The following is a 256,391-nucleotide window of genomic DNA, read 5'->3' as shown; positions in this document are numbered from 1 at the left end:
AGACATACAGTATTTGTACTAAGAGGTTGGTCATTAGTCTGGAGTCATTCAAAGAGACAACTGTCCAGAATTTGTGCATTCACAAAGGTGAGTTTAATTCTGCAAAATATACACCGGCCATACTGAGTGCGTAAAAAGAAGACTGCATTAGTGGACTTTATGAGATCTGCCACTGAGACTGGCTCGTCTTAATCTCTTTTAACATTTCACAACCAATTCCTTGAAACCCCAAGGCAATCAGCAATCTGATTGGCAGATTTAAAGTATTAAAGCATCACATTCACTCCCTTCATCCTTTTAGTTTAAATGTAAAAAAATGCACATTTGCACCGGTTTTAAAGCAAGCTGTGAGACAGCCTGCAATGCCGTGTCACGCTACCCTGCATGTGAATAAAGCTTGTGCATGACTTTCACCGCCTCTGCTAATTTGACTGCGTCCACAGCTCCCTTCCCCCACTCACAAGGCAGTTCCGACTCAGTATCCATTCAACGCATCACAGGCTCATACCGACAGTGAGCACAACACCAATGAGGTGAACAAAATGTAGTAACGGCTCAAGCGTTCTCCAACATAATGGTAGAACTACTTGGACTACTGAAACAAGACTGCTCATTAATGACAATGGTTCACTCTCCAAGCTTCAACAGAGAGTCACTAGCTTTTATTTTTGATAGTCACTTCTACAAAACTTTTTTTTCTCAGTTTAATTACACAATTGGAATTTCAGATGCAAGGTTACTTATTTACCGTTGACTTGGGCTATTTTAATCTAAGGGTCCCACCCAGTTTGACTATGGCAGAGGTATTCGCTCACTGAATATTCGTGAGCAAGTTCAGTGATTTAGATTTTTTTCTATTAAGAACGACGAAAAACTATTTTAACCACTGCAGTGAGAACTGAGATACAAGGTGTCTCAGAAAAGTTGCATGATTGGTGTCACAAAAGATATATTTCAACTACACACTAAAAACTTTCCTGTTCGAAGTTATGCCCTTGGAGTCAAATGCACTTTCCCAGCCTTCTCTGCCACGCCTTTTTGCAGCTGGGTCATCACTCCCATCTAAATGTCACCCACATTTTCAAAACTGTTGATGACCTGCTTGAGCTTGGGAAAGAGGACAAAAATAAATAAATCACATGGAACCAGGCTAGGTGAGCAGGGAGGTTGCGCCAGCACAGCGATGTTCTTCTCAGCCAGGACAGAACTCTCACCACTTCTCGCGCACTGAACAAAACAAATGCTGCAGGATCTCTTTGTGGACGTGCTAATTGATTGCCTGGCCAACAATGAAGGGGAAAACTTGCAATTTGGCTTTGAAGAATATATTTTGTGACACCAGCCCTGGAACCTTTCTGACACATCAAACGAAAAACGTTACATTCTTTTTTTCTTAATTTAACACATTCCATTCAATTTCCATTGTATTTTAGTAATTGTTATTGTATTGTTTTATTATCTACACCCACATAAACTTTAGAAATGTCTACCACTTTAACAACAAATGAACAAACAAACAAGCAGCATGTTCTCTTTGTGCTTGTGTGGGTTTTTTATTCCCAAAATATGCCTGTTAGGTTGATTGAAGACCATAAGTGTGAATGGAAGAGGGAATGATTGTTTGTCTGTTTGGCTGTCTGGCGACCAGTCCAGTGAGTACCCAGCCTTTCGGCCAAAGTCAACTGAGACTCATCCGCGATCCTAATTGTGGAAAAGGGAGCGATATAGAAAATGGAAGAATGGCTGAATGGTAGTATCAAACTTCAATTTGGAGCGAAAAACATGTGGAACCAAGATTCCTGAATTTATTTTCTTTATCAAACTATTGAAGTAAAATAAAGGTCCTATTGAGGGGGAGTCCTCAACATGCAATTATGCTAGTGCCTCAAGAGTCTTGTGACACACACAGCGTGCACTGATAACAGACACAGACATCTGCCTGCAGTTTCCCCCTCCCACTCACTCATTAGGAGGTCAGTCTGAAATGCCAAGCTGCTCTGCAAGTGGTGCACGTGGGCACGTGTGTTGGTCAAGTCAATCCCAGCATGAGGCGATGAGGAATGTCACACCCCAGCACACACCGACAAGGGTTACTGGGATTATGGCCGTGGGGCGTGGCATCCTGAGGCAAGTCTGTGGATTACTGCTCCTAATCAGGTCAATCAGACCTGTCTGCAAAAGATTCAGCAGCATCATGATGGGTCATAGTTGTACTGGCTTCCAAAAGATAGATCCTGACCAAGAGCAACACGTTCAGGTGAAGTAAACCCAGATTTTATAAGGTCAACACCCAAAGTAAAAGTAGTGCACTCCTCATCTGAATTGGAGCTGATAAGTGACATTTTAATTGCTATGGTAACCTTCAGTTTGTCAATTAGTGTAACATCATCTTGTCACGTGGCATTATGTTACACACACTTCAATGATACAGTATTGGCGAAAGCTGGTGTCTTAACCTAAAGCATTTGCAGTACCATTCCAAACAAGTCATGAGTGACACACACATGCCTGTTCCACTACAATCAGCCCTTCAATGTGTGGATGATCTGTTGACCATTTTTGGCCATCCATACAAGCAAGGCTGCTCATAACCGGGAACATAACATGAGTTACATAACAACATAGAGGCCAACGCGGCGACCGCATCAGACCCCTAATGAAGGCAGGGTCCGGATGCCAATTGAAGGACAAACAAAATGGAAAAGCATAAGGCGTCAACCTTTTATAATGATAGTTCTGTTTTGTAAGAGTAGGGCTGCACTCGACAGAGGCCTTCATTCGTTTGCAGCCTGCCTGCCTGCAGAGGCCTTGGACACATTCCCTGCACAATGAATAATCAATTTTGCTAGCAGTCGATCCTTGACAACCCTCCATGCATGGGGAGCAGGCGAGTGAGGGAGAGAGATGTAGACGTCATATCCTGCTTTTGCCACCAAAGCTGACTGTTTTTCAGTGTTATTGACACAAACAGTCCCACAATACGCCCTTGAGCCAGACAATAATGAGGGAAGTGTTGCAGTCTCATCTACACAGCTGCCTAACACCTAGACAATTACCAACAAACTTGATTCAACCGGCCATATCTGTCAAGCTGTCGAGGCTTGACCATCCATCTATCCATTTCCTTTACCGCTTATCCTCACTAGGGTCACGGGCGTGCTGTAGCCTATCCCAGCTATCTTCAGGCGAGAAGTGGGGTACACCCTGAACTGGTCGCCAGCCAATCACAGGGCACACGAAACAAACAACCATTTGCACTCACAATCACACCTATGGGCAATTTAGAGTCTCTAATCAACCTACCATGCGTGTTTTTTGAATGTGGGAGGAAACCGGAGTGCCCAGAGAAAACCCGCACAGACGGGGCCGGGATTTGAACCCCGGTCCCAAGAACTGTGAGACGGATGTGCTAACCAGTCGTCCACCATGCCGGCAAGGCCTGACCAATCCATGTTATTTTCATGTTGTGCAGCTTTGGTTCTCAAGTTTTCAACGAGGCAGAACAGAATGCAAAAATCATTTTAAGCTCTGTGTCGTATAGGATTCTGAGTACGAATTGCCGTAATAATAATACATTTGTCAACTGTATGGAAGCTTGCTTTGTTGTTGAGCAAATTAATCAATGCATATAATGTTAAAGGATTGGGATAATATTTGAATTAGTTTTCTGTCTAAACAAGTACAAGATGATGCCAGTTATGGGACTTTGAGCTACATTCACGAAAACCTTTGCTCAGCATTATTTTGCTCAATTCAACACCAGGTCGCATCATAACAGGAGTCAGAACATTAATAGAGAGATTTTTGTCAGCGCCAATAAAAATAATATTTCAAAAGTAACGAATTATCAATCGCTTCAATGTTAATTTCCCCCATAGTTGATCAAGGAAATGTTGTCAAAAGCCCATCCACAGTCCCACTAAGTTATGATGTCTTGCTTAGGGATGTGCTGGTTCATAAACTGACAAGCCATTAATTGTCTTGCTTGCGGCCATGAGCTCTGATGACATTTTTAATAATCATCTTGAAAAACATGGTGAAGCTGTTCAAAGTATGTATGCAGGCCAGTTGGGTTTACCAACTACATAATCAAAGTATATTAAGTCTTGACAGCTTGTATGAAAGTGTGTGTGTGTGCGCGCGCGCGCACACACGTGTGAATTATTAGCTACGTTCCACCTTTCAGCATTCTAATAAACCAGCATTCTCGGCATACCACCGGCAATGAAATCCCTATGAAGTGAGAGTGTGGCCACCTGCCAGCGCCCCTTTCCGCTCTGCAATCTGCCCGTGTGTTAGGACGACGAGGAAAGGACTATCCAAGGTCTATCCAAGTCAACAAAATGCTGCATATTCCATTGCAGTTCAGCTAAAGACCACACACACACCCCTCCAAGGGACACTGGCATAATGAAAATCCAAGAACATGGAGTACAAGTACTTCGGATTTCACATAGAGCTTTCTCTTGACAGAGGGATAAAGCAAGTCATCCATAACTGCTTTGGGAAACTTGGGTAAATTCATGTAGGCTCAGTCTAATGAGTTTGATATGACTGACAGAACAAATTCATAGTAGGAAGAATAGTTTGGTGAGATAGACTTGAGCTCATATCTCAGATGGAACAGGAAGTATGATTTAAGTGGAAGCTGGCACCGCGCATATCTTGATGACTCACAGTCTCAAAAACCACATAACGTTCAATCACAAGACTATGAAACCCATTCTGGTCCCTTCCTATTGACTGTGCTTTTATTTTCATTTTTTTCCCAAAGCAATTGTTTATCACAGAATTCCCTCAAAGTATTATGTCATTATATCAACCAAGTGTTAAAAGATTTGGCCTGTCTTTTTAAAGAAGATACTGTGTTCCCAAATTTTTCAGGAAGAGCAATACTGTCCATGAGTCAATTTGATCCAGGTGTGTTTAATTATCCAGCAGTCAGAAACAAAAATATTCTAAGCATTGTTTATATCATGTTTAAAACCTTAACTAACAATCACGAATCAATAGTTATGGCATTAGCTCACCAATGTTATCAGAGTTAATGTTTTATTGTTTCAACTTCTTAAGCTCTTCTGACACGTGAGGCACATCTGTGATGCATTTCATCATACCCATAATTTGCCATTAAAGTCCATGTTTTAACATCTTAATAATACAGTGATTAACTTAACATTTTTATACTAGCAGTAGGAGGCAGTGTATAAGGAGAACGCTTGACTTAAAAAAAAACATACAGTTAATAAAAATTGTATGATTGTGACTGACTCGTCACCCGCCTTTTATAGGCATATGCTTGTGTGGAGTGTGTGGAAATTTTTTAGGCAGATGTGGACCAATGGTTAAGATCATCATCGCCTGCCACCGTGGGGGATCTAGGTTCAAGATCCCCGACCGGACCATCCGCCAACATCTCCCGGACTCGTGGCTGTGGTGTCCTTGAGCAAGACACTGATACCCTGAACTGTTCCCCGGGCGCTTAAATTGCCCCCTGCTCCAGTGTGTTCCACTAACAAGTGTGTGTGTTCACTGTGATGGGTAAAATGCAGAGAACAAATTTTGTGTGCATTCATGCATGTTCATGACAATAAAGGTGATTCTTCTTCTATTTCTATTCCCATTAGTTCCAACAGGAAAACGTGCTTTGAAACCTAACAAATCACACCTTGGATTGCGTTCAACCTCGTAGGTTTCAATGTACTGTGCTTGTTGAAAAAAATATCAGAATCAGAATCATCTTTATTTGCCAAGTATGTCCAAAAAACACACAAGGAATTTGTCTCCGGTAATTGGAGCCGCTCTAGTACGACAACAGACAGTCAATTGACAGAGAACACTTTTGAGACATAAAGACATTGAGAAAAACAGTCACTGAGCAATAAAGGGTTGCTAGTTATCTGGTAATGCCGGTACATTTTTTTTTTCCTTTAAGTGTAACCCATTAACACTTTGCATAACTATCTTGTTGTGACATTTACAGGCAAATACAAGTGTTCATCTGGTAAACTGGTTAAGTCCTGGACATAGGCAGATTGGCTAATCATTGAGCACTAAAATACCTATTAAAAGGTTATGACACGAGACATGAACCATAAAAAGTAGACTTTACACCAATCTGATCGGCCTGATCGGTATCGGCCGATAATTAGCATTTTATGCTGATCGGTTGATCGGCTTTAATGTCATAATTCGCCGATCCGATCAATGCACCGCAAAAGACATTTACTCTGCATCGCCATCGTGTACAGTATATTTCAATCAAAAAGGTAGTTTATTTGTAGCCTTGTCAACAACATACTACTTGATTCTGATTAGAGCTGCAAATGTTGCCACACATTTACTTCAAAACAACAAAATATTCCACGATTGTTAGCCTGCATGTACACGGAGCAGCACAGATATTCATGAAAGTGCTACAACTGAAGCCGAAAAGGAGCCATCGGCGAGGTGGATGGATTCCGCGGCGGATTAAATGTGAGAAAGTTTATTCAATACAGCGTGAAAGATCATGAGAGCAAGCTAGCTAGCCAGCAGGCTAAATAGATAGCTGACTAGCTGGTAAGGCAGCAGCTTGTTCCAAGGCATGAACGTACTGGGGAGCAAGGATTTACAGCACCAAAAGACAAAATAGACCCAGGACTCTACCTTTGCCCAGGGTACAGCGAGGGATCCTGGTTAAAGTAAACCATTTTAAACAAAAAAACTTTTCGAGAGGGAGAAGCCGCAGCTACACGTCAGCCAAAATGTGCCAGCGTGCCATCTTATCGGTTCAAGAAATAGTTCTCAAATAATCAATTTGTATTTTTCATTTGTTGGACTATTATTTCAGAATAGTACAAGGAGTAACGATTTGATTATAATTCGCTAGTCATTCCTTACTGTCAATAGAAACAGCGAATGGGGATTTAGAGTGAAGAGTCCAAGCCCTACTATACAGGAATCATGTAGACTTTACACCAATCTGATTGGTCTGATCGGTATTGGCCAATTATTAGCATTTTATGCTTATCGGCTTCAATGTCAATATTCATTGATTGACTACTCAAAAGACATTTACTTCGAAAGCTAGTTTATTTTTAGCCTTGTCGCGTGTCTTTTGACATAGTACTGTAAATATCTGGCCACCAATAGAGTCATTTAAAAAAAACATGTCGGCGGTCTCAGACAGACATCACGCAATGTCTGGATCAGACTACAAGAGACATTTGGTCTTTCATGATTGCACTATGTCAGACTAAACTTGTATTCCGATACCACCGCATCCCGTTTTTTACAATCACTGGGCTTCACCTTGTCAACTCAAACACGACCTGATACACTTGTTACCATGGCGACGACAACACTAATGGGTTGCGCCGGGTGTTTATAAGAACAAAATGGGGAAAAACGCGTGTTGGTGGTCACCGGTGCTTGGGAGAGGACGTTCGTTTAAGGTATGTTCACATACTTTTAATACGACATCGCTTGCAAGCAGGCAACAAAACGTTATGTAGCCTAGCAAGCTAGTATTTATTGTAAATATAATTTTTGGAGCAATTAAGCACACAAGTATATACGGTAAATGAACAAGTCATTTAAATAGACACATTGCTCCATCTCGTATCGGATCGATGATCGGTTACCGTTTTTATAAACTCGGTGATCGGCCCCAAAAATCCTGATTGTGAAAAGCCTAATAAAAAGTACAGAACCACTCTCATACTGCATCCATTGAAAAAAATCAACAGTGTGGTGATAAAGCATTGATGAATAGAAGGGTGTAGTCTGGCTGGGCTGTGGCCCCTGGGTGTCCTGCTACAAACCAAGTCAGCATTTGTCACACACAAAGTCCTCAGGCATGCAGGCCCCTTCAGAGGAGGAGGAGGAAAAGGAATGTCACCCAGTAAGCCTTTTTATTTATTCTCTTCAGGCCTGTCTGTCCCCAACTGTTGCACTATACACTGCTAAAAGGCCCAAATGGCAACACAGTAATGCAAGGGTGCATAAACTACGGCTCTTGGATTATGTGCAGCGGGTGAGAGCATTGGATACAGCCCGCCATGCAATTCTGAACCAACAAATACTCTTAAGATAATATATGTCATTGCATCTTCCATCCATTTTCTGTACCGCTTTATCCTCACAAGGGTCACGGGCGTGCTGGGGGCTATCCCAGCTATTTTTGGGCGAGAGGCCGAGTACACCCTGAACTGGTCGCCAGCCAATCGCAGGGCAGATAGAAACAAACAACCATTTGCACACACATTCACACCTAAGGGCAATTTAGAGTCTCTAATCAACCTACCATGCATGCTTTGGGATGCGGGAAGAAACTGGAGTGCCCGGAGAAAACCCACGCAAGCACGGGGAGAACATGCAAACTCCACACAGGCGGGGCTGGGATTCGAACCCCGGTCCTCAGAACTGTGAGGCAGATGTGCTAACCAGTTGTGCACCGTGCCACCTCATTGCATCTTATCTTTCAATAAATGGATTTTATAATGTGTGTGTGTGTGTGTATGTGTGTGTGTAAAATGTATGCTGAGCAGACGTGTGTGCTGTGCACGCTACTTACTCGTTGTGTTGCCTTGCATCTGAATGATACATTTCGAATCCTTGCTCGTCTCCCTGGAATTGAAGGGTCGAACTCGAACAGCGACTTTTACCGACGCCCCAGACATGTTTGCAGTGCTGGATGGTCTCCTAGTAAAGTGTGTTGTGTGCCCTCCCTCCTAGAGGATGAAGAAAATGTTCACGTTAAATACCTGATAACATGCTAGGACAACCACAACAGTCAACAAAAATGGCTGACCACACCAAAACACACCTATTCTCGCTATGTATTTTTGTACTCTTTTTGTTCCCTAAGATCCCACCCCAAATACCCTGACTCCTTCTAAAGGCCCCATGCTAGCAGAGGAGTACCTAGTGTTGGTCACCAGCTGATAGCCAGCCGGCTTGACAGATTAAGTCTAACAGCTCCTTGTGGGGTTAATGCCGGAGAACTTCTGGTAAACTTCTCAAGCTGATTCAGAGAAAAGTGAAAATCGCTGTTGGCAGTGGTGGAAGTTAACAGCTGATCAGCTGCCCTACATAAGACACAGTAAGTGTGGAACTATAGATAAAAAGTCACTTGCGATACAGTGAACCCCCGCTTATTCACGGTTTGCTATTCACGCATTCACTCGTGTCTTCATGCTCTTTTTATAACGCTCTAAGATTCCAGAAGATGGAGGAAAAACCCTAGCACATAATAAATTAATAATTGGTGTCAAGCAAGTATGTTGCCATCATACATACTGCATCGACTAAGAGACTAACGTCTTTGTATGTCTGGGGGGAGCTACAGTATGTTTATAGCCTGGTTAATGGAGGAAGTTATGGAGTCTTTACCGCGTGTGCATGTCCATGCACGCATCCGGTGCATTTTTTTTATTAATGTTTTGGGATCATAGCTTGTGAGCTACTTAGTTTAAATTGTTAATATAGAAGATTAGAACATTTCTGGGGAGGTCAATTACTTGCAATTTTGCAGTGGGTCTCTGTCCCTAATCCCAGCATTCCCTGGAAAGTGAAACAAACAATTTTACAATTGTGTTGCATCATATTTTACCAAAAGCCTATTCCAAATAACAAGCATAAGCCATCAGAAGACTACTTGGCAAAGTGTTGGCGTCACACATCTCTTTATTTTCCACAAACTTGAAAAGTCAGCCATACTTGTTGAAGCATACGCCCATGAAATTCTATCCAGCCCGCTTGCTTGGCGCTCCGGTGGGACAGTGGGCCAGGCCTGGCCGCTGCATCCAGCACATTTTCGAAGGGTCTTGATAAGAAAAGGGCTCGGGCCATAAAACAAGATGTGAGCAAGCAGACTCACCCGCCGCTGCTCTATGTTGTGGAACAGTGCGACAGGATGGAGCCGGGTGCTTTTTTTAGCAGCATAGCAGGGACGCATTGAACCCGATGAACCCCACACGAGCGACTAAAGTAAATGGCACTGCATGTAGACGACAGAAAATCCTTTATTTATTTTCCTGGCATTATTCTCTTCTTATTGGTACTTTTAATCAGCGCATCGTTAACGCCTGTGGCTTTAGCATATATGCCGCGACTCGCATCCGGCGACGGAAATATCTCGAAAGTCAACCACTTTCACTGTAGCAAATAAAAGGTTGTATAGAGCAGGCATTTTGGTTTTCAGGGGGGAGGGGGGGGGGGGGTGCAGGACAGTGTAACGGTCTGGAGACACCGCCATACATATACCCGCCCGTCTGGAACGAGCTAAAGCAGGCTAATGCTCACCGGCTAACTCACGAAGAAATGCCTGGTATCACTGTGTAATAACCCACCTCGTTTAGCGTTGACATTCGGGGATTTAAATGAAGAACTTCACTGCATTTACTCACCTTCGAAGTCTGTCACGCCAGCAGCGCCAACACCATGTACACACGATGAAGCTAGCGGACGTCAAACGTGTTGTGTTGTTTTTGTATCAGAATGCGCAAGCGGGGAAACTGTCGTAAAGTCTCCCCTCGTGAAAAATGCCCATTATAGTGGTGTCCTCCGCCGGGTGGAGCTCGAATCGCGATCGAGAACTCCTTGTCGAGCCTTGTTTTCTCGTAAGGATGTCAAGACGGGCGTCTATCTGCAACCAAACGGAGGGAATTGATAAACCCAGATTACGTCAACACCCTCGCGAGCACTGAGTGGCAGGTCGTTAGGCCAATGAGCGAATAGATTTGGATGACTAATGGTGAAATAAACCAATAGACGTCTTAAAACACGGAAGGGGCGTGAGAAGCTCCCCCCCACCCTCCACCCCTACAGTGACGCTACACTGCAGGATTTCTTCCTTCCACCGCTCCCCGCACGGCCGGCTCCGCAACACCCAGAGCCACCGAAAAGAGCTCCGTCTACCGAGCGTGCTCAAATTACACACGACAGTGGGCGTCACCAACCTTTTTGAAACTGAGCTACTTCTCAGGTAGTGATTAATGCGAAGCGCTACTAGTTGAAATGTGTTGCCTATCATTAATAACACTGAGGACCACAATTTTTGTTGCGTTATGTCCGACAGCTGTTTTTAAACGAGATTTTGGGTGCGGAATCCAATACTGATCTCAGTTTTTCTATATCACGTCAAGTTTTTTAACTATCGGATACCTGTTTTCTTAAAAAAATATATGAAAAATGTATGCATGTACGTAAATAAAACACTAAGATGGAATAGTTACACGCTTTGAAAACTAAAAAAACAGCATAAAACGAAATAGAATTTACAACGGTATGCCCGTGTTTACAAGGTTAAGAGAAAAGCCAGCACAAATGCTCTTAATTCCTACTATGCTAGCTTTCCGGTTGCAGATATTGATAGCACTGACCTATTGGGAGCTGCACACACCTCTCACCGCACTTTCCAATTGGGACTGCACAAACAAGTTGCCACGTAGCTGTAGATGAGTTCAATCGTAATCAACTGGCAAGTCTTACTACAGCTAATCAGTGGAATTTTGCTTATCTGGAGGGTAAACTGACTGCAATTTTGGAATTAGCATATCAATTTTAGTTTTAATCAGCATAAAAATCTAACTCCACAGAATTTCTTTTTCAAATTGTTCCCCAGTGTAATTAATGATCTATGTGAAGACACTAATCATGTTAATGACTTATCAATAACTGCCAAAAATGATTTAACAATGGAGGAAACATCCATGCATCCATTCATTAATTTTATTCCACTTATCCGGGGTCGTGTGGCGGGGGCAGCAACCTAAGCAAAGAAGCCCAGACGTCCCTCTCCCCAGCTATTTTATCCAGCTCTTTTAGGGGGCTCCCGAGGCGTTCCCAGGCCACCCGGGAGACAGTCTCTCCAGTGTCTCCATGGTAGTCCCTGTTGCCTTTTCCCAGTAGAAGTGCTCCAGATGCCCCAGCCACTTCATCTGGCTCCGCTCAATGCAGAGGCTCTATTCTGAATGATGACCGGACGTCTCACCCTTTTTCTCATGGAGAGCCCAGACACCTTGCGAAGGACACTCATTGCGGCCGTTTGTATCCGCAAGGTTGTTGTTCCGGTCACAACACACAGGTCCTGACCATAGGTGAGGGGTACTGGACCCCTAATACAGGCTGTTCTTTCCCTGTACAACTGGTGTAAGAGTTTAGTCTGCATTGCCGGCAGTAAGTCGGATTTCGTTTCCAGTGAGGGTTAGACTCTGCCAAGGCTGGCCATTGTCACTCATTTTGTTCATAACCTTTATGGACAGAATTTCTAGGCGCAGCCGAAGCGTGGAAGGGGTCCGGTTTGGTGGCCTCAGTACTGCTTCCCTGCTTTTTGCAGATGATGTGGTTGTTTTGATTCCAATGAGCAAACTTCAACTCTCGCTGGAGCTGTTCGCAGTCAAGTGTGAAGCAGTTGGGATGAGAAACAGCATTTTCAAAAGAAAGAACAAGATGCCTGATAGAAACGGCCAAAAGGAGTTTCCTCCACAGGGTGTCCGGGCTCTCCCTTAGAGATAGGGTGAGAAGCCCAGGACATGCTGGAGAGACTGTCTCCTGACTGGCCTGGGAACACCTTGGCATCCCCGAGGAGCCGGACACAGTGGCTGGGGAGAGGGAAGTATGGGCTTCCCTGTTAAAGCTGCTCCACTCGCAAACTGACCCCAGATAAGCAGAAGACAATGGATGTATGGATAATAATAATAATAATAATGTTAGTTATATTATTCAAATTTTTGTGGTCACAATGTACTTGTAAGGAAAGTAGTTCTTAATGAAGATTAAATAAATCTGACATACACTCTAGAAAACAAAACTACAAAAAACAACAAAGCTGCATTTCTTTACACAAATAACATTTATGTGACCCCAAACTTTGGAACAGTAGTGTATGTCTAAAACAGTGCTTTCATGTAAAACATTCAAAATTGTCTGGGTGACCCCAAACTTTTGAAAGGTCATATAAGTAAAGACTCAATGTCTGACACACCAACGCAGCAACCCTTCCAATTATAAGTCGCCCAACAATCCACCCTCAGACAGTGATAATTAATGGTAGCATGTTTGATTTCCTGATGTCATGTTTTTTGTTTCAGTGCAGAATTTAAAAACTGTGCAGGATTTGATCACAGCTGGGAGTTTATTCTACTCTGTTAGTGGTTTGAATTAAAAAGCTGACTGTCCAAGGGTTGTTTTTCTTTTGGGTCCTGTACACTGCCCTTTGGACGTTAACCCGGTCAATCCAATCCGAATTATTTGTAAGATTAGACATGGTTGCATGCTGTGTGTGGTAACAAATACTTTAAATTCTAATAAGTCATAATACTACAGCACTTTTGCTTGTGTTGTTGCTACATTCAAAGATGAAGAGGGTAAAACAATCACAAGGTTTGGAATAATGTGCATTATCATTTATTTTCAGTTCAAAATCCTAGCTTCCCAAAACAATTGTGTAGTGAAGGGATAATTTCCTGTACAGTTAAGGTCAGCAAGGTCACGTTAAGTACATAGCGAGAGAGACTATCTCTAGTCATGTTGTCAAGGTGTTCCAATGATGCTGGAGCTCATGCTACATTCTGTCGTGTTCAGACCAAGCTGCCCGTTTAGAAGAGTTATTTTTTCTAGAAGGGTTTAAGGGTTCTGAAATAGCAGCCATGCGCCCAAAAGAAGCCAATTGAATCTTTCAAAGTCAGCAGGGGAAATGGGACTAAAATAGAATTTAAAAACAAAACAAACAAAAAAGTCTATTTGGGTACATCAATTTTGATAACATCTGACTGCACTCAAAAGGAAACAGACATTTTAGATTGCTTAAGCTACATCCTTAATTCTGCCTAGAACAAGCACAGGTGGTGCATCTGTTAAGATGTGAGACTTCAGCACACGATACCAACTCAAATTAGTCATTGTCAGAGTCTAGCTTGCAACAACAACTTCCAAATACGCTTCTCAGTCCGTCATCCTACAAGCATCACAAATCTTTAATAACGCCCACATACACATTGTTACAAAACACACATGGACCATCAAGGAAAATATTTAATGAAGTCTCTTTATGCAGCTCTGTGTTAAACCTGTGTGTGACGGAGACTGTTTCGTGCAGCCTGAGAGACACCCTAATTGTTAAATATATGTATACATTTGGATATACATATAGTATACACAAATTCCCAAAGCAAACAAAAAAAGTAATTCATAACTTTATTATGATGTGTTTTGAGTATTATTGTAATGGCCTGTGTAGGGCAAAAAGGGCAAAAATAAAACTCATCATGTTTGTTATTGTTGGTAGCGGTGACACTAAATTCAGGCGATTTGGGCCAGATGTCTTCATTATGGAGAGCAGGGCTAGGCGCTGTTGACAAGTCTTTAGACAAGTCGTCCTCCCTGTTTCGCTCTCATCCAAGCGTGGATCCTCTCCTTCAGTTCAGGAACTGTGGATTTAATAAACACTGTGAGGAACATGTTCTGACCTGATATTTCCCAAACTACAGTCCTACCTGGATTTGTGAGTTTAATTTGTTTTGTGACCAAGTTCGTAATTCAATTTACTCATTTAAAATGGAAAATGTGCTTTCACTTGCATACCTAAATGTTGGCTTGGAACAAAGCAAAATAAATAAAAATGTAATTAAGGTTAATTGTAATTTAACGTACCACTGTATCATCAAATTCTTCCCGTTCGAAGTGTAATTAAAATAAATTTGGTTACTTGACTCCAGCATGCTCTCAGTGAGCGGCTGCCGGTTGAAGGGATCAGTGGGCGAGTTGAGCAGGTGGCGAAGGATGATGGATCGGTCCATGATGTTCCCCGAGGGCAGCATCACAGGGTCGGTCATCAGCGTATCCATCAAAGGGTCTGTAAGAACAGTAACACAAACATTTTAAGACAAAAAAAAGCAACAGAATAAAACTGGTAAAAAAGCTTTGCACACATCAAACATCAGCAAATAATAGAGGGAACAAATAATCCTTAATAGCAACCAACCTATTGTCCCACACTTGATATGTCACAAGTGGGACTTACGAGTTTCTAAAAAAGATTTTGACTGCACAGAAACCCGAGCCGGCTCTGCTTCATGTGTGATACACTCCTGTTGACTATGGCAGTCTTATCGGGAAATCAAAGGAGGTATGTAGGCCACATTCTTATTCTAGATTATAATAAGTATGTGGTTATAGGATAGCCTCTATCCAAATTGTCTATATGACCTTTATGGGGTGGCAAATCCCCTGCAAATGTCTGCTATTTAACAGTTACAGTCAAGTACAGGCAAGGCTTTTACTTCATTACAAGGCCATGGTATATCTTATAATGTATGGGGAACAAGACCTACAATTAGAATAGATTTTATACCACGAGAAAATGGTTTCCAATCCAGATTATTATTATTTTTTTTTTTGGGCAATACTTTGAGAAGGACACTTAACATTACTGCAAAGAAAATGTTCTTATTACCCACTAAAGTGTTCCATAGATGAGAGATGTTATCTTTGGGCTAAAACATGTACAGTAGCATTGTGGTACCCTTCTTGGCATATGAATTTATCCTTTAAAAAATAGCATTGGGTTTGAACCAGGAACCACAGTGGAGTACTCAACTGTTTTTTCTGTTTTCATTTACTGAAGACTTTAAGATCACAGGTGTCAAACTCAAGGCCCGGGGGCCAGATCCGGCCCGCCACTTGATTTTATGTGGCCCCGCGAAGCAAATCGTGTGTGTCAACTTCCATGATTCTTGTTCAAATCTCAAATAGTCATATATCATAAATGATAATGTTGAGTTACTGCAAGCATTTTTGTGTTACCAAACATGAACAGTAGTTGAAAAACCCAGTACCCTTGATTTCTGATTCCAAAACTAGTTAATAAATTTCATGTGTAAATATGATGAGGCGATTAAAGATTTTTATGGTTTCACGGTCATAACGGCCCTCTGAGGGAAACCGTAACTACATTATTGACCGTGACAAAAATAAGTTTGACACCACTGCTTTAAATTATCCAAAGGTGTGAATGGTTGCTTCTTTACATGTGCAAAGTAAGTGAGCAAACCTTCCCCCAATGAGAACCAGTGTCATTTAAAAATTGATGGATGGATTTTAACCATACAGTTACATTTTAATTACAATATTAAGTTTTTAAAAAATAGCCCATAAATTAGATTCCATCATTTTTTTTCCTTTACACCATGTGCATGTTATTTTGTCACATTCATCAAGTGATTTAGTCACAGCAGTGTTTCGACCCTGTGAGTAAGGATTTCTAAATTAATCCCAAAAGGTCAATGGTATGACTCTGGTAGAGACAAAGCTCTACAAACGAGATCTAAATCACAACATAAGAAATGAGAAACTGAATACGTATAGTAGTATGTACAATATAGGTTTCAATAACATTTAAAGGTCCCATATTTTGGCTATTTAGACCTCCACAGAGTGACTTTCTAACATGGACTTGGCATAACATGGTATAAAAGTGTACATTTCATTTTAAAAAAACACCTTGGTCTTGTCATACGAGTGTCCAGAAAAGGCCCCTCTGACAGCTACTTCTGTTGGACCCAGTTTGTATCCGCTTTGTCCATATTTGGCTAAGAACGCCCCCTTTCCTCTGATTGGTTGCTTCCGTGTAGAAGACCTACTTGTGAGAGCAAACGTGTTCGTTATGTTGACAGCGCTGGCTCGGAGCGGAAAGGGAAGGTGCAGATCTTTGCTAGTGACGTAGATAAGATTGAGAAATTTGGATGACCTGAGTTCAGGCGTATCGGCAGAAAAAGGTTTGGAACTCTGGAATAGTTGGACGAATTAAATTTTATATTTCACATGTTTAGGTGGGACATGGCAGACTGGTTAGCACATCTGCCTCACAGTTCTGAGGAACCGGGTTCAAATCCGGCCTCGCCTGTGTGGAGGTTGCATGTTCTCCCCGTGCCTGTGTGAGTTTTTTCCGGGCACTCCAGTTTCCTCCCACATCCCAAAAACATGCATGGCTGGTTAATTAAAGACTCTAAATTGGCCATAGGTGTGCATGTGGGTGCGATTGGCTGGCAACCAGTTCAGGGTGTACCCTGCTTCTTGCCCAAAGCCAGCTGGGATAGGTTCCACAGAACGCCCGCGAGGATAAGCGGTATGGAAAATGGGGCACCACAGAGAGAATATTTCATCCCAAATACTAGAAAACATTTGTTTGGCAAAATACGGGACCTTTAAACATGTTGCATGGGGGGATGAAACCAGAAAGCTTTAGGATCAAAAGCAAATGTGAGCAGCTCTCTCTCTCTCTCACACACACACACACACACACACACACGCACAAACACACACACACACACACACACACACACACACACACACACACACGCACCTTTGAACTCGTCAGGTGCGTCACTGTAGTCCATTTCCGACTGGGAGTTCTTGGCCACTATTTCCTCCACCTTTTCTGATAGCAGCTTGAATTTTTCGATGGCGATTGAGGACTTGATGCCAGCCTTCCTCATTTTTGAGATTACCTCCTCAAAGAGCTCTCGGCTGTACGACCGCTACACATACAAACACAACAGAACGAGTCTCTGGGATGATGCATCGTAAACGCCTTAACTCTCACAAAACTGTTTTTTTTCCTAGTCTGGTATGAAAACTATACTATTACCACAAAGTGAACCGAAATGACAAACAGACTAAAAGCAACTGTTATAGCAAAAGTTTGGGATTAAAGGCTGTACACTAGAGCTACGAACAAGTCGGTGGTGAGTCGAATCAACTCGCGAATCCAAGTAAAAAAAAATAAATAAGAAAACACACGCCCAATCAGAAATTTTCGCACTTGAATCACAATGAATCATGGAAAAACATACTACTTGATTCTGATTAGAGCTGCAAATGTTGCCACGCATTTACTTCAAAACAACAAAATATTCCACGATTGTTAGCCTGCATGTACACGGAGCAGCACAGATATTCATGAAATTGCTACAACTGAAGCCGAAAAGGAGCCATCGGCGAGGTGGATGGATACCGCGGCGGATTAAATGTGAGAACGTTTATTCAATACAGCGTGAAAGATGATGAGAGCTAGCTAGCTAGCCAGCAGGCCAAATAGGTAGCTGACTAGTTGGTAAGGCAGCAGCTTGTTCCAAGGCATGAACGTACTGGGCAGCAAGGATTTACAACACCAAAAGACAAAACAGACCCAGGACTCTACCTTTGCCCAGGGTACAGCGAGGGATCCTGGTTAAATTAAGCCATTTTAAACAAAAAAACATTTCGAGAGGGAGACAGCTACGCGTCAGCCAAAATGTGCCAGCGTGCCATCTTAACGGTTCAAGAAATGGTTTTCTAATAATCAATTTGTATTTTTCATTTGTTGGACTATTATTTTAGAATAGTACAAGGAGTAATGATTCGATTATAATTCACTTGTCATTCCTTACTGTCAATACAAACAGCGAATGGGGATTTAGAGTGAGAGTCCAAGCCCTACTATACAGGAATCATGTAGACTTTACACCGATCTGACCGGTATCGGCCAATTATTAGCATTTTATGCTTTGTCATAATTCATTGATCGGCTACTCAAAAGACATTCACTCCGTGTTGTGTACAGTATATTTGAATGCAAAAGTTAGTTTATTTTTAGCCTTGTCGCGCGTCTTTTGACATAGTACTGTAAATATCTGGCCACCAATAAAGTAATTTAAAAAAAACATGTCGGGGGTCTGAGACAGACAACACAAAATGCCTGGATCAGACTACAAGAGACTTTTGGTCTTTCATGATTGCACTATCTCAGACTACGGCAATAAAAACTTGTATTCCGATACCACCGCATCCCGTTTTTTACGATCACTGGGCTTCATTTTGTCAACTCAAACGCGACCGGATACACTCGTTACCATGGCAACGACAACAATAATTGATCGCGCTGTGTGTTTATAAGAACAAAATTGGAAAAAACATGATCACCGGTGCTCAGGAGAGGACGTTCGTTTAAGGCTTGCTTGACGTATGTTCACGTACTTTTAATAGGGTACCGCTCGCAAGCAGGTAACAAAACGTTATGTAGCCTAGCAAGCTAGTGCTAGGACTAACGGTTGTAAGCGAACATGCAAGCGTTCTGTCGAATCATGATCTAAAAATGTTGGTCTGTGTGAAGTAATTTAATTACAATAAAGGAATTTAATTATAGTAAGTTCGCACCCATTTTTTTTTAAGGTTGTAACGTTGGCTTGATCTGACTGATTAGAATACATGAACTGAGTAGAGCAGCCTTTATGGAGCCAAGGCACACATTTTACAATTGAAAAATCTCATGGCAGACCCACAAACAAAAATGTCACAAAAAGTGCATACATTAATTACTATGTACTTCCTGCTATCTAATAGAAGACCATTCATTTATTCTGTCTATCACTATGCCTCACTGGCATAAATAGATGAACAAATATACATTATTGTAAATTAAGTACACAAGTATATACAGTAAATGAACAAGTCCTTTAAATAGATACATTGCTCCATCTTGTGATTGGATCGGTGATTGGTTTTTTAAACTCGCTGATCGGTCCCAAAAATCCTGATCGTGTCAAGCCTTGTATCATACTTTACAGTCTGCTATCAGATAGTTGGTGTTGTTTGACATTGTAATTCTGATACTTTGTTCAGCATTAAAACACACTTCCTGCTTGCTGTTATTCGTGAGAACTGGGGATTCAGCAGTAGTCATGTACCCATTTGAAGAGTGGATTATATTTACTATCTGGCATAGGTCTCAAACTCAAGGCCCACCACTTAATTTTATGTGATCTGAAAATGTTTTCCCTGACTTTCATCCTGTTTACGCTAAAGCAGTTTGTTTTACATTTTGCTCCCTTACTGTACCCATCTTGAACTGAACCATGACCATAAAACCAAGGTACACACGAACGCTGCAGGATATTGGAATTATTATTTTTTTTTAACAATCTGACGGAGTTTTTTTTTTTTTTTGTGCAGCACTAGTACACACTGAAACATGATTTGTCATACCGTTACACACCTAACAATTATACATTCATGTGGCTTTATCATTACCCTCAGGGCAACCATAACCATGATGTAACCCACGTTGAAAATAAGTTTGACACCCCTGTTCATTCCCATGTCTTAAACACTACAGGAACATGATTTACCACAATTGTTGATGGCCTGACTATACCATTACAGCTCCAAAAAATGTTTAATACATTTAACCGAAAACACTTTGGGTCTCCAACCTGGTCATCTGCTATTGCTTTAGCAAATCGGGCACAGTCTAGTTGCAGGTAGATGTCAGTCAGTTGGTCTAAGAGCTTCTTGGGTTCAAAGCCATATTTCTCCGGATTCTCCACCTTCAGGTCCCGGCACTTTGGCCCACAGAGCTGCTGGAGGTTGAAGTTCAGCATAGCAGCTAAACGTGGGCCCAGCTCCTGTAACAAGATGACAACACCTCAGTTAAGAATAGCTTGTCTGATTCTGTATGTCCATTTCTAATAAAGATAAAGGTGCCTTGGTATGAAGTGAATTATGGATAATAGCTGCAACACGTTCCAAAAAATCTGGGACAGGTGGCAAAAAAGACTGAGAAAGTTGAGGAATGCTCATCAAACACCTGTTTGGAACATCCCACAGGTGAACAGGCTAATTGGGAACAGGTGGGTGCCATGATTGGGTATAAAATGAGCTTCCCTGAATTGCTCAGTCATGCACAAGCAAAAATGGGGTGAGGTTCACCTCTTTGTGAACAAATGTGAGAAAATAGTTGAATCGTTTAAGGACAATGTTCTTCAACGTACAATTGCAAGGAATTTAGGGATTTCATCATCTACGGTCCATAATATCATCAAAAGGTTCAGAGAATCTGGAGAAATCACTGTATGTAAGCGGCAAGGCCGAAAACCAACATTGAATGCCCGTGACCTTCGATCCCTCAGGCGGCACTGCATCAAAAACCGACATCAATGTGTAAAGGATATCACCACATGGGCTCAGAACCAATGTCAGTAAAACCAATGTCAGTAAAACCAGTTCGGCGCTACATCCTTAAGTGAAACTTGAAAGTCTACTATGCAAAGCAAAAGCCATTTATCAACAACACCCGGAAACGCCGCCGGCTTCTCTGGGACCGAGCTCATCTAAGATGGACGGATGCAAAGTGTTCGGTGGTCCGATGAGTCCACATTTCAAATTGTTTTTGGAAATTGTGGACGTCGTGTCCTTCGGGCCAAAGAGGAAAAGAACCATCCGGACTGTTATGGACGCAAAGTTCAAAGGCCAGCATCTGTCATGGTATGGGGCTGTGTTAGTACCAATGGCATGGGTAACTTACATCTGTGAAGGCACCATTAATGCTGAAAGGTACATACAGGTTTTGGAGAAACAGATGCTGCCATCCAAGCAACGTCTTTTTCATGGACGCCCCTGCTTATTTCAGCAAGACAATGCCAAACCACATTCTGCACGTGTTACAACAGCGTGGCTTCGTAGTAAAAGAGTGCGGGTACTAGACCGGCCTGCCTGCAGTCCAAACCTGTCTCCCATTGAAAATGTGTGGCGCATTATGAATCGTAAAATACGACAACGGAGACCCAGGACTGTTGAACAGCTGAAGCTGTTCATCAAGCAAGAATGCGAAAGAATACCACCTCCAAAACTTCAACAATTAGTGTCCTCAGTTCCCAAACGTTTATTGAATGTTGTGAAAAGAAAAGGTGATGTAACGCAGTGGTAAACATGACCCTGTCCGAGGTTTTTTGGAACGTGTTGCAGCCATACAATTCTAAGTTAATGATTATTTGCTAAAAAACAAAGTTTATCAGTTTGAACATTAAATATCTTGTCTTTGTAGTATATTCAATTAAATACAAGTCGAACATGATTTGCAAATCACTGTATTCTGTTTTTATTTACGTTTAACACAACGTCCCAACTTCATTGGAATTGGGGTTGTAGAATATATTATGGTGCTATAGATACTCACAGGCCTAAGGAAAGGTTTCTGGACCTGCTTGGTGAGGATGTGAAACATTTCAACTGTCTCTGTGGCCAGGGCCAGATAGGAGCGAGACACCCGCTCATCCTGAGTCAGCTGGGACTGACGGCTCTGCTGCTGGTCCTGCATGAGATCGGGTAAACACAAACACATTGTCAAGCTCTTTTCTTAATTGAACTGCTCATCAAGGTTAAGATTCGGCAAACGGTTATAGCAGGAATCAAGCTTGCTTGACTTTTGTTTTATATTCTTGTACTAATTTAGGATTGGTCTAAAAACAAAAAATAGACCACCTCTAAGTGGCAATAGTTGGTAGCAGGTAAAGTTTCCTTCTGGATCTGAAGGATCCAATGTAATATTATTTTACTTCCACAACAAATCAGATGAGATTCAACCAACAATGTAAGCCTGGGAATTTGAAATAATATATAACATTTAAATTTAAATCTAGATTGTGTTTCGACATTGTATCTGATAATACTTGAGATATTTTTTCAGTCTTTTAATTTAAAAGAAAAACAAATATGATTATCAACGTGTGAATTCAAGGCGAACATCCCAGGAGGAATACCCTACCATCATATAAAACAGGTAAGCTATACTGGAAAAACTGCAGTCAGGAAGTTCAAAACAAACAAATTCATGCTGCTGAAATGTAAGCTCCTTGTTGGAGGTCACTATGAAGCCAAATACAAACCCTGGGCAGCTGATCCCACTGATCCTTATTCTTCATTTCCTCTTGAATCTCATGAATACGCTTCAGAGACTCAAGGCTCTCATCTAACAGGAAGGTGGTGTCATTGATTAACATGTTGATGTAGCGAACAAACTGTTTGCCGGAGCTAAAGGGAAGTGAACATGAAAATACACAAGTTGGGTGGCTAATTTATATTGTGTCACTGTATTACCAAATTACAATCTGTGCCTTGGAATTAAACTCACTTAAACTCCTCCATGAATGTGCCGTGGTGGGCGATGTTTTGCCACAGACTTTTAAAGATAGTGCTGATATGGTACCTTATTGTGAACTTATCATAGAACTCACTGGTGGCGCCAGTATGCTCAACATCTAGCCACAGAAGACAATGATAGAGGAGTTAGCAGCAGGCATACATGCGGATAAAATACATGCATTAATACTTATATACTGTACTTAGAATACAAATTTCCATTTAAAAACAGCTTGATTGAACTGTTAAAACATCTTGGAAGACAGAGACACTTACCAGTGTAGAACTTCATAAGGGCGGGCACCAGCTGTTTGATGGACAACAGGTGGTTCTCCATCATTTCTGAAAAGCGCTGCGTGCGAGGCTGCACAGCAGGGTTGGTGACAAACAGGACTTCTACCAACTTTGCAATAAGGTATGGATTCCTGATGTAGTTCTGACTGCAGATGAACACCACTAAAAAGGTGACTATGTCTTGAACACAGGGCTCATATAAAACCTGGGGAGAATACCTGCAAGAAAGTGCAAAGAGAAATTTTTCTCATGTGCATGAAGATGAAACTGTATTTAATTCTAATCAGTGTGCCATATTTATCTACATTATACAGTGCTGTGAAAAAGTATCGTCCCCCTTCTCAAGTTCTGATATTTTTGCATAGTTTCCCAACTTTAATGTTTAAGATCATCAAACCAATGTAAATATCACAAATATAACCCAAATGAACCCAAAATGCTATTTTTAAATTTCATTCATTAAGGGGGGGGGAGAATCAGTTACCTGGCCGTGTTTGGAAAAAGTAATGGCCCCTTAAACCTAATAACTGGTTGGGCCATCCTCAGCAGCAAAACTGTAATCAACTGGCGATGAGTCTTTCACATCTCTGTGGAGATATTTTAGCCCACTCTTCCTTGCAGAATTGTTTAAATTCAGCAAAAATTGAGGGTTTTTCGAGCATGAACGGCCTTTTTAAGGCCATGCCACTGCATTTGAATCAGATTAAAGTCTGGAGTTTGACTAGACCACTCCAAAACCTTGATTTTGTTTGTTTAAGATATTCAGCTTGATGTCACAAACTGATGCTGAACATTCTCCTTCAGGATTTTCTGTTAAGAGCAGAATTCATGGTTCCATCCCGGTCCTGAAGGAGCAAGGGAGCCCAAGACCATCACACTACTACCACCATGTTTGACTGTTGGTATGATGTTCTTTTTCTGAAATGCTGTGCAACATTTACGCCAGATGTAACGAGACACACACCTTCCCAAAAGCTCAACTTTCATCTCATCAGTCCATATATGTTCCCAAAAGTCTTGGGAATCAGTCAGATGTTTTTTTGCAAAAGTAAGACGAGCAGTTATGTTCTTTTTGGTCAGCAGTGGTTTTCACCTTGGAACTCTGCCATGGATGCCATTTTTGCCCAGTCTCTTCCTTATTGTTGTGTCAAGAACATTGGCCTTAACTGAGGCAAGGGAGGGCTGCAGTTCTTTAGAAGTTGTCCTGAGTTCCTTTGTGGCCTCCTGGATGTGTCATTGCTGTTCTCTTGGGTGTAGTCTTTGTAGGCCGGCCACTCCTGGGAAGATTCACCATTGTTCCATGTTTTCTCAGTGTGAGGATAATGGCTTTCCCTATGGTTCGCTGGAATCCTAAAGCTGTAGAAATGTCTTTTGTAACCCTTTCCAGACTGACAGATGTGAATTACTTTATTTCTTGACTGTTCTGGAATTTCTTTGGATCGTGTCATTTTGTTGAAGCTTTTTTAGAGATTTTGTCAGGACAGATGCTGTTTCAGTGATTTCTTGATTGAACAGGTCTGGAGGTAATCCGGCTTGGGTGTGATCAGTGAAAATTAACCAAATATTGTGAATAGCCACATGATTTAACAAGGGAGGTAATTACCTTTAGTTTTTCATAATAAATGAAATCATTTAAAAACAGCATTTTAAGTTCACTTGGGTTATATGTGTTATATTTGTTTGATGATCTTAAACAAAGTGGGGAAACTATGCAAAAATCTAAGAACTTCAGAAAGGGGTCAATACTTTTTCAGGGCACTGTATATACATTATATTATCTGTCCAAACAAACAGTTCAATGAGTATTTTTCACCTGCTGGGAACTCTCCAAAAGTAGGGCTAAGTTTTGTTTGTGTGAAAAAGCACTACTATACATGTGAAAACACCATTATTATACCTGTAGCTGCCTGATAGATTTTTTTTTTTTTTTTTTTTTTTTTTTTTTTTAAGAGGACTGAAATGTGAACTTACTGCACAACGAAAAGTAAAAACTCAGCTACATCTTCAATATAGAACTCGGGGAGCACAGCAAAACTTTTGGGAATCTCAGGGTTCAATGGCAGGGTAATGCTGTGAAGAATGGACAGAAATTAAATTATGTACAGAAGTCAGCCAAATGACTTAAATTTCAGCTTGTGTGAGTGTGTGATGCCACGTCAGTTACAGCCATGTGACTTACTTTGGGTAAGCAGGGTCCACCATTCGGAGAATGAGCTGAATCACAGTACTGTAGAACTGCAGACATCTGCGGAGCAGGTTCTCATCCAGAAGGCCCACGTCAGCGCAAGCTTTGGCTCGAACCAGTTTCTGAGACGGCACAAGTCAAATACCATAAAGATCATTTTGTGTGAAGGTACAAGGTTATGCAATTCTGCATGTTCAAGTATTTAAGGAGTAGGACTCATCCACGAGTCAGATACGGGATGCTTAGCGTATCTAACAAGTACAGGCACAATGCAGTCAAGGATGACAGTGAGTTTATGCATGTAAAAATACAAACTTTGAGTTGGGTTTTGCAGCGCTTGAGCATTTCTCTGTGGCGACTGGCCAGGGGGGAGTCCTTCCATTGGGCTTCACTGTTTTTCAGCTCCTCAACAGTCCTAAAAAGGCACAATGAATAAATCACTGTGAAGACACCAAAATCACCAAGACAACTGTGGTTACCCCACATGCATAGGTATGTGTTTACCTGTTAAGTTCACGAATTGCCCGCAACCTGCGGATGTACCGCCTGCAGCCAGGCAGGATAGACAAATGGTGCGTATGCAAGGTCAAGAAGAAACACTCTGTGGGGAACTTGGGCTCAGAGAATTTGGCGGGATCTTCATCTGTACATAGAAATCATAGAAAGCAAACACACAAACAAAATGCTTAGTCTAGCATTGGGGGCTTACTGTAATATATCAATGACAACATGCAACAAAGAAACTAAATCCCTATGAAACAAATGCAACTCATGGATCATACTGTACGTACAGTCATGTTCAAAAACATTGGAACCCTTTGAGCTTGACTATATATTAATTTCACATTTTATTTGACGTTATTTTAATCTAATCCTTTCAAGTGACGCCAACTCACGTAGCTCAGACAGCCAGCTCTTGAGCTCCTCCATCGTGGCCTTCAGGCGCGTCTCCTCTGGGCTGACGACAAAGCGACAACGGGGGTGGAAAATGTAGAAAGGATCCACTGTCTCCAACTTGATTTTCATGCTGAGTTGCTGCAGCACTGTCAGGAAGTTGAGCATGAAACCGTCTGTCGACACCAGCTTGTCATCGGTCTGGGAGACAGGAGATTGAACAAATTCCTATTACGGTAAATTGCCTAGTCTGTCAGAGAGGTCTTCATTTAACACTATGTTTATGATTGTGATTGTAGTTTGCAATGGTCTAAAGATGCAATACATTCTGTAAGGTGTAACAAAATATGAGGTAACTTAAATATAGAAGACGTCAGTGTAATGCAGTGTTGTTACACCCCACATATTTACAACCACAATCCTGTTATTTACCGAATTTAAAAAAACTCAATGTTTCAAACCAAACAGGATAAACCAATCATGTATTATGTTTTTAAAAAGCCAGAAAATATGATACAGAATTTGTATCAGAAGTCATAGATTGTGCAACTGGACATAATGAAGTGTCTTTTGAGTGTCAAAGAAAAACAATATAATGAAACCCACCTGCATCTGAGCTTTCTTCACATTGTAGTTGACTAAAGCTGCCATGTAATTTAGGGCTAAATCCCGAGTTTCTCCATTTAGTAGGATGTTGTGAAGAACTTTAAAAAGGTCACCCTGTAAATAAATTATATGTAACAGGGAAATTATACCAAGTAATCTGAGGGATGGCAGCGATTTGAGACAGAAGCTCACCCTTGCTGACTCCAGGTAGTGCTGCAAGGATTGGCTGACGACTCTCGTGTTCTCCATGGTGATAGCTGGACCAGAGAAGTACTTGTCTCCTACTTTGGTCTAATGAAAATGAAAAGAATCAAGATGTTAAATAACTAAACATGCATTTTGCACTTGTTTCATTTTTGTCTGGTATTATAATTTACATGAATAGATGGCAGGTACTAATACAAGGTATTTATCTTTGTAGAGCAGTAAGGGTTTGAGAAAACATATAAATGGATGAGCAGAGTACTCACATCATCCTCAGAAAACACAGAAAGGCTGAAGAAAGCACCGAGGTAGGACAGCCTCTGGATCTCTCTGCCACATCCTGGGCTCAAAGGTTTGGGACACCACAAAGGAAGTGATGTTACCTGTGGGGGCAAGCTGCCATGATTTTAGGCCTCTTTTTGAAATATGAATACAAAAGAAGAAGTGCTGAAAGAGGAATCCATTGAACAACTACGCCACTACAAGTAATGGTTCGGGGAAAAAAGTAAGAACAGCAGGGAAGGAAAAAGACAAGAGCTTTATATTTGATGGGAACCCATTGACCTTACAAATACATTAATAGAACAGTCCGAGCCACTAGGACATAATGATGCATTCATTTGTCATCTATCGGTGCACTCACCAAACTGCACACAGGGTGAGTCTTTCCAAACTTGATTTCACAAAGCTCAGCTAATGCCTGCAAAATTAGGAGAAACATGATAGAAGCAAACACATTTTACTTAACCTCACTGGTTTTAATGACTGGAAAGTTCGTAAAAATGTTTTTCCATGACATGCTGCAGTAAAAACGAATTTCAGATGAAACATAAAAGAACAAGCAACCCAAGGGGAAATAAGCATATAACTGTTACCTATTGGTATAAAGATGCAGAAGTACTGTATTTTAGCTATTGACCAGACAGTTTGTGTTACAAGCGGTCAGCGCCACATTGCATGGTAGCCACGCTGATTTGGATCGTTAGCTGCAGTATAGAAAGAACCAAGGCAACAAACGTCTTACCATGAGGGGGAATTTATAGTTGTCGCTGTCAAAGGAACATTCTTTCATCGCGAGAGCCAGCCCATTGAGGATAGGAATGAAGATCTGCGAATGTTTGGAGTAAAGTTGGTGTCATAAATGTTAACTTTCAGACTTTAACGCAAAGACAGCAGTAAATCTGAAATCATGTAATATTTTGACTGAAAATATTAGGCATTGGAAGTGGGTACTCATGTAATGAGCGCTATTTAAAATTTGTGCTGCATACTGGGAAATACAAATATAGGTAAACGAAATGGCAAAGATGTCGCACCTGTCTGAATACTTCTTCTTCCTGGTGGGTAATCCGCACCAGTTCCGGGATAAAGCCATATGGGAGGTTCCGGCACAGCATATATGGTACCAGCAAAGAATGCTGGAGAGGGCTCCTGCATGTACCACACAAAGCATTGTTGCACAAATAAATTTATGTGTCTGAGGGAAGGAGAAAGAGTCGCCATGGAAAACAAACTGTCCTGTTATTTACCGACAGATGATAGGAACATTACTATTTTGTTGTTTGAGAGCCAGAGCCCAGCAGTTTAGTTTTAGTTTTTGACTTGAAGAATATTAAGTATGAAGTGTATCCCCAGGCTCGGGGTTTTAAATATTAGCCAGTAAACAAAAGAATTACAGTGTTTTGCTAGGTCAAAGCTTCCTTAAAGTTTGCTCATCAGGCCAAATTCAAAAGAAAGACTGTAGGCATTGCTGGTACATTAACACTAATCGTACATTACTACTAGTGGCAACGTGACAAGTAACTGCTATCTTAGTGGAATTTTCTAAAAAAAACAAAACTTGGAATGAGACAAATAAATTCAGAAAAAAACAATTGATTACTAAAGTACCTTACCTATTGTATTGCCCACACACCTCACAAATTTCTTTCCATTTGCGCTATTTAAGTCATGTTTTTAGGGTAAGTGGAAAAAGTGAAAAATATCCACCAATAAGTTCCTACCGGCCAAAATTCAAAGAGGTTCTACAAGTCATTGCATCAAAATTACTGTGGCATTTCAAGGTTTTTAGGTCAAGGCCGCACTTGGCCTAAAAACCCGACCTAAGTCGCACAAATGAAACATTATTTATGAGAAGTGTGGGCAGTAGAACATAAGCACTTGAGTAGTCAATTGTTTTTCGTGAATTTATTTGATATGGAGAATTTTACAGATGTTTGACGGGCTCATTGCATTTTATTTATTTATTTATTTATTTTAAATAGAAAATTCCACAAAGATGGCGGCCACTTGTCACGTTTCTGGTACTACCTGTAATGAAAATGAGGCCAAATATTGTGACATAAAACAATCCAGGAAAACTTACCGGGGCTGGGTCAGAGAGCCTTGCAAGACCAGGGCAACGTGAGAGATACACTGTGAGCGAATATTGCTCAGAAGCTGGCTGACATTTGGTTGGTTACACATCTGAAGATGAGAAAAGAGTTAAAATTAGAAGTGTATAAATGGATGCCAGCCTTCACATTCACATAGTGTCTGACTTGATAGAATACTGAGGAAAAAAAGGAAGAAACCCAGCACAGTTTTTAACAGACTGTTCATCTACTTTGACTACTCCAAATACCTTAGGAGCTTTCCTCTCCTCCATGCCAACACTGTCGAAGCGCTCGATGAGGTAGTTCAGCATCTCTGTCTCCTTGCATGCTTCAATAGTGAAGCGGTCGCCAGCCAAATCACAAGACACTGACCCTCCACATGCACCATGACTAAACAAACACAACAAGAGAAAAGAAGCACATAAAGAAAAATATACTGTACAATAAAGAATGAGCGAACATCCACACTGCTTGAGATGCGCTGTTAGCTTCGAATAAGCGCCAGCTCTCCATCACAGGTCCTGAAAGAAACACACCTGAGGCATTAGTGGCTCCATCAGAGAATGCGCCTCTTGAAAAGGAAACACCATTTCAAATAAAACAGCTGTTATTATTCAGCTGGTATGAGGATTGTCATTGCTAAAGCATAGACCATTAGTGTTATATGCGTATGTGAGCTGCTTCAAAGCACAGAATAAACCCTCAGAAGGTAGAAACATTAGCTTTTGTTATTCAGGGGACACAGACAAAGCACTGCGGTACAACAGATTAAAACATGGTGAAACACAAAACATGTTAAATCATGTAATGTTAAGCCCATTTGGCTCATGTGTACTGAATGATGAAATCCCAATTTATCCTCACAGCAGCACCAGCAAATGTTGCCTTGCCCTCCAATTTCACTAGGCAGCAGCAACCATAGAGAGCTGTGAATCAACACTTTTCACATGCACAAACATAAGACATTGCTTTATAATAGGTGCTCCATTAAGATGAAAAACTGACACAACATACAGTATCTTAAAATTCATACACATGACAAATATCTAATAATTAAGTGGGTTATTTTAGAAGTACTGAAGGAAGAGCAATTAGTTTAAACTGGGAAGATTATCCATCCATTCCTTTTCAGTACCGCTTATCCTTACTAGGGTCGCGAGCATACTGGCACCTATCCCAGCTGACTCTGGGCGAGAGGCAGGGTACGTACCCTGAATTGGTTGCCAGCCAATCGCAGGGAACATATAGACAAACAACCGTACGCACTCACATTCACACCTACGGACAATTTACAGTCTCCAATTAACCTACCATGCATGTTTTTGGAATGTGGGACGAAACCGCAGTACCCAGATAAAAGGTGGCGTGCACCACTTTTTCCACCATGCTGCTTGGCAGAATTAACCCATAAGGTAAACGTAAAAACCTACCAGAGACAACATTTTAATAATTATAAATACCACAACCTAAAAGCTCAAACCTTTTAATAACATGGAGGCACTTTTAAAGAGAGCCGAGCCGGCATTTGTTAATCGTTCACCACTCTGCTACAGTGTGTTTGTGCTCCGTTAGTGATAAGGACCACTGGTGCATGCAGCAGACCTTCGCTGAGCAAGCAGGCACACGCAAACACACGCACTGTGGAGCAGTGTACCTGGACCCAAACTGAACCCGTGAAAAATCCTCCTCCTCCTCAGACTCTTCATCACTGCTGTCCTGAGATATGTCAGAGAGGGCAAACAGGAGGGACAAGGGGCTAACATGACAAGGACAAGAACAGGATTGAGGTGGAGATTGGAAGAGAAAGGGAATAAGGAGCAAGCAAGGGATTAGGAGATGATGAAAAGTTAAGAACACATTTGGTATTGTACAGGGAAATAAGATGGGAGGGGGTCCCATTGTAGAAAACTAGTTGGTTGGTTGAGGGCTAATTGTTCTTAATTAATGCACATTTGGCTGCAGTGTTGACACACTGTCGGCACATTCAATACTCAAGCAGCTACTTCAGAACTGGAAGGAACAAGTTACTTTTTACGGCCTTGAGGAATTTATATCAATGTTAACCCTAGAAAGCATGTTCGGCAAATTATTTGCAAAGCGCTTAGTTTGGAAAAAAAAAACAAAAACTAACATACAAGCAAAGGATGTGTAAAAGCAGCATTTGTTGTAAACCCATAATACTGGCAAGCAGTTTAAAATAATCAACTGACAATATAAATTAGGGATGGATATGTGACTACATTTCTTTGATCGGCTATTGGTGAAAATTATTATTATTTTTTTTAAATATATAATTGCAAATCTCTCTATGTTCCAGTGAGATGTTACTTGCTTCAAGACATGAATAATCAATTCAACCAAACAATGAACAAAATCATTAGTGAATTAATCAATATGCTGATCCCTAGTTTAACTATTCTTAAGTAGTTGTACTACAGTGGTACCCTGAGATACAAGTTTAATTTTGTGGCCATGCTCATAACTCTAGCCACCCACCCAAAAAAGTTTTGTTTGTGCTTTTTAATAAGGAAAAATTGCACTCTATAATATTGTACTTTATGAAAAAAGTAATAACATGATTAAATAAAATGTAAGTTTGTGCATTTCGATTTAATGCTGCAATTCAATTCATTGTGCTGCTCCTTCTGGTGTGCCCGCCTTGACCACTGGGAGGCAGTATAATGCAGCCATGCAGATACAAACTAAGAAGTACTTCTACTACTACTGTGACTCAGTAAGATGCTGTAATATTTGTCATTTTTCATAGAGGATAACAAATATATGCCTGTGAGTATTGTTACATTATTATGTGTTGCTCCACCGTTTACGTTCAAATAACCATTGCTTAAAGGGTTCTAAAGCCACAACTGTCATTGCTAACCGTTAGCACGTCAATGGCATTTTCAATTATATGTTAGCATTAAGCTAGCGGGCCATTCTTACAGTAACATTGAGTTGCGTTCACTGCCACTATTTTAGTAAGGAAAAATGGCTCTCAATAATATTGTACTTTATAAACGCCAACAAATTGGCAGAATGACGTCTCGTATCTCAAAAAACTTGGGTCACTTTTATCTCAAATTGATATAGTTCAGTTCCCATAAGAAGTCTCAAATTCAATCTTTTGAAAAGTTCATCTGCATTTTGGTCCATTTCGAGTTTGCAAAGTCAGAAAGGGTTAATATTTTAGTTGCCTGCCTTGCGTGTGCACCACACACGAACATGCAAATGAAATGGTAAGATACCTAGAAGGCGGGATCCTGGACACAAAGGCGGTCTGTCGGGAATTTGTTCTGGGAAAAGGCAGAACCGTAGGGGGCGAACTCAAGAAGAGGGACCGGGTGCTAGGTGTCGGCAGAGGAACTGGGGTATTTGGAGGCACAGTGGGGCCTACTGGGCTGGGAGAAGCTGAAAAAAAGCTCAATGCTCTATGTCCTGGGCTGGATGGGGACGGAGCTCCCCAGGGAGATGAAACAGAGTAAGGCCGATAGCGAAGGGAGATGGGCATGGGGGCAGAAGGAGGGTTGAGGGACTGTCTCAGGGAAGCAGCGGTAGTAGGTGGGCTGGGTGGAACAATGAACTGTGGTGTAGACGGAGTGGAAGGTACAGAGGAAGTGGTGGAGGTGGGAATATTTGGTGAGGTCCTCTTGGCTGCATCCAGGGTAATTGGGTAAGGACTACCACACGCATACAGGCTGTGGACAATATTGATCACATGATGATTGCGACGACAAGGTTAAAAAAAAATAATAGTAATAATAAACCTAGAATAGGCTTGAGCAATTCCAAGTTGTTAACAACAATTGGGGAGAAAAACAGTTCAGATATGATTGGTGGTTGTGAACAGTGTTAGACATAATGACCGTTGCTACTTGCCTTGACAGAGAGCTGGCTCCAAAGGATCCTGCATTGGGACCCATGGGGCTGCCACCTTGGCTGCAGGGATCTATCAGTGTTAGGTGTCTGTCCGGAGATTTGGCTGCTGCAATTGGCTGCGACGTGGAGGTCAAGCTGGCAAAAGGATTATGGACAGGCGACTGGGTGGACATCATGAGGACCTCCATCAGGATCTGGCCGATCAGGTCTTTGAAATCTGAGTAAACTGCAGCAGAAAGAATTCATAGGAGAATAAGAATTTCAGAGCTCCACCTCAAATAGCCTGTTTGGAGATAAAGACATCATCATTGACATACCATCTTTAGGGTTACGCTGGAATTCAGCAGCCAGTGAAGGGAGGAAAATGACATCTCTGTGCTGCTCCTTCCATGACACACGGAGGATCTTACAAATGAGTTGCAGAGCCTGGTCCTCTGTGACATCTGAGTTTGTAGACGTTTCCTATGGGGGTAGATCCGCCACAGGTTCAATCAGACAGACATTTTAAGATGTGACGATAGACATTTTAACCTCCTCAAGGGACAGTGCTTGAGGAAAGATGTTATGTACAGTGCTCAACCTAAGTACACCCCCAACACATTTGTTATAATACCATACTTTCAAAATCACTATTTTCCATGGCATACTATGCAACAGTGTACTCCCACAAACGTGATCACCAGCCAATTGCAGGTCACATATAGACATGTGCAGATGTCTATCAAAACTCATATTCACACCTATGGACAACCTTCAATTAAGTCTAAGGGACATGTTTTTGGAATTTGGGAGGGAGCTGGAGTATCCAGAAGAACAGAGAAACCACAAAAACTCCACAAACGAAGGCCGGAGTCCAGATTCGAACCCCTAACCTCAAAACAGAACTGTGCTCACCACTCAACCCAAATTCATTAAATGTTGCGAAAAACAAATACATCCCCAAGAAAGAATTATGTATTAAAATTGTCACATTCACAAGAACTCAACCACAAGTGAGTGGAATGATCACCTACATTTTGAAAATTGTTCTTGTCAAAAAAATAAAATAAAAAATAACCTTAGATTCCATTTATGCTAAGCACAGTATTTGCCTGTATGTGTATGCTAGCACTGATGTAAAGTAAAATCCCTTGTAAGAAAAAGTTAATTACTTTTTCGGTCAAGTTCCTTTTCTCCCTGCGGTCACTGTCTTCCACCTCCATGTTCTCTATCCCCGAATCCACATCCACTTGGGACATGCTGGAACGAAACATAATGAACAACCACATTTTTCATTGAGTCTTTTGTCCCATGTAAATATCAACTTCGAAGCGGTCAATTCACCATCATCTTTGTCAAACCATTGTGAAATATCATTACCTCTTTTCACAAGAAGCAGTGTCGATGTCCATGCTCTGGGATCGGGACAAACTCTGGGACTGAGTCTCAAGGCTGTTGGAGGGGGAGCTGGAAAGGGAGCTCACACCTTCACTACTTTGACTGCCATAAGCCACACCTTGCAAAACGAAAAATACACACGATCACAATGAAGACACATTGATATATTTCAGATAGGCTCTCACACACCGTTAAAACCCAGACATCTCATACATGAATGAAGTAGAAACTGATTTTTTCTTTATTTTATTTTATTTTTTTAAGTACAGTGGGTACGGAAAGTATTCAGACCCCTTTAAAAAAAATTGTTATATTGCACCCATTTGCTAAAATTATTTAAGTTCATTTTTTTTCTCATTAATGTACACACAGCACCCCATAGTGAAATAAAAAAAGAGAATTGTTGACATTTTTTCAGATTTATTAAAATAGGAAAACTGAAATATCCCACAACCATAGGTATTCAGACCCTTTGCTCAGGATTTAGTAGAAGCACCCTTTTGAGCTAATACAGCCAGGAGTCTTTTTGGGAATGATGCAACAAGTTTTTCACACCTGGATTTGGGAATCCTCTGCCATTCCTCCTTGCAGATCCTCTCCAGTTCTGTGAGGTTGGATGGTGAACATTGGTGGACACCCATTTTCAGGTCTCTCCAGAGATGCTCAATGGGGTTTAAGTCAGGGCTCTGGTTGGGCCATTCAAGAACAGTCATGGATTATTCTGAAGCCACTCCGTTATTTTAGCTGTGTGCTTAGGGTCATTGTCTTGTTGGAAGGTGAACCTTTGGCCCAGTCTGAGGTCCTGAGCACTCTGGAGAAGTTTTTCGTCCGGGATATCCCTGTACTTGACCGCATTCATCTTTCCTTCGATTGCAATCAGTCACCCTTGTCCCTGCAGCTGAAAAACACCCCCAAAGCATGATGCTGCAACCACCATGCTTCACTGTTGGGACTGTACTGGACAGGTGATGAGCAGTGCCTGGTTTTCTCCACACATACCGCTTAGAATTAAGGCCAAAAAGTTCTATCTTGGTCTCATCAGACCAGAAAATCTTATTTCTCACCATCTTGGAGTCCTTCAGGTGTTTTTTGGCAAACTCCATGCAGGCTTTCATGTGTCTTGCACTGAGGAGAGGCTTCCGTCGGGCCACTCTGCCATAAAGCCCCGACTGGTGGAGGGCTGCAGTGATGGTTGACTTTCTAGAACTTTCTCCCATCTCCCGACTGCATCTCTGGAGCTCAGCCACAGTAATCCTTGGGTTCTTCTTTAACTCTCTCACCAAGCTCTTCTCCCCCGATTGCTCAGTTTGGCCGGACGGCCAGCTCGAGGAAGGGTTTTGATCATCTCAAACGTCTTCCATTTCAGGATTATGGAGGCCACTGTGCTCTTAGGAACCTTAAGTGCAGCACAATTTTTGTTGTAACCTTGGCTAGATCTGTGCCTTGTCATAGTTCTGTCTCTGAGCTCTTCAGGCAGTTCCTTTGACCTCATGATTCTCATTTGCTCTGACATGCACTGTGAGCTGTAAGGTCTTATGGAGACAAGCGTGTGGCTTTCCTAATCAATTCCAGTAAGCATAATCAAACACAGCTGGACTCCAACTCAGGTGTAGAACCATCTCAAGGATGATCAGAAGAAATGGACAGCACCAGAGTGAAATATATGAGTGTCACAGCAAAGGGTCTGAATACTTATGGCTGTGTGATATTTCAGTTTTTATTTTTTAATAAATCTGCAACAATTTCAACAATTCCGTTTTTTTTCTGTGCTGTGTGTACATTAATGAGGAAAAAAATGAACTTAAATAATTTTAGTAAATGGCTGAAATATAACAAAGAGTGAAAAATTAAAGGGGATCTGAATACTTTCCGTACCCACTGTATTTCTTACCAGTGGTGCCAATCGGGGAAGTGGCAGGAGTACCGCTGTGAGCATTGAGCCCCAATGATTGAGAAGCTGGTGGCAAGGGCTGAGATGTTACACCTGATGGTCCAGGAAGGGGTCCCGGTGGAGTTTCTCTCTGTGGGGATGTCAGTGGGGTGCTGAGAGGGGTGTTAGGCTGTGAGGTCTGCCCCCCTGCCAGCCGTGCCAATCGCCTTCTTCGAATCTTGGATGAACAGTTAAAAAAAAAAAAAGGTTAACGATAAAAACACAAATTGATAACAGTGCTATGTTACAACATTGTTGAAATACATTTTTATAACGCTATTTGCCAATAATGTATTTATTTATTATACTTCTGTACAATTAGTCGCATAACACGTATGGCTATGCCACTATGAAGGATCATTTTTTATCTTGAGAGTAATAGCACTCTGAAATCGACTGAAGACCATTATTGCATCACAATAAACAAATATTGCATTATTCAAGCAGATGTGTTGTTTTCAAATGACAAAATCATCTCAGTGGTTTGTATACCTAGTCGTCTTGGGTCGGGTTTTTATTCTGTTAGTAATTTTAGCTATCATGAAATCGCCCCTGAAAGCAACAAAATAATGCGATCTGCATTAGCATGCCTGTCAAACACGAGGCAGTTGCCTTGTGTTCACTGTTGCTTAAATCGTGTTAATCGGGGCCCGGGTTTTGTCTGCAATAAGCATTGGGTTAGCTGTTGAATTTACGACCGTACAGTGCGCAGGTAAACTAACACACAGCAATGACAGACGCGGTTTGTCCACAAGAAAGGTTTACTTTCGCATAAATATTGGCCACGTTGGCTGACACACACTCATATATGGTATTGCAGAGGTGAATGTGGGGTTTTGACGCGGGTGCCTGTCTCCAATTGCCCTGTGCTAGCCTCTTAGCTGAAAGTAGCACGAAGCTACCTGCTAACCCCATTTGAGGAAATTGAGCGATGTGTAATTCTACTTTCTGAAGACGAGAAGGGGATGCAAGTGGAGCCATACAAGAGGTAGTCGTTGATGCATTTCCCTTACCTCATCTGCACTCAATTCCTCCATCACAGGTGAAAGTCTAACCAGTTATCTCAATTTCAACTACTGCACTATGTGCCAGCCAGAGCCTGCTAGCTAGCCTCAATCTCAACTAGATATGCATAGTCCAACTCGTTTAATTAATATGTGTCAGGCTTGATTGTCTCGATGATAACAACGAGGAGACGACTGCGCGAGGACTGGTGACATACAGCTAGTCCAATAAGTCTCCGGTTGGCTTAGCTTTTCTGTCGGGCCAGGAGCGAAACAAAAAGAAAAGTAGCTACCTATTACACGTCAAAATACAACAGCGGCCATTTTGGTTCTATTTTCTATCACGTGACTCTTGTGTCACAGTAGGCGGAGCAAAACATGGGAAACTTTGACAAGGAAAGGAAATGGCAAAAGAAAACAAGTACAGAGCCTTTACGGTTATTGTGCCTGCTGCTGTGTAATGTCACAAATAATTGAGGGGGGGAAAAAACTTCATTTACGCGTTAAACTATTACTTATTTTAACAGACTATACTGTCAGGTGTAAAAAATAAATATTTCCATAATTCAATTAAAAAAGCTAAACTTTCATAAATTATAGATTCAAGGCCCACAATTTAAACAATTTCAAGTATTTGTTTATTTTTACATAATTCAGGCTTCCCGCTCATAAAACCCACACAATCAGGAATTCAAAAAAATTTGAATACTGTGAAGAAATCACCATTTACTTCTCAGTTTCCGAAAAAAAATAATAATAAGAAATTAGGGTCACAGTAAATCAATCTAAATATGGTACTTTCAAAACGATATGTTAATCATCAATTCCTTTGCTTTAATCACTGCCACGGCACATTGAGGCAATCAACCTGTGGCATTGCCTGGCAGTTATGGAAGCCCAGATTTCCTTGATGCTTGCTGTCAGTTCTTCTTTATTTTTGGGTCGGGTGCCCCTCATGTTCCTCTTGATAATACCCCATAGATTCTCAATGGGGTTTAGATCTGGCGAGTTGGCTGGCCAGTCAACCACTGTGATGGCATGGGCATCAAAGCAGGTTTTGGTGCTTCTGGCGGTATGGGCAGGGGCCAGGTCTTGCTTGCAAGATGAAATCTGCATCTCCATAGTGATCCTCAGCAGAAGGAATCATGAAATCCTCGAAAACATTCTGGTAGACTGTTGCGGTGACCTTGGATTTAAGAAAGAGTTTACTAACGCCTGTTCGCTACTAACGCATAGGTTCGCTATGAACCTATGTGGCTTACCCATCCTATGGAGGGTATCAATGATGGTCTCCTGGCCAGTTGTCAAGTATGCAGCCTTCTTCATATTGAACCCAACTGAGGCAATTTAATGACACCTGGAGAAACCTGTGCAGGTGCTTTGAGTTTAGTAGATGATTTGTGTGGGACACTCAGTTTAAAACATTTATGGCCTGCAAAATTTTGCCTGATTTCTTCACAGTATTCAAATTTTTCGAATTCCTGATTTTATGTGCTGAAAGCCCAAATTATGTAAAAGTAAACAAATAAATACTTGAAATTGTTTAAATTGTGGGCCATGAATCTATAATCTATCAAAGTTTAACTTTTTGAATGGAATTATGTAAATGAACTTCCATGATATTACAATTTTTTGGAAAGGGTCTATATTTAGCACAACATCACAGGTGTCAAACTTAAGTCCCAGGGCCCAGCTCTGGCCCACCACCTCATTTTATGTGGCCCACGAAAGCAAATCATCTGCAACGTCTATGTTTCTTGCTAAAATCTGTACCAAAATTTCAAACTGTCAGCCCATAATAATTTATTTAAAATTGATTTTATCTTTGTCATTTTATGAAGTCAAATGTGTATTTCAGATTTTTGTTTATTATTTATTGTAACTGTCATTGGCTAGTGAGCAGTCCAGGGTGGACTCTTAACGCTCACACACTCAGGTGGGATAGGCCCCAACTACTAAAGAAAATGGATGGATGGATATATAAATCAATTAACAAATTGAAATTGGAATTTAAATTGAATACATGTCGAGGCGGCGGCACGGTGGCCGACTGGTTAGAGCGTCAGCCTCACAGTTCTGAGGTGCGGGGTTCAATCCCCGTCCCCGCCTGTGTGGAGTTTGCATGTTCTCCCCGTGCCTGCGTGGGTTTTCTCCGGGCACTCCGGTTTCCTCCCACATCCCAAAAACATGCATTAATTGGAGACTCTAAATTGCCCATAGGCATGACTGTGAGTGCGAATGGGTGTTTGTTTCTATGTGCCCTGCGATTGGCTGGCAACCAGTTCAGGGTGTACCCCGCCTCCTGCCCGATGACAGCTGGGATAGGCTCCAGCACGCCCGCGACCCTAGTGAGGAGAAGCGGCTCAGAAAATGGATGGATGGATGGACATGTCGAGGCATTTTAAATGACTAATTTTAAGGAAAAATGCAAATGCAATAAAAACAGATTTATAATAAAATAATCCACATTTTTTAATGTATATGTAATTTTAAAATGTTTATTCAAAATTTTATGTTGATTGTACTATTTTTTTGTTTATTATTTACAAGAAATCAATTAACAAAATATCTAATGAGACACATGAATGCACACAAACATAAATGAATAAATACAAGTATGGCCAAATTAATGCAGTTAACTGTTTAATTACAATAATTGTACTCTTGATCATGTAAATGCTCGGTGGGCTGGATTAAAGAAAATATCAGAACGTTTGTGGCCCACGGGCCATACTTTGCCTATCCTTGGGTTTAAGTGTAAATTACAATTGCCAGCAGCTATCAAGAAAGATTGTTTGTTTTTTTACATTGACCGCCCTTTATTTGAATCCAGGTGACATGAATGCCCATGCATACATTATTGCAATATCTGAACTCTTTGTGGGCTGTTAAGGGCGGGCCTGGTGATTGGCGGTTGTGACGTCATCAAAGATGAAAGCGCTCCGGAATAATTGTTGTTAAATGGACATTTAATATGGAAGACCAAAGGGACATTTAAGCTTGAACGTTGGCTCAAATCAGGGAATCTGGTGTGGAGTGCTTTGTCGTCAGCATTAGCCGATAGCAGCTATCGTTGAATGGGCATTCTGTTACCACTCATCATGGGACTAAAGTGACTAAGGCATCAGTGAATATGTTGTCCTTGACCCCATCCGAGGGCATTACAATATTATGTCTAAAAGGCAGATAACAGTTATGCAATTGAAGTACAAATACACAGAAACGTATAAATAAACAACTGCTTCTCTTCCATTTGCCCCTCATGAGCTACACACTGTTGACACAGTGGTTAACTGTTAACCTATAACTACTGTACATACAGTAGTCATGTTGATGTGCTGCTCTCTAGTGGCATAGTTTATACCCTTACAGCTCACAGGAGAGCTGATTTTTCTTATGCCGATTTCTTTGATATTCGTCCCCCTATTCAGTCATTGACCTTCTTGAAAACTTGCTTGCATATTTCCCCTTCACAATACATCTCCTGAATGTATAAAAGAAGATTACATTACATTTGGTAATACATCAATCCATTTTCTGTAGTGCTTGTAAAATAAAAATCTCTTTACCTAATAATGAGATGGGAATACTCTGGAACTACTAAATCAAAACAAATTACAGTGGAACCTTGATTTAACGGACTTCGCAGACTAAAAATAGTGTCCAGTTGGAACTCAAAATCCCCCCTCCTGTACACCAAAGAGGTAAGTTTGGATGAACTAAAACTTTTCAATATTTATTTAAAATAATTTTGTACTGTACTGGGTGTATTTCGGCCACCAAATAAGGATGAAACAATAATATTGTGCAGTACAAAATTATTGTTACGTCCTTTTTTGTTGCCTCAATTTAGCGGACAATCGGATTTAACAGATGGCCCCTCCCCTCTATTAGTCCAGTAAATGTAGGTTTCACTTTAATTCAAAGACGCTGAATTATTACATCAGTTTTCTATACTGCTTCTCCTCATTTGGGTCACAGATGAGCTGAGCAGACATTGGGCAAGAGGTGGAGCACACTTGGTCACCAGCCAATTGCATGGTACATAGACAAACAACCATTCACATCTATGGAAAATTTAGAGTCCTTAATGAACCTAACATGTATGTTTTTGGAAGGCGGGAGGAAGCTGGAGTACCGGGAAAAGAACCCTCGCAGAAATGACAAGATTCCCTTAAGCAAAAGTGCTAACTACTCGTCCACTGTTCTGCCCTTTAAGATGGGAAACAAAAATATACAAATAAAGAAGACAATGAGAACTCATAGAGCAAAAATTTGCAATTTATCCATTTTCGATAGCACTTGTCCTCAGTAGGGTCACGGGTGAGCTGGAGCTTATCCAAGCTCCCAACCTCACCCTAACCCAGGAAGACGCCAAGATTTGAACCCTGAACCTCAGACGTGAGGCAGACTTGTTAACCACTTTTTCCACCATGCTGCCTCATAAATAACACAATGTACCAAACCGAATATTAATGTACTGCAAACATGTATTAAACATTTGGCTATATTTGGGGTACTATAAAACACTAGCTACTATATCTACAAAAACAGATTGGCACAAAGGAGTGGGGTTTGAACACAAGAAACATTTTGAAGCAAATCCAGGTAAAGATGTCAAAGTCACTTTTCACTGTTAATATTAGAAGATTCCTTCCAATACTTAGTGAATAATGCATACATTTTGATCTAAATAAACATTATATAGATGAGGTAAAGACAAAGAATACACATTGCAATTGTAATAGTTGTTGTTTTGCATGATGCCAATGTTGTCCCAGGTGAAGCTTGTCCTCTTCAATCCAGTGACACCACCCCCTGTTCTTCATCTCACCAGTCTGTTCGCACACCAGCTTGTTCCCTTCCCACCTTACCAGCGACTGCGCAGCACAGGAGAGAGTGGCAGCTTATCCAAATTCAATGCACGGCTCTCAATCGTTCATTCGGCCATTTGTATTCACCTTCATGTGCCTGTTGTCTCACCCTCTGAGATCTCCTCACACTGCTGACCCACTCGGAAGGATACGGTGCGCTTCCTGAAGGTGCTGTACGTTTTGATGACGCCCTGCTGTTCTATCAGTTTCCTCATCTTCAACTTCAGAGCAATCTTTCTCAAACAAGCGCTAATAAGTGGGGACAGTAGGCATGTGTGAACAGCTGACGTGGACTTAAATACTGGGACACACTTTCTAAGGCTTACGCAAACTAGGCCATTGTATGCGTGTGTGCCACATTTCAATTCTGCATTATTTCTATTGTTCAATGCGTGTTTATCCTGAGTAACTGTCAAGAGGCGCTATTACATTGATTACAATGGATAAAAAAAAGTCTACACAACCCTGTTCAAATGCCAGGTTTTTGTGATTGAAACATTACAAAACGTTTTCCTCCATAAATGTGACCTATAACATATACATGTCATGGGTATGTGTTCCGGTTGTGGTGGCCAACAGTTTGACGTTCTTATGAATATGCTTCAGAAGAAGGAACCAGCTGGCACAGCACCCACCGTTTCCAGGTGAAGTAGTCACCATGCAGCCACCTGCCACCTCCGCTGCTGTCTGCCCACAGCTCTCTCGACTGGAGAGGTTCTCTGGAGAATATTCAGCCGTTCATCACTCAGTGCGAACTCCACTTTGAGCTGCAGGCAGCTGCCTTCCCCAATGAGCGGGCAAAAATCGCTTTTGTCATTTCCCACCTGACTGGTCGTGTGGAGGTGTGGGCTACTGCTGAATGGAGTCGCAATTCCGCCGCATGTCATTCGTGGGCTTTTTTCGTAAAGATTATGGAGCAAATTTTTCAGTTTTCCACACCAGATTGTGAGTTTCGCATTCTAGCAGCTGAGAGTCAGTGGAATAATAGGGCACTGCTCGATGCATTTTTTCAAGGACTATCCCCCGCCGTCAAGGATCATTTGGTCCCGCTAGACCTGCCGACCGACTTGGACACTCTCATCGCTCTCGCCGTAAAAATTGATAAGAGGCTTTTGGATCGGGAGCTGGAACGGAGTTCGGCGGAGGGCTGCGTCACCGCGTACTTGGAGGACGAGCCTCGGTGACCAGCCAAACCAAGGCAGATCCCATGTTGCCGGTCTCAATCCACTGGCTAGCGTCACCACGGATGAACCCATGCAACTGGGCAGGTTCCGTCTCTCCCCTGAGGAACATCAACGCCGGCTGAGGGAAGGGCGGTGCTTTTACTGCGGGCAGTTGGGTCATTCCGTGAGCAACTGTCACGTCAAGGTTGCCGGTGCCGGTAGCAAGGGTACGGGAGCGGTGAGTAAATTTCATGAAGGAAGATCCTACCCAGGTTCTTCCTAAAGTGACATTATGCTCTCCTGATCAAGAAATTCATAAATCTGTATTAATTGACTTGTGGTTCTGACGCAAACTTACTCAGCTCCCTCCTTGTTAGACGGATGCACCTTAGAACCTTTCAAATACAACGCCACCGCAACACCTATGCTGCAGACGGCAGTTTTATGGGCAAGATCACTCACCGCACCCAAACACTCACATTGACATTTCCTGATTCTCACTCGGAACGCATTAGTTATCATGTTTTTGACGCCATGAATCATGACCATTATTTTAGGGAACCCATGGTTGAAATTACATAACCCCCACATTGTCTGGTCCTCTGGGCAGATTATGTCATGGGGCAGCAATTGCGCCCAGAACTGCTTCAAGCCTCCATGTGATATTCAGGGCTATGTTTCAAATGACAATCCACATAACCATCTGGCGATCCTTACTTATCTCAAGTGCCCACCTGTTCCCAGGACATTAAAGAATTTTTTTTCCAAGTCCAAGGCCAAATCCCTTCCACCCCAAAGACCTTATGACTGTGCAGTTGACTTGCTGCCTGGAACCACACCTCCACGAGGGAGATTGTTCTCTCTTTCAGGGCTGGAACACAAGGCTATGAAGGAGAATGTGGATGAATCACTGGGAGCCGGGATTATTTGCCCATCTTCATCCCCTGCAGGAGGTGGATTTTTCTTTGTGGACAAGAAAGATAATACTCTGCGACCCTGTATCGATTACCGGGTCTCAACGACATAACTGTGAAAAACAAGTACCCTCTTCCTCTCATCTCCACTGCCTTTGAGTTCCTGGAGGGAGCAAAGGTTTTCACCAAACTAGACTTAAGAAATGCATATCATCTAGTCAGGATAAGGGAGTGGGATGAATGGAAAACAGCATTCAACACACCAACGGGACATTACGAGTATTTGGTGATCCATTTTGGACTAACTAACACTCCAGCTGTGTTCCAGAACTTTGTCAATGATGCCCTGCGTTACATGTTGAATGTGTACGTTTTTGTATATTTGGACGATATTTTGATATTCTCCCCGGATGAGGAGACTCACATCATTCATGTCCGCTTTGTGTTGCAGCAGTTACTGCAGAATGTACTATGTCAAGGCTGAGAAATGTGAGTTACGCAAGGCGTCCGTTTCTTTTCTGGGGTTCGTGCTGGGCTCCAGGTGAAATCAAAATGGACCCTTGCAAAGTTGATGCCGTGACTATTTGGCCCACTCCCACGTCACGCAAAGATGTACAAAGGTTCTTAGGGTTCGCCAATTTCTACAGAAAGTTCATTAGAAATTTCAGTTCTATTGCCTCGCCTTTGCATGATCTTACTTCGCCACAAAGACCTTTCGTATGGAACCCGCTTTGTCAGGCAGCTTTTCAGAAACTTAAATTGAGCTTTACCTCCGCTCCCATTCTCATTTTGCCAGATCTCAAACAGCAGTTTGTGGTAGAAGTTGATGCGTCTGATGCCAGTATAGGAGCAGTGCTCTCCCAGGAATGTCTAAATGATGGTAAATTACATTCTTGTGCTTATCTCTCCAAAAAACTGACCCCAGCCGAGAGAAATTATGACATCGGTGACCGTGAACTGCTGGCAGTCAAGGTGGCTTTGGTGGAATGGAGGCACTGGCTAGAGGGGGCACATACTCCGTTTTTAGTATGGACAGATCACAAGAACCTGGAATATCTTAAATCTGCTAAGAGATTAAATGTGAGGCAGGCTAGATGGGCTCTGTTTTTCACTAGATTCAATTTCACGTTATCCTACCGACCTGGTTCTAAAAATGGTAAGCCAGATGCTTTATCGCGCATTTTCTGCGGAGAGAATTCTTTGTCCGACCCTAAAACCATTTTGCCCAAGTTATGTTTCGTTTCTGCTTTTGTTTGGGACATTTGAGACTGCGGTACAGGAGGCTCTGAAGAACACCCTTAGCCCTGAAAATTGCCCTGAAAACAGGCTTTATGTGGTTCCGACCTTAAGGGGAAGAGTCATCCACTGGGCTCAGACTAACCGGACTGTATGTATGTATTGAACTCTGACCATAACACTCAGATTTTCCACAAACTCATTAAGTTATATCGGGATGCACCTCACACCAGAATTGCTTGATTTCTCCTTCAGTTAAACAATATTTTTTGTGGGAAAAGTTTAGGAAAGGCTCTTTTCTTTTCCAGCATGGTCCAATTAGGTTTCCATAAAGGTATATTAGGGTGACTTTGTGTGAAGGAACCCCATCAAACACCTTTGAAAAGAACTAGAACAGAAACAGACACAGTCTAAGATCTTGAAGAAAGTCAAACCAGAATGTTTCACCTTTTGCATGTATTAGCCAGATGTCCCAGTATATTTAGCCATATACAAGTCCTGTAAAGACTATTTTAAAAAAAGAAAATAAAAAAGGGCTCCTGCTACAAACATCTTTCGCTCCAGACAAAAATGACTAGTCAATAAGAAGAAAATATTTTAAGTATCTTAACCTAATGCAATCATGTACCCTTCAAAGTTGTCGTTGATGATGTCCCATGTACCACAAAAGCTAATGGTCATTTCCGGTGAGCCTTTATATTGTGTTCGAAACTAAGGGAGCGGGTTGAAAGCTACTTATCCATCATGGCTTTTCATTTAGAATTTCATTTAGTAGATGGCAGTATTAGAGGTAGGTGTGCCCTTATATCAGTTCAGCAGAGAAGGGAAATACTCTCATTGGTGGCAAGTTAGACTGCTCCAATTATGTAGGTCAGTTAGCCATCAACGGCTCTATGGCTAATTTTTGTAAGCACTCACAGACATGTTATATCATCACGTCACATCTATAATGATGGCGTGAGAGAAAAAAACTGTCTAAAACTACATCTACTGCAGATACATGCATCCATTGCTTGCTATCAGTCACAAGACAAATGCAGCTGTTTTAGCTGGCTGTAGGCCCAAAATGCAATAACACACACTTGTTTCTTTGTCCATGACACGTGTGAAAGAGAGACACCTGTCTATCACAGCCCCAAAAAAATAGTCATTTTGACTGACACTGACATTAACTGTGGCATGCAGCTTTAGAGAGTGAATGTGAAAGTGATGATCGTCAACATTAAAGTGGGGAAACTATGCAAAAATATAAGAACTTGAAAAGGGTGCCGATACCTTTTCACGGCACTGTATGCCAGCTGACTTTTGACAAGAGGTGGGGTATACCCAATCACAGCCGGGCCATACAGAATACAAACGACCATTCATATGCACATTCACACATATTGATAATTTAGTCTTTTTATGAACCTAAAATGTGTGTTTTCAGAATGTGGAAAGAAGCCGGAGTACCCCCAGCAAACCCATTTAAGTACGTGCACATGCAAACGTCACGTGCCGGAGCCGGATTCAAATCCTTAATCTCAGAATTGTGAGCTGAGGTGCTAACCACGAGGCCACCCTGAACAAACCAATATGTCAATCAAATTAAAACAAGACTGACACTTGATGAGGTTTTTATGTATGTGTGGAATAACAATAAATGTACAGTATAAGAAATACACCTATTCCAAGTTGCAAAACAAAGTCAGCTGTTTTATTCAATTTCTAGTGTGAAAACAAGTCAATTTTCCCATGCACAGCACTGCCAACACGTTAAGAAAGTTGTCTACCTTCAGGTTGTCGGAGTGCGAGGTGGGAAAATTTTAGTACACCTAGCACAGAAGCATACACTAAAACAATCACTTCACACACTGGAATATCTATGTTGTTTTATCACATATGCAGTAATACCTTGAAGTTGGGAGTTTTGGAAAAATTCGAATCCTTAGCATTGGAAATCTCATCATACAGTAGGAGGAAAAGGTACGTATGTGAACATTTTGGAAATTCTTAAATTTCTGCATAAATTGGTCATTGAATGGAGTCAGATCATGGGGAGGAATTAACTGAACTAATTTAATAACCGCTTGACCCTCCTTTGGCAGCAATAACCACAACCAAAATTTCCTCTAGTTAAAGATCAGACATGCACAATGATCAGGATGAATTTTGAAAAAATGACATTCAAGAACAGGCAAGAAATAAAGTAACTGACATCTATCAGCCTGGAAAGGGTTACAAAGCTATTTGTAAAACTTTCGGATTTCAGCAAATCACAGAGAGAGCCATTATCCTCAAATGGAGAAAACATGGAACAGTGGTGAAGCTTCCAAGGAGTGACCGGCCTTCAAAAATTACTCCAAGAGAACAGCAATGACTCATCCAGGAAGCCACAAAGGAACTCAGGACAACATCTAAAGAACTGCAAGCCTCCCTTGCCTCAGTTAATGTCACAAAGGAACCCAGGACAACATCTAAAGAACTAAGGTCAGTGTTCATGACTCAACAGTAAAGAAGAGACTGGGCAAAAATGACATGGCAGAGTTCCAAGGTAAAAACCACTGCTGACCAAAAAGAACATCGAGGCTCGTCTTACTTTTGTAAACAAACATCTGAATGATTCCCAAGACTTTTGGGAGAATCTTCTATGGAGTTTTTGGAAAGAGTGTGTCTCATTACATCTGGCATAAATGTTAACACAGCATTTCTGAAAAAGAACATCATACCACCAGTCAAACATTGTGATGGTAGCGTGATGTTCTGAGGCTGTTTTACTCCTGCAGGACTTGGACGACTTGCTGTGATTAATGCAACCATAAATTCTGCTCTTTACCAGAAAATCCTGAAGTAGAATGTTCAGCCATCAGTTTGTGACCTCAAGCTGAAGCACGCTTGGGTTGTGCAGCAGGACAATAATCCAAAACATATCATCAGCGTGTTAACCTCTGAATGGCTTAAATTTTTATTTTATTTGTTTTAATTAAAATTTTGCAGTGACCTAGTTAAAGTCCAGACTTGAATCTCATTGAAACGCTGTGGCATGACATTAAAAAGGCCGGCCGTTCATGCTTGAAATCCCTCCACTGTTGCTGAATTAAAATTCTGCAAGGAAAAGTGGGCCGAAATATCTCCACAGAGATGTAAAAGACTCATTGCCAGTTATTGAAGACGCTTGATTTCAGTTTTTGCTGCTGAGGGTGGCACAACCAGTTATTAGGTTTAGGGGGCCTTTACTTTTTCATACAGGACCAGGTAGGTTTGAATTTGTTTTTTTCCTGAATACATTCATTCATTTCATTTACTTGGGTTGTCTTTGTCTGATATTTACATCTGTTTGATGACTTTAAACAAAGTGGGGAAATTATGCAAAAATAAGAATTTGAGAAGGAAGCCAATATTTTTTCACAGCAACCTACAATAAAACTGTGTATCCACCTGTTGGCATGCATACAACAGAATAATAGGTGTTCAACTAAACAAGGCCCAGTTTTAGTACAAACTTTGTAAATTTGTGAGTAATGTGCGTTGACATCATCATTATTTTTATATAGTTTTGTGACTTTTTGTTTGATGATGTTCCATTAATTTTTTTAAAATGTAAATGATGTGCCTTAGCTCAATAAATGTTGGAAAAACTGCATTGGTGGTTGATTTCATTCTATATTTGTGTGACAATTCATGTCAAAAATTGATGTGCGAGGTCCATTATTGACGCAGTGAATAAATGACTTGCTAACTTCTGTTTATGGCAATTAATTATTGCCTGTATAATTGCTAAAGGTTCTATGATGATGACAGTTTGGACTCTTAAACAAATTATAACAAATAAAATTGCTCTCAATGGGAAATTTTGTTTTGAAGGATATCCAAATTTAAGGATCGACACTATTACTGTTTTGTGGAGTAGGCACTGGTAAAAGCTTTAAATAGTGTCATTTCACTGTAAAAGCAGTCTACGTTTTAACCAGAGGGGTCACCTACGTATCTTTGCAGGGGTGCGAGAACCACACCGGCGTTGTTCTGCTCGCTTTCGGCACTGTAGAGATGATGCTCATGGATGTAATGAAGCACGTTGTCCGGCAGCAGGTATTTAACACTTCGATCGCGACGCAGAGCCCGGCGCACGTGCGTGGCGGAGATGTCGTTGGCCACCCACTCAGGGACCACGTGGATGTTCTTGCGGTGCTTCCACAGCATGTCTGACCGGTGGATGAACTTGTGTGGGTCGCTGCCACAGCGTGTGATACACACCAAGCCGAAGCGGCCCACTATTTCTGAGATGTCTTCCTCCTTCCACAAGTTGGAGATCCCGAAAGACTCGAGGACATCAGCACCACACAGCAGCATCAACTGAGTTGCGTCTGCAATTCCAGTAGAGTTTAGTTTAGTCAGACTGTTATTCATTTCTTAGTTATTTATTTATTAATACCTTTGCAAAAATCTATTGTCAATATAGGCTAATGTACGTGTAACTTTTAGGGTAAAAAATATAAAATAATTTAATTCATTTTGGGAAAAGGATGTGAAATTACAAAGATGCAATTAATTTTGGAACAAACGATGGAACATAAAAAAAACTGGAAAAAAAGAAGTGCTGGGAACACTTTCCGGATCCACTAAAGGTCACTTAGCCGTTAATGCTTTTGTGGCTATTTTTGGAAGGCACTTATAGACATGTCATGTCCTCACACATCACCTTTAAAATGATAAGAAACACCCAGTGTAAAAATACAGCTTGACGCATCCATCGCTTGCTATCAGTCACAAGGAATGGATGAATATTTATTGGTCAATGTTTTATTTAAAAAAAAATAATAATAATAACAACATGGAGGATGGTGCACTACATGCACTATGAATGATGATAAGTATGTTAAATTAGGAATGAACTCAATAAATTACTTTCCATCTTTAATTGTATTTCTATGAATTTAAAAAGACCTCAAACCCAACCAATTCATTGTTTTATTCTTATTTTTTTTTTGTCTTTGACTGAAAAAACATAGAAGTCAATGACAATGTAGTGATTCACCCACATAACTTCCATGTAGACAGTAGGGGTTCAATTCCAACTCAGGGATGGTGTGAATTGAGAGTCTGAATTGTTGTTTGTTTAAACGTGCCCTGCGATTGACTGGATTGACTGGATTGACCTGCAACTCTGAACAGGATAAGTGATGCAGATGGCTGGATGAAATTATTTTTTTTTATTATGTATTTTCTACACGTTAAGTAATTGTACAATGTCACACAAGACATTCCAGACATTTTATTGTATTCTTTTTATTTTACCCAGTCCTGTTCCACGCACCACACACCAAACCACGCTATTGACCGAATAACTAAATAGCAAAAAACAGCAAATAGAAAATAACATATAGGTCACTTGTTAATGTTCATGCCCATGGAAATTATCATAAATGATGAAGATGGAGGAGTTAAATGTGAATTGTATATAAATATAGCAATGTGTCAATCACAATGGTAGCCATCAGCTGAAGCATTCACTATTTTTTTTCTCAGCAAATGGGACGAATAAAAATACAAACCCATTTTCCAATGAAGTTGGGACTAGGGACATTGTGTAAAATGTAAATAAAAACAGAATACAATGATTTGCAAATCATTTTCAATCTATATTGAATCAAATACATTACAAAGAGAAGATGGTTAATGTTCAAACTGATCAAATTTGTAGTTTATTTGCAAATATTCACTCATTTTAAACACGTTCCAAAAAAGCTGGCACAAGGGCATGTTTACCACTGTGTTACATCACCTTTCCCTACAACAACACTCAATAAGCCTTCGGGAACTGAGGACACTAATTGTTGAAGCTTGGAATTCTTTCCAATTCTTGCTTCATGTGCAACTTCAATTGTTCAACAGTCTGGGGTCTCCGTTGTCGTATTTTGCACCACACATTTTCAATGGGAGCCAGGTCTGGACTGCTGACAGGCTCTTTCACAACAAAACCACACTGCTATAACACATGCAGAATGTGGCTTGGCATTGCCTAGCTGAAATAAGCAGGGACGTCCCTAAAAAAGATGTTACTTGGATGGCAGCATATGTTGCTCCAAAACCTGTACGTATCTTTCAGCATTAATGGTATTTTTTGAACAGTCCTCAACTTTCCCAGTATTCTGTTACCCATCCCAGCTTTTTTGGAACATGGAAAAAAAAAAAAAAAACAATGTTCATCAGTTAAAATTAAACATTAATTAATTAATTAAAATTAAATGTATTTGTAGCGTATTCACCTGAATATAGGTTGAAAAGGATTTGCAAATCATTGTATTCTCTTTTTATTTACGTTTCATACAATGTCCCAACTTTATTGGAATGTAGCATAGAGTCCTTCACCTACCTCTTTTGTTGTGATATGATGCATTCTCAACATAATTCTCTTCAATGCGTCTCTTTTTGGCATACTTGACAGTGTCCACCTGATCACCATTTTGCTCAGCTGCTGTTAGTTCTGAATAGTGATGCCTGTGGAGATACAGAACAGAAATTTAGGACTAATCAACTGTAAACCAAAAAAAGAAAGTGAAAGTTGTTAAAGGTGTGAATATTGTGGAAAAGTGACTTTTTAATAGCTTATATAAAAATACTGGATTGCTTCTCCACCCTTTTGGGGAATTGGATATTTGTGTTCGGCCATGTGTCCGCTGCATGGGCCTCATGCATGGACCCACACACTAACTAAGAAGTGTAATTTAATGGCTTGATGATGAAGTGCTGCCTCCATGTGGGAAAATACAATGGAAATATTGAATCCTTGTAAGCATTTCTTTTCACCCTCTAGGCTTAATCGTTCCACCCTCAGTCAGTGTCTAATGAAAGCCGTACTCAGCACTGGCTCAGTCATATAGGGGGTGGGGTGAGTAGTGACTCATTTGCATGAGACAAAACCGCCCCAAAAAATGAGGAATTTTAAACAGAAACAATTTTTTATCTTTTGTGTATTTTGATTAAATAATGTCAGAAACCAGCGAAAAATTTCAATAAATTGATACTTTAATCAGGTTCAAACACTTTTTAACAATCGATTATTGTGCCGGCGACACAGTGGAAGACTGGTTAGCACATCTGCCTCATAGTTCTGAGGAACGAGGTTCAAATCCCGGCCCCGCCTGTGTGGAGTTTGCATGTTCTCCCCGTGCCTGCGTGGGTTTTCTCTGGGCACACCGGTTTCCTCCCATATACCAAATGTGTGAATGTGAGTGCGAATGGTTGCTTGTTTATATGTGCCCTGCGATTGGCTGGCGACCAGTTCATGGGGTATCCCGCCTCTAGTCCGATAACAGCTGGGATAGGCTCCAGCACGCCCGTGATCCTAGTGAGTATAAGTGGTATGGAAAATGGATGGATTATTATGTCGATTCTATCCATCCATCCATCCATTTTCTGATTTGAACCCCGGTCCTCAGAACGGTGAGGCAGATGTGCCAACTACTCTGACACCATCTGCCAACTACTCGGACACCGTGCCGCCATACCCATTCTAAATGCTGATAAAAGGTTCTACCATATAAAGCAAATTTTTGAGCAGTGAGGGTTATCTTTAAGGCCTGGGACAAACAAAGATGAAACATTTTATCTGCTACAGACACCACACATGAAGATAAACAAATCTGACATGTAATGCCAAGATCAGACTACAGGATTTGAAAATGAAAAGTGTAGCATGTTTGATTTATTTTTTTTTTTTTTATATCTTCCGCGTAGTGTGACATGTCAACGACAACTCTCCGACAGCGCACCTTCATGTCGACCAATAGGATTGCGTAATGTGACCGGCGCATCACTTCCTGTGCTTGCCGTTGTCAAAATACACTGTCGCTGTTGTCAACATTTATTAACGCGCACAAACCAATGTTTACCGAAGCTTTAGAGCATGATTTGACAGAACACCGCCATATTTTACGTACAAGTGGACAGGAGGCGAGGTACACCCTGAACTGGTTGCCAGCCAATCACAGGGCGCACAAACAAACAAACAACCATTCGCACTCACATTCACACTGACAGGCAATTTAGAGTGCATGCTACCATGCATGTTAGCTGGGATAAGCTCCAGCACGCCCGCGACCTTAGTGAGGAGAAGCGGCTCAGAAGATGGATGGATGGATGGATGGATGGATGTTAGTGCTAGCACTAGCTTGCTAGGATACATAACGCTTTGTTGACTACTTTTGAGCCATATCGTATTAAAAGTATGTGAACATACAATCCTTGAATAATCTACTCAACACACCACAGACCAAAGAGTAATCCTATAGGATAAATTAATAAGACATAAGATTGTCTGGCGTTAGATGTGCCTGTGGCAAAATCCGGACAAAAACAGCCCGATTTTGTGTGTAGTGGGCTTAAGGCAACACAAGAGAAGGAGAGTTGTTCACTCACTAACCGAATCACTTTGGCTGTCTCCACCCACTCAGGCTGCAAGCTCTCCCATGCATCCACTGTGATCCACTCAGAGTTCTCAGTTGCCAGTCTGGCCATTTTCACACGATGGAAAGCCTCGATCAGACCTTGCTTCTTGTAGCCATCCCCAACCGCAGACACGATGCCTTTCACCACCTTGTAGCGACCTTTCAAAATGTAATTTAACCTTTGTGTGAGAATCACATGCCCCTGCAACCCCCCCCCCAAAAAAACCAAAGAAACACACACACGCAAAGCATGAATGAAAGACCAGATGATACACAACCTGTGTCTTCCAGATAGTCTCGAGCCAGTTCAAACATCCTCAGGTGCATGTTGGTGATGGGATTAAAGGACCCACATGCCAGAAGGACCACTCTTGTTCTCCTCTCAACTTCCATGCTTCATTCTGGGCAGAGTTAGCCTGTCAAGGGGAAAAAAGTGGTTAGCACTGCCACATCACAGCAAGAAGGCTGTAGGATTGAATGTTGAACAGGAGAGCGGTGGAGAAATGTATAAATGAATGAATGAGTTTATGAGGGTCTGGAAAAACATACATCTGTCAAGCCGTTCTGACTGAGAGATTATAAATCTGAAATGCATGCAATCAATCGATCAGTGATTCTCAAAGTGTGGTACTGGTACCACAAGTGATACACTGGCTCCCTCTAGTGGTATGTAATTTTCTGTACCGCTTATCCTCACTAGGGTATTTAACTTTTTAGTTCCAAAACTCTTCTTCTTCTTTTCCTTTTGGCTTGTCCCGTTAGGGGTCACCACAGCGTGTCATCCTTTTCCATGTAAACCAATCTCCTGCATCCTCCTCTCGAGCACCAACTGCTATCATGTCTTCCCTCACGACATCCATCAACCTTCTCTTTGGTCTTCCTCTGGCTCTCTTGCCTGGCAGCTCCATCCATCCTCATCATCCTTCTACCAATATACTCACTCTCTCACCCCTGGACATGTCCAAACAATCAAAGTCTGCTCTCTCTAACGCCGTCTCCAAAACATCTAACCTTGGCTGTCCCTCTGATGAGCTCATTTCTAATCCTATCCAACCTGGTGACCCCAAGAGAGAACCTCAACATCTTCATTTCCGCCACCTCCAGCTCTGCTTCCTGTTGTTTCTTCAGTGCCACAGTCTCTAATTCGTACATCATGCCTGGCCTCACTCCTGTCTAATAAACTTTGCTCATCATCCTAGCAAAGAATCTCATCACATAACACACCTGACACCTTCCTCCACCCGTTACAACCTGCTTGGACCCGTTTCTTCACTTCCTGACCACACTCACCATTGCTCTGGACTGTTCACCCCAAGTATTTTAAGACATCCACCCTCGTTATCTCTTCTCCCCGTAGCATCAATGTTCCCCCTCCGCCTCTCTCATTTATGCACATATTTTCTGTCTTATGTCGACTAATCCCCATTCCTCTCCTTTCCAGTGCATGCCTCCACCTTTTCTAACTGTTCCTCCATCTGCTCCCTGCTTTCACTGCAGATCACAATGTCATCGACGAACATCATGGTCCATGGGGACTCCAGTCCAACCTCATCTGTAAGCCTATCCATCACCACTGCAAACAGGAAGGGGCTCTGGTCTGATCCCTGATAGGCTTTCTCTAGATCTACAAAGACACAATGTAGTTCATTCTGACCTTCTCTGTACTTTTCCATCAACATACTCAGGACAAATAATGTAACTGTAGTATTCTTTCTAGGAATGAAACCATAATGTTGCTCATAAATACGTCTCTCCTGATTCTAGCTTCCACTACTCTTTCCCATAACTTCATTGTGTGGCTCATCAACTTTATTCCTCTATAGTTCCCACAGCTGCTCTGCACATCCCCCTTGTTCTTAAAAACGGCATCAGGCACCTTCTCACGTGCTAGAATTCTATTGAACAAGCTGATCAAAAACTCCACAGCCACCTCTCCTAGATGCTTCCATACCTCTACAGGAATGTCATCAGGACCAACTGCCTTTCCATTTTTCATCCTCTCTAATGCCTTTCTAACTTCCCCCTTACTAATCATTGCCACTTCCTGGTCCACCACATTTGCCTCTTCTACTCGTCCTTCTCTCTCATTTTCCTCATTCATCAACTCCTGAAAGTATTCTTTCCATCTATCCAGCACACGAATGGCACTAGTCAACACATTTCCATCTCTATCCTTAATCACCCTAACCTGCTGCACATCCATCCCATCGCTATCCCTCTGTCTGACCAACCTGTAGAGATCATTTTCTTCTTCTTTAGTGTCCAACCTGGCATACATGTCATCATATGCCTCTTGTTTGACCTTTGCCACCTCTACCTTCGCCCTACGTCGCATCTCAATGTATTCCTTTCTCCTCTCCTCGGTCCTCTCTGTGTCCCACTTCTTCTTATCTTACCTCTTGTATGGTTTCCTGTACTTTGAGGTTCAACCACCAAGTCTCCTTCTTCTCACAATTACAACTTTATTCTCGTAATATTATCCTTTCATTCTCTAAACAAAAAATAATCTGACCATCCCCATGACATTTTTTCGAAAAGGCTTTGAATTGAATAAATACATAAACGACTCTTTGTTTTTTTAATCTAGTAGCATTATAATTATGTCACAGTCATCCAACCTTTTCAAAAATCTTGTTACGATTATAAAAAATTATAATCTTTCAACCTTTGTTTTTATAACTCTCTAATAGTTGCCACTGGTAGCAGGTGTACAAATTTGTACTCACACGTCTGCCTCCCAATTTTGAGATTCAGGGTTCGAATTTTGTCACAACACGGACTTGCTGTGCTGGGTTTTGCCTGTTCGCCCTCTCCGGGTAAAGCGGCTCCCTCCCAAATGAACATACATTTTAGGTTTACTGAAGGCTCTAAATCGTCCACAAGTGTGAATGTGAGTGCTAATAGTGGTTTGGATCCTGTCCAGAATGGGCTCCGCCTCTCGCTTCATCAGCTACGTTCTGCTAGGTTAGCGACGTTACAATTGCAAATAAACACCGATAACGTTAGCACGTTCGCTTACTTCCCAAAATAACAATGAAGATAACACTTCATCTCAGAATAGAGAAACATTACGAGCAAATACCGAGAATCCTTAGACATGACTTGAAAAATAGCTGTAGGAACTATTTACCAGACAACTCGACTGCAGTCAGGCGCTCGACCGGTGTAACCAACTTCCGATATGACGTAAAAGACAACCTTGCCATTCTGAATGCTGATTGGCTGAGTCCATTCTGAATGCTGATTGGCTGAGTCGACCAGGAAGTCGTAGCGAACCGCGCCCGCATTTTTGAGCTGCGTTCACGATCGCAAACAGACCACAGCAAACACATCGGGGAGTGGTTTCAACCGCGCCGAGAAGACCATCCGGGTTTCGGTCGCCGCGAATATTTTTTGTCCCCTCATTAATTGCGCCACGGATCCAACTTGTTTCCAAACCTGGTCGTGGTGAGCCTTCGTCCCATATCTAGCATGCTATATCAAACTGTCCAGCCAAATAACCTCAAGAAGCGCACTTCAGTGAAATCCCCGAGTTCGATTTGACAGCACGATGTCACTCTCCTCGATGTGTACAATTCATCCAACTGTAGCCCCTGTTGCACGTTAACTTGACGTGTGATAAATGAATCCCTGTCTTGTGTTAGGTGGCGTTGAGGGCAAAGCGAAGAGAATGGCTTCCCGTGGAAAGTCTGAAACGGGCAAACTGAGACAAAATATGGAGGAGCAACTTGACAGACTGATGCAGCAGCTGCAGGATCTGGAGGAATGCAGGTGGCGCATGGAGTACACGAAACATACTGGGTGACATTTGATTTACTGGTGTTGCTACTCGAGCAGTTCCACGGTGGTTGCACGTCAGCCTCGCAGTTGGAAGGTTCTGGGTTCAAATGTCTGCTTCGGCCTACCTGTGCAGAAGTTGCATGTTGTGTCTGTGCTTGCGTGGTTCTTTTACTGGTACTCCGGCCTCCTCCCACATTCCCAAAAAAATGCATGTTTGGTTCACTGAAGACTAAATCACTGGTGTCAAACTCCTGGCCCAGGGGCCACCGGATCACTTTGTGTACTAAAGTAAATAAAATGTGTCTACTTCATTATTTTTATTTTGCTCGATAGGATGGTTCTTTTAATTTTGGTATAAAAGCTATACTGTAATTGCAATTTCCACTTTGAAGTACTGATATTACTAACATGTAGTTTCACCTAATCCAATTTCGAGTCGCTGATGGTGTAGTGGTACATTCGCCTGACTTTGGTGCAGCCATTGTGGGTTCAGTTCCCACTCAGTGACGGTGTGTATGTGAATGCGAATGGTTGTCCGTGATGGTGATGTGCATTTAAGGTCACATCTGATTTGTTAAACTCAGATAAACGCCACACGGGTGCAAAAGAGCATACAATACCACTTGCGTATTAATTTATTACATGTCTTTGTGATGCACATATTGCATGTGTCATTATCGCGATGACAATATTCTTTTGATATATTGTGCAGCCCAGCCCTATCACAAATATAAATAACTTTTGATGACAATTTGTTTGTTAATTGCAGGGGCAATTGTGTATAATATGACGAGGTGACCGTATATTTCTATGGTTTTCAGTCTTAACGGCCCTCTGAGGGAAACCAAAACTCTGATGTGGCCCGAGATGAAATGAAGTTTGACACCTAAATTGTCCATGGGTGTGAATGGGTGTTTGTTAGTGATCCCAGTGTGGACACGCACTATAGAACATGGATGGATGGATTCTAGAAGAAAAAAAACAAACAGTCACGCTTTCTCGATGTTCACAATATGTCATGGTTGCAGGGAAGAGCTCGATGAAGAAGAATATGAGGAGACAAAGAAAGAGACATTGGAGCAGCTGAGTGAGTTCAACGACTCGCTGAAGAAGATCATGACAGGGGACATGACGCTCGTGGATGAACTCAGCGGCATGCAGTTGGTATGCGCAGCGGACACACTCAGCAACTTGTGTCTTGTGACATCAGCGAGGTTTACCACCGATTAACCAGAATGGCTCTCAGTACAGTGGCGTACATGCATACCAATTGTTAACATCTTCACTGATTTGCGGGAGACCCCACACATGATGAGGGGGGAAAAAATGCTATTTGTTTGCTTAACGCTCTTATATTGTGTGGCGTACTTGAGATGAACACCACACACATAATGATGTCAGTCGTAGTACCAAGACTAACCCGCGAGAGTCAGCATGGTGATTAGATTTGATTTCAGATGCCAAAATACCAAGATTATTGTGTTCTACACAAACTATGACAGGTGAAGTTGAATAAACGGCAACCCTGTCGGTTGCTGCCGAGACATTTTACATCAGTCGCTTCCAGACAATTAATGGAGTGATCAATTCCACACAACAGAATTCTTAAAGTCGTCGTAAAGTGAAAATATGTCTTCTTAATTTGGCACACAACAGAAGAGTGTTGTTAACTGCCCTGCCAAATTTGAATGTCTGAAAACAATGGGCAAGTACTGTATATGAAATGCGACTTAACAATTGTGAAAAATCAAGCTATTCTCTCCGCTCTGAAACTTCGCCCCGCTCAACTGTCAAGTGCAAATCTAATACCACTACTATGACCTAAAAAAAAAAAAAAAGAAAAGAAATCAATGCTACTTCGTTTAGCATCTTTCTTATGCCTACATGTGACTATATGTTTGCGACGGCTGTGGCTCAGTTGGTAGAGCGGGTCGGCTACTGACCAAAGGACTAGTGGTTTGAATTGCTGCTCGGACTGTCCACTGTTCAAGTGTCCTTGGGCAAGACACTGAACCCTAAATTGCCTTATCTGGTTAGAAAAAGGACAAATTTGTTTGAGCTGTAAAAATACATGCCCTTAAAGTGTATCATGTAGGACTTTCCCCTCCCACCCCCATGCTCTTCCGCCTTCTCTCCCTGACATGCGGGTATTCACGGCCGACAACGATGCGCTCTAACGCAGCCACGCCAGCCCGAAGACCCGGTCTGCCACACGCTGACTGACAAGTCAGATTAGAAAAAAATAAAAAAAATCTACAATCCTCGTGATTCTGCCTTTCTCTGTGTCAAAGATGATGCCAAAGTGCATCATCGGGTGCCTTTTTAGGAAAACTAAAATGGTTAAAAACAGTTTAATGGTATTTTTCCACAATTGAATATAACATATGCAGCCTGAAAAGGCCATCACTGAATCAGAATTTTTGGATTGAGTCATATTCAGCCATCACACACACACACACACACACAACAGCCAGGCCCACTGAGAGCAAATTAGGGTTCAGTGTCTTGCCCAAGGACACTAAGACATGTGGACAGTCAGAGGCGGGATTTGAACCAGTGACCCTTCTGTTATTGGACAACCCGCTCTACCAACTGAGCCACACCGTGAGCTGGTTTGTATTTGTGCTACTTTGCCTAGTATTGTGTACTTTATTGTAATCTTCCAGCCTCTTCTGATAGGTAGATTTAATCACATGACACCGTCAGTTCATAGTACACGCAAGGAGTCCAGTAAAAGATGCGTTAGCTTCTGGATGCATACAACCATCGTGTAACTGGAGTCAAAATGATAACCCCAATATTATGGATTTTGTTAAACGTTTCCTCTCCATAGATGCTCACTATACAGCTGCCATCATATCAATACTGATTGAGAAGTCATTCATTACTGTCAACACGAATAACGAAATCAGGATTTAGAGGGCGAGTCCAAGCCCTAGTTCTCAGTTTTTGCACATTTTCAGCAATTATTTTCAAACATGTATTATGTAATTACAAACTAATCTTTTAATTCACTTTACAACGTAATTAATTATCAATTAATGGCTTATTCTGGAGGCATGGTGGACGACTGGTTAGAGCGTCTGCCTCACAGTTCTGAGGACCGGGGTTCAAATCCGGGAGTTTGCATGTTCTCCCCGTGCCTGCGTGGGTTTTCTCCGGGCACTCCGGTTTCCTCCCACATCCCCAAAACATGCAGGGTAAGTTAATTGAAGACTCTAAATTGCCCGTAGGTGTGAATGTGAGTGCGAATGGTTGTTTGCTTATGTGTGCCCTGCAATTGGCTGGCAACAACTTCAGGGTGTACCCCGCCTCCTGCCCGAAGATAGCTGGGATAGGCTCCAGCACTCCCGCGACCCTTGTGAGGATAAGCGGCTCAGAAAACGGATGGATGGAAGGCTTATTCTCATCAGCAGTATCCATCTGTGACATATACTGTATGTTTTATTCAGGCCATCCAGGCTGCCATCAGTCAAGCATTCAAAACTCCAGAGGTGATCCGACTTTTTGCTAAGAAGCAGCCGGGACAGCTCAGAACCCGACTGGCAGAGGTTTGAATTGTATTTTTTTATTTGTTTGTTTTGTATCTGCTGGCTTCCACCTTTTCCCACTGACCTTGTTTGACATTGTCATTTACAGATGGACCGTGACGTCATTGTGGGGAAGCTGTCTCAGGCCGAGTACACACAGCAGAAGATGGAGGTGCTCGCAGCACTGAGGAAGCTGGGAGAGAAGGTGAGCAAAATGGGACTCACTGGTTGAGCCACACACAGTACAAGGGCCACACCTGAAAGAAAAATACCGGTACTACTAGAAAAACAGTCATATTTTTTCAGAAAAAAGGTCTTAATACATTAAATGAATGAATAAAGTCACTAATGGTGTAGTGGTACACTCGCCTGACTTTGGTGCGCCCGAAGTCAGCTGGGATAGGCTCCAGCGCCCTGCGGCCCTAACCAGGATAAGCGGTGTTGAAAATGGATGGATGGAGGTCTTAACATAACGTTATTTTAATAAAGTAGTATTTTTACAATGGAAAGTCAAGGAAAGAGATCACAGGAGCAGTTTGTTGCCATTTGGGAAAGATTTGCCCCCGATGAGGGAAAATTCATCCATGCTTCTTCTATCGCACTTGTCCTGATTAGGGTCACGGTTTAGCTGGAGCCTATCCCAGCTGATTTTGGGCGAGAGGGGACGTAGAACTGTGAGGGAGATGTTGCAACATTATGAGATAGAAAAATATTCTTATCACGAGATTTTTGTAAAAATTGTAGTATTACAACATTTCTTAATAGTCTGTAATACTATGAGATAATTTAGATTAGATTTAAAAAAAATCATTCTACAGTATTACTTTTTTGAAATCTAAAAAATTCTAAGATGTTTATTGAAGGTAAGTGTGCTATGAAATTATTGTAATTTTTCCAGACAAAAACAGAATTAAGGTTTATGTTTATGTATTTATTTTTTAATTTTTTTATATATATACTTCTGTCTTCAAACTTTTAAAAAGTTGTATTTTTTCAGAATTTTTTTTTTAAAAAAACATACTGTTACAGTACAATTGCAGATAAAGCAAATCTCCGTGTTGACAGCTCACAACTCCAGACGAAACATTCCTGGCAGAAAACGCCACGGCTACTTTGAGCCAGTTTGAAAAAGTGACGGCGGGTGAGTAAAATGACATTTTTCATGATAAAAATGAAATGGGATTTGCACATATTCATTTTTTCCATCCTTCTTTTCCAGGGTCTGAAGATAAAATACTGGCTTTAGTGAGTTCTGGTGTGAAAACTAAAGCATAGCCTGCATCATTTTAAAATAAACTATTTTAATAAGTGTTTTGAGAAAAAGACGGTTGCTCTTGTAAATAACAAATGCACTTGTGGTTGATGTAGCTGCTTTTTAATAGTATTCTTTTATATGCCTTCGTGTATTAGATGTGTACGTTATAGCAGGTACAAGAATGTGATTTGCTTTAAAGTGGTAAAAAAAAAGTTGTATCAGAAACGTGCTGTTGTGTTTTGTGCTGTTTTTATTACATTGTTTATCTTAAACAAAAAACCTGATTGTTAAAGATGTTCATTGTCATTGTGTGCTGCATGATGTGGCCCTCTTATTGGACGAATGATGTGATATTTACATACTAGTATTACATAGGAGTATTAGGACCTTTAAACAAAAAAAAAGCAATAGTATGAGAAAAAAAATCCACTTTTTTACATGTACACTACATTCCTTAAAGTATTTGCTCACCTGCTATGACTCGGATATGAATTTAAGGGACATCCCATTCTTAGTCCAATCAGTTTTAATAGGACATCGCTCCACCCTCTGCAATTATAATATCTTAAACTCTTGTGGGAAGGTTTTCAACAAGGTTTAGGAGAGAATTTATGACCATTTTTCCAGAAGCGCATTTGTGAGGCCACGCACTGATGTTTGACGAGAAGGCTTGGCTCTCATACTCCGCTCTAATTCATCCAAAAATGTTCTATAGGGTTGCGGTCAGGATTCTGCAGGCCAGTCAAGCTCATCCAAATCAAACTCTCTCATCCGTGTCATTATGAACCTTGATTTGTGCACTGATGCTCAGACATGTTGGAACAGGAAGGGGCCATCTCCAAACTGTTCCCAGAAAGTTGGAAATGTCCAAAATATTAGTCCCTGAGCTCCAGTGAAAGGAACTTTTAATGTTTCAGGACCCCAAGAGATTTTGGATATTTGCAACTTTGTGGGAACAGTTTGGAGATGGCCCCTTCCTGTTCCTTTTTGGAGTCCTTGGAGGGGGTGCTGGAGACCGCTCCTGCTTGGGACTCCCTCATTCTGCTGGGGACGTTCAACGCTCACGTGGAAAATGACAGTGAGACCTGGAGGGGAGAAAGGGAGCTCCTAAAGGCTTTGGATGTTGTGCTGGTTGACACACCTCTGCAACATTGCATGGACATCGGGGACAGTGCCTCTGGATTGGCATATCATGGTAGTGGTCCCCCTTTTTTAAGAAGGGGTGGGGTGCTCCGGGAGTATGGGGGTAGTGGACTGCTGCCAAGGCTGCCCTTTGTCACAGATTCTCTTCATTAACTTTATGGACAGAATTTCTAGGTGCAGCCGGGGTTTTGACGGGCTCCGGTTTGGTGACATCAGTATCACATTGCTGCTTTTTGCAGATGATGTGGTTCTGATGGCTTCATCAAGGCGTGATCTCCAACTCTCGCTGGAAGGTTCGGATGCTGGATGGTTTGCAGCTGAGTGTAAAGCGGCTGGGATGAAAATCAACACCTCCAAATCTGAGGCCGTGGTCCTCAATCGGAAAAGGGTGGAGTGCCCTTTCCGGGTCAGGGAGGAGATCCTGCCACAGTTGGAGAAGTTCAAGTATCTCGGGGGTCTTGTTCACCAGTTAGAGAAGAATGGAGCGGGAGATCAACAGGCGCTTCGTTGCAGCATCTGCAGTGATGCGGACGCTGTATCAGTGTGTCGTGGTAAAGAAGGAGTTGAAACAAAAGGTAGACCTCTCAATTTATCTATGTTCCTATGGTCGCGAGCTGTGGGTCATGACCGAAAGAACAAGATCGCAGATACAAGCTGCCGAAATGAGTTTTCCTACCCAGGCTGTCCTGGCTCTCCCTTGGAAATAAGGTGAGAAGCTTGGTCATCCAGGAGAGGCTCAGAGTCGAGCTGCTGCTCCTCTGCATTGAGAAGAGCCACATAAGGTGGCTGGGACATCTGGTGAGGAGATCTCCCAGATGCTTTCCTGGTGAGGTGTTCCGGACACATCCCACCGGGAGGAGACCCCAGGGACGACCCAGGAAAACGCTGGAGAGACTACGTCTCTCGGCTGGCCTGGGAACGCCTCGGGATCCCTCCGAAAGAGCTGAAGTGCCTGGGGAGAGGGAAGTCTGGGCTTCCCTGGTTAAGATGCTGCCCCTGCAACCTGACTTTGGATAAGCGGAAAAAAATGGATGGCTCTGACCATGGTTCACTGGAGTCCCAAAGCCTTGGAAATTGCTTTGTAGCCTTTTCCAGACTGATATATTTAAGTCACTTTAGTTCTCATTTGTTCTTTAACTTATTTGTGTCATGGCACGGTGTGTTTCTTTTGGAGAGCTTGCAGCCTACTTTACCGTGTCTGACAGCTACTCTTTGGGAGATTTCTTGAAATATCAAATCTAACCATACAGTAATCAGGCCTGGATGTGGCCAGTGAAATTGAACTCAGCTATCCAAAAACTATGATTAATTACAGTTAATTGATGATTTAACAGGGTAGGTGGGCATTTCAATCCATTCAGTGGACACGCCACAATTTTGGAGCCTCATTTTATATACTTGATTTATTATTATTATTTTTTAATTCATTCAAATTGGGCAGGCTTGTTAACAGCACTCTTCTCTGTGGTGTCTCAAATTGATAAGATTTTTTTAATCTTCACTTTCCACAGATTTTAATGAATACAATTATATAGAAACATCATTTTGTATTATCTTGTGTTGTCTTTGTCATACTAAAATTGGCCGGATTGTCTTAAATATTTAAGTGTGATAAAAGCGCAAAAACAAAATCAGAACTCAGGAAGGGCACAAAGGAAGGAAAAGCGACAGACCCTATATTCCATTACATTCTCCTTTATTTTGTTCACGAGCAAGCATCAACTTGACTATAGTTTGCCTCTCTATTGGTAGTAGAAAAGTGAAAGCAGGTCCGAGAAGCACAAAGGAAACTTCCACCACCAACTCTCAAAACATTTCCACATTTTGAGCAAATATGTCAAAGAAAACCTTGGGGGGGGGGGGGGTGGATGTGTGAAGGAATAAGTGGATCACGTCTCCGCACTCCAGTCTCACACATCATGAGATGTTGACTAACTTGTGGTTCATGCGACTTTAATACTTTAAGTGTTATTGTTTCACTCTAGCAGTATTGCTGAGACATTCAATTAGGGAGAGTGATGTGTCGCTCAATGGGGCTGATCACAAATGTGATTTGTTGGTGCACACACGCACACATTTGAAATGTGATTCCCAACAAGAAAATGCCACTACACACTCACACACACAGGATACTCGCGTATGCTGCCAAAGCTTTGTCATTACGTACTGTACATCTGGTTAAAGGTGGATTAGGGACAATATCTATAGAAGATACACAATGGATCTACAGCAGCTACACATCAACATGGACAAATCGACAGTGTGTAAAATCAAAACTAGCCGCGCTTTATTGTTAAGACAGACTCATTAACGTCAGTAAGAAACCGACCAGTTTACAGTTACAAATTAACAACAACAACTTAAACGGCATTAATCGAAGCAAGGGCTTTGTTACATCTGCTCATTGCACTATGGCCAGCAAAAGGCACTCCCATCATCAGGCCTACAGAGGGGACTTTGCACAAAAATCATTCTAAGCATATTTGCATGCAAAACGACATTGTTCTCATCAGCCTCTTCAACTCATAGGAGCCATAACAGAATTTCCACCATTTACCCGTCTTTGCCATTTTACACAGAATGCAGCAAAGTGAGATGTTGCCGCAATTGTGACATCGACAATAAGATTCAAGTCTTTCAACAGCGACAACTGCTGTCCAGGCATCGGGACGGGAGAAGAGCATGTCAAGGCCCGCCTTTCGGGCACTCTATTACGGTTCCGATACAACCTCCAAAGGCAAAAAAATTGCCAAGTTGATTTGGTACCCCCCATTCCAGAGATACCGACCCTCCAGATTTCCCAAAAATGAGGATCAACTAAAATCCAGACATCTAATTCTTCTGATCCCAAAATAATGCGCCATTCACGTCAAGTTTCTTTCTGTATATTCTCATTGGTACTTTTTTCCAGACTTTTTCTTTTCTTCCTCAAAATATGTCAGCATCCTTACAAAAATGTTGACTTCGTTCGTTTAATTATAACCTTTGATTCCATCTTACTTTGTTGTAAAATGACTTTTTAATTTTAACTTCATGAATTCAAGGCCCACTCAGACTGAGCAAAAAGATAAGTAACAAACATGACAATGAGTGTGCCACAGCTCAGCTGTGGCACATTAAATTATTCAACTTGACTTAATTGTTTTGAAAATGATTTATTAAAAAAAAACATACTTGTATCTTAGTTCCTCTATTTATGCCAGCGACATACAGTGACAGGCAGAACAATAAAATGTTCTTCCACTAGATTGCAGAACATCCAAACAACCTGCATATCCACCTGTTGCCATTCATACAAAAGAATAGCTTTGTGTTAAACTAAACAGGCTCAGATTTCACATTTCAATTTTTGAGTAAACTGAGACAAGATCGTGTTTTCAGTCTCCTGCATTTCCATTTGGTGGCATTTTTCTAATGCAAAAGTTCGGAAACTATTCGATGGCCATAATTTCCGGCGTTCTGCAGACTACTGCCGCCTGGGCCTTCCAGGAAATGGGGAGGGTTGGCATCACTCATCTGTCTGCTGGCGCCATTTATAAATAAGTAAATGGCAGTTTGAAGAGGCAGTGTAAAAGGGGACCACATCTGCTCCTTATTCGTGTGCATGTAAGGTACATTTGGGAAATGATATATACAACGTTGTCCGGGAGGAGAATCAAAACGTAGTCATTTTTGATGAGTGGGAGGACTGTAGTTTACGAAATGTAAACAAGCTCTGCAGTCCTACTGTCCAATATTCAGTCCAACACCCAATTGTTTTCACATGGAGATAAATGCTTGAATATTAGTTGACATTAAAACAGCCGTGCCGTGGACAATTTACTTTACAGGTCACAAGACGCTTTACTTGGAGCTGGTGTGCTAATTTTTGAAATACGCTGAGGATGGAAGGTTGTCTTTTAAAGCTGCTCACGGCCCACCTTAACAACCGTCGTCCATTTGCACACTGTAAATCTCGTCTGTACAACGGTGAGATCAAGCAGGAATGAAAAGGGCGCGCGTGCAAGTAAAACGACGCGTGTCTCCTCTGTGCGAAATTGAGAGCAGAAACAGGTTTTCAAAAAAATAATCCCTACAACATTGGTCATGAAAGCCAACACTTTTGTACAGATTTTCAGCGACATGCTACAACATGCGTGACACAAATACTAAGCATTTGTAGATATTGGACCCTGTGGCGGAGGCCTTCACGAGCACATTGACTAATTACATGGTTTCTTAATATTTACAACATCTTTAAAAACCAATGGATCGCTCTACACATATGACTTCGTCATGCACTAAAAGGTTAAAATGCAAAGAAAACCAAGCAAATGGTGGTCTAGCTGCTAAAAGAGTTAATTCAAGTCACTGGTCTACCAGGGTGGATTTTAAGCTGCAAAAACAAATCTAAAATGATTCTGAAGCCTTGTGTGGGAGAGAAAACTAAAAAGTGCACGGTTGGCTTCCTCACACACTGGAAAAGGAATTTTGGTCAAGATTTCCTCTGACTGCAAATACAATAAATTAAATAAAACAAGTGGCGGATGACTACACAACATTGAGTACCTCCACTAAGATGACAAGAGGGAAATCTTGACCAGGATTTTTTTTTTTTTTTTTTTAACATCACGGCTCCTTGTATTCATGTAGTGAAGATGAACATCTGAATGAGTGCAATTAGTGATGTGTGTGTGTGTGTGTGTGCGCATATGCATGTGCATGTGTGTTCTAGTAGGTGAGGGTGGAGTCGTCCCATTCCAGCTGCTGCTGTCTGCTGGCCCCCTGCTGGTCCTCCTGCTCGCCGCCCTCGTCATCCTCGCTGCTCTCCGACTCGGCGCTTGTGATGTCGTCTTCCTCCTCCCCTTCCTCACTCTCCTCCTCCTCTTCCTCCTCCTCCTCACTGCTGTGCTGGTCTTCGTAAGTCTGTTCAGGAACAGGCATCAGTAAAAACTTTTGAAATTGCACCCGATCTTTAAATCCACCCTGAGACATTTGAAGGAGCTTACTGTACAACAATAAACAACATGATGAAAAAGCCATTATTGGAATACCAAAATCCAACTATAACCAGACTATCTAATCCACTTCCTGACCAGAATTTTTGTTTTTTGGGGTGGTGGTGACAAAATTAAATATGACAGACTTATAGAAAAGTCAATTACAAAGCAACTTGTTGTTTCTGGTGTGCAGACCTCCACCAAGTCCACACACTTAATTTGGATCAGCACCGAATTGTAAATGCCTACCTCTTTCTGAAATGCCAAAGGATGGCGCAAAATTGCTGTCTAATGTAAAAGTAGGGCTTTAGCACCTTCTTGTGGCATTTTGGTGCCAAGGAACTAGGTTGAAGTGACGAAAGGAGCTTCAATAAGTCAGGCCAAAGCCCTGTCAACTAGAGAAGCAGTGCTTTGACGCCATCATGTGGCATCTTCTGGCAAAAACCTTTTTGAGGGGTGTGGCTGAGTCAATTACTTGTGGCTTTTCACTACTAACGATAGGGCTCAGTCCCTGTCCCCCAGAATAGATTACTGTACTCCATTGGCAAAACCAGGTACTACAGGATACTACCATGTTAGCCGAGATTCCAAGCATGGCGAGATCCCCACTCATTTTAACATAAAAGGAATAATCACATGGAGATATAGACTGATATGTTTTTTAGGGCCGATACCAATTATTACTACTCAAGGAGACCAAAATAACTGATATTTGGAACTGATATGAATTTGCAGTATAAGGGGAAATATTGGCGTCAAAATTTTGAAAAATGAAAACTTCAACACTCAATTTAAATGCCTTCAGGTATACGTTCATTGAACAGCCGTTCAGATTTGAAATATGTTTAATTTTTTTGGGTTCATCTTGGACAATACAGTAGACATTCAACAAAAAGTGCAGGGAACTCAAAGGCTCAGCAGTATGTCTTATAAAGTTAAAAGAAAACTTAAACAAATAAATAGCTCCCTAAAGTTTTCTACAATAAATAAAGTTTTCCAAAATTTCAATACAACTGAAATGTTAATCTTTCACTCGTTGATTTGTTTTAAGTTCAAACAAAAACAAAAAGTGCACGGAGTTCCCAAGGTCAGCGACATCGCTTATAAAGTTAACTAAAAATGTAATAAATAAATAAATACATAAGGCGGCACTATGGGTGACTGGTTAGCACATCTGCCTCACAGTTCTCGGGACCGGGGTTCAAATCCCGGCCCCGCCTGTGTGGAGTTTGCATGTTCTCCCCGTGCCTGCGTGGGTTTTCTCCGGGCACTCCGGTTTCCTCCCACATCCCAAAAACATGCATGGTAGGTTGATTGAGGACTCTAAATTGCCCATAGGTGTGAATGTGAGTGTGAATGGTTGTTTGTTTGTATGTGCCCAGGGATTGGCTGGCGACCAGTTCAGGGTGTACCCCGCCTCTCGCCCGAAGATTGCAGGAATAGGCTCCAGCACGCTAGTGAGGATAAGCGGAACGGTAGATGAATGAATGAATGAATGAATAAATACATACTTCACTGAAGTTTACCCAGTTTTAAATTGTTCTCCGATCAACTGTCGGATTAAAAACAGGCAGATGCTGATATGCAGGGCCAATGTGGCGCCGTAGGCGAGATTTTATATGGCGTCCCACTCCATCAACAATCTACATTAGCTTACGAAAAAGTCGAACACCAATAGTTTTTAACATTGCCTTTAATTTATAAGATGACATGGCACATAACTCAAAATACAAAATAGAACATTTTCTTAATTTCATTATTCTATCGCTGCAGCCAAACAAATCATGCGAGTGACATGCTGTTGCGACATCTAATGGGACAAACCAAAAGTAGCAACAAGTTGACCTCTCTTTCTCCCATTTTCCCCCTTTTTTTCTTCTTCCCTGTGTCCTGGACAGTTTTGGTCGTTTCGACGTTTCCTTAGTTCTCTGGTGTCACGTCAATAAAATTGCCTCAACCCCAACAGAGAGCGAGCAGTATACCAATCAGCAAGAGGAGGGAGTATTTGATTTTATAATACTATTAATTGGGTATTTCTTTAAATTTGAATCTTTGTTGTCTATGTTTTCCATGTTAAAAGTTAGTTGTCAAATTGTTGCAAATATGTGCAGCTTTCCCACTTTGATGAGGTTGATTGATTCAGCGACAAAACATTTCATCTGGATTTTACTCAATGACCAAGCAACATTTTCCTTTCGTCTCATTTGATATTAGCAGTCAGTAATTTGACAGTTGTCTCTACCAATGAGGTGCTTTAAGTGCAGTGGCATCGGCATTTTATTATATTTAGAAATATCGACACAAATAAGAGAAAATATGTTAGTGAGAAAGTGTAAGTAGTAAGAGAGAAACATAAGACAGAAATGTCAAATTTCTATAACATCAAGCTCCAGCCTTAGATTTATTAATTTTTTCAAATTTCTCTACAACAAATGAGGCTGTCACTGTTGTTTTCACTTTTTTAGTTTAACATTAAATAATGTATGTATTTATATCTTCTTATTGCCCTTCAATATTGTAACAAACTGTTGTGTGTGTTTATTGTTGCTATTGGGGTTGTTGTGTGTTCTGTTGTCCTTAACGCTGTTAATTCCGAGGGGCTTTGAATGTATCGCTCTGCACATTGTGGGGAAATGGGGGAGAGGGAGAGAGAGAGAGAGAGCCTTGAGGTGAGTTGCTCCTCTTCTTTTATTTAATTGTTTATATTAATTCATTCTCATTCCAGAACTCTCCCTACATGACAGCCATGTTGAATGTGGGGCATTGACGTGGCGGCCATGTCTTGATGGATATATCTATTGTCTATTGTACATAGACTTGCAGCGCAGAGAGAGAGAGAGAGAGTGGCATGGTGGCATTGTTAACGCTGAGGAATACAAAACAGAAGTCTCTGGAGTCTGGAAGATGCTATTTTTGGTGCAGTAACATTCTTTTGGCAACAAATTTGGAGCTAGAAAGCACACTTAATTGCTCGTGACTCATGAAAGCTACTCGCCTCTGTTGAGTACTGTATGTCAACGTCACCATGACCAAGCAAATCGGCGTGGTAAGTATGGATAAAAAGCTACACTTTTAAACATTTTCAAGCTTTTTTTTAAATTGACAATAACTTTGCACTGTACTGGGTGTTTTTGGCCATGAAAAAAACCCTACAAAACAATAATTTTATACTGTACAGTAATATGGGTGCATATGGCCTAAACAAAAAGTGCTTCAATGTAACCGACAATTGGCTATAATCAGACGACCTCTGCCCTGATTAGTCCGTTCTATCGACGTTCCACTGTAGATTGAAGGTGAATTCCACCCCCCCAATTTTTGTTTTCAATTTTCACCCGATTTATGGCGCCTCTCTGAGGCTCCTGACGCCCTTAGCATTTGCTAACGTCACCCGATGGGCAGGTCGGCCCTGCTCATGTGCGTCAAAATGCCAAATATCGGCGCTGATAATCATCCTGGCCGATAACATTGGGTTTGGCAAAACTGGCAAAAAATTGTTTGGAGTAAGTTGTCTATGTTTTTTCAACTGATTTAAGATAATTTTGCATCACTGACTCAGAAAATAACATACGTTTCTCTTGTTCAGGTCAGGGTTTTTATCTTAAGTTGTTAACATTTTATCAATCTATAGTTACAACCTTTGCTTCCTGTAAATTGAATAGTAGACACATCAAAATAGTCCTAAATCAGCTAAAATATCTTTGAAATTTGTTCTTGATCAGTGTAATTGTCCAGTATGATAATCGCTCAATCCTTAATCACATGCCAAAGTTAGCTAACCCTGCTCCGTAGTGTCGACTTTGCTGCAGTAGTCTAACGTGTGAAGTCTCCCTTTACTATTTGTACTACTTTCAAATAAAAGGCTACCACCCTAAACCAAGGCATACGTGCAGTGTAAAAGTGTAAAATCAGCACTATTTCAGCAGAACAAACCTATAAGGACACATGACTGATAATTCTATAAAGATGTAGGTCAGAAAAGCATGCAAGCTCCTTTCTGACTAGTTGTGTGTGTCTATGTGTGTGTGTGTGTTTTTTAATGCAAATTAGCAAGGTATCATCCCATAAATAACCTCCCTCCCCATCAGCCTGTCAATCATGACAGCTCAGTGAAAAAGTAGGGCGCTGACAACAGCATGAACCAAAGAGCATTAGCTGGTAGACAGCTGTCTTGCTACCAACTACACCACGGTTTTTCTTACCTCCATAGGGTTGACGGTGATAGTGAGGGCAGAGTCATCCCAGTCCATCTCGTTCTCCTTGCCGTTCTCCTGGTCCCTCATGGTGCGCTGGTGTGCGGCCCGGATCCGGAACACGCCCAGAATGATCATGAACACCAGGAAACTGACGCAGACGACGATGACGATGGTGGCTGCGCTGGGAACCACTGCGCGCATGCACGCACGCAGACGCACACACACACACACAAACACGCACACATTCACAAAAACACACATTCACAAACACACACAAAGACGCACGCACACACATTCACACACAGACAATGACTTAGCCCCATATTAGCGGTATCGAGGGCCTCTCGTGCATTGGTAGGTTTAGCAATCCTGACAGCCTGTAAGATTATTGGAACCGGGAAATAAATGGCGGTGCACAGATGTCAACATTGCACTCAAGTGTAATCCCTAAACGTATTCCATTAAAAGTAAAAAAGGGGGATGGGCAAAGGATGTAAGGAAGTAGGACTGTATGTCCTACTTGTGGTTAACAGACTGTAATTCAGCTCCAAATTGCAGGATTAGAAGCAACGTGCTTCTCAATCAACATAAAAGGAGTACAAATGTAAAATATTGGAAATAGTTTTTTTAAATACTATTTCCTCACATAGTGGCATGTGTTCTAACCCACTTCATTGCCAGATGGGTCACCACTTGAATGATACAGATGCTTCCCTTTTCCTCTCAGAAAAAACAAAGTAGTGCCACGATGTGTCAGTGAAGCATTATTAGGAATCCCACTCATGTTCTAGGCAGGACATACCCTGCTCCAATATGACTGGGTGGGATTCCTATTAACACGTAACCCTAACCCTAAACCCATCCTAAACTGCCTTAACCTCAAGGCTAGCCTTTAACCATAAAAAAACTTCGTTTTTATTTTGTACAAATATTTGGAATGGTCATCTCATTACATCTGCGTAGCCCGCCTTTTCCCGCTATGCACGAGTCACTCATGTTGCAGCGGGGTGTGTCCTGCCTAGAACACGAGTGGGATTACTAATAGCGCGTCAGTGAATACCATTGCTAACATATTGTAAGAAGAGGGGATTGCAAAGTGGTGGTTAGGTGAGTGAGGCTGGCCATGTTGCAGTACCTGACGCTTGGTGAGCGTTGACCAGGTTGTGACCAGACAGGTCCACGGAGGCCTGATGTACAGGGTTGATGAAGTTGGGCTGCAGCAAGGCATTGCTGAGCTGCTCCATGGTGCTGGCTGTGTGGATTACATTCACCTGGAGAGGATACGCACAAACAACACGAAAGGTCTTTTCGACTTGAAGGTGTTACAGTTATGAGACGAGGCTAACAAATTCAGCCCCACCTCGACCTTGAAGTCATTGCTTATGTAGCGCCCGTTGAGCTCAGAGCACACCAGTTTGAATTTCCTGTCGAAGAGCGCCTCGGTGTGCCAGTTCTTGTAACGGATGAGATGCAGGACCTGCTCGTAGTTGGCCATGGTGTTCACGCCTAGATCAAAGTGACATGTATGTTTTAAAAATGCAAGGAGAATTAAGAAGGCCAAAGGCTGAATAAAAGTGCTACTGTCCATACCTGTGATGACGAGGCCGAGGTGAGAAGAGCTCATCTCCAGGCTGCGTTGCTGGAGCTGGTCCATGTCCACCTCAAGGCCCTCGTGCTCCGCATCCAGTTCATCACCCACCACGTTCACTTCGCATGTGTCCAGGTTGTGCATGATCTCCTCGGACACCACTGTCTCTTGCACTAAATGATCATAGGAAAAGACAGCAGGGTTTAAAATGATTTCGACTTCACTTTTTCTACGTCATCACGTATTGCTGACAAAAGTCTCCTGCTTTAAACCCTCATGCGTCTTCACGTAGAGTCAGTAAACTTCGTCGGTGGCCTGTTGCTTTAAATATTGCCTGCCGTAAAGGATTCTGGGTAACGTTTTTCATTTCTTTTCGTAAAGGTTGGGTTAAGGGTTGCAACGAGGCACTTTTCTGAATCATTTTAAGAATTTAAACCACCTTTCCTCTAAGTTCTTCTGAGTCATCTCGCTCGGTTAGGAAAGGAAAGAAAACTCTCTTTTTTTTTGTCCTGTTCAGCTGTTAGGTCAAGCAGAATGGAGGATCTGTTTCCCTTTTATGCCGGAACAGTTTTACTGTGTCAAAGTGGAGTTTTTAAGATGCCACTGTGGTTTCTTAGTATTATAATTGATATTTATTGAGAATCAGAGTCGATCAGTCGAACAGAACAAGTTTCTAGAGGGGAGTGAGAGACGAAGACAAAAGGCAAAGCACTAATTGTAAACAAGATGGGAAAAGTAAATCATTACATATTGAGAACAATGAAACATTAGATATGAGTGTTGTATGGGGCAGTAGTGCTACAACCTGTGAGGGAACGAAAAGGACAAGATAGGACAGGACAAGGACAGGAGAAGAAGCATGTCGGACAAGGGTCGTGAACCCGGCTGTACAACTGAAGTGTGGTGGGAGTGACTATGTAAGAAAACTTCCTAAACATAAACCAGAATCTGAAGAGGCCCTAGGAGTAGTTCCTCTACCTTGTGGAGGAGTTGGTATATTATATTTGTTTCTATTTTTAGCCCATGTTGAGAAAATGTAGCCTTGTTCCAAACAAAACTGACCTATGTTCTGAATACAAAACACTGGCAAGCACAGCAGACAATCAATTATAAATCCAATTCGCGAGATATCTCTGCGAGTACCAGGCAAAAGTTGAGACACACCTTCTTGCACATAAGAAACTATACTCAAATATATAAAGTGAGTCAAGTCATGTTTTACAAAGAACGGTTGTAGCTCATTATTTGTCCAGTATGCAGCATTTAGACCTTTCCACACCGAACTTGGCAACGCGCAGCGCGCCGTCCACTTTTCCATTCATTGTGTATGTTGCTGAGGAGGGGGGACCACAGAAATGCTGTGTCGCAGCAATTGCAGGGCAGCTCAAGCGACACGTCCTCAAAAGAGAAAAATGTCTATATGAGAGCACGGTTGCGATGACATCAGAAAGTGCCTGCAATAGGAGAAGAGAGTGATTTCTGAGTGCAATTTTGCCGGACTTGTACTCCATACGGCAAGGGGAAAAAATGGAGGAAGTCATAATTAATGTGGTGTCCCACTATCCCGAACCTTTGGGACAATAGAAAAACGATACACCAAGACGTCTCTGCAGGAAAATTTCAAACTGATCCCAGCTCAGCCTGAAATATACTGTACCTCAGTGTTCTTCATGGAACTGTAGCTCACGGACTAACTTAAACTCTGAGATCCTGCTGTGAAATTGGTAGGGGATGCACTCGTTCCCATTTTTTTAGCTGCTGTGTTACCTCCTCCTTCTTAAAATAAGCAAAGCCTGGGCTTTCTTTTGCAACAAAGACAAATACATATCTACTCAGCGAGGAAAGCCTCCCGACTTCTTTGTAGACTGCTACGACAGCAATTTCAAATATGGGCATGCTTGGCATTGGTCGTACCGGGTGCCATCGTCCTTTCCGCGCGGACCTTTCACACTGAGCAAAGGTGGTGTGAAAAGGCCATTCATTTTTGGCAATTGCAGAACTCTGATTCCAACAACAAGTTGCTTGGTGTGACCTGAGAAGTATGTCATTTTCAAATATAAAATGATGTGTTAAAGTACATAAAACCCCTCAGAATTTAATACCTCAACTATTGCAGCATATACCGGTACCCATATTTTGAAATAAAGTCATGGATACTTGTTGGTTGCTTGTGCTGTGAGGTTTAATAAACTGTCCACTTCGCTACAGGACATGAAATCTTCCAGTTCCCGTTTCAACCACCGTGAAGATCTTTTGTTTCCTGATCTCAGCTTCTGTACAGTACAAAACTAACATATGGTACGGGTGCAATGGCCTCTCCCATAAAGGAGTAAACAACTTATCTGTCACTCACTCAGCACAATCCCTCTGGCTACAAGGCATAATCCTCCCGCCACGCTGTGATTGTACCTGTCTATTTGCAATGTATTTGTCCATCACGTTTTTGTGCCGCTTCAGGTATCACACGACTCGGGTTGCTCAATGCGCATGATGCAATTTAGATGGGAAATAAATTCCTGGTCCAAAAGAGGGAGTGGGGGACTATAAAAAGATAATCTTGAATTCCAGTGTCCTTTTCTCCCACCTGTGGGGTCATCATCCGCTCCCTCTGTGGCTAGAGACTCCGTGTCGGTCTCCACCTCGCGGGTGATGGTGCTGACGATGCGCAGCTCAGGGAACAATGTCACGCCTTCTTGGCTCTCAAATTCGGCAGCGCTGCGGGCAAAGTGGTCAATGCCACTCAGGCTGATCTTGGGCTCCTCAGGCTGCAGCACCATCACATAACCTTCAACATCCGGCATGGTCACGCAGGACTCCTCGTTGAAGCATCTAGATAGATAGTTATATTTTATTATCCCTGTGATTGAATTTTACCAAGAGGCGAGACAAAATCATTTATACCTGGAATCCTGTGAGAACAACAAAGGAACATACTTTATTTTAGTTTTGTATATGTCTATGGTATTTACAAATTATTTTTAATATGACAAAAAAACAAAAACACCAATAACAGAAACCTGGCTGGCCTTAGAGTGGTAGTAAATACAAAAAATATGTATTTGTCATTTGGTGTGATTGCTACATATTTACAGCGTGACAAACAGCATTCCCCCTCTGTTAAAGACTGTTTAATCCCAGACTAAATCAGCAGTGCAGACTCTGTTGTTCTCTAACTGCAAAACAAGTTGTCAATTCTCTTTGTTGTGGTTAGACTTGTCCTCAGTTTCACCTCAAAGATTCTCCCTCTGATTTAAAACCAGAAAATCTCTTCCTGAACAATGACAGAGAGGAATCTAACAATGGTTCGAGTGTTCGTGGCTGGTGCTTACTTGACAGTGGTGGAGATGCGAAGGTGTCTGATGCCGGGTGTGGGGAACTGGCGGGAGTTCAAGTAGGAGATGTGCTGCATGACCTTGTCAAAGGCATCAATGTCGTCCCCCTCGACAGTCAGGGAGGACTGGTTGGGGTTAAACTCCACCTGGAAGAGAAGACAACAAGATGGAATTTGAGCGACTACATACGAATATAACAAGACATGCACAAAAATCGTTAAGATTAGCCAAGTTAGGATTGTGTCGTTTGCTTTGCCCTCCTTACCTTAACCGTGGAAGCTACCTCCTCGGGCAGCTGCACATCGAGGCCCTCCTTGCAAGTGTACAAACAGTCAATAACCTTCTTGTTCTCCAGTTTGCCTGAGCGAATCATCAGCCCTGCAAGGTTTCCACGGAAAAACTGGGCCATGCGTGCATTTCCGCCTGTGTACGTCACGATACAGACGAGGAGGATAACACAAAGAGACAGTGAAAAGTTAGGAGTCAATTTCACATATTTGTCACCTTTTTGGCCAAAACACTGGTGCATGCAGGCTAGAGGTACAAAGGCAGTCTGAAGTTCATGCAAGTGAGTGTGTGTAGCCGTTTGAGGGTCATTCAGACACCAAAGTAATGGATGATCTTGTACACATACACATGCAAAATCCACAGTTAACTACTACTGGTTTACAGCAGAACAGCGCAAACAAACTTACAGATGAATTTATCAAAACATAAACAATACAATGTAATAGCCATCTGGAGGGACAGGGATATGCCAGACAGGTGAATCCCTCCTGATGATATGACGTAGTCCAGTGCGTCTATCTACTGTCTCTGTGTATGCACTTTCCACTCCTATCTGACCTGCATGAACTCCCATTTCTGCTGTCAAGGTCATGCTATGAAAGAGGAGGCTGCACAGAGCAATGTGTTTTGTGCGTATCCCATGTCTATTTCACTTTATCTTGTGTATAAGGTTCAGTGGATGAGGATGATGTAAAAATGATACATAAACAGCAATAAATCATAGTCTTATCAACATGGCAACATGCTTGAAAACAAAATGGGAAAATAAATGTGTCGGTATCTAGAACGTATACGAATCATTCTAGCGGATGTGGCACGAGGATGCAGTTAGCGTGGTGGGAGATGGCGGACACATGGAAATATCTGAGAAGGGAGAGATTTTGGGCAACCTGAGGAAGACTCAGAGACTGTCTCAGTGTCATTGTCATGTCCCGAGTTTTCTGTAGAGGACAGGAACAAGAGAGTCGGGAGAGACAGGGAAGGAGGTTGAGGATCTGCTAGAGGGATTCCGTCTACATTGCAGGTTATGCTACATCAGTGGAGAATCGGTAAATCAATTTGAATGAAACCGATTCAATGGCGCAATCTCAACATTTGCATTGCAGACATGTCATGTTGTTGTGTGACAAATTTCACATTTCCGACCTTGCCAGCAAGCACCAATGGTGAGCTGAGTCTCAATCCTGGAGGCATGCAGTGGGTAGTCCTCTGTGACCAGGAAGGGTTCAAAAGTAGATCCATCCACAAACAGCGTCACCGTGGGGAGCTCCACATTCAGCACATAGTGATGCCACTCTTTGTCACACACCTACAGAGAACACGGAGCACATGGAACAGGTGATACCATTTGGAAAAAAACAAGCAGCTTGAATTGAACTGGCAGCAGTAGCGCACCTGCTCGAGTTTCCAGTGGAACTCGGCTGGTTTGTAGTTCTCCACCTCCGATGGATCTTGACGGAGGAGAAGGATCAGCCTGCAGTTGTGCACGTAGAGTGAATAGTGGTGCCTGTTCATGTCTGCAGGGAGGAATGTGAGCAGACATCACAATATGAACTTGGAAAATATTTGGAGAAACCTCAACCCTTATCACTTAATTTATAACTCAATGCAACCTGTGACAGAAACCTATACATTATCGCAAAACAACAAAGCTATATTAATATAAAGGCAAAAGCAATCTTTAATAAATTGTATGTTTGCATCTGCACATAATCAGTTTACCAAAAATAACCTACAGCATATTCAACTTATGACTCCATATGCTGTGCTGAATGGTGGTGGGGGAGAGAGGGGGTCATAACAGTAGCATGATCAGAGGCAGTGTCCAGCGCACTACTGCGCTGATGTAATCCTTCTCATATAAAATGGGGGACAGAAGTTGATGAACCATCTTCACATTTCTCAGACTTGACAGTGAATAAGATCCAATGTGAGCTTCAAATTTTCAACTGCAGACTAAAATGGATTGGTGAATGCTAACTTGGCCGCAGTGACAAAGAAAGGATGAAAGCCAGCCAGCTGTGCGCACAAACATGGATTAGAGAGCGCGAGAGGCTACAATTTTACAATTTGCTGATACCTGTTTTCTGAAAACAGATAATGCATCTCCTCAAATAGTGTCTAGGCTAGTTTTTTTACTCACCTACAAAGGGGACCTGGCACTGCAACCATTTCAAGTTATACTGTAATATGAAGCTGTTTGCAAACTACAATCAAGTGATCAAACCTGTATATGCTGTTACCTGTCTTGTCAGAGTTGCAAAGGATGGTCTCCTTCTCGTGGGCCCCGGGGCCATGTCTCATCCACACAGAGATGGTGAAGAGCTCCTTCAGGCTGGTGCTCACCAAGCCATTAGGAACCTTGACAGCCTGGGTGCCATTGAACTCAAACACCTGGTCGCTGTCATGCCCGTTATCAGTCGGTAGCCCTACCGTCCAGTTGGCAGAGCTGCTGGGTGCTGGCAGCAGTTCCATCGTACCAGAGCTGGCTCCTAAATTATTATTATTATTTTTCAATTAATCAGTAGAATCACTTACAGTGAATTGCCACTACTCTTAAAAGTAGCTCCTTACCGCACAGCTTGTGCAGGGACTTCTCAGAGTAGGTGTCGCGGTCACAGCCCTTTCCAATATGGTTGGTTTCTAGTTCAATTGTGGCTCTGATGGACGTGATTGGCTCATCACAGGTCTCCAGGTGCATACTGGGAAAAAGTGCCAAGCTTCCTGTGCCTGGCTCATATTCAATCCTCTTATTGAAGCCTGAGGGCAAGAAATCCGGGGAGTGTGACTAAGGTGTTCTTCAATACAGTGACAATAAGGCACGGCAATCTATACTGGGCTTGTCAATACGAATTATGCTAAAACAAGCACTTCCTTTCAAGGCCAACATAGATTAAGCTTTCTGACAATAGTTGTCGACGTGAGATTCAGTGCTGTTGAATGCTTGGAATGAGCCTGGACTTACTAAGTGTAAATGTTAAATATATTGTAGAAGTTATCATTTATTTGCTTAGCTTGCATTAGTATTATGGACCATTTTGAGAAAGGGAGATGTCTCGCCTTCTAGAAGATGACTCAGCAGGAATCATCAGAGAGAAGGACGTGGCCGGGACGTGGCAGGTGTTGGTCCCATGTTTTCACCTTGAAACCCTACCCTTAGTGTGTTGTGTCTTGTAGCTTAGTACGTTATGTCTTTTAAACTTAGAAACCTCCCTATTTTCAAATAAATGCCGGAGCGACGGGAGAGATCGTTTAGAGCGTGTTGAGAGGCTGCGATCTGAACAATCTCCCATACGCCCTCCTCATGAGAAAAAGAAACCAGTGTCTTCATTCCTTTTGTGTCTATTTTTTATAATGTTGGGTAAGATAAATCCAACAGTAAACTTTAAACATCATTTTAGCTTTCTTCTCCGAATTGATTGCGCTATCCCATTGAATGTCTTTTGGCCTATGAGGGGTAACCCTAGGAAAATGTAGAAGCATTTTCGTTTTACTCGCATGTTAAAAAATATGATCCTGCTTATTTTGTTGATGTCAGGAAATGTTCAGCCCAACCCAAGTGCTGTGTGTGATATCATATCAATACTAACTTCCCGCTGATTTTTTAAATAGGTCTGGTATTGGCCTTGCGCATATGAATATGAGAAGTCTCTTGGCCAAAATTGATATGGTTAGAATTTGGACCAAATCAACAAATGCTGACATTATTGTTTGAACTGAGACATGGCTAGGTAGATTCATATCTGACAGTTACAGTATAATTATGTGGATGAGTATAATATCGGGCGGCACGGTGGACAACTCCTGGTTCAAATCCGGCCTCGCCTGAGTGAAGTTTGCATGTTTTCCCCATGCCTGCGAGGTTTTTCTCCCACATCCCAAAAACATGCATGGTAGGTTAATTGAGGACTCTAAATTGCCTGTAGGTGTGAATGTGAGTGTGAATGGTTGTGTGTTTATATGTGCCCTGCGATTGGATGCCAACCAGTTCAGGGTGTACCCTGCCTCTTGCCCAGACTCGACTGGGATAGGATCTAGCGCGCCTGCGACCAGAGTGAGGACAAGCGGTATGAAAAACGGATGGATGGATAGAGTATAATATCTTTTACCCCAATCCCCGTGCTAAAGGTGGAGGGGTGGTGATCTGTGAAAAATAAGTTTCAGGTATCAGTGCAATTGTCCACTACTGTGCCAAAACAATCTGAATTGCTAGTCTTGAAAGTCGAATTTACAAAGAGCTGTGTTATTGCATTTGCAGGATGTTACAGACCTCCTTCTGCATCAAAAGATTAACCCCATTTTCTGACTGGTTATCATCACTTAGCTACAGTGAATTGGTCCTAATGGGGGACTTATACCGAGACTGGCTAACTCCTGCTTCTGATTATTTTAAATGCTTCTGTGACTCAGCATTCTTGACCCAGATTATAGATTCTCCAACTGGACTAAACCTAAAACATCCTGAGAAGGCAATGCTCCTTGATTTGATCGTAACAAATGTTCTGCAGAAATGCAAAGATATTCCTGTGTTTTCAAATGATCTTAGCGATTGCTGCGTTTTTGCTTGTGAGAGAGACAAAACGTTAACGAAACCTAAACCATGTTATATACTTTAGAGAAATTCTAAGTTACTTTGTGAAAAAGCTTTTTTTAAAATGATCTTTATCAATGTGATTGGACCAGGAAACATCTGATCCCAGGTACTGAATAAGATAAAAAAATATTTTAAATCATTATTTTTGGGCATTATAAAAAACATGCTCCTCTCATGAAATACAAGGTTAAAGGGTGTGATAATCCGTGGTTCTCAGAGCAATTGTCTGAAATCATTCATGAAAAAACTCTTGTTTGGATAGCTGCAAGAAAATCCAAATTGAACTCAGATTGGAAACATTTTAGGTACCTAAGGAACAAGTTTGTCTCTCAAATACGTGAACCAAAGCAGATTTATATTTTAGTGAAATTTGTGATGGCACAAGCAACCCTTCTAAATGCTGGAAGATGATTGAGTCATTGTCTCCAGCCACAAAGAACATTGCGCTACCGAATTCAATAAAGTGAAATGATAAGATTATTACAGGTAAGAAAGGTATGCTGGACTCTTTTAACCAGGACTTCACATAATCTGGGTTGCTGTTTGAGCACAAAACACCAGAAGAGATTATTCAAAGGATTTCTATCTACCTGGGGAAAATGTACCTTTGGGTTTTGAACTAGGACTCATTACTAGAAAGAAGGTTGATGCCAAGAAATCATTTGGTCCTGATGGATTGGATCCCTACTTTTTAAAAATTGCTGTTGATCATATCGCAGAACCTTTAAAGTACATTATCAATCTATCAATAGAAACTGGGATAATACCTAGTCAGCATGTATCACTCCTTTGCTAAAAGGTGGTGACCAATCAAACCCCAATAATTATGGCCGATATTCAAATTGCCTGTTTCAGCCAATGTCTTGGAAGGGTTTATAGGTGATCAGTTGAAAGAGTTTTTGACGACAAATAGCAGTCTAAATGAATTACAATCTGGTTTCTGAAGAAAAAAAAACAGCACGGTCATAAGTGCTAATGATTTGAAAGAAGATTGTGGCATGTTATTTCTGGATCTATCAGAGGCTTTTGATACCGTTGACTACACTGTCTTGTCTAAGAGATTGAAGCATATTTGTATGTCTTCAAAAGCGGTCAAATGGTTTGGTAACTACTTGAGTGGCAGAACAGAGTTCAGGGTTTAAGTTTGACGGTCTTTGTTCAAAGTCCTTATTCAAAATGGTCTCCCCCAGGGGTCCCTACTGGGTCGAATTGTATTTACTATTTACATAAATGTCTTGCGTCATAATGTAACTGACACCAAATTTTACTTCTATGGGGATGATACAGTTTTATATTGTTTTGCATCATCATTAGCAAGTGCCGTAGAAAATCTGCAATATGCCAATATTGTTATCCAGAATAATCATTAGTTGCGCCTTGTACTCAATGCTGACAACGATGTTTTCCAAAATCAAGGATATTTTCCAAAATCAAGGATTACAGATGATGTTTGTCAGATTGTTACATTAAATTAAATCCCTTGGATTTCATCTGCAAGAAAAGCTGTCATTTAAACAGCATATTCAGTGTCTTACAAAGAAACTGCTTGTGAAACGAGGTTTCTTTTATGGAAACAAAGGATGTTTTTTCTTTGGTGCTAGAAAAAAGCCTTTTATATATATATACACCGTCACCTATATATATATATATATATATATATATATATATATATAGGTGACGGTGCCATTTTATATATGGATGCAAATCTCTTTTTGCTCAGAATAATGGATTCAGTGTATCATGCAGCATTAAGATTTGTAACTGATTCAGGTTTACGCACTCATCACTGCAGTTCATACAAAAGTGTTGGTTGGTCTTCTCTGCACAATCATAGATTAGGACACTGGTACAGCTTCCTTTATAAGGCTATTCTGTATGGCCTGCCGCCTTATTGATGTTCTCTCTTGATCTAAAACGCAACCACTGGAACCAGTCTGTGATCTGTTGGACAAATTAGGTTTATTATTCCGCGGACAAGGACTGTTTTTAGTGAGATTGCATTCAAGGCATTTGCACCGTCGTCGTGGTGAAAATGACAATGGCATCTTAAATTGGATTATTTGCCAAGTATGGAGCAATTTAAAATAAAACTCCAGGAACATTTGAGGGTAGCACAGTGGACGACTGGTTAGAGTGTCTGCCTCACAGTTCTGAGGACCGGGGTTCAATCCCTTGCCCCGCCTGTGTGGAGTTTGCATGTTCTCCCTGTGCCTGCGTGGGTTTTCTCCGGGCACTCCGGTTTCCTCCCACATCCCAAAAACATGCATGGTAGGTTGACTGAAGACTCTAAATTGCCCGTAGGTGTGAATGTGAGTGCGAATGGTTGTTTGTTTCCTGTGCCCTGCGATTGGCTGCGACAAGTTCAGGGTGTACCCCGCCTCCTGCCCGATGATATCTTGGATAGGCTCCGGCGCTCCCGCGACCCTTGTGGGGATAAGCGACTCAGATAATGGATGGATGGATGGAACATCTGAGTACTGAATGCTCTTGTTTTCGCACTGAACACAAGTGACTACAATGATGTGATTTGCACACTGTAACTCCTGCTCATTGTTCTTAATTGTGTATTTAATGTGTATTTTATTTGGAACTATTGTGCTCCTCTCTTGGCCAGGACTCCCTGGCAAAAGACATTCTGATTCTCAATGGGACTATTCCGGGTTAAATAAAGATTAAATTGAAATAAAATACAAAATATTTTGTTACACGCATAAACGGTGATGGTTAGCAATTAGATTGATACCTTGCCAGCTGGGTTTGCAAGTTGGCTTAATGCTGATCTTGACCAGAACATCCTCAGAGGCACGGTTCTTCCCACAGTCATAAGCGGTCACAGTCAGCTTATACATGTTCTCTCTGCCGTGGTTTAGTTTCTCGGTGTTCTTGATGAAGCCTGATTGAAACAAGAAACAATGCTTGGGTGTGAGTTACTCTTTGTTTTATATTAAAGCTGCTGTGAGATAAAATGACTCAAACTACTGAGTCATTTCTGAAACTTGTTCGCTGTTCACCAGTAGTTACAGTATCATAAATAGATTGGAAGCATAATGTTTCAACATGTAACTTTTTTGGTGAGTTGCAACACTTAAATCTGTTAAAAAAATAGAACATTGATTGACTTGGCCAAAACTGTGGTGCAGCCTAAATAGTATACCATCTTAGGTGACATTTCCTTGCCTGTGTCTCACAAAGAAACAAGATGAGGTGCATTCTGAATGACCTGGCCAGCGGGCTCAATTGATTGCACAAATCAATGTGTCCAGTGTGATGCAAATTGAGGCTCTTATCCCGGCAGGTGCTGTGAGGTTCACTGGCGGGAGTCCTTACCATCTTTGTCAATGGTGAAGGGCACATCCGGGGTGACGATTTCATAGTTGCAGATTTGACTGAACTGGAAAGAGCAGTCTGCGTCCACTGCCTCCACCTTCAAGATGCTATCATATTTCTTTCCCTCGATGACGGTGGCTTTGTAGGACTTCTCTTTGAATACTGGCGAGTACTCGTTAAGGTCATTCACCTGTATGTGGACAGTGGCCCTGACAATGACAAAAGCCAGTTAATATGCTTTAGCAGCAAAACAGGTGTTGCATTGCTGAGGGTTTGCAAGATCCAGATGACTCAACGGGAGGTAAAGCAAAGAGGCAAATGAAGGAAAGGTGGAAGGGATCAGGGATCTTGATAGGCTTTTAGTCGGTCAACTCAGAGTAGATGTAGACGATTCTAACTCACTTGTGTGATTTCTTCATGTTGGCACCGTCAGGTCCCTCTCCACAGTCATATGCTTGGATGGTGAAGGTGTGTTCCTTCTGCAGCTCGCAGTCTAACTTTTCCTTGGCCCGGATGATTCCCTCACCACTGGACTTGTCCAGGACCACAGCTTCAAAGGGGACATTCTGTCCATGGATCCTGAAGCCGCAAATCTCGCCTGAACAAAAAAAAAAAAAAAGAGAGATTGCTTTAAAACAGTGTCAAATGTCTTTGGATTCAAAACTAATTCACAGCAAAATTCATAAATTAAGGCAAAAAATGATCAGCCACAGGTTTTAGGAGCCAGGGAGTTAAAGTTTGGGGTGGGTTGTGTCTGTGGAAGAAGCCCAAAAGCACTTATATAGGTGGGTGAGCATTTTGGGGGGAGTTGGGTGGGGGTGTGGAACATTCAATAATATACAGAAGAAGGCATGTTTTTTCCAAGCCATTTGAAAACTTTGCATTCAGTCATGCAGGCAGAAACCAAAAAGATGTGAACAGGCATTTCACCGGGGTAGACTCGTATAAGAGGAAACCAAAGCCGAAATAAGAACATGAGCGAGCAGTATCAGTGGTGACCATTTCTCTATGTAATGACTAAAGGCTACAAGCTAGTTGTGTGGAAAATGTGCAGAAACAAAGTCAAAGAAAAAGAAAGTGGTGAGGGGGGTTTTAACAGTATTGCAATGCCAATACAAATTCAGTCATAACTCCATGAAGGAATAAGTGTCACCACACTGCTCGGTGCCTTTTTATACATTTATCCACAGTTTTCTCAGCAAAACTACTGTATAATTCATTCAAAATTAAGGGTACGACATCTACGCGAGAAAGATTTTTAGACAAAAAGTACTGGATGAGAACCGGGGTTAGAAATATCAACTTGCTTGACATCCATATCAAATGACAACTGCAGCCATGCTAATGGGATATATTAGTAGTAGAGGATCCCAAAAAAAAGGGGGCAAAGATGCAACAACAGCTAAGAGTTTGCATTGGTTAACAATCTCAGCAGCTTTCATTTGAAGAGTTCACAATTAGAAACATCAACATAAGATAGTTCACATGGAGGCACTACAAAAACACTTTCTGCCTCAAATAATGTTCTAACTTTAGTTTTTTAAAACATCCAATTGGGTGAATAGGCTTAGAAAAATACATTATATTCATTATTCAATTATTTAGTTTCCTCTTTTTGGTAAAAAAAAAAAGCAAGAACTGCTGTTTTGAAGCAGCCTTCTGTTTCCTGGTGATAGCTGAAAAACTGTTAGGGTCTGCAAACTGCGATGGATGCCTCATGCACAGATATTTCTAATTTTGTATGCCCCACATCCAAACTGTTCATCCAGTTATAAAACTCCAAACTATTCTAGGGTGAAGGGGGTGGGGGGGAGTCGAGAAAACCAAAAGGGAAGATTACGGAGCATGGTGGGCGTTTCTGTGTGAATGTGCGGATGCCATTTTGTGTTAGTGGGTTAATAGTAACAATAAGCACAAAGCAGAAGAAAGCCCAAGATCACCTTCTTCAGTGAGGGTCACCTCAAAACTCTCTACAGGGAGGGGAGAGAAGATAAACCGAGGTCAGTTAAAGAAGAGTTAGAAGCTCAGAGAAAACAGAAGACAGGAGGGAACTTAGGGCATGCTTATTTCATGTTCAAAAGCTCATATTCAGCAAAGTAAAGAATCAAATCCCTTCAAAATAGTCAGTTGACAGAGAGACAAAACATCCTGACATACAGTAGTTCCTCAAATATGGGCTCACACTTCAAACAGACGCATTGGGTGTAATTACCGTCGGTATGACATCTGGCACCCCCATGTGTAAACACCTTTACCACAACACACACTGACTGCAGAGCATACGTGGCATCTGTAAAGCTGAAGTTTGTGGTGAGACTGTTTGCAGCACAGAGAATTTTAAAAGAAAGGCTTCCAAACATTTCAGTATTGCCACAAAGAGAAAAGTCAGAAAGGAGCTGGACAGAAAGCTTTTCAGGTGGAATAGTTGTTATTTATTAATACAGTCATTTAATGAATGAATGAGTCTTGTAGCACAAAACTGAAAAACACAATATATTAGTTTAAATTCCAAAATGTCAATCTTGACAACAAAAACGCTAAAAAGGACAATGATGCCCTGTCGGGGCCTCTGCTGAGTTGGGCCTTGTCATTTTTGTTTTGCTTGACTAAAACAATCCGGAGTGGGAGTCACATTAGCGGCTGTCCAGGAGCAGTCATGCAGTCCGAGTTGTGGGCCTCAGTGTTCACCACAGCTCTAATGACCAGCTCACACAAAGACTTCCTCAGCACCACGACCTGCGTCAGCCATCACAGAAGACTGCTAACCCTCTGGTCAGAAAATGTAACAGAATATTCAGCTGCTTAAAGTGCTGCAAGAACAGTTTTTTTTTTCATCTCAAATGGTGCTTTTCAAATTTAAAAAAACAATAGCTACCCTTGAACACAGCTCATTTTCCAGGCTGCACAAGCCTGAGTTTAAACTATTTGACCTCCATTAGCCTCGACTCAAGTCATCTCACAGATATGGATAGTCGCACTGAATGACTCATTTTAGGGGTGGCACTTATGGCCCTTTTCCATTGAACCGGTTCTACCCCAACCAGCCTCGCTCCGCCCCGTGTGGTCGCTTCGCCTTTACACTTTTTCGAGGCCGAGGGGTGACAATGGCACCGCTTTTCAGAACCTCCTCCGACCTAGTTCTAAAACATGACGTAACTGTTATCCGATTGGCCGATAGATGAAGACTTTTCTTTAAACGCGGTGACTTGTCACGTTCACAATCATGGCGTCTAAAGGCTGCCGCACACCGAGCCACCGAACCCGACTAAACTGTCGCGTAGTGTGCGTGAATGTGCTGTTTTCATGAGTGGCTGATCAGTCTGCCACTGGTTTTGGCCTTAACGTTGCCGCATATACTGTAAGCTTTCCCTCACTGGAAAACACCTTTCCGGTTTAGCGAGCTGTGCCTCATAAAGCCATATAAATAGTATATAAAGCATCAAATATTGTTTTACATCCATACTTAACTAAATTCATAATGTATAATTAGAATCAGATTAATCTTTATTTACCAAGTATGTCCAAAAAACACACAAGGAATTTGTCTCCGGTAGTTGGAGTCGCTCTAGTACGACAACAGACAGTCAATTGACAGACAACACTTTTGAGACATGAAGACATTGATAAAAACAGTCACTGACCAATAAAGGGTTGCTGGTTATCTGGTCATTTCTATTTTTATTTTTTGACAATTGTGCAAAAAGATGCAGAGTCCTCAAGCACTTAGAGCAGTTCGAATGACTAATATAGCAATAGTCCGGTGCAATGACCATTGTGCAAAGGGCACCGAGACTTTAAGCGAGTAGTGTGATAATCTGGGACAATGTTGATTGTGCAAATGTTGCAGATACTCCTCAATCAGTGTCCAAATGGAGCAGATGCTCATGCTGGCATGAGTGGCCAGTATTGGTCAACAACAGATATGCAAATAGTGCAGCGTGGCGAGACTACTACAGTGAGTGCACGAGTAATATATAATTGGCCCAACAGAAATGTGACAGCAAACTCAGACAAAAAAATTGGCAGCATGTTGCAATGGAATTGTAGGTTAGCTGTTTAAGAAGTTGATTGCAAGAGGGAAGAAGCTGTTGGAATGTCTACTAGTTCTAGTTTTCATTGATTGGTAGCGCCTACCTGAGGGAAGGAGCCGGAAGAGCCGGGATGTGGAGGGTCCGAGAGGATTTTGCACGCTCTTGTCTTAGTTATGGCAGCGTGCAAGTCCTCAAGGGTGGGTAAGGGGGTACCGACAATCCTTTCAGCAGTTTTGATTGTCCGTTGCAGTTGGAGTTTGTCCTTTTTTGTAGCAGCACCAAACCAGACCGTGATGGAAGAACACATGACTGTTTCGATGACAGTAGAACTGCCTCAGCAGCTCCTGTGGGAGGCCATGCTTTCTCAGAAGCCGCAGGAAGTACATCCTCTGCTGGGCCTTTTTAAGGACAGAGTTGATGTTGATCGCCCACTTCAGGTCCTGAGAGTGTAATTCCCAGGAACTTGAAGGTCTCGACGGTTGACACAAGGCACCTGGACAGCGTGAGGGGCAGCTGTGGCGAAGGATGCCTCGTGAAGTCCACGATCATCTCTACAGTCTTGAGCGTGTTCAGCTCCAGGTTGTGTCGGCCGCACCACTGCCTGTCGATATGCAGACTCGTCACCATCCTTGATGAGGCCGATGACAGTGGTGTCATCTGCAAACTTCAGGAGTTTGACAGCCGGGTGCGTTGAGGTGCAGTCATTCGTGTAGAGAAAGAAGAGCAGCGGAGAGAGGACACAACCTTGGGGCGCCCCAGTGCTGATTCTGCGTGTGGATGAGGTGGCCTCCCCAAGCCTCACCTGCTGTGTCCTGCCCGTCAGGAAGCTGTAAATCCACTGGCAGATGGCAGGCGAGACCCTGAGCTGGAGAAGCTTGGAGGAAAGGAGTTCGGGGATGATGCTGTTGAACGCTGAGCTGAAGTCCCCGAACAGGATCCTCGCGTAGGTCCCTGCACTGTCGAGGTGTTCTTGGATGAAGTGCAGTCCCATGTATAGGCAAACTGTAGGGCTCCAGCAGGGGACCTGTGACGCTCTTGAGGTGGTCCAGCACGAGACATTCAAAGGACTTCATGACCACAGATGTCAAGGCAACAGGCCTGTAGTCATTTAGACCAGAGATTGTAGGTTTCTTGGGGACTGGAATGAGGGTGGAGCGTTTGAAACAGGGTGGTACTTCGCACAGTTCCAGAGATCTATTGAAGATCTGTGTGAAGACTGGAGCGAGCTGGTCCACACAGACTTTGGTCCACACATGGTCTGGGCCTGCCGCTTTGTTAATCTTTTGTTGTTTGAAGATGCGTCTCACATCCTGTTCGTGGATGGTTAACGCAGAAGTCAGAGGTGTGATGGTGGTCAGTGGTGCGGCCGGGTGGGTGTGGGGTGTGAAAGTGTCCTTTTCAAATCTGCAGTCGAAGGTGTTCAAGTCGATGGCTAGTGTGCTATTGTTCTCAGCTTGGGGGGATCGTCGCTTGTAATTTGTCAGCGATTGGAATGCATGTCAGACTGATTTAGAGTCGTTAGCACTTAACTGTTTTCCAACTTTGCAGCATAGTTCCTCTTTGCAATGTTAATTTCTTTAGTCAGCTGGTTTCTAGCTCGATTATACAGGGCCCTGTCCCCGCTTTGATATGCGTCCTCCTTAGCTTGGCGAAGTTGCTTAAGTTTGGCAGTGAACCACGGCTTGTTGTTGTGGAAAGTGCGAAATGACTTTGTTGGTACACAAACCTCTTCACAGAAACTGATATAGGATGTGACAGTGTCCGTATATTCATCCAGGCTGCCAGCTAAATTTTCAAAGACACACCAGTCTGTGCAGTCTAAACAGCTATGAAGTTCCATTTTTGCTTCATTGGTCCACTTTGTCACTGTTTTCACTGTAGGCTTCGCGCATTTAACTTCTTGCCTGTATGTCGGTATTAAGTGAATTAAGCAGTGATCAGACCAGGCCTATGTACCTATGCAGAAGGTCAAATACCACCAGTGTTGACACAGTTACCTTGAAAAAGTAACTTACTTACTTTTCTGATTACTTGATTTCAAAAGTAACTAAGTTAGAAAAAAGTAACTTTTTAGTTACTTTCAGCAACTGCCAAGTGGCAGGAATATCATTTATCCACAGTACCAAAAAACTTAAACGTACCCATGACTTGGTAATATACGCCACACAAGTTACAGAATGATGTCATCAACATGAACCAATAACTTAAATATTAGTATAGTTGAAGCCACATTAAATGAGCAACTTAGTATAGACTTGACATGCCAACACAATACAGTAACTTCCTAAACGTAAACAAGCACGCCATTCTCAGTACACTTCTCTAAAGACTCTTAACTGATAGATAGATGCCGATTGTGGTCAATGAAGGCAACAACTATGTGTGTGTGTGCGTGTGTGTGCATGAGTGTACATTGGGCGCACGCACACACACACACACACAATTTCTCCCACCATCGTAATTTTGATGCAAAGAGCGAGAAAAGGTGACAAGATTAAGCAACTAGCAAGCTGTGGGTGATTGACGGGGGGAGAACCACTTAGTAACGTGACGTCAGCGATGCAGCGCGTTAAACCAGCTCACAGTCTACAATGAAGTTGATAGTTCTCACTTTTTACTGTAAATATCATTTAAGCTAAGTATTGTAAGTCCTTCAGTGAGTCAGGGCTTATTGTATGACGATTTATCACCGTGCACTTCGGTATGAATAATTAACCCACGATGCATTGCGCGCTTAACATGCCAGTAAAACTGTATTCTTAATGTGTAAATAAAAAAGTAACAACAATCAAATACACTTTTTACGAAGGAAAACAACTAAAATAGTGTGGCGACAGTGAAATTGTGCATTTCTTTGCACTTTTATGGTACTGTACCATCACTGTGCATTGTATAATAAAAAAAATCACCTCCCAATCCCTTTGTTGTGTTTATTAAATAACAAGCGGTCTGCGTGATCGGTATAATATTTTTGAACCACTAGACTGCTCTTTATACAAGTCAACAACCATAAATTTGAACTTGGCGAGAAATATGGATGACTCAAAAGTAACTATTGTTGTTATGAAGGAGTAACAGTAGTCTGACTATTTTCCCGGGAAAGTTAACGCATTACTTTGTTCGTTACGCAAAATGGCAGCATTTTGGAGTAATGACGCGTTACTGGCATCACTGAATACCACGAGATGGAAGGCACATAAAAGAAACGAGCGCATCACCTTCTTCTTGATCCCCATTCCCTCCCACTATTGATTGGTGTCTGTTGTAAAGGAACAGGCCAGGCCAACCGAGGCCGGGGTAGAGCGGGGCCAGGCCATTCTGGAACTTGTAATGGAAAAGCGGCATTAGTGAGTGAGATGAGATCTCCAATAGGATTTTCTCCAACTTTTACACTGATCTGTTTTGAAAGCCTGTGATTGGGCTTCATTGGGCTTTAAGTGAACTGTGTTTTTTGGCAGAGATGGACTGACTAGAAGGCGGCTGGCACGACATATCCGGTCATCCCTGCTGGCACGTGAAGCCCGGCTGCCAGCATTGTCCACAGGGAGTTACTTCAAATGGACATGCCGACTATTCACATCAGATAGAGAGGCCCAACTTGGAGGTTAAAAAAAATAAATAAATAAATAAAATAACAATAATAATGTTTTGAGGATGTAAAAAAATAAATAAACTATTATTTGATATTTTTGGTTACAGAAATCAAAATAAAAAAGGGTTGTGATGATGTACTGATTTAGGTAGCTTTGGGGTGGTTTTTGACTGGTGTTTAGAACCATTCGTAATATTGGCTAAGGGCAAAGTTTCTCATGATGCTGCCACTCTCATATGAGGTGTGTCAGAAAGGTTCAAGGACTGGTGTAACAAAAGATGTATTTCAAACCCAAACTATAAACTACGAGTTGTCCCTGTTAATGTGGGCCACATGCAGTGCACCTGGAGTGTTTGCTTTAATCCATGCACGAGAAGAGGCGAGAATTGTGACAGGACAACTCGTGGCTGCTTCATCTTGACAACGCGCCTACTAACAATGCCCTGAGCATCCTACAGTTCCTATGTGAAGTTTCTAATACAATTCGTCCACATTTTCCATCAATTGGCATTGTAACAAAGGGTGTATAGACTTCATATTCACTGTAAATGTAAAGTGGGTGCAAATATGTCACTCTTTTTAAAAATAATGTACTTATTTGCTGTTGGAAAGATCTGCACTTGGAAACGTCACAATTCAGTTGACTTTGTAGGTAAGTCACATTAGGAGGCTCCAACAGGCACGTGGATGGAAGTAGCTGGCTTGCTAAATCACAAGAGGTAATCTGAGATAAAAATGGGTCGGATCAAGTGGTGCGAGAGCACTGAGTGGGAAGGGAGTAGCAGACAAAAGATCCAAGCGCTCATGTGAGTTGAAACAAAGGGAATACATTTCCACGGCTGTGGTGCTTTGAAACCCCTGCCAGAGTCAACCGCAATGTGATTTACCCCCCCACCTCCCCCCACGAAAAAAAACCAAAAACTTTCATGTTAATCTGAGTATCAATACATAGGTTCATATTGGAGGCCGTGGTTGCCAGCCACATTCCTGCAATATAGATCTAACGTTTTCAAACAGATAGAAAGACAATTGAGTTTTGAAACTAATTTCTGTACTTATTCAGCATAACCACTTTTTTACCTACTTGTATATCCAATTTTAAAAACAGCACCATCGTTAAGACCTGCTTCCTCACCTGCGTAGCGTAGCGGCGCATCCTTGTCCAGTGCAATTAAGGGGGGGTCCAGCAGCACTTTGTCATCGTTCTCTGTCACGATGCCATGGTATGTTGTCTCTATCCATGGCTTGTGCTTGTTGACTGTGACAAAGAGAAAAAAAAGACCATTAGGATCTATAAAAACTCGTATAAACAACTGCTGTGCTAAGGTGAAACCATCCATTTAAAATTTCTACTGTGCACTCGTAATATGCACATTTGAGTTTTTCTTTAAAACTTTAAACTTATATTGAGGTTTTTCCCAAAATGCCTTTTAATTTTACAGGTCCTGATTATTTTCAGGACCTCTAAATTTGGAATGTAAAACCAACTATAGCTTTTTATTAAATAAGTGCATTTACGATGTAAACAAATAAGGCGCAGCTGCGGGAGCATAATATTAAGAGGGTTGAAAATGTGACCCTTCATTGCTCATCTTTCTTGGAACTTGCTGTGACATGGTATCATCCCAAAAACTGGAACAGAATAAGAATTCCATTCAATATGACCCAACACATTCCAGTTTTGACAGACATGATAGCTGCACTTTGTGAAGTTCCGGTTAGTGTGTGGAACAGTGGTTGGACCATTTACAGGGAGCAAACAGCGTGCACATGGCGGCCTGACTGTTGTAGCCGGCGGCTGCAGAAAAGCTGCAGGGAGTGGCACATTTGGGCTGGCGAAAAGAACACGGACATCGGACAGCTCTCTCACATCGAATGTGGATGGACGTGAGATGATGCCGCCGCTGTGAAACTGATCTGGCAATGTGATGCTAACCCAGTCTGACAGCAAAGGACAGATTGTCAGGGAGAAGGAACACTTTTTTTCCTTTTACACAAGGATGTCGAAGTATTTATTAGTCTTGTTTGGTTGATGTACTGTATTATGCTATTTTGGTGGTAAAGGCTGCAGGCATTATATAATCTCTTTGTGCATGCAAGACCTATTTATAAAGCAGCTTTACAAACGTTCATCTTATGTTTAATGGCTGTCCATTTATTTTCTTGATTTAAGATGTACGGCTACTACTGTACCTGATTCAAAGCGGGTAATTCCAACAACATGGACAAGTTGCTTAAGACCTAATGCCAGCAACATATTTGACCACAGCATAATATGCTAGTGGCACTCGAGTATTGTGGAAAACTGTTCTGGTTATGTAATAATCCATCTGGGTAAATGTTATCGATATACATTACATAAAAGATTATTGGCTATGTTCAACGGGTAGCTGTGTTTTTGGCATCATCTGAACATTTTACTTTAAACACATCTAAAATAAAAGATGCTCTCTGTTGGTTATAATGATGCACAATTTGCAGCAATTTCAAAATGAAAACATTATTTTTTATCTCAATACATTTAGACAACCTGACAACGAACATTTTCTCTTTGCTTGATAATTGCTGAGCCACTACTATTTAACGCATAAGAAAGCGCCACGAATTACGGTACGTCATCCACAACGACACAAAATGTCCTGTAAATATATAAACATTCAAATTACCCAGACAAAGGTAGACTACAAAAGTGTACAAAGTTAAATGTCAATTGAATGTCAAATCTGAGTTCCTGCAAATGGTAATTGTTTGCAAGTACACAATACTGTCACTGTGTATTATTACACAATTCCTTATCATAATCCGATCACTGAAAACTAATTATAGGCTACTCACCTACTAAAAATGGAAAGACAATATGATACAGCGCTATCTTAAGTTTATACAAAAATGTGAACATTGTGGCTGTCATCAAAAACAATTATCACACCCTCTGAAGTTGTGACTGTAAACATTATCTTGCACATGCAGCATTGGGCAGGAGCGAACGGTTGTGTTAATCAGTGATTTGAGATTGATTAAACGCAATTAAGCGGCACGGAAAATGGATAGATGGATGGATAATTGATTAGGCCAGAGCATATTGTGATTTACAGGGAAGTGGATGTCTTTAGACAGATTGTGGGGACAGACTACAACATAAATCTTCTTTAGCCTTTATAGAGTCCCAGTTACAATGACCTAGGTCACATTTGGGGCTCACACTGTCCATTAATTGTCAAGAGTTTAACTTAATCTGGCACTGAATTGTACAACCCCAATTCCAATGAAGCTGGGACATTGTGTTAAACATGAATAAAAACAGAATACAATGATTTGCAAATCATATTCAATCTATATTTAATTGAATACACTACAAAGACAAGATATTTCATGTTCAAACTGATAAACTGTATTGTTTTCTGCAAATAACCATTAACTTAGAATTTTATGGCTGCAACACGTTCCCAAAAAGCTGGGACAGGTGGCAGAAAAGAAGTTGAGGAATGCTCATCAAACACCTGTTTGGAACATCCCACAGGTGAACAGGCTAATTGGGAACAGGTGGGTGCCATGATTGGGTATAAAAGGAGCTTCCCTGAATTGCTCAGTCATTCACAAGCAAAGATGGGGCGAGGTTCACCTCTTTGTGAACAAGTGCGCGAGAAAATAGTCAAACAGTTTAAGGACAACGTTCCTCAACGTACAATTGCAAGGAAATTAGGGATTTCGTCATCTACGGTCCATAATATCATCAAAAGGTTCAGAGAATCTGGAGAAATCACTGCATGTAAGCGGTAAGGCCGAAAATCAACATTGAATGCCCATGACCTTCGATCCCTCAGGCGGCACTGCATAAAAAACCGACATCAATGTCTAAAGGATATCAGCACATGGGCTCAGGAACACTTCAGTAAACCAATGTCAGTAAATACAGTTCGGCGCTACATCCGTAAGTGCGACTTAAAACTCTACTATGCAAAGCAAAAGCCATTTATCAACAACACCGGCTTCTCTGGGCCCGAGCTCATCTAAGATGGACTGATGCAAAGTGGAAAAGTGTTCGATGGTCCGAGGAGTACACATTTCAAATTGTTTTTGGAAATTGTGGACGTCATGTCCTCCGGGCCAAAGAGGAAAAGAACCATCGCAAAGTTCAAAAGCCAGCATCTGTGATGGTATGGGCTGTGGTAGTGCCAATGGCATGGGTAACTTACACATCTGTGAAGGCACCATTAACGCTGAAAAGTACATACAGGTTTTGGAGAAACATATGCTGCCATCCAAGCAACGTCTTTTTCATGGGGCCCCTGCTTATTTCAGCAAGACAATGCCAAACCACATTCTGCATGTGTTACAACAGCGTGGCTTCGTAGTAAAAGAGTCAGGGTACTAGACTGGCCTGCCTGCAGTCCAGACCTGTCTCCCATTGAAACTGCTTGGCGCATTATGAAGTGTAAAATACGATGACGGAGACCCCGGACTGTTGAACAGCTGAAGCTGTACATCAAGCAAGAATGGGAAAGAATTCCACCCACAAAGCTTCAACAATTAGTGTCCTCAGTTCCCAAACGTTTATTGAATGTTGTTAAAAGAAAAGGTGTTGTAACACAGTGGTAAACATGCCCCTCTCCCAGCTTTTTTGGAACGTGTTGCAGACATAAAATTCTAAGTTAATGATTATTTGCTAAAAACAATTACGTTTTTCAGTTTGAACATTAAATATCTGGTCTCTGTAGTGTATTCAATTAAACATGGGTCGAACATGATTTGCAAATCATGCTCTTGCTACTCCTATTGCCTCAATCATTAATCTTTCAATTTCATCTGGTCACTTTCCAAAGGCCTGGAAATCTGCTATTGTTAACCCTGTCTTTAAATCCGGTGACTAAACTTCTCTGAATAACTACCGACCTATAAGCATTCTTCCGGCCATTTCCAAAGTTGCAGAAAAATGGGTGTCAGAGCAGATTGTCCATTATTTAATCAGCAGCTCCCCCTCACTCCACGCCATGCAGTTTGGTTTCAGATCCAAGCATTCCACTGAAATGGCTACATGCCTCTTCATTGAGAAAATAAAATCTTCTCTCGACAAAGGTGGAGTTGTAGGGGCGGTGTTCTTGGACCTCAGGAAAGCTTTCGATACAGTAAATCACTGTTCTTCTTACCAAGCTCTCAAAATTTAACTTCTCTCAAAAAGCTGTGAGCTGGATTGAATCATATCTGCATGACCGAACACAATCTGTATCAGTTAACAACTGCAGATCAGAGTCTCTTAGGCTAACCTCTGGAGTCCCTCAGGGATCAATATTAGGCCCCCTTTTATTTAGTCTTTATATCAACGATTTGCCCACTGTTTGCTCTGAAGCACAGTGCGTAATGTATGCAGACGACACAGTTTTCTTTGTTCATGGTCTCTCCAAAGATACTGTTGCTGCTAAACTCACCAATACAATGTCCTGTGTCACAACTTGGTTGCAGGAGTGCTGTCTACAGCTAAACGTTTCTAAAACTGTAGGCATGTATTTCACTAAAACAAATAGAGTATCACCTGACCCCGACATACTTGTTAATGGAGAAAAAATGCTAATTGTCAGCCAATACAAATATCTTGGGTTAATAATAGATTCACAGCTTTCCTTTAAAGCCCATATTGACAAATTGTGTAAAAATATCAAATTAAACCTCGCAAATTTTCGTGCAATTCGGAATGAAATGTCAACTGAAGCTGCAAAAATTTACTTGCATTCAATGATTCTTAGTCACTTTAACTATTGCATAACCAGTTGGTCCCAGGCTGGTCAGAATGCAAAAAAACCATTGGAAGTTTTGTACAAACAAGTAATTAAAGTGATGGATAAAAAAACCAAGGCACTATCATCACTGTGCAATTTTAAAAAAATACAGTCTTTTAAACTGGGACAGTCTTCACATATTTGCAGATTTAAATTTGATTTATAAAGTACTGCATGATTTGGCCCCAGCTCCTCTGGCTGAGTTCATCAGCCAAAGAAACAGCTCTGAGCGTGTCACTCGAGGCTCTGTCAGAGGTGACTGTGTCATTCCTCTGCGCAGGAGCACTTTCAGTAAGTCAGCCTGGTCAGTGAGGAGCGCTGGTGAGTGGAACTCAGTACCTGAGGAGGTTAAACTGCTACCAACATACAAGGCCTTCACAAAAAAACTGAAAATGTGGCGAGTTAACACCTATAGCTGCCAACACTAAAAGACAAGTATGTTATGTTGTTTTTTTGTTATGATCAAAAAAATTATGGTTTTATTCTCTCTTAATAGTATAGTTTGATTATGTATCCTGTATAATATTGTCTTGTAGATGTATTTTACTGCTTTTTTACATCATGGCCAGGGGACTACAGATGAAAACGCGCCTACTGGCTAATTCTGGCTTTTTTAACCATGTGTACTTCATGTGTTTTATGAAATTGCATTGTCCCCTTTCAAAAATAAACTGATAAACAAATCATTGTATTCTGTTTTTATTTATGTTTAACACACCGTCCCAACTTCATTGGAATTGGGGTTGTACAAGACACAGCATTCCTTATGTAAAAATGTGTCTATGTATGTAATATGTAGGTATGTAAAATTGGCCACAAAGAGAAAGAGTGCCTGCAGTGATACAACAAGCATTGGTTGTGTTGCCAAGAAGTAGTAATGATGTGATTGGTACAGATAAAGACATCCTACAAAGATCTCTCTTTATTGCATTCTGTCTGAGTAAAGGACAATATGCATATTTCTATTATCACAAGTAAATTGTAAACGTGGCTGGGTTTTCTGAGGTTTGGCTTTAGGAATTAGGGTGAATGAGATTAGAACAGGGGCTTTGAGATGTGCAGAATCCTCCTTTTGTAGTATCAAGTTATCGATTCATCTAATGCAAATTTACTACCATTCAAGAGATTCCAGATTAGACTCTTTCTAATGAATATCCCAGTTTGTTGGTTGCATCCCCTTTGTATGTTTTTATCATAATTGTGCAGCGTATGTAATGGTCTACAAAGTCCCAGAAGGAGTAGATAAAAAATAAACCTAGTAGTAGTTATTTTTAATACAGGTTGAAATGACACATCATAAAAAGTAAGCAGTGAGTCTTGTAAATGGAAAAGTATATTTTTGACATCTGAACTTTTTGGCAGAAAATTTCTACATGGCAAATTAGTCCTTCCAAATTTTCTTTCATGTAGACATCTGATGCAAAATAAAACTTTTGCTAATAATAGGAAAAATGTAGATTTAGAAACTTAGTTCTAAATAAGAACACTTGCCTGCACAAACGAAAGAAAACATATTAGTGAAGTGTTATATTTAGTATATTACTGAAGAATCAAAGAGAAAATGAACTATACTTTACAAAAGTGAGACACCAAAAGGTGAGATGGTGTGACACAGCAAACATTTATAACTCGGAAACACACTAGCAGCTATGCAATGCTGTTACATTGTAAATAAACTGAAATGGATTTAATTCCATAATGAGATGTGTCCATTTATTCTCTGTCAAGGTCAAGCGACTTGCAAGTCAAACCAATCAAAGCAACGAAGGCTACCACTGTCATGTTATACCAATAAATAAATGCAAGATACTACACCCTTTGCCTGATGAATCAGGCATTTTGGACAATGCACAAATTACACATCAGGTGCAACATGTGAGATGTGAGTAGATTCTGTAGAAGGTGGACAATGACCATGCAAACTTTGCTGTGTCACTGGTGTGGTGTCACTGCAGAGCGGCTGTCCTCCACAGGCTCTGGTGAGGGCATTGCTCACATCCTCTAACTCACACACACACGCACATACGCACGCACGCACGCACGCACACACACACACACACACACGCACACACACAGCAGTGACGAAGCATGACTGGCGGAATATGATGCGATGCAAATGTAGTATGTCAAAGGTTTAACCTCCAACAGCCACACATTTCTCAAGAATAAACATAGAACATAATATAATTTCTGTGGTAAAGTTTAAAGACAGTGTGTCAACTGTTAGCCAGCAGCAGAAGATATGACAGAGGAACTGCGAATATTTTTTTCAGCACTGAGTCATCAAGAATATTTCAGCAACAGATGCTATCCAGATAATAGCTTGTATGTGCAGCATTTCAACACACAGGTAGCTAGTGATGTTTATTCAACTCCTGATGTGGGTCAATAGCACTATAGAGTAAAGTAGCTTTGGTGTCCACATCAGAATCAGTCAGTTATTATAAAAGGCTAAACATTTGCACACATACCAGCACAATGAAAAGTCTCTTAAAATGTGGTTCCTTCATTTATACTATCCAATACATTTTTTCATCGGCTGTACATGATTTAGGCATGTCCCACACATTGCTGTGCTAAAGACAGTGTGTGTAACAAGTGGTTAAATGATACTACATCACACTTTTGTATGGTTTTATTGTCCACAAAAAGTTATTTGATAAGATGAGTAGTTTTTCTCATGTATATATTTTTTTCATAATCATACTGAGCTTGTTGCTTTAATTGCTGTCTACCCTGTCATTATGGGATAACTGCCCCTTTAAAGATTTCATGCAATCAGAATCCATTTTTTCTACCGTTTTATGCAAAACATAGGTCAAAATGAGTCTGTGACATGGTTTAAGTATGACATCTATGTGCTTTGTCGATTGAATGCAAAATGCAAACATGGAATAAGGCTTGCAAAACGGGTGGTTTTAAAATTGCCGTCTTTGTTACTTAGTTTTGTCAATTAATATTCAAGTAGCTGCCGAATTCATGGTTGGTACCCACTCAACACAGATGGACGTAAACACGGCATTTCCAGGTTTTAAGCGAGCGACTCTCAGCTGCCATCAAGCCATACAAATAGAGTCTACAAAGTAGACATATGTTGTGTTTTACAACAATACTTAACTATATTTATAATGTAACTGTGGATGAAATAGCAAAGCTTGCATACATTGTCGCCAGCAATGCAAAGGTTCAATTCAAGTTAATGGGAGTGGACGACGAGCCTAACCACAAAATATCCCCCTCTTTATTTTCTCCCAAATCCCCTTTAAGATCAAGCTCCTTAATAATGGGCAAATAATCCAAGGCATGGTGAATTCTGCTTCACACTAATAGTTATCGAAAGATCCAAACGCGATGTCGCTATGACAGCTTGCCTGCCACAAGCCACAAGATGCTGTGATATCGCCATGGACCAATCAGAGCAAAGCTGTTTTCCATATTTCAATAAAAAATAACAGTGATCCAATCAGAGCAAAACTTATTTACATATTGAATATTAACAAGAAATCTAGCCGCCTCAATTGCCAGGCGTAAAAGACCAACTAGAATTGCTTGAAAAAGGGCATCCTGGGCATTTCCAACCCAAATTATTTTGGAAACCCAATAAAAGGAAAAAATATTTTTCAAAAATGGATGGCATGGAACCCTTAAGAAAGCCATTTTCAGTTAAAGCCAAGAAGACCGTGTTCAAATAATGTTTAATTACATTTCTATTTTTGAAGAATTGAGCCACAAGCTTCACATCTTACATGCCACTGTGAGGCACCAATTGCAACAGTACATAATGCAGTTCCATTCAACACAGGTTTATGTGATTTGCCACCCAATTACCTTTAGCGTTGCCTGGTGTTTGACCCTGTGAAACTAAAACTCTAAAGAGTCTTAAACACACCAAATATAAATTTTGTATGTAAAACTTATTGTCTTCAGTGAGAAGCAGCTTTATGTTTTCTGGCTTGTTGGAGAGACAGTTTATTTACAGAGGGTGGTCTAAAGGCAACAAACACATTTTGTTGAGCGAATATGGATGTGATGTAACTGAATGTGCCTAACCAGCAAAAGACCACTGTGCCTCTGCCACCAGAGAGTGGACTAGTTACAGTGGACTACCAAAAGGACTACCTACAGAAGTGTGCTTTTGTAATGACCATACACTGGAAATAGACTGTTATACAGTGGTAGCTACACGCATGCCAATAAGTCATCATCAATAATAAAAGAATGCAAAGTACATTGCAAAATAAGTTCTTTTTAGCATTATTGACGTAGGTCAACCGTCAAAACCTGGATAGTTTGATTGGATTTTTATTTTATATAGCTGCGTCATACAGTGATTAACCTCTTACATGACCGGTAAGAATTTTCCTATGGTTACATTGCCTCTACAGTTAGTTTAGGTTTTATTATAGTGACAATTGGACACTGCAACTGTTTATTTCTATTTACATTCCGTTTAACACAGACAAACAAAACAAACAAATTACAGGTTCTAGAAAGGACCTATAAGGTTACACTGTATTTCCCACAGAGTTAACACCTGTGCTAACCAACCACAAAGGCAATATGTGTGACAGTTTCTCTTAATATAAAAACACTTCGTTTAGAATAAAGCATTAGAAAACTACAAAAGCAACAACATTGACACCATCAATGCCACTGCCCCACACACAACAGGCAACCTTAGAAACACAAAGACAATGTTCATTTATGGTTGTTTAGCTCTTTTTAAGGAGACCCAATTGAAGAGTTTGACCCAATAACTATGATGAAATACTTTGTGAAAGACCATTAGAGCCACAATAGGCTGTGGTAAACCTGAGACCAGTCTCTTTATAACAGTTATATATAACACAAGAATACTGCATGTCCTACCAGTGGATGACACTCACTAGTGCCACAGACTAAACCAAATATACTAAACCAAATATACCGCTGCCAGACTGCTCACATGCTCCTGGTAACCGAGGGGAAGCCTGAGAACTACTCGAGCAGCTGTCCACATTGCAGCATCATGACTGCAGCAGATGATCAGGCAGTCATTATCAGATAATGCTTGGAACCCTCTGAGAGGATGTTGTGTAATGATGGCGCACGCAAGAGTCATGTCTGTGTCGCATGGCAGTGAAAAGCTCTGCTACATAGATGGAGCTCAACCACCTCTGCCACTACAGTAAAAACGCTGTGCTATTGAGCAATGCTGAAAGAGGTGTTTGTTTTCAACGTATTCCTTACATGGGAAGCATATTACTAATTTGTGGGGGCAAAAACATCCCAGCTATCATCGGCCAGGAGACGGGGTACACCCTGAACTGGTTGCCAGCCAATCGCAGGGCACATACAAACAAACAACCATTCGCACTCACAGTCACACCTACGGGCAATTTAGAGTCTCCAATTAATGCATGTTTTTGGGATGTGGGAGGAAACCGGAGTGCCGGGAGAAAACCCACGCAGGCAGGGTGAGAACATGCAAACTCCACACAGGCGGGGCCGGGGATTGAACCCCGGTCCTCAGAACTGTGAGGCTGACGCTCTAACCAGTCGGTCACCGTGCCGCCGGGCAAAAACAAAAAATTACAGTTAATTATTTTTCATACACTATCCTATTCTACCAATAACATTCTCCATATTGGCAGGCATACGCACTTTTCAAAATTCCTTCCTAGCATGGGGGATTAATTTATGAGTTTAATTTGTTTCATGACCATTCTCCTAACTCAAAACACTCATATCGCAAATCATATGAATGGAAATGCCATTAATCCGTTGCAGCACCCAATAAAGCTATGTAACAGTTTTTTTAAAACTAGAAAACACAGTATTATATATTATAAAAACATACAGTAATAACATAATGAAATAAAACTCATGCTAAAATTTCATGCTTTAATTCATTTTCAGCTCCTTATGGTGTGTGTGCCTGGGCCACCGGAGGGCAGTGCAATATGTGTACATGGAAAAGGAAGAAGCTGGATCACAACTGCTTAGTAAGGTGCAGTAATATTAGTTGTTTCTCAAAGAGGATAAAGATTATATGCCTTGGGAGTATTGTTATATTATTTGTCTACATGTGTTACTGCGCTGTGTTTGTGGTCAAATATCCGTTGGAATTATAACATTGATGCTGATAGATTGATTTTGATTGAATTCTTTATTTCGAACAAGTGGAAGAACAACAAAACATACAAGATTTGAACAAACAAAATGTAAGTTAAATTATACATATTCAATAATGAGTAAGAAGAAGTAAAATGTATTTACTCCTACCCTTATCTTTACTTCCTTTTAATCCTATAGAAGATAAATATAGTACTATAATAATACAATAATATCCATCCAGCCATCAATTTTCTGTACCGCTTATCCTCACTTGGGTCGCGGGCGTGCTGGAGCCTATCCCAGCTATCTTCGGGCGAGAGGCGGGGTAGACCCTGAAATGGTCGTCAGCCAATCGCAGGGCACATATAAACAAACAACCATTCGCACTCACATTCACACCTACGGGCAATTTAGAGTCTTCAATTAACCTACCACGCATACTTTTGGGATGTGGGAGCGGGAGTGAAAGCGGAGCAAGCGGAGAAAACCCACGCAGGCACGGGGGGAACATGCAAATTCCACACAGGCGAGGCTGGGATTTGAACCCCGGTCCTCAGAAATTGTGCCCCCACAATAATATAATAATTATAATAATACATCGGAAATATTAATATACAAACATCCATATTCCTATATGCACTAATACAATAATGATTATATCAGTAACAGCAGTATCTTGGATTTTTAATAAGAAAAGAAAAAAAGATTAACTAAAACAAACAAAACAAAACGATCAGGATTTTAAAAAACGATAACCGATCACCGATCAGATCACAAGATGGAGGAATGTGTCTATTTAAATGACCTGTTCATTTACTGTATATACTTGTGTACTTAATTGCTCAAAAAATTATATTTACAATAAATAATGTATCTTTGTTCCTCTATTTATGCCAGTGAGGCATTGTGACAGACAGAACAAATGAATGCTCATCTATTAGATGGCAGGAAGTACATACAGTAATTAATGTATCCACTTTTTGTAATATTTTTGTTTGTTGGTGTGCCGTGAGATTTTTCAATTGTAAAATATGTTCCTTGTCTCCATAAAGATTGGAAATCACTGCTCTAGTCAGATCGTGAATTCTAATCACTCAGGTCAAACCAACATTACATGACAGAAATAATGGGTGCTAACTTACTGTAATTAAATTTCTTTATTTTTAATTAAATGAAACTTTAGAGCATGATTCGACAGAACAGCGGCATGTTTACGTCCAACCGTTCGTGCTACCACTAGCTTGCTAGGCTACATAACATTTTATTGCCAGGCTTGTGAGCCCTATCCTATTAAAAGTACGTGAGCATACCTCAAGCAAGCCTTAAACGAACGTCCTCGCCATAGGTGTAGGTATGACGCATCCATCTCTGCATTAATGGCTTCAACTTGTGCTCAAGTGGCTCTCTTAATTCTACAGCGTAGGAATCATGAACAACAATCTGCTCACGGTCTGAAACAGTGAGCACACTTTTCTATTTGTCCATCTCCCCTTACAGCCTCCTGAGCTTGTTGATGCAAGCCGCCTCCAAAACAGATCGGGAACTGTTCAAGTCGGACTTTCACAGCCTGGAACCTCAAGACCTCAAGGATCTCTACATTGGGGTGCCTCTCAGTTCGTCTGTCAGGCAACAGCATTTGTTTGTCCTCCACGCAATTACGAGCATCCGACATAAAGTACACCCACTGCGGCCACGGACCGCCTCTGAGAAGGGGGGCAGGCTTGGTTGGGGTCTGGGTGATGCAGAGCCTTAAATGCAACTTAGTCGCGTCTCTGTGTGACTGCCACAAAAGGGCCACTGAGAGTGAGAGGGAAGAAGTGAGATGTCGAGAGCGGCTGGGTGTAACCGACCTGCCCGGGCAGGTAAAATGTTCTCTTACCTTTTTCCCGATAATAGCTCAATGAGGACATGCCATCACATGAAAGCATTTTTTTTTTAAATCGTTAATTCTATTGTATTGATATCCAACTCCCATCAGAGTTGAGATATTCCAATTAAATACTGATCTTTCATGAACATTTTTCATACCTTCACACAGAAGCAACTTATCCTCTGTCCTGCATTTTCCCACCCAAAATTTACTACATTTAACTCACCAAAAGGCCTCATATGAATTTAAACGCTTCCGCAGGGACAAGCACAACAACTTCCGAGTCATCTGACACTGATTTAATATTCACAACTCAACGACCCATTGTTGACGGTTCGCTGACTCCATTCAGCCTGTGAAGGCACCAATGTGAGCAAAGTCACCAGTCTTCACATGAACGATCTCTTCAGAAACTCTGGGGCAATTTACCAAAGTTAGGCACCTTCTGGGGATTATATCATGTACACATTCTTGAAGGACTTGAGTTGTGGTCCTTTGAACAGAGGATACATTGTGATATGCGATATGTCCTGCCCCCCCCAAAAAAGGTCCTTTGTTTGACGGGAAACCCTAAAAAAAAAAATTAGTTCGCTTGTAAAAACAGAGCTCCTCTGGGAGGCCAAGTAAAGTTAATCAGGGTAATACAGAAACAAGATATTTGGTAATGGTTAATATCTATTCTTAAATTACTCTTTTGATGGCATTTTAGATAATTACCAAAATAATATATAACTGCGATTGGCTGGCGACCAGTTCAGGGTGTACCCCATCTCTCGCCCGAAGATAGCTGGGATAGGCTCCAGCACGCCCGCGACCCTAGTGACGATAAGCAGAATGGAAGATGAATGAATGAATTAATATATAATAAAAAGAACCTACTGTTCTCATTTATTTTCCAAGAACTGCTTCCAGATAATATACAGCGGGTTTCTCAGCATTTGTGATTTAGTGGCAAAAATGTCTTATTTATATCTCTGTTAGTTGACTGACAATCTGGTAATACTGGAAAATATATGGGAGAAATCGCTGACACTGAAATTGAATCCCATTAATTAAAACGTACATGGTTATAATGACGGACATTTTCATTTTTGACTTGCTACCATCTCAAAAATGGCAACATGTTCCTCCAACATCAAACAGAATCAGAATCTATATACAGTCCAGCCTCTCTCATGGAGATCCCAGGCATTCACCTTTGCTTTTCACACAGAACCCAGAAAAGGCAGGATATTGCTGCGATTCACACAGCAAAACAAACAACGTGAGAGCCTATCTTTGCTGTGATATAGAGAATACTACATAACGTTACCTTTGGGCTCCAAAACCACTACTTTTTGGTTTAAAAAAAAAAAGCCACCTTTGTTCAGTTACTACTGAATAAAGTTGGTACTATACCTTATATTGCTATTATATACTGTTGCAAACCAACGTCAACACAACACCTCCTAATTACCATGTTCAATTGCTCATTAAAAAAGCTTAAAAAACAACAACGCTAATATATCGTGCTGTCATTGATTAGAATGTCAGGGTCCGACACTAAGCCTTTTTAGGTGGTTGCCCAAAGTTGGCCCTGTCAGAACCTGTACTGGCCCCGTCTATTCATGATAACATATGTTAAATTTCAGTGATTATTTCATTATTAGCGTCTTTATAGTGTATTATTTATTTAAGCTCCTTTAAGAAATTATTAGTACAGTTGCATTCATGGCAGTGACTGTGTACTGACTTCACTGAAATCAAGGCATTATAACATACTGTATTGTACATGCACATGTGTGTATGATTAGTGCTTGTATTATTATTTTGAGTTAATCATTATTTCGTATATTAGTGATTATATGTATGTGTTGAAAGGAGCCCCTTGAAAATTAGATGATGAATCCAAAGGAACTATCCTTGAATAAATATATACATAAACAAATAATGTATACATATATATTTTTTAATATATAAAGGCAGGCTCCGCTTTCTTCCCACATCACAATAACATGCAGGGTAGGTTAATTGAAGACTAAAATTTGCCCGTAGGTGGGAATGTGAGTGCGAATGGTTGTTTGTTTATATGTGCCCTGCGATTGGCTGCCGACCAGTTCAGGGTGTAACCTGCCTCTCGCCCTAAGATAGCTGGGATAGGCTCGAGCACGCCCGCGACCCAAGTGAGGATAAGCGGAATGGAAGATGAATTAATGAATATAAAGGCAGCGTTCTCCAAACTTTTTAGTGCCGTTGACTGTCATGGGATGACCTATGATTTACACACACCGGCCGTATCCCGTATTCCGTCAAGTGTTACGACAGTGCCGCAAAGTGTCATGGTGTTTTGGTGTGCGCTGTCTTACTTCTATGATGAAAAAAGTTCTCATTAGCGTACAGTTGTTGGACATAATAATCTGGCAATGAAGCTTCACTTTGTGTCGCTGCCCTTATTGCTCTCCGCCATTCTGTGGTCCTGCTGCCGCTGGTATGAATCTTTTCAGGCTAGCGGCATTAGCTCCGTTAGCTTCGGCTATCGTGCCCTGCGATTGGCTGGCAACCAGTTCAGGGTGTACCCCGCCTCCTGGCCAACGATAGCCGGGATAGGCTCCAGCACTCCCGCGACCCTAGTGAGGAGAAGCGGCTCAGAAAATGGATGGATGGATAGCTTCGGCTATCGACTTGAGGCTAATTTGTGCTCGTTTATCCATTCAGGCGCGTGCCGGTCGAGGTTTTTCCTTGCGTCACCACATCTTATCTTGGACGGAATGTTTCGTTGATAAAGGTATTTCAGTCCGCAACTAAAAATGCACTTTTGGGCCATTTTTGGCAGGCGAAATTTTTCTGTGACTTAGAATTTTTCACTGACCAGAGCGCACCAGCGTCTGTACGTAGGGGGTGGCCTGAGACAGCTGCATAGTGGACCGGGGCCACCCTTAATGTTGAACACTGAATGTTATGGACACATCGCCACCACTAGCTGTTCCATTCAAAGTCTGCGCTTGTGCCGACGCCCCGTAAGGAGAGAAAGCATCAATACCTTTGTTATCTATGTCATCTTACCAAACTTTGTCTCAAAGGTCTAAGAGACTTCTTTCTGTCACGAAGCATTACAGCTATTAATTTTTAACAAAACTGGCCTACTTAAATGTAACTAATGGAAATGTTTTTACTTGTTTTTGTAAAAAACATACAGACTAAATCTTGGAGCGACATAATGCTGTAAGGCTTCAACGGCGTCATGAAGAGGTAGAGTTATAAAACACTTCTAAGACAGTTCATCGAATTGATTTTCAAAACTTTCGATCGGTTAATAATTTGTAAAAATAAAGGTCTACATGGCATTGGCATTCTTGAAATGTAATGATGCTACTATCACACTGAATGAAGAAGGCACACAGTGCCCCTCTCACCAGCACCACTGAGAACAACAGTTCAACATCAGCTGCCACATTCTCACATTGTTTCTATTTGCCTTTAAATGCAGCATAACTATACATGCCACATTTACAGCCTAAAACGGGACAGAAACAGCCCATACCAAATACACTTTGTTATAATTTCAATGTGCTGTAAAGATTTGAACGAAGAGAAACCTGCCAGATGACCATGCAATTAATTTAGTGACCTTGCACAATGCTGTAAAACTGACTCATGGGCAATCTTCAGCAGATCAATGGAAGCCTCCTCCAGTTAAAGTGGCTGGGAGAGCGCTTTATGCATTCTTTGTCACAGCTGCTTTGTGTCGAACATTTTATAACCTTTGGTTCCATTCAGTAAAATAAACGTAAAAAAAATCATAGGTGTCGTGTGAAGTTATTTTTTATGCCAAAATGCTGAGATCCATACATTGCCTTTTAGTTCATAAGTTTAATATTGATACTGGTTATAAAGAACGCAGAGTCAAATTTTCATTTTAGTCTATAATAAAGGCTGCTACGCTGTCCAGCTGCCTTGTGTCAACCGTCGAGACCGCTACCGATCAATGCAAACTAGAACTAGCAGACATTCCAACAGCTTCTTCCCTCTTGTGATCAACTTCTTAAACACCTAACCTACAATTCCATTACAACATGCTGGAAATGTTTTGACTTGAGTTTGTTGTCACATTTCTGTGGGGCCAATTATATATTACTCGTGCACTCACTGTAGTAGTCTCGCCACGCTGCACTATTTGCATATCTGTTGTTGACCAATACTGGCCACTCATGCCAGAGTAGCATCTGCTCCATTTGCACACTGATTGAGGAGTATCTGCAACATTTGCACAATCAACATTGTCCCAGATTATCGCACTACTCGTCACTTTAAACTGCATACACTCCTTGAAGTCTCGGCGCCCTTTGTACAAGGGTCATTGCACCGGACTATTGCAATATTAGTCATTCGAACTGCTCTAAGTGCTAGAGGACTCTGCATCTTTTGCACAATTGTCAAAAAAACAAACAAACAAACAAAAAATAATAATGTACCGGCATTACCAAACAACTAGCAACCCTTTATACTCAGTGACTGTTTTTTTTTCTTTTTGTCAATGTCTTTATGTCACAAAAGTGTTCTGTTTTCGTACTAGAGCGGCTCCAACTACCGGAGACAAATTCCTTGTGTGTTTTATTGGACATACTTGGCAAATAAAGATGACTCTGATTCTGATTCTGATAAAACTGTTGTGCTCTCCCACAAGGTGTTAAAAAAAAGTGCACATTGCAATGTCATCTGTGACAAACATTTCAGCAGGTAAATAAGGAGCAAATCATTACTAGCCAAGACCTGAACATAATGGAGGTCAACCCGAGTGTGCTTCTGAGGTGATAACACAGGAGCTGGAGCCTGGAACAACAGATTCAGAAGCAACAGCATCCTGATAGAACATAAAGCTGGGCTGATACAACATAAGCCTTCACCCAGATGGTGATTTCACACTACACCTTGGCTGATAAGTGCTGGGAAGCCAGCAGATGCAGCTCAAAAAGACTGCCCTGGCTTGGGTGTAAACATCCATAAACACAGTTTTTTTTTAAATGAAAACCGATAATGGATTGTTTTTGGTTGTTGTTTGGTATGTTTACCTTACAGTGGCATTTTGGACCCTGCACACAAATGAAAACCGTAGACATTTTTATAAATGACATTGTTACTGTTATTGTAGTAGTGTTTGTATCCTTCTCCGGCAAAGTCTACATTTACTTACTAGCACTAGCTTAATGCTAACACACAAAGCAAAACGCCACAGACAGGCTAATGAATAGCATCAATGTCGCAGCCTAAACCTTTAAATAACAAATATTTGAACACAAAGTGTGCAGCAACATGTAAAGACAGATGATAGAAAAATACTTGCAGTCATATATTCTTTCTACTCGGCGAAAAAATAGTTATAACACTGGAGCCCTGCCGCAAGGTTCTTCGTGTGTCTAAGTTTCATCAATGTCATCATATGTTATCTGCATGCGTGCACCACACTGCTCCCTAGGAGTACAACAGAAGCAGCACATACTGTATACCTGGTGGGCAGTGTGTCGAGAACAGAACACAATGCAACTCAACTTTATTTATAGAGCACTTTAAAAAATATAACAAACAAAGCTGTAACAAACATAATAATGACTCAACATGAACCACATTTTCATTATTATTCTTCTAATTAATAATAATAACAATAATAATAAATAGCCGGCACGTCTGCCGACTGGCTAGCACGTCTGCCGACTGGCTAGCACATCTGCCTCACAGTTCTGGGGACCGGGGTTCAAATCCCTGTGTGGAGTTTGCATGTTCTCCCCGTGCCTGGGTGGGTTTTCTCCAGGCACTCCGGTTTCCTCCCACATCCCCCCAGAAAAACATGCATGGTAGGTGGATTGACGACTCTAAATTGCCCGTAGGTGTGAATGTGAGTGCACATGGTTGTTTGTTTCTATGTGCCCTGCAATTGGCTGGCGACCAGTTCAGGGTGTACCACGCCTCCCACCCGAAAATAGCTGGGATATGCTCCAGCAGCCCGCCACCCTAGTGAGGATAAGCGGTAAAGAAAATGGATGGATAATAATAAATGGATAAATTATATATTTGAGTGTAATTTATTCCATGTTCAATTAAGAGTTTGTGTTGTTGAACAATATTTGATTGTGTGCATGTATAAGATGTGTTATATGAGACATTTTTGTGATAGCCAATAAAAGTTTGTGTTTTGAACAATATTTGACTAAAAAGACATTTTTATCAAAATTGCAAGACTATGGCATTATCAAGTATTGGTACTTTATATCAGCGAGTACACAAATATAAGTGTCTGTACTCTGAAAAAAGTGGTGTCGGGTGCATCCCTTGTCACTTTGTGTGAATGGTAATTCTTTTTAAAAGATGGTGTCTCTACCTATAACTTTTCAAAAAACAAAGAAAAAAGTTTTCCCAAGATAAAAGGTGCCCGGATACGTACCCACCTTTGTAAACATTTTACTTGATTTCTGAGTGAAAAACATCATGAATCACAATGAAAACATGCTGGTCATTTGCAGGATGTTGTTTTTCATTGACTTATTTACACAGAGACCCCACAAAATATTGGAAAATCTGACAGCAAGTGACGATTGCTTTCAACACAACAGAATAGGAGAAGTGAGTGTCTTGTCTCAGTTTCGTTATACAGTAATACTAGGGACTAAACCCTGCCATGAATCGCAAAAAAACAAAACAAAACAAAAAACGCAAGAAATTGAGGCCCCCCTAAAAATGTTTAGAACTTCTTACAGGACCATACCACAAACTATGATGCCAAAACAATTTAATATCATTTAAAACTTTTCTAACATTACCCTTAAAAATAAATGATTTACAGATGATTTGAAAAAAAAAAAAATGCACCAGAAGGGCACGTGTGTGGTAAAGACTCTGTAACTTACACTAACAACCCATACTAAACTTAGCTCCCCCCAACATACAAAGCTCATCTCTCAGTCGAGATGTATCACTTCAACCTACTTCCTTGACACCGTACTACTTTCCTTTAAAAAAAAAAAGGGCTTTGGTGGCATCTTTGGGTGTTTCAGAAATAGCACAAAGACTGTGAATAGACTGTGTACTGCAGTTGAAATTCCACCTCTGAAGGTGTAATATTGGAACAACTTAGCCCCCTATTCATTCCCCGTGCTGTTTATACTGAGAGAGAAAAAAAAGTGTATCAAGCCCAGCATGAACAGGCTGTGTAAAAGGTGCTCGTGAAGGGTGTACATTACGGTGCAAAACCAACACAGCATCGGTTTGGCCTTACTATTTGACATTCTAGTTTTTCCTCCTCTTCACCCCAAGGAGAACAACAACCTTTTCGCCTCAGCGACACGCTGATGTGCAGCGATGGCCAAAACTCGCTGGGTGTGTTGAGTTCCACCGTGAAACACAAACAGGGTGATCGTGTCTGAGCCGTGGGACAGTGGGAGGGAGGTGCACCGCCTGCAGCAAAACACAGACCTGGGAGCCCCTCCACCCTGAAACGGGGTTGTGTCTTGTTTAGGGTATTCTCACACCACTACGACCAGAACCAATTGTTTTTGTCTTCACTGATCCCACGCGTGTTTAAAATCCACAGGATAAATCTGCAATGCGTAGCCTGCACGAGGCCTGCTAATGGCACCACTGAATATGGACGCTTTTATTTAGTTCAAACCTCAAAACGAGTCACGAATTCTCCATTTAACGCGCGTCTCTCCATAATGTTTAAATGTACTCAAACCGGTAGACAAATATAAGGTATCAAAAGGGGGGTGCGTGGGGGGGGTGCGAGGTCATTATTTATTTAAAGCAACTCAAATACGACGCGGTGCAGTCGAACGCTAAAAATAGACGAATACCAATGGGTCGTTTTGTTGCCTGAATTAATATTAAAAACAAGACAATTCGGCCCCAGACGCGTGGAAACGCAATACTGGACAGAAGTGTTGTTTTTGTTTTTTGTTTTGTGGGCGAAGAAAGAGCCGTGTCCGAGTGCGTTGGAGCCGAGCATCGCTGTTTGCACTTGCTGCGACTCGGGCAGCTGACCAGCCCCGAACAGGTTCCTCCGCACGCATCCCTCAGTGCGTCAGCCTTCGCCGGCGAGGAAGTAGCCAGGCGACTCCAAAGAACAGTCGGTTATCACCACAGTCATAAAAACCTCAACGACGTGTCCAAGCGGAACAAACAGCATTACGGAATAGAAATCCCAGCCGAGTTACCTTTAGCCGCATCCAGCGCGCACACCAACGACAGGACCAGTCCGACGGCGGATGCAAAGAGTTTATTCCTTCGGAACCGCATCCCGACTTCGAGTTCAGCCGCGACAAACTTCAACACACACGCCTTTTCCCCCCTCTTTTCTTCCTGTTCTCGTTCTACTACTGTCGGCGGAGGGGTTATCTAACGAGAAAAGAAAAATCAGGAGATGAATCCGCGGTGTTGACGGCAGCTCTAAGATGGCCGTCTGCAATCGCCGCTTCTCTCGCAGGTTTGCACTTTGGGGCGTTCAAAGACGGTCGGAAACCATGCCACACAGGGGGGGGGGGGAAAGAGGCATGTGACAACACTTCTGTTTATAATTACGTACTTGGCAATAAACATCATATTTTCTTACTTTCTTGTACTATCCATACCTTTTAGTTTCTACTAAATACTAAATGAAATGATAACAATCATGCAGTGGCCGCAAAAGTGCTGAAGTAGAAGTAGAGATGCTTCACACCCCATATCAGAAACCGCCACCGGCAGGGAGAGAGAGGCAGTCGGTGGCGAAATAGACGGCCCCGCCGCCGCAGGGCCACCACCACCACGCTTCACTGATCAGGTGGTAGTCAGGTCCATAAAATACTCAGACATGGACACAATTCTTGTTGGCTTTAAACCATAATGGATTTGAAATGTAACCAACAAGATGTGCTTCAACTCCAGATTGTCGCATTTAATTTGAGATTATTTACATCCAAATCAGGGGAATGGTGTAGAAATTACAATAGTTTGTATGAATGACTCCCACGTTCAAACGTAATGGGACAATTGGCTGCTTAGCTGTTCCATGGCCAGTTGGATATGTAAGGCAGCCAATGGAATTGCAGTTCCCTTGTATTTATTGATGATGTGACTACTTTTTTTTTCAAATTTAAACCTGTCCTGTTCAGCTGCATGGCCTTGCAGAATGATGGATCTGGATGCCTTTGTGCCGGAACAGTTTTGCTGTGCAACAAGGGAGTTTAAAATACTCTCTCTTCTTATTTTTATATATATGTTTTTATTATTCTGAAAATGCAGCCGGACAGAAAATTGTTTTATGGGACAGCCAGAACGTGACTGCTGACAAAAGCAGCAGGATAAATTCCAAAGTGTTTTGGGCAATATTATTCTCATAATAACTCATTAGATGGCGCTTCATAGTGTGGATGAACAATGACCCGAAGAATACTGCTAAAGCAACCAATGAGGTTTTAAGGCAAAGAAGTGGAATGTTATGCAGTGGCCAAATCAATTATCTGACGTGAATCCGATTTAAGATGCATTTTACTTGCTGAAGACGAAACTGAAGGGAAATGCCCCAAGAACAAGCAGGAACTGAAGACAATTGTAGTGGAGGCCTAGCACAGCACCACCATGGGTGAAATTGATGGTTGTTCATTTGTCCCATTGCTTTGGGTCTCTTAAAAGTGTGAGACACATTTACCAAGTGTTGTATTTTAGCTGATTTGGATGTAAATACCCTCAAATTAAAGCTGCAAGCCTGCAATTAAAGGACCTCTTGTTCATTTCATTTCAAATCCATTGCGGTAGTGTTTAGAGTCAAAAGATGAGAATGGTGTTGATACCCCAATATTTACCGACCTGACTGCAGATATTGTCACAGGCTCACAGCAACAATACTCACCCATAAACGCTCACATTTATAACATTAATACAACCAGTAAAAACGAACAAACCAATCCAGAAGATTAAGCTTTTACATGTTGTTTAAGGGCGGCAAGACTGGTTAGCACGTCTGCGTGACAGTTCTGCGGGCCAGGGTCCAGCACGCCCGGGACCCTACTGAGGATAAGCGGTACGGGAAATGAATGAATGAATGTGGTTTAAGTATGACTTGTATTCTAACTAATAATGCTACGGTAAATTTGTATTATACAATTAGTGCAATGTGGGAAGTATAATGTCGTAATTCATCGATGTGCCTGTATGACACATTGATGAATTATAATACAACGAATATGTATGAAACATCTGTTGATACAAAATATGTATGTAATTAAAGACATTTTAAAAAACGATACATTTCTTTGCATTCATATGTGGAATGAATGATAGCGATAACTGTCACACATGTTGGAGCTAATTGTGCAAGAAAAAACAACAGCAGGGCACTTTTACCATTCTACATGTGCTTGCCAGGCCACATATCGATCCCTAAATTGCCCCAGCTCCTTAAAATGCATCTTCTTTTATTGTAGAATGACAATAATTAATTCAACATCACCCTCACCTTTTGTTCGTACAAAGAAGTTTAGGTTCAGTTTGCAAGCAGGCCAGCAGGACTCGGAAAACGGAGGTACAAGGGAGTGCCTGAAGGCAACACGCGTCCGTGGCCGTCCAGTGACGTCAGTACTGTTATTGTGAGAGCGCATGCGGCTCGTTTAGCTGAGACGCCGGCAAAACTAGACCGACGAGGACGGAGACCGACAAATGCCTTCTGGTGTCACACAGGCTAATAGACACGCTAACCGGTGATCATGTTCATGTGAAGCTCCTTCAATGCAGCTCACAGAAAATTAATAAGGACCTACAAATACATACATACTGAAATGGTTAGTAGGTCTGCCTCACAATTAAAGGTTCTGGGTTCGAATCACTGCTTTAGCCCTTCCAGTGTGGAGTTTGCATGCTGTTCCTGTGCTAGTGTTTTGTTTTGTTTTTTCCTCCAACGTGCATGCTCAGTTCAGTGAAGACACTAAATCAGTGTTTCTCAACCTTTACTGAGCCAAGGCAAATATTTGACATGAGAATAAATCAAACAAAAATGTCACAAAAAGTGGATACACAGGTTAATTATGTACCTTGTATCAGTGAGTGCACTGGTGCACTCACTGATACAAGGTACATAAACACAAGGCCCGGGGGCTACATCCGGCCTGCCACATCATTTTATGCGGGCAACTAAAGCAAATCATGTACTTCATGTTTCTTGCTAAAATCGGTAGCCAAACTGCACATTGGCTTCCCTTTAAAGATCATTGAGGGTTTTTGTTTCTGTGGGGCATTTTTGTTACCGAAACTTTTATTAAAATACAATAAACAACATCCATCCATTTTCAACACCGCTTATCCTGGTTAGGGTCGCGGGACACTGGAGCCTATCCCAGCTGACTTCGGGCAAAAGGCGGACTACACCCTGAACTGGTCGCCAGTCAGTCACAGGGCACATATAGACACGGACAACCATTCGCACTCACATTCACATTCACACCATCACTGAGTGGGAACTGAACCCACGCTGCCCACACCAAAGTCAGGCGAGTGTACCACTACACCATCAGTGACTTACAACAAACAACAGTTAAACAAAATATTAGTTGTGCATCAATTTGTTGTATTTATGTAATAATATATTGATTCAATTATATGTTTATTTGGTTTCCCTGTCCTAATTGCCATTTGAGGTAAACCATAACTACAACATGGCCCATGACAAAAAGGATTTTGACACCCCTGAAGAGCATTCAGTATTTATGGCAGTTACTATATACATTCCTTGCGCAGACAGTTGATACTGTATTTGCCACAGCACACTGGTCAGGAATTACGGCTGTAAATTGTTCCTAGGTCTGAATGTGAGTTTGAATGGTTGTCAGTATGTGCCCTGTGAATGACTGCTGACCTGTCCAGGGTGTACCCGGCCTCTCGCCCAAAAGTCAGCTCCTGTATGCTCCAGCTCACCCGTACCCCTAATGAAGGCAAGTGGTATAGAAAATGAATGGCTGGATGAAGCCAAAAAAGGAAACATACATACAGACACTACAAATAAATGAATTATAATGCAAGAATATCAAATTACAAACAGCAATGAGAGGTACTATCTCAACAACACCCTTAGACACTGTGGCGCCCCTGAGGAGGAAACGATACAAATCAAACTGCTTTCATTGAATATTTTTCATGCTCTTGTATATTACATATGAACTCAATGTAACTTTTATTTAAAAGTTGCATCTTTTACAAATGAAAGATGCTCACAATTAAAAGGATAACTTCTCGATATGTACGTAACAATATACTGCAGAAATAATTTATGAATAAAGGTCAGTTGTCCGACCTCCATCTGAATGGCTGCGATCACAGAAAATGATCTAGAATGGACACATTTGTGTGTTGCCACAATTAAGTGAGGAGTGCATAGCAGGAGTCTATGCCCATCAGGGTAGAGCTGAGAAGACAATTGTGTGTTTGTTTCCACTTTGGCAAGACATGAAGTGACCGGGACAAAGTGAAAGCAGGCCCCTCACCCCATCCTCATATGTAGGGGAGGGGAGGGAATGGACAGAGTGGCCATTATAATTCCGATGGGGGTACAATGGGCCGAGGCAACAGGAAGGCTTGGAGGATAGGTGTGAGTCATCAGAGGAGGATCAGAAAGGTATGACTTCCTCCAAGATATCTCACACCCACTGTGAGGGTTTCGGACTATTGTCACGACTCTCGTTGGTTTGGTTCTCAAAGCAGCTCGCTCCATTGTCTTGTATTTGTTCTCGGTCTTGGTCCCGGCCTGCAGGGCAATCCTAAAATTACATAATACTTCCGAAGAATTGTAAGGAAAAGAGCAAAGCATTTAACCCACAAATGCTCATAATATATAACAATAAACATTTGTTGATCATATTTTTATTCTTGAATTGAAGGTCCTCAGAAGACTATAAAAAGGGATAAAGATAAAATGGGAAATAGACCCTGATTGGAAGAAAAGTCTCCCATATCTGGTTTAAAGACAAGAGAGAAAAGACATCAACGTTTTAAATCATCAACGAGGGGAATTCAATTTGTATGTCTTTAAATAAAATGAAAAGTATTATCACATAGACTAGACATAAAGAAACAGAGTCTGAAGGAAATGTTAGTAAGTTTTACAATGTTGGCATGAGGAACCATAAAGTCCCAGCAATTTTATAACAACGCCCCTCCAAAGGTCGTGGAACAGTGAGGCAAAGACAACATTTACAATAATACGAAGTGTAACCAGCATGAAAAAGAGAGATTCATTTTTGGCATTTGAATGTCCTGAAGAAGAAATAAACCACTAGTATACTAAGTAACAGACACTGAATTGGTAGACTGAGGAAAACAGCAGCCATTGGTGACAGAAACATTGTGAGTGAACCTGAAACAACTCGTGACATCAACTACAACCTTCAGGGGGTATGAGTGACGGTGTTACAATCTACTGTTTGCAGAAGACTTCAGTCTCTTTACAATGTATTTTATTTACAAAGCAAATTAACAGAAAGAAAGAAAGAATAGACCATTTTTAAATTGTAAAGAGACTTTCACACTCTGTAATGGGGCTACATTTGAAGAGCTAAACCATGCATTAGCATGAAAACTAGGAAGAGCAGGGTGGAATTTGTGACCACCACCCTCAGCAGCAACAACTGAAATCAAGAGTTGATGATTCTTTCACATCTCTGTGGAGATATTTTGTCCCACTCTTCCTTGCAGAATTGTTTTAAATCAGCAACAATGGAGGGTTTACGAGCATGAGCAGTCTGGTTAAGGTCATGCCACAGCATTACAATCGGATTCAAGTCTGGACCATTGAGTAAGCCACTCCAAAACCATTTTTTCAAGCTATTCAGAAGTTGACTTTGCTGGTGTGTTTTGGATCGTTATCCTGCTGCAGAACCCAAGTGTGCTTCAGCCTGAGGTCACAAACTGATGGCTGAACATTCTCTCTCAGGGTTTTCTGTTAAAGAGCAAAATTGATGGTTCCGTCAATCACAGCAAGTCGTCCAGGTCCTGAAGGAGAAGAGCAGCTCAAGACCATCACACTACCACCACCATGATTAACAAATACTATGATATTCCTTCTCTGAAATGCTGTGTTACATTTAAACCAGAATTTACTTCTTCCAAAAAGTTCAACTTCCGTCCTGTCAGTCCAGAGAATATTCTCCCCAAAGTCTTGGGAATAATTCAGATGTTTTTGTTTTTGTTTTGTTTTTTTGCAAAAGTAAGATGAGCCTTCGTGTTCTTTTTTGGTCAGCAGTTGTTTTTTTGGCTTGGGCATCTTCCAAGGTTCCCATTTTTCCTCATCTCGTCCTTATTGGTGAGACATGAACACTGACCTTAGTTTCTTAGCTATTTTCCTCGGTTCATTTGTGACCTCCTGGATGAGTCGTCGTTGCGCTCTTGGGGTCATTTTTATAGGCTGGCCACTCCTGGGAAGGTGCACAACTGTTCCATGTTTTCCCCATTTGAGGATAACAGCTCTCATTGTGGTTCCCTGGAATCCTAAAGCTTTAGCAATGGCTTTGTAACCCTTTCCAGACTTATAAATGTCATTTACTTTATTCCTCGTCTGTTCTTAAATTTCTTTCGACGGTGGCATTTTGTTGTAGCTTTCCGTGATCTTTTGGCACATCATTTTGTCAAACAGGTTCTATTTAAGTGATTTCTTGATTGAACAGGTCTGGAGGTAATCAGGCTTGGGTGTGGTCAGTGAAAATGAACCAAACAAATTTGGTTATCCACAGTTAATTCATGATTTAAGAAGAGGGGGGTCCATTACTTTTTCACACAGCCAGGTAACTTTGAACATGTTTTTTTTAACTTAATAAATAAAATCATGCGGTACGGTGAGCGACTGTTTAGCATGTCTGCCTCACAGTTATGACAACTCGGGTTCAAATCCGGCTTCGCATGTGTGGAGTTTGTATGTTCTCCCCGTGCCTGCGTGGGTTTTCTCCGGGCGCTCCGGTTTCCTTCCACATCCCAAAAACATGCATGATAGGTTAAATGGCGACTCTAAATTTCCCATAGATGTGAATGTGTGTGCGAATGATTGTTTGTTAATAAGTGCCCTGCGATTGGCTGGCGACCAGTTCAGGGTGTACCCCGCCTCTCGCCCAGAGTCAACTGGGATAGGCTCCAGCACGCCCGCGACCCTAATGAGGATGACAGACAATGGATGGATGAATTAAATAAAATCATTATTTAAAACAGCATTTATGTTTACTTGGGTTATCATTGTCTGAAATTAAGTGGGGAAATATGCTGAAATATAAGAATTTGAGAAGGGGGATGGTATTTTTCACGACACTGTATATTGGCCATGCACAATTTACATTTTGTGTGCTCAGATTCCATGATGCGTGAGAAGACGCTCAAGGAATAACTTTTTGCGTCTCAATTAAATTTTAAATTGGAGAGCAGAATAGCCTGACAGATAGTTTGAACATATTGCCACAATGGATGAAGGGTCCGCTAAGCAGGAAGCCTGATATCAGCATTGCGCTGCCTTGTTGGCAGCAGACAGAGCGTACAAATGACCTTGCAATCAATGCAACTCAAACTGCATGCGACCATGAAACCACACTTGTTTGTGCATTCGTTGTTTCCTGTCTTGTGTCTAGACGGCAGCCTGAATGTGCCATTAACAAGCATGGCTATCACAGGAAATGGGCATTCAATTATCTGTTCCACTTTTTCGTTCCTAGTAGTGGAGTTTCTGTCATTGCGCACACAGTTTTACATGCTAAGATAACTGTTTTCTTTTTCAGTATTTAATTAAATTCCAGGGTAAGACCGGCGATGGCACGGTGGGTGACTAGTTAGCACACATGGCTCACAGTTCAAATCTGGGCTCATCATTGCATGTTCTCCTTGTGCCTGCTTATACAAACATTGCAACCAGGATTGCTTAGTTAGCCTTAGTGAGCTTAGCTGGCTAAGCGTGCTAATAATTACATGGTTACATTTTGGTTAACGCGCTAACAACCGCATTTAATACCATTATTTTAAGAGTGTTGTTTAAAAGGTGTGCCTGTTGATATTTGAGAGATTCTAGTGACTCATTTAACCATATTTACCTTTTCATAGATAGTTAATTTTAATCCTTAAACTATTGGACATCTGTTCTATGCTCGACTGGTGTGGCTTATTGAAAGGTAGCAACATTTCCCAGGGAAAATTATGCATTTGCTTGTTTCTTAATGTTCCGAAGTCTTCACCTAAATTACGTCCAACATTATGAGCAGTCAACAGTGTCCGCTGTCTCTCAGGCCCTATTGTTAGTGACACAAGCCCAAGCTACGAGTTGGAATCTGACAGATGTAGGATTCATCAGCTCACAGAAGACTTGGGTCTTCCACAGCGTTCAAGCAGGCTGCAAACTTAGCTTCGAGGCCGCTCCGTCAGCACAACGGCATCCATATTCATGATATTTTGGAGCTTTTTCGCCAGCTGTTTGCATTCATTGCAAAGAGTCAACAGTCTGATGAAAACTTCACAATATGCCACCTGTGCGTGGCACATTCCTCCAGATGGGCATCATGTTGCTCAGAGTAGAGTAGTGCAGGTGCTGTGAATTGTTCTCGTTTCAAGACCCTGACCTCGTCCGTGACATACCACAACAAGGGTTCACTGCGAGGGTCAAGCCAGTGTCAAACTCTCCCCTCTTTGGCTTTATTGCCTCAAAGGGCTTTGGGGAGGAAGAAGGGGCGCTGTCACAGCGACTCCAACAATACGTCTGTGATAGGCAGGGGCCTTTTTGGCTCCCCGGAGACTCGTGTTTTGAAAAGTTCAAATTGAATGCCCCAAGGGAGCCAACTGATGAATATAAAACAATGACAGACATTTGCTTCTTTGTCAGTCACCAGAAACTCTTCCCACCTCATTTTTCTGTCAATAAACCTTGTGCTTCTATTATATTAAAGATCACAACTCAGACATACTGTAGACTTAAGGCTCATTGCAGCCTCCATGTTGAGCCATGTCTGTGATAAAGATCTGCCTCCCTGTGTTTGTGTGAGGGAAAATCTGCTGTCCAGACAGAGGAAGTTAGCAGTGTGCACCCACTTTTTATCCTTGAAGTAGGCTCATATGGTGAGTGGGTGATATCAGAGTGGAGGAGGTTAAAAGTGGCAGCATCAATATCCATGTGTCCCTGTGATAAATCTGCTCAGTTACAGCAATGTGCAGCACACGGCAATAAAATGTATGCAGAATTTCATTTCATTTGATCTATTTTAACCACCATGTGGAGAAGAAGGGCTTGAGCCAATTGGGCCACTAGTCGACATTAGTACTCGTTTAACGACTAGCTCGTCTGCTGTTGTCACCAGACCATAATGCTCTGTGGAGCAGCGAAATATCCATCCAACAAGGCCACGTAGTCTTCAGACGTCTGTCTGGATCCAAGAGTATGAAAATAAGCTTGTGGTGAATGACAATAGCGGTTATACTCCCTAGGTTTTGCTATACCTATCACCGCTAGTCTTCAAAGATTTTGGCAGCGAGGAACGAGGGCAGCAGCGTGAAGAATACAACTTCAACTATAAGCTGTTTGATAAAACACACACAAACGTGGCAACACTTTTGTCGTTTAATGAAACTGAAAACAGCGAAACAGAGAAATGCTTAGTTTTTGGGAGCCTGCCTACGATGTCTCGTCTGACAACATGCTATTTCAATGCACGAGAGGGGCCAATTTGTTGATTAGAAACATGCGCAGGACTCCCACTACTTACTCAAACTACAATTAGCGTACGGGTGAGTTATATTTTCATTTGTTTTTATTCGTTTCTACGCCTGTCGGTCTAATCCCTGCCTTCACTGAAAACTGGTCAATGGCACATAAAAAACTGGGCGATCGCTGTGCTGTGCAGACAAAAAAAAACAATCGATTTATCGACTTGGACTCGACTTTCATCACATTATAGTCGACTGCAAAAAAGTCATAGTTGCTCAACCCCTAGCCAGAAGTCTCCCAGCAGTGTCAAGAGTGTGGATGAAATGCTACGAGACAGGCCAGTACCAGAAGTAGGGAGCACGTGCAGGCACTAGTAGACCATACTGTAAATACTAGTGAAAATTGGAAAATGGATCAATCTGTGATCTCCCTTTTTCCTCTTTGATTTTGAGTATGACACTGAATCCAGTATGCAATGACTTGGTAATCCATCAATCTCTTGTTTTAGCCACACACAATTCAAAGTATAAAAAGACCATATTAATTGAACATAAATACAGTCGACAGGGTACGTGCACTACTGCCATGTCCCACCTCAGAGTGTCGAGGATGTTTAGGGAGCGCTTACAGGCATTTGGAGGCCATACACAGTATCGCCATTTATTGCTTGCCACAAGCCTGCTGGAAAGTACACACTTCAATGATGTTGAGACAAACATGGGGAAGGAAGGAGGGAGGGAAAGAGGGCCTTGGTTTTATTGAAGCTCAGGGACCATTACAGTGGTGCTGTTCTGCTCCCAGGCTTGACATAATTATGTTTCTATCCTGCTATTAACAGGTCAGGGCCAGGTCATTGCCACATAGGACGACCATTTGAAACACCCACTTCATGATCCCCGTGCTGACAAAAGCCGAGTGGCTCGAAAATGACTTTAACCTCTGATTAAAGCAACAACCCGAAACTCGACCCGCACCATGACTAGCTCGGCCATTCTCAGTGGGCTTTTAAAATGCCACTCGGGAAAGTCTTTGAACTGAAAATCATAATCGTGCATGTTCAGTCAGCCTTTTCTCAGTCCCAGTGTGTCTTGGCATGCGCAAGTATGTCACAGTGGAAGCAGTTAGGGCTCATGATCCAAAGCATACCACATGTGAGGGACAGGATGGTACTCTCTGCTCACATTCAGACTATTGATACAAAACTGTAAGGACACAAAAACAACTGAAGACTTTTTGAAGGCTAACAAATGGAAACTTCTTCAATAACCACACTCTTCGACATTCGTGTAAATTCTAGTTATTTACCCCATAGCTTTCAGTAAAATACTTTCACGTGATTTTACAGTAGTTAACTACAGACAAACAGAGAGTTACTGCATTTTGCTAGCAACAGAACTGCGAAATTGTGTGTTTCCAGCATACATTGCGCCATAAAATGATGAACTGTTGCCGTAATAAAGACGTTAATCCTTAATGTTCAGGAATGCTAAGGATTAACGTAACATTGATCATGTGTGTTACCCGTAGTTCGTTGAATGTGTGCCTCATTTAACTCTTGCGTTGCATGTATGTTGCACTTTCTTTTTCATAAAAACGCTGGGTTGTGTGCAATAGAGTGACATTCCAGTCAGTTCTCCTGCAAGCCAAAAGAGCTCCCGTTTACCTTGTTCAACTCATCAGCATCACAATGAATAGAAACACTGATTTGACACTGTGGTCAGTAAGTACTGTAATCAAGTTTAGAAACCCTAAGAAATGTCTAACAGTGTGGGTCAGTGGTCAGATCTCACAGCAGCAGAGCATGCTTTTTCCTTATCCAGGGCAAAAGTGAGGGCAGGAAAACCCACAACAAGCAGCAAGTGAATGGAGCTGCAATGAAGGCCTGGCAAAGAATCTTCAGGAAGAAAATTCAGAATTTGGTTTGTTTATATGCTGCAGACTTAACTAGCTGCAATGGAATTTTATTGGAATTTAAAAAATTGCCCAATACCCCTCAAAACACATAGCCATTAATGTCTAAACCACAGGCAACAAAAGTGCCATATACTGTACATACAGGCCTACAATATATATACTGTATATGGAATTTGTTCACTTATTTTTGTTGCCAGCAGTTTAGACATTGGCTGTGTGAGTTAACTTGAGGGGACAGTAAATGGACACTGTTATACAAGCTGTACACTGATTACTTGACATTTTAGCTAAATATAATTCTACAGCGCTGTCCCATCTAAAGGTAAAAAGATATCGAAAAATATTCATAAAAATGTGAGCTGCGTAGACACTTTTTGTGAGATACAGTTTAATATCATTATGCAATTTAACCATAAACCGAACAGTTTAAAACCACCAAATGTGACCTTGCAGTATGAAAATGCAGGAGGCCAGTCGTCACGTTAACAAAGGATTATGAACTATTATTATGGCATCCCCCTCCTCCTCTTCCCTCTCTCGCTCAATGACCTTTGAATTATTGATTTTGCAGCTCTGTTAGCTTCTTCTTTCCACTCATCCTTCCCTTTCATCTCCTGAAAGACAACCCCTGTATTATATTTTTATTTTCATCTTCTTTATTTCTTCCCATTTGCATACACAGCACATGCAGGGGGTGGGGGTGAGGGTTAAGTAATTGGTATGAGGACCGTCGTCACGGCCGGAGGTGAGGTGAGTGAGCACACCTCTTCCTCGAGAAGACACTTGGAAATGAGATTGGGTAAAGCTACTTTCATCCTGTAGGCCAGTGATTCTCAACCAGTGAGCGCTCTTCAGGTGCACTGTGGGAAATTAGAACATTTTATGTAATTGCTCCAAAAAATATTTATTTAGAAGAAATCATGTATCTTTGTTCATCTATTTATGCCAGTGATGTATAGTGACAGACAGAACAAATAAATGCTCTTCTATTAGATGGCAGAAAGCGTATAATTGAGTTGTGTTATCCATTTTTTGTGACATTTTTCTTTGTTGGTGTGCCGTGAGATTTTTCATTTGTAAAATAAGTGCCTTGGCTCCATAAAGGTTGGAAATCACTGCAGTAGGTTAACACAGTTTCACAGTTTGAAGACGGATGGGAGGAATCATGTACGTGTGAAGGAAAAATATCACTTGGTCAAATATCGTGACGAAGATAAGGCAGCATGAGCGGGAGCCGTTTTGTTCGGAAGGGATTTGTTTTCTTTCACTCAGGTGCACTTTAGGGTTAGTTTCCATAGGGCGGCCGCCTTGCCCTGTGGGACATTACTGGAAATTGGCTGCAACAGCTCACAAGGCACCTGGAACACACACACACACACACATGCACATGCGCACACACGCACACTCACACGCCAAATAATACAGACGAGCAGCCAGACAATAATAAACATGAATCCACATGATTGTGCATGCTATAAATCCAGTTAAGCCCCAACCATTAATACACTGTCAAATTATGAATCAAAATGATCTGTTTACTGGCTAATTCTAGCTGGCAATGACACATGTAAGTGACATTAGATCATTTTACTCCAAATATTCTTAAAAGATAATGTTCCCACAATTTGTTGAAGCGCGTGGCGTAGACTGACCCAAGTGGCAGAAAGCAGACACATTTCTTAATTTCCAGCAAGACCAAAACATTGGTGCTATCACCGTAGTCCACATATGTAACCAAAACATTTATGAAGGCCAAAACTACAGTAAATGCACAAATAAAATCAAAAGAACTAAGTAACATGGCACACAGCGACTCATACGCTGTCTTATCCGCGCGCCATATTTGTGGAAGCCGAACAGTTACGCTTTCACTACTGTTTTTTTCCGTTTAGGTTGGGTCTGCACGTGTATCCGGGGATTTGTGTCCATGCTAACGATACACTGACAGCATGTAGAAAAGCCCCGAAGTCTTGTTGTTTGGAAAAATATGCGCATCTCAATCATTTAGGTGCCTTATGAATGTATTACTTTTTTGTTCATTTGTACATTTGTTATTCGAGCAGTCCAGCTCACGTCACGGCCGCTGGTCAGTAGCATCCTAGCAGAGGCTACAACTCAATCAGTGGAATATAGAGATTTATTAGTTTTGTTCGGCTGCGTGCGTCAATGACAAATTGAGTAGCGCCACATAAGTATACTGTAAGATAGAACTATTGTATAGTATTAGCTATTAGCTGTTGCACCAGAATGCTTCATTAGACTTTTACGTGATGTTAATTAGTGAACATTACCGTGCCTGTGAATGAATGTTACTGCGTATTGATCCCTTAGTAAGTGTTGGGCTTTGTCTTTCAGAATAAGAGCACAGTACAGGAAGCATTGTGTTAACTGTGAAAATGTTGCTAACTTAACAATGTTTTTGATCGATATCATTTGTAAATGTACTCATTCGATTATTGTTATTATTAATCCTAATTTTGGGTTTCCTTACCAATCTGTAGATGATTGCTCTTTCTCTGTTAGAAAACCACACACACATGCACAGAGAGGAATTGTATTCTAAGATATGGAGTAAAGGGACTCTGGTTTCCTCCCTCCCACATTCCCAAAAACTGCATGGTAGGTTAATCGAAGACTAACTTGTCCGTAGGTTTGAATGTGAGTGTGAATGGTTGTTTGTCTAAACTGGCTGCTGACCAGTTCAAGTGCTGTTTTGACCTACACACTCACTGAAGAAAGTCTCGCTTACCTGAGCCAGCAACAGAGGAGAATACTTCCACCACACAGCCAGTTCCTGGTTTACTCCGAGTTCACTGCCGCGAGTGCAATTTTTCTCTTCCACTTTCATATTAAGAGCAGTTCGCATTTTGACACTTTTCCAGCAGTGGCTGCCGAGATTGCATAAAAATGGTGTGTTGCAAGTGTGTTTCCAAAAGAAAAGCGGAAAGTGCACATCTACACAAGTGTGAAGACCCTGAATAATCTTTTAAGGTTTGTTGTATTAATTTATTTTTGAGTAGCCCTGCACCACAACATTAGTGGCTTACCTGCTCTAACCAATAATTACGTCAAACCATTCAATGATATTTATGCCTGCATAATTATACACATATTGGTAGATTATAGTTATAGTTAACTTCAATAATGGCTCGCTACATTTTCAAAACAAGATAAATCAACAATCAATTCCACATAATCAACCAAATGGAGAATATACAATATAAAGTCTCGAAAGAACCTAATATGCATGTTTGGTGGATGCAGGAGGAAGCCGGAGTACCCGGCGAAAACTGGCTAAATATATATTGTAAGGGCATAAACATAGTAACAGTAAGTACTCAAGCGCACCATAGGACCACTGCCAGGAGAATGTCACGGTTCAAAATAAGAATTGATGTCCAGCCATCCCCCAAAATGGCCCCCTGGCCGTGTGTCACCATCAGGATAATTCTGTCGCCGGTATTCTAAGAATCTGTCTCAGGAAAAGATAATCCAGGGACAGCTGCACACTCTCTAATTTTAAGCGGAGGGCCGTAGGATAGAGTGCCTGAGCTGAAAGACGCAAACAAAATCAAATCAAATTCAATGCGACACCCTGTTCTCGAGGGCCGTGGGGAGGTCAGGACCTGCTCTCACGCCACAGACTGAATCCAGCGTCAGCTCACCATTCACGGAGGCTAGTCCATCAACTGTTGCTATGGCAACCACACCTGCAGGCACATGAAAGCCCACATGGAGGTGAGAGTGAGGTCCCTGCACCAAAACGCCACGTGTGAAGCACTAAATGAGAATTTGAAAGTTTATATGTCAGCAAATAAGGTGACATTTTGTGTGTTTATCATTGTAGACGGCAGCATCAGGTCGCTTCATTATTGAGCATCACCGCTGACGTTCTGAAATGCCCTCCAACGCCAATAAACCATGCATTGTGATTTGCATGTCATAGCTTTAAGCAAGATCACTGTGACCTCAAATCTCTTTTCAAATCCTCAATGACCAGAGTAAAGTCAATTGGACAAAATTTGCATCCGAAAATAAAACAGGCATAAAATTATGTAAGTGAATGAAAAGCCAATGCAACGTCCTGACCTTCGTGGTGATCGCGTAATTTGTCTTTTCCAACCTGACAATACTGTTTAATCATGCAAGCATTATGAAATGCTACCGCTCATAGCAAAGTCATGGGAACCACCAAACCTGAAATGGAACTTTCTGTGGAAAGGGTCTCGTTGACAATATGTATTCATTCAAGCTACACTTATAACAGCGGAGTTTAACATTGGGCTAAAACTTCACCGTAACAACTTTACATCACAATGAATTCGGACAAAATTCACATAAACGTTGTCTCGCAGTATCACAAACACTAACATTGTGCCTCATCGGTTTGTACGGAAAGGAATAAGCGTTTCATAGCATTTGGTTCCATCCATTAAAAAATTGTTCTGGTGTGTAACCTTCAAAATAAAAGACTCCAAGCTTAAAACAGGAAGTCTAAAAGCTTGCACATATAAACCATTTGACGTGATGAAACAGTCCCAAATAACTATTTTAACAATGCTATATTTAACTTTTAGTTGAGAGATTAATTAATGAATATTAAGTCAATTGGGTTAGTTCCACTTACATTGCCTTTTAGTTCATAGGTTTGATATTGAGACTGGTTATAAAGAACCTTGAGTCAAGCGTTCATTTTAGTCTATGCTGCGGGCTGCTAGGAAAATGGATGTTCATAATTTGGACACCCTTTATTTAAACCATGCAAACTTTTTTTTGACCCAGCGCCCTAAAAGAATCGGAATCGAGAATCATTTGGAACCGGAATCGAACTAAGGACCGGATTCGGAACCAGAATCGCTCAAATTCAAACGATGCCCAACCCTAGCTGCAGATAATCAATCCACCTGACAGCTGTGGCATATCGAGATGTTGATTAGACAGAAGGATTATTGCATAGGTGTGCCTTCGGTTGCCCACAATAAAGCCTCTGACAGTGGTACTGTACAGACTCTTGACTATTAATCTGACCCCCATCCAATACAGTAAAACTACACATTTTAGAGTGGCTTTTTATTGTGGGCAGCCTAAGGCACACTAATCCTACTGTCAGCAATCTTCATATGATACACCTGAGAGATGGATGGATTACTTCAACAAAGGAGAGGTGCTCACTAACACAGATTCAGACAGATTTGTGAACAATATTTAAGAGAAAAGGGCTTTTTGTGGACATAGAAAAATTGAGTTTAGTTTATTTTGTTTAGTGCATGTAAGAAGCAATTTGGTGGAAAAAAAAGAGAGCTTGTTCTTATTTGTTGTTTAACATATTGGTACAGATTTTCTGCAAAAATGAAGGGACCAAATCCATTTTGCAAAAAAACATGAAGACGACACACATTATTTTGGTAGTTTTAAATTTGAAAAATGTCAGTTCGACCTGAAACATACACTAACAGGAGAATAAAGCATGTTAAAACATGTTGGCTGACTGTACAATTAATGAAGGTTTTGTGGTGGCAACATTTGGAGCCTGGAATGAATGAATTCACAGTTGTTTTGAAGTTAGAAAAACTTGGTCGTCCACCAGCTCCATCCAACGGTTGTGTTCGACTTTCCAGTGTCCACTGCGCACTCTGTATAAATGCACGTTTCGCAGCCTGGCCAAATGCTGCCTTCAAGGTGACTGGAATTTGTTGAATGACAATTCTTTAACAATATTACAAACAGGTGTGTTGCTCATGAAGAGACGGTTGACCAGTTGCGAGAAGCTGAGCAACCATATCATTTATTAGTCATGAGCTGAAGGGTGGGCCGAAGTGTGCGCGCGTGTGTCTGTACGCACACGACTTTGTCTTGGCCCTCGACGCTGCATTACTTCTCGCATGCCTCTCCCTCCTCCACACTGGATTCCTCTTGGTTTTGCCTCAGCCAGTGGGAGGCACACTCACTCACTATTAAAAATTAGATACAATAGAAAGTCTACATACACCTCTTCTAATGGAAGGTTTTTGTGACAAAAAATTATCCATCTTTCCATTTTCTTCTGCTTATCTGGGGTCAGGTCGCAGGGGCAGCAGCTTTAGCAGGGAAGCCCCGACTTCCTTCTCCCCAGCCACTTCCTTCAGCTCTTCCAGGGGATCATAAGGTGTTTCCAGGCAAGCTGGGAGACATCGTCTCTCTAGTGTGTTCTGGATCTTCCCGGTGGGACAGGGAGGTGTCCAGGGGGCATCCTAACCAGATGCCCGAGCCAGCTCTTCTGGCTCCTCTTGATGTAGAGGCTCTACTCTGAGCCCCTCCCGGATCGCGAGCTTCTCACCCTATCTCTAAGGGAGAGCCCAGACACCCTGAGGAGGAAACACATTTTGTCAGCTTGTATCCGCAATCATGTTCTTTCAATAAAGACCCATAGCTCGTGACCAAAGGTGAGGGTAGGAACGTAGATCGACCAGTACATCAAGAGATTTGCCTATTGGCTCAGCTCCTTCTTCGCCTGTCGATCTGCGGCTCCAGGGAGCGTTCACTCCACACTTTTCTGACTGAGGACCATGACCTCAAATTTGGAGTGGTGTTGATTTTCAGCTTGATGAAGCCAACAAAACCACATCATCTGCAAAAAGCAGAGACACAACGCTGATGTCAGCAAATCAGAACCTCTCAACGCCTTGGCTGTACCTAAAAATTCTGTCCATAAGAGTAATGAACAGAATTAGTGACAAAGGGCAGCCCTGGTGCTGCCCAACCCTCACCGGAAACTAAGCCGACTTACTGCCGGCAATGCGGACCAAACTCTGAAATTCGTCGTACAGGGACCAAACTACCCATATCAGGGAGTCCGGTACCCCATAATCCCGGACGGCCTTTCACAGGACCCCCCCCCGGGGGACACAGTCGAACGCCTTCTACAAGTCCACAAAACTCATGTAGACTGGTTGGGCGAACTCCCATGCACTGTCAAGGACCCTGCTGAAGAGTGTAGAGCTGGTGCACTGTTCCACGGCCACTATACTGCTCCTCCTGAATCTGAGATTTGATTCCTCCTCTCCAGAAAGCCTGAATAGACCTTACCAGGGAGGCTGAGGAGTGTGTTCCCCCTGTAGTTGGAACACACCCTCCGGTCCCCCCACCGCGGTCTACCAATCCGGAGCCACTGTCCCCGATGTACATGCGATGTAGCACAGGCTTGTCAACCAGGACAACCCCAAAACATCCAGAGCCTTTAGGAACTCCGTACGGACCTCATCCACCCCTGGGCCTTGCCACCGAGGAGCTCTTTAACCACCTTGTGACCTCAACTCCAGAGACAGGAGAGCTTAATGCCTTGGAAATTACTTTGTACCCTTGTTCTGACTGATGCTTTTGAACGATGAGATCCCTCTGATGCTGTGGAAGCTCTCTGCAGACCACGGCGTGTGCTGTAAGATATGACTACAATAATAGGAAAAGCTTTCTACAATAGCTGGTGGCAGGTTTTTGCTGACATGAGTTTGAATGTGATTAGTTCATTCTGAATAAGGCCACATCCCTAGTTATGAGCGTGCAGATACTTGTACAACCACATCCTCAGTTGTTTGTTTGCTTCCCCAAGTGAAATGATTTTTTTTTTCTTCAAATGAGCTGTACGTTATCAGTCGCATTAATGGGGGAAAAGTTTTGAAATGGCTTATCTTGTTGTCATTTTTATTAAGAGCACGACTGTGTAGAATTTTTATATTCACAACATCAGGCTAAAAGAGCAGCAGTGACAACTTTACATGAATAAATACCATACATTATGCAGATATGAATAGCAAAAAGCACATGAATAAAAGGATACTAGTACAGTAGTAGCAATGAATGGGCCCTTGCATGCCCTTTCTCAAGGTGAATCCTCAATATGATCAAAGTTTGATGGCATGCTCTGCCCTCATTAGATGCAATTTGCAATTTAGCGTCACCCATCTGTCAAGCACAACCGCTTTCAATGGGGCCTCATTTGGATGAATTCCATATACGAGCCATGGAGTTCACCTAAAATCCTGTTCAGTTTTGGCCATGGGTCCTTGAGACTTTATTGCGCATCCTGATATGATACATGTCGACCCAATTATGGGTCAATTGGTAAAACTGGTGATGGGGGCTGATTTTGTTCCAACTTTCCAGGGGGCACTGCTGAGTGAGTTTTGAGGGGTCATGTTGGGGAGCCCTGAAATACACACATTTCCACCAGGATACACACGTTGGAAAAAATTGGGGAGTTTTCAGGCCCCCAAAAGGTGATTTCTTTTAATGGGAAGAATATTAATAAACATCAATTCCAAGAGGCCGTTCAAACCTCATGGTGCTCGGGTTCTAATATTTACTTTTGATGTACTTCTCTTTCAATACCTTAGAGTGGATGTTGATTGTGCTGTAATTGTTTAACCTTTGCGGACTTTGACTTAAGAATGTTAGACACACCCAGAAACTGCTTTAAATCTCAGAACAAAACAACCCCAAAACGCATATGTATCGTTTTAAGGCCTTCACTTTAAAGACTGAATCTTCAGACACACTGTCAGTGTATTATGAAACTCAAAATTCTCCTCAAAGGTGTTTAAGCAAGCAAAAGAGAGCAGTCACTGTTTCAAATGCCTTTAATGGTTCAGTTGGTATAAGTTTGGAAGCTTTAGGTCAAGACATTGTCAGCAGCCAAAACAAAAAACAAACACCAACTAATCAATGTTGAGTGAGATTGAAATAATATACAAAGTCCCTCCTTCTAAAAAAACAACAAAATCATCACAGTAAAAATCCAACAGCAGCGTGCTTTCTCTCATTCACACATAGTCACGCAACAATAAAAAGGTTGAAAAACAACCCTCACAAGCAAAATGTACAGTAAGACAGCTTCAGAGAAAAACAATATGCATAGACAAACAATAGAAAATGAAAGTAAACACAAAGATATTTCTTTGTTGTAGATGTCCCATCTGTTGGCTGTTAATGTTGATTGCTGAGGACATAAAAGAAGGGAATAAAAAGCACACAACGGTCAAGGTGAGGCAAATTTCCTCGGCAGACATGCTTTGAAATGTTACGATGACATCATTAAGTTACTGTATACAAAGTGTACTCAAACACAAACACTGAGTGTGCGACTAGAAAAGCACCCTGCTTGGAAAAGATCAATAGGTCGAGACAATTAAAAGGAACAGAATCTGTGTATCAAAATGTTATTTTTGCCGATATCCCATTTGATAGTAGTGCAAGAAACAGTACGACCACAAATAGCACATACACTTCTGCTGTTTTGGTTCCTTGTAGTTAAAAATGAACAAATAGTTTTGATCACTGCAACGATGCATTTGAGGAACAGGGATCAGTTCACGAAACAATAAATTACGTCTCTTCTTTTTTAATAAAGAAAAAAATCTCATTGTGCGAATAATAATAATACAAAAAAAAAATGGCACAATCAGTTTTCTCTAGTAAAGGAACAATAAAGTTTTTTTTCCCTGTGTCACAATAACCTAAAAACAACTTCTACCATGTTTTGGGGAGAATGTGCACCTGGTGTCATTCCTTTTTTCGTGTTCATACTTGTTAAAAAAAAAAATAAAGCAGCACAAGCTCAAAGTGGGGCTTTGTTGAAAAAGAAAACCCCCTTCCACGCAATGTTTCACACATAAATCACACTGATCCTGCCACCCCCAATAATTGGCCACTAGTGATGAATGGCGAGCCTGCTGTGAACATGAACATGTCTGCACGCACACACACCAGCTAGCTGCTCACTTTAGAATGTGTGCATTAAACAAATAGAGAGAGCATGGGTACACGTAAATTGCTATTTTTAAACATTTTTGTTCTTGAGCTTTCCCAAAACTGTGTTTGGGCTTGCGTCATTTGCAATGTGTGACATGACCTCACGTTTTCAACGTTTAGTTAATGAGAACATGTCTATTGACGATTTCATTTCGACATGTACGTTTGATTAAAAAATACATTAATTCATGCTGTTTCCTGCACCTCTTTGAAATTATGCACAATGGCCAACGGGAGCTTCTGATTGGCCAAACATGCAGTCGAGCGCGAACAAATGTGTTTTCATGGGATTGTTGTTTTTTTTTTTTTTCATAAACTCCATGTTGTGTGGGCATTGATATTTTTGACCTCGGAGGTAGTTATTAACATGGCCTTAGACAAAACCTGAATCACCTCCATAGTGTTGACTGGTTCTATGGTAAAACTGTGGTCAAAAACACAAATCTATACTTGGGTGCAGAAAAACAACAATGAATGGTCAGCGTTTGCTGTTGAGTGACGAGATGATTGGTGGATGAGTGAACGCTCCATTGACTTTATGTCGCAACTTACTTAAAGGAGCAGCTGGTGTTTATAAAAGAAGCCCCACAGATCAAATACGACACAGTCACCACGTTGCTGCTGCTCACTTGATCCAACACGTGATCGTCAAAAAAAAATAATAAAAAAACGGTGCATTTGATGTGCATCCACACAATTTGAGCGTTTCTGCCATCATCTGCCTTGATGGATGATCAAGGAATCGACCCGCAGCGATCAGCTTTGAGTGCGTCTCCTCTAAATCGGAAGGGGGAGGGGGGCAGACGGAAAAGCTCTGTCTGTCCCTTCCAGGTCGATCCTCCACTCTTGAGCTCATCTGTGTTGTGTATATGTTGATTATGCTGGGGTTGGCTGGGGCTAGTCTTGTCGTCACTGTCGTCGATCCTCGGTCTCTGACCGCGAGAACGCCATCACTACGTCCTCTGCACCTGTCATTAAAAGAGTCAGACAGGAAATGTTTTTTGAAGATGATTTTGTAAGTTCAAGCCGCTACTGCCCCGTGACCCGACCCCGGATAAGCGGAAGAAAATGGATGGCTGGATGGAAGCTGTCGTCAAAAAAGACCTGGGCTGTTTGTTTTATTGCTGCTCAACCTTTTGTTACCCTCAATAAAGCACTGTGCTCAATGGGACTTTTAAAGCAGCAGACAATATTCTGTACCCTTCCCAGATCCTGTCGCAGAGGTCCGGAGAGGATTCCTTTGACTTTATGCTTGGTTTGTGCTCTGACTGAGATGCACTGTCAACTGTAGCACCTGATATAGACATGTGTGTGCCTTTCCAAATCATGTCCAATCAACAGAATTTAATGCAGGTGGACATTAAGTAAGCTGTAGAAACATCACGGATGATCAGTGGAAACAGGATCCACCTGAACTCAATTATGTGAATACTTATGTAGGGTCAACCCCCGCCTATTTGTGGTTTACCATTCATGAAGTCAGCTAGTCACGCTGGCCATTTTAAGGTTAATTTATTTCTAAAACAAAATTGTCCTTGAGATTTTAAGTGATTGGTCACAAATTTGAACAAATTACAGCCAGATGGGTGACACTAAATTGCGAAGAGTTTTCATCATTACATATAGGTGGAGCTCAGCAGGAACGTTTGATAACTTGCCACAAAAAAACTCAAGGTTTGGGCTTCATCAAACGTGTATGATCAAAGTCCCGTCCTGAAGACATTCAAACGTATAGATCCAATAATTACGCTCCTGACGATCTGATTTTTACTTCCATCGAGTCCTCATCATTTGTGGACTGCCGATGGCCATGACGATGCGAGGGCTCTTTCGCTAGAATTTCCGCCCCTTGTGTTTCTTTTCTAGGAACAACCAATTATCAGAACAAACTGGGATGAGTCAAGTCACAGTTTTCGACACCTACACATAGAGAGTCTGTCAGCTGTTAAACAAAGCATCAGTCATTCATAATGTTACCATAGCTGCGCACACCTGCTGAGAAACCTTTGCACATAATTGCCAACTCTAATTAAACCCCCTACAGTCTTTATAAATGGTCCTGACATTATTTAGCAAATGTACCTTTTTAATATTACATATTTGCATTAAACAATTGTAGGGAACCGTAATGCAACGTATATTGATAGAAAAAAAAGACAAAAAAAAGCTAACGAACTGCCTTAGAAATATCGGCGTATTATTGAGTGACATTTTTATATCTATTCATTAAAAAGGAACACTTTTTTTGGTATTCTATTACAATTACAGCTTTGGTACATAATGAGAAATGGGTATGTCATTTAAGCGTCACCTTACAAACCGTCCAAAACAGTCTTGAAGTTAGGGGATATAATTATTTTTTTTTTAGCTGATTTTTTAATTTAACAACAAAAGATGTACGGTTAAAATGTTTAATTCAATTACGGTTTATGTAGAAAATTCCACAAATGATCCAATTATCTTTGTAAGACAAAACAATGGGGAAATGGACCGCTACTGGTCCCTGTATCCCTTGGTGCTCTTAGAAGGTTCAAATATTCATATAAGAGATTGGAAAAAAACTACTGGGCTTCATCGGGGCGTTGGTAACAAACAATACTGTGCATTCATAATTATAGTGCCATTGAAAACAGGTGTGTCACTCAAGTGTGTTTGACACTTGCGCCATTTCAAAATAAGACAAATATAGATCTTCAACGAGGCACAAAACACATCCAAACATTGGGAAATCTTGTGTGTGTTGGTGTTTTTTAATGTCTGTCTTTTAAGGCTTTTTACATTTGTTATCCTACTGAGTAAATGGATCCGGAATTTTTATGATCCAATTATCTGTTTAATCATCGTTTGAGTTTCACCTTGCAAGCTGCCCATAAAAACAAGATATAAACTGAAAATGATTCACTTCTTTCTAATGGAAGAAAATGAACATACAACAGTATACAGTATGTGTACAAATATCCACATATTCAGTAATCTAACTGAAATGACATTTGTTTTTTGACTCTTTTTCTCTGTTGCCAGTGTGATTAACTGAATGTTGACATAAATAACCCCAACATCTTTTCAGACAGCTGAGAAAGAAATAGCAGCGATCGCTAAAAGAAAAAAGCTGTTATCTCCACAGCCCTCAAGTGCCTGTTAGATTGAATTCCTGTGCAGATAAAGTAGGCCAGAGACCTTGAGCTTTTTCGTTTATTTGGCAGAAAAAGCAGACCCTCCTAAACAGTTTGGGACAATTATCATGTTTCTATACGCCCGCCATTCAGGTCGAGCTTGGTTAGTTTAAAAAAAAAAAAAAAAAATGTTTTGGGTTTTTTTTTGGAGGCGGTTGGGAGCTTTAAAAGTGAACTTTGAAGCTTCTTGCCTCTTGGGAGCTTATTGGCCCACCAAATGTGGTTATGGTAATGAAATCGCCAAATAGGCGAGAGGAAAGGAAACAGGACATGGCATGTCGATATTAGCTGTTATGAAGGCAGGTGTGCTTTGGGAAAATGAACAATTATGCAAAATCTCACAATGGCATTAAGGCTGAATGGTGTAGCAACTTCTGATAAAATGCTTGAGACCGCTTAGCTGGAGCAGAATGACCAAAGGGACGAACGGAAGTGAAGGAGGACCGTCAGACTGCATCTGTTTCACTTTTATGAGCCATGTTGGGACCTTGCCTGGTCACAAACAAACATACACACCCTCCAATACACAATACAGCGCTACACGACGAAGCCGTGGCTTATGCACTGGAAAGGCCGGGCCTCTTAAGGCTGTTGCCAAGCGACGGATAGTGGCCAGAATGTTGCAGGCAAAGCGCTTTTAGCTTGTTTCAGTTCAGCTCAATGTCCGACTGTAGTCGGGAGCCTTGCCGTCCAAGGCTCTTCTAGCATGATGCAGCCGTGGGTTGGGGATTACATCCACCACAACAACAGGCATGTGATCTAATTTGCACAGCACAAGCACTCTGGGAATTGCTACATTTGCTAAGAAAGACACCTTGGTGAGTTTGTTTTCAAATAAAAAACAAACAAAACAAATCCAAGACACAACTGATTGATACTATTGTGCCTGACATGGCTTGCTCAGTAAGTCTGCTACCAAAAATGTTTTATGAATTTTTATGCTTGAATTTATTGCGTGTACAACTGGAATATGGAATGTTTGTATGAGGATGTATTCGAAAGTTGAGAAGATGCATCCTGCAAAAAAGCCGTCCAACCTAAAGTGACAAATAATGTGGATGTTGCACTCACTAAATGCTTAGTTGGTCATCACGATGACGCAGTAGAATATTTTACGGCGTCTTTTTCTGCAGAGAGGGCTTACATTTAAACAATCATGGCGCGATTAACTCTAAAGAAAAGAATAGAGACAGATTTTTTTTTTTAACAGCGAATGGACTACAGAACATGCATTCACTGAAAATGCAGGAGAAGCTTATGCGTTTTCTTTGAAATGAGGTGAATGCAGTTTTGAAGGAATATAGATAGATAAGTACTTTTTTATATCTTTATTTTATCCTATTTTCTTATTTTATTTATATCTCGCAATCCTAAAACTTATTGGGCTAATCTAGGACTTCGGGTATCAAGTTTTGTGCCATCCATCCATGCACTTTTCTGTACCGCTTATCCTCACTCGGGTCGCACCATATCATGTGCAAATGTGTTGGTATGGCAATAAAATTCCTTGAATAACCTGCGGAGGCACTTTCAAACAAAACATCACGGGTTCAAGGCAGCTTATCCCCCCCGCACACGTAGAATACCAGCAAAGCCGGACTATCTTGACTTGGGTCCTGCTCTATACAAAAGAAGGCAACTACTGTAGTTTCCCTCTAGGTAGCATGGATCCTTGCTAAAACGAAAATGCCATTCACCGATGCAGAGATGATGAAGCACTCCATGCTGGCCGCTGTCCATCATCAGATGGTACCTGATGACCAAATTAAAAACGAGGTAGTACCATCCATCAAATCCATACCGTTGTTAAATGCACTTTTGTGTTTATTTTATATTCCGCTGCGAAATTAAAGCAGCTTTGTTTAAGCACATAGTTTGTGATGAATTAAGGTCATCTAAAATAAAAGCCTTTCAAATGTGGTCACTCCTGTCAAATGAGTACAATGGGACAGAAAACATACGGCCCCGCGGGCCCTTACATTTTTTAAAACTGTGGACCTCTTCATTATGTAGTTGAACAGCCCTGGTTTAGCGTAACGAACCAAACTGTACTGACAGGTGATAACTTTGCTACAGAAATGGTAAGTACAGCTACCAAGTCACAACACTTTTTGCTAACGGCGGAGGGAAAGGGGAGCGAGGCGTTTATTTGTTTCAAGTGGAGTCACCTAGTGACTAATTCAAGCACAGTAGTACTGGGGAGATTTGTGGATACACAGTATTTAAAATTCAAAACCCAGTGCTAGTTGAGAGCTTTAAGGAGCTAAACCATATTACGTGGTTTCAAAGTTTTTTTCTCCTGCATATGAGATGATGACTTGGATGGCTTCTTTGGGTCACACAGAAAATAAGTAGACTCCCAATAGCAGGTGCAGGCCTTAAGATCAATTTGGTCAGATTTTTGGTTTCTATTCTATTGAGGGACCCTGAGAAAAGGAGCTGGTTAAGCACAACTTGGCTCGAAAGCATTGTTGCATAACTGTACTGTAACATTTGAGATAGCGATTTTAGCATGTTGAAGGCTAAAATTAAGCCTCTGATAGCTCTGATTATTACTATTATTACTTGCAAATTCAACCTTACACAACATGTCTGCATTTTCTGGCATTTGAAAGACATTCTATTAACTTCAAGGTTGTCATGTGAAACAAGAGACCATATTTGTGCATGAGGAGATGCGACCGACCGAGGAGAATTAAAACATCACACTCGGGCTGTGTAATTAGTGCGCCAACTCTCATGTTTTTCCAATCTACTGCTGCAGAGTGTTGCAACACTGAAAGCCCACAGGGAAGCTTAGATTTCCTGGGACAAGCAAGGTTGCTATGGCAACTCCTTTACGTATCTCTCTGCCTTTGTTGAGGCTTTCTTCTGCTTCTGGGAGGAAGAACTTTCCTTTGTTAAATCAGACGGAATAACAAGCCTGTTGGTCTGGCTAACTGACGCCAACTAAAATATTCGCTTGGTTTTACAAATACTGTACTTGAATGTAAGCAATGAAGGGGTAAGATTTCTGAGTTTTATTTAGATAACATTACCACGGGACTGTTTTATCTAATTTTCAATTAGAATACTGGCAGAAATCCGCTCGAATTGCAAACCACAACAAAATTTAGGGTCTGGACACCGTACCCTATGACAGATGGAAGACAAAAAAATAAAAAATAAATATATATAAAAATGTCAGAAAAGATGTCCTTCTGGGGCTGATTAAAATTGCAAAACATTCTGTGCTTGCGTGTATGGTAATGAGCCAATTAAAACTAGGTCCAATGCAAATGTAAGTGACCGTGAGACTTTCAGATATCAACGCCTACGTTGATTCTTCAAGTTTCTTAGTCAGAAGAAACTACAGCTTGTTTTAGAGGAGCAGGACACCACAGATTACAGTGCCAAACTTTGTTTTTTAAATTTATATTAAATCACAATGTGCTTGGCTGACTCATACTATACTGAGTGAAGCCCGACATCTCACCGTGTTTGCTGTCCCCCTGCCACCCTCCAAGCACCGAATCGATGAGGCTGTGTCTGACACACGACACTATCGGACCACAATGCGAACCCCCGCAAGACGCTGCTATCAAAGGGGACCATGTGACCTGTGCGGTTGTTTGGTGGCCACAATGCATTTCCAAGTCATCAGCGTATTGCAGTGAAATGTCGAGGGGATGACATCTTGCTGTTTAGAAGAGGAGGCCAAACATGGATACTCGACATGCTGAGGAGGAGTCATCCTCCCTATATTCTTTCAAAATACCAACTCTAAAAGTAAATATAGAAGCTTGTTTACTTTTTAATCACAGCTGTTTTCATACCAATATGACATGTATGACGTGTTATGTAATGTAACAACAGAACAACGTGGGTGTCCATTAGGGATAATCACACCAGCACAAGTAAGGAGGAAGCGGAAAAATGGGTGCTACGCATTCTGATGCAGTTTTTGTCAGGTTGAGAAAATGTCTATTTTTGTTAGTCTGAAGTGAGATCACACAACGATCAAGGTGTGCATGGCGTGATCCTCGCTATGGTAGTACACCAGCACACTTGAAAAGACAACTGTATAATTACAATGAAATGCAGTCAACTTTAATTTCCTTTAATTATCCTCAAACACTGGGTTATGTTATTTCTGATTGCCCAAAATTTATCACAGAGCAATAATTTGAAATGAGTGATTTCTGAATTTAAATTGATGTGGCTGATTAAAAACAATCTAGTGGTTACACATTTACTACAGGCAAATTAGATCAAATTGTGGAAGTCACATGAATGAGCCTTTTCAAATCACCTTGATGGCTGTAAACGGATGTCCTTGAGTGCCGGACTGAACATTTCCAAGTGATTAACGGCACTCCAGTTAGTTCCACGAGGCCTAATCACAGCACTTTGAATAAGATGAACACCACTAATTATTTATTAGCAGACAGTGGGAGGAGGCCGGCAGTCTGCCAACTGACGCTAAACATGTCTCTTTCTGTGATGTATAATGCATACTCGGCACAGCAAAACCTTTTGCCAGTCGTGCTAGATCATAAGTACTGAGGCTCTTCCTACTTGCAATGACATATTACCAGAGTGAGTTTATATCTCCTAAAAAGGGGGGGGGGGGGGGGGGACACACAGGCATAGCAAGGGCACGCACACAAACAAAAATACAAATCTACATTAGGTGCTTTTTGTGACATCATTCCATTTTGAGTGCGCATAACATGCTTTGTAAAATGCATAACATGTAAATGACAAAATAACATGAAATACTGCAGGTCATTGAAGGTCTGTGCAAAGTCATGCAGGCTCTCTGTGTAACGCCATGGCAGCGCCATCTTGTGGTATTGTCATGAGGACAAAGCGCCTGGGCAAAAAATGTGGTCAAAGGCGCCATCTGATGGCAAAACTCCATCACAGCAACCATAACTCACTAAAAACAAACATCACCCACGAATGCTTTATTTATCATGCTGACAGAGGTCAGGTGTGTGCTGTTTAGAGCTCAGCCCGAGACGTGTTAAAAAGATGCACACACTGCGTACAGAGGATGATTTATTCTGTTGGAGTCTGTTTGTTTGTGTGAGTAATTCTACATGATTTATTCTGTTGGAGTCTGTTTGTTTGTGTGAGTAATTCTACAGTGCTGTGGGGACACTCACTGGGCTTGAGTTAGGGAATCTAAAGTTCTGCTGTGGCGCGCACATCAGAAAATGTGCAAAGGAATTACTTCTAGTGTTCTGGTTTTGTGACAGTCACTAATGTGCTTCTTCGACACAACGTGTGAATAACCGAAACTGTCCAGACATACAGTGTGTGCGTGCGTGTGTCAGCCTTACCCTGATCAATGTTGTGCTGTGGCAGCTGGCTCATCTGACTGTGGACCACACCTGCATAATTCTGGAGAAAAGCCTCTTCACTTGGTGTAAGCTGTAAATGATATGTAAAAAATATCTAATTAATGAAGAATCTGGAATGTGCTTTTACCAGGATACAGTATGTATATATTATTGTAGTTGGATCAATATCACTAAAAAGTGCCTTTGGAGTCCTCATCAAAATCACTCATGTTTTAAGATGTTTAAAATGTCAGAATCAGAATCATCTTTATTTGCCAAGTATGTCCAAAAAACCCACAAGGAATTTGTCTCCGGTAGTTGGAGCCGCTCTAGTACGACAACAGTCAATTGACAAAGAACACTTTTGAGACATAAAGACATTGACAAAAAAAAAAAAGTCACTGGGCAGTAAAGGGTTGCTCGTTATCTGGTAATGCCGGTACATTTATTTATGTATTTTTGACAATTGTGCAAAAAGTAACAGAATAATGAAACTCTGAGGTCTTACTATAAGTGGCCAAACATTTGCACACATGCCAGTACAATGATAAGTCTCTTAGAATGCGTTTCCTTCATTTTATACCACTTTTTTTCCCCATTGGATGTACAGTACATAATTTTGGCATGTCCCATACACTGCTCTGCTGAATACAGTGTGATTTTTAAGTGGTTAAATGATGCTAAATAAATAAATAAATCTCCATGAGATTTTTCGGTCCATAGGTTATTTGATAAAACAAGTCATTTTGATCATGTATATTCTATTTTTAACCACCATATTGAACATTTTTCCTGTGTCGTTATGTCATAAAAAAACAAAAACAAAACTTTCTTTAAAGGAGCCTGAAACATTGGATAGTTGCAGAATATTTACACTTGTTTCATAACTTTCCTCATATTGTGTGTTGTCAATCTTAACATGTCCACTCTGTAGAGTAAAATATCAATTTATATGAAAGTCTTTCAGAAATTTGAAATATATTTGTTGAACACTACACAGCTTGCTGACTGAATCATGTTACTAGAGGAAAACACCATGTGGTCATACAATGAACCTTTTATTCAAATGTATTATAGTTACATATCTACATAACACACTACATCATAGCATATGATTAACATTTTATTCACCATATGCATACATTACATCATTGTATATGATTAACATTTTATTCATTTTTTCAGTACCCAAAAGGTAGCTCTCAATTTTAAGAAGGTTAACTTAGTACAACCTCACTCCCTCAAGTGATATTGCTTAAATGTTGTTTGGTTTTGTTTAATCTTTAAACTTTCACAATAATTTGTTTAGTCATTAAACAATACCAAATAAACAACAATTACTGGTAAATAAACAAACAAAAAATATTTTGCCATAAACTTTAATACACAATACATTTTTATCTGAATATTCAATTAATCGATGGAATGATCGCTAGCACAATCGATCCTAAAAATATTTGAACGTGACAGTCCCAGTAAATATGTATGGTGCCGTGAAAAAGTATTGGCCCCCTTCTCAAATTCTTATATTTTTACATAGTTTCCCCACGTTGTTTAAGATCATCAAACAAATGTAAATATCAGTCAAAATAACCCAAGTGAACGTAAAATGCGGTTTTTGAATGGTGATTTCATTTATTAAGGAAAAAAAAATACTCGTTACCTCGCCCTGTGTGGAAAAAGTAATTACCCCCCTTGTTAAATCCTGAATTAATTGTGGGTAATCACAACCTTTGGTTAATTTTCACTGATCACACCAAAGCCTGTTTACCGCCAGACCCGTTCAATCAAGAAATCACTTAAACAGAACCTGTCTTACAAAAACAAGTCAGATAAAAGCTCTAAAAAAGCTGCAACAAAATGCCACGATCCAAACAAATTCAAGAACAGTCCAGAAATAAAGTTATAGGCATCTATCAGTCTGGAAAGGCTTACAAAAGCCATCTCTGAAGCTTTGGGATTCCAGCGAACCATAGGGAGAGCCATTTCCGTTCCGTTTATCCTCACTCGATACCAGCTATCTTTGGGCAAGAGGCTGGGTATACCTTGAACTGGTCGCCAGCCAATCGCAGGGCACGTATAAACAAACAACCATTCACACTCACATTCACACCTACAGGCACTTTAGAATCTTCAATTAACCTACTATGCATGTTTTTGGGATGTGGGAGGAAACCGGAGTACCCGGAAAAAACCCACACAGGCACGGGGAGAACATGCAGACTCCGCACAGGCGGGGCCGGATTTGAACCCCGGTCCTCAGAACTGTGAGGCAGATGTGCTAACCAGTCGTCCACCATGTCGCCCATAGGGAGAGCCATTAACCTCAAATAGAGAAATTATGAAACAGTGGTGAACCTCAGTTAAGGTCAGTGTTCTTGACACAACAATAAGGAAAAGACTGGGCAAAAATGGCATCCATGGCAGAGTTCCAAGGCGAAAACCACTGCTGACCAAAAAGAACAAAGGTTCGTCTTACTTTTGCAACAAATATCTGAATAATTCCCAAGACTTTTGGGAGAATATTATATGGACTTGAGCTTTTTGGAAGGTGTGTGTCTCATTAAATCTGGCGTAAATGTAGCACATCATTTCAGAAAATGAACATCCTACCAGTAGTCAAACATGGTGATGGTAGTGTGGTAGGTCTTGGGCTGCTTTTCTCCTTCAGGACCTGGACAACTTGCTGTGATTGATGGAACCATGAATTCTGCTCTTTAACAGAAAATCCTGAAGGAGAATGTTCAGCCATCAGTTTGTGACCTCGAGCTGAAGCGTACTTGGGTTCTACAGCAGGATAACGATCCAAAACACACCAGCAAGTGAATTTCTGAATGGCTTAAACAAACAAAATCAAGGTTTTGGAGTGGCCTAGTCAAAGTCCAGAGCGAAATGCAGTGGCATGACCTTTAAAAGGCTGTTCACGCTCGAAAACCCTCCATTTTTGCTGAGTTCAAACAATTCTGCAAGGAAGAGTGGGCCAAAACATCTCCACAGAGACTTGAAAGACTCATTGACTCATCGCTTGATTTCAGTTGTTGCTGCTGAGGATGGCCCAGACAGTTCATAAATGAAATCATCATTTAAAAATATAATTTTAAGTTCACTTGAGTTATATTTGTCTGACATTTACATTGGTTTGATGATCTTAAACATTAAAGTGGGGAAACTATGCAAAAATATCAGAACTTGAGAAGGGAGCCAATACTTTTTCATGGCGCTGGAACTATATAACATTTTACAGTTTGTTGCATGTGTATTTACTTGTATTTATTTGTATTTTCTTTTATTTTGCTTTGTTTTACTCTGCTTTCTGCAGCTAGGTAAGCATTGCAAAAGAGATTTTTTTCTCAATTACCTTACATGGATAAATAGGTTAAAATAATAAAAAAATCAAATGTGCATTTCTCACAGCACAATATCTACTAACCACAATGAATATGAAGTTCAATGGAAAATGCAAAATGTTTTTCTGGTGAAGTGGGGACATCTCAAAGGCACCTTATGGTGATATTAACTAAGTTGTACAAACACCATCACACATTTCCCACATCATTTAACTGAATAGGGTGACCAAAATATTAGAAACGCACCTCAGTATGATGCAGTGAAGTTCCAAACCACTGCAAAATCAAACTACTACTACTACCTCTAATAATAATAATAAATAATAATAAAGGTTTTATGGTTGATACCTCTGTGACAGTGTCAATCAAAATAGTATTTATTTGCAAATGTAGAATTTTACATCCAGCTCATTAGATTGGGTAGATGTAGCTTATATTAGTTATATCTAGCAGTGTCTCCAGATGACTACAGTTCAATTGTGGTGGTGTGTCACTGTCTAAAACAGATAAATAACTGGATGAGCCAAACATTTCTTCAATTAAACCACAACAAAACTGAGATAATTGTTTTTGGCAATAAAGAAAAGATTGCTGTTAGTAAATACCTGGAGTCACTCTCTTTAATAACCAAAGACCAAGTCCGAGACCTTGGTGTTCTGATAGATTCCGACCTGACTTTCACCAGTCATATCAAATCAATTACTAAAACTGCCTTCTACCATCTGAAGAACATAAACAGAGTGAAGGCTTGCATGTGTCAAGCAGACCAATCCATGCTTTTATCTCAAGTAGAGTTGACTATTGTAATCGTCTTATGACTGGACTCCACAAAAATAAAATTAAACCGCTGCAGCTCATTCAGAATGCTGCAGCTCGGGTTCTGACCAGAACAAAAGAGGTCAGAGCATATTATCCAATTCTAAAGTCTTTACACTGGCTTCCAGTCAGCTTTAGAATAGATTTTAAAGTTCTGGTACTCATCTATAAATCAGTAATTGTTTAGGTCCTGAATACATGAAAGAAGTGCTAATGGAATATAAACCCAGTAGGGCTCTGAGATCGACAGACTCAGGTCAAATAGTCCAAAAGCAAACAGCTATTATGCTGCACACAAATGGAATAAATTGCCAACAGAAGTGACATCAGCCCCTAGTGTGAATGTTTTTAAGTCCAGGTTAAAAACTCTTCTTTTTTCTCATGCTTTTTAGAGCATTTGCACTTTTAAATGACATTTGTTGCACTGTATGTTGTTTTAATTGTACTTTTATTTTTTCCCTCTTTGTTTTAAATATTTATCAGCTGTTTTTTTCTTTTAAAAAAAAATGCTTTTAATCATGTAAAGCACACTGATTTACCTTGTGTATGAAATGTGCTATATAAATAAATTTGCTTTGCTTTGCTATATTGTGAATTTACATTAACACCACCACAACCAAGGTAAATCAAAAGCAATTACAGATGCAAGTTAATGCAGACATGAAACCAGCTGGACAAGATAACTGCATGTTCTACGTACATTTGATCCCATTTTCTTAAGCATGAGCAGGACCCGCACTTTCTGCTGGATGTACATGTCTTCAGGAGACTTTCCCGGGGCCTCCTCGCGGTTCATCCCCCCTGCTCCTGTGGCTCTGCCCACACACACACAAACAATAAAATTAAACCACGTGAAACAAACAACACAGCTGCACATTTAAAGACTGAAATGCACAAGGTATAAGGAACAGACCTTAACCTATTGAAAAGAAAAATTCACTTGCGTATACTGTACATACAAGTTTTTTTTATTTTTTATTTCTCTGCCATGTGCTTAACCTTGATTCTATTCTGTGGCAGTCCTATTACTGTATTTGTTGCCTGGTGTGAAGGTTGTGTGAACGATTTATTGAATAACATGAAAAATTCTATTACAAAAAAAAAAGTCTAAGCAAAATGTCTGCCTCAAAGCTTCGTGGTGATCATTATTTTTACACGGACTAATGCTACTGTAGACACACACCACTCTGTGTACAAATAAGTTGGCATAATAGCGGCAAGCCAGGAGGAACGAATGCTTAAAAGGCTAATGTCCAAAGTTTGGGATCATTTAACACTTAAAAAAAAGGGAAAAATGTGTCTACAGCAGACTTGCAGAGCTGAGTTGACTCGTACCACAACAGCAAATCTGCGATCGCCAAAAGAAGGTATCCATGCTAGCTAATTTAATATAGCCTACCACCGCTAATTAGTACAGATTGTATTGTCTCCACAGATGGTGCACTTTCACTTTATTGCACAAACGGTAACAAAATAAATGTGTAATAAAGCAGATTCATACACGAGCTGCTATGACAACTGATGTCCAGGCACTCAAAACGTACACCGGCAAACGATTAGCCAGTTAACTGGCGGCACGGTGACCGACTGGTTAGAGCGTCAGCCTCACAGTTCTGAGGACCGGGGTTCAATCCCTGGCGCCGCCTGTGTGGAGTTTCCATGTTCTCCCCGTGCCTGCAGGGTTTTCTCCGGGCACTCCGGTTTCCTCCCACATCCCAAAAACATGCATGAATTGGAGACTCTAACTTGCCCGTAGGTGTGAATGTGAGTGCGAATGGTTGTTTGTTTGCATGTGCCCTGCGATTGGCTGGCAACCAGTTCAGTGTGTACCCCGCCTCCTGCCCGATGATAGCTGGTATAGGCTCCAGCACGCCCGGGACCCTAGTGAGGAGAAGCGGCTCAGAAAATGGATGGATGTTCTTTTATCTGATTACTGGATTACTTAATGGACTAATCGATTCTATTTGATAGCTGCAGCCCTTCTGACAAGAGCGGCTCCAACTACCGGAGACAAATTATTTGTGTGTTTTTTGACATACCGTATTTTCATGACCATAAGGCGCACTTAAAAGTCTTACATTTTCTCCAAAATGGACGGGGCGCCTTATAATGCGGTTCCAACATCTATAAATGTTGTGTGATGAGCGCTCCGCTTGACTTTTTTTTTTTTTTTTAGCATTTCCTTCCGACACGCTGCTTACACAGAGGAAAAGCGGACGTGGCTGAGGACGGGGGAAGGGTGCGTGAAGTAGGACGCTAAAGCCACGCCTCCAGTAGGTATATAGCGCAGGGGTGTCTTTTTATTTTTTTTACCGCTTGACTGACTGGGAGCATTTCCGGGGTGTGCATTGTGCAAAACAACATCGGTTTGGCTAAAGACCCCCGAGTACATTGTTAAATACTTCAATAAAGTACAACCGAATTCAGTTTTGCTCCCGCTGCCTTTTTAAAAACATTGTTTTAGCGTGCATGCATGCTACCGTATGCTTTAAGGTTTTACCATGCCTGTGCCCAATAATACGGTGCACCTTATGTATGTTAAAAACAGAAATAGACCCCATAACTGAGACTGCGCCTTTTAATACGGTGCGCCCTATGGTCGTGAAAATACGGTACTTGGTAAAATAAAGAGGATTCTGATGTCACGCCGACCTCTGTCATGTACAACGGTCCACATAGATTCCTTGGCAGTGAGTATTCTGGCAGTGCAAGGGTCTAATTTCTATGACCATTACGTGGCAAACAGCATTGTCTCCTTCAGCAAACCATGTCTCGGCACTCAATCTGACAGGAGTGCATGGCTGCAGACAGTCTGTCAGAAACAACAATTTACTGACTGTCAATCGCCTCATCTGAGAAAATGCCTTTTATAGACTGACCATGGGGAAACGTGAACTACTCTAGCATCGTGTGAAAGTTCAGACATTTTCAAGAAATGAAAAAAAGAAATGATCTCGCACCTGAACCCCCCACAGACAGAAATACACCGTTAAGAAACTTGTCAGTAGCTCCAGCCGTTAGTTGGCAAGGACTCATAATTTTTTTATGCAAGTTTTCTCACAGATCTCATCCCCGCCTGCTCCTTCCGTCACTTCTTCTCTGTCTAACTAACGACCTATTTTCACTATCAGTCTGCGGAGATGCAAAATATAGGCAAAGGGGGAGGAAGTGGAGGGGATTGTCAGAAGGCGATTAAAGCACACACACATCAAGGTTGGTTGCTGTCGCTTTAGATCCCACCTATCATAGCCAAGCATGCGGCACAGCTTCATATCCCACTGGCTTTTGCTAATTGAATAAGCGCAAGCTCTGCTTTATACAAAAGAGTCATGAATCTAAATGGGACATTGAAGGATAAACCTTGGAGGGGAGAATATCAGTATGCAAGAAATTATTTGATCCATCCTTAAAAATGTGTCTTAAAGAGTCATAGTGACTCTGACAGTTCTGGCAATTTATTTCGGCCTCTTATCTATATAAAAGGGCCACTAATACATGTTGACAGGCCCTTTGGTGCAGGGCATGCTTCTTTAACCAAGGTCTGTCTCGTTTGAACAAGTTTTGGTGGAAGCAAGGCAGTGTGAAAGATCAATTAAACTGACTGGTTGCACATTTCATCTAGAGTGTAACATACAGGTACGCCATGAAATTGTTGGACTGATTTTGATGTTATTGTCATGGGTGTGTGTTATGGTTGTTGTCTTCCCCCTGCCTCGTACACACCTGCTCCTGAGAGCATCTTCCCCACCTGTGCCTCGTTTACCCTACTTACCCCATGCATCTAACCTCCTGTCTCATTCGTTCTGGTCGCCAGTTCGTTGTACCTTGCTGTCACGTTCCAGCATCCCTTTCCACGTCACCGACTTATAGAAAGACTAGACCCTGTTCTGATTATTGACCTTGACTTTTTGCTTCACGTTTTTTGGATACTGTTGCCTTTTCGGCTTGCCTGCCTGTGTACCGACCTCTGCCCGTTTATTAAACCTCTCTTTTTGAAACTGTCCATTTGAATTGGAGTCTTGCATTTTGGGTCCTGTCCTTTGTTCCGTTCATGACAGAATTAACTGGCCATAACATGGGCCGAGCAGACTCAGACCCGGTGCGCAAAGCCCTTCAAGCGCAGGGTCAACGCATCTCGAAGCAGAATAAGCAGCTTGTTCCCCTCCACCTTTATCGAAAGGAACTGTCAGAGCATCAGGACACTATGATGAGACAGGTGGCCTCACAGTTTGAAGTTCTAATGAATATGGTTCAGAACAAGGAACCAGCTGGCATAGCACCAGATGCCACCACTGTACCACCGTTTCCATGTGAATAAGTGACCATGCCGCCACCTGCCACCTCCGCTGCTGTCTGCCCGCAGCTCTCTCGACGGGAGAGGTTCTCTGGAGTTTACTCCACTTTGAACTGCAGGCAGCTGCCTTTCCCACCGAGCGGGCAAAGATCTCCTACCTGACTGGTCGTGCGGAGGCGTGGGCTACTGCTGAATGGTGCCGCAATTCTGCCGCGTGTCATTCTTGGGCTTCTTTTGTAAAGACTATGGAGCAACTTTTTCAGTATTCCACACCAGATTGTGAGGCAGCTCGCTCCCTTTTCACCTTACAACAAGGCAAACGCAGGGTGTCAGATTACGCGATTGAGTTTCGCATTCTAGCAGCTGAGAGTCAGTGGAACAACAGGGCACTACTCGATGCATTTTTTCAAGGACGATCCCCTGCCGTCAAAGATCATTTGGTCCCACTAGACCTGCCGACCGACTTTGACACTCTCATCGCTCTCGCCATAAAGATCGACAAAAGGCTTTTGGATCGCGAGCTGGACGGAGATCGGCGGAAGGAGGACTTGGAAGACTAGCCTCGGTGACCAGCCAAACAAAGGCAGATCCCCTATTGCCAGTCTCAATCCACTGGCTAGCGTCACCACGGATGAACCCATGCATCTGGGCAGGTTCCGTCTCTCTCCTGAGGAACGTCAATGCCGGCTGAGCGAAGGGCGGTGCTTCTAGTGCGGTAGTTGGGTCATTCCGTGAGCAACTGTCATGTCAAAGTTGCTGGTGCCGGTAACAAGGCTACGGGAGCGGTGAGTCTAAATATCATAAAGGGAGACCCTACCCAGGTCTTCCTAAAGTGACACTATGCGCTCCAGATCAAGAGATTCGTACATCTGTATTGATTGACTCTGGTTCTGCTCAACTCCCTCCTCGTTAGACGTATTCACCTTAGAACCTTTCAAGTAAGACGCCACCGCAACGCTTATGCTGCAGACGGCAGTTTTATGGGCAAGATCACTCACCGCACCCACTCACATTGACATTTCCTGATTCTCACTCGGAACGCATTCGTTTTCATGTTTTTGACGCAATGAATTATGACCTTATTTTAGGGAACCCTTGGTTGAAATTACATAACCCCCACATCGACTGGTCCTCTGGGCATGTTATGTCATGGGGAAGCAATTGCGCCCAGAACTGTTTCAAGTCTCCATGTAATGTTCAAGGATATGTTTCAAATTAAATTCCACAGACCCCATCTGGGGATCCTGACTTGTCTCAAGTTTTTTTCCAAGTCCAAAGCCAAATCCCTTCCACCCCACAGACCTTATGACTGTGCAGTTGACTTGCTGCCTGGAACCACACCTCCACGAGGGAGGTTGTTCTCTCTTTCAGGGCTGGAACACAAGGCTATGAAGGAGAATGTGGAAGAATCACTGGCAGCCGGGATCATTCGCCCATCTTCATACCCTGCGGGAGCAGGTTCGCAAATTTCTACAGAAAGTTCATTAGAAATTTCAGTTCAATAGCCTTGCCTTTGCATGATCTTACCTTGCCACACAGACCCTTTGTGTAGAACCCTGTTTGTCAGTCAGCTTTACAGAAACTAAAATCGAGCTTTACCTCCGCTCCCGTCCTCACTTTGCCAGATCCCAAACAGCAGTTTGTTGTGGAAGTTGATGCATCTGATGCCGAATAGGAGCAGTGCTCTCCCAGAAATGTCTCAAGGATGGTAAGTTACATCCTTGTGCTTATCTCTAAAAAACTGACTCCAGCCGAGAGAAATTATGACATAGGTGATTGTGAACTGCTGGCTGTCAAGGTGGCTTTGGTGGAGAGGCTAGAAGGGGCTCAGACTCCGTTTTTAGTATGGACAGATCACAAGAACCTTGAGTATCTTAAGTCTGCTAAAAGATTAAGTGCTAGGAAGGCTAGATGGGCTCTATTCTTCACAAGATTTAATTTCATGTTATCCTACCGACCTGGTTCTAAAAATGGTAAGCCAGATGCTTTATCACATATTTTCTGGGAAGATAATTCTTTGTCCGACCCTAAAACTATTTTGCCCAACTCATGTTTTTTTCTGCTTTTGTTTGGGACATTGAAACTGTGGTAAAAGAGGCTCTGACTAACACTCTTAGCCCTGAAGATTGCCCTGAAAACAGGTTTTATGTGGTCCCGACCTTAAGGGGAAGAGTCATCCACTGGGCTCAGACTAACCGGACTGTATGTCACCCAGGCATTGCCAAAACGCAATCTGTGGTCGAACAGCACTTTTGGTGGCCTAATGTTAGAAGGGATGTTATCAATTACGTCAATGCTTGCCAAGTATGCACTGCTAACAAGCCCTCTTGTCAACGTCCTTCTGGGGAGTTGCGACCCCTGCCAATACCACAACGTCCTTGGTCAGACATTTCCGTAGACTTTGTGACAGGATTACCGGCCTCGAAAGGAAATACAACCATTCTCACAGTTGTTGACAGGTTCTCTAAGATGGCACAGTTCACTGCACTGCCGAAACTCCCCTCAGCTAAAGAAACTGCCGAGTTGATGATAAACCAGGTATTCAAGTTTCATGGTTTTCCCAAGAATGTGGTATCTGATTGGGGCCCCCAATTCGTTTCACGATTTTGGAAAGAGTTTTGCAGTTTAATAGGTGCTACCGTCAGTCTGTCATCTGGGTTTCATCATGAAACCAACGGACAAACTGAGAGGCTGAACCAGGACCTGGAGACGATGTCTCGCTTCACAGGAGCCACAATCCTGGACTCAGAAGCTGGTTTGGGTCAAGTTCTCTCACAATTCTCTCCCCTCTGCATCTACTGGTCTATTGCCTTTTCACATTGTGCATGGTTACCAACCATCTCTGTTTCCTGCCATAGCCCCAGAATCCACGGTTCCAGCTGCATTGACCTTGGTGAGACGCTGGAGGAGGACCTGGGAGCGAGCCCGCCAAATGCTGCTACGCCATGGATGGTCCTACAAGACCGCAGCTGACTGTAAGAGGACACCGGCCCCGAACTACAAAGTGGGTCAGCGAGTTTGGCTCTCTACCGAGCATATTCCACTCCGGGTGGAGTCCCGGACGCTCGCTCCCAGGTTTGTTGGGCCCTTCCCCATCACAAAGGTAATCAACCCTGTCACCATGAAGCTTAGGCTCCCAAGATCGATGCGGGTCCACCCTGCATTTCACGTCAGCCTGCTCAAGTCTGCCCTGGAGTCCACTCTGGTCCCGCCTTCCAGGCCCCCTCCTCCCCCTGTTTCGTGGACAGGGGCCCTGTCCTCACGGTGAGGCGGCTATTGTCGTCTCGTCGGGGGGGGGGGGACCACTTAAGGTCGGGACCACTCACTCATTCGGGACTTCCACATTGCGCAACCTGGGGCTCCGGAGCTGTCTGGGGCCAGCTGTTAAAGGGGGGGGTACTGTCATGGGTGTGTATTACCTTGTTGTCACGTTCCAGCATTCCTTGCTTCCACGTCACTAACTCATAGTAAGACTAGACCCTGTTCTGATTATTGACCTTGCCTTTTTGCCTCACATTTTTTGGATACAGTTGCCTTTTCGGATTGCCTGCCTGTGTACCGACCTCTGCCCGTTTTTTAAACCTCTCTTTTTGAAACTGTCCATTTGAATTGGAGTCGTGATTTGAAATAAAACAATCAAGATGATCTTAAAGTGTCAGAAATTACCCAACTACGTTTTGGGCAGACTACCTTGATTTTCAGCGGTTCAAAAAAGTATTTACTTCAGAATAAATGAAACAGATATTTAGGAATTAATACCACATACTGTACTAATACAGTGAACACCCACCTATTTATGGTTCGCAACCCCACGGATTCACCTTTTCACATTTCTTTTCTGTGGAGCCTATCCTCAGCCATTCGCTAAAACACTCACCTATTTGCGTTTTTGTGTGCTTTCTGTAATGATGCAATGCCATAAGATGGCTAGGAGGTGAAGCCCTGACTAATAGGAAAGTAATACTTGGTGTCAAGTAAGTACAATATGTTGACGTGAAACATCACGACAGTTGTTCCAAGATCTGTTGAGGAGGTGTTAAGTTGAGCTCAAGTTGTCAGCGGAAAACATTACAGTCAGAGAGTCTTCGTCATATGTGTATGTTTCCGTTCTGTTGAGTGGCTATTAAAAGCTCAAGCTTCTAAAAAAAATAAAAAATCTAATCAACTGTAAGCCATTTATTTCCAAGGGCAATGTTTTAAGATGAGTTTAAAATGATATTGAAGTGTTTTGGAATCATAGTGGTATAGTTACAATTTACACTACATAATATAGGAAATTATCAATTTTTTTGTGTGCGGGGCATCAATTATCGGTACTCACATTTTTTCACTATCAGCAACAGGCAGGGCTCGGCCCCTAAATATAAAGTTTTTACAAAAAAGCACAAAACATTCGTGTAATCCAAAACCTGGAAAGCCATATTAGACTTTGCCACAAATGTTTTCAAATCAGAATTCAATCACAGTGATGGGAAGGGTAAAATATGGGAAAGAAAAAAAAAAAGGAACAGCAGATGATCCAAAGCATACTACACATTTGAGACACATTTGATCCCCAAACTCCTTTGCGTTAGAAAAATAATATAGCAATATAAATAAACATGCTGCCTTGGATCTAGAGGATAATCTATGACTAAGGCACTGCCTTAGATTGGAAATTATCATACAACAAAGGGTCATTAATATTCATATCCGTTTTGAGACGATAACATTTTAACATCTGCTAGTGCCGGGATAAAAGGCTGTTACGTTCCAAATTTATCGTCTTCATAAAACAGGCCTACTGCTTTAATGACAGGGGCATTTGGATCCACTATATTTTGACGCTTGATGTTTGAAAACGTGGACATATTTAGTGTCCTCACGGTGCCCAGGCTGCATACTGTCCTCACTCTCGAAGGGTGTCATTTGTATTCTTACCAAGCTAAAAAAAAACGTCTTCTCCCTTACCTCACTTTCGATATAACTGTATGTAATGAGAGGAGCAAAGCAGCTCTAAATATTTCTTTTGAGAAAGTCTCTGTATATTCAAATAAAGATCTCCATGATGTTAGATGTTACTGAAAGCAATCCATCCATCCAGCCATTCTCTTAAGTGCTTATCCTCACTAGGGTGATGGGTGTGCTGGCGCCTATCCCAGCTGACTCCGAGCGAGAGGCAGGGTACAACCTGAACTGGTCGCCAGCCAATTGCAGGGCACATAAACAACCATTCGTACTCACATTCACACCTACGTACAATTTAGTGTTCAATTAACCTACAAACCTACAAATAAGGCCTTACAATCAATCAAAGTTATTTTTAAGTAAATACAGTAAATATTTGACAACTTAAGCAAATGTACTTTTTTTTTTAAACTGATTTGGAAAATTCATGGACAATTATATTTTAGCATGAAACTTTTCAGATTAAAGAGTTTTCACATTGTGGTATATAAATCATTACAATAGTGGCATATAAATCATTACAAATACAGTACATCGAAAACATTTAGGTAATTAACAATGCTGTTAATTTAGAGCAGAAGTGGCATAAACCTTACAGTGGATTGTTAAACTGAAAAAACAGTTTACAACGCACAATCATATTGTCAACAACAATATTTGAAACTATAGCTCAAAGAAAGTAAAGACAACTATTCTTGGAAAACATCTTTAAAAAAAAAGGCGAAAAGAGCAATGAACAAAACAAAACCTATAAATGCTGTTTTGAAAGAAGTCAGAAGTGTATCAATACATCTTTAGGTTGAATTACTTTGTCACATGCTCTCCTCTGTGTTGGAAATTTTAGAGCATTTTGAGGATGACAATAAAGACGCTGTCAAGCTCCTTGGTTTGGGTCTAATGTTAGGTGGGCTGGATATACACTAATCCCTTGATGGATGCTCAACTGCGATCAGAAAACCGCAGCTAATATTCCAGGCAGATTCAAAGGGGTTCTTTAATGCTGATCTTTGTCTACCCCAATCCCCTCATCACTTCTCTGTGCTGTGTTGGGCCCTTGTCAGGAGTTGTGAGGCTGAGGCCCTATGGGCATTACAGCTCATCAAAAATATCAACACAATGACGATGGCATTTCTACACGGGATTGTAACACGAGAGGTGTTAAAATACAGCAATAATGGGATTGGAAGGTCAATTTGTTAAATTCTGAACTAGTTTATTTCTCAATAAAATTCACCCGGAAACAGAACTTATATTGGCAGTATAATGATGATTAAAAATAAAATTTTAAAATATACACAAATTTTGGTTGTTTTCGTCCTTGAAGGGGAAGTAAACTCGCCTTTTTGCAAGAATACATTGTATGTGCCACCATGAATTTATGAATTATTCAGTTAAATTCTTATTCCGTGAGCGTAATAACCAGAATACTGTGTTTTGATTAGTTGTGGCACATGGAAAGTATTCTTGCAAAAATAAAAAAATAAAATTGCGTTTACTTCCTTTTTAGTAGGGATGGCCGTAATAACGAAATGTAAATGAAGCACACTACTTGGCTGCAACCAGCAGAGGCTCTGTTGATTCAGTCTTGATTCGTTTATTGCCTGATGATGATGACAAAGGCAGTTCAGAACATTCAGAGAGTCTCCCATTCCCATTGCAACATTATATAAACAAGTGTAAAGTAGGCTCGCTAAGTTACCACGTCAGTACGGCTGTATTACTTTTACAGTGTTTACATTCATTTTGATAGACCATATTCATGTTGACAGTCTCATAAATCTCAAGAAATCTTGGTACTGTATTTTATTTTGTTGTTATGCATATTTGTGAAGTGGTTTTATTGCACCTCAGACCAAAACTGTCTTTTTGTCACGACTTATCATATACTGTATTTATTCAGGATTAAAACAAAAACAACTATTGCATGACATATTATTCAAGCAGCGAAACAGTGGACGACTGATTAGCACATCCGCCTCAGTTCTAGGGACAGGGGGTCAAATCCAGCCTCACTTGTGTCGAGTTTGCATGTTCTCCATGCGCCTGCATGGGTTTTCTCCTGGTACTTCGGTTTCCTCCTACATCCCAAAAACATGCACGGTAGGTTAAAAGACAGTCGCTGCCATTGACGGCTTTAGAAGTCAAATATCCATGTTAACTGAGAGGACTGGCAGTGAATGAGTTTAACCAGATCAGGGTGTACCCTGCATCTCGCCCGCAGTTGGCTGGGATAGGCTCCAGCATGCCCGCGACCCTAATGAGGATAAGCGGTGTAGAAAGGATGGATTACTCAAGCAATATAAATATCTGTGGAAAAACACCTGTTCATTAGTATTCGAGGGAGCAATCCTATGAGGCAATTCGGGAAACTTGTGCACCTTAAATGGTAGTCAGTCAAGGAAACAGTCAAATGCCAATCACTAGTCACAGATACTGTATAAGCAACATTTCTTGGCTGACAGAGAGAACAATCATGGCATTCGTTGGGAGTTCCTAAATCCCTAAGCATTGGTTTATAATATCATGATTTGTTTTGACAGTTATCCTGACAAATGCTTTTAATAGAGCACAAAGTTACCATCAGTTTTATGCACGAGATTAAGACCAGGACTTCCTTTAAACGGATGACCGATTTACGACAATAATGGAATTGTTGTGTTGATAAATGCTAAACTAAAAGCATACTGTGCTCGTTATTTGTTTTATTTATTTTTTCCCAAGATGGGAAAACTATTCATGAGGATTGTTTTAATGTCTCGTAGTCCGTTTGGCAAAGAAAATAAATATGACATTTGGATTTACAACTACCGTATTTTCACGACCATAAGGCGCACTTAAAAGTCTTAAATTTTCTCCAAAATGGACAGGGTGCATTATAATGCGGCGCGCCTTATGTGTGCACAGAGTTCCAAAATGTGTAAATGTTGTGTGACTTCGATGAGCGCTCCGCTTGACTGACTGGGAGCATTTCCTGCTGACACGCTGCTTATATAGAGGAAAGGCGGACGTGACTGAGGACAGCATGCGGACGTAAAGGGGTATACGCCCCCAGTAGGTATATAGCGCCGGTATGTGCATTGTGCAAAACAACATCGGTTTGTGTAAGGACCCCCGAAAATGTCACCTACGAAGAGACACGCTTACGAAGCACAGTTTAAACTGCAAGCTATCAGTTACGCGGAGGAACATGGGAATAGAGCAGCCGCGAGAGAATTCAAGATCAACGAATCCATGGTTCGCAAATGGAGGAAGCAGGAAAAAGAGCTTCGCCAAGTCAAGAAGACGAAGCTGAGTTTCCGCGGAAACAAGGTGAGGTGGCCCGAGTTGGAAGACCAACTCGAGCAATGGATTAATGAGCAAAGAACAGCCGGAAGAAGCGTCTCTACAGTCACCATTCGACTGAGTGCAATAACTTGGAGCTTGCCATCATTCTGGGAGGCTTGACGAAGGAACTCCAACCGCTGGACATCGGTGTAAACAGGGCGTTCAAAGTGAAGTTGCGAGCGGCGTGGGAGCAATGTATGACAGATGGCGAACACAGCTTTACTCAGACTAGGAGGCAGTGAGTTACACCACAATTTGTGAATGGATTGTGGCTGCTTGGGCTAACGTGTCTGCTTGCACTGTTGTTCGAGCTTTCGTAAAAGCCGGCATCACTTCTGAGGAGCCGCATGGCAACGAGACTGACTCCGACAATGACGAGAGGGAACCTGGCGTGTTTGATGGAGAACTTGCCCAGCTGTTCATTTCGGATACAGAAGATGAGGACTTGTGGATGAGGATTGATCAAAAAATAACGTGAATACATTGTTAAATACTTCAATAAAATACAACCGAACTCAGTTTTGCGCCCGCTGCCTTTTAATAAACATTATTTTAGCGTGCATGCATGCTACCGTATGTTTTAAGCTAGCGTATGTTTTACCATGTCTGCGCCCAATAATACGGTGCGCCTTGTGTATGTGTTAAATGTAGAAATAGTCCCCGTAACTGAGACTGCGCCTTTTAATACGGTGCACCTTATGGTCGTGAAAATACGGTATACAAGGAGATACTGCAAATGAGATGGGGCTCCATCCATCCATCCATTTTCTACTGCTTATCCGTGGTCGGCTTTAGCAGGGACACCCAGACTTCCCTCTCCCCAGCCACTTCATCCAGCTCTTCCGGGGGGATCCCGAGGCGTTCCCAGGCCAGCCAAAAGACATAGTCCCTCCAGCGTGTCCTCGGTCGTCCCCGGGGTCTCGACATGCCCGGAACACCTCACCAGGGAGGCGTCCGGGAGCCATCCGAATCAGATGCCCCAGCCACCTCATCTGGCTCCTCTCGATGTGGAGGAGCAGCGACTCTACTCTGAGATTCTCCCGGATGACCAAGCTTCTCACCCTATCTCTATAAGTGAGAGCCCAGACACCCTGCGGAGGAAACTCATTTCGCCTTTTAGTACTTATTTGCTGAATGTCACAGACATCATCGCAGTGGTGTAACATTTCTAAAAGACATCACAAATTTAAATTAATAACACTTTAAATGACACACACTGGTCTAATCATTCATGACATAGCATTTAGCACCAGAGCAAGAGAAATTCAGAAAAGACGATTAACACTAAGCAGAGTCGGCTTCCAGAGATGACATGCAATGTGATACGTCCTCATACAGGTATTTGCACAGGGTTATGAAGACCAGAGAGTGCTGGTGAGGGATGGCCCAGTCCACTTGCGCCACTTGCTACTTGGCTGAATCTGCAGCTCACATGATCCACAACATCGGACAGTTTTCCACAAACTGAACTCCTCCAGGAAGTAAATGAAGAGGAAATGAGCCAAAACTGAGTCTCCTCCCAAATGTCCAGTCAGTTGAGACAGGCAGTAAACGTCTACTCTGAACTCTTTTTGAACTGGACAAAACCAGAGTGAGATAAATAACTTAAATTCACAAGCGAGGTGGTCTCGTCAGCTCAGCGAATATGTGGGGAAATACAAGTAGGCTGCAAGCATAGTGCAGCGGGTGCCAGTTGAACTGCCAACAAGCTGGCCCTGTTCTGCAGAGCAGCTACATAACCACAGGGATAAAACGTACTGGAATATCCAAGTAAATTTGGAAAGTATTCTGTTTAACTGTTTAGCTACCCATGAGCTGCTCTGCATAATATGCAGGTCCATATTGAAAACAGTGACTAAACTACCGCCGTGTATACTACAAGGCATCTTCCAATTCATTAGCCTAATATAGCATAATCACTCGCCGTTCTTAAACTGTCACAATATCAATACAAAAACAAAGCGCTTGTTAAAAATGATTTCCCCCCTTATGTCTGTGTAGTGTCAGTCACCTAGCTCATGATAATCCAAAAAGGTTGAATTCTGACAACTCTATTGTTATGGTTTGTAGAATTTTTTTATTTTTTCTTGTTATGAAAACGCTCAAAAATGACTTAGGTAATTAGAATATTAGGCTAACAAACTGTATGATTTGTATATATACTATATAAATAGGGTCTCGTCGGGTTACGATAGTAGTACCAGCATATGAGGTTTTGACTTTCCTAACGGCATGCAATGAACTCATTTGCACAGCTGCATTAGAATACAGGAAGTCCTGTATTTACGAACAAGTTCCGTTCCTACGCTGGCGACGTAACCTGAAGTCGGATTTCACAGTTAAAGTCGAAATTTACGTCGAAATACTTCTGTTACGGGTATTGTCCCACGTGATTGTGACAGCAAGCTCAGTGTATGTGGGCGTGTGCGTCGGTGTGTGAGTGAGACGGGACTGTGCAGGCGTCGTCCGGCGGGACTGCTAAGGAGGAAGGAGTGCACGCAGGTGCGAGTGTGTACAGTGGCAAGTGTAGTGATGGCGACCGGGGAAGAGTAGCTATTAGCGAAGGACCCGTTGACGTTGAATGTGCAGAGGAGCTAATAAAGCCATTAAAGCAGCAAATCGGCACTTTCAATAGCTTTATTGACCCAACTGTAAGAAAACAAACACATAAGCACAAATATACACGAGGTGCTGATGGCCAAAACTCAACTCAAGTCACACAATATGGCGATATTATGACTTCCACTGAGTTCTAGCCAGGACAGGCCCCGCTGCAATATGATTGGCTGCTGCATCGCGGAAAGGGTATGCTACTCAGTGACTATTTCCAAATATCTTTCACATTTGTACAAAATAAAAAGTTTGTTATGGCTAGGGTTAGGTTTGGTTAAAGTTAGTGGGATTCATAACGCTGCCACACTGAAGTCAGATACTCCCCCCCCCCGCCCTGCAAGCAGTAGGGTGTGTCCCACTGGATGCAGCAGCCAGATTGTAGTGGCGCTTGTACTGCAGCCAATCATATTGCAGCGGGGTGTGTCCTGCCTACAACTCAAGTGGGATTCATAACTCCTCAACACGCACACTGGCTAACGCATGGGTATTCAAACTACGGCCCGCGGGCCATTTGGGCCCTGCCATCCATTTTTTTGCAGCGCGTGGTATGTACCAACAATAACATTTAAGTCGGGCCGTAACCAAATCTTTTCTGGCCTTGACATATTGTCACATGAAGCATGCATACTTCTTTTTCTTGTCTCTTGCTTCCAAACAGACAGGATGACAAGAGGGTTCACTCTGCATATGGGTCTCACCACCTGAGCGCGTTTGTTTGAAGCGGAATGAATGGCATCAGGACTCTATACCAACTTTTGCACGAGTAGCACTGCTGCGACAAACTGAAAAAGATGACCAGCACATGATTTGGTCGCACCATTTTCTGAGGCGATAGAGCGTGACCATGGCATAGCATAGTTTCGATTGACAGTGATCGAGTCTCTGTCTCTCTCCCTCCCTCTCTCTCTCTCACCCACAAGAAGATTGCAGTGGGGAAAAAAAGGCGACTTCCAAACATGCACTTTCGCAAATTCAACAAGATGACATTTTTAATCGCACAAGCTGAAAAAAAAGGTTGCATATGCGACCAATTTGTTCACAGTACCGAGCCCTGGGAGTGAATCCTCGTTAGTCATCCACCATCTGTCTCTGTAGGGGGAGAGGCGGGGCCACTAGCATCCACACGCACACAGAGCGCAGCCTGGTACACACTTAAGGGTTTTTCAAATCTTCATAGATTGTTTATATGTTTATCTTCACAACCACCTAAAAATCCTGGAAAATCCTGAACTATTTGTCTTATTACATTTAATAGAAAGCTTTACTGTAGTAGCGTTTTTAATAAATTAAAGTTGAAGACTTTCAAAGTGGCCCTTGCACCCTTCGATCAGTTATCAGGCAGCCAACTCAAACTCATTTGCTGACACCCTAGTCAATCACCAGGCCACACCCCAACTTTTAAAGCCATATACACTCAAAGTCCCAGATACTACAGTAGAACTTGAGGATGGCGACCCTAAGCGGACAAAAATAATACCTGCACCTCATATGTACAGTAAATGTTATTGTGTTTAATGCATAATCAATTTTTATTCGATTACTATTAATCAATGGGATAACCACACTACTATAAAAATATTCAATAGCTGCAGCCCTACCTGCCATCACAAAAATAGTGGCAGAAGGAGAACTAATGTATCTCCCGTTGGGATACAATGAAAAGTAAAAAGAGAGATCGATTAAAGATTGCCAAAACACAAACACTGGTGGTCATGCAGTATTATAAATCCATATGTATAAACTTGAAAGACAGAGATTAAGACAATCAAGTTGACGGATGATCAGAAGGGCAAATCTAATCACTCATGATGTTTCCCCTAGTCCTGTAGGTGTCAGTAATGCGCATCATCGTTGTAGAAGAACCCATGGCGGAGGTCTTCTGTGTATCAGTTTCAACTGTCCATGCAGCCCTTTTCTGTTCCATTCCAATAAAATGTAATGGTATTTATTAAACCCAGCCAGAAGAGAAAACACCAGCGGCCGAAGCAAGACGCTTGCTTGGACTTACTGGATGTCGATGGGCTACCCTTGTATGAAGCCACCTCCTCACATGGGCTGTGCCTACAACAATGGCTACAGTATTGGCAAACAATGGCAATGAATTGGATTGTGCAAACGTGATTGATAAGTAGGTCATGTCTTGTTGTCACCACTTGAGGCATGAGCTCAAACAATTCAGCTCAACTCAACAGATCTGCTTCAAAGCTGCCTTTCTAAGATGTGCCAGACTGTCCTTAAAACTAATATGCAACAAGTAAATAAAATATGAAGCTCCTACTAGAGGTTAAAAAAAATTATTCCACTACTGTTAAAATGAGCAGATTACTGCAATGTTATCACATTTCCACAAGTAATTACATAACTGAAGATGGGCAGAGGCTTATTTGTACAAATAGAAATAATATTACGGGTGTGAATGTGACACTGTAGTTTAGAACAATATAAAAGGGGCTATAATGAAGAAAATGGTAAATGGACTGCACTTATATAGCGGTTTATCTATCACAGTACCCAAAGCACTTTACAAAACCTCACATTCAGCCATTCACACACACATTCATACACTAATGGGTGACTGCTGCCATGCTAGGCGCTGCCAGGCCCACTGGGAGCAAATTAGGGTTCAGTGTCTTGCCCAAGGACACGTCGACATGCAGACAGTTGGAGCTAGGATTCGAACTGGACGACCCGTGCTACCTACTGAGCCACAGCTGCCCGAAAAACAGTAAGAACAGAGGTAGACTGAGAACATAGACACACACAACACTGCGGGGCGCCCACACGGGAATCTTCTGGAACGGTCATCGCTAGAAAATACACAGTCTCCACAGAAGTTAATCTTTAACACTGCAAATGGAAACTGTTCATAGCAAGTATGGTAACACTCCACACTTTAATCCATCTGGGAGACAGTTAATGTGCTTTGGAGTTGATGTTTTGGTTGACAACTGAGCTCAAAAGGTCTCTGCAGTTAACTAGTCGATTTTAGGCTTAACACGAACAGGATTTTCGGGGGCGATCACAGAGTTTAAAAAAACGATAACCGATCACAAGATGAAGAAATCTGTCTATTTAAATGACCTGTTCATTTACTCTATATATTTGTGTACTTAATTGCTCAAAAAATTATATTTACAATAAATAATGTATCTTTGTTCATCTATTTATGCCAGTGAGGCATAGTGACAGACAGAACAAATGAATGGTCTTCTATTAGATGGCAGGAAGTAGATACAGTAATTAATGTATCCACTTTTTGTGACATTTTTGTTTGTTGGTGTGCCGTGAGAGTTTTCAATTGTAAAATATGTTCCTTGGCCCCATAAAGGTTGGAAATAGCTGCTCTAGTCAGATCGTGAATTCTAATCAGTCAGGTCAAACCAACATTACAACATGACAGAAATAATGGATGCTAACTTACTGTAATTAAATTACTTCACCCACGCCGAAACTTTAGAGCATGATTCGACAGAACGTCTGCATGTTTACATACAACTGTTAGTGCTAGCACTAGCTTCCTAGGTTACGTAACGTTTTTGTTCCCTGCTTGCGAGCCGTATCGTATTAAAAATATGTGAAGATACCTCAAGCAAGTCTTAAATGAACATCTCCTGTCCCGAGCACCGGTGACCACCAACACACGTTTTTCCCCATTTTGTCCTTATAATACAGTTGGTGTAATCCACTCTTGTCGTCGCCACGATAACGAGTGTATCCAGTCACATTTGAGTTGACAAGATGAAGCCCAATGATCGTAAAAAACGGGATGCGGTGGTATTGGAATACAAGATTTTACTGCAGTAGTCTGAAATAGTGCAAACGAGAAAGAGCAAATTTGTCTTGTAGTCTGATCCGGGCATTACATGTTGTCTGGGCAGCCGTGGCCCAGTGGTTAAGATCATCGCCTGCCACCGTGGCCCGACTGGACCATCTGCCAACATCCCCCGGACTCACGGCTGTGGTGTCCTTGAGTAAGACACTGATACCCCGAAATGCTCCCCGGACATTCAGCTGCCCCCTGCTCCAGTGTGTTCAACTAACGTGTGTGTTCACTGTGATGGGTAAAATGCAGAGAACGAATTTCGTGTGCATGCATGCATGTTCATGGCAATAAAAGGTGATTCTTCTTCTTCTTCTGTCCCACACCACCGACATGTTTCTTTTTTTAATAGCTTTATTGGCCGCCAGATATGTATAGTACTACATCAAAAGACACGCAACAAGGCTAAAAATAAACTAGCTTTTGGATTCAAATATACTGTGCACGATGGCGACGTGGAGTATATGTCTTTTGCGGAGCCCATCAATGACATCATTGATCAGATTGGCGAATTATGACAAAGCCGATCAAATCGGTGTAAACTCTACTCGATATACTCTGTGAATTGAGATAATTATAGTTAGTAGGCTTTTATTTGTTCCAGTGGCACCCAATGACTAGTTGAAACAAGGAATTTATTACAGTAGGGAACGATTATAGACTAAAAACATGAATTCCCTGCAAAGTTTTACAAATAAATCTAATGTGTTTTATCTCATTGATCTCATGCTGACGTATGTCGCACTATATAGTATCAGTCATAATTAAATCTGTTTGAAGCTCCCCCAAAGTCCTTTCACAGGGATGCTCAAAGGAACAAAAGCTGCAGCCTTTAAGTTGCTCCCGAGGGGTGCAGGCTGCAAGCTTTCAAACGTGGGTACCGTCAAGGCAGAGCATCAAATTCTGACTTGAGAAGCATTGTATGATCTTCGCACGAGGGGAAATATAGTGCAATGTAAATTTATAAAATGCCACGATCAATGCACAAAGAAATGTGCGCAAGTCAGACATACAGTGGAACCTCAAAAGTTTAACACAATCTGCACACCGGGAAAGCTGTCATACCTCAGATTTGTTCGGATTTGGAAATAGGAATAATAACAACCCAACAGCGGTTTCTATTAAAAAACTTAAAAACAATAAACCTCAAGTCTTCTTTCATGACAAATGATCAAGGCTGTAATGCGAAGATGATTTGTGTAAGAATCAATTCATTCATTTATTTTTAATGTATTTATTTTTAGTGGGATGGGGGAATCTCATAAAAATCCGGAAATTTATTTTCAGCGTGAGTGAAAGCTTGTGTGCATTTTGATTGGCTGTGAGCTGCGACGTTGCAACGGCATGATCGCAGCTAAAACAGTGGCCAACTGATCGGCCCCTCATGAAACCAGTTGCCAAACCATGCACACTGTGCGACAGTTCAGTCGAGTTCGGCCCCATTGGTCAGTCGGTGACGGCCTTAACGAGTACAACAAGACATCAGCCGTAAATTGAGTTACACTGACACAGGCATATGCTAAGGCACAACTAGATACAACAGCAACATTATTGCTATTACACACCTATTCACAGTTAGCTGTTCACAAATTCACATTTTGTTTTGTGCGGAACGTGCCTTCAGCTATTCACTGAAAAACTTAACTACAGCGGCTGAAATAAGTATTTAACGTGTCACCATTTTTTTCACGAAATATATTTCCAAAGGTGCTATTGACATGAAAAAGCATGTCAAAGTTTATTTAAGTTCATTTGCCATGTTCAAGTTTTTGCTTCAGCGACCACCAAAGCTGCATTCCGCTGGCCAGCCGGTACCCATCAGCTGACTTAGGAGTCCCATAGGCCAAAAAGGGCTGATAGGACTCCTTCTTCCCCTTGACGACATCCCTCACCGGTGGTGTCCACCAACGGGTTCAGGGATTGCCGCCACGACAGGCACCGACCAATTTACGGCCACAGCTCCGGTCAGCCGCCACAGCAATGGAAGCGCGGAACATGGTCCACTCAGACTCGATGTCCCCCGCCTCCCCTGGGACTCTGATTCTGATCGGAGGGGACATTCCTCCCAATCACGCCCTACCAGGTCTCACTGTCATTGCCCACATGAGCATTGAAGTCCCCCAGCAGAACAAGAAGAAGAAGAAGAAGAAGAAACACCTTTTATTGTCATGAACACAGTGGAACACACTGGCGCAGGGGGCAGCTGAAGCGCCCGGAGAGCATTTCGGGGTATCAGTGTCTTACTCAAGGACACCACAGCCGTGAGTCCGGGGGATGTTGGCAGTGGTCCAGTCGGGGTCTTGAACCTATGTCCCCCCCATGGTGGCAGGCGATGATCTTAACCATTGGGCCATGGCTGCCCATGGAGTCCCCAGTGGGAGCGCTCTCCAGCGCCTCCTCCAAGGACTCCAAAAAGGGTCAGTACTCTGAACTGCTGTTTGGTGCATACGCACAAACAACAGTCAGGACCTGTCCCCCCCACCCGAAGGCGGAGGGAGGCTACCCTCTCCTCTACTGGGGTGAACCCCAATGTACAGACGCCGAGTCGGGGGACAATAAGTATACTCACACCTGCTCGGCACCTCTCACTGTGGGCAACTCCAGAGTGGAAGAGAATCTAACCCCTCTCAAGAGGACTGGTACCAGAGCACAAGCTGTGTGTGGAGGCGAGCCTGACTATATCTAGTCATAACTTCTCGACCTCACACACCAGCTCGGCCTCCTTCCCTGCCAGAGAGGTGACGTTCCACGTCCCTAGAGCCAGCTTCTGTAGCCGGGGATCAGATCGCCATGGTCCCTGCCTTTGGCCACCACCCAGCTCGCACTGCACCTGACCCCTATGACCTCTCCCACAGGTGGTGAGCCCATGGGAACAAATAAAATAAATATAGAAAAATAAGAACAAGGCACAGTTTCTATTTACTCGCACAAGTGGCTACCGGAATTGGAGCAGGAAAAGGACGACTCTGATTGGCTGTTGTCTCACACATTCGCGCCATGTCAGACCGAGGAAATACACACACAGCTGATAATCGAGATCAACGAGAAATGTATTACAATATTCGATCTCGAGCATATAATTGCCGAGTCCTACTATCTGCCTTAAAGGAAATTTTGATTACTTAACTGACCATCTTGTTTGTTTGGTCTGGGTGTGTTGAGGCTATAGGCTACTATATGGCCCTGTGATGCAGACAGGGTGTCAAAAGCCTGCACCTGTGCCAAGCAGAAGGCTGAGCGATCATCTGCTGCTCACAGGCACCAAAGGAGCAACTTTGGGCTCAGAGTGGTTTAAAAATCATCTGCCCAAATAAGAGAGAATCTGGCCTCCAAAAGCCATTCAGTAAGGGTAATGTGCAAACCAGGGTGAAGTTGACATATTGCAGCACATAACAAAAGCTGCTCGCTGCCAGGGGGGCTCGCAGCACTTGACCCAATCGGGCTGGCGCTCCTGAAAGGGTGCCAGCTCCAATACATAAATGGCTGTCAGCTACCACACATGCGGAAAGCGAACACTGTGAAGCAGGGTGGCACAATGCATCCATGCAGGCATGATCCAAAAATAGAAAAGCCTAGGAGGAGCTGAGCCATTAGCGGATTCACACAGGAAAACCAATTGAGCTGGATTCATGCTTGGGAAAACATGAATACAGAACAGAAATGAAAAGAAGCACACACCTTATAAGTTTTAATTTACATCCATTATGTAAATAGCTCAAACAGAGCTTTAACAAAACATTGTACTGTATATATCAGTGATCACCAACCAATTTGAGGCAACACATTTAATGTACTCAGAACTCCTAAGGTGTGCTGGTGGAAATTATGCATATGCCATTTGACTTTACTAAAATAATACATCGTTCATCTATCTATGCCAGCCACGTAGTGACAAGACAACATTATTTGACAATAAATGCTCTCCTACTAGATAGAAGAAGGTACAATTAAGCTGAGTATGCATTATATACTTTTCTGTCATTTTTATGATGTGAGCCAGACTTCTGATGTAAAACTGTGCCTTGGCTCAATAAAGGTTGGAAAAAAACTGATGGATACGAATGAATGAATTAAACTTTGATGTTAGATGTATTATTTTAGACTGACAGCCAGCCACACATTGGCTCGCGTTTTACTCTTACATCTACTAGAAATACAAATTAAACTCACAAAAAAGGACCTGGAAAAGGTGTTTGTCTTTAAAAGAGAAAATAATAATTGCAGTGATGTGTTCTAGCGTTCGTGTTGCGGGACGTTCAAACTGTAGCAGCGCTGCAGCTAGCAAGCAGCGAACATTTTGGTCACGATTTTTAAACATTATTTCACCGGGGAACATCGCGGGGGCACCGTGCGGAATAACAGACTTGCGTTTATTCACGACTAAACGATTCTTTATTATACTGAGCAGCCGCTCAACGCGCAGTGGCCAGAGCAAAGTAGCCGATGCTAACCAGCCAAGCTAACTCGCTAGCCTGCCCGAGACAAAAGCCTTGAATGAAGAAGTTCCTTTGGGTGCGAACGCCAGCCAGGTGCCGCTGCTCTACTAGAGGGCTGATGAGCCAGGATTCTTTCAAACAGCCCGAACCCGCCCACGGTAATGTTTGGAAGGAACAAAAGGTGAGCTTACCCCTCCTGGTCCAGCTTTTCTTTCTTGTGTTCTGTGTTTGAATGGAGTGTTGTTGGAAGGAGGGCGTCCTGTTCCGGGGTCACATCCCTCCTGTCGGCTCACAGCGGCTCCACGCAGCGGTCCTGCTGCTTTGTGTAACGCCGCTCTTAGCCACTCGGGGCGCTGTGCAGCCAGCCCTGCCCACACTGGGCCCCTGGCTGGGTCTGAGACGAAACTATAAATACCCCCTGAAGAACACACATCCCAAAATATAAAAATGACTCACTGACATCCATGACAGATGATTAGTCCAAGAGAAAGTGAATTATGGTTATTTAATGCTTGAACCTCTTCTTTTCCTTTCAGCTTGTCCCGTTAGGGGTCGCCACAGCGTGTCATCCTTTTCCATGTAAGCCTATCTCCTGCATCCTCCTCTCGAACACCAACTGCCCTCATGTCTTCCCTCACTACATCCATCAACCTTCTCTTTGGTCTTCCTCTAGCTCTCTTGCCTGGAAGCTCCATCCTCATCATCCTTCTACCAATATACTCACTATCTCTCCTCTGGATGTGTCCAAACCATCAAAGTCTGCTCTCTCTAACTTCGTCTCCAAAACATCGAACCTTGGCTGTCCCTCTGATGAGCTCGTTTCTAATTTGATCCAACCTGGTCACTCCTCGAGAGAACCTTAACATCTTCATTTTTGCCACCTCCAGCTCTGCTTCCTGTTGTCTCTTCAGTGCCACTGTCTCTAATCCGTCCATCATGGCTGGCCTCACCACTGTCTTATAAACTTTGCCCTTCATCCTAGCAGAGACTCTTCTGTCACATAGCACACCTGATACCTTCCTCCACCCGTTCCAACCTTCATTCTTCACTTCCTGACCACACTCACCATTGCTCTGGACTGTTGACCCCAAGTACTTAAAGTCCTCCACCCTTGCTATCTCTTCTGCCTGTAGCCTCACTCTTCCCCCTCCACCCCTCTCATTTATGCACATATCTTCTGTTTTACTTCGACAAATCTTCATTCCTCTGCTTTCCAGTGCATGCCTCCATCTTTCTAGCTGTTCCTCCACCTGCTCCCTGCTTTCACTCCAGATCACAATGTCATCTGCAAACATCATGGTCAACGGGGATTCCAGTCAAACCTCATCTGTCAGCCTATCCATCACCCCTGCAAACAGGAAGGGGCTCAGGGCTGATCCCTGATGCAGTCCCACCTCCACCTTAAATTCGTCTGTCACACCTACAGCAAAGCCTCACCGCTGTTCTGCTGCCCTCGTACATGTCATGTAGTTTTCTAACATACTTCTCTGCCACTCCAGATGTCCGCATGAAGTACCGCAGTTCCTTTCTGGGTACTCTGTCATAGGCTTTCTCTTGAGCCACAAAGACACAATGTAGCTCCTTCTGACCTTATCTCTTCTTTTCCATCAACATCCTCAAGGCAAATAATGCATCTGTGGTACTCGTTCTAGCCATGAAACCATACTGTTGCTCGCAAATACTCACATCTGTCCTGAGTCTAGCCTCCACTACTCTTTCCCATAACTTCATGGTGTGGCTCACAGTGCAACCCACAGTCGCTGAATTTCCACCGGCACCCTGCAGGTTAACGGCTCCGGGGCCCATGCATGTTTTTGAAATGTGGGAGGAAACCGGAATACCTGGGAAAAACCCACGCAGGGACAGGGAGAACATGCAAACTCCACACAGGCGAGGCCAGATTTGAAACCGGGTCTTCAGAACTGTGAGGGAGATATGCTAACCAGTCGGCCACTGTGCTGCCCCCCTCACTTATTTGTCTTAAAAAAAGTAGGCAATTAAAATAAGCTTCAATTATTGATTGATTTTTGCTATTTGTCCATGAATAATGTGGGTCCACTGTAATTGAATATTGGCACATGCCCTCTTGTGTGGAGAACATGAAATTTCCATGTTCTGCCTGTGCTTGGGTCCTCCTGTTTTCCAAAATCATGTTTGTTAGTATAATTGAAGACTTTAATTGTCCATGGGTGTGAATAAGAGTGTTAATGCTTGTTTTTCTGTAACTTATGTGCTCTGTGACTGACTGGCAACCAGCCACTTCTTGCCAAAAGTCGGCTAAGACAGGCTCCAGGTCACCCGCAACCCTATAAGCGCTCTTGAGATAAAACCATGATTAACCTCCTTAATGAGTTGAATAGCTGGCATGACAAACAAAAATGAGTTGGGTAGGGCATTCTTCAGCGGAACTGGAATATGTTCATCCATTCATTTTCAATACAACCTTTTTGTTCAGAGTGCCTTACCCAGTTGATTTAGGGTGAAGGGCTGACTACACTCTGGATTGGTCACCACGTAATCACATAGCACATACAGAGACAGACGAGACAACTAATAACACTCACACCGTCACTCAGTGGAAACTGAACCCACACTGTTAGTATATTTCAAAAATAAACTGATAAACTGCCGACATTAAAGTGAGGCAGGTGTACTACAACGCCATCAGTGACTATGGGAATATGTTCATACTGGTAATTTGGCAGAAATATATGATACAAAGTTTATCCAAAACCAAATGGAAATATAGCCATCCATTTTCTGTAGCCCTTATCCACATTAGGGTTGGAGGTGAATCGAAACAAACACACATTCACACTCACGTTCACACCAATTGACAATTTAGAGTAAGAAAACAGAAGTGATGGTGTTTGGACCCAGTGGCATTTTTAAAACTTGTCTTAAAACCCAATTTTATTCTTTGGCTTTCAAGTCAGCATGAGACTGCACTGTTTTAGTGTTTTATTGTTTTTTACATCGCTATTAATGTATCGTTTTAATTTGTCCTTTGTTCATTTGTTTTTACATGTCTTATTTTTATATTTCCCATCTATCCATACATTTTCTGAGCCGCTTCTCCTTACTAGGGTCGCGGGCGTGCTGGAGCCTATTCCAGCTATCATCGGGCAGGAGGCAGGGTTCACCCTGAACTGGTTGCCAGCCAATCGCAGGGCACCTACAAACAAACAACCATTCGCACTCACAGTCACACCTACGGGCAATTTAGAGTTTTCAATTAACCTACCATGCAGACACTCTAACCATTATTTATTTATTCATAGTTATACTTTGTGTGCAGTTGTGGTTGTTTTAAAGTGCTCTATAAATAAAGTTGAGTTGAGTCTTCAATGAAACTAACATGCATGTTTTGGGAATGTGGGAGAAAGTTGGAGTACCAGGACAAAACCAACACAAGCACAGGAAGGACATGGAAAGTCCACACAGGAGGGCCTGGGCTGAATGGAATAATGTAGTGCAAAAAGAACAAGTACAATTCTGCAGAAGGTTACTTAGTCAAACAGTTAAATGTTTGACAGCACAGACATACGGAATAGAGCTATTTTTCAGAGACATAGCATCTTTGGCAGAGTGCAAATGCTGGCGTATCCTGATTTCTGTGCAAGTGCAAGGCTCGCTATGCGTGTTTGCTGATCTAGACCAGTCTATGCCAAGCTGGGCATTTAGGCACAGCGAGGGTGTGTCATTTGTCATACGCCAGGCGCAGTGGCAATTTGGTGGCAGAAAGTCGGTCTAAACTGACGCCTGCTGAGACCACATCTAAATGCTGGTGGAACTGGTCTCACACGATTTTTGTGAATTTGATCAGGGCACAGCCAGACAGATTCTGAGGTCCCCGGACATGTGTGGTGTCAGATGTATTCCATTCATAAATGTGTGAACAGCGTGTAGAAATCAATTCATAGAACCCATCCATCCATTTTCTGAGCCGCTTCTCCTCACTCGCGTGCTGTAGCCTATCCCAGCTATCATCGGGCAGGAGGCAGGGTTCACCCTGAACTGGTTGCCAGCCAATCGCAGGGCACCTACAAACAAACAACCATTCGCACTCACAGTCACACCTACGGGCAATTTAGAGTCTCCAATTCATGCATGTTTTTGGGATGTGGGAGGAAACCGGAGTGCCCGGAAAAACCCACGCAGGCATGGGGAGAACATCCAAACTCCACACAGGTGGGGCCGGGGATTGAACCCCGGTCCTCATAACTGAGAGGCTGATGCTCTAACCAGTCGCCCACCGTGCCGCCTCATCGAACCCATTATTATTATTATTATCATCATTATTATATTTTTTAAATCATCCCACTGGCTGGCACAGCTGTGGGGGGGATAGATATATGAGGTCTGCAGACATACCTTGGTCACCCGGAGTTTTCACAAATTCATTCTGTATTTATAAGGCTATCCGCTCACATTGTCTGTTGCGACACTGGCCAAGGGCAGTGACAATGCTCCAATCATGCACGGATCGCTATGATTACGCTTCGTCCTCCTCCATTCAGCGATATCTCCATGCGAGACTGTCATTGCAAACATTTAAAGGGAATGAGAGGAGCTGCTCTAATTGGCGGTGAATGAAGTCGGCTGTAGACAAACCCAGAGTTTGTCCTTTACGCTTCGTCCTCCTCCATTCAGCGATATCTCCATGCGAGACTGTCATTGCAAACATTTAAAGGGAATGAGAGGAGCTGCTCTAATTGGCGGTGAATGAAGTCGGCTGTAGACAAACCCAGAGCGGCCCAGCCAGCCCATTCTTGGAACCGCCTGCGTGCGCTGGTCGACTCATCTAACCTGTCCCTGGCACACAGTTGCGCCACCCGCCATGTCAGATATACGCCAGTCACGAAAATAGGGCCCCTAATCTCTGCAATGGCATCTGTCACATCCGTCTTAAAAATATAATCAAAATGAGACTATGCTATCAGTAAACAAGAAATTCAAAATCAGACACAGAATACTGCATTGTATTAAACATTTACTCATTGGTTTCAAACGTCTATATTTGATGAAATGAAATGATGTGTGAGAGTACAGTGTTTGGTTGCTGTGCACTCAAGCATGTGTCACATCATTTACAACTGGCAATCTAACATCTGTCCTTAGCACCTAAGAATGAAAAATAAATGTAATAATCCTAATAATAAACACATTTAGAATTTTATATGGTGCAACACAATTTAATTAACCTAAACTAAAGGCCTCGGTCCTGGATGACGCAATTAAACAATTGTTCCCAACTACTGGCCCAGCAAAGGCAACATGAACAGATATACAGTATCTTGAAAACGCCTTTAAAAATACATTTTTGTACAATATTCAACATTAGATAAAACACAAAGAAATCATACAGTATCTGACCAATTAATGTAGTTTTTGGTTACCTATTACTCCTTACTAATGAGGCAATCACTTTGGTAGAAACAGATGTCCGATTGTGTCCTTTTGTCTTTTCTGTCCATTACATTGTAATTCTAGTTCTAGTTCTTGGTATCCTTTATGGTCTGTTATCTTTGGCCAGAGAGTGCATCATCCAGTTGACCTTAGTCTTCCAGCTTTCTCGCAGAGCCTCGTTGAACTTCACTTTGAAATTCTTCAGTGCCTCTTCCTCTGATTTGCCCAAAGATAAAGAGTCCTGTTGAGAAAACAACAAAACATGTCATAATTATGATTCCCTCCCCCCTGTCATCAGCATCATTTATACATACCTTTAGGTACTGAATGTCCTTGAAGGAAGAGAGTTCGGGCAGTCCAGCTGCCTTCATCATCGCAAAGAGGTTGACAAAGAGTGTCCCATTCCGACACAGGATCTTATATGCCCGCTCGCAGTATTCCCTGAACCTAACAACAACGATGCATAGTTCTGTCACAAAACACAGAAACCCCAGTGAATATACAGACATATTACAAAAATAAATAAATACTATACCTCTCAAACTTCTCACTGTTGTTTGTTCGTCCTTGTTGGATCACATGGACGAAGTCGTATGTCAAAATAAAAGGTACACGTTCCCTGTTGATGCCCAGTTTGCGCTTGAAGTTGCCCAGGAAATGTCCAAAGTCAATGTGAAAGAGCTAAAGAACAGTAAAACAATCACTTAGAGATACTCAGGAGTTTAAACAATGACATTTTTTTGATAAATCTGACAAGATTCAATGTAATCAAAGTTTGTCTGTGAGCAGGATTGTGAAAAACCTACCAAAAACCTGTGCCTGGCTCTAAATTGCTCTACTGGGTACAATTCTAGTTCAAGATTAAAAATGACATTCACGCCCCCTTGTGGCATATTTCTTTCTTAGAATTAGTAGAGACAGAAAATACAATATGTAAATCTCACCTGTCCAGTTTCCCTGATCATAATATTGTCATTGTGACGGTCACCAATGCCCAAGATGTAAGTAGCTACACAGTAGCCAGCACAAGACAGCGTGAACTCCTCGATTGCTTGTTCAAGTTTGTCTCTGGTGAGGAAAAACAGCAAGAATGAGTGGGTTCCTAAAAACAATTTATGTGGATCCCCTATTTCAACACATTTGGAGACATTTTAATGTTATTATGAGTAAACTTTAGCTTATTTGGTAATATGTGTTAATGGTGAAGGTTCATAGTCCAAGACACCCTAAAACCAATCCCCAGCCAACTAATCTAAACAAATATTGTTCTTCACAAAATTGAGACAATTGGCTGGTGACCAGTCCAAGGTGTACCTGGCCAAAAGTGAGCTGGGATAGGCTCCAGCTCACCTGCAACCCGAAAGAGGAAAAACACTATAGAAAATGGATGGATGGATGAATGAAATTGACATTAATTTGCATGTAGGTCTGCTTATGATAGAACAAAAATGTCCATCATTATACATGAATCCCTTTCCCCAAAAGTTTCCAAAGTTCCTGAGCTAAACCTTTAAACATTTTCTGGATACGCACTCTGGATTCTTGGATTTGAGCCAGTTCAGCAGGGCATCTTTATTAAAGGCAGCAGTGGCGGCACTGTTGCTGTTATTTCGCTGGATATTGGCGATGGTATCCGAGTTCCTCACCACCTCAATGAAACCCATCTTGTTCCCAGTGGACAAGCACCCATATGGGATCATTCTGCGCTCAGAAGACAAAATCAGATACCAGTACATTCCTTCTCGAGGATGCTGTGCATACATATAAATAATACCTGTTGGTCCCTACCTGAGATCCAGTCCTTCTTTTTTCCACAAATTCTCCATGAGCTGGATCATCTGGAGGGTCAACATGTCTTGTCGAAGATCTTCATCATGAAGGAGTAACATAATTTAATTCTTCATTCTTCTTATCATGTATTTCCATGTTTGTAAGGCCCATGCAATGTTTTTTCCCTTCTTTTTTTGGTAACTCACCATCCCCATTCTTGAAGATGATGCCCACCATGTCTCCTTGAGTCCAAGGACTCTTATACATCAACCAGAGTGGTTTCATCTTCGAGTCCATGAATCTGCACTTGTCTGCACTGCAACAGTATACAACTTTTTAAATCATGAGGCAGAGATAAAATTGTTAATGAATTTTATAGTGACTTGTGGAGGCATCTATAACAAAGTAGAATCTCTATTAGTTACAGTCTCAGCCAATGCTGTGCGAAAGGTGTACTTCACCCTGGAATGCTTGCCAGTCCATCACAGCTATTTTAAGCTATGTGGCATTATTTATTGCCATTGCATTCTGACTATTTATCATTCTAAGATGCTGTATTCTTCGATTTATGCAAAGGGGAGAAATCAATGTAATAATAGATGGCTGCCTCTCTTACTGACATCTCTTAATGGGATAATTATTTGTATTAATCAACATGACGTGAGATTTCCTAGAAATAGCTGATGCGGAGTAGTCGTGCATGAGTGTTTATTTGACAATAGGCTTGACCGACTAGAAAATTGGAACACCTGTGCAGTCTAATCAGATCCTGTACAAGTGTTTTTTTTCTGGATTCTGCCTTGACACAGAGAGTAAGCCTCTGTTGCGCACCTCTCAGTTGGAAGAACCTCTGCAAACTACAACAATAACTAACACATTGTGAAATTCTAAACTTTATGCATGCTTGCGTGTGTGTGTGTCTGGCTCTAACCAGATTTCAGTGAGGATGACGCTGGGGTTGAGTGGTGACAGCAGGTTGGACAAAGCGTCCGACTCCTGTCTGATGCACAGCTTCAGGTCCTCAGCATTCATCTTCTGGGGGCCTGATTTGACAGAGTCACTGAGTACCTTCATTTTGCCTTGAGCCTCATTCTGTGCAAGGGAGGGGGCAAAATAAACATACTTCAATGCCTACCCATTGGGTTTTTGTTTTTGTGTGTGCAACTTTACATGTACTGCATGTTAGCACTAGTGTTGGGTATTTTTTTCCCCATAAAGTAGTGCATTACATATTCCAAAATTACTCGTTACTATCTTTTCAAAGCAATAATTGTAATCATTTCAAAGCAAAGTTGTATTACATATTATTGTCTGTGAGCTGAAATGTTCTGTCCTGTAATGTTCAAATTAAATTGGTATGGGTACACAGGGTCAAAAAGTGAAAGCCCAAACTACTGGCCCATTTGGCAGGTATTAAAATGGAACCTGGAGGATGTACTGTAGATCACATCACATCAGAATGGGCTAACGTCACATCTAATTACTACACTCTTCGCTGCGGGTGAAACCATTACGATCCTAAATTGTAGTCATTCACTCATTGATTTTGCACAGGGTTTGAGTTCTTTTGAAGATTGTTATATGACTAGTAGAGTTACCTGTTTTGTTAAAAGTTTGATGTGGTGGATGTTACCCCTGCAATAGGCCTCAAGAATCAGGCCAAACCTTAAGCTGACAGATGGGACGTGGATCTCTGACCTAAATTTAAGACACAATGTTCAGCCATCAAGACGAGACGCAAGTTGTTTCGGTGTGCTGGTGAACCGTGCCTCACCTGAGATGCCAAAAGAGATAGTGCCCGATCCTCCTGTTGAATATAGCCCTCTCGAGCAGGAACGTTGTGAGGTCGCAGTCTAGATAAGACTCGTATTTGAGGACCTGGACCAGCTGGATTAAATACTGCAGCAGCTCATCATCACTGTGGGCAGAGGAGGCGTTCCGCAAGTGAGTGTGTTCTTCATACATGAAAGACGAGCAACAACATGAACACAAATTTGACTACCTGAGCTTTCTGAGGCATCTGATGGTGAAAGAACGAACCGCCGGGTCTGGAAAACTGTAATCTAAGAGCTCCAAGGCTGGGATAGCAGGGAGCTCTGGCCAGTTCCTCAAAAGACTCACCATCTAAAGAGTCACAATGAATGTGAATTACTACGTCCACCAAGGAGATTGAATTCTTCAAAACATCCTGTCAACAGTTTTTCACATATCAACCTGAGTTTTCTCTGGTAATTCTGCCAGCTATGTTTCCTTTAAGCTATGCATTTACGTATTATCTGTCCAAACAAAGGCATGCAGTGATCATCCTATCTATCTATCTATCTATCTATCTATCTATCTATCTATCTATCTATCTATCTATCTATCTATCTATCTATCTATCTATCTATCTATCTATCTATCTATCTATCTATCTATCTATCTATCTATCTATCTATCTATCTATCTATCTATCTATCTATCTATCTATCTATCTATCTATCTATCTATCTATCTATCTTGTAGTTTATTATGCTACTTTATTGACAAATGTTTAAGATATCCCAAAACAATCCCTTGTACCTGGATGACATCCTCTCTCTTATTCCACTTGGTGATGAGGAGCAGCTTGGAAAGACTTTCAGGATAATGGTCCCGGACTTCCGTGCGAAGTTTCCACAACAGCTCCTTCTCATCCTCGAAGAACTCTGTGTAGTTTTTGTTGTCCATTATTTCTTTCAGCTTCATGTTCTGCAGAGATGCAAAAAAACAAAGACATAAAAAAAAACCCCAAAGCAGGCTAAGTATTTTCACATGTGAGCGATAAAATATAAAATATGAAGATGTGAACCTCTTCTTTTGTTGCCGCAGCTGCATCACCATTTGTTTCCATAGCACCTATCTGGAAGGAGAGTCAATTTAATTGACTGAATGAAATATACTTTAAATGAGATGTCAAGTGATTTTGATAACGAGCACCTTGTCAAGGGGAGGATAATAGAGCGGATGTGGTCGGATGTTCGGGAAGCGAATGAGAAGTCCAGCTACACTGTCAACGTTGGGATTCTTCTCAACTGTTCCCATCGGGTTCAACAGGTCACTTTTGTCATCTGTAAGAAAAACGTTATGTGTGATGTGTTTAATTGTGTCAGAAATGATGACATTTTCTGCAATGGACAGACTGTGTTAGACACATGAGCCACTCACACAAAATCAGTCTGAGCAAAAGATCATATAAAAGGAACAGTATACCCAAATTTACATTGTTCCTTGGGGACTTGATTATGTTTACTTGATACATTTTTGTTGTTGATGATTGAACATGATGAAAGATGCAATTTTTAAAACTTTGGCAGCATGGCAGTAAGTGGTTAGCCTCTTTGCCAGACATTGCTGAAGTTCTGGAATTCCGTTGTGGAATTTGCATGTTCTCCCTGTTCTTGCGTGGCCATTACTCTGGCTTCACCCCACATTCCTAAAACATGCGTGAATGTGAGTGTGAATGTTTATGTTTTCCTAAACAGATAGATGTTGAACATCCAGTTACTTAAACTTTACATACAGTACTGTCCTTATGCTGCCAGCTGACACGCACAAAAACATATAAATACCAGTAATACTTACAAAATACCACCAGGTAACAGTATCCCTCTGTAAACATCTTCCTGTTCCCCCTTGTATGTCTGGAATCCTCTATGTCAGTACTGTACTGTACTTTTACTTTAAGCTATTTCATTTAAGTGGTTAACTTCTCTCTCTCGCTCTCGCTCTCGCTTTCACTTGTATGACAATTATAATGTTACTTAAATCATAAGATGTGCAGTTAATAGTTTTGTTAGGGAAAGAGTTGGAGCCTGAAACAAAAGAACAAAACAATCTACATTATTTCCATCCATCCAGCCATTTTCCATAGCACTTGGCCTAATCAGAGTTGTGGTGAGCTGGAGCCTATCCCAGCTGACTGACGCGTGAGAGGCAGGGTACACTCTAAAGTGGTCGCCAGCAAACAGTAAGGCACATATAGATAAACAAACATTCACACTCAAATTCACACCTACGGACAGTTAAGAGTCTTTAAAGAACCTAAAGGAAGAAGCCGGAGTACCCGGTGAAAACCCAAACAAGCACGATGAGAACACGCAAACTCAACATAAGAGGGCCCGAGCCGAAAGTCAAACCCAGAACCTTTCGACTGTGAGCCAGACATACTAACCAATACCTCACTGTGCTACCATTACATTATTTCCGATTGAGAAAAATTGTTTTGAAATTAGAATGTCTTGGAAGTCAACAGGCGTCACATAACCGATTGTACTTGACTTTGGAGCTTCCGCTGCGTTATCAATTCAACAAAATAATCAGCATGAAAAAAATGCTATGAATAAATGCTTCATGTGTAATTACTGTAATTATAAATTTGATATTGCACTACATTGCTGTAAGTACCAGGAACAGATGGCCATGTGGACAATAGAAACTCGCCACTCTTTAGCTGGTCCTTGTAGTCAAACACCATGATGTTCCCCCAGGCTATTGGACAATCCTAGAAAAACACACAAAACAAAATATAGATTGTATTCCGTCAATAAATTAAAAATTCGTCATTGTTGTGTAGTATGAGCCATGTCTATAATTAGCTTTACTTCTGTTTGTCTTTCTAGCACATGTCTGTGGGACTTCTCTTCCAAGTAACAGAAGAGAGAAGTGTCCCAGAAAGCAGAAGCAACACTACCTGAGTCCATTATTAGTGCACCATGTTTGTGAGGCCCATGCTCAATGCACTGACCATCGCTGCAGCAGTGAGAACACTCTTTAGTATTGAACACACTGTATTGAACATGTGGTGGGCTTGCACTGTCAATGAAACACGGAAGTCTCATTGTACTTGTAAAAAGGATACGTTGATCATAACTATAGTTACAGGACTGTAGACTATAAATACAGTAAGTTGTGTTACAAATATAATGTGCCATTTACTGTTGTTTTAAATGATTCATATCCCTGACATTTTTGAGAAGCACATCGTTTCACAATTTAGTTTTATTATTACATGACTTAGGTCGATAAAGCAACTCATGAGGGCAAGATGTAGTAATATTGTGATGAGTGGTTAGTTTTACTTGACAGCTTGGCTTGACAAAGGGTGTCTTGACAGGTTGGCTTTTGTTTTTCCAATTACTCTTCACAGAGTAGTTACCAGAAAAGGGAAGTGAATTCAAACACAAACGGCATAGTGGGCGGAGGTGCCACGGAAGCTAAATAGTGTAAAGATGAATTTAGTATTCCCCGGAAACATTTGGGACCCGCATTTTCCTAATGTTGCAAAGTTGTGACCCACTTTCATAGAAGTTAGAAGGAATAAATAATTTTTTTTGGGTCTAAAAATTTCCTCTGAAACCATAATTACAGCATATTAGATTTTTAAATGAGATTTCAATTGAGTTTTCTGTACCACCAAAGGCATATTGCTTGCTATGAGGTCCGGCCAGCTAAAGGCTGAGCTGCACTGTATTTGTTTACATAGCAAACTAGTGGCTAGAGAACAAGGAAGTAACATTTCTTTTCACATTCCTACTATGTTCCGTGTGGTAACTTAATATGCCTCTGTACTGTTATGCAAAAAAATCAGAAATGGAATACAGTACATGTAATTTCTTTCATAAGCTGTCTGCGACCCACCCAAAATGGGTCCACGACCACCAGTTCAGGACGATTGCACTACACACAACACACGCAGACACAAACACCGACACACACACGCACGCGCGCGTGAGTGTGAACTGAGCTTCACACTCAAATGAAATACACTCACGCACAAATTGCAACTCACTGCTTTCTTATTCTTCTTTTTGGTGCCTCTGGGCTTCTTGGCCTTGTCGAAGACAGCATAGAGAGCGAAGCACAGGCGACTCATGCGAGGCAGGTCAGCCACGCTGATATCGAACTCCACCTTTTGGTCCCATAGTGGCTCGGAGCACACCGCCACCTCGGAGCTGGTCACCACCTTACAGAGCAGCTCACTGCCATGGAAGAGGCCAGCTTGCACCACAAGCTGGGGGGCATAAAAATGCATAGTGAGCGGTGGCAAACAAAAGTAATGCAATAATAGTATTTTACTGCAATTCAGTAATGTAATTACTCATAAATTGTTGTTAATTTGATATCTGTTAGTTTTTATTGTAATGTCCAGACATTGTCTTTTCCCCTCTCATGTCTCATGAGCATTTATTTTAGTAACTCATATATAATATAGATTTTTAATCTGTGTCCACAGAATTTTTTTTTATTTTTTTAAGTTTGATGGTGTAAAAAAAGTACCAAAGGGAATGTAATGTAGGTCTATTTATTTTTAATTTGTAATGCACTGTTCTGTTATTGTTGTCTTGTTAAATGTCATCAAACTTATTACACTACAATTCCACAATTGCTTTAGTGAAAGTAACTCAGAAGTAGTGTAAGCAATTCCAAATTCAGGGACAGTAATATTTTAATTTACCTAATGACTTCCAAAAAGGCAACACGGTAGACGACTGGTCAGAGCGTCTGCCTCACAGTTCTGAGGACCGGGGTTCAATCCCCGGCCCCGCCTGTGTGGAGTTTGCATGTTCTCCCCGTGCCTGCGTGGGTTTTTTCCACGCACTCCGGTTTCCTCCCACATCCCAAAGACATGCCTGGTAGGTTAACTGACGACTCTAAATTGGTAGAGGTGTAGGTGTGAATGTGAGTGCGAATGGTTCTTTGTTTGTATGTGCCCTGCGATTGGCTGGCAACCAGTTCAGGGTGTACCCCGCCTCCTGCCCGATGATAGCAGGGATAGGCTCCAGCATGCCCGCGACCCTAGTGAGGAGAAGCGGCTCAGAAAATGGATGGATGGATGGACTTCCAAAAAACAGTGATTAGTAATATGTGATGTACTGTATGACATTTTGGAAGCAACTTGCCCGCCACTGGGAGGGGACAAGGTCCTGCCATGCAGCATGGAAGCTTGTGTGACAGTGGAAGATTTACATGCTTGACGAGATGATTAAGCATTTCCTGTGTCACTCAGGCTATGAGTCAAAGGATGTACACTTCAGTACATGTAATTTCTTTGATAAGCTCTCTGCTACCCACCCAAAATGGGTCCACGACCCACCAGTTCAGAACGATTGCACTGCACACAACACACGCAGACACTTCACCCTTCAATACATGGCCACTTGAGTCAAAATCCAATAATGTGTGACCATTCATGTCCTGCCCTTTGCCAAATCAAGATAGGCCACATCTGTATAGACTAAATATATGAGCATCTATTCTCCCCTGGGGCTGTGTTTTCAATCATTTGTCTGCCAACAACTGACATGACTGATCATTATGTGACAGGAAACATTTGGCATGAGTCATAAAGCAGCTGCTGGAAGTGCACTTCCACAAGGCGAAGCAACCTAAACGGTAACAAAGTTAGTGTACAGTACAGTATGATGACACAGAGTCACCCATTAACAGGATTCCCTACGTGTGTTGTGGCTGGAAATATAAAAAAATAGATATGCAGTATTGCAGAATGGTAAACGGTGTAATTTTTCAACAAACAAGATGCGCTTTCTAAACGTGTCAACAATAGAAATGCAAGAGAGGGAGGGTTTTCTCAGAATCTACAACCCAGAATGAGACATCTAAAAGAACAGATACAGGCCCTCCCCACTTCCTGTTTTGAAACTTACCCAACCGCTATGATGAATTATGGGAAGCGTGTGGTTTGAACCAATGTATCTCCCCACCCCCCACCCATGTCATTTATATGTCAAACTGTCTTTTAGTACAAGTGAAATGGAGATATTGAGAAGACAAAGTGGGAGAAAAACCCACTTGGATGCAAACCAACCTTCATTCCTTCATCTGCATTGACTCGGCTTCCTTGCAGCAGGTGGATGTAGAAAGGCTCATGGATGGACCACAAAGAGGAGGTATTCTGCTGCATGAGCAAGTCAGAAGAGAAGGGAAATTCATTCCTTCAAATGTCTCCATTGTGTACAATAATATTGCGCAGAAAGCATGCATGTCATGTTGCTACACTATCCTGTTGGGTAGTAGTTCAGAAGATGGAAGTAAAAACAAGTATGTTTAGTAGAAGCTACAAGAACAGAAGAACTCTATCATGCCTTTATTTTACTTTACTGTGCAACCGTGGTGTCTCTGCATTTGTGTTTTACAGTGTTCTTCGCTATATCTCGGTTCGTCTATTGCAGATGGCTTCATAGCCTAAAAGATTCAAACTGTATAATAATAACCCCACAAAATCATTAAAACACATATTAAGGGGGATAAAATGCACATACATAGTGTACAGTACTGTATGTTTACGAATGTTTAAAAGGTGTTTAACGGTGTTGGTTCTATAGGGGGTGCTGGGGGGTGCCAGTGCCCCCTAACACTGGGCTTGGCCCCCCCATGACACCCCCACACTTTGCCCACACAACTGCTCTACAGTGTCTGTGGTTTCAGTCAAAGCAAGACATCAAATGTTAATTATTCACATTGTGATGCGCAGCACGTTTCAAGTGTGCCAAAGTCCACGATGTCCCAGTGGAACAACTGTGACGACGACCAGAAGAGTTAGAGAAGTGTTCGTCAAAGACGCCAAACGTCCGGTGCCCTCTTACCTTCTTGAGAGGCAGAGGAGGAGGTCTGGACAAGGAGCGACTCTTGCACACGTGACTACACATCCGCTCGTGCTCCTCTTGATACTTGCTGATGGTGGAGTGGTGCACCATGGTGAGATGAGGGTTTTGGCCAGTACTCAAACAGGAGAAAATGTACTGTGGAATAAAAGAAAAGACAAAAACTGAGGTGACTTTGCATAGAAGGACTTGAGGCACACTACATGGCACTATAGGCAAACTGAATGTGTGTTAATAAGCTCGTCTTAAAATCCCCCTGTCATCATTCATCCCAAGGACTAAGCATCATCAGTAGTTTTGTTGGCAAACGGTTTGAAACTTTCTGTGGGAATGAATAGAAAAATATGGGAATATAATTGGATTCAGGAATTAATGAGAAAAAGTAGAATCTATAACAGGGAACTCATAAGAATAAAGTTTAAAATGACTGTAGTGAAGTTCTACTACTGTAAATTAAAACACAAAAACAACAACCAAACAATTGAACACCCAAAATGCTAGGTTTTGGGTTAGGGGGTTTAGATTGTCATTAGGGTTGTTTAGAGTTAGGGTTTGATTCAAGATCTGCATCTCTCTCTCTCTCTCTCTCTGCATCCAAGACATTTATGCCGTTAAATGAAATAAATTGATTAAATCAAAGTAAAATAAGGGTATTAGTTTGCATGCATGTTTTGCATGTCCACCAAAAATGAAGTCTCTGCAACTGCTGTGAGCTTTTGGTCTTTTGAATACATTTGAATTTAAAAAAAAAAAAGTCGAATTTTGCATGTCGCCCGAACATAGTTGGGAAAGGCTCCAACACGCCCGCAACCCTAGAGAGGATAAGTGGTACAGAAAATGGATGGATGGATGTTAAATATGTTATAATGTTATATATGTTAAGTCTATATCTAAATATAAATCTTAAATTTAAATACAAATATTAAAAGTAAATGTTACATTTTATATTATATTTAAATGTTAAAAATAAATATTAAAACTAAATGTTAAATATATATTTAAATGGTAAACATAAACATCGAAATATAAAAATAAAAGTAAATTAAATGCTAAATCTAAAAGTTTTAGGTTGAACTAAATATTTTGTTAATATGCAAATCCACACTGCCAAGAAACGGAAGTAGCAAAAAAAAAGCTGTGTGTTTGTAGTGTCCAAAAAACATAAATTATTATTATTTACATTTAAATTTACATTTATGATTTATATATATTTAACATGTATACATATAGTTAACATTTATATTTAAGATTCCTATTTAGATGTATATTTAACATTTAAATATATATTTAGCATTTAGATTTCAGATGTAGATATAGACATTTAATATTTCGATTGAACTATAAAGTTGATTAATATTGTTCGAAATGTGCAAAAAAGTGACTCGATATTTCACACCAGGTTATTAAAAACTGTTTGGAGCTAAATGTGACAAAATGTTGCTGTTATTTTCAGTGTGAGCCTCTTTACTTTTTTTTTTTGTCCTGTTCGGCTGTTAGATCAAGCAGAATGCAGTATCTGTATCCCTTTTATGTCGGAACGGTTTTACTGTATCATAGTAGAGTCTTTAAGCTGCCGCTGTGGTTTCTGAGTATTATAATTGATGTTTATTGAGAATCAGAGTCGATCAGTCGAACAGAACAAACTTTCAAGAGGGGAGAGAGAAACGAAGACAAAAGACAAAGCACTAATTGTAAACAGGATGAGAAAAGTAAATCATTACACATCTACAACAATGAAGCATTATATGTGAGTGTTGTATGGGGCTGTAGTGCTACACCCTGTGAGGGAAGGACAGGACAAGATAGAACAGGACCAGGACAAGAGAAGAAGCATGCAAGACAAGGGTCGTGAACCCGGCTGTACAACTGAAGTGTGGTGGCCCTGGTGGTATTGACTATGTAAATTATAAAAGTCTATAGGACGAGAGTGTGAGTGAGGGGATACCCAAGCAATTCAAAGACACAGACGCCCTCCCAACCTGCAGGGCCCACGATGCAGCCAGTCCCCGCCCAGCCCGAGGGCAGGAGGGTGTCCCTTGTTTGTTGGAAAGGAAATGGCACCCCAAATGGGAGGCTGTTTGTTTGCTGTTTAGGTTAATGCAGTCCAAATCTTGTTAAGGCCTTAATGGATGCAGTTGCTTGCTGCAGTGCTGCTAGCTGGACTGATATGAGTCAAGCCTGCAGGTAGCGTCACTGGACTGTGCTGCCAACCAAACCTTTAATGGCTTAAAGGAAAAAACAGCTACAGTTTGACCCTACAATTTGAAATCGGTGGAACAAGATGGGTTGAAATGATACTATTGGTTTAATTTGTGTAGATATTTCGTTGACATACAGAAACTTTATTTCGCAGTTTAGCCAGTGGCTGGTTAAAAAGGAGGTTTATGCTAAAATATCTTACAGGAAGCCAAATATTATCCACTAAGACAACCAAAGTCCTAAAGTATATAAAAACAAAACAAATGAGACAAAAACACACAAACACAGCTGTTTGTTCCAAACAATTACACGTTAGCGTATGTCATTAGCTTATCAAACTTTCCAGGAATATGAGGACATTTTGATTCATCAGTCAATTTAATTTCTAAAATGTGTACTATGCAGTTTTAGTAGGCCTGTCTGATTTTAAGGTAGCTCAATTAGCAACATACACTAGAAAATACATCTATGACTTCAGCTTCTAGTTAAGAGCATCTAGGTTACTTGGTTCAGTTCTGCGTTATCTTAGCTAGATACTTAGCTTAGCAGCTAGCCCAGCTATTGTCCGACTTTGGTACTTACACTTTAGAGCAACTCTTCACGGGGGCCAGTAATCATTCCGTTTCATTTTGCGTCATTTATAATGTTTCATTTTGTTGAGATATGGTAATTGAGGTTGTTTGCATAAATAAATGCTGCTACCTGCAACCTACAGGTAACCTCTTTGGTAGGGCGTGTCAAAAATCTTATCACAAAAGTTAATCAAATATTGCGATGTTATATTGATATTATTACAGACCACTAAAGTGGGAGGTTGCGATCGAAACCGGAGATGCTAGCTCTCCTTAATGCAAGGAACTGTGTCTGTATATTATTTTAAAGCAACATTATTAAATATTGGTGCTTTTAATGCATTTGAATTTGAAAAGGGCTTTCGATTGAAAGACATACATGAATATATGAATAATGAACTCACTTTAAACTGGCACAGCGGGTGTCTCCCATAGATGAACTCCCATCTACCGTTGACCTGTAAGGTGTAGTCCTCTGGTTGTTGCCGCAGCGATCGGAAGACGGTGGCCTTCTTCTTCAGGGCGCTCCTCATCAGAGCCAGCGGCAGGTCCTTTGGCTCCTGCTGCACCATGAAGCTTTCCTAGCACACATTCATGTTTGCGTCCTACTCAGTAAGATTTTGAAGAGTTGTGAAGTGGCGTTTGTGATATGGGAGGGGGATTGCTAAAGATTTTCACATTTACTTGAAAACTCTCATAGCTTCTGCCCCAGCATCCCCTCACTATATTAGATAACATTCAATATGAACTCACATCACAAGCCTCAAACTTGATGTTGATAAAGATCTTGGTGTTTTGTGACTTGCCACACATTGCCAGAGAGCAGCATGGCTCCAAGTCACATGGGAACATGTATGCCATCCACTGTTGCCATGGTGATGCTTGCCGCCGCTGAGCCTTCTCCTCACAGAACGCTCGTATCTTGGTCCGAAATTCACTCACTTCGTGGTTCTTCTGGGCCTCAAACTCATGCAGACCTGAAAATAACAAACACAATCATCAGTATACCAGTTTGTCAGACTTTCAAGTCGAGTCTCAGAAGCAAAAAACTTCGCAGTCAGTCCTGTATTTTAGGTTTGTCTCATTTGCTAAATTTTAGAATAAAAAAACACACATAAACATTTATACATAAACAGTCCACATTAAACAGCATACTTTTTTTTTCATCTTTCAGGGGTTTGCTGGGGCAGCAGCATCTCAGTTGCTGATAGTGGCCAACTGGACAGCCTGATAAGGAAGCCCAGCTCTGTGAGTGTCACCCAGTGCGCGACACCATCAGAGCACGCAGCATTTCCTTCCATGACAGACTTCTCGATCCCATTATATCTGGACCATTTATTGATACATTTAAATTTTCTATCCATCCATCCATTTTCTGAGCCGCTTCTCCTCACTAGGGTCGCGGGCGTGCTGGAGCCTATCCCAGCTGTCATCGGGCAGGAGGTGGGGTACACCCTGAACTGGTTGCCAGCCAATCGCAGAGCACATACAAACAAACAACCATTCGCACTCACATTCACACCTACGGGCAGTTTAGAGTCCTAAATCAACCTGCCATGCATGTTTTTGGGATGTGGGAGGAAACCGGAGTGCCGGGAGAAAACCCACTCAGGCACGGGGTGAACATGCAAACTCCACACAGGCGGGGCGGGGGATTGAACCCCGGTCCTCAGAACTGTGAGGCAGACGCTCTAACCAGTCGTCCACCCTTCTGTATATTGTATTTACAGTAGTATTTATTATTCATGTACTGTTGTCATTATCTGACAAAATAAATATGTACATAGATAGATTTTTGAAGCTTTAATATGACTTTTCTAGTGTGCTGCTACTTTTAATGTAAAGCAATGTTTTAGGCCATTCTTTGACAACACAACATGCTACACTACACGCGTCTGACAGAAGCGTCACATAGAAACACACAAGTACTACTATTTCAGACAATACTTTTTAAACGAGTATTGCAGAGCTCTTTTTCTGCTGTAAAACTCTGACTGCAGACCTAATAAAGGCTTATTCTATTCATTCTATTCTATTCTATTCTAGGTTTAGGCAAGGTAAAAAAGCTGACTACTGTATAACTTTAAGTACGATTGTCAACTCTGGAATTCCACTCAGTTAAAAAAAAATCACAAATACAAGACTATTTCTGAATGGTGTCAGATCGTATTAGATATAGTACTGGGTCTATTTATCACGTAGGATAAGTTCCAGACCTGCCAACAATTAGCGAAAATCCGCAATCTAGAAACACCATATAAAAAAGTGAGTCTGCATGTGAGTGTTTGGGTGTAAGGTGCGGGCAACAGAAGCTCCTGCGTAAGTGTGCTCATTGTGTTTATGTGTTTTACTGTTCTATTAAGAAAAAAAAAAGACTTGGAGATACTGTACATATTGTACATATGCCACAAGAAAAACAATAAATCACCAGGGAAGCTATATGGGCAGTGAAAGTGAGTGTTGCTGACCTTTGCCAATCAAAAAGCTGATTTGGCTGTTGGTGAGTTTCTCGACACGGTCACCCTCCCTGGCCACCAGTCTCAAAACACCCATGAAAGGCTGCACATCACTTATACGCCTCGACTCCTCCTCCAGTTCCTCCCTTTCACCTGTCTGCTTGATGCAGGTGAAGACGTATGAGTCTGGATGACCCAGCGCCGTGAATAGCGCCTCCCCTCTGGCATTTTCCCAAACCATCTGGGGAAAAAAAGACAAAATAATACCTTCATTAACTCATAGGAATTGCAATTACATCACAGCAATCCCCAGAAAGAAAACCCAATACACAGCCTAGTGACTTTGGGCAGCATATGAATGATACAGTATCAGAGCAATATAGCACAGTAAATACCATTCATACATTTTCTTGTGTTTGTCTTCATTAGGATCGAGCTCCCATCTGATTTTGGGCAAGAGAAGGGGTACACCATTGATTGGTGCTCAGAAAATACATTATTTCCTTTACTAGTGGCCCCTGTTTTCATTTTTGTCAAAGCAAAAAAAATACAGAGGCTGCTCCCATTAGGCCCACACTCAGCAGATGTGGCATCTGTAAAATTGACGTTTACAGTGAGGAAGTTGTGGATTTATTCCATGTAGGACAAACAAACACGAGTGTCCAGTGAAATGAATAAAAAAGAAAAGAAAACAAAGGCCATTAGGCTATATTCTATTTATCACAAGACCCTAGTGAGGATAAGCACTATGGGAAATGAATGAATTAATCTTGACTCAGGCCCTCTTGTGTGGAGTTTGCATGTTGTTCCTGTGCTTGTGTGGGTTTTCACCCACATTTCAAGTTAGGCTCATCGAAGACTCTAAATTGTTTCCCTGTGTGAATGTGAGTGTAAATAGTTATTTGACTAAATTTCCCCCGCGATTGGCTGGTGACCAGTCCAGAGTGTACCTGCCTCTCGCCCAAAAAGCCAACTGGGATTGGCTCCAATTCCCCCGTGATATATACACTGCATATAAAAAGTCTACGCACTCCTGTTCTGATGCCAGGTTTTTGTGATATGAAAAAATTAGACCAAGATAAATCATTTCAAAACTTTTCCCACTAGTAATGTGACCTATAACCTGTGCAAAAACTTTTACAAAAAGAAAATCTTTTCCCACGAGTTTAGTAGATGTTGTTATGGTCCAGTGAAACTAATGTTGAACTCATCACCAAAAGAATACCATACCTACCTACAGTCAAGCACGATGGTGGCAGCATCATGCTGTGGGACTGTTTTTTCTTTCAGCTGGAACTAAGGTGGAAGGAATTCTAAACAGTTCGAAATAGCACTCAGTGTTAGCACAAAACCTTCAGCCTTCTTCTAGAAACCCCCCCAAAAAAAGTGCCGTAAAGCCTAGAACAGCTGAAATGAATTTGGTGTTAACCAGAAGCACTTTAAATGGGGGCAGGCGTGTGCTGACTCCCATTTAACTTGTTGACAATACATTTTCGCCGATCATCAATGCTCCAAAAACAATGGGTGGTACATCTTTACATTATAAATGCAACAGAGGGGGGCTGACGGTAATATCGCCCATATAAAAAAACCCTGTCCCTGCAGGTTATGTTTTATATATATATATATATATATACTCCCTGTGTGCAGTATGTACATAATGTTATTTAATATTATTTAAAAGGCATTTGTACAAATAAAGATCTACTTTCTGATTTACTCCTTACCCCACATCTCGTACTCTCTGCAGAACATAAAATAACGCATTTTGTTTTAGTTGATTTCATGTTATATCCAAATTAGTTTACTAATCCCTGCATGGGAATTCACTTTCGACTATGCTGTATATTTCGATAATAACTAGGAACCAAACAACAAAGTCTTAGGATCTTCTGGCAACAATCACTTTACTGTTCTTAACTTCATCCATATTGTCATAGCCAATACTTGTTTGATAAAAGATACAATTTAGAAGAGTTAATAAAACGGCAATGCATTTAGACGCTGTAAAAACATGCAGACTAAAATAAGGAGATGATTGTTTGTTTTTCTGGGTATGACACATTCACACTAAAACACTGAAAAGGAAACTCGATGAGCGACTCTTTGACCCTGAAAGTTCTGGAGCACTTAAAGAAAAAGGACCGGGGAGTCATTTCTTTTCTTAATCATCTTAAAAGCCTCCAAGAGTATCATTACTAAACACAGCTAAATCATACTGTCTGAGGTGGCAGAGCGGTTGGCATGGAAACAGCACATTCACATTCATTCATAAGGAGATTGGCAACGGAGCGGCCAAGGAGAAATGTGGCTTCTATAAAATTCAAATTTGACGTTTACACTGTCGATGATTCAGCTTATTTGATTTTTATAGAGATTGTGGACATACATCCTGCTTATACTGTACTGGTTTTGGTAGCCATACCATCTTGATGCTCTTGATGGTGTCCTTGTGAGACACTGAGAATGTGAGGTAGATGCCAGTGGGCAACAGGAAGTCCATCCTGATGCCTTGCTCACCCTCCCGCTCCCACTCCTCCTGCATCCCATACTTCCCCGGGGGCATGGTGATGACGACGGCCTCTCATTTACTGCCAGCTCCTCTGCTGCTGCTCACCGCAACACAAACATCCATATTGAATACAGTATGGCCACCCTGAACACATGCAGATGGTTTCATTGTCATAACATGCAGCTTATTATGTAGCTACATGAGAGGGTCAAAATATTAGAAAATATTTTGAAAAACAGCTGTGCAGTGCACTTGTCCATTGCAAACTGCAACCACAACATCATCAATCAATACTTCACTGAAATTCAGCGTTACAATATTATCTTTGGACTATTCTTGATTGCAAACGTGTACCTAATGAATTGTCCTGTGAGTGTATACTGTACCACAAATCTTGGGGTAAGGAATTACAGAGTAACTCATAATACAATATTATCACAATATTTTTTTTCTATAATACTGATACAGTAGTACCATAAGTGTCATGCCAAGTTGCATTAAAAAAAAAACAAAAAAAACAATTAAGAGGTATTCACAAAATAATTATCCATCCACTTCTCCATTTTCTATAGCGCTAATCCTGATTAGGGCTGCGGGTGAGTTGGAGCCTATCGCAGCTGACTTTGGGCAAGAGGTGGCGTGCAACCTGGACTGATCTCCAGCCATTCGCATGGCACATAAAACGAAAGCTCAGTTAACATCATCAGACAACATAGCCAACACTTACTATGCATATACTGTACAGGTGCATCTCAATAAATCTGAATATCATAGAAATGTTTATCCAGGAGTTCAGTTAAAATAAAGTGAAAGTTGTTGGCGTCCAGCCTAAAACCTCTTATGTCCAAATTTGGAAACAATACAGATTAATTAAACAGGCCAATTCCAATGTAATTTCTATTTACCTATTTTCTACAGCACTAATCCTCATTAGGGTCAGGGTGAGCTCAAACTAGAGTCTTCACTGAACCTAACATACATGTTTTTGAAATGTTGGGGAAGCTCGAGTAGTCCAAAATAAAACACAACACAAGCATGGGTAGAACATCAATCTAGTTGTATTAAAAAAGGATCGTAAGAGAAAACAGTAAAGCAACATCGCGCATCAACGATGAGGATAGTATCACAATACAGTGTTTGCACTATGTATTGGGGAAAAAAACCATCTATCTATCTATCTATCTATCTATCTGTCTGTCTGTCTGTCTGTCTGTCTATCTGTCTGTCTGTCTGTCTGTCTGTCTGTCTGTCTATCTATCTATCTATCTATCTATCTATCTATCTATCTATCTATCTGTCTGTCTGTCTGTCTGTCTATCTGTCTGTCTGTCTGTCTGTCTGTCTGTCTGTCTATCTATCTATCTATCTATCTATCTATCTATCTATCTATCTATCTATCTATCTATCTATCTATCTAACTAAAGTTGAAGATTAAGTTGTTTCATTTAATTGTTGAAATTCACAACACATTACCAAGTTATTAAGTGTGACATTCAACAACAACAACTTCAATATTTTAATCAGCTGTCTTAATAATGTAATGTAAATAATAAGAATTGTTATTTCCATCACTGCTTATCCTGGTTAGGGTCGCGGGGTGCTGCAGCCTATCCCAGCTGACTTCGGGCGAAAGGCGGACTACACCCTGAACTGGTCGCCAGTCAGTCGCAGGGCACATATAGACACAGACAACCATTCGCACTCACATTCACACCGTCACTGAGTGGGAACTGATCCCACGCTGCCCGCACCAAAGTCAGGCGAGTGCACCACTACACCATCAGTGACTAGAATTGTTATGAATGATAGTGATTGTTATATTGTTCCAACGACATGCATACTGGTAGACTGTAAAAAGGATGCAAATGAAAGGCATTAAAGAGGATGAATGAAAGGGATTAAAGAGGATGAAAAATGGAAAGGCAGTTGGTCCTGATGACATTCCTGTAGAGGTATGGAAGCATCTTGGAGAGGTGGCTATGGAGTTTTTAACCAGCTTGTTCAATAGAATTATAGCGCGTGAGAAGATGCCTGAGGAATGGAGGAAGTGTGCTGGTGCTCATTTTTAAGAACAAGGGTGATGTGCAGAGCTGTGGGAACTATAGAGGAACAAAGTTGATGAGCCACACAATGAAGTTATGGGAAAGAGTAGTGGAGGCTAGACTCAGGACAGAAGTGAGTATTTGCAAGCAACAGTATGGTTTCATGCCTAGAAAGAGTACCACAGATGCATTATTTGCCTTGAGGATGTTGATGGAAAAGTACAAAGAAGGTCAGAAGGAGCTACATTGTGTCTTTGTAGATCTAGAGAAAGCCTATGACAGAGTACCCAGAGAGGAACTGTGGTACTGCATGCGGAGCTCTGGAGTGGCAGAAGTATGTTAGAATAATATAGGACATGTACGAGGGCAGCAGAACAGTGGTGAGGTGTGCTGTAGGTGTGACAGATGAATTTAAGGTGGAGGTGGGACTGCATCAGGGATCAGCCCTGAGCCCCTTCCTGTTTGCAGTGGTGATGGATAGGCTGACAGATTAGGTTAGACTGGAATCCCCGTGGACCATGATCTTTGCAGATGACATCGTGATCTGCAGTGAAAGCAGGGAGCAGGTGGAGGAACAGCTAGAAAGATGGAGGCATTCACTGGAAAGCAGAGGAATGAAGATTAGCAGAAGTAAAACAGAATATATGTGCATGAATGAGAGGGGTGGTGGGGGAAGAGTGAGGCTACAGGCAGAAGAGATAGGAAGGGTGGAGGATTTTAAATACTTGGGGTCAACCGTCCAGAGCAATGGTGAGTGTGGTCAGGAAGTGAAGAAATCGGTCCAAGCAGGTTGGAACGGGTGGAGGAAGGTGTCAGGTGTGTTATGTGACAGAAGAGTCTCTGCTAGGATGAAGTGCAAAGTTTATAAAACAGTGGTGAGGACAGCCATGATGTACTGATTAGAGACAGGGGCACTGAAGAGACAACAGGAAGCAGAGCTGGAGGTGGCGGAAATGAAGATGTTGAGGTTCGCTCTTGGTGTGACTAGGTTGGATAAAATTAGAAATGAGCTCATCAGAGGAACAGCCAAGGTTCGATGTTTTGGCGACAAAGTTAGAGAGAGCAGACTTCGATGGTTTGGACACGTCCAGAGGAGAAATAGTGAGTATATTGGTAGAAGGATGATGAGGATGGAGCTTCCAGGCAAGAGAGCCAGAGGAAGACCAAAGAGAAGGTTGATGGAAGTCGTGAGGGAAGACATGAGGGCAGTTGGTGTTCGAGAGGAGGATGCAGGAGATGGGCTTACATGGAAAAGGATGACGCACTGTGGCAACCCCTAAAGGGACAAGCCGAAAGGAAAAGAAGAATTGTGATATTAAGACTATAGAGATTCTGTGATGTATTCCTGATGATGTATATGTAATATCATATAATTGTTATATTTTCCATCGATATGACATAGCGATCGACAGTGCTGGGGAGTAACTATTTACATATAACAATATAGTATATAATTTAATTAAATTTTTTTAATTACATTATTCAGAGAAAATGTGTAATTTAATCACAGTTGCTTTTGGAAATTTCCATGATGACAATTTTAGTTACATTTCAAAAGCAGCCGAAAAAAACTCAGATTTCTTTGTCGTATCACTTCCTCCTAAAGCTGTCGCTTGTGATTGGCTCTCTCTGGTCATGTACCATTCTGCCGTAGTCTCAAAAATGACATTTTCCAAATATAACCACAACGCTCCATTTTGTGGTGCGATCAATTAGTTTGTCTGAGATTTTGAAAAGGTTAGACTCACTGTTACACTTTTGAATACATAAAATAACATTGACTTTTGAACAGTTTCATCTTGATAATTTTGGACTTTTTATGGAACAATCACTTATCTGGTTTGTCATATGAAGCGATATTGTCGAAATTGTGCAAATTTGTCATTAGGTCAAGATGGTATGGTATGGTCGGTTTCCACATGCTGTGCACATTTAATCCAGCAAACACATTTTTTTAATTATGCATTTACATTTGATTGTTTTTTTCAGTCTATTATTTGTGTAAATAACAAATATGTGATTAATTGCAAAATAATGATCTATGGTTTTAATTCACATTTTTAGTGAACGCTTCGTAGAGTCCTGTTGAGGCCTTCATTCAAATTTAAGAATAATAATCGAAATGTAATGAAACGTAATTACTTATATTACTTTGGGAAAGTCATTGAAATGGTTACACTACTATTAAATTGTCAACATGGTAACATACTGTAATTGTTAACAACTACATTTCCAGTCATCTTCCCAACACTGGCGATTGATACATACGCGATAATACGATATTATTGTGACAGTACGATAATACATCGATTGCGTGATATGTTGAACAAACTCATCAATGCTACTAATATTTGTGTCACTGACGAGATTATGAAAACAAAACATGAATCAAATAAATGATTAAATATTATATATATTATTGATGAATAATTGCACCATTATCATAGAACTAAAGTCCAATTAAAAGCTGGTCTTATTATTTGATTTGATTTTACAGTGCCAATCTTGACAATCAATATTTGATTTGAGCTGTATCAAAAATGTATGGTAATCATGGTGATAGGAAAAACATGCTACCGCGACATTCATTACAAATACAATGTGGAAGTGTTTTTGGAAATGTGATGGTGCGCTTCCAACACATCAATTACAATGTTGGTACACGCATAAAGTAATTCTACACTATTGATTTGGGTAAGGGGACACTTGCACCGTGTGGGGCCATATAAAGCCACACGAATGCACACTGTACTGTATGTTCAAAGGAGCTGCAAGTGTACAGAATGTAACGTTATTCTGCAAGGAAACCATCTTAAAGCACAAGTTCATTCTGGTGTTAGTCATGACAGTAAGAGGTGCGAGGTGCGGAACGAGCGGAAAACACTTGCCTGCGAGAGTCCTACACGCCGGTCATCTGTCTCTTCGTGGGATTGTCACGGAGAAGATGGAGGCTGCTGAACTGCCATCGAGGACACTAATCACGCACCGTCAGGCGTTACAAGCAGTGCATGGGGTTCAGGCCAGGGGCACGAGAGTCTGTGGGCGCCGCCGTGGAAAGCGTCCACGATGGGATGTGGCGTCCACGCGGACTGAGCGGCTGCGCTTTGCCACGCAGGTGCCCGCGGCCAAGGGACCGTCTGACAAAAGTCAAACTTCCTTTGCACGAAAACAAACGCCTGCCCACCACCTGAATTACAGTAGTTGTTGATTGATGGAAGTCAAAACACACATAGAACACATAACATTACATTATATCAAAGGAAACTATCCCAACATCCATTAATAAAAAAGAGAATAAATAATAATAGAAAAACTAAGCGATATTATTTTGTATTTTTATTATGCACAATATCGTTACCCCAATTCTTATTAGCTGGATTCTAACTCTTGAAGTACACGGATTGTCAACTTAAAAAACAAAATTCAAATGTCATAAAAATAAAACTGTAAAAAAAGAAAAAAGGGTACTTTATGGTACCAATTTATCAGGTTAAAAATAGTGATTGTCATGCTTGAAATGAACCCTATGTAAAAAATATATATATACATATATTGACTGTTACTTCAAGGATCCAAAAGCTCCAATCTGTTGTCGAGCGCAACACTTGAATAATAACCTAATATATAGTTACAATAGAGACGGATGTTTGAAACGTGTTTCCTTGAGCTCGTGTCACTGAACCAAGTCCACCTCTCTGTCAGGGTGATTGTTAAATGCATCTAAACCTGTGGTTACAATTCATACATACTGTGTAACGACCTACCTTAAGCAAACTAGATATAGCATATACTAATGCAATTAATATTTGTATGCTCATCTTTATGCACTCCTCACTGGATAAAATGTTTTCTGCATTCAATTTTATAACCTAAAATCTGTGGCAAATTTTTGATTTTTAATGTCAATGTAAGAGTAGCAGTAACACATATAACTGTCTGTTTATCAGTCAGTATGGTCTGGTGTTTATGTGCACTTTCTTGTTGCAAAACAAAATGTTTGTGAAGGTACTTTAGACCAGCTGGCAAAAAAACTAAACAGGAAGTGACTGTGCAGAAGAGAAACTTTTGGTCAGAGCTGCAGTAAAAGTATGAACCATGTTTCCCAGCCTGCAAGATGAACATTAAATTAGCATGGCCAAAAGTGATTCTACACTATCGTGACCTAAGGCAAACATACAAAAAGGCTATGCAAAATAGCTTAAAACGTCACATAATGTTATTCTAATCAAGTCTCATAGGTGACCCTGATTGCTAACAATAAATATCAAAATCAAAATAATAAACAATCATGAGGGCAAATGATTATTTCTGACTGAGTCATAACTGTAAAGTTTTGAAAAATAGGTAGATATCCTTGCTGATAATGTTGAATTGTATTGAGAGTAATATAGGCTTCAGCACACCTGCTACTCTAATGGGGATAAACAATATAGAAAATGGATGGATGTATTTACATTTAGGGCCACAGTGGTACTATTCCCCAAAAAATTCCAGTAAATAAAAAAGTGTGGACATAGGATCAATTACACAGTACAGCAGACAAACACTGTGGTGAAAGGTTTTCATAGCCCTCTAGCGCCTTGCTAATCCCAGTGTCCAAATCTAAATGAAAACGGTTTGATTTTAGTTGAGCGGTTGTGATTACGGTGGACGACTGGTTGGAGCGTCAGCCTCACAGTTCTGAGGACCCGGGTTCAATCCCCGGCCCCGCCTGTATGGAGTTTGCATGTTCTCCCCCGTGACTGCGTGGGTTTTCTCCGGGCACTCCGGTTTCCTCCCACATCCCAAAAAGATGCATTAATTGGAGACTCTAAATTGCCCATAGGTGTGAGTGCGACTGGGCAGGGCACATACTGTTTGTATGTGCCCTGCGATTGGCTGGCAACCACTTCAGGGTGTACCCTGCCTCCTGCCCGATGACAGCACGCCCGCGACCCTAGTGAGGAGAAGCGGCTCAGAAAATGGATGGATGGTTGTGATTACACTTACTGCAAATGAACGTCCTGGAATTTTATTGAATTGAATGAACATTTCAGATCAGACCCCCAAAAATCACAGCGATCAGTATTGTCAAAATGTTACTAAAAGAAATACACTCCCTTCAAAATTATTGGAACAATGAGACCAATTCCTTATTAAAAAAATAAATAAAATAAAAACAATAAAAAGTTGAATCTGAGACTAGAGATTAATATTTAAATATTTATTTCCAGATATTGTATATACATCTGGCTGGATCAGCCTCTTTAGGTTACTGATGGTTTTTTTTTTTGGGGGGGGGGTTGAGGGGAGTGCCTGCTCTATAAGGTGTTTATGCATGCTCTGTAGGGTTTAACTCTGGAGATTGGCTTGGCCAGGCTATAACCTTTCAAATCTTCCCCATTAGACTCCCTGTTTTGATGAATGAACCCATCCCAGAATAAGCCACAAAGGCCCAAGCCATTACCTCCACTGAGTTACACAGACAAACACAGATCTTGTAAATCATTGAGATATCCTTACTTTCTCCAATCTTTAGCCTGAGATTCGTTTCTGTACTTTTTGGAAAATTCCAAATTTATTTTCTTTGCATTAAATCCGGTAACAAACCAACGGCAACTGCACAATACCTTTTCTGTGTTTACTGGCGGCAACAAATGTGAAAAAGATTCAATAACCGCAACTCAAAATAAAAACTCAGTTGCATTGTATCTACAGTTAGCAATTCCCAAAAGATCCTTTTAAGAGATTACGGATTTGGAGAAAGGAAGATTATAATGTGAAAGAATTCGCTCAGACCAACAAATATATGCATGTTACAGCAGATGTCTTTTAACTTTATTTGTAAAGTGTTCCCAGGAGTCAAATTGTGTTTTCCTGTTATTCTCATGATTTAGCACCTGACATTGATGGCAAAAAAGGTCAAATCCTGCAGTTTTCACAAGACGCTGTGCCAAAATAATTTTAATTCCACTGTTTGTTTTTATTGAAATATAATCACAAAAATTCACAAATACCACCAATGTAACCATCACATTTTGATCGTACACATTCTTCTGCGAGTACACATAACATATGTGCAAGCTGAGGTGACAAAGTACCGTACAATTTGTAATAAAAGGCCATTCATGTGTAATACATGTGGGCGTGCTCACGAGGGTACACAGTGGTACAATAATTATAAACTGCCAAAGAAAGAAACAAATGAATGAGTATTTCCTCAAATAGTGGCAAGCACTGTTTAAACTGCAGAGTACCAGGTGTTTATTAGAAGTAAGTGGTTTATTTAGAGAGAAAGACCTTATATAATATTTTTTTTATCATATTAATGATGTATTTTGGCGGCACGGTTGCAGACTGATTAGAGCGTCAGCCTCACAGTTATGAGGAGCGGGGTTCAATCCCCGGTCCCGCCTGTGTGGAGTTTGCATGTTCTCCCCGTGCCTGCGTGGGTTTTCTCCGGGCACTCCGGTTTCCTCCCACATCCCAAAAACATGCATTAATTGGAGACTCTAAATTGCTCGTAGGTGTGAATGTGAGTGCGAATGGTTGTTTGTTTGTATGTGCCCTGCGATTGGCTGGCAACCAGTTCAGGGTGTATCCCGCCTCCTGCCCGATGACAGCTGGGATAGGCTCCAGCACGCCCGCGACCCTAGTGAGGAGAAGCGGCTCAGAAAATGGATGGATAATGATGTATTTTCAGTTTTCACAAATAGAAGTTATACTTCAAATAATTCATAATGTAATAATGTATTTAATATTACATACTGTATATAGAAAAATAGATTGTTCTATATTGAAATAGGTACAGTTTGCTGTAAAAAAAACTAATGCTTTTTGTCACGTGTTAGAACTGTCTGTATGACCTGAAAGTAGAATATAGTTAAAATTATCTTTAGAAAAATCATCCCTCTCTTATGTAATTCAATTATTCAATTCAATTATTGTTTTAAAACTTGTCACTATGTGACAAAAAATAGCCAATGAGAGACTGTAGAGGCAGAAGGCGTGACCGAGGGGTGTTGTCAATCATTTGCACACGCACACCGTGCACACGCAGCCTTGCGGAGACACATAGCAGACTATTATGGTTTCTTGCCTTGATTATTTAACTCCGATTAGCAACAACAGTTAAAAAGAAGGAATTTGAGAGCTCTCGAAACAAATCAAGGGTAAACATATGTAACAGTGATGTCCTATATGCGGACGGCTGCATGGTTGGGCTTGGAGAATAACCACAATTTTCTCCGGGTACTCCGGTTTCCTCCCACATCGGTAGGTTAATTGAAGACTCTAAATTGCCCATAGCTGTAAATGTGAGTGTGAATGGTTGTTTGTCTATACAGTATGTGTACTGCGATTAGCTAGCGACCAGTACAGAGCGTTCCCTCGACGGAGCCGGGATTTGAACCCCGGTCCTCAGAACTGTGAGGTTGATGTGCTAACGACCATGCCGCCGTACAGTATGCAATCAGGTGTTTTTTGGGGTATTTTTGCACTGGCTACTGGTGGCCTCTTGTCGTTACAGAATGCAGTAGATTCTTGGCAGAACACGGACACTCAGACCCATTCATAATGTATTTTTTTTAAATCATCGTTTTGAATTTTTTAATTGATTTCGTTTTCTGTGAGAAACCATATGGAGATAGTCAACAGATGCTGAGCTAACTGGGTTAAACAATAAATGGAGTTAAATAAATAAAGTAACAGTTTAGAACCTAGCCAAACGATTTATATATATATATATATATATATATATATATATATATATATATATAAAAACATTGATTGATGTGAGAATGTCTGTGTCTAAATTAACCAGAATATTAAAACTTTTAAGATGAGTTTCTGGTACAAACCCTGCGGTAAATAACACTTTTTACTTCTTTTTAAAATAGTCTCTATCTTTACTATCTAGAGACTTGTGAGTGATGTCAGTGAGGTCTATATATTTATCTTCTGAGGTCTATATATATTTTTTGCAAAGATTTAGCAATCCATTAACTGGTTCTTACTTGCTGGATTATAGTTGCTTGACAAATTAACGCAGATTCACTTATGCTGTTGAGCATATGGGAAATGACTGATGTCATATTGGAGTAAAAACAGGCAAACCACTTGCTTTTAGAGTTTTTTAGGTAAAAAGGTGTTATTGATGTAGTTTGGTTTAATATTGTCTTTACTGCTCTGTCCACTGTGGTCCAATGGGGGAGTCAGAGTACTCTCTAGTGAAAACATCATGCAACAAACACTAAAAACAGGACTGACAAAAAAAACGCCACCATTAATCCCTTCTTTTAAAATCTTTTCAAAATATAAATAACATTAAAAAGGAGTTTCAGCCGGCAACATGATCTGACCTCAAGCAGATATGCGGCTTAGTGAGTTCCAAACAAATTGAGGAAGGTTGATGAATTCATACTCACAGTTGATGTGCTGTCATCATGTGGTCAAATACATGAAACTCAGCAGAGGTGTTGACTTGGACACCCCCATGTATCACCCCCAACTCGTTTTGTGTCAAAGACAGAGTGAAGGAAGAAGGCTTATGAATGTAAGAAAAAGCATGTCTCTAAACGTTGCAATACAGGGAGGTCCCATTTCCATGATCCATAGATGTTCTGTAAATACAGGTGTTTCACCTGTGTAGTACTTCCTTCCATCTGTGTTTATTATATTTTCCTTCTGTGCGTATGCAAAGTAACAGAAGGAAACAAAAAGGAGCAGATTCAGAGCTGCTGACTGTGAACCAATGACACACGGTAGCACAGGGCCAGAAAGCCGGTGCCAAGCAGGTCTCCAAGGGCAGTCAGGTATGGGATGGAGAAGTTGTCAGGGTCCAGGGAACGCCGCCACATCATACGAACGATGAGGTCGGCCGCATAAAGTAAGATGGCCACCTACAACAAGGAGAACACTGAGCTAAGCAAGCAATAAACCACAGAAATATGGATTCAAAAGTCACAACCATTGATACACTGCACTGATACAATTTTCTGTTTTCGGCAGTAGTATCAGAGCTGTAACATACGTAGAAACAGGATGGTGCCTGTGTGTCGGGGTATTCCGCAATAATGAGAATCTGATACTCTCGCCATGTTGAGTGACACAGTCCTAGAAGTATTGCATACAGCCAAAAATTCAAGTACGATATATATATATATATATATATATATAAAAAGCCTCACAGTTCTGAGGACCGGGGTTCTATAGTGGCTGTTTAGGACCAAACTAGTTTGCTGACTTAACAAGCTGCCGTAAGCAAAAACACAATGTAAACAACAAGAACACTATGAATGTAAAACAAACTATTTTGTGATCATTGTACCTTTGTAACGTTAACAGAAGGTGAAAACATAATTATCAATATCAGATTGACAAATAAATATTTACAATCTAAGTTAATCTAACATGCATGCATGTCATGACAACATGGAAACAGTGAAGGCTGAGCTGAGATTCAAACCCAGAACCTCTCGACTATCTTACATAAGACACGCAAACCACATGTTCCACCGTGCCTCCCTGGTATACCATACTATATTTTCATAGTGTGTACAATGAATACGTTGCTGTGTGAATGCACCTGCAGCAGAGCAGCACACAAATAGCAGGCAGCAAAGGCTAAAGTGATTGTTATCTCATCTCCCTGCAAGAGAGAGATTGCGTAGAGGAAGACCAGGTGACCGGGCATGACCAGCATCAGCAGCACCCGTGCTGACTTGGAGTTCAAACCTGTGTGATTTGAAAGAGGAGACACAATCACTGCAGTGAACACGACTGGTTCTGTAACATGATCAGTTGTTGCTTGCTTTGACCGCTCTGATAGGGAGGTCCCGATCACTTTTTTTGTTTTGTTTTTTTTTTGCTCCGAGTCTCTGATTTTAGGTATCTCCCGATACAGTCCTTAAGCCGATAAATATCAATCCATCCATCCATTGTCTTCCGCTTATCAGAGGTCGGGTCGCGGGGGCAGTAGCTTCAGTAGGGAAGCCCAGACTTCCCTCTCCGCAGCTACTTCCTCCAGCTCTTCCGAGGGGATCCTGAGGCGTTACCAGGCAAGCCGAGAGACGTAGTCTCTCCAGCGTATCGTGGGTCGTCCCCGGGTTCTCCTTCCGGTGGGAAGTGCCCGGAACACCTCACCAGGGAGGCGTCCGGGAGGCATCTGAATCAGATGCCCCAGCCACCTCATCTGGCTCCTCTCGATGTGGAGGAGCAGGGGTTCTACTCTGAGATCCTCCCGGATGACCGAGCTTCTCACCCTATCTCTAAGGGAGAGCCCGGACACCCTGCGGAGGAAACTCATTTCGGCCGCTTGTATCCGGGATCTTGTTCTTTCGGTCACGACCCACAGCTTGTGACCATAGTTGAGGGTAGGAACGTAGATCAACCGGTAAATCGAGAGCTTCGCCTTCCGGATTAGCTCCTTCTTTACCACAACGGATCGATACAAATTCCACATCACTGCAAACGCTGCACCGATCCGACTGTCGATCTCCCGTTAAATTCTTCCCTCACTCGTGAACAAGACCCCAAGATACTTGAAGTGGGAAAGGATCTCATCCCCGACCCAGAGAGGGTACTCCACCCTTTTCCGACTAAGGACCATGGTCTCAGATTTAGAGGTGCTGATTCTCATCCCAGCCGGTTCACACTCGGCTGCGAACCGCTCCAGTGAGAGTTGGAGATCACGGCCTGATGAAGCCAACAGAACCACATCATCTGCAAAAAGCAGAGATGTAATACTGAGGCCACCAAACCGGACCCCCTCTACGCCTCGGCTGCGCCTAGAAATTCTGTCCATAAAATTTATGAACAGAATCGGTGACAAAGGGTAGCCTTGGTGGAGTCCAACCCTCACTGGAAACGAGTCCGACTTACTGCCGGCAATGCGTACCAAACTCTGACACTGGTTGTACAGGGACTGAACAACCCGTATCAGGGGGTTCGGTACCCCATACTCCCGAAGAACCCCCCACAGGACTCCGCGAGGGACACGGTCAAACAGCTTCTCCAAGTCCACAAAACACATGTAGACTGGTTGGGCGAACTCCCATGCACTCTCGAGGACCCTGATGAGGGTGAAGAGCTGGTCCACTGTTCCATGGCCAGGACGAAAACCACACTGCTGCTCGTGTATCTGAGATTCAACTTCCCGATGGACTCTCCTCTCCAGCATCCCTGAATAGACCTTACCAGAGAGGCTGAGGAGTGTGATCCCCCTGTAGTTGGAAGACACCCTCTGGTCCCCCATCTTAAAAAGGGGGACCACCACCCCAGTCTGCCAATCCGGAGGCACTGTCCCCGATGTCTACACGATGTTGCAGAGGCGTGTCAACCAGGACAGCCCTACAACATCCAGAGCCCTACAACGCCCCCCCCCCCCCCCCCCCCCAATCACGCCCTTCCAGGTCTCACTGTCATTGCCCAAGTGAGCATTGAAGTCCCCCAGCAGAACGATGGAGTCCCCAGCGGGAGCGCTCTCCAGCACCCCCTGTAAGGACTCCAAAAAGGGTGGGTACTCTGAACTGCTGTTTGCTGCATAGGCACAAGTAACAGTCAGGACCTGTCCCCCCACACGAAGGTGGAGGGAGGCTACCCTCTCGTCCACCGGGATGAACCCCAATGTACAGGCACCGAGCCGGGCGGCAATAAATATACCCAGACCTGCTTGGCGCCTCTCACCATGGGCAACTCCAGAGTGGAAAAGAGTCCAACCCCTCTCAAGAGGACTGGTACCAGAGCCCAAGCCGTGTGTGAAGGCGAGCCCGACTATATTTAGTCTGAACTTCTCAACCTCACACATCAGTTCGGGCTTCTTCTCTGCCAGAGAGGTGACATTCCACATCCCTAGAGCCAGTTTCTGTAGCCGGGGATTGGATCGCCAAGGTCCCCGCCTTCGGCCACCGCCTAGCTCACACTGCCCCTGACCCCTATGGCCCCTCCCATAGGTGGTGAGCTCATGCGAAGGTGGACCCACGTTACCCTTTCGGGCTATGCCCGGCCGGGCCCCATGGGTGCAGGCCTGGCCACCAGCCGCTCGCCTTCGAGCCCCACCTCCAGGCCTGGCTCCAGAGGGGGGTCCCGGTGACCCGCGTCCCATCAAGGGAAACCTAGATCCGTTTAATGTATTCTTCATAGGGGCTTCGTCTGGTCCCTCACCTAGCCATGGGTGACACTACCAGGGGCGTGAAGCCCCAGATAACTTAGCTCTTAGGATCATTGAGACACACAAACCCTTAATAGGATTTCTTTTCAGCACATCAGCATACAGTCACCAAATAGTTTTGTGGTACGGTAATCTGATTTTAACGTTGCTATACCTACCTCTGAAATAACAACTTTCAATTTCCCAAAATATAATAAGACTGATGATACAATCAGCATGAAAACAGTGAATACTGAGACGAACATTCACAATATTGCTACTGTTAAATTTGGATTTTAACATGGCTCAGATGGTAGAGTGGTTGTCTCCCAACCCGAAGGTTGCTGGTTCGACCCTCAGCCCTTGTGACCATGTGCAAGTGTCTTTGAGCAAGATACTAAACACCAAGTTGCTCCTGATGCTGCATCATCAGTAGGTGAATGAGGAGACAGTGTTAAAGTGCTTTGAGTACCTCGAAGCCCATTTACCAACTAAGATTTAACTGAGACATATAATTATGCTGTCCATCTTGTTATTAACTATTAGTTTCCTCTGAGGAGTAATAACCTACTTCCATCCATCCATCCATCCATCCATTTTCTGAGCCGCTTCTCCTCACTAGGGTCGCGGGCGTGCTGGAGCCTATCCCAGCTGTCATCGGGCAGGAGGCGTTGTACACCCTGAACTGGTTGCCAGCCAATAGCAGGGCACATACAAACAAACAACCATTCACAGTCACACCTACAGGCAATTTAGATTCTCCAATTAATGCATGTTTTTGGGATGTGGGAGGAAACCGGAGTGCCCGGAGAAAACCCACGCAGGCACGGGGAGAACATGCAAACTCCACACAGGCGGGGCCGGGGATTGAACCTGGGTCCTCAGAACTGTGAGGCCACCGTGCCGCCTAATAACCTACTTCTAAACCTCAATTTAGAGACATGTTTTTATACCCTTTCCCCTGACAGAACTGCTTACTGCAGATAAAACTGGTACACAGGAGAGACAGTGAATCAAAAAGCTTTCGTCAGTTAAAAGAAAACATTGAGCTGTAAAGGCACAAAAATGCCACTCACGAGCTTTAGGCATTATTGTGTCTAGAAAGAACAGCCAACTGCTCCCAAATGGCTCTATGATATAATAGCTTGATTGTGTTACCTGAGGAAAAGAATGTTATATAGGCATTAGGCCAATGCTGCCTCATCTTGTAGGGCAACACTCCCGGGATGCTCCAGAGGTGCAAGTAGGTCGACAGTCTGCTGGCCTGGATGGCTACTAAATTTCCACCAACTCCTGATCCAGTCAAGATTGACAGACAATGAGTACAATGAGTCATATTTTACATCACTAAAAAACAGATGGGGACAGAGGTGAAGCTTTTGCCAAAACTGCACAAATGTACAGTATATCAGAAAATCAGTGTACACTATTACTTCGTTGTTTGATTTAATGATTATTGTATGGATTTGTTGTTGTTGTTTTGTTTTATACATGATTTAATTACTGAGTGAAGTTTGTCAAACGGTGTTCTTTAGACAATGCCAAGAAAAAAAGCACAATAGTGGTCATATGTGTTCTACTTGTTCTTCTTACTTATCTTACCATTTATAACTGGTGTAAAAACAGCCATCCCCTCAAAATTGGAATTACTGATTGTCTTGTCCAGGATTACACCCCCAAGACTGGAAATAAATAGAATGTCAAGAAATATAAAAAACATGAGATCACATCCAAAAATCTATTTTCAGAAGAAGGAATTGGGAAAACTTCTTTTCTAGCATACATTAATAACTATGATTAAAAGAATTCCATCCATCAATCCAATGTCTTCTGCTTATCTGGGGTCAGGTTGCGGGGCAAGCAGCTTTGGCAGGGAAGCCCAGACTTCCCTCTCCTCAGCCACTTTAGCTAGCTCTTCCGGGGGGATCCTGAGGCTCTCCAGCGTCCTGGGTCATGCCGGGGTCCTGCCTCCGGTGGGACAAACCCAGGACACCAGGACCCCATCTCCACTATACACAGTGTTGATGGTGATCTAATTTCCCCACCCGAGAGGCCGGATGGTGGAGCAGAATTTCTCGAAGCCATCCAGAAGTCGTTCTCCTTGTCCTCAATGAACTACGCCTGCGTTTTTGCCTCAGTGAACACCAAAACTGCATTCCGCTTGGCCTGCCGGTACCCATCAGCTGCCAAGTCCCACTGGCCAAAAAGACCTGATAGGAATCCTTCTTCAGAGTGATGGCATCCCCTACCGCCGGTGTCCACCGACGGGTTTGAAGATTGCCAACACCACAGGTGCCGATCACCTTACAGCCACAGCTCCGGTCGGCCGCCTCAACGCACGGAACACGGCCCACTCGGATTCAATGTCCCCTGCCTCCCTGGGATGTGGGGAAAGTTCTGGCGGAGGTGAGAGTTGAATCTCCCTCAAACGGGACTCTGAGAGACATTCCCAGCAGATCCTCAAAATAGGTTTGGTTCTGCCAGGTCAGACAGGTGTTTTCCCCCACCATCAGAGTCAATACAACACCAGGTGGTGATCGGTTGACAGCTCGGCCCTTCTTTTTACCCGAGTGTCCAAGACATGCAGCCCCAAGTTCGATGACACTACCACAAAGTCGATCATCGAACTGCGGCCTAGAGTGTCCCGGTGCCAAGTGTGTACTATGGACACCCTTATGTCCCCAACAGGAGCACTCTCCAGCACCCCCACCAAGGACTCCAAAAAGGGTGGGTACGCCAAACTGCTGTTTGGTACGTAGGCACAAACAACAGTCAGGATCCGTCCCCCCACCGGAAGGGAGGGAAGGCTACCCTGTCCTCTACTGGGATGAACCACAGCACACAGGCACCAAGTATGCCCACACCTGCTCCAGTCCAACCCCTATAAAGAGGACTAGTACCAGAGTCCAAGCTGTGGGGCGAGGCGAGCCCGATTATATCTAGTCTTCTCGACCTTGCACACCAGCTCAGAATTCTTCTCTGCCAGAGAGCTGACACTCAACGCCCCAAGAGCTGGCCAGCTTCTGTAGCCGGGGTTCAGACCGCCAAAGTCCCCGCCTTCAGCTGCCATTCAGCTCTTACACACCTGATATGATTCGTATGATAATGCATTAACATTGACTATAGTGTGCATTTTGCTTCTACATACCTGCTAATACACATGGCAACTAAAACAGGCTGCCACCCTGAGTAGAGAACGTCCCTGCTCTGAGGGTTCTGGCGGGCCACCACAACCCAGAGTGGGATCAGAGCCAGGAAGACCAGACACACTAAGGGGGATAGGTACCATGTATCTGTAGACCAAAGACAATTGGTAAATAAATACTAGAAATATGATATTTATTAAATATTTATCGATATGCTATTCACAAAATGTATACTTTGTAAAATAAATAAAGAAATAAATAAATACACTGCTGACAGTGATCATAAATATGCCAAGAGTATATGGTCAAGAGTATTCTCTCTCCTCAAGTGACTTCGTATTGACAGCTAAATCATTTTATAGCCTTTCTGCATTTTCTTTTTAGCCACACACCCCTTTTAACATCCCAAGAGTTGACGCACCGTCCACGTCAACAAAGGCATCATGTTTAATCATATATGCTAAAAACATGACTAAGAAATCATAGAAATATGCGAAAATGCAAATGTAAATTCAACTTGAACACCACATTGAAGTTTCATTACAGTATACAGGTATTGCTAAAAAGTTTCTCACAGACCGTAGTGGAAATTATAACGAGTAATTTTAAACAAATTGACAACAGGTTGTTTAAATCTATATTTTTAAATTGTTTTGAGTTAAAAATCACTTTTATAAACCAAATGTTCATGCTTAGTATTTTTATTTTGTGGCGAAAAAAATACACTGGAAAAAAAAAAATTTAACTGCCGCGTCATTACACTTTGTGTGTCTCAGAGCACCCCTAGGGATACACACACCACACTTTCGGAATAACTTGTTCACATTCTATATAATCCAAAACTCTCCAGATAGACTCTTTTAGCAGCCACATCTAAACTGCTAAATCATATGCCAGCAGTGTTTCCTCACCTATATGTTTATAGAGGGTACTGCTAACACCAGCCAGCAGGGAAAGGGTGATCAAATCACCCAAACTGGCAGCGATAGGAGTGGCCACATTATCTGGGTTGATTCCTACCTTCCTGGACCCGATGATCACTCCAATCATCAACAAGCCTGTGGGGGGTTAAGAAATGAGAGTGTATATGGAAAAGTTATGAAACATTACTGATTAATTCACAGTCTTTCTTGGTGAGAAATACAGTACGAACATCCTTCAGAAGATGCGGGTAGCAGGCTTCGGACACATCAGATTGAGCAGTCTGTCTTACTCTCTGGTCAGAAATTGTCCCCACCAACCTTTATGACCAATACTGAACATGTACTTTTACAACTACCTTTATTAATGTATTTTCTGCTAACTTGACTCAACAACAACATTTTCAGACTGACCTTATGAACACAATAATTGGTTTTAAGTCTTCTTTCGTACAGCAAACATGTATTGGTAAATTGGATTAGCATGAGTAATAAGCTATGTCCTATAACATAACTAAATTGTATGGTCAAAAAAAATTTAAACAACAAATTAATTCATACTCATACCCTGGAATACGGTGGGTAAAATTATGATGCGGAACAAAATAGCGGGTCATAGGTAACTGACCTAAAGCGAGAGCAGCTACAAATGCAGTGACGATGCTACTCGCACACAGAACAGCTGCCTGGTTAAATTCAATCCCTCCTCTGGAAATTGCTCCTAAACACACAGCCGCAACAGCCGCAAGGAAGCCCACAACAGTAGCCTGAACCTGCGGAGAGTACACAATGACATGAACATTAAAAAGGAAATTTACGGTTATGGTTAAAATACTAGCAATTTATCAGTTAGGCATTTTGGCTATTAGCCCCTAAACACTTACGATACAGGGAATTGATAAAAAAACAAACTAAAAAATATTTATGGGTGTAAATTTTGTGTCAAATGTTGTTAATTGTATTTTCTATAAGTGTCAAACTGTTGAAAACCTAACCTTTTGACATAATATTGCTCACTAACTTTAACCAATGAAGGCATACATTACCTGTATTAGTGCAAGATTGCAGCACACCATGGCCCATTGTTTATTTGGGTCATCCATTTGTCCTGTATTGGCCTAAAGACAATGCGACACAAAAAATGACATTCAGCTATAACAAATTGAATGAGCTACAGAAACTGACAGACACAAATATATAATTGCCTAATCGTAATTAATACTTAAAGGGAAGATGTAGTCAAAAAGATTGTTTGTATGCAGGCCTTGCTTGCCTGACTGATTTGATATTACAGTAAACAGTTGTCAACTTTATAACTTAACAAAGTAACATTACTGTGTGGGGTCAGTGGTGTGCCGTGAGGCCCTTCAGCGTCTTCTCTGCTGGCCTAAACACTATCAAAAGCACTGATCCTACTGTACAATTACAACTTGATTAAATTATTAATAAATTATAATATTGATTCTGATATATACAATAAAACATATATATGTATACAATAATTTATGTAATAGCGATGCACCGAAATGAACATTATTGACCGAAAATCGAAACTGGGGAGCCCAGGGCCAAAAACCGAACGCAGAAAAACTGAAAGATCTTATCAATCAAACTGAATTTGTAAGCGCTTTTCATTCAAAAAAATGCAACACAAAAAGCTTTACATTAATTAAAATATAAAATCAAACCACCCAATTACCAATGATAAAACTATGGCAATCTTTGGTTTAATTGCATTTATGGCTATGACTGCAGTGCTGCCAACCTATTGAAATTCACTTCTAGAACAATTTGATTGAATTTTAAAATAAGAATGTAACACAATTGAATAAAATAAAAAAAAATATTAGGAAATCCTGAAAAATAATTAATATAAAACATCCATCCATCCATCCATCCATTTTCAACACCGCTTATCCTTGTTAGGGTCGTTGGAGCCTATCCCAGCTGACTTCGGGCGAAAGGCGGACTACACCCTGAACTGGTCGCCAGTCAGTCACAGGGCACATATAGACACGGACAACCATTCGCACTCACATTCACACCGTCACTGAGTGGGAACTGAACCCACGCTGCCTGCACCAAAGTCAGGCGAGTGTACCACTACACCATCAGTGACTATTAATATAAAACAAATAACAAAAATATATATTTAAATTGCAAAATTCATTCATGTTCCGCTTATCCTCACTAGGGTCGCGGGCATCCTGGAGCCTATCCCAGTTATCTCCGGGCGAAAGGCGGGGTACACCCTGAACTGGTCGGGATTTGAAGTGATGATCGATTATTGTTATTATAAGTCGTTATGATAAAAGTTTTGAAGAATAAATGCCACAGTATTGTCATATTGCCTTTTTTATGTGGTTATACAGCGTTTGTGTACCAGTATTCATTATTTTGAGAGATAAGTGCCACAAGTTCAATGGTAATTTTCATGAGCTCATCAACGCTTTCCATTCATTTTGTGTTAGCTTTGAGCTAGCGATTTTTGTAAACAAAACCGAAGAAACAAAGGCTGTGATGCATTTGAAAATTCAATAGCTATAATTCTTTTATGTGAGGTTAGTTTTGCAGTGAACTTAAACTGTAGCATCAATAAACGACTAAGCAAGTAACATTCACTCTTACTCCTTGCTACTCTGTTAGCACCTTAGCATACTGTTGTTGTGATCATGTGGGCTCTGCATGCCGTCCGGGCGCTGCTGGATAGAAGTGCTGAAGAAGAGCATGGAATGTATAAGAGCGGTCAAATCTGAGATTTTAGATCCAGTCCGATCCGATACTCGTTTTTTTTTTTGTGCAGATATCGGACCGATTCCTGATCTCAAAGATTGGATTGGGACAACCCTAATTATTGTATTATTGTAATTTTAATTTATAGGCCCATTTCCCAAGTGGCGTCGCAGTGGTGACGTGTCTTGTGTTTATGTAGGTGTCTAGCGTTATCGTATATTTCAGTATTTCGTTCTAGACATGTACTTATCTCCCTGATATTTTTCTCTTCAAAGTTGACTAATCGTTAGAGCATTAAACAGCTGCAGCTCATTCAGAATGCTGCGGCTCGGGTTCTCACCAGCGCAAAGAGGTCAGAGCATTTTACTCCAATTCTAAAGTCTTGACACCGGCTTCCAGTCAGCTTTAGAATAGATTTTAAAGTTCTGCTACTGGTCTATGAATCACTAAACGGTTTAAGTCCTGAATACATGAATGAAATGCTAATGGAATATAAACCCGGTAGGGCTCTGAGATTTACAGACTCAGGTCAAATAGTGGAGCACAGAGTCCAAAGCAAACATGGTGAAGCAGCATTTAGCTATTATGCTGCACACAAATGGAATAAGTTGCCAACAAAAGTGGCATCAGCCCCAAGTATGCATGTTTTTAATTCCAAGGTAAAAACTCTTCTTTTTTCCCATTTCCACTTTTAAATTATATTTCTTGCACTGTATGCTGTTTTAATTTAATTTTTATTTTATTTATTTGTTTCTCTTTGTTTTAAATGTTTATAAACTGCTTTTTTTCTTTGTTTTTAAATGCTTTTAATCACACACAATCACATTGAATTACCTTGTGTATGAAATGCACTATTTATATAAATTTGCGTTGCTTAATTTCCGCAAAAATGCAGTTCCAACCAGACCTGTATCACCCCATCACTTATTTTGGTTTGGCGACCTCAGGTCATGATACCTTGGGAATTGGCTTCCCGGCGCTCTGTCTCCCGTCTTATACCCCTTCATGATAACGATAATTGTCAAAATGTAGTTTATTCGCTGTCATGGAGGCGATGATTAGTGACTTACGCTGCGTTGACAATAGATGCGATGCTCACGTTATTTCGCCTCTGCAGCTCAGCATCGTATTTAACTGTCTTCGCCCACGCGGCTTGGCATCATATTTAGCCACGCTAGCTGTAGGTCGTAGATAGCTGAGGCGGCGCAAATACATGGCATGCAACAAGCATTCCACCTTAGTAGTGTTAAGCAGCAAGGTTGGGCGACAATAGGGAAGCTGCAGTTTGGACGAGCCCAAGGGTGGGCAATTTTTTGGCTCAGAGGCCACATTAACTTTTAAAATTTTACAGGCAGATCAAGCCAGAACCAGATGATTACATATAAATAAAAATAAACAAAACAAAAAAAGGGATTGTAGTGTTAATACTTAAATTTACTTTTAAGGGGAACAGTGTTTTTTTTTTTTTTGCCAATGCATCAAAGTCTGGTGTTAGTTTTGTTGTGGCAATTCTCAGAACACATCTGAGGTGTTCATCACTCAGCTGGGATCTGTAGGATGTTTTCTTGGTGTTCATCACACTAAAGGTCTGTTCACACACACATGTAGAGCCAAACACCACTAGCCTCCTCTGTACCATCTTCTTGATTTTGGGAAATTTGTCTGCGCTTAATGAAGTATAAAACTCATCCAGTTTGAGATTTGAACTTCTCTTTTAAGATGGTATCACATTGGACATCAATCAGTTCCATCTGCAGCTCCCATGGCGCCGTTTCAGGGTCTTGTGTGAGGGGAAATGACACCAGCTGAAGTGACTTGTCATTTTTTCCAAAATCAGACAACTGATGGCAGAATTCTCCATGCAAGTCTGATAGTGATTTCCTGTATTTTTTCACGTCGAGGAGCCTCTTTCAGCATAGCCAGTGTGGGGAAATGAACAAATGACTTGTTTGACATTTGTTCTGAGAATAAAGCTAGCTTGGTTTTTGAAGGATCTGATGATTGTATATATTCCATGCACAAACTGGTCTTTCCCTTGTAGCTTCACGTTCAGCTCATTCATATGTGTCAGTATGTCCACAGCAAAAGCTAAATCACAAAGACAATCTGTGTCACTCAGCTCAGGAAAATTGTCAGTTTTCTCCAGTCACGCCAATAAAGAGATGCTGTTTGAGCTCCCATACTCGATGGCACACTTTTCCCAAACTTAACCAGCTGACATTTGAGTGGTAGAGCAAGTGTGAATGTGAGTGCGACTGGTTGTTTGTTTGTATGTGCCCTACGATTGGCTGGCAACCAGTTCAGGGTATACCCCGCCTCCTGCCCGATGATAGTTGGAATAGGCTCCAGCACGCCCTAGTGAGGAGAAGCGGCTCAGAAAATGGATGGATGGATAATGCGCATCCATGTATAATATGCACCCCCAAAGTTGACCTCAAAATTCTGGAAAACGTTTCTACCTATGTATAAAGCATTTTTACAATGCATGAATTTGCTTCTACCCATATGATCAAAACATGAAGTATTATCTGTATTTTGTTAGTTTTTTTCAAAGAATTATTCTGAAGTGAAGCACTTTATTTGAAAACACAATACTTTATTTTCATTTACTTGCTCTTATTTTGAAAGTTCACAGCCCAGCTTTTATTTAGTAAATGAGAAAACACACAGTTGTGCTCATTTGTTCGATTACCCAAGCAGAATTTGTAAGATGTGTACAATTCTTTAAAGAAAACATGAAAGGCCAGGCGAAACACATTTAATTTTATTTTAATGGGATTCAAATTAAACGGTCAAGCATTTTAGAAAAGCACTATCATGATACAAAAGAAACCATAAAGAAATGAATGATGGTTGTTGTTCAGTCATCAGTCATATTTAAGAAAATATATATTTCACAAATTCTACCAGGGTATCTAAACTTATGAGCACAACTGTACATATATGCAGTCATACGTACCCCTGTCATATTGGAATGAAAGTATAGGCTACATCTTTTTCATAGCCACTAGGTGGCAGTGGCATATTAGAATGAAAGTGTACACCTCTTCAATATTTGTCATTTATTTATTTTTTATTACATCAACCTTGTAATGGTGGACACAGCTGCAGCCTGAATCAAAGTGCCAGTATGACATTTCGACGTTCCATCATCAAAAATATCTGTGTCTATGGCTTAATTGACCTTTGCCAATTCTGTTTTCAACCCTGGTAACAAAGTCTATTGCAGCAGATTAATTAGCACTGCTGATCGACTGAAATGGATAGTTTATGTATGGGCTGACTCTTTACACTCGGGGTAGCCATCTTTGAAAGCCAACTCGGGAGTCATGAGAAACCTCCGACTTTCCGAATGGAACGCACCCTGAAATACACTGTTGAAATTGCATTTGAATATTGAATTGGGCAATGTAAGTTGAACCAGAAAACATATGTTGAATGTTGAAATATACACCGAATGTTCTATTTTCAACTGAATGCATTGAATATTTGACAGTGAATGTTGAAATTGCAGCTGAATTTGCAGCTGAATCCTGAATTGAATGTTGAATTAGCAGCTGAATATGCTGAATTTTTTAAAATGAAAAGTACACTGAATATTAAGATGGTAAAAAAAATATGTTAGTAATTTAGATAAAAATGTGATGGCACAAATATACTTCCATAGAGTGATTAATAATTAACCTTAATAACAAATTTCAGACATCCAATCCAGTGAACCAAATAAAATGCAAATTATGATTGTTTGGCTTTGGCAGAGGTCTGTGCAACAAAAAAAAAATCTTTATTCATCGGCTATCCATCAGCCCTAGTCAAGATAGCGCTGGGGAACAAACCATATTGCATTTGAGCCTCTGATGGTGCAGTCACATTAATAAACATGGTTTATGGATTAATATTCTTATCTACCGCAGTGGAGAGGCGAGCAGCCAGGGTCATCTCCAGGTTTCCTTTGAGTCCAACCAGCGCAGGTACCAGGATAAACACCTCTGTAATGACCTTGAACACATCCCAGTGCTGAAACACACAGGGAATTGAAATAGGTCATTTCAGGGAAATGAACAATATTATAGGATTTTAATTTCAAAAACAGATATTTTGTTTAATAATTTATTGAAGAGAATATATACTGTAACTCTCGACAAATGCACCCTGATGAACCTTCTTCCTTGCTGACGTGTTGAATAAGTGCATCACATATTCTAGACTAACCTACGAGCCTACTTTCCCTGGTTAGCACATCTGCCTCACAGTTCTAGGGACAGGGGTTCAAATCCCACCCCGCCTCCCCGTGCCTGGGTGGGTTTTCTCCGGGTACTCCGGTTTCCTCCCACATCCCAAAGACATGCAGGGTAGGTTAATTGAATACTCTAAATTGCTCATAGGTGTGAATGTGAGTGCGAATGGTTGTTTGTTTCTATGTGCCCTGCGAATGGCTGGCGACCAGTTCAGGGTGTACCTCGCTTCTCGCCCGAAGATGGCTGGGATAGGCTGCAGCACGCCCTCGAACCTAGTGATGATAAGCGGAACGGCAGATGAATGTCTTTGGTCACCATGTCACAGCACAAGTTCACAGGGTTCACAGGATGTGGATTATGTATTATATATATATATATATATATATATATATATATATATATATATATATATATATATATATGTTTTCCTCACTACATCCATCAACCTTCCCTTTGGTCTTCCTCTGGCTCTCTTGCCTGGCAGCTCCATCCTCATCATCCTTCTACCAATATACTCACTCTCTCTCCTCTGGACGAGTCCAAACCATCAAAGTCTGCTCTTTCTATCTTCGTCTCCAAAATATCTAACCTTGGCTGTGCCTCTAATGAGCTAATTTCTAATCCTATCCAACCTGGTCACTCCTAGAGCAAACCTCAACATCTTCATTTGCGCCACCTCCAGCTCTGCTTCCTGTTGTCCCTTCAGTGCCACTGTTTCTAATCCGTACATCATGGCTGGCCTCACCACTGTCTTATAAATGTTGCCTTTCATCCTAGCAGAGGCTCTTCTGTCACAGAACTCACCTGACACTTTCCTCCACCCGTTCCAACCTGCTTGGACCCGTTTCTTCACTTCCTTACCACACTCACCATTGCTCTGGACTGCTGAACCCAAGTATTTAAAGTCCTCCACCCTCGCTATCTCTTCTCCCTGCAGCCTCACTATTCCCCCTCACCTCCTGTCATTCATTCATTCTTCACCTTTCCAGTGGATGCCTCCATCTTTTCATTTTTCATTCATTTAGTGCCTTTCTAACTTCCCCCTTACTAATCATTGCCACTTCCTGGTCCACCACACTTGCCTCTTCTGCTCTTCCTTCTCTCTCATTTTCCTCATTCATCAACTCCTCAAAGTATTATTTCCATCTTTCCAGAAAACTACTGGCATCAGTCAACACATTACCATATCTATCCTTAATCACCCTAACCTGCTGAACATCCTTCCCATCTCTATCCCTCTTTCTGGCCAACCTGAAAAATATCTTTTTCTCCTTCTTTCGTGTCCAAGCTGGCAAACATGTCATCATATGTCTGTTGTTTGGCCTTTGCCACCTTCCCCTTACTTTGCATCTGCATGTATTCCTTTCTCCTCTCCTCAGTCCTCTCAGCGTCCCACTTCTTAACAAACCATTTTCTTTGTATAATTTCTTGTACTTTCAGGTTCCACCAACAGAAGTCTCCTTCTCCTCTTTCCTACCCAAAGATACATCAAATACTCTCCTGCCTGTCCCTCTGATCAGCATGGCTGGAGTGGTCCAGTCTTATGGAATTTCCTCCTGTCCCCCGAGGGCCTCTCTCACCTCTTCTCAAAAAGCTGCACAACACTCTTCCTTTGCATAGTCTACCGCCATCTGTCCCTCCAAGTTCCTTTCCTGGATGCAGAACTTCCCCATCATTTCTTCATCACCCCTGTTTCCTTCACCAACATGTCCATGACAATCTCCACCAATCACAACTCTCTGTTTGTCTGGGATGGCCAGAACTACTTCGTCTAGCTCCGTCCAGAATTTCTCTTTCACCTTTAGGTCACATCCTACCTGTGAGGCATAGCCATTAATCACATTTTACTTAAAACCCTCAATTTCAAATTTCAAGTCAGTCGATCTGACACTCTTTTCACCTCCAAGACATTCTTAGCTAACTCGTCTTTTAAAATAACCCCAACTCCATTTCTCTTCCCATCTACACCATGGTAAAATAATTTGAACCCTGCCCCTAAACTTCTAGCCTTACTGGCTTTCCACCTGCTCTCCTGGACACACAATATATCAACCTTTCTCCTAATCATCATGTCAACCAACTCCCAAGCTTTTCCTGTCATAGTCCCAACATTTGAAGTTCCCACATTCAGTTCTAGACTCTGCGCTTTCCTCTTCTCTTTTTGCAGAAGAACCCGCTTTCCACCTCTCCTTTGTCTTCGACCCACAGTAGCTGAATTTCCACCAGCACCCTGTCGGTTAACAGCGCCGCCCGGGCCACGACCGATCAGGTGTGGAATTCTTTGGATAAACGCTATATATATATTTTTTTGGGCTTTACACGATCAGGATTTTTGGGGCCGATCACCGATCCGATCACAAGATGGAGCAATCTGTCTGTTTAAATGAATTGTTCATTTACTGTATATACTTGTGTACTGTATACTGAGTATCTTCAAAAGCATTCTCTAGTCAGGTCATGTATTCTCATCAGTCAGGTCAAACCAACATTACAACATTAGAGAAATAATGTGTGTGAACTTACTGTAATTAAATTACTTTTTTGCAACTAAATTACTTCACACACACTGAAACTTTAAAGCATGATTCGACAGAACACTGGCATGTTTACGTACAACCGTTACTGCTAGCACTAGCTTGCTAGGCTACATAACGTTTTGTTGCCTGCTTGCAAGCCGTATCGTATCACAAAGTACGTGAACATACCTCAAGCAACCCTTGAATGAAAGCGTAACAAGTGTATCCGGTCACATTTGAGTTGACAAGATAAAGACCCGTGATCGTAAAAGACGGAATGGGGTGGAGTAGTCTGACATAGTGCAATAGTGAAAGACCAAATTTGTCTTGTAGTCTGAGCCAGGCATTACATGTTGTCTGTCTCAGTCGTGTTGTCTGTCTCACACCGCCGACATGTTTAAAAAAAAAAAAAAAAACTTTATTGGCGGTCAGATATTTACAGTCAAAAGACAAGCGATAAGGCTAAAAATAACCTAGCTTTTGGATTTAAATATACTGTACATGACGACAACGTGGAGTAAATGTCTTTTGCAGAGCCGATCAATGACGTCATTCACCGGATCGGCGAATTATGACATTCATATCCTCTCCTCCCTCTCCCCTCCTCACCATCTTCCATCACGGTAAAAGTGATGTTAAATATTTAGTCAGCTATTTTATCAGTCATTTAGTTACTTGACATTGTTTTCTGTATGTAACATGATAGCTCTTCTCTATTAAATGTATTTTGTTATTAATATTTTTGGGTGCCTGGAACGGATTAATTAGATTTACATTATTTTCTATGGGAAATATTGTTCAAGTTTTTGTTACAATTTGGTTTTAGTCAGAGTTTTTAGAACATCATAATTACGAAAGCGAAGTGTCCACGGTATATTAATTTGTTCGTAATTTTGTCAGCAAGAACTCTAACACATACTTTATCAGACAGATTTGCATACTTGTATCAGGTCCATGATGACGCCAGCGAAGACCAGTCCGAGGCCTGACACCAGGAATGGTACCATGACCTGCAGCGCAATGCGCCAAGCACTCTCAGGTAGAAAACCATATTCCGAGTATGTCAGCTTCCACGTCACACCACGTAACTTATTCCCCTGGTAGCAAAGCTCCAGCTCAAGATGAGTCACTGCCATGTTACGTGAAGGTGTTATTTAAGTTTAATAGAATCGTGCCACGGTGGCTGACTGGTTAGAGCGTCAGCCTCACAGTTCTGAGGACCGGGGTTCAATCCCCGGTCCCGCCTGTGTGGAGTTTGCATGTTCTCCCCGTGCCTGCGTGGGTTTTCTCCGGGCACTCCGGTTTCTTCCCACATCCCAAAAACATGCATTAATTGGAGACTCTAAATTGCCCGTAGGCATGACTGTGAGTGCGAATGGTTGTTTGTTTCTATGTGCGCTGCGATTGGCTGGCAACCAGTTCAGGGTGTACCCCGCCTCCTGCCCGATGACAGCTGGGATAGGCTCCAGCACGCCCGCGACCCTACTGAGGAGAAGCGGCTCAGAAAATGGATGGATGGATGGAAGAATCGTGCCATCCCAGGAAATGTAAAGATGTGAGCTTAGGCAGTTGAGGCAAGAAACAAATTTGAGGAAAATTATGAATGTATTCATTCAGCTGGTCTTTGTCAAGTGATCAAAGTCAAAGGTTCGTCAATAAAAAAAGTACTATGTTAGGAAAAGTCCAGAAATAGTGGCAGCCTTTAACCTTGACTCCAGGAGAAGCTCACATGACATGAAGCATCAATCAAGGCCCAAAAAAAAAGTCAATTCAAGGTTTCGTAATAAATGGGCTGGGTATTTGATTGACTAGTGCAAGTGACAACCTTAAACAGAGGGCCTAACCTAAAAGCATAACATTGATTTGATCCATGATGATACATTTAAGTTTGGGATTCAATTTAATGATTTAAAATGACCATTTCTATAACTTACAGCATTTTGTTAAAGTGTAAAGGGAGACATTTAAGTTTGAGATTTCAGTCAAGAGAATAATTTGGGTTAAATCCTATAACCTGCAACATGATGTTAAGTTTAAGGTAAAATACAACACTAAACACAGTTACAATGTTGGTTTTGGGCTAGTTTTATAACTTGTAATGTTACATTTATGGAAAAAGTGAAACATTATGATAAGTTTAATTCAAGAGTGATGAAAAAGATTTGTAAAAGGATAATTTGCTGCATTTTTAAAAGTAACTTCCACTGTTATATCTACGTGACAGGTGACACGGTTAAGTTACATTAAGTAAAAATGTTTTCCATTTACAATCATTTTATACACACATTTACTGTAAGTTACTATGACTTCGACCACTAGATTTAAGTGATGAGTTAGGTGTTGTAAGTCAGTGGTTTCATTAAATTTTTAAGGCTTTACATTTTAAAGTTTAAGGTTACTTGTTCTTTTCCACCTGCCATACAATGATGCGTGGCATCTGTGACCCATGGTGAGTCAGCAGTGATGAAGTGATCCATTTATTAGCACCACTTGGGAACATTAACACTATTACTCTGCCATGGATCACAATTTTTCGTCTCGCTGATCCAGATGTACTGTCAAACTCTTGGTGTATCCAAACATTTTCAAAATGGGTTTAATCGACTGGTCTTTCAGGAGGAAAAGTTATTCAAATGAAAATACAGGTTGAGATGACAAAAGAGTACTGATTTCAAAGCAGTCTCCGTTGTAGTTGGTCCTCATTTTGATCCAGTCACAAGTAATCTTGACATCCTGAGCGGAACCACAGCCAGGTCGTCAACAAAAATGATAGTGTGACAATTTAATATTGAGTGTCCAATCAGTCTGATGAGTCTGAAGCGAGCAGTCTTTCTAATGCTGTCCGTCCAGTGCCACTCTCAGGGGAAAAAAACAGGTCCGCGCTTTCAAAAGTCAATCCGAAAGATCCTGTAATAAGCATCTGGTGTATGACTGGCTCCAGTGTTTCTGCTGTGTTGTACAATATCAGGGTAGTGCCGCTCTGCTCCCCTCCACTCTGCTGTGACGTAGCAGATAAAGAGGAAGGGCCGTCTCCACAGGACATCATTTCTAATCCAGGAAGGAAATGACAAGCCTACTGGCACACACTAACACTCGACAATGGTCTACCTCACAACCTGGCTCTTTATGACCAAGTGTGACCATAACTTTCTTCTTAACAGCATCCCTCCTTATTTATATTTGATTATAGTAACCTTCCATATATCGTACCCACCCTTCCCTTCCATCCATTCCCTTCTTTTTGTACATCTGCAGTGCATACTACATTTGTACTGTACAGGGCTTCATATAGCCCATATGAAGATAAACAGCTACCTACTAATAAAATTTGTTTGAGACTGTTTGCCTGAACTAATATCATCTCATCTTTCAAGCTTCTTCCAAAAGGAGCCGCCACAGAGAGCCTAGAGTATTATTAACTTGCATAACTTGTACAGTATGGCTAAGTTTGTGATGTCAGATTGCTTCCTGACACAAACCTCACAATTACCCATGCTTGGATCTAGAGAGGTCCAGTGGTTTGTGTTGGGTCATTGATAACAGTTGAAAAAGCAGCAATGTCAACCAATACACAACAAATGCCCCTTTGCCTGAACTTAAATATTGATGCCAAAGTATTTTTTGGGACACATAAATTCACAAGCATATAAACACAATCTAGTTTCAGTTTATTCAGTTGAATGTTAATGTTATATAGACAAGACTCTGTTACCAGATGAAAAGAGGTCAAGATTCCAATCCCTTTGGTCTTTGTCATTGGGAAAATAATGCTAGTATCAAGTAAAGTGATTATAATGGTAGTATAGTACATTATAACCCATCAAACAACACACACGGAGCAGCTCAGTGTTTTTTTTTGGAATGATAACTATTAATGAGGACACAGGAAACAATTACACGCCTGCCTAATGCACTCAAATATAGAAATACTTATGCATGTTAAAACACGTGTAAAATAACAGATTGATAAAAAACAACAACAAATGAATAGTGTTAGTAATATGCTAATGACTACTGTACAGCATAACTGGGCATTGAATGACTTGATTTTAACTTCTTGTCTGGCCAGACTAATACTCAATACTACAGTGCATTTAATACAGCTAAACTACATGCAAATAAATGTATACTTTTGCGCTCAACTAAGCATAGTTTTTATAAAGAGGTAAAATGAGAAATTTGTGCTGTTATTCTGTATTTTTTACATCACAATATATATTGCAGGGTAAAGAAAATCTCAATGTCATTTTTTCCGACATCGTGCGGTCCTATTCTCAACTGAGGTCAGGTAAGAGCATCAGGTATGCAGTGTTAAGAGACACTGACTATATGTCCAAGCTGATGTGCAGTATTATGCTTGTGCCACAGTGAGGCGCTAGGACACATGCCATAGCTGTCGTCCCCAACCACCGGTACGCGGACCGGTACCGGGCTGTGAGGCATTTGTTACTGGGCCGCAGAGAAAGAATGACCAATTTATATAATTTCTGTTGTATTGCAATTTGCGTGTCAATGTGTTTTATTTTGAAAATTGACCGGATCTTCTCCGCCGCACCAGCTGCGCGTCTCAATTGACACGTCGAGACTGCACAGAACCCTTTCGTTTCCGGTCCCAGCCGGCTCGAACACTTCTGTTTACGGTCCGAGCGGGGTGGCTAACGGAGGGAGAGCTCAAAGAACAAAATCATTACATAAAGTAATTCAGTTCATTACGTTTACTGAAGAGATTTGTTCTTTTGAACGAAACGTTCACGAACGAAACAACATTATATCAGGAATCCTACTTAAAATACGGGTTTATCGCAACAGTTAACGCTAATGCACCAAGTCCGCTGTGATACAGATAGAGTCGTAGGTTGTTGTTCGACACAGGCAGAACTAATTTTACTGCGTTCACAGTCTACTCTCATTGTGGAGCTCCGACCCCCACTCCTGCATCGCGCCCACAGTGGACGCACCACGAACGGCGAAGGAGGAAGCAGAAGCGAGGCAAGCGTGTGTGTGTACGTGTGCGCCACTACAGCCGGTCCGTGAGAAAAATGCCGACTCCTGACCGGTCCGCGGTGCAAAGAAGGTTGCGGAACACTGTGCTATAGGACGCACGCCTGCATCATCACACCCTTTGTTTCTTTCTGTGTGTCAGCAGAGTTCTTTGATGGCTGTTAGCGCTATGAAACTGATGAGAGCAACAGCTCCTTAATAAATATGCCATGCTTGGCTAAATATACAAATTTTCCAGTCATCCAAATGCAACATTGCGCTGCAACAACATAACACAATGTTTTTGAATAAACTCACCTGTACATTATCTAGCACCATCCCAGCCATCACCATTCCCATTCCAGCCAGCAGGTATGGAAAAAGAACCTGCAGACATATTGCTTGGGATGACTCCTCTTCAACTTTGGCTACCGCTACTCTGGTCCTCGTCTCGGATGTTTTTTTTGGAAACGGCTTAAGGATGGGGGGTACGGTGAGCTCATCGTGTCCTTTCAAGGTACCAGTCAGATCTGCATTGGGACCTGCACCAGGGGCCTTTCCTTTGGACCGGGACTTTTTGTTCTTTTTCCTTTGACGGGTTTGTTGAGATATCTTGTCTTCGCCAGGCATGATGTCTTTGCTGGGAGTATTGGCACTGGTTTAATCTAGAAATACATAAATTACAAGATTAAGGATTAAAGAAGAAGATAGTAAAATAGTGTTGTTTTACACTTGTTTGTTGTGTACAATAAATCCCATACTTTGAAATGCCATCTCGTTTACAGTGTTGAAGAAATGAGTGAAAATGTATTGATGCATGGCATCTACACTAGAATAGACAGTATAATTAAATACACATATGTATCTTTGCTGGAGGTTATGTATTTATTGTTTTTAGCAAAACATTTTTTTTTCACAAGTATTTTAGAGTGGGCAGCATGGTGCTGTAGTGGTTAGCAAATTCACCTAAAAATTGAAAGATTGTGTGTTCGAATCTCAGTTTGGGCCTTCCTTTGTTGGGAGTTTGCATGTCTCCCCATGCTTGGGTCGGTTTTGTCCAGGTACTCCGGCTTCCACATTTCAAAAACATGTATGTTAGGTTAATTGAAGACTCTAAATTGCTCATACTGGGTGTTCCCCGCCTCTCGACCAAAAGTCAGATGGGTTTTGCTCTAGCTCACTCTCAACCCTAATGTGGACAAACACGATCGAAAATGCATTGATGGACATTTTAAGTGTTAGAGCCTGTGTCAACGAAAATCATGTGACATTCTGTTGTCAATCAGACACAGATGCAGTTCCAGTAAAAAAATAAAATAAAATAATAAAAAAAAGTCGATAATTTTCAAAATGTTTTGATTTCTCAGAGAATGCATTTATATTAAAGACAAAACTCAGGCATATGCAGAGTGCATCTTTTTTATTTTTTTTTTACGAGTAGTTGGACTCTGTAAATTTGCCGATTGTAGGACTAATAAAAGTGATCTATTTAGAGCCATTTTATTATTTCCCATTCATCCATTTTCTATACCTCTTATCCTCACAAGGGTCGCGAGAGCAGGACCCTACCCCAGCTGACTTTAAGCGAGTGACGGACCGGAGTGTAACCAGTATAGACCAACAACCATCCACACTACCAATCACACCCTATGGACAATTTTGAGTCTTGAATTAACTTAAGAAGCATGTTTTTTTTGGGAAGCCGGACTACGAGGAGCGCATGCAATCTCTACTAACCAGCCACCCAACATTTCTTTCCCATCTCTTACAACGCAATTCATACACAAGACAACCGGTAGTACAACAAAAACAAATATAAATACACACATTAAGCGGCCAAGATGTCCCGTACTCATTTATCTATATCCATTAAACAGGGACGGGGGAAAAAACAGATGAGTTTGGGAGAAAGATTCTGTCGACTCTCCGCCGGAAGTAGCCACGAGCACAGCCCATAATATCGCTCCTATGGAAACCGCTGCAAAACTAGGCGCTGTCTGATTGGCTGCAAAGAAGAGTAAAAGTGTTATGAACTGAAAGCCTCTGCCCCCATGTGGATATAGCGAGTAACGGTTTTCCCCCCATCTGTATTGTACTTTCAATATAACACATATTCACAGTCCACAAACACTTTTATCAAACTCAAATGTTCAATAAAGCATTAAAAAGTAAGACACACAGAAAATAATATTTCCTTTGCTGTAATGTTGTTAATGTCATGCAAAGACTGCATATTGGCTGGAAGTGTTACTGTGTTCTGCAGGGTAGACAGTAAGATAAGTGTTTAAAAAAAGCATGACTGCCACTCTTAATATGGCTTAGTGAACATACTCATCAAGTCACTGTGGCTAGAGAAGAACCTCTTCGGCTCTACTCCCAGACATAAGGTTATAATATATACAGTGGGAATAAGGGTTGAGATTGAATTTATTGTCCTTACCTTTGTCTTCAGAGCTTGTGTGTGCGTGTGCGTGTAGCCAAGCTAGCCGCAAGCTTCCAAGAATAACTACACTGTGTTTTAAGAGAGAGCGTGTGTCTGTAACTGTTTTTTTGTTGTTGTTGTTTTTTTTAGCATAAATGTCTGTCTATATCGAGTCTCCGAACATATTTTTCTCGAGCGTACGCTGTGTCTTGACAGTACTACATGTAATATATGAAGCAGTGTGTGCATGCATCATGGGGCACCGTCTTGAATTTCAAGCCATTGGCAGATTAGGAAAGCCCCCCTCCACCCTCGTTCCTCCTGTCTTATTCCATCTCTGCAAGGGTTGATGACAGCAGCCAACATAACTTGCACTTTGTCGGTCACGGAACAGAAATACTTTACACTGGAAATAGTTTCTATTCAAGATGAAGTTGAAGTATTATGTCGTTTTTGCTCAAGAAAATGAAGCTGGCTGTTATTTCCAACAACCTCAATCCGTTTTGGAGCAATTGGTAAATATCTAATTACACTTGGAATGCCACTTTTTTCATGACCAAAATCGACAGACCTTCTATGTCTTTGTGTAAATGGACTGCACTTATATCTTTTTCTACTTTATCTACACCATCACAGTGCCCAAAGCCTCACATACATACACTAATGGGCAGCTGCTCCCAACTGTGAGCAAATTAGGGTTCAGTGTCTTGCTCAAGGACACATCAACATACAGAAAGTCAGAGCCAGGATTCGAACCGGCAACCCTTCGGTCACTGGATGACCTTGGCTACCGAGCCACAGCTACCCACGTGTGACATCTGGCAGAGATGGAGGCCAAATTCATTGTATAGCTGGTGCATCGGGGTTACGTTCCAGACTACCCCCAAAATAAGGGAAATCTGCAACATAGAAATACTCTCTACTCTAACCCTAAGCCACCACATTTTTAAAGGTCTTTAAACACACTTTTAAGACAATACAAATGCCTTTAAACATATATTGAGAGAGCAAGGGCAATGGGTAACACAAAAATATTGTACAAATATTATAACAAAATAGAGTAACAACTGTACTAATACATACAAAAATAGAATATGCGATATAGCAGGACCGCGAAGAGTCAACCTTGATATAGTGGTGGATTAAGGTATAGTATAAAGTAGCAGTATTTAGTCATGTTTTATATATTGTTGCTGTCGGGTGGAATCCCTCCAACTCCAAAATGACAACTATTCCGTAAAAAAAAGAAAAGAAAGAAAAAGACAGCTTGCTTGAGTTTCCACACACCGCTTTGTTTTAAGTTGGTACTATACCTTATTGCTATCATATACCATTGCACTCTCACATGAACACAACAGCTAGCACCCCAAAATCAAGTTCAATGGCAAATTCAATATGCGGAAAAGGTTCTAAATTAAAATGATAAACAGGACGGCGGCCGCGAGACGTCGTCAATCGCTTAAGCCAAGCTGTACTCTCTCACATGAACACAACAGCTATGGCAACCCCAAATTATGTTCAATCGCTAATTTAATATGCTAAAGAAAAATGCTAATTCATGATGCAGTTATGGATTAAAAGTGTATGAACACGTCGCAATGACCATTTATCCATATCAAAGTCTCCAAGCCGTGCAAATCAAAGTTGCAGTCAGCCGAGCCCTATGATACAGTATCTATCCATCCATCCATCCGTCCATCTATTCATTTTCCATACCGCTTATCCTCACTCGGGTCGCGGGTGTGCTGGAGCCTATCCCAGCTATCTTCGGGCGAGAGGCATGGTACACCCTGAAGTGGTCGCCAGCCAATCGCAGGGTACATATAACAAACCATTCACAATCACATTCACACCTACGGGCAATTTAGAGTCTTCAATTAACCTAGCATGCATGTTATTGGGATGTGGGAGGAAACCGGAGTGCCCGGAGAAAACCCACGCAGGCACGGGGAGAACATGCAAACTCCACACAGGCGAGGCCGGGACTTGAACCCCAGTCCTCAGAACTGTGAGGCAGATGTGCTAACCAGTCGTCCACCGTGCTGCCATGATATATATCATCGTACAAAACTTTTTTTTAGCGTTCAAGCATGATTAAATAGTACCAACACGGCGCTATGATGGCATGGTGTTCGCGGTGTTGACAGCCAGCAGGGCCCATGAAAGTCCGCCTGTGTCACACAACTCCACCGTGCCCCCTACAGAAATGCATGTGTTAAGTCCTCAATGGGAACTCTTCAAACATCTTAGAGTGGACCAAACCCGTTTATATCCATCCATCCATCCAAAGTTTAAAGCTTACTAAAATATTTCAATATCACTGTTTTCACTTGTTATTGTCTTAAAAAACATCCAGACTTCCAATACAGGCAAATGTTACACCACAGAATACATAGTCAATCAGAAAATGTCATTGCCTCCTGCATCTGACGTGTCAGGCCGTGACAGGCTGACTTGACCAACATGTGGGAGGACCAAAATCGGGCTGAAAATCAAATATTTAATCAGAAAACAAGCCTAAAATTACTACTGAATCTATTTTTTTGTTTTCTGCAGACATCATTTGTAAGTTCAGAACTATGTAATGAGTGCCAATGATCACAGCATCAAAGAGTGCCTTTAAGGCTCAGCTTTACTGCTTTAAAGTATAAACATTGAATATAAACTGCTGCCTGTCTTGAATTTGTGGGATTTTGTGGCAATGAACACAGGAACACTGTTGCTTGTAATGTGGCTCCCCTTCATGTGCAAGCTGGATTTCATAATACAGAAATTAAGTCACAGAGACGCTCCAAATAGAGCCTCTTCACCTGACGATACATATGTATCCCGTTATATAATACAAAGTGTAATTTGGTATTTCGAAAAATGGATTTGCTGAGGCTGAATCAACTTCTAGTACATTTAAGTGTTTGTGGGAAATCCATATGGTAAACATATGTATTGCGGTAGTCCAGTCATAGGAACACAACCGGTCCTCTTGATCCTTGGATCTTCGTCCAGTTGGCCACTTCATTAGGAAGAGTGGTATAAAGTAATGTAGTCCAGAGTAGAGGCTCTTCATGGAAGAAATACGCATACAAAACTTATTCAGTGTCAGATTTAATCGTGTTTAATGTTTTGCCATGGTGGGTAGACTTGTTATACTGGAGTTTATGTTACTGTATATATGTTGAGGTATGAAGTGTAGTCAAATTACAGGGCAGTGTTTTAGAAATTAAATTGGACTAAATAGAAGTTCTCCATTTCACCACTAGAAGGAAGCATGGATTAATGAAAGAGGTTATTTCCAAATCACCCGAGTGAAAGCACATACCTATATGACTCAAACTACAATTTATGGACATAGATTTCAGGACAACAGGCCATTACACCTATCCATCCATCCATTTGCTATATCTGTATTTCCTTTTTCCTCAGTATCACAGGTAACTGCAGTGTAACTTCGGGCATAAAGTGGAGTACATACACCCTTGACTAATCGCCAGTCAATTGCAGGGCACAATCAATTTTTGTATAAAAAGTAGGGCTGTCAAATTAAAGCATCAATGCATGACTTAGTCACAACACGCTCCTTTATCGTAACCGTGGATGGATATCTGATGTCAGGTTGCTATAAAGTCAATGATCAGGTCATTGCTTAAGCCAGTGCAAAGATGAGTTAGGAGATTCCATCTGGTGTGGTCAGCAGGAAATTTTGCTTAAAAACATCACCCGATGGGATTTCCGATAAAACTAAGCTAATTTACATATAGTACAGTGCTGAACTCTCTGTTCATCGAAGTACAAGTTTAAAATACCATCTCAAAGCAAAATGTGGTCTCTTGTGGTGTATTTGGTGCCTGTTATTAATCGCAATTAATCAAAAAAGATTCATCTGATTTAAAAAAAAAAAAATCAACTGACTTATTTTTAAAACCGATCGATAGTACCTTACTTTTGCACTTTATTTCTGAAGTTACATTAAACAGACCTGTGACAAATGAGAATTTGCATCCAGTAGTGCTACAATTAATAATTGAGTATCCTACTGACAATTCTATCGAATAATCAAGCAAACGGATAAAATATATTTTTGTTTGGTTGAAGAGCAATTATGAAAACACAAGAGAAAATGAGACATTTCACCAAAAAATGATCGACCAATTGGTTTCCTCTTTTAGATAATCAACAGTATTTTTTTCTTAAATTCACATTGTGCATATAGCAGAAAACTGCATTTTCTTGTCTACAAACATTTCTAGTGAGGCAATTTCAAACACAAATACAAATAAATAAAGCACAAATATAAATCGATTTCAGTTTAAACTTGGCATTTCTTGGGAGTATCAAAAACATAATTCATTAACTAAAAAAGGAGGAACACAAGTTTGTCATCTTGTTATAGAGGCACAATTTTATCCAACTGTGGTATCTCAGTGAGAACACTCGGGGGTAGTTCATAAAAATAGTATGTCAAAAAGAGGCAAAGAAGAAGAAAAGGACACAAAGAAGAGTGTAGCTTCATGTTGAATAGATTCTAGCTGTGTGCTGATCGGTAAATAAAGTGAATTAAACAAAAGAAATACAAGACTGATTCTTGAGAACGCTTCTCTGACGAAATCAGACTGTAATGAACAGTTAGCCCAGACAGCCGACCCGCCGTGTAACGATTTATGTGATGGCTTACAAAACTATCTGCTAACGTTGATGCAGACAAGCATACGTGACGTCAATTCGCGTGATTCCCACAATGCAATCTGGATTTTTTTTGGCAATAATTAACGTCCTTATTGTCACGTTAATTGTTGTTGTCATTTCTGTGTACGTTACCAGTACTTCGTGGAATGTGTACCTTATATAACTGCCACATTTATTTTTGATGTATGTTGCAGTTTCTTTTGTTATTATTATTATTATTATTATTATCATTATTATTTTCATCACAGAGGCTAACGTTAGTGCACCCCATTCCTTTCCCTTAGCTCTTGGTGCTACAGTATTATACTGTAGTCTTTACTCGGCTGCAGAGGCCCTGTTTTCTTGCTGCCCTAATCAGAATATATCTTGGCCAAATATTTAAAAACACATGAGGAATTTTTCCCAATTAGTTGGAACCACTGTGGTACTACACCCAAAAGCCACTATAACAAAATATAAATTTAAGATATAAACACAAATGTACAAAGTACAGAGAGTCATTAAGGAATATTGTGTGTCCAGTAGTGCAATAATACTGATCAACAACAAATGTGCTAATGATGCAGAGTGCTGATAAATACACTAATAATAGCCCTACAGAGATGTGCAAACTGACAAAGTGTTACTATGAAATTCTGAGTCAACTGTTAAGAGGTTAAAGGCAAGGGGAAACAATTTATTGGAATGTCTGCTGGTTTTGGTGTGCATTGTTCGATAACACCTACGAGAGGCAAAGAGCTGCAAGAAAGTGCCGTGTTCCTTAACCCGGTGAATACATCCTGAGTTCCCACATTACTACTGTATTTTGAAATGGAATACCCACAGCCAAATTGACCTGACCTAAACTGGTACTGTGCAGTGGAAAAGCAGAGAGGGGTCTCGCCTAACCCAAGTGATACATTTATATGTTACATTAGTTGCTACATTAATACATTCATTCAGAGCTACTGCATGTCCCAAGGCTTTAGTCCAATGGGAAAAGTGTGAGAAGTTAATGCCAATAGGCCTTATTCTAGTGTAACCTGTAATAAATATGGATAATCTTATCCCTCTAATGGGTGTTGGAAAGACCTCCGAAGTAATGGAAATCTAGTTTACGGCTGTTTATTCTCAACATACATATTCAAAATAAAAACACTTTGAGCTGTTGGTTATTTATGCAATCTGCGTGATATAGTTTCACACTGGCTGAATGGGTCCAGCCATTCTCAGCAACCTTAACAGGATATTATAATAAATATACCTGTGAGATGTCACAATTATTATAAGTGGGCGAGTGTGGGTCTTTGTCCAATTTTACAGGCTACCACTGACAGACTATGTGTGTTGATAAGCACAGTGTTTGTTAGATAGGTGGTCATGTGTTTCCAGAGTCTTTGGCAAGGACGGTGGAAACTATCACGGAAATTTGTAATGCTGCTATAAATAAATGTTTCGATCTCTTGTTGCCAGCCATACTATCAGGGGGACTGTTTGGCCAGTCAGTGAGTGGTGGTCAGTGTGTATTTGCAGCTTTCTGCCACTTTATACTGTAAGTTTGGTTAAAAGCATTAACGTTTGAAATGGAATCAGACAGCAGATCTGATCCCCAGAGGAAAAAACTTCCTATTCTTTAATTACTTGGTGGTTACCGATTACTTTGTAATATACAATACTGCCATCTAAACTGCCATCTAAAATAATAAAAAAAATATGACAACTTATACTTACTCATGAAATATTACCTCCTTTTAGCATTTAAGATCTTGCTATTTGCTTACTGACTGCGCGACCACTCTGGACTCTCTTTAACAAGTTTGCGTTGCTATTTATCAGGCTATTTTTAATTTCCTGGTTTGATAACCATATGACTTATTTGCAGTTGTAAATACTGTATGTATATACAATTGCAGCCTGCAACCGAGAGATTTATGTTTCATAATGTAATATTTTGTAACTGGTTTACCTTGGGGCACCTGCTGCTGATCACACCAGCTGTCATGTGATACTTCTACTTCCCTCACTTTATCGCCTTGTCCACATGCACATACACACAAGCTGGTGCAAACACACACGCATACACACAGGCAGAGACAGGATTTCACCTACTTTTGCAACAATTATTTTAATAAAAAACTGTCTTCTGTTGTGTCAGCATCTTCACTGGGTAAAAGTTGAACGTGTTTCTTAATTTGATTACTGGACCAGCTGTTTGATTTCACTTTAAGTAACTCAAACCTATAATATGTGTATTATACATACTTGAAATGTTTAGTGTGTAACTGAATACAATCAATTGACACATTCGTGTTTAATTCAGGCGGCACGGTGGATGACTGGTTAGAGCGTCAGCCTCACAGTTCTGAGGATCCGGGTTCAATCCCTGGCCCCGCCTGTGTGGAGTTTGCATGTTCTCCCCGTGCCTGCGTGGGTTTTCACCAGGCACTCCGGTTTCCTCCCACATCCCAAAAACATACATGAATTGGAGACTCTAAATTGCCCGTAGGTGTGAATGTGAGTGCGAATGGTTGTTTGTTTGTATGTGCCCTGCGTTTGGCTGGCAACCAGTTCGGGGTGTACCCCGCCTCCTGCCACATGATAGCTGGGATAGGCTCCTATCTTAGAGCGTGATTCATTAAGCATTATGCCGGCCCGCTTGCCTGTGCAGAGCAGCTGCACACATGGCGTTAGAGTTTTGTTTGCGACAGATGCTTTTTGTAATTGTAAGTAGCCTGCGTGTACAGTATACTGTGAGTCATCGCTATTCATCACAGCCAGCTAACTGTCAATGGACAGAGTGTCTGATCTAAAACCTATGGATTCCTATTACTGAGTCCAACTTCACACATGGAGCCTCCAGCCAGCCAAAATTAAGCTTTCATTATTTGCAAGATGACAAAACCCTTTTATTTATTTATGATTTGTCTCATTTCATGATCATATCTTATCTTGTTTCTAATTACCTGCACATGTGACTCGACTTACCTTTGTTGCTATTGTGCCTTTTCCACTTGGGACTTTCTTCAGGCTGCTCATTGGCCAAACTGGCTTCTACAGTCACTGGATATTGCTTGCATGCTTCTTTGGCATGAAATTGATGGCCTGACAAGTCACGTTGTTCAAATGAAGAGGGAGGAGAAAAAAAGAGTTAACACTGTAAAAAAAAAATTGCAATTGCATTAACACTAAAAACAAAATTATTACACAATTATGAAAACCTTACATTGAAGTAGAAAATCATTGGCTCAGATTTGCACCACTATAAGCACAATCTCAGCGTCACACTTTTTGCAAAACAAACAGACATAGTGATTTGCAAAAGACTAAATACACTTGTATACATTAGACACAAAAGTACATATAGGTATCATGATGTCACTTTCTTGTAATTTCAAAGCACTGTCTGTCAAATGAGCCAATTAGTTAAACACAGCCGTCAGGTGGGCGAACACGATTGCTTAATTGTCAACACATCAATCAGGCTTAAGCATTATAAAAATCCAGCTGGTGACTTCATCTGTGTTCAGCCAAATGGAAGAAGAGATAATGTCTATTTCTGTATTGTATTTTCATTTTTTTTCAGATTTTTTTCTTTTTACTGTAATTGTAACATGTGCTGGATACAGTATTTTATGTTTATCTGATATTTGCTGGGGTTGTAATGTTATGCAGAGGGGCCTCGCTCCCGATTATGGGCCCCCATACAGCACATTCAAGGAGGGCCCTCTCCAAAAAATGTTTTGTCAAGGGGGGTGGGGGGGGGGTTGATGTCGCACGAAGTTTACCTTTATCAACAGGGGTGTGGGTAGGAGGTTGCCAGACAAACCCCCCCCCCGACTGCCCTGGGGCAGTTGTCCCCTTTTCCTCCATTTAACGCACCTGGTTAAGGACACTACTGTAGTAGTTTGCAAACTGGGACATGTTTTGTTGTGATTCTCCATGTTGACTGATTTAGTTATATGGAGAGAAATAAATTATATTTTCATCAGTCTGTAGCACTGGTTTTGTCCAGTGTTTGGTGAATTTACACATTGTATATTTGCAGTTTCTCTCTGTACTTCACTTAAAATACTCACTAATGACTGAGAAGTAGAATTGCCAAAAGTGTTTTAGGTTAGCAACAGCAATGTGTAAATGATTCAAACAAAATTAAATCATATGAAACATCTGTGTTTCATATGGTGACAATATATCGTTTTTGTAAATTTGTGTATAGTTTCATTTTTTGCAAAAGATCTTAGTTGTTTTGCTACTTGTTTGTGGGGTGGTGTGAATTGTGTGTAGAGTTTTGACAAAATTAGTCCTGTTTTCAAAATCCTGTTTAAGCAATGGAAAAAAAACTGTAATATTGTTTATTGTCATTAAATCACACTTGTTCCCACTAGTCAACATGGGAAGCACACACCAATGGCTGCTTGTATGCAAGTTTTCAATTTGGGCATATGCCAATACATCACAAAGAAAACAACAATGGAGGATAAGAATGTTGTTGTAGAGTTGGTGCTCACACTTCTCCAGCATGGGTTGTGGTACATTTACTGCGAATGTGTCCAATGGACTCACATTCCTCAAGTCATATTTTAAATCTACAGAATATTTATAAGGAAAAGCCATCACTACACATGCCTGTATTTAGTATTTCTTTACAAAGTGACATTGCCAACTATTGGCCTGCCATGCATATTATAGGTTCCTTTTAACTCGATCCTAGTAGCTCATTGTCATAGTCTCAGGATAGCGCAGAATAAAGACATTAAAAAGTTGGCAGGTATAGTGCAGGTACCTCGATCTTTAGCTATCACATAACTTGATCAGCATGTACTGTATGTGCATGTGAAGTGAATGTGTATGTGTGTGAGCTGTCACCAAACGAGCCAATAGGAACATGTGTTGATGTGCTGCAGTGTGCACACTGTGTGTGTATGCTGGGACATGTTGCATAATCAGGATGAGGTTTTGTAGCATGACGGATGATTGGAGCGCCTTACACGGTTGGACGTGCCAACACCTTTACCCAAGGATATTGTGTCATAAAAAATACCTATAGTAAATGTACGCACATATACTGTATGTAGCTTTTTGAGATGTCCAACTCCTGTGAATTCTGTCTTTGTGATACAACAAAACAACAACAAAAAAGGTTTATAAACACAGGGCAGTTTCGTACCAATTTAATAAAATTTATGACTTTACATAATATGAATCCCAAGACTAAATATTTCATTACAACTTTGAGAGATTAAAAAAAGGGATCAGCAAAGCACAAGTTAAATTGCATAATGAGCTAATAACATGTTAGCACCACAGAACAGGCACTATAGTAAAAGCTTAACTTGTCGGGGTTATCCAGGTTGTTTAGAATGAGTCAACTGTTCTGCCCTACATTCATTCAGGGAAGCAGCCATTTGCAAGTTAGTCTCCACAGTGTCCATACAAACATACCACACATCCACGCACACACGCTTGGATGCACACACACATGCATACACGCATGCAGACACGTACGCGTGCACGCACACACGCACACATGCACTTCTGCTGGTTACATATAGCTAACTTTTATTTTCACTGTGCCCCTTTTGATTTTTACCCCATAACCCCCACCTCCCCCCAAAAAATGCTTCGTTGTTACCGCTGGTTATGCTGTAATTAAGTGAATGATTTGCACAAATAATTACTTGGGCATGTGTAACGATTACTCTCTTTTTATTAGTAATGTAGAAGAAGAACACACTGATGTGGTGTATGTAGGGCCCGGAGCTACAGCTTTTTTGTTTGTACAGAAATAAGTAAATCCACTCAATATCTTTCCAGATGCACTAAAAAGATACCTTATGCCTCAAACAGCTGCTGGAGACCGGCCTCCACCCTCTGACCCACCCAGACCAATGTGAAGCTTGTAAGTTTAGCCAATTCTTTGTTATCCAAACTTTGTTCAAATATACTGCTATATTTTTGTTGTTATCATCAATGTTGTGGCACGATGGACGACTGGTTAGACTGTCTGCCTCACAAAGGACAGGGGTTCAATCCCCGGCCCCGCCTGTGTGGAGTTTGCATGTTCTCTTCGTGGCTGCGTGGGTTTTCTCTGGGCACTCCGGTTTCCTCCCACATTCCAAAAAGCATGCATGGTAGGTTAATTGACAACTCTAAATTGCCCGTAGGTGTGAATCTGAGTGCGAATGATTGTTTGTTTGTATGTGCCATGCGATTGGCTGGCAACCAGTTCAGGGTGTACCCTGCCTCCTGCCCGATGATAGCTGGCATAAGCTCCAGCACGCCCGCGACCCTAGTGAGGAGAAGCGGCTCAGAAAATGGATGGATCATCATTGTTATTAATATTATACTGTTATCATTGTTACTGAATGTTACAGTATAAACGAGTTAGTAATTACACTAAATGTTGGTCTGAATCAAACCAAATAAGGTTTATCTGTTCTGTCTGTAGTGTCTACTGTATATTACAATACAGAGTTAACGCAGTGATGTTTGGTGTGAATTTACTGTATGTTTGAATACAGCTACAAATCAGAGTGAGCCTCAGGCATCTTGGAGCAGCACCCCCTCCACCACATCAAACACACCACCTGCCCACTGTGAAACTCAGGCTGGAGCAGGTGAGTTCTGTAATTGTATGCTACAGCTGCAGTACTATCATTTATGTCAATATGACTAAATTGAGACACAGTTTGCTATAATCCTATGAATAACGAACACATTTTCTGTCTCAATGTTGACATCACATATGAATATGTACAAACCATCCTGCCCTTTACTTCTGGAATGTTTTAGTCAATTTACCAACATTATCTGTTATCAAATGTTCCTACATTCTTGTATCATATGGTAACAGTTGCACAAGACAATATATTTGATGATAAATACAGTATACAAGGGAATATAGATAACTGAAATACTATTCAGATTAGACTGCTTAATCAAGTTGTCTACAGGACACATTAAAGGTGGAATAATTATTTCCCCATCAAAATGATATATAATAATAAAATAATAAAAATGGATTCTTAATCTCTTCCTCATGTAACAGAACAATATTACTGTTATTATCCATATTTTGTGCTTCAGATGTGTTTTACTGCCAGATGTGTTGTAATTTGTAAATCATTGCGAGCATTTGCATTTATGTTTTATTTTCTTGCAGGTGAAGGCCCAACCACAGTGGGCATTATCCTGTCTCCACAGCCTGAAGCCCCCCTGTCTGTCAGCCCTCCTGGACTTCAAAGGCAACCTCTTTAGACGCTGCTGACTGGCCATCTCTTTCGGACAACGGAAGAGTGGAGTGAGTCACCAGAGGGCCATACCAAGTATCATCAGACTTTCAGTTTCCCAAAAGAGAAGATGAGAGAAGTTTCCATCACCACCATTTTTACAGACATTTAGTAAATGGAGAAAAGGTCAAGAGAAGCTGGTTAGTCTATTAAAAGAAAAACAGCCTATAGCGCTTCTGATGCAAGCTCTTCTCCCCCAAAACATTCAAACTAAACACCAAATGGAACCAGACCCCAAACTACAATTTTTTTTTTTTTTTTGCAAATCCAAGCTGCTTATATCCTATTTCTAATAACTTGGAAATTGCACAACGTTTTAAAGTTTAACTTAGAATTAAACGTTAAATACATTTAAATTTCAGCCGTCTAAACTTTTACTTTAACAGTTTATTCTTTGTTGGAAAAAAAATCTAAGTCCAAAAATTGTCCAAAAGAAAATGGACAAGGGATGCATAAGGGCTGGACTACAATTTATTCATGTAAACCCCCCTAAATTTATTTGAAACAGTGGTGTCTGTGTCAAGATGTGGCGTGTGCTGTTTCTACCCCATGTCAGTAAAGCCTAAGGCATGGAGTTCTTTGAATATGGAAAACAGATTCAAATGTAAAGAAATGCCCAATTAATAGTTTTACAAATGATAATACTAAATACTCCCTCCTCTGGATGATAGGTATACTGCTCGCTCTCTGTTTGGGTAGGGGCAAAATTATTGATGTAACAACATTGAAGTCTGGAAACATGTCAAAATGACCAAAACTGTCCAGAACACAGGGAAGAAGAGAAAAAGGGGGGAAATGGACAAAGAGAGGTCAAGCTGTTGTGACTTTTGGTTTTTAGCTCAAGCGCTATATAAGTGCAGTCCATTTACCATTTACCATTTGTCCCATTAGGTGTTGCAACAGCAAGTTACACGCATGATTTGTTTGGTAGTGATGATCTAAAATGAAGAAAATGTTTTATTTTGAATTGTGTGGCATGTTATCATATAGGTGGCACGGTGGACGACTGGTTAGAGCGTCAGCCTCACAGTTCTGAGGACCCAGGTTCAATCCCTGGCCCCGCCTGTGTGGAGTTTGCATGTTCTCCCCGTGCCTGCGTGGGTTTTCTCCGGGCACTCCGGTTTCCTCCCACATCCCAAAAATATGCATTAATTGGAGACTCTAAATTGCCCGTAGGCATGACTGTGAGTGCGAATGGTTGTTTGTTTGTATGTGCCCTGCGATTGGCTGGCAACCAGTTCAGGGTGTACCCCGCCTCCTGCCCGATGACAGCTGGGATAGGCTCCAGCACGCCCGTGACCCTAGTGAGGAGAAGCGGCTCAGAAAATGGATGAATGGATGGATGGATGGATGTTATCATATACAGTAAATGAAACGCAATGTAAAAGAAATATTTTGATTTGACTTTTTTGTAAGCGTATGTAAATCGTTGATGGAGGGGGTCGCCATACAAAATATCACCTAGGGCAACACATTGGCTAGGGCCAGCCCTGCCCGGAACACCTCACCAGGGAGGCATCCTAATCAGATGCCCGAGCCACCTCATCTGGCTCCTCTCAACGTGGAGGAGCAGTGGCTCTACTCTGAGCCTCTCCCTGATGACCAAGCTTCTCACCCTATCTCTAAGGGAGAACCCGGACACCCTGCGGAGGAAACTCATTTCGGGCGCTTGAATCCGGGATCTTGTTCTTTCGGTCACGACCCACAACTCGTGAGGGTAGGAACGTAGATCGACCGGTAAATTGAGAGCTTCGCCTTTTGGCTTAGCTCCTTCTTCACCACAACAGACTGATACAAACTCCGCATCACTGCAGACGGTGCACCGATCCGCCTGTCAATTTCCCGTTCCATTCTTCCCTCACTTGTGAAAAAGACCCCAAGATACTTGGACTCCTCCACTCTGTTTCCTCATGGAAAGGCGTGTCGGTCAGTGGCATTGACGAGGTCTTCGAAGTATTCTCCCCACCGACTTACAACTTCCCGAGTCGAAGTCAGCAGTTCTGTCTGAAGTGGGAGTTGAAACTTCTTCTGACAGGGGATTCTGCCAGATGTTCCCAGCAGACCCTCACAATACGTTTTGGCCTGCCTTGTCGGTCTTCCCCCATCATCGGAGCCAACTCACCACCAGGTGGTGAGCAGTTGAGAACTCCGTCCTTCTCTTCCCCCGAGTGTCCGAGACATGCGGCCGCAAGTCTGATGACATGACCACAAAGTCGATCATGGAACTGCTAGGGTGTCCTGGTGCAAAGTGCATGTGTGGACACCCTTATACTTGAACATGGTGTTCGTTATGGACAATCAGTGGTGAGCACAGAAGTCCAATAACAGAACACCACTCCGGTTCTGATCAGGGAGGGTGGGGGGGACCGTTCCTCCAAATCATGCCCTTCCAGGTCTCACTGTCATTGCCCACATGAGCATTGAAGTCCCCAAGCAAAACGATGGAGTCTGCTCTCCAGCGACTCAACGACTCAAAAAAGGGTGGGTACTCTGAACTGCTGTTTGGTACATAGGCACAAACAACAGTCAGGACCCGCCTCCCCATCCGAAGGCGGAGGCAGGCTATCCTCTTGTCCACCGGGGTGAACCCCAATGTACAGGTGCTGAGCCGGGGGGAAATAAGTATACCCACACCTGCTCGGCGCCTCTCACCGTGGGCAACTCCAGAGTGGAAGAGAGTCCAAACCCTCTCAAGAGGACTGGTACCAGAGCCCAAGCCGTGTGTGGAGGCAAGTCCGACTATATATAGTCGGAACTTCTCATCCTCACACACCAACTCAGGCTCCTTCCCTTCCAGTAAGGTGACATTCCACGTCCCAAGGGCGAGCTTCTGTAGCCGGGGATTGGATCGCCAAGGTCCCCGCCTTCCTCCACCGCCCAGCTCACACTGCATCCGGCCCCTATGACCCCTCCCACAGGTGGTGAGCCCATGGGAAGAGGGACCCACGTTACCCTTTCGGGCTGTGCCCGGCCGGGCCCCATGGGTGCGGGGCCCGGGCACCAGGCCTCCAGGCCTGGCTCCAGAGAGCGATCCCGGTGACCCGCGTCCGGTCAAGGGAAACCTACATCCATTCATTTTATTTATCATAGGGGTTTTTGGAGCTGTGCTTTGTCTGCTCCCTCACCTAGGACCTGTTTGCCAGGGGTGACCCTACCAGGGCTGTGAAGCCCCAGTCAACTTAGCTCCTAGGATCATTGGGACACACAAACCCCTCCACCACGATAAGGTGACAGCTCAAGGAGGGGTTATTCTGTTAATTGCAGGTGAATTGAACTGTTTTTGTTTTTTTTAAACAATTTAAATGTTTGGTAGAAGTTCCCTAAGGATCAGGAATTTACACACTGATTTTCCTAGTCTTTCGGAAATTAGCCTGTTTTGAGAACTGAGTTGGTTTGAGATAGTGTTGTCTCATGCACATCAGCCACTCCTAACTTCCATACAGGGGACCTGTCAGCTTTAGTTACCAAGACGACCAGGACGCAGTTATGACGCTGTGGCAACTTATTCTCAGGCATCCCAGATTCTGAAGAAAAAGGCAAGCAGGAAAAGAGCAGAGAAAGCCGGACATTTTCACTTGTGGTGGCAGCACTTCATCACAAAATCATCAAACGACACTTGTCAATTATTCTGCAGATCCGTGCATGTATGAAGAATGCCATGGATACACAGGATTCCTACCATTGCTTGGAAATGGTGGGTCTTCGCCCAGTGTAGCTGCCAAGTCATGGGCGGAGAGAATACATTTTGTGCCAGTATTGTGTAACTTAGTCAAAATGTGACCCACTTTTGAATCGGAGACCATTTCTAGCCTGGTTGGGTGTCGCAAGTCGGGCAGTGAATAGGGTGAAACGAGAAATGCTTGGCCACTCTTTACCAGTCATATGACAATTGGATGAGATTCTGGTGTTTTAGAAATTTGGCCGGTGGAAATGGTTGAATGGTTCTTTATCTCTATTTGCGCTGTGATTGACTGGCTAAGTGTAGTCTGTCTTTCGCCTAAAGTCAGCTGGGATAGGTTGCATCTTCCCGCAACCCTGAACAGGATAAGTGAAATAGAAAATGGATGGCTGGATGGATGGCTTAATTGTGTGTTACTGACTGCGGTTTGTGTGTGTTTCAGCATTTGACTGCTATAAATCTCAGCGGCTGGATCAGTTGTTGAACGTGTCAGAGGTGCAAAGATGCAAGCTTGTGCTGTTCACATTAAATATAATTTTGAGACTGCCCGCCAATGTTATTCTTATATGCAGGAAAACTAAGGTAGTACAATGCGTGAAAATATCTGAAAAAAGCAAGGCCTTGAATGATACTTTCTTCACTGGGAAAGTGTTTGCGTGTATTTATTGTATTTCATTGTCAAAAAAGAAAACATTGCTTTCCTTCCTTTTCTGTAGGGTGTTCGGGGATATTATATTATTTTAATTGAATAACATTTTTCAAATAATATTATGTACATACATGTTGCATGGATGCAGTCATGTTGCTTTGCCAATAAAGTACAATGGACCTTTGGAACTGAAACACTTTGTACATCTCAGAAGCTTTGACTTCTGCATACCCATTCACAATTGTATCAGTTGTCATATTACAGAGAGGAAAATGAAAATGACATCAACAGAACTAAAAATGTAACTTACCATCAAAAGCAAAAAAAAAAAAGTCAAGGTTCACGTCACAATTTACCGTTTGTAGGGTTTTTAAAAGTGAACTGCAAAACTTATTTTTGGACTTACAATGTATATATGGGAAACAAGACTGGCACCAAAAACAACATAACAACATAAATCTGACGAGTACATGTTTACTCCCATATACATATTTCAATATTTATCATCACAGTAACAGTGTTAGATACATTCCTAGCTATAAAAATTCATCCAAAAGTTAGAAAACAATAAAATATGTATTTTTCTCAATAATGTAAGTGTATATACATTCATTTCATACACTATAAGTTGTTGTTCATTCAATTTTTAGAGGTGTAGATGGATTTTTTTGTATTATAAGTGAAAAGCATTTTATTATGACTCCAATTTTAGTCGCGACTCGGCTTGATATTTTTTCCCACAGTAACTTGGGACTTGCTTGAAACCTGAAGGTTACTTATTAGACTTGCTTGCATCTTGCACGTATGTGACTTATCTTTACTTGTCATGGTCTGTGTTTTTGTTTATACTATATCGAGTTTAGTTTCATGTTTTGTCTTGTTTTCATGTGTCCCATGTTCGTATTTTGTCTTGCTCGTTACCTTTTCGTTTCCTTCTGTTCTGGTTAGCCCTGTTCCTTGTGTCTACCAATCAGCTCCCCCCAGTGCACTTGTGTCTTTTTCAGGTTTGTCTCGTTGTCTCGTCAGTTAGCTTGTACTTAATTCCCTGTTTTTTTCCCACTCTTTTGCCACTAGCAGTGTTGGTCTAGTCATGTTATGTTTCCCTATTTTGTGGTGAGTTTATTCCCTGAGTTTCTTTGTTACTTTGAACCTTACTTTTCTGGACTTTGATGATTTAGTGTTTGGATTCTATTACATTTCCTACTTGCCTTTTTTCATTTTTGTAAATAAATACTTTTTTTGAGACTCATGCATTCCTGCCTTGCCTCCCTGCTCCCCTGCATTTGGGTCCTCCACGTTTTTGCCTCAACACCACGAAAACCTCCAACTTTGACATTACTCCAACCTCTGTTAATTACTATCCACAGTAACTAACTAACTGACCGACCAAATGTCCATTCGACTGACAAAGTAACAGCAGTCACTAACTGACTATACAAACTGACTGAGTTTAGAAACTGTGGTCACTAAGTCCAGCAACTAACTTTCAATTTTTATACAATATTTAGTTGTCGAGATCAATCCTTATACTGCCTGACCTGTAGGGGTCAGCTTCTGGGTTTAAAATGAAGAGAAAATGTTGCAAATGGAGTGCAGTTACATAATGAAGTAAGCAAGAGTCTCTGGTTCCTCTCAAAGATTCAGTGGCCTGCTGTGAGCAAAGGGAAACACCCAGAACACAGCAAGGTTATAAAACACAGCATACAGTCATTGCAGTCATTTGTTAAATCATATTGCAGTCATTTGTTAAATCATTTAAGTTCATTTTTTTCTGCATTAATGTAAACACAGCACCCCATATTGATGGAAAAAAACATAATTGTTGAAATTTTTGCTGATTTATTAAAAAAAGAAAAACTGAAATATCACAGTATATAAGTATACAGTATACAGACCCTTTGCTGTGACACTCATATATTTAACTCGGGTGCTGTCCATTTCTTCTGATGATCCTTGAGATGGTTCTACACCTTAGTTGGAGTCCAGCTGTATTTGATTATACCGATCGGACTTGATTAGGAAAGCCACACACCTGTCTACATAAGACCTTACAGCTCACAGTGCATGTCAGAGTAAATGAGAATCATGAGGTCAAAGGAACTGCCTGAAGAGCTCAGAGACAGAATTGTGGCATGGCACAGATCTGGCCAAGGTTACAAAAAACATTCTGCTGCACTTAAGGTTCCTAGGAACACAGTTGCCTCCATAATCCTTAAATGGAAGACGTTTGAGATGATCAGAACCCTTCCTAGAGCTGGCCGTCCGGCCAAACTGAGCAATTGGGGGAAAAGAGCCTTAGTTCTAGAAAAAGTTCTAGAAAGTCAACCATCACTGCAGTCCTCCAACAGTCGGGGCTTTATGGCAGAGTGGTCTGCCTCTCCTCAGTACAAGACACATGAAAGCCTGCATGGAGTTTCCAAGAACTTCAGACTGGGCTGGAGGTTCACCTTAAAAAAAGACAATGAAGCACACAGCTAATATACTGAAGGAGTGGCTTCAGAACAACTCAGTGACTGTTTTTGAAAGTCCCAGCCAGAGCCCTGACTTAAACCCAATTGAGCATCTCTGGAAAGACCTGAAAATGTCTGCCCACCAACGGTCACCATCCAACCTGACAGAACTGGAAAGGATCTGTAAGGAGGAATGGCAGATGATCCCCAAATCCAGGTGAGAAAAACATGTTGCATCATTCTCAAAAAGACTCATGGCTGTATTAGCTCAAACAGGTGCTTCTACTAAATACTGAGCAAAGGGTCTGAATACTTATGGCTGTGTGATATTTCAGTTTTTATTTTTTAATAAATCTGCAAAAATTTCAACAATTTTGTTTTTCCCCTGTCAATATAGGGTGCTGTGTGTACATTAATGTGAAAAAAATGAACTTAAATGATTTTAGCAAATGGCTGCAATATAACAAAGAGTGAAACATTTCAGGGGTCTGAATACTTTCTGTATCCACTGTAGACAGAGAAGTAAAAGACAACCACTTCACTGCTGTCACTTAAGCATGACAAAACAGCTGTCAATGTCAATGTGTTTTTCATCTTGTTGAATTGGGACTACCGCATACCGTTTGTGAAATTGTGTGTTTTTTTTTTCCATTCAAAAACACTCACCCATAGTGTTTCTTACAATCAGTCTGGTGTACAAGTGTTGATCAATAAAAAGCAGTGTCTTCTTATGTGATGTACTTGGACATTCCAAGACTTAAAAATAATGGTAATCTAATCTTTTAAAATGATCTCCAATCTAATAAACGTGGGTTGAATTAATATGCCCTTTTTGCATCGTCCGACTTGAAGCAGGTTTCAAATACAAACATTTCTACTGTATTAATTGGTCTAATGCGACTTGCCTGTTATAACTCTCTCCCTGTTAGGCTCCTCAACTACACACAGTCTGCTGTGAATCAAATGTCAGTTGTGTGCAACCTTGAATTGGATTTGTGAGAATGTTACAAAACATCTTTTGTTATTACTTTCTGCCAGCAGTCTCACACATTGGAAAATATCAAAGTGAATGTGTAATAAGATGAAAGAGAGAAGACACACACATAAGGTTTTTATTGCTTGCATGGCCGAAATCACATATCTGCTCCGTTTCAAGAAGTATCAAGAGCCACAGCAGAACCCTTGACTTGAAATGAACTTGCCAATTTACAGGAGATTCACTGATACTCAAAAAAATATTACACAAAAGGTTACAAATGCAAATTGCACAAGTATTTCCCCCCTTATCATCTTATGCTTATGTCATTGTTCAAATTTGGCCACATCCGGCCCGCCACATCAATTTATGTGGCCCGCAAAAGCAAATCAAGTGCGTCGACTTCACGTTTCTTGCTAAAATAACAACATTGCAAATCGTCTTCCCTTTTATATAACGTTGATTGCAAACATTTTTGTAACTAATCCTCATTTCAAAATAAACTGAATTAACAACTTTTTACTGGCTTCTGGTTTCAAATATAGTTATTCATCGATTTGTGTGTGTATATGTAATAACATGAGGCAATTGTACATTTACTGTATATGTGTTCGCCCTCATGACGGCCCTCCGAGGGAAACCATAACTACGATGTGGCCCGCAGCAAAAATGAGTTTGACAACCCTGCTCTAGAGAGACAGAGTGAGAGCTAGTGGATGCTGTTTGTGTGGGAATTTCGACATTTACTCGTTAAAATGTTATCTTTTTTCTTCCAACTGCTTGGAAAATCACAACTTTACCCTTATCATTTTACTGGATTGCAGTCATTTTGGATTTGTACCATTATCTGGATCAATGCCAAAATTTGATGGGTTGTATTTCCGCCTGCCCTGCGATTGGCTGGCGACCGGTTCAGGGTGTACCCCGCCTCCCACCCGAAGATAGCTGGGACAGGCTCCAGCAGCCCGCAACCCTAGTGAGGATAAGCGGTAAAGAAAATGGATGGATAGATGGTTGGATGAATTTTAACCTTAGCCCATGCGACCACCAGTGAAATATTTCAGGTACATGAAACATAGTTCCTCACTAATCACAAATACAGTTAAATGAACTGATTCATGTATTGTAAGGGAGCACATCAATCATATTATCCCTCTTTTGAAAAGAGTTCATTTGAATATATAATACAACAGTGGGAGCCACTTTTGACAAAACCACATTTGTTCTTTTTCACACCATCTCCACAGGACTTGCCTCAGATGGCACAAAATGAGTCTTCCAAATACGCAGGTTATGATTTCCTCATCACTTTGTGGTTCTGGAACAAGATGTTGGTTGGATTACTTTACAGGATGAATGTTTCTTCTGGAAATGTCAGGAGCTGCGCTCGCATTCATGTACTGTAAATGTGTGTGAAGCTGCTGGATAGTACACACTTGCACATAAACATGCGCATGCCTGTACACAAGTGGAGAAAATAGTGTGACCGCTGAGCAAAACTGCAATACTAACCAGATAGTTTTAATCCTTGATGGTAGTTTCTGGAAAATACATTGTGTGAGTGGCCATGCCTTACATAATCATTTTGTGTATAGTAATAATGTGTTTGTAACCTCATAGTGAGTCTCTGTGTGTGTTTAATATTGACTCTAAACAGGAAAAAAATCGTTTTTTGCAAAATAATGAGTCTTATTATTGGTCTAAGCTGTCAAGAGTGAATAATAAAACGACAGCCCACAGTCAATCCACACACCCCAACACGCAGATGAAAACATGCAAACGTACCAGTGCTGTATATTCTGCCATGCATAAACACAACCACGTGAGCATGGCTGGAAAACACACACACGCACTCATGCACGCAAACACACACACGTACACACATACAGTGTGTCTTTTATTCACTGCTGGAGTTGTAGCATGTGGCAACGTTTAAAGTCTCGTCTTCAAGACAAAGCTCAGACTCAAGATGTGTGTGTTCGCGTGTGTGTGTGTGCGTGTCCGTGTGTGTGTGAGAGACAGAGAGAGCGAGAGAGACCTCCTACCTTTCCTTTCTTGGAAGTCTAATCCTGGAGTCTTGACAAGGTCTCCATGTCAGTACATTCCTATGTGACAGAGAAAAGCAGGAATCCCAAAAGAAGTTCTGTTTTATAACACATGAAAATCTCACTCAATGCTGCAACATTTAAACGCCCCACAAACACCTCAAATATCTCATTACGTTGCAATACAGTCGGTTGTCCAGAAATATTGCTCGCAATCCTGTTAGCTCACATCGCATCACTATTTGTCACTGTGCTTGTACAAAATTTGACACATTTGATTATGGCTGGAAAGTCAGTCGTTTCCACTTGGACTTTAACAGGTTCGACTTCAAAGCAATATCCTCAAATGAAAAAAACAAGTATTTGCTTTGTTTGTGATTAGACTGTCAGTAATCCTGCCAAGAAACATAAATCTTTTGGCAAAATGTATTGATTTTTAGAATAAATTTAGAAAAAAATATACCTGATAGGATATAGTAATGGGTAGAATATTTTCTAGTTAAAGGGGGCCCACGTCACTTTTTATGTAGATATAATTTAGGGAAAGTGACGAGAAACCTTTTTATCAGTCTGGTAATCTGAAGGTTGCTACACTTTCTTAAATTTTGATAAGAGTTCTAGACGGCCAGAGGTTTCTTTCCTCGAACCCACACACCACAAAGCGGGTAGTGAATTTTATGGAAGATTTAATGATCTAACATGGGGAATCTACAGGGAAGCAATACAGAAAAACACAAAACAAACAAATTACAGACGAAGATTGGCAAAGGAAACTGACTTGTGATGTGAGATTGGTAGAATGAGCGTGTAGTGACCATGCAGGTAGCTGGGGTCCTGTTCTCGTTCATTTAAAAACCAAATATCAGAATCAGAATCATCTTTATTTGCCAAGTATGTCCAAAAAAACACAAGGAATTTGTCTCCGGTAGTTGGAGCCGCTCTAGTACGACAACAGCCAGTCAATTTACACTAGACAGAAAGACATTGACAAAAAAAAAGTCACTGAGCAGTAAAGGGTTGCTAGTTATCTGGTAATGCCGGTACATTTTATTTTTTTTATACACTAATCGGTACTTTTAGTAGACCGCAAGTTTGACTTACATGTGTTGACCAATTCAGGCAGGTGGGTCGACCAGGGATGGTCTGCAGGAAAAGGAAGAAAAGAGAAAAAGACGCATTTCATGTGCAGGTTGGCCGGCGCGCTGGCAGTGGCAATGCTTGCCACACGGTCAGGGAAAGCTTGCACCGCAATTGCTTCTCAACGGAGCCTCGTCTGTAAACTGCCCCACACCCAAAAGGGTAGCGGTGGGTAGTTGGCAGGTGCCTTCTGCGGTCGACGCTTGGCAGCGCGGCAGGATAGTTCGGCATCTCCCAGCTTCCGGCACCTCGTGGTGAGAGGTTGGGGGCTCGCTGGACTGGGCCAGGCCTTCGGCAGGTGGAACAATGAGAGAGTGATAGAGCGAGAGAACGAGAGAGCGAGAGAGAGACAAAGAGCCTCGGCCTTTTAATCCGCTTCAGAGAGCGAGGTGGCCCCTTTTGACCAAATGGAAGCCAAACCGCGCCTCTAGAATTGCATTTCATCTTTGTATAATAGTATAGTATAATTTGTGGTTTAAAACAAATATTAATTATTGGATTTAACATTTCAAATGTTATGTGATTGTTCCAAACACTGTTGGGCAGCTGTGGCCCAATGGTTAAGATCATCGCCTGCCACCGTGGGGGACCTAGGTTCAAGACTCCGACTGGACCATCCGCCAACATCACCCGGACTCATGGCTGTGGTGTCCTTGAGCAAGACACTGATACCCTGAAATGCTCCCCGGGCGCATCAGCTGCCCCCTGCTCCAGTGTGTTCCACTAACATGTGTATGTGTTCACTGTGATGGGTAAAATGCAGAGAACAAATTTCATGTGCATGCATGCATGCATGTTCATGACAATAAAGTGTGATTCTTCTTCTACTTGTCCACTCACTGTAATAGTCTTGCCATGCTGGACTATTTGCATATCTGTTGTTGCCCAATACTGGCCACTCATGTCAGAGTAGTATTTTTGATTGAGTACTTTCTTACTCTTACTCAAGTAATTATTTGGAGGACTACTTTTTACTTTTACTTGAGTCATATTATTCTGAAGTAACAGCACTCTTACATGAGTACAATATTTGGCTACGCTACCGACCCCTGGTCGGTTATTTGTCATTGTGATTAGTTATTTGCTGTCGTGTGTTTCAAATTGCTGTTGTGTTATTTAGTTATTTACTGTTGAGTTTTGCACTTCAGAGCCACAGTAGTTTGCAAGCCAGTGCTGGTTCTACCACTTCCAATCACACCGCAGCAAACTGCTGCAACTGTCCTGAATTGAGCCGTTTGATGGAAAATGTGGGTTCTCCTTTTTATATTGACATGTAGATTGCAGCCGCCCTGGAGAACAGTTAACACTTGGATTGTCATTTTGTAGACATCATGGGCAATCACAACATAAAATGCCAGCGATTCAGTCAAGGAAAGAGGACATTCACTGGTATAGAGAATGTCCTTGTTGCTATAATGGCTCTTTTTGGAGGCAAATCTCATTTCACAGTCATGGCAATTGAACAAAGTGTAACCCAGATTTCAGCTATCGCAATCTAAAAGTAAGACAGTTATACTTAAAACCTGCTGCACAAATTACTATGGATAAGGCCTGACAAAATCCAATTTTCTTTTAGCATGAATGCAGAGTAGGGCCTTTCATGGTATGTGTTTTAATGCCTTCTTCTTCCATATGCAGTAAAGTCTATGACTGTTTGGATCATTTGGTTTCCAGGCCCTCTAAATTATTCACTTTTTTCAAA

At 41.6% G+C, this 256,391-nt stretch overlaps 9 protein-coding genes and 1 long non-coding RNA gene across 50 annotated transcripts in view; 1 reads left to right on the top strand and 9 right to left on the bottom strand.

Moving 5' to 3' along the window:
- The window catches only part of kif1b (kinesin family member 1B), an 86,421-nt gene extending 75,651 nt beyond the window's left edge, over positions 1-10,770 (bottom strand). For 5 of the 26 annotated variants that reach the window (XM_061781761.1, XM_061781780.1, XM_061781807.1 and 2 more), the window contains exons 1-2: positions 10,392-10,768; positions 8,558-8,714 (exon numbers count right to left, since the gene is read on the bottom strand). In XM_061781761.1, coding sequence (XP_061637745.1) covers positions 8,558-8,663 — 106 coding nt within the window. In that variant the 5' untranslated portion in view covers positions 8,664-8,714; positions 10,392-10,768. Of the gene's footprint in view, positions 1-8,557; positions 8,715-9,503; positions 9,547-10,391 lie in introns of all 26 variants that reach the window. The other 21 variants (XM_061781736.1, XM_061781771.1, XM_061781824.1 and 18 more) reach the window with 16 other exon arrangements.
- A 2,606-nt stretch (positions 10,771-13,376) lies between these two features.
- Positions 13,377-38,036, bottom strand: ube4b (ubiquitination factor E4B, UFD2 homolog (S. cerevisiae)). Of its 5 annotated transcripts, none has more exons than XM_061781624.1 (29): positions 37,693-38,036; positions 36,641-36,857; positions 34,732-34,867; positions 34,524-34,611; positions 33,690-33,834; positions 33,373-33,598; positions 32,742-33,191; positions 31,151-31,252; positions 29,745-29,886; positions 29,487-29,587; positions 28,438-28,552; positions 28,146-28,229; positions 27,765-27,821; positions 27,388-27,504; positions 27,110-27,208; positions 26,918-27,031; positions 26,314-26,512; positions 25,922-26,060; positions 25,733-25,832; positions 25,412-25,539; positions 25,204-25,302; positions 23,215-23,450; positions 22,931-23,057; positions 22,686-22,830; positions 21,977-22,111; positions 20,235-20,426; positions 17,348-17,522; positions 14,693-14,839; positions 13,377-14,414 (listed from the first exon to the last, which is right to left on the bottom strand). In XM_061781624.1, the coding sequence occupies exons 1-29, from the start codon at positions 37,714-37,716 to the stop codon at positions 14,350-14,352; spliced, it is 4,104 nt and encodes a 1,367-aa protein (XP_061637608.1). In that variant the 5' UTR covers positions 37,717-38,036; the 3' UTR covers positions 13,377-14,349. The 5 variants fall into 5 exon arrangements, with proteins under 5 accessions (XP_061637608.1, XP_061637618.1, XP_061637634.1 ...); XM_061781634.1 differs by having other exon boundaries at positions 36,734-36,857; XM_061781650.1 differs by having other exon boundaries at positions 37,977-37,991.
- A 2,161-nt stretch (positions 38,037-40,197) lies between these two features.
- Positions 40,198-47,413, bottom strand: rbp7a (retinol binding protein 7a, cellular). Its single transcript, XM_061781722.1, is given in 6 exon segments — positions 40,198-41,168; positions 42,463-42,563; positions 42,645-42,664; positions 42,667-42,806; positions 44,521-44,527; positions 46,482-47,413. Coding segments are annotated over 6 exon segments (396 nt in total). The 5' UTR covers positions 46,552-47,413; the 3' UTR covers positions 40,198-41,110.
- Positions 47,414-47,544: 131 nt separating this feature from the next.
- Positions 47,545-57,466, bottom strand: nmnat1 (nicotinamide nucleotide adenylyltransferase 1). Of its 2 annotated transcripts, none has more exons than XM_061781684.1 (5): positions 57,427-57,466; positions 54,575-54,712; positions 54,272-54,455; positions 52,223-52,347; positions 47,545-50,213 (listed from the first exon to the last, which is right to left on the bottom strand). In XM_061781684.1, exons 2-5 carry the CDS (start codon positions 54,687-54,689, stop codon positions 49,813-49,815), a joined length of 825 nt encoding a protein of 274 aa, XP_061637668.1. In that variant the 5' UTR covers positions 54,690-54,712; positions 57,427-57,466; the 3' UTR covers positions 47,545-49,812. The 2 variants fall into 2 exon arrangements, with proteins under 2 accessions (XP_061637668.1, XP_061637679.1); XM_061781695.1 differs by lacking the exon at positions 47,545-50,213 and adding an exon at positions 50,268-51,813.
- An 82-nt stretch (positions 57,467-57,548) lies between these two features.
- Positions 57,549-63,179, top strand: lzic (leucine zipper and CTNNBIP1 domain containing). Its single transcript, XM_061781709.1, has 7 exons — positions 57,549-57,743; positions 57,941-58,067; positions 59,105-59,240; positions 61,529-61,627; positions 61,716-61,811; positions 62,672-62,747; positions 62,826-63,179. Exons 2-7 carry the CDS (start codon positions 57,967-57,969, stop codon positions 62,879-62,881), a joined length of 564 nt encoding a protein of 187 aa, XP_061637693.1. The 5' UTR covers positions 57,549-57,743; positions 57,941-57,966; the 3' UTR covers positions 62,882-63,179.
- Positions 63,180-65,683: 2,504 nt separating this feature from the next.
- Positions 65,684-116,132, bottom strand: clstn1 (calsyntenin 1). Of its 4 annotated transcripts, XM_061781587.1 has the most exons (19): positions 115,855-116,132; positions 95,067-95,189; positions 88,249-88,278; positions 86,711-86,906; positions 86,309-86,517; positions 85,725-85,874; positions 80,962-81,147; positions 80,631-80,879; positions 79,783-79,904; positions 79,534-79,696; positions 79,278-79,328; positions 78,365-78,522; positions 78,097-78,245; positions 77,352-77,596; positions 74,770-74,940; positions 74,540-74,685; positions 74,315-74,450; positions 73,186-73,370; positions 65,684-68,909 (listed from the first exon to the last, which is right to left on the bottom strand). In XM_061781587.1, exons 1-19 carry the CDS (start codon positions 115,934-115,936, stop codon positions 68,715-68,717), a joined length of 2,946 nt encoding a protein of 981 aa, XP_061637571.1. In that variant the 5' UTR covers positions 115,937-116,132; the 3' UTR covers positions 65,684-68,714. The 4 variants fall into 4 exon arrangements, with proteins under 4 accessions (XP_061637571.1, XP_061637591.1, XP_061637582.1 ...); XM_061781607.1 differs by lacking the exon at positions 79,278-79,328 and having other exon boundaries at positions 115,855-116,131; XM_061781598.1 differs by lacking the exon at positions 88,249-88,278 and having other exon boundaries at positions 115,855-116,131.
- A 19,703-nt stretch (positions 116,133-135,835) lies between these two features.
- Positions 135,836-173,472, bottom strand: ctnnbip1 (catenin, beta interacting protein 1). Its single transcript, XM_061781572.1, has 4 exons — positions 173,313-173,472; positions 150,388-150,502; positions 145,525-145,615; positions 135,836-137,992 (listed from the first exon to the last, which is right to left on the bottom strand). Exons 2-4 carry the CDS (start codon positions 150,481-150,483, stop codon positions 137,934-137,936), a joined length of 246 nt encoding a protein of 81 aa, XP_061637556.1. The 5' UTR covers positions 150,484-150,502; positions 173,313-173,472; the 3' UTR covers positions 135,836-137,933.
- Positions 173,473-178,097: 4,625 nt separating this feature from the next.
- On the bottom strand, positions 178,098-201,878 carry pik3cd (phosphatidylinositol-4,5-bisphosphate 3-kinase, catalytic subunit delta). 4 transcript variants are annotated; one of them, XM_061781541.1, is made up of 23 exons: positions 201,612-201,878; positions 196,595-196,778; positions 194,182-194,410; positions 192,467-192,690; positions 192,118-192,294; positions 188,925-189,080; positions 188,147-188,233; positions 186,110-186,331; positions 184,726-184,822; positions 183,259-183,389; positions 183,131-183,181; positions 182,863-183,030; positions 182,303-182,424; positions 182,075-182,218; positions 181,899-181,998; positions 181,232-181,392; positions 180,507-180,616; positions 180,319-180,397; positions 180,064-180,231; positions 179,475-179,598; positions 179,082-179,211; positions 178,845-178,999; positions 178,098-178,771 (listed from the first exon to the last, which is right to left on the bottom strand). In XM_061781541.1, the coding sequence occupies exons 2-23, from the start codon at positions 196,733-196,735 to the stop codon at positions 178,634-178,636; spliced, it is 3,114 nt and encodes a 1,037-aa protein (XP_061637525.1). In that variant the 5' UTR covers positions 196,736-196,778; positions 201,612-201,878; the 3' UTR covers positions 178,098-178,633. The 4 variants fall into 4 exon arrangements, with proteins under 4 accessions (XP_061637525.1, XP_061637517.1, XP_061637533.1 ...); XM_061781533.1 differs by having other exon boundaries at positions 188,147-188,236; positions 201,612-201,877; XM_061781549.1 differs by having other exon boundaries at positions 178,845-178,977; positions 179,066-179,211; positions 188,147-188,236; positions 201,612-201,876.
- Positions 201,879-204,661: 2,783 nt separating this feature from the next.
- Positions 204,662-239,571, bottom strand: LOC133482000 (solute carrier family 41 member 1-like). 5 transcript variants are annotated; one of them, XM_061781512.1, is made up of 11 exons: positions 239,450-239,571; positions 229,702-230,048; positions 221,559-221,666; positions 215,963-216,034; positions 215,545-215,689; positions 214,908-215,054; positions 213,999-214,143; positions 212,453-212,532; positions 212,009-212,143; positions 208,289-208,437; positions 204,662-207,602 (listed from the first exon to the last, which is right to left on the bottom strand). In XM_061781512.1, exons 2-11 carry the CDS (start codon positions 230,011-230,013, stop codon positions 207,432-207,434), a joined length of 1,464 nt encoding a protein of 487 aa, XP_061637496.1. In that variant the 5' UTR covers positions 230,014-230,048; positions 239,450-239,571; the 3' UTR covers positions 204,662-207,431. The 5 variants fall into 5 exon arrangements, with proteins under 5 accessions (XP_061637496.1, XP_061637468.1, XP_061637476.1 ...); XM_061781484.1 differs by lacking the exon at positions 239,450-239,571 and adding an exon at positions 231,824-232,059; XM_061781492.1 differs by lacking the exon at positions 239,450-239,571 and adding an exon at positions 231,211-231,347.
- Positions 239,572-251,378: 11,807 nt separating this feature from the next.
- Positions 251,379-254,956, bottom strand: LOC133467964 (uncharacterized). The gene is made up of 3 exons (XR_009785413.1): positions 254,654-254,956; positions 253,553-253,612; positions 251,379-252,825 (listed from the first exon to the last, which is right to left on the bottom strand). It is a non-coding gene; the product is annotated as an uncharacterized LOC133467964 (long non-coding RNA).
- Positions 254,957-256,391: the final 1,435 nt, after the last annotated feature.

This window comes from Phyllopteryx taeniolatus, chromosome 1 (genome assembly GCF_024500385.1).
Source record: "Phyllopteryx taeniolatus isolate TA_2022b chromosome 1, UOR_Ptae_1.2, whole genome shotgun sequence".
Taxonomy (NCBI): domain Eukaryota; kingdom Metazoa; phylum Chordata; class Actinopteri; order Syngnathiformes; family Syngnathidae; genus Phyllopteryx; species Phyllopteryx taeniolatus.
Note: the sequence above shows the minus strand (reverse complement) of the source record. Positions and strands in the feature narration are given on the sequence as shown.

Coding starts and splice junctions, on each gene's coding strand:
- ube4b (XM_061781624.1), bottom strand. CDS start 37,716: ATGGAGGAATTGAGTGCAGATGAG. Junction 27,032..27,109: donor ACTACCTGGAGTCAGCAAGG/GTGAGCTTCTGT, acceptor ATTTATTTACAG/GGTGACCTTTTTAAAGTTCT. Junction 20,427..21,976: donor AGAAACCTTTCCTTAGGCCT/GTGAGTATCTAT, acceptor ATCTTGTTACAG/GAGCTGGGCCCACGTTTAGC.
- nmnat1 (XM_061781684.1), bottom strand. CDS start 54,689: ATGGAAGTTGAGAGGAGAACAAGAGTGGTCCTTCTGGCATGTGGGTCC. Junction 54,456..54,574: donor AGACTATCTGGAAGACACAG/GTTGTGTATCAT, acceptor ACATTTTGAAAG/GTCGCTACAAGGTGGTGAAA. Junction 50,214..52,222: donor ATCATATCACAACAAAAGAG/GTAGGTGAAGGA, acceptor CTGGAATTGCAG/ACGCAACTCAGTTGATGCTG.
- lzic (XM_061781709.1), top strand. CDS start 57,967: ATGGCTTCCCGTGGAAAGTCTGAAACGGGCAAACTGAGACAAAATATG. Junction 58,068..59,104: donor CAGGATCTGGAGGAATGCAG/GTGGCGCATGGA, acceptor TCATGGTTGCAG/GGAAGAGCTCGATGAAGAAG. Junction 59,241..61,528: donor AACTCAGCGGCATGCAGTTG/GTATGCGCAGCG, acceptor TGTTTTATTCAG/GCCATCCAGGCTGCCATCAG.
- clstn1 (XM_061781587.1), bottom strand. CDS start 115,936: ATGCGGTTCCGAAGGAATAAACTCTTTGCATCCGCCGTCGGACTGGTC. Junction 85,875..86,308: donor CTTCACCATTGACAAAGATG/GTAAGGACTCCC, acceptor TGTTTCAATCAG/GCTTCATCAAGAACACCGAG. Junction 78,523..79,277: donor AGTCTCTGAGTCTTCCTCAG/GTTGCCCAAAAT, acceptor TGACGTACACAG/GCGGAAATGCACGCATGGCC.
- ctnnbip1 (XM_061781572.1), bottom strand. CDS start 150,483: ATGAACCGCGAGGAGGCCCCGGGAAAGTCTCCTGAAGACATGTACATC. Junction 145,616..150,387: donor TTAAGAAAATGGGATCAAAT/GTACGTAGAACA, acceptor TATCATTTACAG/CTTACACCAAGTGAAGAGGC. Junction 137,993..145,524: donor ACAGCACAACATTGATCAGG/GTAAGGCTGACA, acceptor TTTTAATGACAG/GTGCAGAGGACGTAGTGATG.
- pik3cd (XM_061781533.1), bottom strand. CDS start 196,735: ATGCCCCCGGGGAAGTATGGGATGCAGGAGGAGTGGGAGCGGGAGGGT. Junction 192,295..192,466: donor TCAAGTTTGAGGCTTGTGAT/GTGAGTTCATAT, acceptor AATGTGTGCTAG/GAAAGCTTCATGGTGCAGCA. Junction 182,219..182,302: donor AGATGCCTCAGAAAGCTCAG/GTAGTCAAATTT, acceptor CTCTGCCCACAG/TGATGATGAGCTGCTGCAGT.
- LOC133482000 (XM_061781512.1), bottom strand. CDS start 230,013: ATGCCTGGCGAAGACAAGATATCTCAACAAACCCGTCAAAGGAAAAAG. Junction 215,690..215,962: donor GCAATCTTGCACTAATACAG/GTAATGTATGCC, acceptor TACTCTCCGCAG/GTTCAGGCTACTGTTGTGGG. Junction 212,533..213,998: donor GTTGCCATGTGTATTAGCAG/GTATGTAGAAGC, acceptor ATTTATTTCCAG/TCTTGGGGGTGTAATCCTGG.